Source organism: Clarias gariepinus, chromosome 2, assembly GCF_024256425.1.
Source record: "Clarias gariepinus isolate MV-2021 ecotype Netherlands chromosome 2, CGAR_prim_01v2, whole genome shotgun sequence".
Lineage (NCBI taxonomy): Eukaryota > Metazoa > Chordata > Actinopteri > Siluriformes > Clariidae > Clarias > Clarias gariepinus.
In genome coordinates this window covers 23,430,278-23,717,500 of record NC_071101.1, presented here as the reverse complement: position 1 = coordinate 23,717,500, position 287,223 = coordinate 23,430,278, and the positions used below count along the sequence as shown (strand labels likewise).

General features: G+C 37.0%; 9 protein-coding genes and 1 long non-coding RNA gene across 29 annotated transcripts in view; 6 read left to right on the top strand and 4 right to left on the bottom strand.

Moving 5' to 3' along the window:
* pkp3a (plakophilin 3a) overlaps positions 1-7,229 on the top strand; it is a 16,663-nt gene extending 9,434 nt beyond the window's left edge. For both annotated transcript variants that reach the window (XM_053482557.1, XM_053482550.1), the window contains 9 exons: positions 1-52; positions 1,242-1,416; positions 1,668-1,788; positions 1,931-2,092; positions 2,277-2,459; positions 3,037-3,190; positions 3,288-3,483; positions 3,631-3,718; positions 5,640-7,229. The exon at positions 1-52 is cut by the window's left edge and continues 153 nt beyond it. In XM_053482557.1, the coding sequence (XP_053338532.1) occupies positions 1-52; positions 1,242-1,416; positions 1,668-1,788; positions 1,931-2,092; positions 2,277-2,459; positions 3,037-3,190; positions 3,288-3,483; positions 3,631-3,718; positions 5,640-5,684 (1,176 nt within the window). In that variant the 3' untranslated portion in view covers positions 5,685-7,229. The remainder of the gene's footprint in view (positions 53-1,241; positions 1,417-1,667; positions 1,789-1,930; positions 2,093-2,276; positions 2,460-3,036; positions 3,191-3,287; positions 3,484-3,630; positions 3,719-5,639) is intronic.
* Positions 7,230-10,200: 2,971 nt separating this feature from the next.
* sigirr (single immunoglobulin and toll-interleukin 1 receptor (TIR) domain) lies at positions 10,201-20,650 on the bottom strand. 3 transcript variants are annotated; one of them, XM_053491249.1, is made up of 9 exons: positions 20,448-20,650; positions 15,096-15,266; positions 13,728-13,855; positions 13,412-13,552; positions 13,144-13,287; positions 12,856-12,958; positions 12,506-12,656; positions 11,864-12,041; positions 10,201-11,652 (listed from the first exon to the last, which is right to left on the bottom strand). In XM_053491249.1, the coding sequence occupies exons 1-9, from the start codon at positions 20,528-20,530 to the stop codon at positions 11,486-11,488; spliced, it is 1,266 nt and encodes a 421-aa protein (XP_053347224.1). In that variant the 5' UTR covers positions 20,531-20,650; the 3' UTR covers positions 10,201-11,485. The 3 variants fall into 3 exon arrangements, with proteins under 3 accessions (XP_053347224.1, XP_053347223.1, XP_053347225.1); XM_053491248.1 differs by having other exon boundaries at positions 15,096-15,306; positions 20,448-20,634; XM_053491250.1 differs by lacking the exon at positions 13,412-13,552 and having other exon boundaries at positions 15,096-15,306; positions 20,448-20,634.
* A 2,428-nt stretch (positions 20,651-23,078) lies between these two features.
* Positions 23,079-35,120, bottom strand: LOC128542303 (anoctamin-9). Of its 4 annotated transcripts, XR_008365660.1 has the most exons (25): positions 34,920-35,120; positions 33,676-33,753; positions 33,446-33,571; positions 33,211-33,350; positions 33,066-33,115; positions 31,541-31,608; positions 31,109-31,188; positions 30,892-31,026; positions 29,118-29,211; positions 27,931-27,991; positions 27,769-27,851; positions 27,559-27,663; positions 27,205-27,372; positions 26,971-27,007; positions 26,783-26,894; positions 26,602-26,659; positions 26,369-26,466; positions 25,560-25,756; positions 25,313-25,465; positions 25,082-25,229; positions 24,852-24,971; positions 24,643-24,736; positions 24,314-24,426; positions 24,012-24,184; positions 23,079-23,672 (listed from the first exon to the last, which is right to left on the bottom strand). XR_008365660.1 is itself a non-coding variant. In XM_053512392.1 (24 exons), exons 1-24 carry the CDS (start codon positions 34,947-34,949, stop codon positions 23,621-23,623), a joined length of 2,400 nt encoding a protein of 799 aa, XP_053368367.1. In that variant the 5' UTR covers positions 34,950-35,119; the 3' UTR covers positions 23,079-23,620. The 4 variants fall into 4 exon arrangements, 3 of the variants coding, with proteins under 3 accessions (XP_053368367.1, XP_053368368.1, XP_053368369.1); XM_053512392.1 differs by lacking the exon at positions 24,012-24,184 and having other exon boundaries at positions 34,920-35,119; XM_053512393.1 differs by lacking the exon at positions 24,012-24,184 and having other exon boundaries at positions 26,783-26,798; positions 34,920-35,119.
* A 9,176-nt stretch (positions 35,121-44,296) lies between these two features.
* Positions 44,297-92,288, top strand: ano5a (anoctamin 5a). Its single transcript, XM_053491233.1, has 20 exons — positions 44,297-44,516; positions 54,900-54,955; positions 74,093-74,200; positions 76,498-76,566; positions 81,957-82,241; positions 82,411-82,530; positions 82,682-82,797; positions 82,885-83,019; positions 83,117-83,222; positions 83,322-83,382; positions 83,469-83,620; positions 85,725-85,799; positions 86,670-86,898; positions 87,687-87,865; positions 87,975-88,072; positions 88,503-88,633; positions 89,355-89,560; positions 89,714-89,916; positions 90,018-90,123; positions 90,237-92,288. The coding sequence occupies exons 1-20, from the start codon at positions 44,438-44,440 to the stop codon at positions 90,462-90,464; spliced, it is 2,742 nt and encodes a 913-aa protein (XP_053347208.1). The 5' UTR covers positions 44,297-44,437; the 3' UTR covers positions 90,465-92,288.
* A 1,510-nt stretch (positions 92,289-93,798) lies between these two features.
* Positions 93,799-95,016, top strand: LOC128518091 (succinate receptor 1-like). The gene is made up of 2 exons (XM_053491235.1): positions 93,799-93,819; positions 94,000-95,016. Exons 1-2 carry the CDS (start codon positions 93,799-93,801, stop codon positions 95,014-95,016), a joined length of 1,038 nt encoding a protein of 345 aa, XP_053347210.1.
* An 821-nt stretch (positions 95,017-95,837) lies between these two features.
* slc17a6a (solute carrier family 17 member 6a) lies at positions 95,838-103,571 on the top strand. Its single transcript, XM_053491234.1, has 12 exons — positions 95,838-96,323; positions 97,331-97,586; positions 97,967-98,085; positions 99,470-99,584; positions 100,535-100,622; positions 100,723-100,809; positions 100,901-101,043; positions 101,121-101,270; positions 101,673-101,805; positions 102,122-102,232; positions 102,344-102,471; positions 102,573-103,571. Exons 1-12 carry the CDS (start codon positions 96,238-96,240, stop codon positions 102,924-102,926), a joined length of 1,770 nt encoding a protein of 589 aa, XP_053347209.1. The 5' UTR covers positions 95,838-96,237; the 3' UTR covers positions 102,927-103,571.
* A 6,644-nt stretch (positions 103,572-110,215) lies between these two features.
* Positions 110,216-113,211, bottom strand: fancf (FA complementation group F). Its single transcript, XM_053485867.1, has one exon. It carries the CDS (start codon positions 113,038-113,040, stop codon positions 112,033-112,035), a length of 1,008 nt encoding a protein of 335 aa, XP_053341842.1. The 5' UTR covers positions 113,041-113,211; the 3' UTR covers positions 110,216-112,032.
* A 964-nt stretch (positions 113,212-114,175) lies between these two features.
* Positions 114,176-139,962, top strand: LOC128512444 (growth arrest-specific protein 2). Of its 2 annotated transcripts, XM_053485731.1 has the most exons (9): positions 114,176-114,301; positions 116,697-116,768; positions 119,184-119,351; positions 121,779-121,903; positions 126,844-126,985; positions 129,612-129,675; positions 129,774-129,936; positions 131,466-131,573; positions 138,859-139,962. In XM_053485731.1, exons 3-9 carry the CDS (start codon positions 119,204-119,206, stop codon positions 139,066-139,068), a joined length of 960 nt encoding a protein of 319 aa, XP_053341706.1. In that variant the 5' UTR covers positions 114,176-114,301; positions 116,697-116,768; positions 119,184-119,203; the 3' UTR covers positions 139,069-139,962. The 2 variants fall into 2 exon arrangements, with proteins under 2 accessions (XP_053341706.1, XP_053341697.1); XM_053485722.1 differs by lacking the exon at positions 116,697-116,768.
* A 754-nt stretch (positions 139,963-140,716) lies between these two features.
* On the top strand, positions 140,717-154,364 carry LOC128508889 (uncharacterized). Of its 12 annotated transcripts, none has more exons than XR_008355975.1 (11): positions 140,717-140,901; positions 144,226-144,429; positions 144,637-144,755; positions 145,410-145,948; positions 146,601-147,105; positions 147,759-147,902; positions 148,177-148,292; positions 148,946-149,455; positions 150,103-150,636; positions 151,292-151,833; positions 152,487-154,364. It is a non-coding gene; the product is annotated as an uncharacterized LOC128508889 (long non-coding RNA). The 12 variants fall into 12 exon arrangements; XR_008355970.1 differs by having other exon boundaries at positions 144,226-144,755; positions 145,410-145,553; positions 145,828-145,948; XR_008355969.1 differs by having other exon boundaries at positions 144,226-144,755; positions 150,103-150,246; positions 150,521-150,636.
* Positions 154,365-189,847: 35,483 nt separating this feature from the next.
* svip (small VCP interacting protein) lies at positions 189,848-194,162 on the bottom strand. 2 transcript variants are annotated; one of them, XM_053485709.1, is made up of 6 exons: positions 194,030-194,162; positions 193,680-193,743; positions 191,741-191,791; positions 191,232-191,275; positions 190,714-190,827; positions 190,611-190,626 (listed from the first exon to the last, which is right to left on the bottom strand). In XM_053485709.1, the coding sequence occupies exons 1-5, from the start codon at positions 194,050-194,052 to the stop codon at positions 190,746-190,748; spliced, it is 264 nt and encodes an 87-aa protein (XP_053341684.1). In that variant the 5' UTR covers positions 194,053-194,162; the 3' UTR covers positions 190,611-190,626; positions 190,714-190,745. The 2 variants fall into 2 exon arrangements, with proteins under 2 accessions (XP_053341676.1, XP_053341684.1); XM_053485701.1 differs by lacking the exon at positions 191,232-191,275 and having other exon boundaries at positions 189,848-190,626.
* Between the last annotated feature and the right edge of the window lie 93,061 nt (positions 194,163-287,223).

The following is a 287,223-nucleotide window of genomic DNA, read 5'->3' as shown; positions in this document are numbered from 1 at the left end:
CTTATGGAAGCCCTGAAAGAACCAGATGATGAAATACAGAAGAACATTACTGGTGAGCTTTTTTTTTAGGTCACAGTCTAAACTAATTACCTAATTATTAATAGTAGCCATTAATAATGGGGTTGGATTTATGTCAGTGGGAATTTCCAGTGGTTTATCATGAATCAGAAAATTAGAAAGAATTAACTAAACTACTGCATAAACCTGTGTTTAGTCTTTCGCTGTTGTGCACTATTGTCACTAGGTTGGCCTTGGGCAGCATTGAAAAAGCCTGGACTTTACTATGGGTGTGGAGAGGTAGACACAGTGATAACAGTTATACAGCTCCAAAATCGTACCTAATGCACTAGTGTTATAAGCTGCAATCCTCAAAGGTGTGGCACTAGGTTCCATAAAAACTTTTTTGATGCATTTTAGTTAATGTGTGCATAAGTGGCGAAAACATTGAACAGTATTTTTTACTGGCTATATAAGTGATGGTTGCAGGTATTTTTTTTGGGGGGGGGATTTATAGAATAAATCAGTTTTGCAGGTGTGTGTGTTTGTGTGTGTGTGTGTGTGTGTGTGTGTGTGTGTGTGTGTGTGTGTGTGTGTGTGTGTGTGTGTGTGTGTGTGTGTTCTCTGGGGCGTTGGCTGTACTCTCCCAGTGAAAGGGTGTTGACTGTTAAGCAGCGTTGTCTTGGCTTGCATGAATCTAATCAGGACCATGAGTCAGGCACTTGCTGTGGTATGGTTCTGGGTGAATAAGATTTACAGTTGACAGCGGTACTTTTACAAGTTGTAAAGTTTTTTCAGATTAGCTGTTTTTATGCACTGTGCATATGGCTGCCTCATCTTTCTTTCCTCTACAAAGTAAGTAAGCTCAAAGGTCTTAGCAAACAACTCAATAAAATAACCAGAAAAGATCAGAGAAGTACAGTCTTCAGTTGGAGTAGTTTGCCGCATATGTTTCTGAAAGGATTCCACAGAAAACCTTCAGCTGTGTTAAAGGTGTTTTATGATCAACTTTGGACAAAAACTTAAAACAAGCTTTGATCTCTCTTCTGACAGATAATTATGATTGTAAAATGAATACCTCATTGTTGTGAATACACAGTTGCATATAACAATATTTGTGTTGTCTTATTTCTTTTTGTAATAATTTTATTTTAGTTTGGTAATAAATTGAAATAACTAAAAACATATCTATCTATCTATCTATCTATCTATCTATCTATCTATCTATCTATTTTTCTCTATAGGAATTCTATGGAATCTCTCCTCTAAAGACAACCTGAAAGAGAAGCTGGCAAGAGAAATACTTCCAAAGCTGACAGAGGACATACTGTTGCCTCTCTCAGGAGCGGGAGACAGAGAGATAATTGAGCACAATGATGCAGAGGCAGATATCTTCTGCAATACTACCGGATGCCTCAGGTGCTTCTATGCTCATGCATATGCAAAACCATCCTTAATCCTGTAGTCTTATAAAATTACAAGTCATTTCACATAATTGTAGTATATACTGAGGCACTTTTCTCATCGTCTAATTTGCCTGACGGTGTTCTTCTCTCTGTGTACCTACCAAATAACAACACCTACAAAAGATACAGTTACCTTTTCACTAACTGCCTTATACAAAAAATACACACACCTTCTCACTAACTGCTAATTCTATTTCACTGCAGAAACCTAAGTTCGATAAACAAAGACACACGAAAGCTGATGAGGGAGACTCCTGGACTAATAGATGCCCTGGTAGGCTACCTTCAGAAATCAACTGAAGATGAGATAAGAATAGAGCAAAAGGTGATCTCAGAGAAAAGACAAGCATAACCATGACCATAACCTATTATGTCCTACCTGTTTTATCCAAATACATTAAAATATTATGTTCGTAATTTTACAGTATGTAAATACATTATGTTAATGCTCACCCTTTATGTGACAGGGAGTGGAGAACTCTATTTGTGTGCTGAGGAACTTGTCCTTTCAGCTGTATGATGAGATTCCCCCATCAGTCGCGTTGCGCTTGGAGGGCAATCGAAATCTGATTCCTTCTCGAGGAGAGGCTATTGGCTGCTTCACTCCTCAGAGCAAGAAAGCAAAAGATGTAAGACATATTTCCACATTTCCTTCTAAAAATGAATAAAGTACATATATCAACTTACTTTATACTCTATATATCAATATGCTCTACTTTCCATTTCCACTTGGTGTGTATGTGCATGCATTGTTGCATTGTAATCTGTATAGTAGGTGGATGTTTGACAACTTTATTTCTTTCCGACACACAGAGTCAGAATCAGGATCTGTCTACGTTTGCCGAGGTGGCCCGGGTGCCTAAGGGATGTGAGTGGCTGTGGCACCCTAAGGTCGTCAGCTTGTATAATAATGTCCTTTCACGCTGTTTTACAAACCCCATCACACGAGAGGCTGCATCGGGAGCTCTGCAGAACATTACTGCCGGAGACAAAAGGGTAAGACAGAAACCTGCATGTTGTCTTTTAACATATTTGAGAACAATTTCACGGTGCTGAGTTTATCATTTTTAACCTACCATATTGCACAAGCTTTTTTAATCCATATCAATATTTTGCTAATATGTAGGACAATGTAATGCTTACTTAGGTAATATTTTTATTCTTAACCTAGTGTTTTATTCTGCTCAGATGTATAATGAGAAACATATAAGTCACTCTGGATAAGGGCGTCTGCCAAATGCCTAAATGTCAAATGTCATGTGTGTGTTATGTAACAGTACTATTTTGTAGTGCGTATTTTGTAGGTTTGTTACCACTTACGCTACAACTGGGCTCAGACACACCTGACCCCTTGAGCTTTTCTGCAAAACATCACTAACTAACAGAATAAATGCCATGCATAATCACAATAATTATTACAAATAATTTTTTTGCAATAAAAAAACATGCATAATTCACCATGACATGTAATCCTGTCATTTCAACCTTGCTTATGTTTTGTTGTTAACATTATTAGTTATTTCTGGCAGCTTTAATAATCCAAACACCCTCTCTTTTTTTTTTATGCAATTAGTGGCCATCCATCCTAAGTCGTGTTGCCTTAGAACAGGAACGTATGTTGCCTACAATTCTGGATAAACTCAAGACAACCAATGATTCAGAACTGCGTTCTCTTACTGGCTTCCTCAGGAACCTATCCCGTCACGCCCGGGACAAAAACAGTCTGGGTGAGTTAAGGTCTCAGTCTTATTTAATGATATATGCTATGCTAAAGTCTAGTTCCCCTTCATGAAAAGTACTTTTTATGTTTGTTGTTTTTTTTAGCTCCTAAGGTGGTGTCAAACTTAGTGGAGATATTACCAAATGATGGCATGGAAAAGAGCCCTTCTCCTGATGTGGTTGTAAACATCTGTGGCGCACTTAACAATCTTGTAAGCTCTGCTGAGATCGCTGCCCGGGACATATGCTACTTTGATGGACTGCCCAAACTAGTGGGCATCAAGGGTTCTCATGATAACAGGTACGAGGCCCTCACTGACTTGTAACAGAGAGCATCTACTATTGTGCAATAACAGCAGCATCCTAGGAAGCTCTGCATATTTGAGATGTTCTTGAACCATTCAATTCCACTGCCTTTTTTTTAATGACGCTTCCTTCTTCATTTTAGTCCATACAAACTGAAGCAAGCCAGAGGAGCAGCTACAGTCCTTTGTAACATGTACCAATATAAAAAACTTCACAAAGAATACAAAAAGGTAATGTAAAGTTGATATTGAATTAATTCTTTTTAAACACATATTTTAACTAAATATTTTAAATTTGCAGTTTTTAGGGCTACCTCATGCTTTGTGTGCATTTCTTTTGTGCAGTTTGGACAAACTATTTATTTATTTACAATTTTCTACATACTTGAATACTACTCATACTATCACTACTACTACCACCATTATACTATTATACTTTTATAAATCAAAGGAACTTTGACAAAATTTATACTTATTAAATGACAAAAAACTTGTCAAATAATCTGAACAAAATGAACAAAACATGTCAGTAAAGTAACCAAAAAAAATAAATTAAAATTAATGTTTATAAAGTAACTATAAATCAATATAAATACAACAAATTATAAAAAAAAATAAGTTAAAAGGCAGTAATTATGAATAGTGTCTAAATTCCAAAAATAGAAAATTCACAGGATTCACTAATTCACAGGATTAACAGCAGGCATGACACATCCACGCTGAGTGCTCCGGATGGCTGTAGTGCTCTGAGAATGAAATAGACAGCCGGCATAGCTAGCATATTGCTAGATGGTATTATACAGTATGACACGATTTTCTTGTCTTGATAAAAATTCAGGCTTCGTCTTTCTGAGCAAGCTCAAGCTTATTTAAAAAGTCCTCTAGGGCTGGTGTGAGGAATGGCTTGCAGTAGAACGCTAATAGTAGACAACCTAAATATGATCTAACATGGAATGAACACCAAAAAGGTGTTAAATAATTCTGTGTTATAACTAACACCCTTCTTCAAAGTATCTCTGTTGACATATTTGTACACTGTTAAAAAACCTTTCAAAGAACTACAGGAAACAGTCTTAGTAGCAAATTTACAGTAGAAGCAATTTCAACATGGCTAAAGGTTCCAAAGATATTGAACAAGAGTTATAATGGTTATAATTTTTAGATAGAATATAAATGATCCATGATTTAAAGAAACCTAACTTTCTCTACTGTTGGTATGTAAAAAATGCTGTTGTGAGCTTTTTAACCTTATTCCTGCAGGGCCCTTGCCCTACATATTTTAGAGAGTTTAGAGGCTGGGTTAGCAACCTTCGGCCCTTTCCTTGCCATGCTCGGCCTTCTATAGCGGCCAGCATTGCCTTTTTTTGTGCCTATTTATCTTTTACCAAGTTGCAAAAATGTATCTGTCATCCCTGAGACTGTGCATTAACATGTTTAAGAAAGACTGTGTGTCAGGGTTTACTGTACAACATATTTTAGACATGCTTCCCCACCCTGCCCTGAAGTCATTTTCCAGTTTTACAAACACTGGTTTGGAACAGGACATACACTCATACACAGAGACACACACACACACTCACACACAGACAAGAACACCAAAAGCACAGGGCGTGTATAAATGTAGTGGTGCTTTGTCAAGTAAAGGTGGAGTCATAACGCAGACCTGTCAAGTGATTTCCTCAGGAGCATGTCCCAACAGTGTGCCTCAATTTCACACAGTAGCAAACAGATATCTGAAAACTGGAGAACTATACAGGGTCTATGCAAAAATAAATGAGTAGTAATATATATTATCAAGTCACCACTAAACATGACTCATAAAAACTGGGTAATAATAATAAAGTAATAGTTCAATAGTTCATTATTAATTAAGCTGTAATAATGCAGTCTTACATTTTTTTTGTTTAACGTTATACTTGAAATGAAATAAGTAAGGTGGCATGTTTTTGCACATGTGTAGCTTTTGCTTTGACACTTTTGTATGCTGAATAAAATTTGTTTTTTATGAGTTATTTTTGTTTGTGTTTACCCAACCCTAACCCTACGTTTTCTTAATAACTACCATTTGTTTACTGAAAATCTTGTTGTAAGATCAAATAATCACTTTACTGGTAAGTAATTTAATTATAAGCCTTTTTTTTCTTTTTTACAGAAAGGATTCCAGAAACAAGATTTTTCAGAGGCAATCATGCATTAAAGACTGTAATAGTGTGGATATAAGTGCATGTATGTAAATATGGAATGAAAATATAACATAGCTGAATATTTCAGCTATGGTATTTGGCTGGTGCAAGAATGAAAGGACATCTGAAAACCAAGGCACATGATCCCGGACTTGATTGATGGAGGATGCACCTTAATTAAATTCCTGTAGACATCATTTTTATTTTATCAGCAGGGATTTCATTTTTTGACCCGCTGTGTTTTTTGTCTACTTTAAGCAGTGTGTAGGAAGATCATTGACTATTCTGTGTCTCTACAATTGTTTTCACAATAACAAGGACATTTCCATACCTTAACTTTTGGTACTTCATGTAATTTCTTTTTATATATTTTTGAATTTTAAACTACTTTAACCGGTTTTGTCCTCTAAACATCAATAATGATATTTGGGGACATGGTTCTGGGCTTTGTGAAAATTTTAGCAGGATGCCAAATATTATATGTTATAAACCATGTATTATCTTCTCCAGAGTTGCCTTTTTTTGTGAATGGGTCTGTTATGTTATACTGAGCTATGTAAAGAGCTATGTCTCAATTTTTTACACTGTGCATAGTGGTTATAAAACAATAAACAATTTACTGTCTATTAAGGGAATTTCTAGTTAGGACAGCCTTAAATGTAGCACTTTGGCCTAGCACTAAATGGTATTTACTTTGATATGTCAGCCATTTAGAGGACAATTTAATGACTTGTCATCTTTTGCCATTCTGGTACATTGGGATCAAGTCAAGTCATGTAGATATTTTCTTACCTACCCTTATCGACCCTGCATCTCACTGAATTTTGAAGTGTGATTGCATTGCTTGCAGGAAAATCATTGAGACATGGCTACAAGTTAGGCTGAACTTAGCAAAATGTAAGTTCTGACTGGCACATGGTAACAGATTATTTTTTATTATGTTGTATTATAACCTTAGATATAAATCAAAATGTTGCTCTGTGTGTGTGTGTGTGTGTGTGTGTCATAATTGCACATTTATATAGCAGTGTCATGTCTGGGCTAAATTTGGCAGTGGTAGATTAGTTGTTTTATTGTATCAAACGAACCTGATTTGATTTGATAATTTTTATTTTGCATCCTCAAATAACGATAAATGCTACTGCATATTTTAGCGATAATACCATGTCTAAACTTTTTTAGGAAATTATTTTTTCATTTAAAGTAAGTAAGATACTGAATATTTGGGATATATTGGTTGGAGTTGGTATGTATATTTAAAAGGGTGTCTATAAAACAACTTGTTTGCATTTGCATTAAATATTTTCTCAAATCTTTATATTGTAATTATTTTTTATATTATGGGGAATTTATATCGTAAAAATGATTACTGTGTGTTTGCCAAATTCTGTAGAAATATTTTTCAAGGCCATGCCTAATACACACTGCCTGTTTTATAAATTTCTTTTCAGCAATAGTTTTGTTCATGCTCTGTATCTTTCATTTTGCACTTTGCAAGAACATTCTTATTTGTGATAGTTTTTTTTTCCCTGAAAACAAATAAAATATAATCTGATGAATTTTTTTGCGTGACAGCCTTTTAATCCTCAATGATTCAACATTCTTTTTTCTTCTTTCACTTGCTCGATCCCTGACTCACCACACCTCTATAGCCCTGTCAGGTGGGTGTGCTGTGCATGATGGCCTGGCTCTATTTACATACTTGCGCTCTGCTCAGACATGAATATTCTGCCTTTTCAACATACTGTAGGAAAATGGTGAATGCATTCTTTAAAACTAGCCAAACAGTTATGATATTCTAGAGGTAGAAGGTGAATTTTGGTTGTAGGATACTCCTTGTGAACCACAGGTATGCTTAAGCATGGGAGTATTGTTGTTTGTTGACAACAACAAACAACAATGATGACATTTATTGTGGTCTATTAGGTTCTTTTCTGACCTTATTATTTAAAGTTGCTTTGAGGTTCAGCAGTCAGTGACGTACACAGATTTGTTCAGCGGTAGAAGTTAAGACAGTGAAAGTTTTGTGCTGATGTCATTCAAGGTTCCCAACCACCACCCTGACAGGCTGTACCATGACATGCACTATGTCCAAAATCGCACACTAATAAAATGTTTTCTAAAATGCAGGCAAATATTATATTTTTTATATTATTAAATACAAATTGTGTAATACTTATAAGACTACAATAGGTTTGGGCTGAGAGAAATAGTTTTTTAGTTGATTTTCATGGAAAATAATTTCACATTCCACAAAAATTAAGTTTGCTTTGTATTTAGTTTTTTGCATATCGTCCTGTTGAAGACGCAAAAACACAAAAGGCACAACATTTTGTGTAACCCCCACCCCTGGTGGGACAATAGTATCAACGTCTAATGGTGTTGCAACATCTTACATACCAGTCGCTCTACTTTTGTCTGACACACCTCTGTGTCTATGACTGATTTTCCCAGCAGTCAAGTTAGATTTTCTCATGTCATATTTCTCACTCGCGACAGCCTTGAGTACTGTGTGTGGAAATTTTTCAGTGAAGCATAATGATCTATTTCATGCAAATTTGCAAAAAAAAAAAAAAAAGTAATCTTGTTGTGGATAACTATATTTACAACAACATAGTATTACAAAATGTGTTTTATTGGAAATATCTTTAACATTACATTTAGGCATTTGGCAGACGCTCCTATCCAGAGCGACTTACATTTTTCTCTCATTATACATCTGAGCAGTTGAGGGTTAAGGGCCTTGCTCAAGGGCCCAACAACAGTGGCACCCTGGTGGTCGTGGGGTTTGAACCTGGGACCTTCCGAACCGTAGTCCAATGCCACAGGCTGGCTGGAAATGGAACCTAAACCCTGGAGACTAACCACTAAGCCATCGTGCCACCATTAAGCCATTGTGCCACCGCCCTGCACTAAAACAGTAAAATTCTTTCTTCACACAACCTAGCATAGAAGCTGGGGTCAGAGAGCAGGGACATCCATGATACAGCACTCCTAGAGGGGATATAGCACACCTTGCTTAGGTGCTCAACAGTGGCTTGACAGAAGCTTGAAACACTGACCTTTTGATAAGTAACTATAGGTAAAAATCTAGAAATATTTAAACAAAATAGGGCAAAAATCTATTCCTCATTAAAAAAAAATCAATAATCATTAACTGTAGTGTAGTAGATTTGACAGTTAAAATCCTAAATTGCTAAGGAATTTTATATACATGTTTTATTTATATAAATGTTCGAAGGAAAGGCTCTAGATCGTCACCCTGGCCGGGATAATGTGGTTAATGTAGATCTTCATTTTTCTTCATTGAACAATACCCGCACATCTCATAATAGAAACATAAAATTAATGTCAACAGCAATAAAGCCAGTATTGGGATGCTGGTCATGTTTTTTTTTTTTTTTTCTTTATCTCTAGGCCAAATCCTACGCTGACCAAAGTTGTTGACAGAATCACATTACATGATAAAACAATGCAGATTACAGAGCTATTTAACCATTGCATGACAGTGATTCTTTCTGTACTGCTGACAAGGGAACAAAGACTTCTTCCTTCATCTTACTTCTTCTTTTCACCCCATGTACACTAAGGGGAAGTGAGCATTCAGATCTTAAATAAATTTTGGAACAAGGATGTACACCAGCACACTAAATTTGAAATAAACCACTCAAGATGCAGCGACGTCAAGACTTTCAGCTTTAATTCAAGGGGTGTGACAAAGGTGTGGCATTAACTATACAGGAAGCACAGCCATTTTCATGCACACACCTAGAAATGGCTGACAAGCAGTTGCAAGAAGATAAAATGCCTGGAGATGGTTCTGAGTGTTATTATATAAACTAATTAACTTAGCTCCTATCTGTAACATACTAACAACTGTAGTAAATATCCTTTAGGAGGCTTTTATCTATCTAGACTGTGACCTTTTTCTGCCTGGCACTTCATATATATATATATGTATATATATATATATATATATATATATATGTGTGTGTGTGTGTGTGTATATAGCACCAGTCAGCCATATTACAAAGGATGAAAGTCTTATAATATGCTCTATGTACAGTATTATGCATTATGGACACCTGAGGTAGTGGTAACAACAGATGTATCGCAGTTAAGCTGCAAGTGTATGTGGGGGGAAAAAAACAATTTGCTGCCATATTTTTACAGTATATATTTTTAAGATCATATAATGCAGACCGACAATGCTCAAGTGGCATTTTACATCAACCACAAAGTATTCACAGGAACCAAATGATGTTGGTAAACAAGCTCTGTAAATGGACAGCTACCTAGCCACCTATCAGTTTGGGCATATTGTTTCAAAAGAAGGGCTCACTGGGACATTGCAGACCAATTTAAGTGACTAGAGCTGGAAGCGAATTAAGTGTGCATGTTTCATCAATTTATCGGATATACTGTATGCAGGCAAGTGAAAAGTCTTGTATTAAAGGGTTTGGCAGAGTCTGTTATGAGATCTATCCTTAAGACAGCACCATGAACATAGAAACAATAGAGCTAAATACGTTATTTTTTTTCAGTGTCTTTTTCATGCAGTCCAACCCTGTGTACAGAGAAGCCCTGCTTAAGCCCTGCGTGGACAGGACTTCCAGCTGGTGGACCACTGACTAGCTGTGTGTGCTTTGGAGAGTACTAAAAAGGACTCTGCTGTGTAAACACAAGCTATGTTTGATGTGTGTCCTGTGATGAGTTTGTGTGATATACACTACAAGGCATTGTATGCACTATATACATTGTACACTGTACACTGCAGAGTGTGACATACAGTATAGAAAAGCCATTTAATACACAATCATAGTTATATGCTACAATTGCAGGGTCATAACACATGTTTGACCATGTTTTTTTATGACTGTGGGAATTTTGTGTTCAACATGATGAACCCACTTAAATACTCTCAGCTTTATTCCAGCAATGTATTGAATAAAATTGTATTAATATTATTATCAATTTCAGTATTCATTTCCAGTGCTGCCATCTGCAGTTTAACATGGGAAACACTTGCACATTGTTTAAATGTGTGTCTATTTATCTTTTGCCTCATCTTTTGAGGCAGACAATGCATGGAGATTTGCAAGTTAGACAAAAGCATGCTGGTTATCCGGTCGTCAATATACTTTAATGATTTCGTTCGAAAAGGATTAGTCAGTTTAGTTGTTCATGCACTTCACAAGACTGTACAAAAGCACACAGGCTGGCCATCAAAAATGTAAATCTAATTCAAATAAAGCCTGACACACTTCTACAATTGGTTCTTAAAACCGAGTATGTAAATCATTGTGGCGGGGGGTTGACCGTTTAAGATCAGGTGTCTTGCTATAGTGTGCTATCGAAAATAACACGAGAAGGACCTGAAATGCCTTGTAACAACAAATGGCCCACAAAATAAATTCATTTGGAAACAGTTAATTGAAGTATATACAAATATAAGAGCTATGTACAAGAACTACTGAGAAATTTTAGCAATATTTTGCACTTCGACACTTTTGCAGTAAGTTTGTTGCTGAAAGACAGGTAAGTGCAAGCAAAAGGTGTGTGCAATACTGCTGTATCACTACTAGTTAACATAATTATAAATATAAGACTTTTACATACAAGTAATCAAAATGGCACCAGTTTAAATTTAAAAAAAAAAGTAATGACTTAGATGTTGTGTGTTTTAAATAAACTTAAGCCCTTGTAAAAGACTTTTCTAATCGTGTTAAATCAAGCTTCCAAAAATGAAAATTTTTTTGAAACATAAAAAGCATGACCACAAGTTGGAGTGAAAGAGGAACAATGTGCTTCAGGTTCAAATGTCATCAGTAACCAGACAGTAAAAATCTGTTCGGGCAGCATAGCTCCTAGAGCCCAGATCAGAAACATCAATCTCAGAGGTTTTGGCTTCAGTCACTGGCTCAGAAGATGTTGGCAGAACTTGGTCCCTGGACATTGCTTTATAGATGGGGAACCGTATCCCTATGGGAGAACAGAGAAGTGGACTGAAATAATATATGGCATTGCATATTATTCTGGAACATAGAGAAAGTTTCGTTAGCCTAGGCATATGTATGAACGAAAACTACACGAGGTACTGTCTTGTAATATGTAGTGTGTCTGAGGGGTAGAATACCAAGGTAAAATCAAAAATGTGAGCGATCAGCAAATGAATCAGCACTCATGTTCTTACCCAGATCTCCTGCAGGGTCTGGATCAGGTGTGCAGTCCAGATAGTCTGGCTGTACAGTGAGCATGGGGTCCCTATCCCCCTGAAGCAGAGTCTGGGGGTCTCCAATCAACTCACTATGAAACATCACCTTACGGGGCATGGCCAAAGCTAGTGCCTTCCAAAATCCAGATGATGGGGCCTGTGAATGATGTGTGTGTATATACAGTATGATATTTATATGTTTATATATTTATATATTTATATTTGTAGGCATGATATAGTAGATCTGGATAACCCTAAGCAACCTGATATTTTAGATCAGATAGCCTCAAACCTTATTAGTATAAGACCTTTTTTTAGACATTATCCTATAGAGTCAGATCAGTTTCATATTTCACACAATTTATTAATCTTTTAAGTAATACAACAAATATAAACGTTACCTGACATTTATCTGTGAAACATGAAATGGGTCTGACTCCATAGCATTACTGCAACTCCCTGCCACCCTCACTGACACAATTATTTCTAATCTGCAAATAGAAGATATGTGTTGCCTTTCTGATAATATTTTAACTAACATGCACAGGATGGCCATCTACTGTGGATGAAAAATAATGGCAATCAAAACTACATTGATGTATGTAATATGAGAGGGCTCACAATGGAATGTGCTCCCCAAATAAGAGTTGTGATTCGTCCTTGGTGATCTCGTAAATGCTGACAGATGTCCACATTAATACTCTTCTTCTGAGACTGAAAGACAATGAAGATGGGCTTCCGACACAGCTCCATCAGGTGAAATAAACCCTGTCTAAAAGCAGATCAAAACCTTAGACCAACTGAAACAAATGAGTAAATTCTCTCTTCCCTGTTAAAAAGAAAAAGAAATTATCTATTTAATTCTTTGTTTGCAATAATAATCAAAATCCGATATCAAAAACAGAATTTAAATTTAAATTGCATTATCCTTAGCCATTATACACATGTCACAGCAAAGCATTCATTTGTACCTGAAGTTAGAAGTGCACCACTCCTGCTGTAGATACCCCTGTGACAACACTACGATGAGCCGCCGGCAGCGACTAATGTTCATAAGTAACTCTGCAGATGGCTCTGAGGACAAAACCCACACACAAAACTAAGCAAAATAAAAATATATAAGATAATAACACCTATGCAGTAGCTGTAGTATAGCGTTAACTTTATGTACATATGTAACATAGTAAACATAAATCAATTTGTCTAACCTAACGAGGACAGTGAGGCATTCTGTTATTACATTCCTAAAGGGGATATACCTGCTCCAGGGAGGATGTTTGTGTCATTAAGAAGTAACTTGTACCCACACTTATTCTCCAGCTGAGGTTTTAGAATAAAATTGACAAACTTATGGTCATTCTCATCATTTATATACGAAATGTAAGCGTCATATATTTTGCCATCTGTATGGGAAAAAATAAACATAATGATCATTGACACGCTGAAATGTATGTTGTTATAAACCTTTTTCTTGAAAAGAATTTTTTTTATTAAAAAACATTATCCATCATTTTTTTTTAGACTTACCATTAATTTCATATTCCCCATATGAGTTTTTATACCAGAGTTTGAAGTTGAGATGACATTTTGAATACACTACAGCAGCCAAGACTAAGATTATAAACAAAACCAGAGATGCCAACACTGCACTTGTGTGATTGGGAAAAGCTGGGGGCAAAATGTCATAATTAGTATTATATACATGTACACAAGAACTTTAAAATGGATTAAATGCTGCATATTCTATGATAAACTAAAAAAACAGACCATATTAAGCAGCCATTACCAGCATCTGTATTGGGCTATCATCATCAATGATAAAAACAAGTATGTGAGATCTTACTTGTCTTTTGAAGCCTAAAGGTTGTTGTACTATTCCATATTTCACATGAGTAGAGACCAAAATCTGACTTATCCTTAAGGCTTACAGTCAGAACACTGCTTAACATCAGCTGGTCTTTTCCTGTGGACCTGTGAAAATCAGTTAAAATGTCATTTTCTACACCTAGTCTAGACATTATATGTATTTAATTTATTAGTCCATTTCAGAACAGCACAGTATTGTATGTGCACCCTTTTTTCATTTCTTTTTTTTCTTTATATGTATAAAAACTTTGTCACACATGTTTATTTTATAACTTCACTGTTAAGTCAGTACAAAAAAAAGGAAAATCTGATTTCCAAACATAAGTATTCCTTAGTTAAAAAAAAAAAATCTTACATGAAAGTGTCTGTAGGCCAGAAAAAAGCAGCATATTATGTAAAAGGCCTCTTTAAAAAAAAAGCTTTTGGTTTTGCATGTATGAAAAAAGAAGCAGGTGTTCTCAGAAGGACTGTGTCTGGTTCTGTTGGAGGTTCACTAAAGCCAAGCAGTTAATTTCCTAATTAAAATGCACAAATTATAACTAAGACTATACTTTAAGCAAAGAGTCATCAGACCAGTTAAAGTCCTTAATGTCCTTAAAGAGAGACAGTTTCATCATGATTCTTGGTAGGTTTTGCAAATGCATTCGATAATACTGTACTTTGTAATAAAAACTTTTCCAGAACAGTTGACCTTCATGTCTTAAAATAACTGACTGTTTTTAATCCCGACAATCTAATCCAATTTATTCCATAAATGTTATTTTATTGTTTTTTACAAAATCCAGGATTGTTCCACTCACTTACTCATCGTCTTTATCCTGTATACAGGGTCACAGGGAGCCTGGAGCCTATCTTAGGAAACTTACTATAGGGCACAACGCGATGTACACCCTGGATGGGGTACCAATCCATAGCAGGGCACACACACACTCAAACACTACAAGCAATTTGGAGGCACCAGTTAACCTAATATGCATGTCTTTGGACTGTGGGAGGAAACCAGAGTACACGGAGGAAACCAACAAAGCACATGCACACAGACCCTAGGTGTGAATCGAATTCGGAACCTTGAGGTGCAAGACAACAATAATAACTACTAAGCCACCATAGTGCCTAGTATTGATCTAGTACAGTATGTAGAAAATAAATCTAAACTTTTGATTGGTACTACAGAAACTTTTTTGAAAACATTCTCTCTCTACAGCAGTTATTTGCAGGTGCCTAAGACACACAGTACTGTATATTAAATATATTTTCGTAGTGCAAAATCTTCTTAAACAAGAAAAGATTTTAAAATGAAAAATTTAGGGTACTATGGGATTTACTTCTTACACATGGCACTCACCACTGTGATGTGTTCTGGGTGAAGTATCCAGTGCTGGGTAGGGGTTCTCCATTTTTGTTCCAATGTAGATGGGCTTTACATTCAATCTCACTGTTGTTATTGAAGTGGATCAGAACAGTGCAGTTCAGTTCAACACTGGAACCTTGGCTTTCCCACACATCTGTTTTCGTGCTGCTGGGCACAAATTGCAGAATTTTGCTACAAAGGGGTTCTGAATATAAAGAACAGTACACATGCATTAACAAGGAGAAAATAGTTCCATGTAAAACTGCACACTTAGTAAAAATAAAATAAAATATATTACTATATAAACTGATAAATAAAATGAATTAAAGAAATTCCTATTCTATTTATGTCCTATCACTGTGTCATTATATATGGTTAGGTCTAGTCCTAATTTAAAAAAATTAGATAAATAAATCTTCATTACATCATCACTAACTCTTTTACTCTATGATATGTATATATGTTACACAAGCACATACAAATTCCCAGGTCATTAACTCTTTAAAACAATGAGCTCTTTGTGAGTCAGGCCTGGCTGAGAATGCACAACCACAGGAGAACAAAGTCAAACCTTATTTTCCAGGTGAGACTGATAGTCATCACTTTTCTCCCAGATCTCTATTCAGTTTCAGTCTGCTGACCCAATTCTGCCCCAGGTTATACTGTGGACAATTCATATATATACAATACTATACTATAATTACTTACAGTATTCACAATCATTAATACTGGTAATTAGTATTTCAAGATTTAATAGAATTTTTTTTAACTAGAAAATGCACAAATCAGCTGTAACAATAAATATCATCTACCTAATGTTGAGTGTGTCTCCAAAACCATTCTGAACCATTGAGGCATGGACTCAATAAGACCTCTGTTCTGTTGTATGTGTAAAGGTGTGCTGTTGTATGTGACACCAAGGTGCAAATTATTCAAGTCCTGCAAGTTCAGGCCGTACACATCGCAGAGATGCTTAATTAAATTTAACTCAAAAATTTAAATTTGGAGGCCAAGTCAACACCTTGAATTTTTGGCATGTTCCTCAAACCTTTTCAAAATAATGTTGCAGTATGGCAGGTCATTATCCTGCTGAACGAGATTACTTTCCTTAGGGAATACTTGATCTGTAACAATTTTGGTGGATACATCATGGTAAAGTACAGAATGGATGCCAGGACCCAGAGGTTTTTTAAATAGACCATTGCACAAAGCATCACAGTGTCTTTCATAACATGCTTTCTTGGGATCTTGGGAATCTATTGCCTAGGTATGTGAGGAACATGCACTTAGCTAATCACGTGATGTTAAAAAACACACACACATGATTCATCTGTAACATCGCGGATTTTGTGACAGGCAAACCCACGGTCAGCTGCTGCATGGGTTTCCAGTCAGGCAGACCTGCGGCCACCCAACCCCCCCAACTCCCCCTCCCCCCCCACCCCCCACCCCCATGCTGTTACTAGGCAACGCCCCCATAATGGCAATTAGGAACAATGCATAACACCTGGACGCATGTCTATATAAACCCCAGAAAAAAAAAAAAAAAAGAAAGAAAGAGGGGGAAAAAGCAGTAGCCGTGTGGATATTTAGCTAGCACCAGGTTGTGGAGCCGGGAGAAACAAAACACTAGATAAATGACGAGAAAATAAATATAAGGAATAGCTCTGTTTCAAGAAAGCACTGGATTTGTGTTTAAGTGTTTTAGTTTCATTAATAAACCCACGTTATCTCAGAACAGGAAAACTTTCCCTAAAAGTTTGCACCAAGCACTTCCGCAGCTCACACACACAGCCTTCCCTCTGACGCTCTGCATAAGGGCTCTGTATATAACGACCTAGCACGCTAACACCACGCACTATGACCAGTCTGTGCCTACGCTGCCAAAGACATTCAAAGACATTCCTATCATAGCCAATAAATAGTTTTTCAGTAATTTGATCTACAGGAGCTTCTCTATAGGATTGGACCCAACAGTCTTTGCTATGCTTGAGTATTAATGAGAATTGGAGAAAAAGGAGAAATTTAAGCTTACGGATGATGAGTGTATACAATGCACACAAGATTTCAGAGAAAAAAAAACACTTTATACAAAAGTGCCTAATTAGCTCGAGTGCTTCTGAAGCTGTGCATATATTGCAGTATAATTAATGGTTTCACTACCACCAGATGAAGACTGTCTAAGTTCAGTTCAGCCTTTATTCTTCACACATACATTACTGCACAGTGAAATTCTTTATTCTCCATATGTTCCAGTTTCTTGTTGGTAGGCAGGGCTCAAGGGCCCAACAGCAACAACCTGGCAGAGCTGGGGCTCGAACCGCTGATCTTCTGAACCGTAACTCAGGGCCTTAACACACTAAGCCACCACCGCCCACATATACATATGTATCCATATGTATAAAAAAAATTTCATTTGTTATCTTTGTTTTAAATAGTGTGTTGTTCTGAGCAACATTTAAACTTATAATTTCAAATTCAAAAAGGATTGTGTAAGACGTGTGTTAACATTCTTTTTGAATGGTGACCAAAATTATGCATATTTATCATGATGTCATATATATATATATATATATATATATATATATATATATATATATATATATATATATATATTATAAAACTATATTTTATGGTGGAAATGTACATAATTACATAGATCTTATATAGCTGACTTATATCTTGTATGCTCAGTCTCTGAGCTTTAAAATCTTAGGAGACAACCTATTTTTTCAGCACTTGGCAGTTTAAAGAATATTTGGAGGGAAAATGTAGACAATAATAAAAATAGTTAAAGAAATTTTATTGGTGATGAATGTCATACAGTAATGTCCATGATATGGGGCTTCACAAAATATGTATGACAAGTAAATGAATGTGCAAGTTTGTGACCATATTCTGAAGATGACTCATCTTCAGCCAATCAGTAAACTTATTAACGATATGAAGATGATTAACGTGTTGACGTGGTGATGTTAACATCTGCTTGTTTTTTGTTAAGTACATTCCATTCTGTACTGCTGTTTTATTATTTGCCTTGTTTTATTTAAAAACTATGCCTGACATTATTTTGTTGATGATGTTTTTCTGTAATATTGCACACCAGTTTTCATTATGAGTACAAGCCTGACCTGACAGTCTATAACTGTGTTGGCCAAAATCTTTTACATTTTTTTTAACCTTCTTCCAAAAGTGAAGAAATTTGGATTTCAGTGCTGGCATCTGGAAAGAGAAACTGAGACTTGTAAGGGTGTGCAAGTATCTCTTTTGTTTGACATTAGTGTGTGACGCACCCAGGAATCACATTTTTTTAAGCTTCTGGTTGGGCAACATGGCTTTGTGCCACCGTTGTTTTATGGTTAGGTTATATCGCCACCTTTTGGTCTGACATGCTATTGACAAAATGTTTATGCCTTTTTAATGTGGACGAAAGCATTTTTAACATGAGGGAAACCTTGTTAAAAAATGACCTGTATGTGTATTCTGTAAGACTGAGCTGCCCCTCCTGGCAGTCATTGGCCAAAATGTATTAAATCTCCACACCATGATAGTCTGTCTGATTCCTATCTATCTGTCTGATAGTCTGTCTAATCCTATCTATCTGTCACTGGCCACATTCCTTATGTGATTATAACACATTATTTCTATTAAGTACATTCACTGCAAGGACTCAGTAAGACTCACTGATTACAAGTTTACTTACAATATTAAAGCCATGAGCTTAAAGCTAAATTTATTTATTTTTAAATGACTGTTAAGACCAAGAGTCAACAGTGATCAAAATTATTCTGTTTCATTGTCTTCATAAATAGCATAGAAGATGCTTAAAACATTTGGTATTTGTAATTTTGCACTTATTGTAAAAGCAAAGACAAATGATGTTATAATGTACAAAGAATATTTTTTGTCAAATCTACAAGTGGACCTACACATTGTCTAAACAGTATTGTACACAACTGACTGCATACTGCTTTAAGGTAATACAATGGTTACAAATTGAATGTTCAAGAGACCTGGCACTCTAAGGCAAACTCAGCACAGGATGCACAGGATGGCAAAATAAAATATGATCAAATATGGTGTACATAAAAAAAGTAAAACTCTTTTTTTACATTTACAATTTTTACATGTTGTCAAAGCAGATATACTAAACTGTCTGAGATCTAGTATATACAGTGTATACTCCCGACTTTTTTCTGAGAGCACATGTTTGAGATCATATCATATGAGTGCAGAAGCAGTACAGAATGTAATAGGAAAAGGGAAGTTTGTTTGCACTGCTAACATGCTCTAAGCATGGTTCAATAACTTTCTAATGCTTTACTTTCTTTGTTCCAGAGTAAGGGCTCTGTTCAAACAGTGTTGAGTTTTAAAGTTTGCTAAATGAAAATCATGAAAAGTGTCTGTGGTCTTCCTAAATTTTCTTTTTATTGACTTATATTGATATTTATTAGCTTTGTGTCTTAAAGCACAACATTTACACACTGTAAGCCGTCGACTTCTCTTGCACATTCAGAGATTTTTTTTTTTTTTTTTAAGGAAACAAACATTAAAAAGGTGAGACGCAAGGACACTAACAATGCAGGCAAAACTAGACCTGTGTGCATTTACATTTATTCAAAAAAAGAGCTGAGAATAGGGGGATGGGAAAAGATAATAAAAGAGGGAAAATACATTCGTTGTATTAATGCTTATGCCTTTTATATTTTCGCTAACACACAAGCATTAAGCAAACTTAATGACAAAAACTGGTTTGAACCAGCCTGTTGAATTTCATAGCTAAATTACCATTTGAGTTTGTCAGGTATGCTAACAACAAGATGGTGACAACAGGTTTGACCTAACAATCTAGTTGTTCAGGTAGCATTGAGTGTTAAACATACCATGAACTGAGGCTACAATTAAAAGACAGTATAGCCGTGTGTCTAGTGAGATTTTAAAAAGATCACACCTGCAATAATGTTAAAAATAATAAATATATATTCGTGTGTTGTAAAATCTAGGTTACGATTCTGATCACACGGTGTAGTGCTCCTGTGCAGACACTGATAAACTCCATCATTCATTAACCACTTACAATAGTGTCAGGCACTTACTGTGCGTTCTCCAGCTGCGAAGGTACAAAGGTCATGGTGAGTTTCTTGTTTTTTGTATGTGTTTGTAAGTCAAACACATAATTCATAAATCTTTTTACACCGTAATATTCTTAAACCAAGTAAGTAATATATCATAAATAAATAACGCGCTGGTTGAGTTTGCTTAAGTTTTAGGTTTATTTTTTCACTTCAGGGAAATTGTGAGGATTGAAAGCATTTAAACAGTGCAGAAGAAAAACTTCAGTCTCACCTCCGATCATGAGTGCACATTGGATCCACATTAAACACACGAAGAGACCCGTGTATCCCATCGTGTTTTAACGCCTTCTTCATAAAGCAGCCACACTGACCTTCTCTGTCGTATTCAAATCCAACATGTAAACCAGTTGTATGATTAAAATGATAAGGTAATGTTCATGTAACAGCATAGACCCAGAGACAAGGTGCGCACAGGTTGCGCAGTGAAACTAAAATAAAAAAAAATAAAAAAAAAAGTGGAACCGCGTGACACGTGATATACGTGTACAGCGCGTGCGGTGACCTGGAAACACCCTTTACATGGACAACCTGTTGATATCGACTTTATATAGTTCTGAAACTATATCTAAACTGGCATGTGTTTCTTTTTAGCAAAAACAGCAGCCGTAGGTCAAAGTATTACAGCAAAAAGTTGCCTCAACACTTTGTACTTAATATTGCTTAACTTAATATATTTGTTCAGTAAAATATTTTGCTGTTACTAAAAGGCAGTGTGTTTTTTACTGTTCCTCATTAACAAACAAGCGGGTCTCCCACATCTTACACAATATGTGAAGTTGTTGGCGTGACAATGAGCAATGTCAAGGGTTATAATATCCGATATATTTATATAATGTCACGGTTACGTCTTCCTTTTTCTCACAAGGGGAAACTGAAAGCTCATTCAGCACTGCGGTTAGCGATTTGTGCTGCCAGTGAACCTCCGACTGCTGCCTCTGTTTCATAGCCACATTATGCCACAGCTCACCCGCCTCGTGATGTCATGCCCACTGGACTCGGCTCCTGAGCCACAGTGACACACATCCTACAGTACACTCTCCTCACTTCTCTCCTCACAATTATTTCTATTTCACCTCTTCTTAATTCCCTGTCTTAACTTTAATATTTTCCTTTATCGTTTTATAAAATCACTGTGATTAAGACAGCGTCTCGTGTCTTAATCGGTGAAAATCCGATTTATATATATATATATATATATATATATATATATATCCCTTTTATATATTGAAAATAAGGTTGTAATATTAAAAAAACAAATGCATAACCGTAAAGGGATGAATACTACTACTAATAATAAAAACATCATCATCATAATCTGTTTAGAATACGTCCATAGATCAGAATCATATAGAAAAGAATGTACATGAGAATTCATTTAAACAATTGTTTTTTGGGTCTTGAATCCAACATTTGTACTTTTCCTGTCAGATATGAAAATGGACATATTGTCTAAAGCGGTCATCCCCAAAGGTAAAGCAGCTAAAGCACCTATTTAAGCATGCATCTTAACAAAGCGGAAGCCACTTTTGAAAGCCCACCCAAACCTGTAATCACATGCCTGTGATTTCTCTATAGCAATATATTTTTAGTTTATAAACAGAACAATTCTGTGTTCATATGCCTACGGCAATGCAATGCAAGGTAATTATCCACCTACATACACATGATGTGTAAAGCAACAAATATATAAAGTAAAATGCAAACAGTAACTGGTTAAGCCTGTATTCATACTGTTTGATACAGAACAATAAAAATTATGATGATTCAGCCTTAACAGCTTTCCTTTGGGAATTATTATTATTATTATTATTATTATTATTATTATTATTATTTATGACCGCTCATTAAGTACATATAGAATATGGCTTAGAAATGTCAGATAAATAATAAAAAAAGAATTATGTATTTACTATTGCTTGAATATAGAAAGGCAAAATGCTAAAGGTTTATGACCGTTTAAACAGAAATGATGGCTCTTTATTTCATTTCTGAATAATTCTTTAAAGTCTGATTTCCTGCAGTATTTGTTAAAATAATATGTGACCTATAATAACAGTGGACCATTTATTCAGTTGAAAATATGTTGTAAGAAGCATTTTGGCAAATTGTGTATTAAGTACTCCTGTCTATCTGAGCACACCATTCCTCTGATGTATACTGCTCCATAGCAAAAATGCAATACATTTTCATTTACATCTCAGTTTCTTGTATTGTGTCAGTATGTATGTATATTAATAATGCATGAGGGTACTTGTGCTAGATAGCTACACCAGAGCAAATCACTAAATTTAACAGGTTTGTCTGATCATGTAAAAAAAAAATACAAACAGATATACTTGTTTTTAAAGGCTTAGTTCAGCTTACTTTTTTCAGTTGTTTTCTGATTCACAGGATATACAATAGCTCACTTATTTCGAAACATAAATAAACTAACCAATAAGAAATTTAAAGTAAAAGTATAACAAAATTTAATAGAAATGGAAAGGTCAGTATCAATGCTATGAAAAAAGCTAAATAAACAACAATCAAGATAAAATCCACAAAATTATTAATGTCTTATAACAATCAATAGCTAGAGATACATATGGTTTAGATGCTTTTTCTATATAAAACATTGTGCAATACTGATAAGGCCAAAAGCGTATTTGGTAAAGCTACCTCTTAAAACTGGTTAGCTTCCACAAAATCTTAAAACAGGTGCTGGTTTTAACCCTGAAGAAACTGTTGATGTATGTAATTACAGACCCATTTCTTTTATACCAGTCATTTTGAAAGCTTTTGAAAAGTTAGTGGATGAACGAATAAATAACACTGAATGTGTTTTTGGACTTTAAAAAGACACTTGGTACTGTAAACCATGAAGTACTTTTATTTAAACAAATTGAGATAAAAAAATAAAAATTTCTGGTTGTAGCCAGGTCTTAGGTTAAAAAAAATATATATTTCAGGTTCTTTATATGTGTACATTTTCCTGAATATTGAAGTACTTGGCTCAAGTTCGTATTGTAATAGAATCTGCAAAATCTAAAAACAATTATAATAATTTATTATCTGCTATAAATATGTAAAAAAAAAAGAAAGAAAGAAAGAAAAAAGTAAGAAGAAGAAATCATTTGAAAACAGATTTTGTGTTTTCAGTCTAGAAAAATAAGATGTCTACGTTTTTTTTTAAACTGTTCTAAAATGTAGTGGACTATTGAAAAAACAAAGATAGTGTGATTAACTTGGCAAATAGAATCAGTAAGTCAGTAACTTAACAGCTGTGCACAGCAACTTCATCTGTTCTGCTCCTGGAATTAGGATCATGAATCGGTTCCCAATCGTTTATCCTGATGTGGATGTATATTTTTCTGTTTTCTGTTATAAAGAATCCACTGAAGTTTGTCACTTATACTTGAAATGTTGTTGTCCCGGGAATAATGGAAATCCATTAATTCTGTAATGAGAACATGTATTTAGTTTAGCTAACGTTAATCCATAAGAGCATACTAGAGGTACAACATTAATATATATATGCCTAAATGTTACTTATTTTATTTTCAACAATTAGATTCATTTAATAAAGAAAAAGTTTGCAAGCAGTAAGCAGCCGAATTTGTTGACTATACCGCTACATAATGATACCAGGATTAAGGATTAATTTTCTCCCTAATTTTAGTCGTGTCCGATTCCTCTCCATCTCTAGGGGGCTCCACATTAAGGCTACTACTATGACTCACTCAGGAGAGCCGAAGACTATCACGTGTTTCCTCTGAACCACGCGACGCTCACGCACCTTTGGGGGCGGCGTAACACACTCAGAGGACGGCGCTATCCGCTCCTTCCGCTTGCGTGAGCTCACAGACGTCCCTGGCTGGCTGTAGAGCTGTGATTAATGTGGGAGCACAAAGTAGCCTCTCATCCCTCCTCTCTGAGAGGTCGGCCAATCAGCTCTCTCTAGACCTCCGTCTGCGAGAGGTTACATCATCACTAGGGAATCGAACTCGCGATCCCCGAATAATAGGGCGAGCACTTTACCACTGCGTCACTAAGTTATAAAAACCTATCCTATATAAAGTTTTTATTTTGTTGACTCACCGGAGCTGTTCTTTCAGTTGTCCAAGCTTGTCTTGCAGCCTCGTATTTTTTACCTCTAAGGGAGAAGTGGGGACAAACCACCCTGCGATGCACTTGCACATCACGACCACATGCTGCTTAGACAAATGTCCATTACAATTTGGGAAAGAAGAGAAATGGACTAACACACTCGGACTAACACATTGTAGCATTTACAGTGCATTTACACATGCATTGTAAATCAAAAATGATTATTAAAAATGAATATGACCAAAATCTAAATGCATATGTTACTCCTATATGATCCGTTCATTGTTAATATAATATATTAATTATATGTTCTTTAATACCTCAAAAAGAATGACGAAGGCAAAGCGAACTGCCTGAATGACCCAAAACTGATGGGTCAATGTGTAGTCATCCTTACTCCTATAACTTCTATAACTAAAAAAAATAAAACCAATACACATCTTAAATAGATGATGTTTATAATACAATTGAATACCATGATACAGGAAAATTACTCATTACTCATTACTCATTAAAGATGCACCAGTACCTGCAGTGTGTCACCTTCCTGTCCATATGAATGAGTTGCTTGGTTACAAAGTCTTTTTTGATGTTCTCATCATTTGTGTAAGCAATAGATAAAGAATTATTAATATAGCCAGACATGCATCTGTGTGAGAGAGAATGAGTGAACAGTATGATAATGATGAGCTGATCCTTGCTTGGCAACTACAGTATTCTTTGTAATATAGTGTAGAATATAGTGTGTGTTTCACATACTCAACACCACTAGTACTGGAATTAGCACAGGGTCCATAGTGGTATCGATACACCAACCGTGGGATAAAATCAGATGATATGCCAATGACCAGCCCATTGGCAATGACAGCTAGCACACCAATTGTTTCCAGCACATCTGTCCAAACCCCTACAACGTTCACATGCTGAATGGATAAGCAGAATTTAACTGGAACTTACAAAGACAGTTTAATATATTTCTTCTGTTCTTACCAATGTCGTTAGTCTTCCTAGGCACCAGCCTTCGCTCCAGACGCAACATTTTAATGGCATCCAATCTGATTTCAATGATATTGTTAAGCAGAGCAAGCAGAGGAGCGAGGGGAAATGCAGCCACAAAGATGGTGGTGAAACTGAACTGGATTACTAAGAAGAGGAAAAATAAATACAGAGACTTTCACAAAGCAAGTACTGAAAAAGTGAGTTATTCCATGGTGTTTCTTTAAAAACGTGACTGTACCCATTTCTAGGAATTCGTTAAAGAGGCTAAAGGAGTCCACATTATTGAGGTCAAAGTTCCAGAGCAAGTCCCTAAGTTTACAGTTGTCACACAGATCAGTGCCTCCTGTGCCCTGCACACAGTTCTTCTCCGAACACCATCGGACCTTCTTCCTCATATTACGACTCTGTCGCCTTTTTAGCCAACCTTTGAACCAACTGTGGAGAGAGTAAATAGCTTATATATGGAATTACTATTAAATATCACTTGATGGCTATCTGCCATATGTTGGTCATTTATTAGTCTTATATACCACTACTGTATTTCAAGCATAAACTACATTGGTCTGTTGGATACCTAAATCTGAATGAAGCCTCACAAAAATTACCTTTCAATTTGTAAAAGTTTAAAACTACATAATTGTGACACTTACTCCAAATGCCTTTAGGTAATACATCTTTACTTATTTGCTTATTTGAACTTATTTGATTTTCCAAAGTCATTTAAACTTATTTGATTTCCCAACATTATTACCATATTGAATTGCATGTTACTGTATGTTGCCAAGAATTAAAACATATCCTAATTTAAAGATGTGTTTTCAGCCGTAATCGATATAATAATTATGACAAAATGAAAGGTCTTTTACAATTTGTACTCCACATTATGTTAAAATAATAAAAAATTGGCACGTCTATTCTAAAAATGTGTGAAGATAAAACAAACAAATATAAATTTATATATTTTATAACTGACAAGTGACTAGAGACCCTTTTTCCTAAAGAATGATACGTTTTATATAGGTTAACAGTTTAAAAATGCCAACTTACGGGCCTGAAAACTCAAACACGTTGCCAATGAACTGTTTAAGCAACATGATGATGGCCATCTGAATGAACAGGTCAGTAAGACATCCACTAGGATGACACTAAACACAAGAAACTGTCATACTTGGTAAAGACTCAACATTAGTTTGTTCAGCTTGATTTTAAAAGTATACACATTAACTTTTAATTAAATCTTAATAATCAGTCTATTATATCACTAGATATAATTAAGTCACCTCTTCTAATCTCCAGATTTTAGCTATCCTTACATATCCACCTGGATATCCATTTATCCTGCAATAAACAATACAAAATGAATTACTGTAATTTATCTACTAATCTTTCTGAATAGATGCTGGTCATCACCAAAATATTACAAAAAAGTTCTCATAAGGTCATTCAACTTTGTCTTCTTACCTGCCGAGAAAGAATGCTGTGTAGATAAGTGAGGAAAAAAGAGTAAAGAACTGGAAAGTGAACATCTTCACCGTAAAGCTCCTTTCAACAGCAGCATGTGAATGCACCTTCTCTACAAAATCAAGGTATAAATGAACCAATGAACTTAGTTATACTTAATATATTATCAGAGTATCTTTTCCAACTACCTAATTCACATAACTTCAATGCCACTCTGCGATTGACCTGCCGAGAAACAAAACAACGAAAAGAAAGAGTGTAATTGGTGTGGTTTACTAGACAGTGGATGATAAAATACTTCTTTAAAGCTAAATTACCTGTTAGACATACAGGTAAGGCTTTAGTCCTATTATACGATATAGGTTTTTATTGTGATGCTAAAATAGAAATAATTCAATGAAGCTTTTTTTTTCTTGTTTTACCCAAGTCATGATGGTTATTGTGAGGTAGTGCAGCACTGCTCCAAGCATCAAAGCCACTGTGTAGCTGTTTTCACTAAGAAAAGGCAATTGTTCTTGCTTAGCAAACTCCACACTGGCTATTACCCTGAACACCACAAGGGCATGAGCCAATCCAATGATCAGCAGCAACTGTGAACATGCACACACACACACACACACACACACACACACCACCATGCATTGTATGCAATTATATAATCAGCTCAGAAAAGACTTTCAACATAGAACTCTTGCTTCAAATGCATGTACCTGCGTTATGACTAGACTTTATGTACTTTGATAGTTTAAAATCCCAAGTTAGTGAGATATCCTCACCATGAGTGTCATTAGCACCATTACTAGCGTATTGCGCAGGTATGAGTGACTGAACTTCACTGACTTGCAGTTGGGATTATTCACTATCTCCAGTATTAGTTCCTCCTGCATAAAAGTAAAGAATCGGTTAATACTTATTCGCTGCACTAATTGTTGAGGCCACTTTATAATGTATAAAAAAAAAGAAGAGCCTTGTTGGGTCATGCATACCTCTTCTTCACACCAGTCAAAAACCTTCCACTCGCAGACATATGAGGCTGTGTGGCGCTTCCAGAATTCTAGAAACACAGTAGCTAAAAGAAATAGGAGAACTTATCATAGTGTTCAACCTGCTAACAGAAATGCTATAATGGTTTTAAAAACTAATCTTACCCCAGACTGCCATGAACATAGCAAATGCGACTGTTCCTTCATTGTCAAATAATGTGCTCAACTGCACAAAGGGAAAAAGATAAAACATAACATTGAAGCCCTTAAATCTAAGTCTCTGACCACTAACCAAGTACAAATCCCCTTCATTTCATGGAGAGTTCCATCCATGTGCTTAAGTATGTTTGTAATCCATGATTGTTCTAAAACCCCTAAAACCAAGGCTTTAGTAATTAAATTTTTTTTTAACAAAGTCTCTCAATTTTTACAAGCTCAAGTAATTGAACAACCATTAACATAACCAAATTTCGACATTCTTCCTTTGAGCTGTTTCCCCAGACCTTTACTGCAGGTGCCTTCTGTTGCTGCTTGTTTCTGGCTCTTTATGCCTTCAGGTTAGTCCAGGTAATATCAGGTCAGAATATTGCTTTTCCTTAAGAAACTACTGGATTACTTTAATTCCATGTTTTCCCCAATGTCCATTATGGTATGCTTTGATTGAATTATCTAAATTTTATATTTTATATAAAAAACAATCTGTCTTTTCTGTGCTTAAGTGTAATCAGTAGATTGTATCTTGAGATAAACCCACTGTATGTACTGTACAATCACAAAGGTGTCTATTGATTCTAGACTTTAAATAATAAACCCACCTACCTTATCCAGAGTATTATTGCAACTGAGAGGTTTTTCTACATAAAGTGAAGAAATCTGCAATCACTTACTTTAGTTATCCTATCCAAGCCTATTGATGTCGCTAAGCTCACCACTGCATTGCTTCTTTTAAGAATGTACCAAATTGTTAACCTCTGAATTTGTAATCTTTCTCTCATACTGTAGGTCTGTTTTGTTTGTTTAGCCCACGACTGACTACTTCATGTCACTTTATTAATTAATGGATTAAGTGTGTCCATGAACAGCTATTAAATACAAATTCAACACTTGCAATTAATCTGTCCCCTTAATTTTCATGAAATAATAAGAAGGGTCACATCTGGCCATGAATCTGCTTAACAGTCGATTGTCCAATTACGTTTGAGCCTATAAAGGAGAGAGTTTGTAAAAAAAAATTAATAGTTGTAATGACAATATTTTTTTTTACTAAATCTGAAGGGGGAAAAATCTGTCTGAATACCTATGGACCTAACTGTATAACAATGTGCTTATATTTTGATTTCATGTGAGAATACCTTTGCGTATGTGCATGTATCAGACAGCCGCCAGACCTTACATGGCTTATCGCACAGTGGACACATTATAGTGTCTGAGTCACACACCTCATTTCTATGACACACAAAATACAGACAATATTTGAAATATAAAAAACTAATAAATGAAAATCCTATCAAAAGAGTCTATGGATGATATGATTATAAGTTAATGTTTTGTGAGTGAGAGCTTAGTATTGGAAGTGTTACATATGCCCATGCATTAGTGTAAAGGTAGGCATCAAACAGGTTTGTAGCTGCACATTTCTGTATGTAGAATATTTCAACCCTTTTTTATTTTTTTATTTCGATAATTACAGCTTACAGCTGATGAAAAAAATCCTATATATTACGATGTTGGAATACCTCCTAATATCAATTTAAAATGATTTACAATAGAGGAATTCTTGAAAACATGTTCACTTATGCACTCAATAATAATAAAAAGCTCATCTGTATTGTTAAGTCTGTTACTCATCTTTCTCTTAGCAATAGCCCATAGATTCTTTGTTAAACATTTGGTGGTTGTTTTGTCGTTGTACTTGATGACTTGAGTTAATTTTTACAATCATAAAAAGTATCTGCCATTACTGTTGCACTTGTATCAGGAATACCAGTGGTTTCATGTCCTTCCACATAGGTTTAGATTATAAAGTCTGTAAGTCTGTTGAAATGCCTTTATTTTGAGTGCTTCAACAGAGTGCTGACAAGTTCCTCTTTTCCTGTACAAGTTTATGTTTAAAAGGCCAAAAATCGATTTCTGATATCTCTCATTTCCTTCGGTCAGGGGAAGATAACTTAAGGGCATTTGTGTGGGGTACTTTATAATCTAAACCTATGTGGTGCATTTCAGAATGTGGTTTGCTAACATTTACTTGCTCTGTGAATATACAGTATGCCTAGCAGGCCTTCGTAACAATAACATATATATACAATAACAATAATCATAACAATTTAAATGAACTGCTGCCAAAGAGCATGAACTGTGATTACTTGTTTTACACTGTGGTTTTGAACCACAAACTGTTTTCCAAGTTTTATTTGAAAATGTTTTGCAGTGTATAGTGCAAATAAGATTTTTTTTTTTACTGTGAAATTATGATTCTTTGGCAAGTAATGGTAAGTCTCTAAACACCAATAATGCCATAGTTACGCAGTCAGCAGTGAATGAAAACATGAAAATACAAACATACACACTGTTTGTAATATCAGATTAAATTTAGAATGTATATCATCTTCTTATACTGTGTACAGGGTCACAGAGCGGGGCCTGGAGCATACCCTAATCTGCATATTTGGAAACTGTTGGAAACCCACCAAGCATGGTGAGAACACAAATTCCTTGCACACAGACCCTAGGCGGGAATCAAACCCGGAACCTGGAGGTGCAAGGCAACAGTGCTAACCAATAAGTCACCGTGCCGCCTTAAAAAGTAACAGTTACATAATAGTTTGTGAGAAGGTTTTGGAATGTTTTAAGGAAGATTACTTGCATACTGTACGTAAGCTCAATCATTCCAGCTGTCACAAGCCACGCATGCCTGGATTAGTTTTACTACAATGTATGTTTACCAAGCTTCACTTCTATGTTTTTCTTTTTTGTGATATTCACAATAATCTAAAAATGCCTGTAAACTACAAGTTTAAAAGCACTATGGATAAAAACCTAAAATGCACTTCTAATAATCAAATCATACAAACCCAACTCATTTGTTGTAGTAATAGTAGTAATAATAATAATAATAAATTAACTTACATCAGAGGGTTGCCTCTGAAGAAAAATAGACCATAAAGGAAGACTATGACGCCCAGGAGAGCCGCAGGGATTAGCAAAAATGTGTACCAGCCCAGCCATAGGAAATACAGAGCCACCTTTTCTCCAAAGTAGTGTCTTTTGTAAACACAAACATACATGTCAGTTTTCAACAGATTTTTAGTTATTAATTTGTAGTGAGAAGATTAATGCACAGTACCTTACATCAGTTACGGGTTGACCATTGAAAGCGGCAGCCCATCTAGCCCAAGTCTTTCTCAGCTCTTTCTGTTCCTCTTTCTTTTGTGGAAATAAAGAAGGAGCATTCTTTGAAGATGTCTTTAACTTTAGATGTCTGCATCTATGTACATCATGAGGTGTCTTCTGATGATCACTATGTAATTTATTATGGATTTCTCTGGATATAGATACCAAGAATAACATTATGATTTCTTCATTTTAGATGGGAAGTATGAGGAGTGTGTGTCCAATGCAATATGGGAAATTTAAGGAAACTGGAACTTCTTCTTTTATATAATAAGTAGTAAAACAAAAAAAAAGGCAAAAATGCTACTAACTACTTGCACCATAGAACACAAGAACTAATAACATTTCTGAATAGGAAGAATACAGCAAACAAAGTAGTTCAAACCTCATGAAGACAAAACTGATCCTGAAAAACATTCTCTTTAATGAGGTCTGACAGATACCCCGGAACACCTGAGAGTCAATTAAAAACAGCCTATTACACAAAAATTATTTCATGTCACTGATTTAGAGTACATTGAACATACACACACACACACACACACACACACACACACACACACACACACACAAACATTGACACGCACAAATTGATTAGCCTTGAAACAAATAACATTACAGTCAACATATCTGATATTGTAGCAATTAAAAAATAATAATAATAAATATATAGGTGGTATAGTAGTGTTGTGGTTAGCACTCCAGCCTCATGCCTCAACAGAATTGGTGTTTCAATCCTGACTCAGGTCTGGGTGTGTTGAGTTTGTATGTTCTCCCCATTTCATCTGGTTTCCTTCCATTGTCCAAATACATACAGAGTAGGCTAACTGATGTTTTCAAATTGCCTATAATGTTTAAGTGAGTGTATGTATGTGTGCAGTCTTGTGTATTGCCATGGATTGCCACCATGTCCAGGGTGTACCCATCCTAGTGCCCCAAGTCCCCTGGGATAGGCTCCAGGCCTCCCACGCCCCTGTACAGGATAAGTGGTATAGAAGGTGAAAAGGCCAACAATCTGAAACACCTTGGGGGGTAAATATAATGACGCTATGATTCAATAACATGTAGCTTCACCTTTAGCAACAATAAAGTAATTGTTTTGTGTACGTCATTTGGAGAAATGTTGGCCTACTCTGTCTTACAACATTGCTTCAGTTTATTCATGTATGAGGACATTCATTTATGTACAGTTAGAAGCACTATAGATCTCTCCAGATCCATCCCTGAACATTATAGTGGGTTGTGATCTTGACCATTCTGACACTTCTATTTGCTGTTGGGCTTGAGATTTAGTTGCATGAACCAGTACAGCCCAACTTGAAGCTGCTGGGCAGATGACCTTAACATGGTCTCAGTAATATTCGGGTATGAACCACCCCACCCACAACTGCCATGATTGACAGTTGGCATTGGGTAATAAGAGATATGCTGCCATATTCTTTTTTGGGGGAAAGATGTTTCTAACCCTCATCCCATGGAGGCCATACTCCTTCATACACATTTTTTAAATTACTCATTAATAAACATAAGAATTTTTATGTGTTGCAGAGGCTTTTGGGTCACATGCTGTAGCTCTTCATGTTTTCTTTATAGCTTATCCATGCAATAAATGATCTGACCCTGTCCTGATAATAATCAAACACTCAGTTTTGAAAACATTATCAACTGTACATATCTCTCTTTCGATCTTGGTATACTGTAAATGTAAATATCAAATTTACATTTTTGGCATTTATCTTGCTATAAATCTGAGCAGTTGAGGATTACCCTGTGACCCTTCTGACCACTCCGGCTTGGATTGCATTAAGCACTGAAACATTTATTGCCCACAACAATGTACAATTGGTCAATTTACTGAATTCCTGGACAGAATAGGCGATTCAGACGCATACACAAAACTTTAAACTTACCATCAGTGTCAATGCTGGTGTGGTGTAGGATGTAGTCTACAATCCGTATCCTACAAAAGGCATCACAGTCATTTGGGAATTAACTAGTTTGACAATGTAGCAAGCCACAGTCTTAAACATGCATGTGTGTGTCTTTGTTGTGTACCTTGTTGATTGTGGTGTATTCCCCTGCTGTTCACAGCTCCAGTTACATCCATCAGTCACTTTAAGCAGATATCTGTATGTCTCGAAGATCTCTTTTGGGGCTGTGATTCCATAAAACACTTTATCATCATGAGCAAGTGTCTGCCATACAAAACATATATTTAGATTAATCTATATTCATCTATCTAAACATATTCATGAACATAACATACAGTTCCAACCCCGTAAATAAACACCGTTATCTGTAAATTCTTGTTCTTCAAAGCTTTTAGGAAATCGCGTTTCTTCCTGGAGCTCTTGTTTGCTATATCTTCATCCATTTCCTGGGCCACCAGGACATAGTCGAAGACATTTGGGGAGTGCTAAAGTGAACGCAGCATTTAAAGTATGTTAAAACCATGTTTTACTTAAATTACCCAAGAGGAATGCACAGAAAAAATTCAAAATACAATGTTGGGGTACTTACCGAAATAAGCGTAGCAAGGCTCCCAGTGCTATTTTCTCTCTTTACCACCCCAATAGCTTCTAACAGTTCAATGCTTCCCTAAAACACCATGAATTCATACAGAATTCCAGTATCATGTTACCAAACATAATCTTTAGTCAACAAAGAACATCAGCAAAAAGCACACAGCACAAGTTACAACTGACTAATGTCTGACCAATAAAAGTACTGTAATTGTCTCTTCTTCTTTGCCAGAAAAGGTAAATAAAGATGGCAATGAGGGCATTGATTAAATGAAAACGAATCTCTTAACAATGAATGGAATGCATAGTATTGAACATAGCATTGTCTGGTATTATGGGAGGGGCATTTTAAAATGAATGACAATTGTTTACTACAACTCTCTACAATTCTGAACAAAACTGTTCTTTAAATAACTTTTTTTGTTGTACAGCAGACATACAAATTCATCACTTTCTCTCGGTTCCTCAGAATTACTAAGAACGACATATGATGAGGGTGGTTTCTTTGCTGACATTATTTTAAACAAGAGAGTTTGCATGCTTTGCTTAGATCTGACATCTGATTAGAAAATGCTAATTCTGGCCAATAAGAAACCTTGCGTCACACTCTGACCCAGACTGAACTTAATAAATATAATTACAGTACTCCGGGTAGAAGTTACAGTAATAGTAACAATGTATCTGTAGACTTAATAACATAGCCCATGTAAAATCCTCTGCACACACAGACAGCTGACAGATCTTTAAGGAAGTAATTTTTAAAATAGACAAGAAAGCGGATAGCTCAGTGGTTAAGACATTGGACTACGGTTCGGAAGATCCCAGGTTCAAACCCCACAACCACCAAGTTGTCACTGTTGGGCCCTTGAGCAAGGCCCTTAACCCTCAGATGTGTAATGAGATTGTAAAAAATGTAAGTCACTCTGGATTTTACATATGCCTAAATATAAATCCCTAATTAGGGGGAAAAAAGTATAGGATGAGAAAAATAACATGACGCAAAATGTAACATCAATCCAAGACTAAAGTACCTCTGCTTGGATATAACAGAAAGACTAAGTCTTGTTATTGTTGAGTTGTATATAATCAATAACACAGACTGTTATGTAATTACGGTTTACAGTAACTCTATTGTTCTATAACACTGACTCATCTGCCATGGTGGCTTTTATTTTGCTTAGTTATGTTAAATATGTTAGAATTAGACCAAAACGATACTAAGTGCAGTTCTATCCCCCTCACCTGTCTCTTGTGCTTCATCTTGTTGGCCATCACTCAGTCCAGATCTGATCACTATTCCCACAGTGGAAACAAGTTCGATTTTCGGGAGCAATGCTGTTTGTCCCTCGGCATGAACTTTAAGTCTGAGCCACTATAGCTAACACTTGCCCTAAATAGTGCTTACTTCCGCAGTTACTGACTGACTGAGTGAGTGAGTGAGTGAGAATAAGAATGAGAATGAAACAAATCTCTATGAATGGAATGTCACCTGTCGGCTTGCGTCACGCTTCAGGTAAAAAGTCAAGATTAAACGTTGCCTTAGTAAATATAGAGCGTCTGTGACAAGTGGCTAATGAGAAAAGAGAACATTTAAGCAGTGCTTAATGAAGGAACAGGAACATGTGCGTAAAAATAAGGATTCCAATTGTGTAATAGATTATTTTAAAAGGTTATTACAAATTTCTGACACTTGATGGCAGCAGAGGCTTCGCGTTCAATGCAAAGTCAGTCAGGACACTAAAAGAAACTGTGTTTTCTCTTTATTAGGGGATAATAGGGTTGGGTGTTACAGGATATCTACAAACCCTATTCCACAAACGTTGTACAAATTGTAAATAAAAGCAGAATGCAATGAAGTGGAAGTTTTTCAAATTTCAATATTTTATTCGGAATAGAATATAGATAACATATCAAATGTTGAAAGTAAGACATTTTGAAATATCATGTCAAATATTGGCTCATTTTGGATTTCATGAGAGCTACACATTCCTAAAAAGGTTGGGACAGGTAGCAATAAGAGGCCAGAAAAGTTACATGTACATATAGGAATTGGCTGGAGGACCAATTGGCAACATGATTGGGTATAAAAAGAGCCTCTCAGAGTGGCAGTGTCTGTCAGAAGTCAAGATGGGCAAAGGATCAACAATTCCCCCAATGCTGTGGAGAAAAATATTGGCCCAATATCAAAAGGGAGTTTCTCAGAGAAAAATTGCAAAGAGTTTGAAGTTATCATCATCTACAGTGCATAATATTATCAAAAGATTCAGAGAATCTGGAACAATCTCTGTGCGTAAGGGTCGAGGCCGGAGGACCATACTGGATGCCCGTGATCTTCGGGCCCTTAGACGGCACTGCATCCCATACAGGAATGCTACTGTAATGGAGATCACAACATGGGTTTAGGAATACTTTCAAAAAACATTGTCAGTAAACACTATCTACCGTGCCATTCGCTGTTGCAGGCTAAAACTCTATAGGTAAAAAAAGAAGCCATATCTTAACATGAGCCAGAAGCGCAGACATTTTCTCTGGACCTAGGCTCATTTAAAATGGACTGTGGCAAAGTGGAAAATTGTTTTGTGGTCAGACGAATCAAAATTTGAAGTTCTTTTTGGGAAACTGGGACGCCATGTCATCCTGACTAAAGAGGACAAGGAAACCCAAGTTGTTATCAGTGCTCAGTTCAGAAGCCTGCATCTCTGATGGTATGGGGTTGCATAAGTGCATGTGGCATAGGCAGCTTACACATCTGGAAAGGCACCACCAATGCTGAAAGGTCTATCCAAGTTCTAGAACAACATATGCGCCCATCCAGACGTCGTCTCTTTCAGGGAAGACCTTGCATTTTCCAAAATGACAATGCCAGACCACATACTGCATCAATTACAACATCATGGCTGTGTAGGAGAAGGATCCAGGTACTAAAATGGCCAGCCTGCAGTCCAGATCTTTCACCCATAGAAAACATTTGGCCCATCATAAAGAGGAAGATGCGACAAAGAAGACCTATGACAGTTAAACAACTACATGTAGAAGCCTGTGTTAGACAAGAATGGGACAACATTTTTATTCGTAAACATGAGCAACTTGTCTCCTCAGTCCCTAGACGTTTGCAGACTGTTATAAAAAAGAAGAGTGGATTCCACACAGTGGTAAACATGGCCTTGTCCCAACTTTTTTGAGATGTGTTAATGCCATGATATTTAAAATCAACCACTTTTTCCCTTAAAATGATACATTTTCTCAGTTCAAACATTTGATATGTCATCTATGTTGTATTCTGAATAAAATATTGAAATTTAAAACTTCCACATCATTGCATTCTGATTTATTCACAATTTGTACAGTGTCCCAACTTTTTTGGAATTTGGTTTGTAGTAGTAGGTCATGAGATGCTGTTAAGAAAATGTTGATGAATTGTTGATAAAAAAAAGTATATCGTTTCAATCATGTAATACATTTTCTTACTTAAATGTGCAATATTTAATTTTAACATTTTTTTAAAGGCCATGTTTAAGGACATTTCTTGTCATTATGACCATACATAGAAGTGGGAGCATATACTTTTCATCTAACTATATATATATTATTATTATTATTATTATTTTTATTATTATTTTTTTTTTTTCATTTCACAAAGATCACAAAGGCCAATCCTCTTCCATTGTCTCGTTTTAATCTGCCTGCAGGATCCTATTAAACTAAAGAAAAAAAACTAAAGCTGATAGTACCAATTACTTAACGTTTAAGAGTTCACATCAGGCCTGTAGAGTAATGCCTGCACACTTTCTGCATGCACCACTGTACAGCATGCATCGTCTTGCATGCCAGTGTTGAAGCGCTGGTTAAAATGAATGATTTGCTGCTTTTTAGGCAACTCATACACATGTATTAAAAAATATTATGTTGGCTTTTACACTAGACACGGATGTGAGCTTCTTCTTTGTCTTTCCGCTGTTCCCTTTCAGGGGTCGCCACAGCGAATCATCTGCCTCCATCTAACCCTATCCTCTGCATCCTCTTCTCTCACACCAACTAACTTCATGTCCTCTCTCACTGCATCCATAAATCTTCTCTTTGGTCTTCCTCTAGACCTCCTGCCTGGCAGTTCCAACCTCAGCATCCTTCTACCAATATATTCACAATCTAAACATGTCCAAACCACCTCAATCTGGCCTCTCTGACTTTATCTCCAAAACATCTAACGTAGGTTGTTCCTCTGATAAACTCATTCTTGATCCTATCCATCCTTGTTACTCCAAAAGAGAACCTCAACATCTTCAGCTCTGCTACCTCCAACTCTGCCTCCTGTCTTTCCTTCAGTGCCACTGTCTCTAAGCCGTAGAGCATTGCTGGTCTCACCACTGTCCTGTACACCTTTCCTTTCATTCTTGCTGATACTCTTTGACACTCCTGACACTTTTCACCACCCATTCCAACCTGCCTTTACCCGCCTCTTCACCTCCTTTGAACACTCTTCGTTGCTCTGGACTGTTGACCCTAAGTACTTAAAACCCTGCACCTTCTTTACCTCTGCTCCCTGTAGCCTGACCGATCCTCTTGGGTCCCTCTCATTTACACACTTGTATTCCGTCTTGCTGCGGCTAACCTTCATTCCTCTGCTTTCCAGAGCATACCTCCACATCTCCAAATCTTCCTCCACCTGTTCCCTGCTTTTGATACAATATCATCTGCAAACATCATAGTCCATAGAGACTCCTGTCTTACCTCATCTGTCATCTTGTCCATCACCAGAGCAAACAAAAAGGGGCTTAGAGCCGATCCTTGATGCAGACCCACCTCCACCTTGAACTCTTCTGTCACCCCTACAGCACATCTCAAAACTGTCTTACAGCTCTCATACAGTACATGTCCTGCACCACTCTAACATAATTCTCTGCCACTCCAGACCTTCTCATACAATACCACAGCTCCTCTCTTGGCACCCTGTTATACGCTTTTTCTAAATCTAAAAAGACACAATGCAACTCCCTGTTACCTTCTCTGTACTTCTCCGCCAGCATCCTCAAAGCAAATACTGCATCTGATGTACTCTTTCTAGGCATAAAACCATATTGCTGCTCACAAATGCTCACCTCTGCCCTTAACCTAGCTTCCACTACTCTTTCCCACAGCTTCATTGTCTGGCTCATTAGCTTTATACCTCTATAATTGCTACATCTTTGCACATCTCCCTTGTTCTTAAAAATTGGTACCAATATACTTCTCCTCCATTCCTCTGGAATCCTCTCACTCTCCAAGATCTTGTTAAACAAACACGTCAGAAACTCTACTGCCTCTACTGGCAAATGTTAACATTACCTGGAAAAATATTTGCCTTACAACGCTTTTTCCTGTATCATGGGGAGTATAGGGAGCCTATCCCATGTGGCTTAGGGCACAAAACGGGGAACACTCTGGATGGGGTGCCAAGGGCACACACACTTACATGCACTTATACGCTACAGGCAAATTGGAAATGAGAGTAAGCCTAATCTGCATGTCTTTGAACTGTGGGAGGTAACCAGAGTCCCCAGAGGAAACGCACCAAGCATGGGGAGAACATGCACGCAGACCCGAGGCAGGAATCAAACCAGCATACAAAGGCCTCTTCCACTGCCTCATTTTGCCTGCAGGATCCTATTAATAAAGGGGGGGAAAAAACGGAAGCTGCCCATAGTACCAATTACTTAACGTTTCCATACTGTTTAGAGTTCACATCAGGCCTGTAGAGTAATGCCTGCACACTTTCTGCATGCACCACTGTACAGCATGCATCGTCTTGCATGCCAGTGTTGAAGCGCTGGTTAAAATGAATGATTTGCTGCTTTTTAGGCAACTCATACACATGTATTAAAAAATATTATGTTGGCTTTTACACTAGACACGGATGTGAGCTTCTTTTTTGTCTTTCCGCTGTTCCCTTTCAGGGGTCGCCACAGCGAATCATCTGCCTCCATCTAACCCTATCCTCTGCATCCTCTTCTCTCACACCAACTAACTTCATGTCCTCTCTCACTGCATCCATAAATCTTCTCTTTGGTCTTCCTCTAGACCTCCTGCCTGGCAGTTCCAACCTCAGCATCCTTCTACCAATATATTCACAATCTAAACATGTCCAAACCACCTCAATCTGGCCTCTCTGACTTTATCTCCAAAACATCTAACGTGGGTTGTTCCTCTGATAAACTCATTCTTGATCCTATCCATCCTTGTCACTCCAAAAGAGAACCTCAACATCTTCAGCTCTGCTACCTCCAAATCTGCCTCCTGTCTTTTCTTCAGTGCCACTGTCTCTAAGCCGTAGAGCATTGCTGGTCTCACCACTGTCCTGTACACCTTTCCTTTCATTCTTGCTGATACTCTTTGACACTCCTGACAATTTTCTCCACCCATTCCAACCTGCCTTTACCCGCCTCTTCATCTCCTTTGAACACTCTTCGTTGCTCTGGACTGTTGACCCTAAGTACTTAAAACCCTGCACCTTCTTTACCTCTGCTCCCTGTAGCCTCACCGATCCTCTTGGATCCCTCTCATTTACACACATGTATTCCGTCTTGCTGCGGCTAACCTTCATTCCCTGTGCTTTCCAGAGCATACCTCCACATCTCCAAATCTTCCTCCACCTGTTCCCTGCTTTTGCTACAATGTCATTTGCAAACATCATAGTCCATAGAGACTCCTGTCTTACCTTATCTGTCATCTTGTCCATCACCAGAGCAAACAAAAAGGGGCTTAGAGCCGATCCTTGATGCAGACCCACCTCCACCTTGAACTCTTCTGTCACCCCTACAGCACATCTCACCACTGTCTTACAGCTCTCATACAGTACATGTCCTGCACCACTCTAACATAATTCTCTGCCACTCCAGACCTTCTCATACAATACCACAGCTCCTCTCTTGGCACCCTGTTATACGCTTTTTCTAAATCTAAAAAGACACAATGCAACTCCCTGTTACCTTCTCTGTACTTCTCCACCAGCATCCTCAAAGCAAATACTGCATCTGATGTACTCTTTCTAGGAATAAAACCATATTGCTGCTCACAAATGCTCACCTCTGCCCTTAACCTAGCTTCCACTACTCTTTCCCACAGCTTCATTGTCTGGCTCATTAGCTTTATACCTCTATAATTGCCACATCTTTGCACATCTCCCTTGTTCTTAAAAATTGGTACCAATATACTTCTCCTCCATTCCTCTGGAATCCTCTCACTCTCCAAGATCTTGTTAAACAAACGAGTCAGAAACTCTACTGCCTCTACTGGCAAATGTTAGCATTACCTGGAAAAATATTTGCCTTACAACGCTTTTTCCTGTATCATGGGGAGTATAGGGAGCCTATCCCATGTGGCTTAGAATGAACTTAAAAATGAACTTCTGTTTTTTTCAGGCAATTCAGACATGTGTATAAAAAATATTATATGTTGGCTTTCACACTAGAGGCTCAGAAACGATCGTGAGCACACTTGACCTCAAATTCTGGTACATTAGAGTAGTGTGAACTCCACCATGCCCAGGAACAAATCGATGTCTTATGTATACAGAGCATAGTATGTGTAAAGGTGATTTCGAACATGGTACTCAGAGACCAAGTTGGGACCAATCTCACTCTCTGAGCTGCACAGCCAGAGCTAATAAGGTAGAGGGTGGTTTTTGACATTGTCTAAAATGTCCATAATATAAGGTATAGCGTGAAGGCTGAGTCTTATGTACGCTGCTTCTTTGTGTTTATTAGTGGATGGCAAATCAACTAGGTGCAAGTACTGCAACCCACTTTATTGGAATGTATAGAAACTAAAGCTGTGGCTCATCGATAGACTGTCCATGAATTAAGTTTACTAACATATGATCAGTTAAACGACGTAATGATTTTAATCACATAACTCTATTAGATACTCACGTGTACTATACTATAAAGAAAGATCGTCATGTAAATAGTTTAATAAATGTTATTGCCTTACAGTACCTTACAGTGCATACACTTAAATAACATCTGTTTACCTGTTCTATATCTTTTTCTAGAAAAGTTTTGTTTACAGGGAGTTCTACTTGTTTCGCCATTGCATAGTTATTGTATCATTAATTGAATAGGCAATCCTGAAAATCTTAGGCCAAAACCTTACCTGTGATTTACATACAGGGATAAGTAAAAATAAAGATTTAAATACCAAGAAAACAGGCCCAGTATGTGAATTATAACCTTTGCTCTCCTGACTTTTGAGCCAGACCACCCTGTCATGTTATTGCTGCCATATACGTACATGTCTTTCCTCGCATCTGTCTAGTCCTCGATTTCAGTCATTTGAAAACCTGGTAGCAAGATTGGAGGGGCTGAGGTTTAGGAAATAAGCACCTATAGCACTATTTCTGATCTTATTGCCACACCCTTGGAAAAACCATTGTGTAATTGCTAGCTTAAAGGGGTGTACTAACCACTTAAAGGGCAGATTTGGGCAACAGTGTCTATATACAGACTCCCCTGCTTAGAAGAGTAAAAGCGGGAAAGAAAATGATACAGTTCAACATGTGTACAAATTCAAGGAAACTGTTTTATACTTTATTTTATCTCAATGAGGATTAAATGTATTTCAAAACTAGCTAGAATGTTACTTTTCACATAAGGTATGGAAAAGCCATTAAAAAAACTTTCTTGAATTACCAAAATACACCAAGAAGATACTATGTCTGTGTTATACACAATTTAAATCTGCATTAAGCAGAGGAAAGTAAAAAAAAATCCACAGTGGCTATAAAACAACACAGAAGACTTCTGAGCCTTCTTCCATCAAACTGAAAAATGTTTTTGATTTCAACTGACCTTTATAATAATGGGCAAAATGGGACAAATCTAAATTATCATTGGAGTGGAATGTTCCTAATGCAATGTGCATCTGTGCTTTAAATTTTATAAAGAAGGGTTTCTCTCACTCTCTCTCTCTCTCTCTCTCTCTCTCTCTCACACACACACACACACACACACACACACACAATTAGAGCTTAGCTTTAAAGAAAAAACACAAAAATAATCAATATATAATTGTTTTTTATATTATAACTTTTTCATATTATAACTCAATTAAAAAATTTACTGAAATCTTATAGGGGCAAATAAAAATATAAACTGAAATAATGTAGTTGCATAAATATGCACCGCCCCTAAACTAGTACTTTGTTAAAGCACCTTTAGATTTTATTACAGCACTCTTAAAGTCTTTTTGAGTAGGAGTCTATCAGCATGACACATCTTGACTTGGCAATATCTGCCCACTCTTTTTTTTGCAAAACCCCCCCTATCTGTTCAATTGCGAGGGCATCTCCTGTGCACTGCCATCTTTAGATCATCCCACAGATTTTCAATTGGATTCAGGTCTGGGCTCTGGCTGGGACATTTTAAAACTTTAATCTTCTTCTGGTGAGACCATTCTTTTGTTGATTTGGGTGTATGTTTTGGGTTGTTGTCATACTGAAAGATGAAGTGCCTCATCATATTCAGCTATCTAGCAGAGGCCTGCTTTGTCTGTTTTGAGCCAACATTGACTGGAATGTTCCCTTCACCAATTCCAGCTGAAGCTGCCACCATCATGCTTCACTGTGGGTATGGTTTTTGTTTTGGTGATCTGCGTTAGTCTTTTTGCATACTTTGTATGCAAAAATACCTTTTGAAATTATGTGCAAGTTCTACCTTGGTTTTATCAGACCATAAAACATTTTCCCCACATGCTTTTGGGAGACTTCAAATGAGTTTTTGCAAAATGTAGCCGGGCTTGAATGTTTTTTTTTTTTTTACCCTTCCCTGTAACCCAGACCTATAAAGGATACAGGAGATTGTCACATGTACTACACAGCCAGTACTGGCCAGAAATTCTTGCAGCTTCTTTTAATGTTGCTGTAAGTCTCTTGGCAGCCTCCCTGACCAGTTTTCTTCTCTTCTTATCATTTTTGCAGGGACGTCCAGGTTTTGGTAATGTCACTGTTGCACTATATTTTCTCCACTTAATGATTAAGTTGCATCTTACAGCAAAATCCATGGTCCAAAGAGAGATTCCAAAGCACCAGGGGGATGAATGTCAGGAAAGGCCTACTGGAACAGCTGAATTAGTGAATCTGCGGGGAGCGTGTCTCTCCAAGTCCAATATTAATTGTTTGTATGGGCTTTAAGTGTATGTGTGTTTTCATTAACTGGCGCTAAGAGCCTGGTCTTCAGGTTAGACGCGTGTTATTTGATCAGTATACAAAGGAGAAGCGAAAAATAGAAAACTCTGTAGTATCTGAAGCAAAAGTACGACTGTCCTAAAAGTTCTAAAGAACAAATAGTTATTAAATACTAACAACAATACACACGGGATAATTCTACTTTGCAGTTTGAAACTGTGGTTTAGGAATAACAAATATAATATAAACTAAATAAATAGCCAACACCTTGACATTTCTTTGTATACACTTTTGTTTGTTTTAATAAAAGACTATATCTTTAGGCTTTTCCTCGTGTTTAATTCTGAAGCGAAGCTGTAGGGTGTGTGTGTCTGCGTGCGTGTGTGTGGGTGGGTGCTTTGTGGGCTGTGTTCTAGCTGAAATGCCCATGTAAGATGACGCAGAGGGGATGATGTGAGGAGCCGTTAGCAAGCAGGCCGCTAGAGAGAGAGAGAAAAGAGCGAGCGAGCGGACGTGGGGCGTGGGCTACAGGAAAGAGCCCCGCTGAAGAAAACCGGCGTTTTCTTTCTTTATCTTTTACAAACTTCTGGAACAATTTAACGACATGAGTCGAGGTAAGGTTACGGTGGGGTCCCCCCAGGACACGCTGATAGAAATGAGCGAGACCGCTTCACAAACTGGAGGTGAGTCTCACACCTCTCTCTCTCTCTCTCTCTCTGTTTTCGAGACGAGATTTCGGTAACGGTGTTTAAGTCGACGAGTTCAGGAAACTTTAGTTTCGCCTACTGTTCAAAGTTAGCTGACTTAATTAGACTTAAGTATCTCAGACGTAGACACTGATGTGTTGTCCCATACTAGATAATATAACCTTATTTCTATTATATTAAACAAGTTGTGTTTTTGCTGCGCCATTTCTGAAACTGTCCAAACGCAGTCGTAAAGTTAGCCCATGTGGTTCATAGTTAAATCCACGGACATGCGTTGGAGACAGAACCATGTTTAATGTTTAAAATGTTTTTTTCCTAAAGTAAATAGTTAAATAGTTGTTTTCTGTTTTGTATAGTGTGTGTGTGTGTGTGTGTGTGTTGGTAAAGCAGCCCTAGACGTGTGCGTTAGTAGACTGGGACACCGTGGATAACGGATTATTATTTGAGATAAACATTTAAAATACTGCCCGCTTCAAGTTCTGTCATTTGTAGGTCTCTCTCCCCCCCTCTCTTTGTGAGTGGAAATAGTCTGTCACTCGGTTATAGCAGCGGCTATTTCCTTAGTCATCTGCCTAGGAATCTGGGAAAGCCCTTCTTAATCTTAGCGAACAGAAAACAAAAACACTTAAACATCTCTACTTAACCAGGCAAGATTGTTTACTGTCAGCATGTTCTTGTTTTACTTTAATCGTTTTTTTTCCATGATGCAATAGTTTTCAGGTAAATTAGAGCTGATTATTTAAATTAAAACAAATTATTTAAAAGAGTTCACCCTCATTCTTAAGGGTTAGTATTGCCTTGTTTGTTTCCTTTGTCAGGGAAATGTTTCCATGTTCATAATTACATCCATAAAACTGCACTTTCAACCATTACAGTAGACTAAGAGTTCAAATCTTGTGTGCACGGTCAATCAATTAAATATTAAAATGTTGCACTTAAAAAATGTTCAGTGTCATTTTTACATTTGTATAGTATATTCAGAGAAAAAAGAATAATGCTTAATTGAAAGTGAGAGATCACTGCATGCGAGTTGAGTACATTTATAGACACTCTGTTGTCATTGGACATGTAATTGATTTTTATGTTTACAGCCGGATTGCTCTGTATATAAAAAGATAATTAAATCTTCATGGCAGTTTATCACCCCATTATCACCCCACCATGACCTGTAAATACGAACATACTTTGTACTCTGTTATCACACAATAATCATGTGTGGAGATAGAGGTTCTTAGGAAATTACTTTGTTTTCAGCTTTTGCAGAGTGGTTGCTATGGCGATAGAGGAGGAGTGGAGGAAATCAAGTACTTTTTTAGACATAGCCAGACTCCTGTAGTTACTTGAATTGAATTCATTTCCGTTTTCATTTTTACCACATGTATTGTGTGCGTTTCACACTGTGTGATGGAGAGTAAGCACTCTGACAGCAGCGGTGACTTCCTGAATCAGCAGTTTGAAATATGAGGCTGTTAGTGTAGAGAAAGGCCGCCATGGTTTTTAGCCCCAGCAGAGTTGTTCTCTGGTGGCTCATCCTCTGCAGTCTTACCACTGACCTACCACATATAGGGTGTATCATAACCTGATAATGAGATACTTGCAGTTGTAAATTTTACTAATTATCTACAGGAACAAAAGCTTCTTATCTTGTGATGAGTTTATCTTTAACTAAGGCTTTTGGGTTCGTCAGTCAACAATATCATCATCCAAAGGGACCTATGTTATGTACAGTATATCCTGTATAATGAAGTTAAACTTGTTATATTTCTGGAACCACAAGTGTAAATAATTGGTGACTTTTTGATTTTTACAATCAGGCTCATTTTACATTTTTAAGTGTAAAAGTCTTGTTTTCACCAATCACAAGACAGATGCTTATCGTTCCCACATTTCTCTTATCAAACATATGCATTCTTGTTTCTTCAAGTCTGCGCTACAGTAGCTAGCAACCAAGCGGCGACAACCTATCAAGTCAAAGCAAATTTTGTAGCGCAAACTGAATTCAGTTTATTTAGGGACAGATAGAAAGAATCAATATTTGGCAAAAAAAATAATCTATATTAATGCGCTACACACTTTTATTATTGTGTATAGTATGGAAAATCTTGTTTCTCAGACTCGTTCTTCAAAAAAGTAATTCTTTTGGTTTGGCTAGATTTTGAGGTGTGCTTGTGTTTTTATTTAAAACTTTTTGATAATGCTGTATATCCATTACATACAGGGTCATTAGATTCTAACTTTTTAGTGTAGCTTATAATACGAGGCAAAGAGGTCAAGGCCACTGACCCGACCTCCAAACTCAACAGATCCTAAACCGGTCGAGCACCCATGGGATACACTGGGCAAGCAGACCTGATCCCTGGAGGCTCCACTCAGCACCTAAAGGCTCAGCTGTCAACATCCTGTTTACCACCGTATACTTGTACACACTACCATAGCACGCTTGAAGAGGTTTCCTGGTTGCACAAGGGGAATCTAAAACCTAGGTGGTTTTAATATTATAGTTGATATTCTTGACTTTATTTTATTAACCTATTTACTTTATAAAGTTGTCCTACAGTTTATATATATCTTCACAGTGCTTAATGAATATGCAAGGTTAGAAGTGATGCAGGTGCTGATACAGTCACGAATACAACAATACAAACATCTGTGATGATTTGTGTTTTTTTTTTTTTTTTACCCACCTAAATGGGCCTACCTGTTCCAATAGTGTGTAGAGCTCTTGCATTCCAAAATCAAAATCTTCATATATTTTTTTTCTGGCAAGCTCATCTGTCACAGATAATACCGCAAACCAAACAATTATGAATCACTTGCTGAATTCACCAGAAAGTGACTTTACTGAATGCGTGACAAGAGATCAGATAATGGTGTGTTGAGAAACTTCAGTCATTCGACACTAGTGATTTTTATCAAGCTCCAGCAGTGCTTTATAACACTGTTGAGGACAGTGCACTGTTACAGCAACTGTGCACTGTAAGATTATGGGTAAGATTAACGTGTAACTATCATTTAATAGTTATAGTCTCTTGTGAGTGAGGCTGGAAACAGGCAGTAGATGTGAGTTAACTTTTATTCATCATTCCGTTGTTATTGTAACAGTTGCTTTTCAGCCACAGTCATTTTTCTCTCACACTTGGAGCAGCTGAAAGACCAACAACAGCACACGCACATTTGTGCTGCTGTGAGTGAACGTCTCTCTTTGGTTCTCTCTCTTTCTCTCTGTCAACACCAAAAACACCAATATCAACTTGCTATCAACCGCTCACCCAGGCACCCACTCCCACAATTAGACAAAAAAAAAATTATCTAATTTAATCTTTGAGGAAGCAGTGATTTAGCGTAAAAATATATCAAATGATTACTGAATACAATTGGAAGCATAATTCTAATCTCAAAAAATAATAACGGGCCGAATTTAATCCCTTCATCTACTCTAAATTAGCTAACATAACACAAGTATGTTTTTTGTATGTTTATTGTGTTGACTTTACCTAACAGTCACCACAGAAGTATGATCATGAACAAAGGCAAGTCCGTGACCAGGATTAGCCTTGTCCCCTTACTAGATGGCTGATAACCACAAATCTCTTTTTGTCAGATAGGAACTGGTAGTTTTTGATTGTGCATGTTGTGGCCTTCCCATGCACAACAACCATCCTGCATTGATAAACCTCAGAGAGATTGCCAGACAAAATGGCACCTGGTCTGATTTTACATCAGGTCTCATGTCTGCAGCTGTGCATATGTGCATACATTGTGTATGTAGACTTTCTGCTTTGAGATAACGAGGAGTGTGGAGTTGATTAGGTTTAGATTTTTATTACACTTCACACAATACAAATACACTTATAACACATAGCCTACTTTATCATGCTGTATGGTAATAAAGTGTTGTTCTATGTTGTTACTAGTGATGCACTAATATCAGTATAAGTTTTCAGTCTGATACTACATAAATTTATTTATACTCACAAAATTGTTTTAATTCTTCTGCACATATACCACCTTACTATTTACTACACACTTAGCGGAACAACAGTCAGGTCAACTTGTTTTTATTTCTCCCATCTAAGTTTATCAAGTAAAAGTAAGGTTCATTTGATGAATGATGAGTGTAGCTCTTGGTCTATTTGGGGCTTGCTTGCTTGACAGCAACAGCTGTGGTAGTTGTGACATAAAAAAATATATATATATTTTTTTGAGTGTGTAGTTTGTCATGACTTTGGCAATAATGTTTCAACACTGTTGTTATTATTGAGTGGTTGCCACGGAACTGAAGGAACCCTCAAAGGCGAAGGAAGTTGTTTTCTGCCCAACAAAATGTATTTACTGTTAATTAGAGTAATGTTAAATTAACTGGTGCTGTGCATGGAAGGCAGTTTAAGGGTTCATGCACTGGCAAAGCAAAAACAGGTGCATTTGGTGATAGGCTACAGACATAGGACATCCTGAAAAGTGGCAGGTCCTGTTTTCAGTAACCAAATGTATCTGGGCTGGCAAAAAGCATCCCTAATTGTTATATACAGTTTCCACTGTTGCCATTACAGACATAATTGGTCAGTGAGATGTTTGCAGAAAAGGTGTGCTTTTAATACAGTATATATTTGCTTAAGTGCAAGTGTTTTTTACATAGATGGCATGATACAGTAGCTATGTTGCATGTTATACCCTTACAAAGTATGAAATCCCCCGAAAATATGCATTTAACCTTAGCACTCTCTGTGAGTAATGTAGTCTGTATCTAAGATATTATAACTAGACATGAGATGATGCACTAAAGCCACAATATGAGGAATTTCCTGCTGCAGGCTCCGTGGGATTATATTAACTTGAAGCAGTATTGGAACAATAAAAAATTTTAATGAAGTTTTTGTAAAAACAAAAAAATCAGCCCGTGGTAATGTAATTATATTGAATTATAAATACGATAAAATGCCAGAAGAATTCCTTGTCGCTCTAAGTTTTGGTTATGGCAGTTCTATGACAACAGAACATGGTGGTGTTCAGTAACTATTCTTTAAATGGCTACTCTGCTTATGAGCAAGGTATTTTGGATAGCTTAAAAATCTTTTGTTGTTATAAACTACAGTATAGGTCATTTCACTGTTTTTTGTTTTTTTTTTATTATTATTTTTTAAGCCAGTAGGCCATGTCATGTGGATTTAGCAAATTCAAACCCCGCCGATGCCACAGTCCACAGGGGAGGCCAAAGGAGAAAAATTGGCCATGCTTTCAGGAAGGAGTGGAAAATATTTTGTCTTCATTTAGACTATCAACTAATAGCACAAATAATCTCATTAGGAGGACGTTGGCCAATATTTATCACATCAAAAAAAAATTTTTTTTAAGTAATAATTTGATGGCAAATTCTACATAAATTCCAGACTATGTGTATACTATCTGTAATAAATTGCATCCTTTTGCAATCCAAAACTAGTTTTGTAGATTAATTGTACAGCATTAGGAGAAAACAAAATTGAAAATTTAAACCCCAAAATTGTGGGGAAAAAGTGCTCTTTATGTTGTTAATGCCTGGTATTTAAGAAATGGTAGAGCACACAATAAATATTAAATATTCATTTTACATATTTGTCTCACCAGTGTTTTGTATTGCAGTACTAACAATAATAAAACTCTGTCTAATGCATAGTACTAACCATATGCTCAACCCAGTTGTCAGTGTTTTTTCAATGCTTTTCCCAAGCATTCAGGTTTCATTTGTCAACTCTTTTTCATAGGTATCATTTATAGAGGTCATATAAAATATGACAAATAGAAATTATTCAATATAGAAAATAAAAAAAGCCACAACTTTTTATGTTCTAATAAAGAGTTAAAAAACTCTGCATGTGTAAAACTGGAGACACGCAGATTAGTCTAACTGGTGTCCCAGGTTTGCCCTTAGTGTGTGTGCTCTGCAATGGATCGGCACCCTGTCCAGAGTGTACCCTGCCTCATGTCTAAAGTCTCCTGGGCCCGTATTCACAAAGCTTCTTAAGCCTAAAAGTTGCTCCTAGTGATGAAATTCTAAGAAAATTCTTAAAATTATGACAGTTTCTTAGAATTTTCCCTTAAATTTAGGATTAAATCTTAGTTAAGATAAAAATGATTCACGAAACACTTAGCCCTAAAAACAGCTCCTAAGGTAAAAAATTTTAAGAGTAGAGAGGAGGACTTTTAAGAGGCTAAAGAGTTTCTATAGCAGAAGACAAAATGGTGGAAAGAAGAAATATTCTCCAAATACTGAACATAAAGATAAAAGAAAACACTGCTTTTCTGTCCAATTTAGTTTTCTTGTTGTTTTACTTCCTTACATCTCTCTTAGATTGGTCGCTACATAATCTCCAAAAGTGCAACTTAAAACATGCAATCATGTAAATTGGTAAAAGGTCAGCCATTTTGCTCACATCAATCTGAAATGGTATAATAAAAGTAATAATAAAATCAGTATGGTAAATAAATGTAAGAACTTTAATATAGTAACTACTGTGTGGAAATTGGTTGCTTCTAAAGTAGACATATTTTCAACATTTGGCTGTTTTAATTAACTTTAAGATATTTAGTCTATTTAAACATTGATATCATGAATTCTATTTTCACAAAGAGTGTATTTCAAGACCTTTGCAGAGGTCAGAGGTTATTTTTTTTATCCACCAATCACAGTCCTTGAATTGCTGCATCATCCCTAGTAATGGGGTCAACTACACCTCCTCACTAAGATAAAGGTTTTTGTACTTTCCTTATTCAAAGTTGCTCTAAGAAGTTTTCTAAATCACTTTAAGTCTAAGACTCCCAGCTAGGACATTTTAGGCTAAGATAGAAGCTCTCTGAGAGAATTCTAAGAAGCTTTGTGAATATGGGCCTGGGTCTCCACCGCTGAACCTGTACAGGATAACTCGTATAGAAGATGACTGCATGAAAGTTTTTAGAGGGCTTTCTTCCCTGTACTGTATGTTACAGTATAAACTGGTGGAGTTTGTGTGTGTACTCACGAGAACTCTAATAGGACCTAACAATTGATTTATATAGTCATTATATCAACCATGTACTTTTGTAGCCCTCCTCCTTTTGACAGTTACTATGTGTGGTTCCTCTTCGGTGTTGGCAGGTCTGATTTCTCAGTTTCTGTTTGAGAAAGAGTTTACATTGCGTTGCTTCAAGCTATTAAAAATACAAATCATTTCATACATTTGACAATACATTATCAGTCAGTACACAAGTTGTTTACAGATTAGAAGTTGAGTAATTGTGTTGGGCAACTGTCTGTGATGCTTTAGCCAAAAAGCCTCAAAAGACTTTGGCCTGGTTAGATATTAACAACACACAATACAGAAAATCTCAATGATTTGGTATTTTTATTAATCTGTGATGTATACAGTGAATAAAGCCAAAATTAACTAATTGAAATAAGAAAAATAACAAGAAAACTTGTTAGTGAAAGTAAGTCAGATCAGATCAAAGATAAATATGTAAGTCGCTCAGGATAAGAGTGTCTGCTAAATGCCTAAATGTAAATGTTTTTGCTTAAAAAAAAAAAAAAAAATATATATATATATATATATATATATATATATATATATATAAAATCGAAAGATATTGTAGGACATATTGCCTATCTTTACGAGGAGCACAGTCCGAGGCGATTGTGAAGTCTGTTGGGGCCCCTAGACAAAAACACGCAGGGACATTTGCAGCCAGCATTCATTTCTATTATCTTGTATATAATAAATAAATAAGTTTGTCAGTACTACCTGTACTACCTGTTTCTCCCCCAACAGCTTTGCGAACATCAGGAGCTGCCAGTGGATCAGAACACTGAAACGGAAACCGCTCAAACATCTAAATACTTGATGGACTAAAGGACATTGATCTTTAGTTGTTCATTCTGTAAGATGTATTTTGTGAAAAACGTCTTTCACTGACACAGTGGTCCATTTTTGTTTTTTGCTTCATTACCCACAGTTGTGCCAGAGGCATTCAGTTCTTGCTTCGTTTTTAAATGTATTACTTGGTCTAGCTCTGGATTTTTTTTTTTGTCTGTACTTTCTGCTCAACTGTTAAAGTTCAAAAAAAAATTCACGGCAATGTATCTGTCTTAACGGTAGCATGGCACACAATTATCAGATTCTCAAAGAAATAATGAAAATAAAGACCAACCAATAAATTGTTTACACTTTAAAGAAAATTCACACGAGAAAATAAATACAGGTCCAGAGCCACCGTGTACAGGCGTGTGCAGGAAATGGGCTACAGGTGCCGCATTCCCCAGGTCAAGCCACTTTTGAACCAGAAACAGTGGCAGAAGCGCCTGACCTGGGCTACAGAGAAGCAGCACTGGACTGTTGCTCAGTGGTCCAAAGTACTTTTTTCGGATGAAAGCAAATTTTGCATGTCATTCGGAAATCAAGGTGCCAGAGTCTGGAGGAAGACTGAGGAGAGGGAAATGCTAAAATGCCTGAAGTCCAGTGTCAAGTACCCACAGTCAGTGATGGTCTGAGGTGCCATGTCAGCTGCTGGTGTTGGTCCACTGTGTTTTATCAAGGGCAGGGTCAATGCAGCTAGCTATCAGGAGATTTTGGAGCACTTCATGCTTCCATCTGCTAAAAAGCTTTATGGAGATAAAGATTTCATTTTTCAGCCCGACCTGGCACCTGCTCACAGTGCCAAAACCACTGGTAAATGGTTTACTGACCATGGTATTACTGTGCTCAATTGGCCTGCCAACTCTTCTGACCTGAACGCCATAAAGAATCTGTGGGATATTGTGAAAAGAAGGGCTGAGAAAGAGAAAGTTGAGAGACGCAAGACCCAACACTCTGGATGAGCTTAAGGCCGCTATCGAAGCATCCTGGGCCTCCATAACACCTCAGCAGTGCCACAGGCTGATTACCTCCATGCCACGCCGTACTGAAGCAGTCATTTCTGCAAAAGGGATTCCCAACCAAGTATTGAGTGCATAACTGAACATAATTATTTGAAGGTTGACTTTTTGGTATTAAAAACACTTTTCTCTTATTGGTCGGATGAAATATGCTAATTTTTTGAGATATGAATTTTGGGTTTTTATGAGCTGTATGCCAAAATCATCAATATTAAAACAATTAAAAGGCTTGAACTACTTCAGTTGTGTGTAATAAATCTGAAATATATGAAAGTCTAATGTTTATCAGTACATTACAGAAAATAATGAACTTTATCACAATATGCTAATTCTTTTAGAAGGATCTGTATTTGGACACCCAGCCTAATTTAGTTTTTTCCACTTTGGAGTTCCTACTCATAAGTACTGCTTTAATAGTTAACCTTCCACATTTTTTGTTTCAAGTTCCGGTTTCATGTTTGTTTCATGGTATTTGCAGCTTCTTAACTTGTTTTCTTTAAATGTACCTTTAACTTCAGTGGGATTGCCACATAGCCATTGCAGTTATCCTGACGATTATCCATTATTGCTGTCAGATTGCTTCACTAATGAATCCAGTAGAGAAATTCCACTTGTGAATAACTGACCAAACAATATTCAGGCAACCAGAGTTCTTTAGTATCACACACAACCTGTTTAAACATTTTGAGATAATTAGCCAGTTCCTTAGCAGGTATAAGAACTATTTGACATTTCTAGGGACTTGATTCATTCTGTAACTTGCAGAAGGTGTTGCTTGAACTGGACTGGACATAAAATGTGGAAAATGAACATTTTCTCTTCATTTTTCTGTTTTTCACTGCTGTACTCATTCAGGTTATATGCTACTAGGAGAGACATTTGTCCCTGTGTCCTGTCATTGTTTGTCTTATCGCGGCAGCAGCTCCTCATAAATGCTGCCTTCGTCCAGAGTAAATCTCCAGTTGCGAAAGAAAGCCTTCCCATAATATGAACTGTAGTTAGATATGAGGATTTATTTTCAGATAGTTAAACACTACTTTTCTGTTTTAAACACCACTTTTATGAATTCTACATTTCATGGACATGTTAAATTATTTATGGACAGGGATGAGTAGGCCTGTTTGGCCAGGTCTTTGTTTTCTTCGAGCAGCTGCTGTTTATGATCATATTTGTATGTAATCTCATTGTTGTCCTGAAGCCCTGTAGTTTTATTTACAGCAGCAAGGCAATGCATGCAGAGTCACAAAGGACATTTTTTTGGGTACTGTTTTTTAAATGTACTGTCAAGGAAAACATTTTTGACTATTGCATGTAATAGTGTTATGTTTTCATAATGAGTAAAACATGCTACATTGCAACATACCGTACATCATGAATGAGTAAGACACAGGAAATGATAATCATAAAAAGGATGTTGTAATTTAATAAACATGATGTGATTTTAAGTTGGCTTTTTTTATTTGTCTTTTTTATAGAGGACAACAACGGTTTCTATCCCAACTCAGAGCGTATTTTACTTCAGGATGCTAAGGTAATTTATAAATACACTCATGTACATTCCATTTAATTACTGGTTATTTTATTTACTTCAGAAGCCATAGTCCCATCCTTACCAACAGGGGGATCCCAGGCATTTTTTTTTTTTATTTTAGCTTCAGGAAGTGATGCTAAGTTTCAGTTCCATATTTAATAAAAATCAAAGAGCAAAAACAGAGCTTCAACTGTTGCACACAAGGCCGCTTCAGTACTGTTGAGTGACATAGAAGGCAATAAGGTGCCAAACCTGCCTGCATTGCTCTCTATGTATTTTAATCCCAGAGTGTTGTAAAAACCTTAAGCAGGCTAGAGGTACTGTAGTATTCATAGCGCCCTAAAATTTGTGTTATTAAAATGTCTTATCATGGTTATAATATATAATCATTTTATTTGACTTATCTCATGATAGGTGGATGGCAACATTATCTATAACCTTGACCAAACTACATCCATAACGCGTTGAAGGATGTTCCATGTCTTTTCACTAACATGCACTGCCATGCAAATCAGCCCTCGTTTTTTTTATTTGGACTTTATTTGAATATGAAAATCAGCATGGCTACAATTTGCCTTTTTTCCCAACAACACTTTCACTGTTAATCTTACATTTCAGTCCAGTCTAAAACACATTGCCCAAGGAGCTTAGACTCTATTTTGTAAGATGAAACAATTGTCTGTAAAAAGTTCTTGCATAGTATTTTCCTTTTGTGTGATGTGTGTGTTACTACCTCTAAATAGGAAGTACAGTAAGCTCTTCTTTTACTGTGGTACACAATTAGCTACAGTATTCTAGACTGCTAAATCGTAGCATCTTAAACAGTAGTTATTTTTAATTTTTTAATTTTCTGGCAAATTTTTGTGCATTTGCACAAATCATCATTTCAAAATTCCTTATAAAAGCAGTCATTCAGTCACACTGTACTTTATTTCAGCTTGCCTCAACATTATATTACTTCTCATCTTTGCAGTCCTTAGAAAGTCTTTGTTCGGAATGCAGTGGCTCTGTGTCTAAAAGCTCCAGTCACTCCTCACACTTTTTTGTGTGATCAGTGTGAGAGAGAACACACTGAACCTGTTCAACATCTTTCCAGCCTTGCAGGGGTAGGAGGGGTGTGTTTTGTTTGTTGTATGATGCTTTGTTCAGGATCGGTTTGGCATACTTTTAATTACTACTAACAAACAATGGAGTGCAGGACGCACACACATGGATGCATTTGTTGGTACTCTTTTGGTAAAGTAGGAAAAACCCACAATGGTCACATAAATAGCTTGAAAATCACATATAAAATAATGATAAATAATAATTTAATGAACATTACCTAATGAAAATTAGAAACTGCTTTTGAAAATTGTGATTTAACAGAATTATTTAGATGGATGGATGGATATCTATCTATCTATCTATCTATCTATCTATCTATCTATCTATCTATCTATCTATCTAAAGTATCTATCTATCTATCTATCTATCTATCTATCTATCTATCTATCTATCTATCAATCAATAAATAACCTGGACAAATTATTTGTTATACCTAAAAAATTGAAAATAATTTGACTTTGTTTGTTTAAATAATTTTGTCCACATGGCTTATGTTTTAAAAATATCTTTGTGCACATGAAAATGCAAAACGCCCTGTAAAGTGCTGTTAGGAAGATCCCTAATCAACAGGGGGCCAATCAGAAGCCTAGACAAAATGTCTAGGAGGTTTTATTTGTAGCAGCAGTGAGTTTTGTAATACATTCAGGCACCTTTGTTCATTAATGTAATGTGTGAGTAACTGCGCGTGTATGTACAAGGATGTAAAAAGTCCAGTAAGCAAAGTTAACACTATTTTGCTGTACGTAAGTCCACCATTGCACTAAAGATCCTCTTAAACAAAGCTGATTTCATTGTCTGTGTGCTAGTCCCCTTGATTTGACATCATCAGCACACATGATGACTTTACAACAAGCTAAAATCTCTGTTTTTATCTGTCCACACAACACCACTCAAAACATGGTTTTGAAAAATTTTTACTCATTCAAAGGAGTTTTCCAAAAGAGTTTTTCCTAAGACTGATGTCAAATAAACAGAATGATAACACAAATGGTAAACAAAGAGCCAAGGATAACTTCCCCAGAGATCCAAGGCGAACTCTAAGGTCAAGGCACATCAGTTTCGGATCGTACCATCCATTGCTGTTTAAGCAAAAGTGCACATAATAGAAGACAACTTTACTTTTGAAAGTAAATCATAAAAAGGCAGAATAAAATTTGCCAAAATGCATATTGACAAGCCACAATTCTTCTGGGACAAGGCAAGGCGATTTTTGGCAAAATATATCAGCTGTATGTTCAGTCGCAAAAGGTGAAGCTTTCAAATAAAAGAACATGGTACCTAGCTTGAAATATGGAGGAGGCTCAGTTATGTTCTGCAACTGGCACAGGGCATCTTGAATCTGTGCAGAGTTCACTGAAATCTCAGTAAAAGTTCATGTGTCTTTCAAAACATATAGCTAATATACCAAAGAGAGGCTAAGAACAAAACATTGGACTACTCTGAAATGGCGTTCTTTGAGCCTTAAGTTTTATCACCTATAAAAAGTGCTAAAACATGCAGTCTGAAGGCAGGACCTTTCAAACCTGAGACAGTTGGAATAGTTTGCTCATGGCAAGTGTGCATATTAATTATTATTCTTATTTTTGTTATTTTAGTGACCATTGTGGGTCTTTTCTTTAATGGAAGGTTACCAATAAATTTACCCATGCGTGTACAGGGGCGGTGTCATGAAAATTCAGGTCAGAATTATTGTTGGAAGTTCAATGAGAGGTTAGTGTGAATTTAGAAGTGAATTTAGAACACTAGGGCGGGTTCACTGACTATTCCGTCTGCAGCACTGAACGACATTTATACTTGTATCCTTTGGGGACCACAAGATTTCCTTAGGATGGTAAAAGAGAAACAACAGGAAGACAAGTCTGACTAAAGTATGCAAGATTAAAATCATTTGTGTGCAAGTTTGCTTGTATGTTTGGAAGATTTGTTTAATTATAACTTTGTGATTTACATTACATACTTATTTTAATGGTTTGATGCTGTGATTCACTGTGCTGTTCTTTCAAAACTAAGATTACCTACCAATGGCCAAATATTTTAAAATACACCTAAATTAGGGAAACCATTGTCCGAGCAATGCAGCTGGAAAAATTTTCCCTACCATTTAAAAACCTAAAATTTAGGTAGGACTTTTGGCATTTTCTTTTAAATGCCGCTTTGTTTTTGTTGGCAGTCTTAGAGGCTCATCATTGGGTATTTTCTCTTTTTTGAAGAAGCTCTCCAGAGAGGTTTTTTTTTTTTTTTACTCATTTAGTAAGAGTTAGCTTGTAGTATTAGCTTAATTTTATTAGGTATCAAAACAATAAAGCAGGGATAAATATTTGGATGAAGAGCTTTAAATGAAACAAATGTGAGATGATCCGATCATTTTTCAAAATAAAACTCTCTGCAGCCTTTGATGGTCAATAAAATAGAAATAAAGTTGAAAAAATATATATAGTTTTAGTTCTTTGTGTGGCATTTTTGTGCATGCCCAAGCTTTGTCATTGCTTGCATTTCTTTCTAGTGGCATGAGAGATAAGTGTAAGATAATCTGTAAAAATCTTAAATCTTCTGCAGGCCTTGTGCTACAGTATCACTGGTCTTCTTCTGGAATATATCACATTTCCTAAGAACATAGGCATTTCTGCCTTTTTAACACAGGACACTGGTGCATAAGAACCTTAAGGGTACGTCTGTGTCTGGGCACACAGACAAAACACTTTAATGTAACATTTTCCCTGTGTGATATGCATGGTGTGTACAATTACCTGGGAATAGTCTAAATCACACCATTTTCATGTGAACCCCCCCCCTCCCCCAAACAGAATGACTTTTCCTAACCATGATGTCTGACTCATTTGCATTTTCAGGCTTCTGTGAGCATTACCATTTTTGGATTTTTGTCAAAAGCACTACAGTAAATGCAAATGAGCTACAGTGTGACATGAACATGCTAGGACAACACTCACTAGGGCATAAGTGTTTATCAACCATGCACATGAATATGAATTTAGGTGTTACCAAAGCTTGTCAAAGTCTATTTTTTTTTATTGATTGTTTTCAAACAAATACTTGCTAGTTAGTCAAATATCTCTATATTACTAGGAATTTAACTGCATTAAAAGGAGTTCAATAAGCATGTCACTGAATCAGAAATCATATGATGTAGTACAGATGTGAATTTGCTCCAAGATCCTTCATTTTGAGGGCCATGTCCTGGTGCACATGTGTGTTTGCGTGCTTGTATGCATGTGCATTCACTTTTACTTTTTTAAACTTTATCTGGAGGAAGAAAACTCCAGGGTACGTAACGGTAAAGAGGGCTGAATTGAGTTTGGTTGAAGTTGGTGTCTAGAATGCTGAAAGCTTTATTCATCTTGTGTGGGTGATTTTAGTTGGTTTGTTTGTCTAGATAGATTAGATAGAACTGTATTGATTGTGACAGTTAAGCACTGACGATTAGAGTGATTTACTGCAACACAATATTTTTACCTAACTAAAATATTGTACTTCAGTTAATGTTTCTTACAGTTACTGTTGCCTTTCTATCAGCTCGAATCATTCTGGCCATTCTCATTTGCCCTCTGTCATCAAAAGGCATTATCTCCCAGAGAACTGCCGCTGTTTGTATTTCTTCACTTTCAGACCTTCTAAACCTTCTTTCTAAACCATAGAGATGGAGAGAGATAAATGATTGATAGCTCACTTTTAACCTTTATTATTACCTTATTATTGGATTATTGCAATAAAATTGAAGTTTTTTGCATTACATTTGATTTAACTTAAATTTTTTATGTAGTTGATTATGTAAAGTAATTACACTATAGTGTTTATAACAAAAGAAATAGGCTAGAAACAAGCACATTATTCTAGGTGGTTTCATATGAATGCCTCAATGATAAGCTGCTAATTATCAATTATTGTCTATCAGTGCCAGTGATAATACAAAAACACTATAATACATTTGTAAAGTTCAATGAGCATAAAGTGTAAAGATGGTTCACTCATTCATTTTGCATCCATGACACTTAATTCTGTAATAAATATCTGAAAGAGAGCATCAGTATAAATCTACAAAGGCTAACAGCATCACTTTACTTTTAAACTTTAAACTTTGCCTTTTATGGACAGATTAAAAAAAAATCTAACAAATGTATTTCTGATCAGTGGCACAGTGGGGCATGGGTTTTGCTCCGAGGACCTCATTTTCCTCCTACAGTCCATAGACATGCAGAATAGGCTAATTGGCATTTTCCAATTGCCCATAGTGTGTGAGTGTATCTGCTTGTGCCCTGCATTGGATTGGCACCCCATCCAGGGTGGCTCCCGACTCTTGGCCCGAGTTCCCTGGGATCCAGGCCTCTTGAAACCCTGTACAGGTTAAGCAGTGTAGAGAGTGAAAGAGTATTTCTGTGCCAAACATGGTGGAGAACATTGATAAATAATTTTAGTTACAATTTACAAAAGGCCAAAAAAAATAAACTTAACCATTTGAAAGATTACCCATGACCATTTTACCCTCAGCACAATATATTTCTAAAAATTACTAAAAACAATGAGAAAACCCTGTATATTAACAGTAATATACATTATTGTGGCTTTGTCTGCTCTGCGGAAAGCCCGATTTCAATTCTCACTCAATGCCCAAACCCCAGCCACTACATGCAGTGCGGTCCCAAGCCCGTCAGGAAAGGCATCGAGCAAGTTGTGTGTGGATCACATTATGTGGCAAACAGGGAATTCCGGAAGGAATTATGCTTGTAATCCAAGGTTTCACTGTAGTTTCATCAGATTAAATTCGAATCAAATAAAAATTTTATCACATATACAGTACGATATGCAGTGAAATGCTTATGACTGCCCATGACCTTAAAAAGGATTATCATTAAGAAATAAATATGGAATACAATAAGAAATAAAATATAGAATAACTTATAGCTATAGAGGATAAGAACAAAATATAAAATATAAGAGAAACGTAACTGTAAAAATATAGAAAACAGTTGCTGTACAAATATAGATTAAAGAATATTACAACAAGGCTTACAACATACTGTTAATTCTAAGATAAATAGTATGATGTAAAATGATTTTCAGTGGTTGTGTTTTGAAAAGAGGATACCTGTATTAATGTGAATTCAGTTTAAATGCACATTACACTATATGCCTGTGTAGTTGAAATGACAATTGTCTGTACAATATAAATACATTACAAACCATAGGAGGAATATATATGCTTATGTTCAAGTGTGGTTTAGTAAGTCAATAAGTGTTAAATGCAAATATCCAAAGCCTGAAAAGACAAAGAAACAAAATAAACTCTTCCTTAGACACCAGGGGTCCTTCAGGCAAAGCTGTGATGAAACCTTTAAACAGGGATTTATCATCACTTTAATTACACTTTAAGACTTTGTGTCAAAATCCCTCATATTACAACACACTGGATTCGCCAATATTTCATAACCTTTGATGCATTATAATGCTACTGAATGCTTTATTCAAAGTAGAAACGCTTATACTAGAAAAAGCATTGTAGTAATCAGCGATTTTCTATGAACTGTATGATGGTGAAGTCTTCAGTAGCGCTGTTGTGATAAATTGTTGTGTTGGAAAAATATAGGAACTGAGATGGCTCATGGACTAGTCATAGCTCGTTATATTTTTCACACATTTAGGAGAGGGAACTATGTGGATATAATGAGCGGTTAACATGTGCATGTGTGCGTGCACACATATACACGTAGAGAATATAAAGCGCAATTGCTTATACTGTACATCAGGTTAGTGCAGAAGGCATTTAATTTGCCATCTGAAATATAGGCATCCTCCCTTCTCCTAATGATAAGCTCTCTTTAAACATGAAACGACATCAGTCTCTCATCATGCCTTATTGCATAATTGTGTGTTTAAAGGCGTTCTGCTGTGTGGCACAGGGCGGGGCATGTGGACTTGAATGCAGTTCTTTAATCTCCATATGCTGCTGCTAACCTCCATATAGTATTATAGGTTAGCTTAAGCCAGAATTATGGAAATACTTTAAAGGTTGTATTTACTCAGCTTTGGCCAGTGATTTTTCTACATACAGTATAGACCTTCCCTTTTAAAATCGAATTAGGGATGGTTGTCTTTAGAGTCCTCTGACAGGAAGCAAGCTGATGGGTCATCGATCTACTGTACAGTTTATAATTAGGTGAAATAAGAGTACTGGGGGACACCAGGAAATATACGCACACCCGTTGCTCACTCTAACAGGGCTGAAGAGCTAATGTACATAAGCGTTTCTTACACAAGCTGTGTGCATGTGTGTGATGTGCTCACAAGACTTAGGTTGCTTTTGTACTTCTCACTAACAACAAAAAAACAAAACATTTGAACTATCTTTAGAGACATGTTCTTTCTGTAACCCATTTAATGATGTAGTTGATAGTATCACTTTTGTGGTGTTGACTTAAACGCAAAACTTCTTCTTCTTCTTTGTCTTTCGGCTGTTCCCTTGAACGCAAAACAAAACATTTATTTAAACAGATTTCCACCAAAATGAAAAACATTAATAATGAAGCAATTATTTCGCTTTTGCTTTGAAAGTAGGACTAGAGAAAATATTCATTTCATACCCATGTTTGAACAAAACAGGGACAGGGGGTGTTTTATGAGGCGAAATCTATACAACCCTCTCTCTGATGCCTCTTGCTTATTCGCTTAGCATATAATCAAAATTCTGGGTTAATTAAAACCCAGAAAAGGTGCTATTCAGAAAAGGATACTATTAGCTTTTGACATCTTCCAAGGGTTTTGCCTGCTTGGTTTTCCCCTTTACTCATGGGTCAGTTATTAAAAGAAAAGGAAGAAGATGCCAATTTAATTAATTCTCAATTATTTCTGTAGGAGTGGTTAGTTGTCATGGGCAGTAGGGAAAGCTGCATCCCACTCTACTGCCCCCTGTTGGTATTTTCTAACATCAAAGAATCAGGGCTGTGGCCACTGTGCTTTGCCTGCATGCTGACATCCTGATGACCAGCCCCCTCTCTGACTCTGCTGTGGATGACTAGGCAAGTGTGGGCCTGCTCTGCTCACGCATGCAAAACAAGCAGAATGGAATGCAGGAGACGTTTTGGTGTGTGAGCGTCGCCAGTGTGGGTGTCTGGTGTTGGTACTTTTTACAATAAGACGAGAGAAGGATATTAGCTCATTAAAGTCCATCTTGCAGCAATCTGTTAATGAAGCGCCTTGTGGAGGAGAACGTCATGATGGAGGTAAACTGCTCTTTATTGTCTCTCTCCCCTCCTCCATCCCTTACAATCTTGTCTCATTCAGAACATGTGGACTGAACACAGTAAATAAGATCATGGCAGAAGTGATGCTATATAATGGAATGACTATATGTATGTGTCTGTGTGTGTGTGTGTAACTGTATCCTGGGAATAAAATTGATTTCCTGTTAAAGATTTGATGAAATAAATAGACTAGATAGAAGATTGCGATGTGAGGTAAACAGCAGTACTCTGCTTTGCAGCTAGTTTGTTTAGTCAGATATTTTCAGCAAGCATGAAGAGAAGCTAAGAAGTAAGAGAAACACAGGCTCTGTGCATTCATAGCACTGGAGTGGAAGATTTGCTGTTAGTGTGTAGTACAATTATAGGTTATTTATATCCTATAAGAAACAACTGCAGAACCATCTATCTGATCCCTTTTTTTGTGTTATTGGCTTGGAGCAGATTGGTGGCCAAAAATGTAGCAAATAATTTTTGTTATAATGATGATCAATATCATAAGAATAATTGGTTATTTGTTTTGCAATGAAATTGCTATATAACAATCAATATTAAGTAGGACACCCTTTATTCTTCAAAACCTGCTATATCAGGCTGGGTAGAAAGTTAAAAAAGGCGTCTGCAGTACTTTGTCACTTGCTCAATACACGCCTGTTTGATTGTTTCCTGATGGTCATGTAAAGATGGTTTCTTAACTGTGACTTCCTTTTTACCATTGTATAACAGTTCTCTATTCAATTTAGGTGTAGAGATGGCTCTAGAAACTAAATAAAAATCATCACACAGTCTGTTTTTCACTTGTTTTTCAATTAATTAGCACAACCCTTTAGCCAAATAGGATAAAATTAATTAATGAAAGCTTTTGTTTGTTGTCTTGAAATTTTTGGTCACTACTCTTCTTTTTCTGGAAGTGGTTCTCGTACCATACATTGGAAGACCCAAAACCAGTTTCAGAAACTTTTCTGTCTGTGTGTACAGTGACAAGAAATCGTTTGCAAACCTTTTGGAATGAAGATCCAATTACATTTTATGTGAATGTTTTTTTTTTTTTTGCATTTTATTTTTTTGCATTCACATAAAATAAAATTGGATCTTCATCTAATTCACAAGTATTTACAAATATCATTGGCCCAGAATAATAATACAAAAGAAATTCTGTTCTTTCATGTCTTTATTGAAAAGAACCATAAATACCTCATAGTGCTAGTGTAAAAAAAGTGTTTGAAGAGCTTTAAGAGGATCTATGATAAAAAATTGTTGATTTACATAAAGCTAGAAAGGGTTACAATGTGATTTCAAAGAGTTACTTTACAGTCTCTATACAGGCAAATGGAGACATTTTGGGACTGTGGCTGCTCTGCCATAGACTGGATGCCCAGTCAAAATAATCCGCACAACAAATTCATGTTGTGAATTTGTTGTGCGGCTGGAGTGGCAGCCAAAGATTTAGGGTGTCCATGGCAGGTCACCACAAAGAATGTCGCTGCTTACTAAAAAAAAACCATCAGAATCCCTGCAGAATACTGCACACCTGAAGTTTGCGAAAAAGCACATTGACACTCCACAGCAGTATTTGCAAAAAGGTTTTAAGGACTGATTAAACTATGTTTGAACGATTCGGGAAGAACACACAGCACTAAGGCCTTGTTCACACAGGCGTTAAAATCGAGCGTTTTTCTTGCGTTTGTAGCGACCGGTGAACGCGGATCAAGCAGCAAGTGTTTTCTTCACATAGGAGTCAATGAGAGTGTTCACACGGGCATTGGTGACGTGCGTTTGTCCGGCTGTGCGTTTATACAGCATTAAAAAAACGTTGCATGCAGCTTGGCGTTCGAAACCCAACGAACGCAAGAAAACCGCTTCTGGTTCGTTTTCTGCACATTCATTTTATGCTTCGGAGGACCGGATATATCCCATGATCCTACATGCTATACATAGGAAAATGCGGAAAAAGGCGAAATATAAAAAATTAATTGTTGAAAAATTTTCGCATTTCTTCATATACCACAAAAAAAAACTTCCTTTAATCCGACGTTGTGCAGTCAGAGAGCGAACCCGGTAGCGGCGGGCTTTCATATCCAGTTCCCGACACACTGCCCCCACAGGTTACCACACAAACTACAATTTGGGCTGCAGGCTGACGTTAGACAGAGACAAACCAACGCCGGTGTAGAAGTCAATCAAGCGCCACCACAAAATGCAACTTAAACGTCTAGGACGTTCAGAGCACGTTCGTTTATCCAAAAACTTAACGCCCGTGTGAACAAGGCCTAAATCTGGCGTAAAAAGGACACTGCATATCATATTGAAAACATCACCCCAACCGTAAGGTATGGTGGAGGAAACGGGATAATTTGGGTCTGCATCGCTATATCAGGGCCTGGCCAGCTTGCAGTCATTAAGGGGAGGATGAATTCCCAAGTGTTTAAAAAAATTCTTCAGCATAATGTGAGAATGTATGTAAGTCAGCTGAAACTCTGTAGAAGTTGGGTAATGGAACATACAATAAGCCAAAACACCAGACTAGTCCACAACAGAATGGCTTCAGAAGAACAAAATCCACCTTTTGAAGTGGTCCAGTCAGAGTCCAGACCTCAACCCAATAAAGATGTTATGGAATGACTTGAAGAGAGTCATACACATGAGACTTCCAAAGAATATGACGAAGCTAAAGCAGTTCTGCCAAGAAGAATGGGCTTCCTCCTGAACAATGTACAGGTCTGATCAACAGCCACAGGAAGCGGCTGGTTGAGGTTATTGCTGTCAAGGGTGGTCAACCAGTTATTAATTCCAGAAGTTTATAGGCCTATGTATGCCTGTCCAGCCAAATTTTGTCACATCACACAAAACTGGCTGGAAAGAATTTAACATACCTTTTGGCAGAGGTATTTGCCTGAAGTTAGATCTGCACCATAAAAAATGTTGAGTAGATGGCGTTATGAGCAGTTATGTGCCAGATTAAGTTTTGACAGACTGCTGGACAGAATTTATTAAAACTTTAGCAGTACATACATATTTGCCTGAAGTTTAACCTGCACAATAAGTGAAATTAAAATGTTGATTAAAAGCGATGTTATGAACAGTTATCTTGAAAGTATCTACTTTCAAAAACGCTTCTAATAAGCTACTTACTCAATGCAAACAAACATCTGGACCAATAGATAATAATTATAAAAGCCAAACTGAATTTTACTGGGATTACTTACAGATCTGGCCTTTAAAAACGCACGTTTTTGGAAAAGGGATCCCACGACTTGCCGCGGTTGCGCGCGGCAAGCTGTGAAAATGCCCTGTAGAGGGGCAGTCGTGTTTCAGTCTAAAGTATTGTGTGTCTACTGAAGCCGAAAAATGTTATGTCCCTCTTAGGCGCCCATTGACAGCAAGCGACAGAGCTCATAAACGTGTCAAGCTTAAACTGTTATGTATTTATTCATCATTTTCATTCAGAATTATTATTATTATTAGTAGTAGTTCTCCGAATTTATTATTATTATTATTATTGTAACGCACCCGCGCGTGTGCAAAAGGACTACAAAGATGTATGACGTTAGCCTATAACAGTATTTATGCGCTTTAAACGCAGGCGGGTACTGGTGGTTCAATGGTAGGTGATTCGCCCGCCATGCGGGAGACCCGTGTTCGATTCCCAGCCAGTGCTCAATATGCTGGTTCTATTCGCTAAAATGCCATAGATATAGCCATTACATTATCAACTTATGCTTCAGTACTAAATGCATGTTTGCAATTGAGAATTTTTTTTTGCTTAAGCTATGAAACACATTAGCACTCACCTCACAGTTGCTATAATTTAATGATTATCATAAGCAAAAAGTGTAAAACAAAGGATTCGCATTTATTACATTTTCACCCAGAGCAGGATTCGAACCAGGGTCTGTACTATTTTATAGGATATACGGATATTGTACGGATATTATTTAAGCAACGCCACACCACGTGGAAAGCGGCAAAAATGCTTCAATTTCATTGGCTGTTACTGAGTGTCAGCTATTCACGACTGGCCCCCGCGGAACACAGAATCCCCGGGCTTTGACTGCGCTTTCTCCATTCGTTATTACAGGGGCGGACTGGGACCAAAAAGTGGCCCTGGACTTCCTGGCCCACAGCAGCCCACACCATAATACATTGGCTCATTAATGTAGAGATACATTTTTAACACCAGTTACTAGTATAAAAATATAACACAATACAGAAATCAATGCTATTTAAACATGTTATTTGAAGTATCACTGAACATATATTGAGTCAAAGAAACAAACAAAAAAAAGAACATCAAGACAAACAACATATAAATCTATAAAGACAATATTTTTTATTTTATTCTTTAATTATTATGGTAGTCAATATTAACACGAAATAATGCTGAGAAACATTATTTCAATTAATATTGACCACCATCATAATAACTAGCACAAGTTGATGCTGCTACTAATTTTATTCTGTTTGATTGCCATTCTTTTTACTTGGCTCTGGTAGATCAGGGGAGACGTGTTGGTCATCATCAGCATGTATTATGATGTGGGCTGTGGTGCGCTGCTGGATCCAGCCTCACTGTCCCTGACCTGTTATAGGCAGAATCTGTTCATTTGAAGCAATTCACAGCATTTACCTCTAAAGCTTTTTCTTATTTTCGCGTAACCTTTTCTTCTTTCTCCTTTTTATTCATGGAAATTATTATTAATTTGCTCAGAAAATTTGCTGCATCGAGAAAGGATCAATATCTAAAAATTGCCCACGTTTGTGGACAAAGAATACAAAAGTGTATAATCTTTAATAACGTTAGCCTAATACAATATTGTTTCCAATGCTGAAGCAAACATGATTTAGTTTTAGTCTATTCATTGAATACAACGCAACAGCGCGCTCCGAGGTGAAGCGCACACACAGTTACTGTAACCCCCCATCTCACCTTTACAACAGGTGTGAAGTCATCAAACCGGTTTCGCTGCTGGGGGACTTCACAGAATTGGGGGTTTTAAAACAAATTAACAAGACCGAGCAGACTTCAGACAGGGGGTTTGGTTGGTTAGAAGTGGCGCTGAGGGGGGGGGGGGGGGGGGGGGAGGGGGGGTGGGGGTGTGGGAGTCTCGCCCGCGGAGCAATTCAGTGTAGAACCGCCACTGCCTATTTTCCACCACATCACGTACTTCCCTGATCTCGGACTAAACTCCGCGCTTTGCTTTTATAATGTGGAGCAAGCCCGAGATCATATTAACGTAGCATTCATCATTCAAAGTTATTCATATCAGTGTATAGTAAGTGTGATTTGAAAAGCGCTATAACTCCTGCTACAGTTTCAGCCCAGTGGAACAATCTGACTACACGTGAAGTGCCATGAAAAAGTATTTGCCCCTTCCTATTTTTTTTCTTTGCATATTTGTCACACTTGTATAGGTGGAATTTCACCTAAACACTTTAGGTGAGAACGTATAGGTTAATATGTATAGGTGAGAACAGCTGATTCACACTTGGGGAGAGTGAATAATTTGCATTTGAATGTTGTCTGGCATTGTAAGCACACGCAGTGACACTAAAAGAACAATAGGATTAATAGGAATAGGAGGCACTAAAGAGGAGGATTTTAATTTAGACTATAAAAAAATTAACCTGCGTCTATTTTTAGGCGTGCCAGCTGCCACTTTTTAGTCTTATAATGCCCACATGACATGCTGGTACAGAGCTGGACATAGCTCATCCATGCCAATGATCCCGGGTTTTCACCCTGCGCTATAAAATACGAGTACGACGGCCATCCGCGGACAGCAGCTCCTGCCTCCGTCCGCTCGCGCTGACTCTTATTTGAAGTCCCTGGGGCGCGTTCCAATTGCCCCGTTTGCATGCCGCACTTCCGCGTTGTGTGCGCCATCTCATTCACACCGCGTGGTAAAATCCACTGTAAACCAACAAACCCTGAGTATTTTATAGCGTGGATTGGAGGCCCAGAATCATTAGCAAGAAGAGCTCTTCTTCACCATTCGTGCCTAAATCCACAGCCCCGCTTCTTTGCATATCTGAAGGAGAGGCCGCCTAACTAGTGAGCGAGGAGCGATATTGATTTGGGCGCACGCCGTGACAGGCTGAAAAAAAACTATTGTCCTCAAAAATGTAACAGATGAGGACTCTGATTAATGTGCAAAAACTATATAATAAAACTATATAAGACTACATCCCTTTATAAGACTCAACTTTTATTTAAGCGCACTCACAATAACTCACAATTTATAAATGTTTGAAAGCAAATAAGCTGCGCTGTTCTGTATTGTTTTTGGTGAACTTGAGCGCGTCAGAAAATGAACGCAAACGTTTTTTTAAATGTTTAGAGTCAGTCTGCTTGCTGTTTTCCCGACGCGTTCATAATCATTAGTCTACTTTTGCCGGTGCTCTCTGGAAAACTCCATGCATACGGCTGAGCGCTGATTAAAACTATGGAGTAAATTAAAGAGGAGAATCACGATGCTGAATTAAAGTCCTGAGCCCAAACCTCATTTAAATTAAATTAACAAATACTATAAGTAAAAAAAAAAACAATAGCCCACGTTTAGAAACCGTTTATAAATTCTTTTCGACATGAGTTGGCCCGGTGTTATGCGCAGAGCGCCGGGAGATTTTCTGAAGCTCCGAAATCACTGGGGCATTTTTTCTAAATAGATGCTATTGTTAATAACTGATGGAGGTTTTGAGCTGTATATACACGCAGTTTTGAGGGGTTTAAAACGGATTAGTCCGAGCAGACCTACATGAAAGGTGAGAAGTGAGTAACTGCGCGCGCTGTCGCGGTGTATATACTGTACAACACACGTTTATCAACCTTTTGATAAAAACGCTGCCTTTTGTAAAGTGAAAGTACTTTACAAAAGACAAACTGCTTTATTTTAGTCATGAATTCACAATCACATCACATTCCAGCTATTATTTCCAGCCGTGGTTAAATAATGGATGAAATAATTATTAAATGCTGGACACAAACAGCAAATATGATGATTATTATAAAAAGCCTGAAAAAGTTTGTGGTCATAAGATAATATTTACTTAATAATATAATATATATAGTTCATTCATGTCTTCTGATGATGTCGACACATTTTTTACGTTTTAAATAAGATATGTTGGCATATTCACGAATCAGGACATTCGCATAGTTAAGACTATCAGATAGCCTACTATCAGGAAATTAAATAAATTTCAACTCCATGTAAACCGAGACATTGCGATGTCTTTCACTGTTTTGTCCCTGTTAAAACATTACAAAAAATATATAAGAAACTTATTAAGAATTTTAAAGCACGAATTTGGGCATCTCATTTCATCATTATGAAAATAATATGAAGCACATATACACACATTTATTATGAAAGATCTGTTGTAAAGCTAAATAAAATTCATGTTTGCTTCAGCATTGGGAACAATATTGTTTTAGACTAAGTAATTATACACAATTCTTCGTTGTACAGTACTTGGTCCGGCGTTTAAATAAAGTCCTTCCATGCGCCATCTGGCGGATATTCAGTGAAGCACAACACATTTATTTAAATTCCCGAATGTTGCTTACAGCAAGTCGCTGCGCGCCGCGCGCTAAATTGAGGCATCCCGCCTCAAATGAGAACTGAAGTAATTGAGATCTATCAGTCTGGTAAAGGTTATAAAGCCATTTCTAAAGCTTTGGGACTCGAGCGAACCACAGTGAGAGCCATTATCCACAAATGGCAAAAACATGGAACAGTGGTGAACCTTCCCAGGAGTGGCCGGCCAACCAAAATTACCCCAAGAGCGCAGAGACAACTCATCTGAGAGGCCACAAAAGACCCCAGGACAACATCTAAAGAACTGCAGGCCTCACTTGCCTCAATTAAGGTCAGTGTTCACGACTCCACCATAAGAAAGAGACTGGGCAAAAACGGCCTGCATGGCAGATTTCCAAGGCGCAAACCACTTTTAAGCAAAAAGAACATTAAGGCTCGTCTCAATTTTGCTAAAAAAAAAACATTTCAATGATTGCCAAGACTTTTGGAAAAATACCTTGTGGACCGACGAGACGAAAGTTTACCTTTTTGGAAGGTGCGTGTCCCGTTAAATCTGGCGTAAAAGTAACACAGCATTTCAGAAAAAGAACATCATACCAACAGTAAAATATGGTGGTGGTAGTGTGATGGTCTGGGGTTGTTTTGCTGCTTCAGGACCTGGAAGGCTTGCTGTGATAGATGGAACCATGAATTCTACTGTCTACCAAAAAATCCTGAAGGAGAATGTCCGGCCATCTGTTCGTCAACTCAAGATGAAGCGATCTTAGGTGCTGCAGCAGGACAATGACCCAAAACACACCAGCAAATCCACCTCTGAATGGCTGAAGAAAAACAAAATGAAGACTTTGGAGTGGCCTAGTCAAAGTCCTGACCTGAATCCTATTGAGATGTTGTGGCATGACCTTAAAAAGGCGGTTCATGCTAGAAAACCCTCAAATAAAGCTGAATTACATCAATTCTGCAAAGACGACTTGGCCAAAATTCCTCCAGAGCGCTGTAAAAGACTCGTTGCAAGTTATTGCAAACGCTTGATTGCAGTTATTGCTGCTAAGGGTGGCCCAACCAGTTATTTGGTTCAGGGGGCAATTACTTTTTCACACAGGGCCATGTAGGTTTGGATTTTTTTTCTCCCTAAATAATAAAAACCATCATTTAAAAACTGCATTTTGTGTTATCTTTGACTAATAGTTAAATGTGTTTGATGATCAGAAACATTTTGTGTGACAAACATGCAAAAGAATAAGAAATCAGGAAGGGGGCAAATAGTTTTTCACACACTGTATATTTCTTTGTGTTATTCAGTTATGCAGAGAGTTCTGCCATACAGAGACATTTTGTCCTAAAATAATATCACTAATTATATTAAAGCTGATCAGCTTATTTTTATCTTTATTCATTAAAATGTATTTTAAAAAATGTAAGCCTGTTTTATAAAACGACACCAGCTTTTAGGATAGATAACCACAGATAAGTATTGAGAGAGGGAGAGAGAGAACATCATAACAGAAAGTAACATATATTAAGTAATTATTTAAAAAAATAATAATAATGTGGTTGTCGTATTGTGGTATTATTACTGAAAGCATTCCTGTATTGATTCAACCATATACCCTTATTTTTTTTCTTTTATGTTTGTTTTAAATCATTAAATCAAATATTTGCTCCCCTACTTAGGCTTTATTGACTTATTTCAGAAGTGAGAAGTTGTACGGAATAACGTAACACTCTGGAGCTGCAAAGTTGGAAACATGCGGATGACTTCATATTCATAATTTAGTAATTATCTAGCCAGTTAATTTTTTAGCAATTATCTAGCCATTACAGTGGTACCTCAGCATATGAACTTAATCCCGACTTGCTATTTTTGGATTAAGAACTAAAACTTTGCAAAAACTTTACAAAGAGCGACCGACCCGTCTGCACATACTCCTGGAGTATTTTAAGGAGACGTTTAAAACGTCAGTGAAAAGGCAAACAAAAATGTTTTTTGAATTTTGCGCAACTTTTAGTAAAGATTAGCACCATTAGTCCCAAGAATGTTAGCGAGGATGGCAGCAAGAAGGAAGGTTCGGTTCTTAAAGCAGCCAGTGCCAAGAGGAATCATAAATTAAGATTAAGTGAGGTTTAATATTTATTTATTTAATATTATACTTCATTTACATGTCTCTTCTAAATGTTTTGATTGTTTTTATATAGGCTACAGAAATGTAATTATAGTGTTGGAAATTGTTAATATTGGCACTCAGCAAAAAAAGAAACGTCCCTTTTTCAGGACTGTGTATTTCAATAATTTCAATACTGTTGTAAAAATCCAAATAACTTTACAGATCTTTATTGTAAAGGGTTTAAACAATGTTTTCCATGCATGTTCAATTAACCATAATAAATTGATTAACATACACCTGTGGAATGGTCGTTAAGACCTTAACAGCTTACAGAAAGTAGGCATTTAAGGTCACAGTTCTAAAAACGCAGGACACTAAAGAGACTTGTCTACCGACTGTGAAAAACACCCAAAGAAAGATGCCCAGGGTCCCTGCTCATCTGTGTGAACGTGCATTAGGCATGCTGCAGGGAGGCATGAGGACTGCTGATGTGGCTAGGGCAATAAATCGCCATGTCCGCACTGTGAGACGCCTAAGACAGCGCTACAGGGAGACAGGAAGGACAGCTGATCATCCTCGCAGTGGAAGACCACGTGTAACAACACCTGCACAGGATCGGTACATCCGAATATCAAACCTGCGTGACAGGAACAGGATGGTCACAACAACTGCCCGAGTCACACCAGGAACACACAATCCCTCCATCAGTGCTCAGACTGTCCATAATAGGCAGTCCATGAGGAGGAGATGCACTGCAGTACTTCAAGCAGCTGGTGGCCACACCAGATACTGACTGGTACTTTTGAATTTGAGCCTCCCTTCATTCAGGGACACATTGTGAAACATTTTTAGTTTATGTCTTATGGTGTTGATTTTTTTAGTGTTCATACAAATATTTATACATTAAGTTTACTGAAAGTAAAAACAGTTGAAAGTCAGGAGACGCTTCTTTTTTTGCTGAGTATTTATGTTTTTTTTAGGTTAATTATATGGATTTAGAATAACAAGTGTTGAAATCCCATTGTGTATTAACCTGCTTGATGTGTCAAAATAATAGTGCTAGTAAAATTTACTGACCTACTCATTTAATAAGATTTAACTATTTTCATCTCACATGCAGTTTGTGTTTGTGTGCAGGTCGATAAACACCATCAGAGTAAAGACTCCGTGTACTTCAGAGATGGTGTCCGGCGGGTAGATTTTGTCCTTTCATATGTGGATGAAAAGGAAGGAGAAAGAAAACAAGTGAGCCAAACTTACATACATATATTCTTTTTTTTTTTAATAAAGACACACACACACACACACACACACACACTACACTAGACCTGGGTGAATAAATTTATTATGCAATTAATCTTTTGTTAATTGATTAAATGAATTTAAATAGTGGATCAGTTTTATAAATCAAATCACACTTTTTAATTATTTAGCTAAACTTACAAGGATTCAGTGGTCTAAAATTGACGAATTTCTTAAAAACATGCCACCTTTTTTAGCAAAAAATACAAACTGCTTCCATCTTCTGCAAAATACATACATTTTGCAAGAGTATTGCTGCTTCATCTTTTTAAAGAAGAAAAAATTACAATATTTGCTGGTACATTTATTTATTGCAAAAGGCTTCAAGTGTTAAAGGTTCGCGGATATTGATCTGTCATTTCTCTAGATCTTAGATGCGCAGGTGATAGAGAAGAAACAGGCAATCAGCAGTAGTGTGTGGATGTCTGTGATTAGCTAGTTTTGTGGCTGTTTTGTAACACTGGACAAAGTTGAGCGACAGAATGGAGACGTTGCGTGTGCGCGGAGAACATGTTGAGCAAACAGGGGAGACACCGCACGCGCAGAATCGCTCAAAATTGTGGCAGGAATATAACGCCATAATATTCCACCCTCAATAACCGATCGTGTGACTGATTAAAAAATTCGCGCCTTCATTGCTGAGCTTGACCTGTTATTTAATATCACCCATCCACTCCTCACTTTATGTAAGAAAGTAGCGGAGGATAATCAATTAGTTAATCAATTCCTGTGTACTTTGAAGTACTATTATTGCTACTTACTGACCTGGGGTCCGTTCTTCGTATGTCGCTTGACAAATCCGAGATGAAGTGACACATCTAAGAGGAGATCATCGTGCTAATTACGATCTGGCTAAGTTGGTTCTTCGAGCACACCTGTTATTGATGATTAGTATAGCAGGATTGAGTTGTCTAGGATTATTGCGCGTTCGTGCGTTGGTTTAAAAGGTGATATGCATCGACAGTAGAAACACTGATTACAACCCCTTTGATTGGTTGACGAAATGGCAAAAGGGAAAGCTTAATTTTTTTTTAACACCTGTTATGCGCTGAAATGCTCCCCTGCCATGGATTGCCCCCCCACATAATCGCTATCAAATATTATATTAGAACATACATTCGTAGGTTAATGGTCTATAAATTACAAATTATATGAGACAATAACATAAAATAAGCAATATGAAAATAAATATGTTGTATATGAAAAAAATAGAAATATTAATATTTTTTTAAAATAGGCTACAACATGTATACTTTTATATTTTTTATGTTATAATAAAATTAGTTTCGTCCAATTTATCATTATAAAAATATTTATTATAAAATATAATTATTTATTTGCATATTAATGACAAACTTCTGAAAAATAAATGTGTTACAAAATAAACTTTATACAATAATTTTTTTTATGGTCTTGTGCCTAGGGTTTATCATAATAATAATATAATATTTGATATTAATAAACCTATGAATTTATGTTCTAATATAATATTTGATAGCGATTATATATATTGGTATATATGCAAGATACTTTTCTTTTCCCACGTGAGTCAGTCCGCGTCAGTCATGCTATTTAACCAATCAGATGTAACCTCGCCATTTTAACCAATCATAACCCTCTAGGAGCGCAGGCTAAATCCTGTTTACATGAAATAAACCTGCTCCCGAGCAGGTTCAAGCTTACGGATAGGTTGCTATGACAGCAAATGCGAGAAGCGCATTGAAGAACGAAACAATCTGAGATCAGGACAAATCCACAACAATCAAATTCAGCTAACTGAGTTAGCGACGTACGAGGAACGGACCCCTGTCTTGGTATGGCTGTAGCATCTGTAGCATTTACTTCCAGTGATTGTACTAAGATGGGCTAAAAATGTCAATCTAGGCACTGAACATATTGAAAAGAAAATGCTGTATTTTCTTAAATAATACGGGGGGCATAATGCAAATATGAAAATACCTAAAAAAGAGCCACTTGACAATAATGATGATCAGGATTGAAAATAATGATGATTAGGGTTATACATAGGCTGTTTATATATTTGGGCCCAGGGGCCAACAAGTTATGTTTTAAAAGTGCATCGCATACATAGTACCCCCACCCCTACTCACCTCGGGGGCAAGGAAAAAAAGGTCAGGCTCAGGAATTTTTTCCACTATCAGCCCTGCAATATTACAGAAGTGATTTTAGTTGAAGGTCTTATTTTAGCCTCAACATCTTTTCCATGTTTCATGACACAGGAAAGAAGGAAACTGTATGAAGCTAACCTGCAGAAGGCAGGGCTGGAGCTGGAGCTTGAAGACAAATCGGTGAGTAAAAAAAAACTGATATGCATATATCACATTAGCCAGGCCTTACAACTTTATGCATTAGCAAAAAGCATAGAAAATTAGTCAGCAGTAATAGACACCATTCAAATGTTTAATCTATGGACAAAAGAATGAAAACACCCGAGGTTAACACTAGAAGCGCCGCGCCAGTGTCACCTACTAATAACGCGGTTCAGCGGTCATTTGACCGCCTATTGTTTTGAATGGGAAGCTGCTGCTGACACACAATGATCGCTAGATGGCGCTTTGACCCAAAGCAAATAGTTTAGCCCCAAGATCAACTTGCACTTGGACAATGCGCCATTCATTCCCGCGTTGATAATCAGCTGTATCAGCTGTATTCAACTGAGAAAACCTACTACAGAGTCTCTAAGGGGACAAAGGAAAAGGGGGAAAACGGCAGAAAAAAAGCCATGTTTTGCATTATAACCGAAAGTGTTTGGCATGACATTTTTCTGTCGTTTTTTCTCCTCCTTTGTCCATCTAGGGGCTTCGTACTATAACAAAAAGGAAAGCTCTACTTAATTTTATATCGTATGGAGAAAATGTATTAGTTTGTTCATTCTATTTGAAGCTTCTGAACGTCTCGGATGGAGCAGGAGCAGCGATTTAGTTTTGAACTCGCTTCCGTGAAATTATCGCTAAAACAATATTAAATTTGAATAAATCAGATCTACCACAGCAGATAATAAACTATGCTATGTCATAACCGAAGCAAACACCACGATTATGCCTCGTTTCGTTCAGTGTTGCTAGGCAACGGACCACGCGCCTAATCGGCGGGAACGTGGTTCACTTGGCCGCGGTGTATTATAAACCTGCGGAATGTTTCACTGTTTATGTTCATGTAATAAAAGCGTGGGAAATGTGGAAGTGATGTGTGGCCACTGAATGAGATCTAAACCAAAGATTTCGGTAACTACACTGAGTGTAACATCTGCATAGTGACACTAAACAGCTGAACAACTCCACTTTTCCGTTTACCTCTGAGAAAAAAAAAGCTGTATTTTGTTTGTTTATATTTAAACAAAAAAGTACACGAAGTGGGCGCGCGCGCACACACACACACGCCTCCCCTAAACCCTCGGTCAACATCTAATGACCGTCGGTATGCAAATGAGTCAAGACGTAGCCTAACGTGGTGTCGTGTCGGATTTCAGCGGTCACGGAGTGGAAAGACTTTGAAGCAGTTGCAGCGGTTTTTCAGTTACAACAAGCACAGCGATGAGTCCACGTTGTTTCACTGGTTATGACATAGTGACACTAAACAGCTGAACAACTTCACTTTTCCGTTTACCTCTGAGAAAAAAAAGCTGTATTTTGTTTGTTTATATTCAGAGTAACACCTTCCAACCACCTCTCATAGTCTATTGTTAGTTTTAATGATTTGGCAGAAACTAATGATCACTACATAAGTACCCCAACACCACTGATCATGAGTTTCAGCTGAAACTAATTCTATACATGCAACATGTGTGCACGCTCTATTCAGGGGCAAGAGGGGCAGCGCCCCCTCAACTAAATGTCTGCACATGTTAATATATTCCTAAAATTAATATATTACAAGTTGATAAACTAATCTGCGTTAGCAGAAAAATCCGCTGAAAAAGGGACACTACACAATACGGTATTAGATGTCCCTCATGTCTCTGTTCTCTGCTGTGCGTATTCATTCACAGGCTGCAGCACGCGCACACACACACACACACACACACACACACACACACACACACACACACACACACACACACACACACACCTCCCCTGAAGCAGTTGCAGCGTTTTTTTAGTTACAACAAGCACAGTGATGAGTATAATACAATAAGGTAACAGTTTGGTCTGTGTAGTTAGTGCCCTTGTATAGAATAAATAAATTAATATCACATTCCAACCACCTCTCAAGAGAGTGCAAAAATACTTGCAAAACATCAGCATACATTGGAGGGAACTTCTGAGGTGGTCAGTGATTGATGGCACGGTCGTTCGGAGAGGGTTGTGATCACACCTACAGTTCTTCTGTTCTAGGCTGTCGGTCAAATATCTCTCCACTTGAAATGGAAGCACAAAATTGAGGGGAAAAATTGAAGGGATTTCAGCATCTCGACGCACAGTATACTAAGCTGTTTATAAAGAAGACACTGTTTCTTTTTTTATTTTGTAATCTTTCTCGTGTTTACTTTGTACTGTACAATATATATATATATATATATATATATATATAGACAATTATAATATATATATTATATATATAATATATATATATATATATTATATATATATTATATATATATATTTTTTTTTTTAAGAATTGCTGTAAATAAACTACATATGCAATTGATTTACCAGAAAGGACTTTTCAGTTTTTTGTGTGTGCTAAACTAAACTTCAGGGTCAAGTAATAGCGATTTTATCTAAAAAAAAAAAAAAAAAATATATATATATATATATATATATATATATATATTGGAAAGATAAATATATATAGGAAAAGATTAAGAAACACACTGAAGCGGAATCAAACAATGTTGATAAGTTCAAGCTTAGATTAATATATAAACTGCTTCAAAGTCTTACTCCGTGACCGCTGAGTGTGGATACAGACCAAATATATAGCATGCATCTTTATACATTTGGAATCTGCATCTACATTTTCTGTTGCATGTATAGAATTAGTTTCAGCTGAAACTCATGATCAGTGGTGTTGGGGTACTTATGTAGTGATAATTAGTTTCTGCCAAATCACTAAAACTAACAAAAGACTGTGAGAGGTGGTTGGAAATATATACGAACTAAAATACAGCTTTTTTTCTCAGAGGTAAACAGAAAAGTGAAGTTGTTCAGCTGTTTAGTGTCACTATGTCATAACCAGTGAAACAACGTGGACTCATCGCTGTGCTTGTTGTAACTGAAAAACCGCTGCAACTGCTTCAAAGTCTTTCCACTCCGTGACCGCTGAAATCCGACACGACACCACGTTAGGCTACGTCTTGACTCATACCGACGGTCATTAGATGTTGACCGAGGGTTCAGGGGAGGTGTGTGTGCGCGCGCGCCTACTTCTTGTACTTTTATAAACATTCTAAATATAAACAAACAAAATACAGCTTTTTTTTCTAAGAGGTAAACGGAAAAGTTAAGGTGTTCAGCTGTTTAGTGTCACTATGCAGATGTTACACTCAGTGTAGTTACCGAAATCTTTGGTTTAGTTCTCATTCAGTGGCCACACATCACTTCCCTCGCTTTTATTACATAAACATAAGCAGTGAAACAGTTCGCAGGTTTATAATACACCGCGGCCAAGTGAACCACGTTCCCGCCGATTAGGCGCGTGGTCCGTTGCCTAGCAACACTGAACGAAACGAGGCATAATCGTATCGCAGGTTTGAAAAGGCAGGAAACGGCATGACCGGCGCGCAGCTGTCAGCGATTTCACGTAAATAAGAGCAAAATAGCTTCATACTGGCTTTTACTGGTGCGATTTTAAAAATTTAAGCATACAGGGTGATTAACCTCACAGAACTAGGAAAAGTCATGAAAGGAGGGTCCTGGAATTTGATCGAGTGTGAAGTATTTTTTTTTACCCCCTTGCGGTCAAATGACCGCTGCTCGGCGCTTCTAGTGTTAAAACTCATATGTGCTTGATTAAAATTTTCATTTTAAAACTCTGAGCATTAATATGGAGTTGTTTTCCTTTTTGCTGCTGCAAATGGCCTCCACTCTATTAGGCGATGTGGTGAGTCATGCTCATTCAGGCACAAGAGCATTAGTGAGGGTGGGCACTGTGTTTTAGTTTTTTTTAGGTGTTTAAGGTCAGGGTTTTCTGCAAACTACACAGGTTAATGCACATTAACCTAAGTCTTTAAATGCAGCTGAGCTACTGCACCTCATGCCCATTTGTGGATGCATATATGACGTCTTTGCTCTTCCTACATGCTACCGTAAGAAATTAGGGACTCTGAGACAGACAGAATATAGAAAGCATGTTAGCATATTCTGGTTGAATAAAAGGATTCCAGCAAGCCACAAGGAGTATTACCATGTAAGGAATAAACAAAAGGTTGTCAAAAAATGTAAAAAAAATATATATATATATATATATATATATATATATATATATATATATATATATATATATTTTTTTTTTTTTTTTTACTTATGTTGACCTTTAAAACATACTGTATTTTACGTATATTTATGCTCCCACCTATCAGTCCCAGTCTGATGAAATAAGATTAAAACATGATTTCTGACTATGTAAATACCTCGAGCATTTGCTAATCAGTAAAGTTATATCAGAACTTTTATTGCCCTGTGTGTATGAAGTGATTAGTAGCTGCGTAACCTGGCTTGTATGATGTAACAAATAAACAGCCTTATGTAGATGCCACCAAAAGGGTGTGTCTGGCTGCTGGTTAATTTGCTGGGCTTCAACCAGCTAGCATTGTAATGTAGCTGGAGAATAATAATAATAATATGTACTACAGTGTACAGCTGCAACAACCCATTTCAGAGTTGTTGTTGCTTCTATACAGCTACATTTCATAGTAACAGTCATGCAGGATTACAGGTGTTCAGAGCAGCTCAAACCCGAGCAGATATGTGATAAAATGTTGCTGCCTCTGACAGTGATGTGTTAAAAGTAATTGAGTACACCCTTTTAGTAGAAACCATTCTCTCAGTAATTAGAAGGGGTTACGCATACTTTCGGCCATGTAGTGTTGAAACATGGTTTTGAATTATTAATTATTCTTGCTGTTGTATTACAATATGTTCATAAAACTAACTATCACTGCTGGGATGGGATATGTTGCTTAACATTCTGGATTTTTCTTGTGTGCTGTCTCCCCCTGGTGACAACAAAGAGAATTGCTTAGCTAAACCAAGGGTAAAACAGTGTCAGAATTTAACAACTTAATAGGATTTTTAACTAAAATTATTACAGCATGTGTAGTTATTAGGGCCCACCCAATACAATATCACAATATCTAGGTGCTGATTCAATTTGTATCACAATCTTTTTATTAAAGATTTTAGTATATCAAATGTAAGCACAAATATTTTTTTAATGGGGGTCAGTGTTGCAATACATTAATTTCTACACATAAGAATCACAATACATAAATAAGTAGATTTCCCTTCATTTCTGGTAATTAGCCATAAGTCCCATAATAGGCTGGTAATAAGAGGCTGACACTATTGTGTGATGACCAGGAGTTTTAGGATCATAGGCTGAGTACAACATTTCAACATGTAGAGCATACTGTGTTGTGTCAAATTTTAAATTATTAATTTTTGTTATTGTTGCATATTTTAAACACTAACCCTTTATCATAACGCTATCTCTATCGCTTAAATCTGGTTGCTTTTAGGAATCTGAGGATGGGAAGACATATTTCCTAAAGATCCATGTCCCATGGGAGGTGCTGGCCACCTATGCTGATGTTCTAAAAATTAAAGTGCCTTTTAAAATCAATGACATACCTGAAAGCCGTGAGATACCTGCCTCCTGGCTCTTCACACCATTCCGCCTGCCTGGGGATGTCATGAACCCTGAACCAGACTACTTCACCGCGCACTTTGACAAGAGCAAGATTGATTTTTTTCTTATTGAAAATAAAGATACCTTCTTTCCAAGCTCCACACGCAACAGGATAGTAAGGGCCTCCTTTTACAGCTTACTTCTTCAACATTTTTATTTGTTAATGACTTGTTTTATTCGTGAATTATTTTAGGCAGGTATATTCACACAAACCATTTTTCTATTACACAAAGAGCAGATAATTGAAGAAAAAATATTGTTGACCAATATAAATACATCTGCAGGTATATTACATCCTCTCTCGTTGCCCTTATAACAAAGAAGACAAACTCAACAAGGACAAGAGGGGAATTAAGCGTCTTCTTAACAATGGAACCTACACTTCAGCCTTCCCTCTGCATGATGTAAGTCAACATGGTACCTCAGAAGAGAAATTTCTCATTTACATACACTGTTACACAGGGCTAGTCTCATGAGAGTAGAAATTTTCACCATCATTACATTTCAGTATTTAATCTGCCAAATAATAATGTCAGTGTGTATCATGATGTGTAGTGCAGCTACTGGACAAAGTCTCAAGACCCTAACTGTGAGAATGAGAGGTATAGCCTCTACAGATACTGGGCTCAGTTCTTCCGTTTCTACAAGGAGCAGCCACTCAATCTTGTTCGGTGAGAATAACATCAAGAAAAGTATGCACATATGCTATATTCACTCACTTATCCAGCTCGTGATATTTTGTATTCCCTGTTCTGTAGGAGATACTATGGGGAGAAGATTGGGATCTATTTTGCTTGGCTGGGCTTCTACACAGAAATGCTGTTCTATGCTGCTCTGGTTGGACTCATCTGCTTTATCTATGGATTGGCGACCTATGATGATGTTGTCTGGACGTGAGTGAAATAGGGACAAAGAGACACAGAATAATTATACAATGGTACAGTAATCAAAACTGAACAGTCAAATACTGATATCTGGCTTTTTTTGCAGCAAAGAAATCTGTGATGAGAAAATTGGTGGAGAGATTGTCATGTGCCCCCTATGTGATAAAAAATGTGGCTATTGGAAACTAAACAGTACCTGCAACTCTACCTGGGCAAGTGCAGCAATTAAACATCTCTTTTAATGATTATTTTTAATATTTTTCTAGTGTGACCAATAGATTACACCTACATTTTCCCACTTTTTCTGACAGCAATCACATCTTTTTGACAATACAGCAACAGTGTTCTTCGCTATATTTATGGGTATATGGGGTAAGTCATGGACTTTTAAACAACTTATGGTTTTTTACTGATAAACACTTATCAAACTGTTAATGAGGGAGTGACTGTTTGAGCAGTGACTCTTTTCCTGGAGTTTTGGAAGCGGAGACAAGCCAGGCTAGAGTATGAGTGGGACCTGGTGGACTTTGAGGAGGAGCAACAGCGATTGCAGCTTAGGCCTGAATATGAGACTAAATGCACTAGCCGCCGTCTAAACCGGGTCACACAGGTATTTTTCCCCATATAATTTATAATATAATGTTTGTTGTTGTTTTTATTATTTATGTTGTTATTAATTTGACTTAAAAGCCTTCTTACCTGCTGTATTGAGGCTCCAGGTTTGTTTCTCAGTTACTGGTGTTGCCGGGCACCTTCAGTGCTAATCTCAATCCCACATAAAAATAGGAGGGTTGTGCCAGGAAGGGCATCAAGTGTAAGATCTGTGCCAAAATGTAAAATATTGGGGAAGCCGCAAAAAGACCATTACTTTTGATGGTACCATTACTACTACTACAGCAGGTAGCATCTGGCCCCTCACAATTCCAGGGACTCAGGCTCAAAATTTCTGTGCATGTTGTTCCTGTGCCTAGATGGATTTCCTCTGTGTTTTCTGCTTTCCCTTACTGTCCAGGAAACATGCCACTAGGTGGACAAGATAAAATAAATTGGCCCTAGATCTGTATACATGTCTAGGGACTATACCAGCCAGGGTGAATTTTCATCTCACAGCCAATGGTCCTGGAATATACTGTGACTCTGACCAGGAGAAAGCAGTTACTGAAAGGGTATGAGTCATTAATTAAAAAAAATAATGTTTGAGGTTTCTTTGTATACTAGATACCCCATGGCATTTATTTGCATTTGGCAATGCTTTCTGTCTTAACTCCGTCAAAAAAAAATTCCCAACAAAAGCTCCATTTATCAGAATGTATTTGTGAATGCAGTCATAATATGAAATAAAATACCATGTTCTTAGCCTGATGTTTCTGAGTGAAAGCCTGGGGACTGTAGTCAAACGGTATCTGCTTTAATCAGTTGTGCTCCTGTTCTCTTCGGACAGATTTTTTTAGACAAGTTCTTCTCCTGCTGGGCGCCTGTTTTGCGTGGGTAAGATTTGCACGGTATGAAAACAGGCTTGCACTTTGGGTGTGTTTGGCTGCTTTTTAGTACATATGCTGTACGTTTCCAGTTTACTGGGTACATCTAACTGTAACCCGTGAGTTATTATGCAAAACTGGTAGCCACATTTTAACACATCAGTCAATAAAAAGAGATTATCACTCAAGTAATCTGATTGGAATGTATCACTCTGTCTGCCAGGTGATCTACAATTGGCCATGCTGAGGAGAGAGTAATCACCTGCAAACTTACACATTTAAAACCAGCCACATGTTATATGATAAGATTGTCCTTTAAAACCACATTTTGCCTACATGATAATTGTTCATAATAAGTCATTCTAAGTTTCCTCTGTGCTGTTTTATTTATGCCTAAATTGAGCTACAAAGCTAACTAGCTCAATTTTTCCTTTTTAATCCATAATATAAAAGAACTACATTGGTTGATAAACAAGTGATTGTACACCCTAGTGCATTAACATTTTATTTAATACTATCTAGGATTTAATTTTTTTAATTCTTTTTTTTTTTATACTTTTACCCATGTTAATTATACTTACGGTCAGTCACCTGTTCTGTCAGTCATGTTGAGTTAGTTCCGGCACATGTGGAAGGATATGTGTTGGTTAAATGAACAAACTAATCATAATCTGTTGTTAATAAATGTTGTTTGTGGAACTGTTGGATAAAAGCAATATCTTTGTCAAGACCATGTTGTTTTGCTGGATATTTATGCCCTTGTAGCCATGACCAAGTTATTTGATGTGATATTCCTTACTTATTTGGGTGGTGTAGTTTGGGGTAGTGAACTATAGAACATAAAGCATTATGAAGAAAAGCATATAGAACAATTACCATATATAAAACTATAGAACTTAATTTTAATGTAATAACAGCAGCAGGGTATTATTTGGCATCATAAGAGATACAGATACATATACGAGATACGTAAAAGATACTGTACATACTGTATATGAATACAAACAACATCGATTTATTTAAGTATATTTAAATGCCTTATTTCAAGTGTTTTTATATATATATACATCCACCCCAAATCATTAAACCTGTGTAATAATTAAGCTACAGGAAAGAAGACCTTCATGGCCCTGTGGCAGCTGTCTGCTAAGGATAAGACGCCTTCCTAGATGTGTGCTCATGATAGTTACTATTTGCTAACATCTTTGTTCCATGCTGTGCTTGTATGCTGTGTAGGAGATGGAACCTTACTTACCCGTAACAAGCAAGTGTGCACGATCCATGCTGTCCGGGGCCACTGTCTTGTTCTGGGTGAGTGTCAGAAGTACAGTTACCATCATAAGTATACACCGATCAGCCATGACATTAAAACACAAAACATTTAGCCTTGTATTATGTGGCTTTTCCTTGTGTCACCTCTGATTCCTCTGATGACTCCACATGACCTCTGGGGGTGTGCTGTCATGTCTGGCACCAGGACATTGGCAGTAGATCCTTTGCCTGTTTTGGGGTGGGGCCTCCATTGGTTGGACTTGTTTGTCTAACACATCCCGTGGCTGCTCAGTTGTATTGAGATTCAGGGAATTTTAATTTTGAATCTTAGCCTGCTAAGCCCCATGCACGCCTTTAGCACTGGGTGTACTGATGCCTTTATATCATACTCTGCAGTTTGTGCACCTTTGGAAAATGTTAAATAAATGAAGCTTGGTTACCCATGATTCTGTCAACAGTTTACTAGTATAAAGTTGATAATACTGTAAATGTTGTGTTAGTGTTGTGCCTGATTGGTGTAATTGAAAATACTGCTTAACTTAAGTAATGGTTAATTACTATTTCTGAAATTTGTTCGTTTGAAAAATAAGTTTATGTTAAAATTGAATAAATAATTTGATATAGTCAAACATTGTGGAACATCTTGCTTGCCAACATCGCCACTGAGCAGCAACAGTAAGTAAGAGTGGATGTAAAAAGTTATAAATAATGATCTTTATGCCTGTGAAAGCATGGTTTGAGTAGCATGCAGTGGTGTGGTATAACTGCCATGTGTATGTTTTTCAGTAATCATAGAAACTTAAGGATCATAGCAATATACACAATACTGGAGTAATTTATTTTTAAAGGTTGAATAGGTTTGCAAATAATTATTTCTGCCATGCCTGTTTTCTTGGTTTTTCCATGAAGATCTCACTGATCATTGCAAGTATAATTGGGGTGATAGCGTATCGGCTGGCAGTGTTTGCTGCTCTGGCTAGTGTCATGAAGGACAGTCCTACCAATAAGATGGAATTAGTGGGCTCAATTATCACCCCCCAGCTGGCCACTTCTGTCACAGCCTCCTGCATCAACTTTGTGATTATCATGATACTGAACTTCCTATATGAGCGTGTGGCCATATGGATTACAGACATGGGTGAGTTACAAAGCAGGTCATTATTCTGTTTTAAACCCTAATAAGCATTATTATACAATGATGTATAGTACCAGTAAAAGGTTTGGACACATGTTTGGATACATTTTCTAAATTCTATAACAATACCTGGAGTTTTTAAAACTATGAAATAACACAGATGGTATTGGATAACAACAACAATTAGTTGTTTTTTAAGACATAAAGGATTGCTGTTATGGAACAATTCTTGCAAGAATAGTATTGTCAAGTGCACTTGTAAAACCCATCAAGCACCACGATGAAACTAGCTTTTAGGAAGACTTTCCCAGGAAAGCAAGACCAAAACTTACCTCTACTGCAGAGAGGTTGTTCATTAAGAGTTACTAGCCTTAAAAATCACCAATTAAGAGCACATCAGATTAAAGCCGTTATGAAGGCTTTACAGATCATGCAGCAGATACATCTTAACACTAACTATTCAAAAGAGATTATTGCATATTTTGGAAGTATTGTTTTAAATTGTAGAAAAAATACAAATCATTAGACCATGAAATTATAAAGTCTGTCCAAACTTTTGACTGATAGTGTGCATGATAATTATTTTATTGTTTCTTTATTAGGTTCGTTTATCTGTTAACTAATATTAGAGCCAATTCATATTAGGTTAGCAAAATAATTTAAACAAAAAAATTACATTTACTTAAGAACAGAGGCTTTTCTAAGTTGTTTTTGTAACTTTTGTTTTAACTGGTATAGCTACTGTTACTGTTTAGCTGTTAACTGTTGTGTCGTGTGCTTGTTCTCTGCAGAAATCCCCAAAACACATCTCGAGTATGAAAACAAACTGACGGTTAAGATGTTTCTGTTCCAGTTTGTTAACTACTATTCCTCCTGCTTCTACGTAGCCTTCTTTAAAGGAAAGTTTGTGGGCTATCCTGGCAAATATGAATACATGTTCAGTAAGTCGAGTGGGCTAAGGAATGAAGAGGTACTTCTGCATGTATATGTACTGTGACAAATGCCATCTTTGTCTGTTTTGCCTGAATTTTAGATAAGAAATATCTGTTTAATGTTGTTAATCTTGGCTATTTCTTTAGTGTGACCCTGGTGGTTGTTTGATTGAGCTGACAACTCAGCTTGTGATAGTGATGGCTGGAAAACAAGTGTGGGGGAATATTCAGGAGGCCTTACTTCCGTAAGTATTTTTTATCTTGGATTTTTAATTTTTGGATTTGGATTATCACTGGTAAAGTCAGTGGTAAAGATTCCTAAAGATTTTGGCTTACTCATATAATCTTTTTGGTGAGATACAAAGAGGATAGGATAAATATGTCAAAATGTCAATTTATAGCACACACATGTTTCTCTTCAAAAGACAACTTAAGGTATTAAAACCAAGCAAGTTAATGTGCTAAACTGAAATCACATGCAAGTTGTGAAGTAATATAATTTAGTAGATTTACTCTTACCATGGCTGAATCTCTCATACTCATGCCATGCTTTTTCTAAAAGCAAAACATTCAAACACTAGAATATTTAAGGCAGGAAAATAAACTCAGGTTGACTGATTATTTAGTGGCCCTATATTAATGTATGATATAGAGTAATGTTTTTTGCGTGTGTAGCTGGATACAAAACTGGTGGAGCAGCAGGAAAGCTCGCAACCACCCGGAGAGTCTGTACAGCCGCTGGGAGCAGGATTACGATCTGCAGAACTTTAGTCAGTTTGGTCTTTTCTACGAGTACCTGGAAATGGGTGAGTTTCGTGTGCTCATTCACAGGTGTACATAAATACAGTTAAACCTTGGATTGCGAGAATAGTTTGTTCCAAAAGCATGCTTGTATATCAAAGCATTTGTCTATCAAAGCGAATTTCCTAATAAGAAATAATGTAAACTCTGTTGCACACACACATACGGAATCACTGCTCTCTGACATAGAGTCCCTGTTGGAAAATATTCATCAGTGACACTGGCTTTTACCTCATTTTGAGGATTTTGAGGAAATGTGATGTTGCGTTGTCGTTAAACAGATTCATCTACACTTAGACACAAAATAAAAAAATGCTTTTACACATGTGCACAGATGCTCACAATGTTATAATAAACAGTACACGTGCACCGAGGTTGAATATACAAGTGTCGCACACGCACTGAGACTGAGCATGGGATATGATTACCCATAATCCCACAGCACAGGAAAGAGAAGAACCATCGACTATGATAACGTGGCGCTCGGCAGACAAAGCGCATGTGTACTACTTGTATGTCAAGACCTCACTTGTTTATCAAGTTAAAATGTATTTAAATTAAAAAATTTTGCTTGTCTTGGAAAAAAACACTCGCAATCCAAGGTTTCACTGTACAATTTTTTCCTGTAATCAGGTATTTTACTGGCAGAGGACGCTGCTGTTTTAATGGCATTTATTATAATTACCATAACTCACTGTATATCTCTCTTTCTCTTGTTCTTTCCAGTGATTCAGTTTGGTTTTATCACATTATTTGTGGCCTCCTTTCCATTGGCTCCTCTCTTGGCTTTAATGAATAATATTCTTGAAGTGCGTGTGGATGCATGGAAGTTAACCACTCAGTTCCGCAGGCCTGTATCATCTAAAGCGCACAGCATCGGTGCCTGGGAAGAGATCCTAAATATGATTGCTGTCTTCTCTGTAGTAACCAACGTGAGAATATATTTCTTAACTTATCTCACTAGCACACCTGAATATTTTTTACTTAATCACACTTGTCTTATGTGTTTATAGGTTCTCAGCCCCCAGTGAAGTTTAAAGCAAGCTGTTTGTTTGCCATTTTTTACTTTTTTTTGTTTTGTTCAGGCATTCATTGTGGCGTTTACCTCTGAAATAATACCTCGGCTGGTGTATCTGTACGCGTATTACCCAGGCTCAGAGCCGACTATGGAGGGTTACATCAAGAATAGCCTGTCCATCTTCAACATCTCGCAGATCCCATCTGCACACAGACCTGATGATGGTGAAAATCCTGCCTGGTTCAACAGCTCGATCATTACCACCTGCAGGTTTGTGTGCAGCATTATTGAAGTATAAATTTAAATGAAATAATATGATTTGCATAATTTATAGAATTTAATGTTGTGAATATGAATCATGTTGTGTATAGGTACAGAGATTACCGCTACCCCGCAGGCGATGAGAACGAGTACAAACACAACATGCAGTTCTGGCATATCCTGGCAGCCAAAATGGCCTTTATTATTATTATGGAGGTAGGGCTGTTTTACTCTTTTTGCAGTTTTATTATCACGTATTTACAGTGTATGTGTCCAGTGGTCCACTGTACCTTAAGCTCATCATTTAAGTTATTTTTTGTCTTTTTCAGCATGTTGTGTTTGTGGTGAAGTTCTTTGTGGCATGGTTGATTCCGGATGTGCCGTCTGATGTGAAGGCTCGAATAAAGCGGGAGCGCTACCTGGTTCATGAATACCTGCACAACTACGAGGTGGAGAAGCTCAAAGTGCAGCTGAGTCAGAACGGAAGTGGAGGGGAGTGCATCTGTCCCGAAGTAGCTACTGTAAAACACGAGGTGTTGTCTGAGTGCCTGACCTAGCCTGGGCCACTTTCTCTCACAATAAACTTATTAAAACATTATTAGCCATTTACCTCATACCTGGCCACAAACACTTTGGACACAAGTCATTATATTTAAATATCCTACATTAGCTCTGTTATTTTGAGAAGTTTAATAAAGTCATGTTGTGGCAGTTTTTTTTTTAAATCTGTGACCTATAGAGCTGACCATGTTTTTTGTTATATGCTGTTGCCTTTTCCCTCTCTCTGTCCAAGTTTTACTTAATTTGGAATTTTTTTGTTTTGCAGCAAGCTTTTGTACATCCCAGTTCAATGTTTGAGAGATGTCTGTTTATTTAAATACAAATACAGGATTGTAAAATCCCTTATTGCCATATTTTAGTATATTTTAATCATAGTATCAATAGAGGTATCATATAGAAGCTTGTCAATCAATGGTTTATGAAGATGGCAAAATATTGTTTATATTTATTTAATAGTGTATCCTGTTTTATTGTCTCCAGTTGCACATGTTGCTATTTTAACTTTGATGTTGATGCAAAAGCTGTGTAGATTAAAATAATTACGTCATACACTAAACATCACCTGGGGTTTTCACCATTCACCATCATGCTGTTATGACACCCCTATGCAAATTAGATTGTTATGCAATTTCACAATGCCATTAAAACAAGAGTAATTCTGTACCAAAAAGAGTTGAGGTACCATGTTTCACTAGTGCAGCCACACTTTGTTTTACATGAAGATAACTAGCTGATGATAGCTGAAGGCAACCAGCACATTCTATAAACCAAATTACAGTGAAGCCTGCTATTCAAAACTGAAGTGTTAGTATAATGAAGAATAAGCAACCTTTAATACATGGTTGAAAGGGCAGGCTGGCGATGTTAATGGATTTTAATGTGCCTTTGTTTATCTACATGTTTATTTCTGTGAAGGAAAATCCAGCTGTAGTCATGGGGATACGGTGGCAGTAGTTTTGTTTAATTTTGATTCATTTAATTGGCGAGGAAAGTGTCAGGAGTTTTTTGCACAGAGCACTTATTAAATAACTTTTTGTTTGAGTATGTAAGTGCGATTATTGCATTTACATTATAGTATCATATAGTCTTTTTCTAATCAAGATGGTGTGTGGAGGAGATTAAGTCATGTGAATCACTTTAAATACTTTGACAACCACACCCTGTCGTTTATTTTCCAATCGCTTTGAAGCATTGGAGCACGAAAAATATTGTGTTAACAGTTAAAATATTTTTACTGTTTCTTTGTTGTTGTTTTTTAAAGGTGTGTGTGTTGGGGCGGAATTACCATTTTTGCACCCTTGCAGATACAATTACAAAGACAAATAATTAAATGCAATGTTCTACTTTTGCTGTTTTTTTTTTATTGATTTGTTTTTTAATTGTATTCTTAGCTTTTTCAGTTTGCCTTTGGTAATTACTGAATTATGACTGTTAATTTCCTTAAAGAGTTTTGTGATGTAGATATGTACTGTAAAGTATATCTAAAAACGAAGAATACCTAAAGCCATAAACACTAGATTTTCTGTGCACCAAACCTAAAAAATCTGTGCTTTTGTGTCACTAACAACCTTTGAGTTTAAGTTGTCTAATTGAAATGAATGATATAGATCAGAAAAAGAGTTCACGTTCAGTTCTTTCTGAGATTTGTTTGATCAAATTATATATTTTCCTAAATGACAGCTTGCCATTACTATACTGCATCACTTGTCATGTCATGTATACTGCACAAGTTGTAAAATGCTGGTTTCGAAGCAGTCAATTTATTCGTTCTGCATGTGAATAAATATCATTTTCAATAAAACACAAATTGCATTTTTGTACTTTCTCTTGTGTCATGCGTTTTATTTTAAATATTCTTTCCAGTTATTCAAATAAATTAAATGGTCTGCCTGAATTACACTCACTCACTCATCTTCTACATCGCCTAATCCTGTATTCAGGGTCGCGGGGACCTGGAACCTATCCCAGGAGCCACACACTCATTCACACACTACAGGCAATTTGGGAATGCCAATTAGCCTAACCTGCATATCTTTGGACTGTGGGAGGAAACCGGAGCACTCGGAGGAAACCCACCAAGCACGAGGAGAACATGCAAACTCCATGCATACAGAGATGGGAATCGAGCCTGGCTGGGAATCGAACCCAGACCCTGGAGGTGCAATTCAACAGTGCTGAAAACAATACAGATTATCATAAATGAATTGTTTGTCTGAGAGGTACCTAAATCATGCGAGTGTCTGCACAGTTATTGAAATAAGCAGCACATTTTCACTTAACCTAATAACACATCTGGTGTTTTTATTGATGTTTACTCAATTCCCATTATACTTGTTACTCATGCACCATTCAATCAAGTTATCCAGCAAGGATTGCATTCTACTCTTGGTCTCTAACAGTAAATGTAGCGTAGGAAGACTAATTGGAATCGCAGACAGATTGACATCCTACATAACCTCTCTTAGTGGAGTCCTGTCCTTCAACAGTTCAAAGCGTTCAAAGAATTTGGCTTTTATTTGCTGTTGGAATTATACGAATAGGTGTTGACCCATGTTACTGCTATGGCTTTATGCAGTAGAATAGAAGAGCAACAAAACCTTATGACCGTCATCTGGTAGCAAACATGAGCCACTCGAGGTCTTTTTTTTTTTTTAACACAAATTACAAATGACCTTGGTTTCTAAGCAGCACACAAAGTGGATGGGAAAGAATCTCACATTTTAAAAAGATCTATTCTAATTCTTTTTGGAAGCATATATATTTTTAGGCGGGGCACAACCTGGACAGGGAGCCAATCTATTGCAGGGCACACACATACACACACCCTCATTCATACACTATGGGCAATCAACCTAACCTACATGTCTTTGGACTGTGGAAGGAAACTGGAGTACCCAGAGGAAACCCACTAAGCACAGGGAGAACATGAGAAGCACACAGAGACGGGAATCGAGTCTGGCCAGGAATCGAACCCGGACCCTGGAGGTGCAATGCGACAGTGCTAATCACTACACCACTGTGCCGCCTTGCCTGAATTACATCGGCTAGTAAATATTTACTAAATATTTACTGATATTAGATTTTCCCAGAAATTCAAAGTAAGAAATTTTGAGCGAGGCTTTCCTTTTCTGACTGTTTATGGTGACACGCTCGTCCACACAACACCATCAATAGAAGCAGATGGCATAGCTGGGTTGATATTTGCCTTGGTTTATTTCCTTGCTACCAAAGAATCCAGGAGTGGGCGGGAAGTGGAAACATTTCTTTTCATTTTTTCCCCTTCATCACAGTCAGGCTGTGACACACAACAGAAGGAGCATGTATTCTGAAATGGACAGCACCCACAATGTTGTAAGTAAATACAGCAGCTTTTTTTATTTACAACATTAATTGTGCAGAGAAACTTTAGTGTAGAGTGCAGACCTTTTATTGAAGCCAATGTTAAAACAGTCTTGTTTGAGAGCACTTCATTTAAGCTCTGGATTTTTATCATGTTTTTTTTTTTGTTTCTCTGTTCCTTTCTCCATGCAGGCATATTATGAAAGTTTGTTTTGTAATATAACAGCTCCTGGTCAAGGCGCAATGCGGGTAGTCCAGCTCTTCTTGATGCCAGGCATCTTTTTAGCAGTGTTGGTGCTTGGTGTGCCCCTTAACATCGTCTCCCTGTGTGTGTTGTCCCGCCGGGTGGCACGAAGTAACAGAAGTACCATGTTCCTCCACAACCTAGCAATGGCTGACATTTCCTGGCTGATGGCCTTGCCGTTCCTCATCCAGTTCCACTTGTCTGGAATGGATTGGTCACTAGGTCTACTTTTTTGCAAACTTATCCGCATGCTCTACCATAGCTACTTCTACCTGAGCATATTCTTTGTGACCTGTGTGAGTGTGGACCGCTACCTGGCCATCGTACATCCTATTCATTCCCCCGTTCTCCTTACTCGCAAGCGTGCCATTATGTTATGCGTCATTATTTGGGTGGTTTCCATATTAATGAGCATCCCAGTGGCGCAGATGACTTACAGCTCAAACTGTCAGAGTAACAACAAGACTGTGTGCTCTATGTACATCTTCATGGGTACTGTAAGCCAGAGCTTGCCATATTCCCTCTGCTGCAGCTGTGCAGGATTCCTGCTTCCACTGATAGTGCTGAGCTACTGTTATATATGCAGTGCGTGCCACCTGCGCAGACGGGTTGACCCACGTCTCAGAGGACTGGCCTGTGAGCTTAGTGCAGCCATGGTCTTGTTTGGACTCTTTTACTTGCCATATCATGTAAGTCGGAATATGGCTATTGCCATGCCATCACTAACGCCGGATAATCCTTCAGCATGGGAGGTGGCTGACATTGTGTTTTCTTTAGAGATGTGTGTGTGCAGTTTTACTTCCTGTACTAACCCTCTATTCAGCTGCTTGGTGGGGAGGACACTCCGGAGGGAGCTATGGTCAACTCTGTGGAAGCTGATCAAGAAACACAGAGTAGAGCCGGAGAATCAAGACGAGAGGAAAACTGAGGTGTCTACAGTTGGAGCTAATAAGGCAACAAGTTAGAGTTTGTGCCATCAGACCACCACTAAAGCAGCACATGTGTGTACACTTAGCAACTCTTTTCTCTTATCATTGTATACAGGACATGGAAAGCGTACATCTGATGCTAGGAAAATAAAGAACTAAACTGCAGCAGAGCTACAGACCGGTGCTACACTGCCCTCTTGTGGCCATTTGAAAGATGAGTCATTGTGACTTGATTATTCACGTGTCCTTTTGTCCTTTTTGTCTGTCTCTCTTTTTTATCTTTCTTTCCACTTTCCTTTTAGACATTTACGCTACCGTGCCTAAAACACAATCTTATTGCCATGCACCTGAATGTGGATGCAAAGAAATCCGATACGATGCCCCAATCTTTATTCCTTGCAGGGTTCTGCATTCTCTAGCCAGCAACTTTTGGATAAGATCCCAGTTAATCTGAATCTTTGTGAGAGTACTATATATTTTTTTTGTAACGACTTATTTCTAAGTTCATCTTTATTTTTCCATTTGCATATGTTTTCCCTCGGAGAAGCTTAGAGACTCCGAATGATGGTAAAATCTTGTTTCCATGGCATTGCCTCCCTTACAAAGCTTTAAAACGACTTTTGGCACATCACGCATCGAAATAGAATAGAATCAGTGCTCATTATCATCATCATCACTGAGAAATGCGATAATGATTGTGACTTAGTGATATGTATTCATATCTGAAATTCTAAGGTATACAGGTTATATGTTAATTGAGAGTCTTGGGGAGTAAATGGGAGTGAAAAAGGCACGAGCTCTGTGCGCGCGCAAACACGCGGATGACAGAACGCGCGCGCGCTCCCGCGCTCCTCCGCTCCTGAGGCGTGCGTGTCGGTTCGAGCGAAAGGGCAGCGCAGTGCTTCATCTCCAGCGCACTGCATGCCTGTCTTTCAACAACAAAAAAAGTATGTCACGTCTCTGCTTTTAGCATTCGAAGAGGGGGTGATGGAACGCATTGCGCGCAGCAGGCATGGGGAAGCGGCGAAGATGCGCTGAACTCCATGGAAAGGAAAACTTGAACCTTGGTGTGGCTGTATAAGAAGACCGTAAGGGAGTGCTTGTGGGTGTAGGCGTCTATACAGGTCATCCTCACCTATGCAGTGGGATTACTGACTTATATCGGATTACACCTAAGCAAATAAATTCATACCCCCATTTAGCCCATTCCAAAATTATGGATTTTTATTGAGTCTGGTATTAAGCGCCTGTTTGGATATGGATTCGGTCAAGGAGCGAGTTTTAGCCCCCGGTAAGGCGGGACTGAAGAACCTGGCGGGGAAGACCCTGGCACATATGCAAAGGTACAACAACCACCCTCACGATTTTTTTTCTGTATATAATGCACCAGATTTTAGTTCACTATAAATGGGAATCATAAGAACACACATGATACTGGATCATTCATTATGATCGAAAAACATTGTTTTCTTCCTTTTTCTTTATTTTCAATAAATAATGCATTATTTATTCGTTTATTACTTAGATAGATAGATAGATAGATAGATAGATAGATAGATAGATAGATAGATAGATATGATTTTCGTTAGGGAATTATGAACGCAAAATCATGCACATCATATTAAGTAATGATTCGGTCCTGACTACAATATATGTCACTGGAGATACATTTATTCCCTCGAGGATGATCCGGTCGTGTCTTGCTAAAATAATTAATGAAAGCTAGAGACAGGCTTAGAATTATCATGACATTATTAACACGCAAATCAGATTATGTTTGTTCCTCGCCATAATTAGGATTTTTATTTTACTTAGTGGTATGTGTAATTTCCGTTTCATATTTAATTCCGAAGCTAAAGCGTTCCCTTCTGTGCACACATGTATTTTTTTATTCAATTTTATTCAATTTTTATTTTATTTATTAATTTATTTTATTATTTTCTTTTAGTGGGATACGAAATTACAAAACACATCCTTAAAATTTAGCTTATTTATTTATCTCTAAACATCTTGACAGTCTGCTGCTTTTTTCCCCTCTGTGTAACATTCTTACCAGCAAGAGTCACTGAATATTTATTTCGTGACATTTCTTCACAGACAAAGAAATTATATATATATAAAAGCATATATGTTATATCATAAGCATTTAAATCTTGGAAAATTTCAGAACTGCTGAAAATTTAAATATTTGCAAAGATAGATAGATAGATTTGATAAAAATAAACCCTTACATAAAAGAACACTTTGACATTTTTCAGATTTAAAATAAAGTCGGGGAAAACGGATAACCCAAAGGGCTTGGTGACTTTGTGGTAGATTAAATGAAAGTTTCGAAATGTCTCATTGCTAGAGTTATTGAGAAAAGGCAGAAAACGGGCGAAGTGATCGAGCTGACGGAAGATGGCCGCCCCAAGGAGGTCAGAGAGAGAAAAGCGCCGCTGTTGGACTGCGCGTGTTTCGGGCTGCCTCGCCGCTACATCATCGCCATCATGAGCGGCTTGGGCTTCTGCATCTCCTTCGGAATCCGCTGCAACCTCGGGGTTGCGATCGTGGACATGGTCAACAACAGCACCGTGCACCAGGGCGGCAAGATCATCATCAAAGAGGTGCGTGTGCGGGGGCGTGTATCGCAGCCCCGCCCCCATCAAATCTCCCGCCCCTATATTTGGTCTCTTCAGCGCTGTCAGTCAGCGCGTTCTTATCAAACAGATTGGTGGATAAGTGCTGGCACGTGACCAGAACAGTGTAACGCATAATTAAACGTAAAGAAGCGTCAAATAAATGATGTTAGGAACACATTACGTTTTATAACATTATTATTATTATTATTATTATTAATTATTATTATTACAAAATATATTATTATTATTATTATTAATAATAATAATAATAGTAATAGTAGTAGTAGTAGTAATTTATGAGACGGTAAATAACCAATTTATTTATGCGTGCGTTATTAATAGCTTCCCTATTTATATTCTTTAAGAAAGCGAAGTTTAACTGGGATCCAGAGACGGTGGGGATGATCCACGGCTCTTTCTTCTGGGGTTACATCGTGACACAAATCCCAGGAGGGTACATCTCCTCCAGACTGGCCGCCAACAGGTGACTGAACACATTTAACAGAACCACTTTACACACGCAGGGGAGGGAGATAACACTTCTAATGTTAGAATTACTAATCTTAAATTATCTTTAATAATCTTCGCACTGAAATCAGTGTGTCGTACAATTTTCTATGATCTTTCGTCAAAAGTCTGTGCCTGTGTTAAAGATCCGGAGATCATCTCATAATTTAAAAAGCTGTAAATCAGGTTTACGTTCTAAATAAATCATATTACATGGAAGCTAATTCTAAAATATTACGCTAACATTTTAGACGTGGAAAATGTAATTATAGTCAAACTATTTATAGTAACGAATATAAAAGAGAAGCAGACGTGCTGACCGCTGGACAGGCGGCGGGGGTTTGGTGCTGCGCGTGCCTCGTGCCTCGTGCCTGCTGCCGCGCGCTAATGAGGTCTCTCGGGAGAGGCGCGCGCTTCCTTTATTGTATTCCGGTACAGTAATGTAGGTGACTGGTGACTGAACAATACACACTAACACCCTAACAGTCTCCATGGAGAAATAATAATCAAACAATCAAATTAACTAAAAAAAAAATGAAGCTAAATAAAATAAAATACAGAACAAATAGGCCAGATATACATATACATAAACAACAAAATATGAAATATATACATGAATACCAGGAAGGAACAGCCGAAAGACTGTGCCGAATGTGACTAACAACAACATGATTGACGATTTAATAAATTAAGTATTTGGGCAAATAGTGCGACAAACGCATATAAGTCCACTACGTATTAGCTGATTTATTATTTACTGTGTATCTTATTCGTGTGATTTTTTTTTAGAAAATCTGCGTTTGAAATTAATCTCATTTCAACTGAAATCAACGGATCTCTCGCTCGCGGTTGCTCTCTCTCTCTCTCTCTCTCTCTTTCTATATATATACACACACACACGTACTTTCATACCAGTCTGGTCAACAATACAATGTAAAACAATACCGTTAGCGTCCAAAATATGCAACAATCTCCTTTAATAAGTTGATCTTGACATGTGTCTGCTGCTGAGGTCCTGTTAATTGGTGATTTTTGATGCTGGTAACCCTAAATTACCTTCTCCTCTGCAGCAGGGGTACGTTTTGGTTTTGTTTTCCTGGGAAGGTCTTCATGAGAGCCAGTTTCATCATGGTGCTTGATGGGTTTTGCACTTGACAATACTGACAATACTTGACAATACTGTTCTTGTACTGAAGAACTCTTCCAGAAAAGCTAACCTTTGTGTCCTAAAATAATAACTTGCTATCATATTACATAATTCCATAATACTATAATTCCATATGTTTGAAGTTGTTAGTCTATCTATCTATCTATCTATCTATCTATCTATCTATCTATCTATCATTTTCTCCAATGTGCAGAGTGTTTGGGGCTGCCATCGTGCTGACATCCACTCTCAACATGTTCATTCCATCGGCTGCACGTGTGCACTATGGCTGTGTCATATTTGTGAGGATACTACAGGGCCTGGTGGAGGTAAGCAGTGTGCAAACAATGGTTTGTTAATTACTGTATGTGAAAGTGGACACACCATTACCACTACACCAAATACACCAGTATATGATGTACAACTGCATATTTTAGTCTTGTCTGTTTAAGCATGTTTTGTGGAAACCTATTAGGAGCCATTTGTTCGATTTGTATCTGTTGTCTCAATCTCTACCTCTTACAAAACTGTGCAAACAGAGACTGTTCATAAGCAGACAGGGAGGGATTGAATGACAAAACATAAGAAACCAAACAAAGCAAGAGGGGAAGCAAAAGAGAGAGAGGGAGTGAGAGAGAGAAGGAGAGAGAGAGAGGGAGAGAACAATGGAGAGTAAAGGAGAGAGAGAGTAACATCTGTTGGTCTTTCACCAACTACAAGCAGCCCATCTACCTTTACATTCTTTGTCATGTTCAGCATAAATGGCAACAGCAGGATAAGTATGCTTCGTAACTGAACACACTGGAGGTTTCAGTGTTACCTCAGCAGCTTGTGTTGATGTGTATTGACTAATTAATGCCAATTAAACATTAGCCTACCAGATCTCCTTGAAAGCACAAGTAATTTATATCTATTACAGACTGACCGTGTGCAAATTAGGAGGTAATGAAAATTTAATGAAAGTGTTAGCGTTTTGTGGTCAAGCAAGATTGAATTTGCACTGACCAATAACAAAACCCTGTGGTCAGTAGTTTTTATTTGTTTCCATGCTTGCTTGCCTTTACAAATTCTTGGGATGTAAATTTATTTTTTGTCTATTCTTTGTAACTATGTACTGTAATGTTTAGTTTTGTAAAGGAGCAATTTTATGAATAAAACTAAAGATATAAATGTATTACATAAATGTAATATCCATCATCCACAATTCTCTAAATATTAATTATTGTATGTTAGATTTGAATATTCATTTAAATATTAAACCAGTGTTATACAAATTCAGGGGGTGACCTACCCAGCATGCCATGGTATCTGGAGCAAGTGGGCTCCACCGTTAGAGAGAAGTCGCTTGGCAACCACATCTTTCTGTGGTAAATATAAAACAACCTTTTCAATTGTACTATGAAATTACTTTACTGTTATCTTATACATGGAACTGAGATAGTCATTCTTTATAAATCAATCCTCCAGGTTCCTATGCTGGTGCTGTGGTAGCCATGCCTCTTGCTGGGATCCTTGTACAGTATTCAGGGTGGTCATCTGTCTTCTATATTTATGGTACATTAATTATTAAGGATTATAATCTCTACTAATGTAAGAATGTGCAAGTTTGACTCTGACTCTGTAAACCTTCTGCCTTAAACTGTAGGGAGTTTTGGTATTGTCTGGTATGTGTTTTGGATCCTGGTGGCTTATGAGAGTCCAGCAGAACACCCCACTATCACAGACGAAGAGCGGCTTTACATAGAGGAGAGCATTGGAGAAAGCGCTAAACTTTTTGGGGCAACTGAAGTGAGTATACTGTTCCATAAGAAATGACCGCATTATCTGATTAAAGCCCTTAATATAACAAATTGTGTTTCTTGCAGAAATTTAAGACACCCTGGAGGAAGTTTTTCACTTCGATGCCTGTCTATGCAATTATTGTCGCCAACTTTTGCAGGAGCTGGACCTTCTACCTCTTGCTCATTAGCCAGCCGGCATATTTCGAGGAAGTGTTTGGTTTTGAAATCAGTAAAGTGAGTTGAGCTCAAACTCATTTCTGGATGTTTTATTGTGTTCATCTATAATGAATATTAGCTGCAGTATTTAAAATGTTTACCACTAGGGGATTGATATACACAAATGTTAAACATTTTAAATACGGTTTGCAGAGGACATACTGCTGTTAAATTTGAGTCAGTCTTAGATGTCACATTGTTTGTTGCTTCCATAAAGGGTTTCAAGTAGACAGGATTGAAATTGGAATATCTACAGTAACACCCTGCTGCTGTATTACTGCTGATGATTGTAAATTTTGCTATGCAATTTTAAATCAGATAAAACATAACCCTGGAGAAACAAGAACTTGTCATCTACCAACACCAGCACAAGCATTGATGATTACACAGTATTTTCTGTATCTCTTTATGTGTGCTTAGGTTGGCATGGTTTCTGCACTGCCTCACTTGGTAATGACCATCATAGTGCCCATAGGAGGCCAACTTGCTGACTTTCTACGCAGCAAAAACCTTATGTCCACCACTAATGTACGGAAGATAATGAATTGTGGAGGTAAGAATGACAGCTACTTGTCATATTTTGGTGTGTGTATTATGAAGTGTGTATTTAAGGTATTAAGAGGTAGGCCAGGGGTAGCTCAGTGGTTAAGGCATTGGACTACGGTTCGGAAGATCCCAGGTTTAAACCCCACAACCACCAAGTTGCCACTGTTGGGCCCTTGAGCAAGGCCCTTAACTGCACAGATGTGTAATGAGATAAAAAAAAAAAAAAGTAAGTCGCTCTGGATAGCGTCTGCCAAATGCATAAATGTAAATGTAAGAGGATTCTGGGAATTCGTGAGGTTGACATTTACTTTGTACTGCCATAGGATTTGGGATGGAAGCAACACTGTTGTTGGTAGTTGGGTTCTCCCATAGTAAAGGTGTAGCCATCTCATTTCTGGTACTAGCAGTGGGTTTCAGTGGCTTCGCCATATCAGGTAAGAGACACTGCTTTATATTTGACACCTGGTTCAGACTTTAGCCATAGATTTATTCTATATTGATTTACATCTTTCATCTTTCTGTGCTTATTTGTTGTCCCCTTTAAGGTTTTAATGTGAATCACCTAGACATTGCTCCCAGGTATGCAAGTATATTGATGGGCATCTCCAATGGAGTTGGCACACTTTCTGGAATGGTATGCCCTCTGATAGTGGGTGCCATGACCAAAAACAAGGTAAAGATGTCAGAAATGCTTCTTAACCAGTCCATTGCCTACCCTATATACAATATCCCATAAAAGCTGCAAATGCTCTTCTTTCCTAATTTCCATCTTAGACCCGGGAAGAATGGCAAAACGTGTTCTTAATTGCCTCCTTGGTCCATTATGGTGGTGTGGTGTTCTATGGGATCTTTGCATCAGGTGAAAAGCAGCCATGGGCGGATCCGGAGGAAACAAGCGAGGAGAAGTGTGGTTTCATTGATGAAGATGAGCTTGCTGAAGAGACTGGTGATATTACACTTAGTCATGCTCCATTTGGAGCCCAGGGTGTATTTGGGGCTCCCCAGAAATCATATGGGGCCACAGCTCAGCTGAATGGGGGATGGGCAGGAAGCTGGGAGAAAAGAGAGGAGTTCATTCAGGAGGAAGCTGTGCAGGTCTATCCTCAGGGTGGAGAGGGATATTCATAGAACTGCTGCTTACAAGGGCTGATTACTTAAAGGAAGGTCACTATAGTTGTAAAATTCTAAAAAAAAAAATGCAAAAGATTGTGGTGACTAAACTATAATGTGCTAGCATACTATAAATGTATTGCAGGGATGCCTCGTATAACAAAGCATGGCTTGTACAGCCACATGAAAAAAAGATTATGCAGGAGGTAGGTAGGAGTAAGCTAGTTATTTAGAAATACTGTATACAGTAAATACAGTTAGAAAAGTATTTATGTAATAAGGCAAAATTCTAATTTTTTTAAATCAATCTTAGAATAAAACAATATTTATTCAGTAATTTAATAGTTTTGACATTAGTGCAAGTCAGTATAAGTTTAAATATAATATTTGTATGTATATATCATGAGCAAATATAAATATACTGTTTAACATGTATAAGATTTACAGATAGATATTTTGGCTGCTACATATGCCTTATAGGTCTAAGTATGCATACAGTTACCAACTGTTGCTCATCTACTGCACAAAGTCTCTGCATCTCCATCTCTGTACATATAGGACCAATAGATGATGGACAATTCTTAGTACAGTGGAGACACTGACATGACAGAGATGTGTTAGTGTTGCCTGTATGATGAGTTTTACAAAATATATCTTACAGAATGTTAATGTTACCCCCCCCCCCCCACAGTGTGAAAGTTTTATATATGAATATAATTTTAATAAGACTATAAATGTTTTGCAGTAAAAGATCGATTATGTTTATTTCATGTTAATTCAGGTTGATTATTTAAACATGGACCTGGAAGACCTGAAAAGCACATGGTGCATGTTGCCCTGATCAGCATTTTTGCCATCTTTGGACTTGCTGTCTCAGGTTTACAGAGCAAATTTAATGTGAAACAATAGGTTGCCTAGACTTATATATTACACTTTTAACTATTCGGCTTTACAGTAGCATGTGTGGCATGTAATGGCAAAGGTGAAAGCTTATGCCCGATATTGATCTAAATTATCACTTTGGAAAAAAGGCATTTTAAAAGAGAATACAGCAGTACAGTATATAGTAGATAATTTGCAAAAAAATAAATCTAATTGTAAATTCACCTCTTTGTGAAGAGTTTGTGTCTGACAGCTCTGTTGTTTACATATACAGTATATATAAAGTGCAATCTTGTAACCATTGTGGCACAAAACTCATCCTCCAGCACTACCTTTACTTTACATATGTACTATTGTGACAGTGTGTTGTAATAGTCTTGTACTGCCTTGACATATTTAATGTAATATTGAGCCGGTCTTTAGGACACTGAAAAGACAATATATGGCAATTTCACAAAAACCTTAATTGCACTGACAAGAATTTCTTAACAATTTAATTCATTCATTATTTAAATATATCTGCTGTTTTTGTGAGACTGCTGTGAAGTTGGGTTGGTGATCTGTATGCCAATTGTTATACAAAGGCCATATGTTTTTATAGACAGCACTGTAATCAAGTCGCTGTTCATTTATGAAGTGTATTGAAATGTCAAATGATGCATGCTATATATGTTGTCCAACTTGACTGTGTGGAAAGCTACACGGATAACTTTCAAAAGAATACATTTGTAATTGTAGTGTTACCAACTTCCATTTAAAGTTGGTGTGATTTGTTTCACTAGACTTCTTGTTTAATATGTTCAGTTGATATGTTCCTAAGCACAGGCTCAAGATTTGCTTATCAGTACCTGAAATGATTGATGAGAAAACAAAAAAAAAAATGCATTGCAATAAGTTTTTTTTTAATAACTGTCATTATACAGTATTGTGATTTCTGCTCCTGTCATATTATTTGTTCTAAAAGTGATGTAAGTAAGTCAAAATTCAAGTGGATGTGTAACGGAATGGCTTAAATTTAACTTGCTAGTCAGGGGACACATGCTATAATATTATTCAACATTTTTTGCAGTTGGAATATGAGCCATGATTACATTCTTCTCTAAAATGGACTGTCTAACTGGTCCATTGTGTGACAATATAAAATAATTAACCAAAGTTCTCTATAAATATAGTTATGGTTTATATATATATATAACCATTTGTAAAATATCTATTCAGAGATATACTTAGTGTATCGCAGAGAGATATTAAAAATCTATACACTGTTCCTTGATTACAAATAACATGTAAATGTTCTGACAAATCACCTGTTGTTTCAATGAGTGATTTATTAATGTAAAAGTGTTATACTGTTTAATTTTATATAAAATGTGACAAAATAATCCAACCAGCTCTCTACTGTTATTTCAAGGACCAAATATCATCATTATCATCTTCATATTTTGGATCACTTAATCATTAAAACCTGATTATTGTGATTTGAAACCTGTGATTTTTCTTATTTCTAGTCTACATATAGTTTTTAAACTTCTTGAATAATATCCTTCTTTCCTTTTATTTATCACAGAGCCTTTTTTCCTTAGTATTCTTCTAAACACCTCATTCATTATAACACTTTAAAGACAGAGCAGAGTCAATGATTCTAACTTAACCACTACACTGGGGTTATTGACCCCTGTTCCCTACAAAAAAACCCAACAAATTACCTTTCTAGGAAATTAGATTTAAACCATTTGCAAATCAATAGCCTTTAATCATTTTAAATGAAAGCACTGTGTGCCCTTCTCATTTGTATAGATCACTGAGAGCTATTGTTTTTGACTATGTATAAAATATTTTCTGGAAAAAAAAACCTGCGCTGAAACATATGTTAAAAAGCAATGCTTATTACAGTCTGTTCGTGTCATATTAAAATTTCTTTGCCTGCAAATTAAGTCAGGGAGCCAAGCTGGCCTGCACAAATGACCACAAGTGTTGATGTGACAGACCATACAATCCTGTAACCAGCCAACCTCAACATGTTTTCCCACAGCTAACCAACCATACCAGTTACGGTAATTGCCCTTCTGACATTTCCACCCAGCTGAATTTTAAAATAAGCTATTTCATGAGCTGTTTGTTTCCCCTTTTATAACAACAGTTTGGCAGAACTTAACCGCATTTTGTCAGGATCACCTTAATGACAGAGTGAAGAGCAAGCTCTGCTGTTTTGATTGCATTTGTGTTGGGTAATAGATGAGCTAGAGCTGGGTTTTGAGGACAGGTGTTATGGGGGTATCCAAGGCTCTCTACGGGACTGCACATTCTAATCAAGCTTCAGAATGACTATTTAATGACAAGAGCTCAGCAGGGGCCCAGTATTGCCTAAACATGATTATCCTCCTGAACAAACCACCTTTCCAATAAAGGTACCTGGCCGTATATCCACAGCCATTTAATCACTAATATTACCATGGACAAAAGTCTCAGAGCAGTAACAGCAAAGAGGGCAAAGAAAATTCAAGTCTTAACCCGTCTAACCTTAAAGTGCCAATCAGGCGATCAACATTCACATAAAAGTTCATCAGCTTTCCTATTTTTTTTTGGAAACAAAATCCTTCAGCTCAATTACTGATCAACTCAGAGCTTTATCTACGACGTTCTTATTTAAAAGCAATGTCTGTGTGTGTCAATGTTCAATATTACCAATTCAATACAACCCTGCAGATTTTGTGTGAATGAACTGTACATTGTCCCTGTGCTACATGTTTCTACAAAACTGTATTTACATTTAAAATAGATTATTCTTATCAAGTCTCATATAATTCAATTGATAGATGCTTTGATGTTAAAGCTATTAATCCATATAAACCACAGTACACAGATAGACATCTTTGTTCTCACCAGTTGCAGCGAAATGAATATTTTATCACTTATTAACACATCTCCTAAATGTGGAAACTACTTGCCCCTTCTCCATGTTGTTCACACAATCCCAAAATAGTTGAATTCCTGTTGGAATGGCAAGCTGCCAAGCTCTGACTGCAGTTTTCTCACTCTTTATCTTAAAAAAAAATTCTAAAGTTTTTTGAATATTTGAGCAATAAGTACCTCAAAAGCATTTTCAATCTTTACATTGGTTAAAGAGACATTTTACTGCGTTGTTAGCAGTATGACAGCTAGAGGAAGCTAAAATCTTAAAGCATTACAATATGTGTAATAAGAGTTTTAGTTAATTATTTTCTTTGGAGGGAATGTCCCAGAAATTTGATTAGAATCTTTTGACCAATTATCGGGTGCTGCTGGGACTCAGGTGTAGCTGACAACCTTCTGCATCTCTGTCTGGCAATGATCAAGGAGAGACAGAGACCGAGAGAGATAGAGCTAAGACACATGTTGAGAAGAGGGTACATGTCCCCTGGGAGATGCTCTTCTATTCAGCTCAGACCCATGCCAGATGGGATCTGCACTATGTATGTGTGTGGGAGAGAGGGCAGGGGGGCTTACATTTAATGAATGCTACACCTCACACTTCACTCCCTTTGATTAAAAAGTGATATGAGCTAGACTGCTGGGGGTTGTCTAAAATGTGGGGGAAGTCAAAATTAAACAAGACCACTGCAAAAGAGAGAGAGAGAGAGAATAAGCTTTTACTCACATTTTCTTATTGAATTGGCAGATAATTTTGCTTTTTAAAAATAAATTATTTAAATGATCCCTCAAAAGAACAATACAAAGACGAGCTTTAAAATAGGATGATAATAATATATTTTGTTAAGTATCATCTTATAATAAAAACACCAAAATTAATTTGACTATAAATTATATTCTTAATGTGCTGCTAGTTTATTGACCAATAATGGATGGTAACACTGACACTTACTCTCTCTTGCCGATGCACACACAGACACACACATGTAAGCATACACTACCCGCGTGAGTGATTGCAGAGCATGAAGGTGAGAGACAAAGAAAGATGAGGAGCCTGTGTGCAATACAACTGAATCAGATGACTTGCGGATAAGATAAATAAAGAAACAAAGAGAGAACTATAATTCGAGCAGGCACAAAAACTCTAAATGATTGTTAATAATAATAACCTTTATATTCTGAAATATGTGACATAAATAATGTTACCACCAACAAATCTTCTCTCTTTTATAAAATCAACTTGTATCAGGTTATTTTTTTTGAGATCTATGATCTCTTTTCAAGGATGTGCTTGAAGGCACTGTTCCCCCAAATAACCCCCTTTTTTGTAATACTATGAAATAGCCGTTGTATTGTGGGTTGTTGAGAAAATCTAGATTAAATGATAGATTGTCTAGATTTTAACTAAATATTCTGATGTGAGTATTATAATTTTCCACTTGGTTAGAGACATTTATTTCTGTCAAGTAATTAAGAATAAAGGAATGTGCAGTCTGAGCTTTATGATTGCACGTAATGCAAGTATGTTATAATTAACCTGTAATTGATAAGTCATTTATAATATATTATAACTAACAGTATCAGCATTCGTTGCTCCTAATTGTACCTATTGCACAAGTGTAAACAATTTTTACCATATTTACAAGTATAAATGAAAATTTTGAAAAAAATTATACGAAATTTTGTATGAGGGGCATTTAAGTCAAATAAATTTTGACTTAAATGCCCAAAAAAATGCCCCAAAACTTGTAATGAAAGTCCCAGTGACTTCCCATTTACAGGAGTCTTTGAGCTCAGTACAGTGATGAGAATCTTAGCCACAATAAAAAAGTGCAAACATTTTAAAGAGGACTATATGTCCATGAATAATAACTAATGTGAGCGGGACAAATAACTGGTCACAAACTTTCGGAAGGAAAGCATCTGTGTAAACTATGCACACAATCATTTAAAAACACCACTTGCACATTACAGGAACTCAGGAACTTGGAGTTATTGCAACATCCCCTGTAAATTCCCATCTTTCTCCAAGCCATTTCCAAATGTTTGGACCATTAAAGCAGTTCCTACAAGGCCAGTCTTCCAAATGTCTGATCATGGCAGGCAGTCCGATCATACAGAGAAAATGTTCTACCTTGATTGTATCCAAGCACTAATGAAACATGTAAGTGCATTTGAGTATCAGGGGATTATATGGAGAAGATTTTTTTTTACTCTCATAACTGTTTGGTTATTCTACACAATCATAAGTCCTAGTTTGACATGACGACCCATTGTAGATCTATTGTGATTTTCCTTAGTATTGTTCAAGACATGCCATAGGTAAAAAAAAAAAAAAAAAGCTGGTTGACCTGTGCTCAAGTTGGGATTTTCACACGATTTATAGAAAAGATACAGGGCCAACTATTGAGAAAAATGCAGTTGAGAAATATTTGGAGCTTCAATTTGTTATTTTAATAATTCCTCCAACCCATCTGTATGAGAGAACCTCAAGCAACATGTTTTGCTCTAAAGGAAAAGGTTTTCTGGATTAAAATGCCCTGGGTTCATGATCTCATATGACAATAACAATACATCAAATACTTCTTTACAGTCTTAAACACTCAGGTCATTCTCATTCAACCTGATACTCCACAAAAGGAAAATGTGAATATGCTCAGAAGTGAATGTAAACACTAGCTGTAATCCTATTTAAATCACATAAGTACTGTAGTTGCTAACAGGTTTACATTGCATTATTATAAGGTATAACCCTCCCAAAATTTCAACCTCAGATGAATCTCAGAATAACTTTGAGATATCTCACTGAGATGTGACAAATTAAAATGTCCTTCCCTTTCCCTGGCTTTTTTTTTTTAGTTCCTCTCCTCTTTCTGTCTGACACTCCATCCAGTGATGTGTGAAACCAGGCAAATATATAGAAGAGTGTTGAAGAGTGATAAGTTAGAACTAGACATGCAGTGCGGCTGCTAATTACAGTGAAGCTAAATAGATATGAGTCACACTGTTCTCACCATCTGTAAGTCAAATCAGAGTACTACTTTGGACCTCTATTTGTTTAGCTTCACAACTGTTACAATGCACAAATATGTCAAAGATGCGCTTTCTGCTATATCTCTCACACTTGGGTATTTATTCTCATACATAGACAAGACAATAATATCTCTATGTTTGCTCATAGCCTATGATAGTAATATATTTTATATACATTCACCGTTCTGGGGTCAGGAAATGTGTTTAGAATGTGTTTTGCATGCTTTTTTTTTTTTTAATGTAATGCTTTAAAAAACAATGATGAAAAAAGGTAGTGCAAACATTGTTAGACCTTTAAAAAGCAGGAAATGCTATATACTGTATACTGTACAGAATTAGCCAAAAAACTTGATGTATATTATATTATATTTATTTTATATAATTTTTTTTCCGGCTGACTCTGCATATATATATATATATATATGGTGTCACATACTATATACTCTCATACCAGGATACAAACTTAAATGTCAGGCTTGTCTAATGTAAATAATAATGAAAACACACTGCTCAATTAAATGAGAAGGAGATGACAGCTGCACATGGCAGTGTGTTTGTCTTTGGTTTAGCTGTTTTATTCTCTTATGGATAGACTGATATATTCCACTCTCCCTGCTGTAGTAATAGCACTGGCTCTCGATTAGGCACTGCTACTGGTTTTTCATCGCAGGCTTAACGAGCCGTGGCCTTGTTGGTGTTTCCCCTCCTCTACCTTATTGAGCTTTGTGATTCAGTGAAGGACCTTGAATTAGAAATAGGCGTGCAGTGGGAGGGAATTTCATTACTGAAAATGACTGTTTTCATCAGTTCTCATGGTGTCATACAATGCATGGCTATTTAAACAGTTATTTAAAGTATTTAACATAATAATAATAATAAAAACAACAACAACAACATTGTGATAGAAAAAGGTTAATAGCTTTCAGAAATTCTACATGAATCTATATGAGCTAAGCCTAACCAACCTGCTATCCATCCTTAAGAAACCTCAACCATACAAAAATAAGAATGCTTGGCTAATAATTATGAAGGCTTCCAAAAAGGGGTCTGGATCAATGAATAGAAAAATAAATATCGAAAATACGATTGCCAAAAAAGGTCCCTTACGTATTCCTTCTTCAAGGACAGCATCTCATCAGCATTTTTCTAGTTTCTGCATGCTAAATCAATGTTTGCACTGGCCTTGTGCTGCTGTTACTCTACATAACAGTACTGAAAATACAGGTTTCCATGGTTTCCAGGGCAAAAAAGGCAAAAAGGGAAGGAAAAAAAAATCCCTCCTATCTGCAAGAATCAGAAACACAGCAGCAACTAAAAATCAGGGATTTTATCAACTGACCATCATAAAACAAACACCAGGATTATTTTAACTACTGAATATTCAAGTACTGTATATTGTTGGCATTTTCCCTTCGTCTTTCTAAAATATTATAGCTAATGCATGGCTCCACATCATGACAATTGTTCTTTCAGCATTAGTGCCACTTATCTGTCCAAGTTCCTCTTTAATAAAGTGTAATTATATTAATCACTCAGTCACTGACCTGGTCTCTTGACCAAGAGGTTTCGGGAAAGCTAATTGAAGTGAAGAAATCGTTTGATTTAATTATTTAATTTTAGAATCTCATAAAGCCTGGGTTTTCTATGAACTCCTTTGTTCATGTTAACAGCAAGCTGATCTGATTGTGCATGTATTGACAGGATTAAGTGACCACATAAATTATTAATGACCACATGCAATTGCTCTCTCTCTCTCCCTCCTGTCCTAATCTGCCAAGCAGAGGAAATCGAAATATATCACGGGTCAGTGTATCCTCGAGGGACTAATTTGGGAACTGTGCACATTTACCATTCTGACTTTACTTTCCATTAAAGATGGACTCAGATGCCTAATGCCAACCGTAGCCAAGGCAACATGTGATGGCGCCATCTGTCACAGCACTTAATCTTAATTAAGAAACATGGAAGGAGTCACATATCCTGATTCAAGAGAAATAAGACGTGTTTTTAAATTTGATTAGGCTGAGCCGTTTTGAGGTTATAAGACACTGAACATGAACAATAATTTACATTACTTTCAGCATGCTACTGGTATTACACTATTATGGAAATAAAATGGATCTTTTATTAAATTTTAATACACAAATTAAATTACAGTATGTGCTGTTCTGAGTGCTGATTTTCTAAGTCAGAGAAATTGTGCAAATCTGTTAAAGAGCACTGTCTCCCCCTGTCTGCTATCTAACCACACCACTGGCTTCATCTATGCCTGTAGCAACTCAGAAAAGGGACACAGCTTTCACTTGAGCCGTACAAGCAGGTCTGTCCACACACTCAGTCCCTCAACCTCAAAGTCTCCATCAGCCTGTTTAAGTGTGATCAACTGCTTTTCAGTCTCTTCTTTTAGTGCTGACCCTGAACTCCATAATGACTTAAACCGCTCTGTGAGCATCTGAAACGACACTGCAGTGTCACAAGGCTGTATCCATAATCCATTGCTCACATCATACACCAAGGAGGAAGCTGACTTTTTTAAACTGTCCCAATAAGCAAGCCTAAATTTGGGCAATCGTTGAGAAAGCTTGGTGCACAATTCAGAAGGTAAAGACTGATACATGCTCTGCAATAAGTCATTATGTCCTTCTAACCATTCAAGCAGAAGATCTTGAACTGCAGTGTCTTCACTCATTAAGTCTGTTGACAGTAGGGCAGCTGCTAGAAGTGCCAAAAAGCTGTCCTGTATATCTCCACTGTCCTTCAGCAAACAGTCCAGTAATTGTGTAGCGTATGCCTGGTTGCCTGGGCGGCTCTGTATGGCCTGGATGCGGTGTATGAGCATGGAGCCGTGAACCTGTGTGACAGCAGAGAGGCCACAGTCACTCTTCCGGTTGAGTGTAAAGTCTCCCAGGAGTTTACACGCTGACCTACACACACTGAGGCCTGACAACTGAGCATCTTCAGCCTGCACAAACTTGTCCAAAAGCGACTTTATTACAGGGTGTGGAGTCGCGGGGTTTTTCAAAAGACCAACAAGTAGCATGTGGCGGCACTGCGCCAGATCAGACAGAGCCAGACTCCGGTAACCGGAGAACGCGCGCGCCAGCTGCTGATTAGTCTCGCGCAGACGGCTCTCCAACGCGGCTCGGACTGACGGGTTCGTGTGGAAGCGAGTATGAACATGTTCGCAGTATTGTGCCCACTGAAAAGCCCTGTTCACTGTCTCACCGTCCCACTCAGCCACACAGTCAGTCCGAGAAACCGCCAAAAGCTCCACAGTGCTCTCCACGTTCTGCAGAACAGCCTCCATGAGGCGCCCTGAAACTGCCGAGCCCGGCTTTACTCAGGTGGTCTTATCCGTCATATTGTGGAGCTCATAAAATAGCGATAACACGTGTCAGACTACAGCCAGAACAAAATACAAACACAAGTGTGAATGAGCTACAGAGTGTAAACAGAACAGACGCGACTCGCGACTCCCGCCAACTCAACGTTGACATGTTGTGTGACGTCAGCCTGGCGCTTAAGAACACGCTGCAATGATTTTCAAAATAAAAGATTTGGACGAAGTACTTACATTTATTTCTATACAGTATATATATTATTACAATATATTGTATATTGTATTATATATTGAATTATTATATTATACTACATCATACTATTTTTCTTTTCCTGATGTGTGTATAAATTTTTGCTGATATGACTCTGATGATATATATATATATATATATATATATATATATATATATATATATATATATATATATATATTTTTTTTTTTTTTTTTGTGTGTGTGTGTGTGTGTGTGTGTGTGTGAATATATGTAATAGAGTCATATACAGATATCTAATATTGGGCAGTTTTCAACTTCCACAAGAAAACCCTGCGTGGGCCTGTTGAAATGTTAAACTGTTTTCTAAATACAAATTACAATTTGTTATCAATCTAAAAGAAACTTACGCATGGTGTGTGTGTGCAGCCAATCTGTGAGCTCCTGTCGGAGCTGCTCTGTTCATGACTCCTCACTGAGTCGATTCTTTCGAACAGCCTACAAGTGTGATATGAATCAATTAGATTATATACTTTGAATACTTTAATTTACTAATCAGATGAAGATAACCAGATCTCGAAGCAGTAGGCCTGCCTCAGTAGGTTAATTTAATATAAGATTATCATCTACTCTATAAAATATTTCAGAAAAATCCATGATCAGCAGAGTTAAAAAAAAGTCAAACAGTTTCTAAGTACATTTCATAAATAATATAACGACCTATTTTACTTGAACACGACTCAAATAGAAACAGAGACAATGTTACTCAACCAGTCGATTCCCCACTCTGGAGAGTCGATTCTCTGAATCAAAGAGTCGATTTTAAAGATCGGTTCGGTGGACTTGGTGTCCCGGTTGCAGCGCGCGCCGTGGGGAGTTCTGCGATGGCAGAGCGGAGCGCGAGGAGGACTCGGAGCGGGGAAACGCGGCCAGCGGGAAGAGCGGGGAAAGCATGAACATTGCAACAAGAAGAGAAGCAACCAGGCTACAGCTCTCTCACAGCGTCGCGATTCCGTAGGTAAGGCAACATGCAAACAGAGTTGTACTACCTGAAGGGGTAAACTCGGGAAAACGATATTTCCCACGCATTTTCAAGTGAACGCGGTTCTTGCACAGTACTGACGCAATGTTTATTATTTTTAGTGCATTTATCGATTGCATTCGATTTGCAATTCCTTTCACGAAATTGGGGAAACATAAATAATAAAAAAAAGTGATAAACAGCAATCTGAAATTCTTCTCCAGGAGCAATAGATCGTGAGTTTAAAAACCAATTAAATTATTTCCATCTACAAACGTGAACTTTTAAAGTTACATCTGGAGTCCTCATCTGCACTAACATTTTATTTCTTCTCCCCATTTGGGAACTTTATCACATACCGTGTCACATGCACATGTGGTTTCTTTATAAGAGGGCAAGAATAGACGCAATTATGGAGAAAATATAAACTCAGCGGCTTTAAAATATTAAACGAACTGCTGTAAAAACTGAGGAGACACAGTGTCATGCAAACATGCTGTCTTTAGACCGAAAGCATGCATTTTTATTTGACTTTTTCTTTTAAAGACTGCAGACAGGCAGATTTTAAGTGTTATTTTTATATGAGTTATTGTACTTTTCACAACCACAACAAAGACAAAAAAACTTGGTTCAGAATAACCAAAGTCAGTCTGTACAAGTTTGCCCCACAGCAGAGAGTCAGATAATATCTAAGCACAATTTTAAACACTGATCAGCCTTATGAAATCTGCAAAGGATATAAAATAGGATCAGCATCAGTCTCTCTCTCTCTCTCTCTCTCTCTGCAAAAAAGGTAGTAGTCTCTGAGTTTTCAAATGCAAGAGAAAATGGTAAAAAGTCATAAAGCAGTGTCTTATGCAAAACACTCATCTAATCCACTATTAATATTAACTGGGGATAGTAAATAAAATAGTTCAGTGCCTCTTTGTGCAAATGAGCTATAAACGTTTTATACATTGAAACAAGCCAGGTGGACTGTAAAGGTCAGGCAGTTTTTTGAATAAGTAGTCGAGCTCAGCACCAAAGGTTAAATGTGTAATGTACAGTTAATGTACAGTACACTATGATCGCCTGATACATCAATGCCAATTTAAATAATCATTATGGTTAAATAATCCTTATGTGTATAAAAAGAGAAGTTGGTGATGTTTATTGAAAATGTTCAAGCTGAATGTTGATTACTGTTAGATTATTTGATTGCTGTTTACATTTCTTATCATAGACCCCACTGAACACACTGACCTCTGACCTTCAGCTACAGTACTTCTGGCTCTGATTTAAGGGCTTTCCTATGGCACACTTGGTTTATACTTGCATACACCATTCTATAAAGACCACAGGTATTTAGTTTAGCATGTGCTTCAGCTATGTTTCTTTTTATTTCATTCATTTAGACAAAGGTTTAAAACAACAGAGGTAGATAGTAGGTAATAGTAATAGGTAATAAATAATTAGTAATAGTAATAGGTTAAAAAAAATGTTTTGTGATTTATGTTTTACTTTCTAGAACAATATTGATGATTTCCAAACCATCCAGTAACACATGTGGAATTAGGTAAATAATTTAAAACATCAACAACAATAAATTGTTATTTTAGAAAGATTATAGATAAACACAAAGGTCATGGTTATTGTCTAGTGCATTCACAAAACCAATCAAGCACCATGGTGAAACTGGCTCTCATGAACACCATCCCAGGAGAGCAAGACCAAAACTTACCTCTGCTGAAGAGGAGAAGTTAATTTAGTCACCAGCCTCAGACATCACCAATTTACAGCACCTCAGAATAAAGACCAACTGTTTTAGAGGTTTTAAAAAGCATAAGTAGCAGACACATCTCAGTATCAACTGTACAAAGGAGATACTTGCATATTTTGGACGTCTTCTGCATTGTTTCGCATTGTGATTCTGCATTGTGTAGAAGGAAACCCCATGGATTTAGAAGGTGTGTCCACCTTTTGCCTGCTTCTGTATGTTTTGTAAAATCTTCTTTCAGTATGTTTTATCGGAACAATACTGTAGCGGACATAGCCAAAATAATACAGCTGCAATAACATCTGTGATTGCTTTCTGATAGTGTAAATTATTTCATTCATATACTTTAAGTATGACAATTAATTGACGAGGAAATGCAGTGCTGTCACTTAATTTAATTTATTTCTAAATGAAAGTGATTGCAGTGTAATTTGGTCCACATGGATTACTTGGTAAAGTATCGTTAGGATCAAAAAGAAATGATGGTTTATGTAAATGTTGGGCATTCCAATGTGTTAGAAGTGTAAAAAGCTCAACAGGGGATACAAACTTGTTCTGACTGTCACCACTTTGTGATGTTGTTAAATGGCTTGCTGCAGAGAGCAATATGAAATGCCTGGGGATTTATGTGTTTAGGAGTCACACCTGATTGCCAAAACAGAACTGGACCTGGCATTGCACAGAGTATACAGCCTTTCTTGTTAAAAGGTCAGTTGTCCTTTGAGAGACATTTTGGATCTATTTCCCTGTTTTTCTTTCACTCTCTCTTTCTGTCCTCTTCCCTTTTTCTCTATGATTACCTGTATGAAAGAGCTACTGTGTAGCAGGAATTTGTGGGAGACACAAGAGAGGCTGGTGAGTAAGACTACACTATGCCCAATGTCATAGATTTAACTGTAACCCACACCAGTGATGAAGAACACCAAGCACATAATGTCCTCTATACAAAGAAAAGCAAATAGCAATTTAGGTCATTTCTTTCTTTCTGCTTTGTTCCATATTGTTAGTAGACAAAGAGAAACACAAGACATCACACTTATATTCACATTCGCCTTTGTACGTATTCATTTGCTGAAAGCTTTTAACCAAACTATCTTGTTATTTGAGGACTTAAAAGCAGAAAAAACGTATTGCAAAACAGTGTATGTACCAGATGATTGGTAGCAAATTTACATAAGATAGTTATAGGAAGAAACAAATAGAATACATGGACTAAAGGAACTATGACACACTTACCATTGTGCAAGAAAGAGTTTTTCTGGTTGATTATGTGAAAAGACAGATACTCAAAGTTTGCCCTAATCAAAGTAATTTAGACATAGGTGTCTAACAAACAAAAAAAACCCCTCTTCTCAGTTGTGTTTGACTAATGGCACTTGGTTATAAGCCTAGTTAACCCAGTGTAAGTATGTATCCAATAATGGAAACTTTAAAGCACTTTTTGTAAGTCGCTCTGGATAAGAGCGTCTGCCAAATGCCTAATGGCAGCATGGTATTGGTGACATTATATTAGGAAGGTATAGTATACTGTACTATCAATAAAGAAGGATACATAAAAAACTGGTACAACCATAGAGCAGTCTACACTAAACTAAATTTAACAAGTGACTGACATTGTTGACCAAGGTTTAATTGGGAAGTCTTAGGGTTGTAGGTTTGTCATCTATGTTGAGATCTTTGTGAATCCATTTATTTATTTGGGCTAGTGGTAGCTCTGTGGTTAAAGCTCTGAATAAGTTATTAGAAGATTGTAAGTTTGAATCCCAGAAGTGTATTATGTACTATTACTTCTATAATTTGTGCTGTACAAAGGCACCTGACAAATGAATAAATGTAAAATATTAAGAGAAGCAGTGAAATGGGAACATCTCTTCCCAACAAGGAACAGAATCAGCACAAACATATATTTTTTAAGTAGATAGTCATCACTTGATGTTACTTGAACTTTTTTCTCACGCACAACATCCTGTAGGATCTTCCCAAGACTCAAGAATAAACCTGAATGTACTGAGTAAGTCACAACCTACTTAGAAATTTTGTGTCAGAGCATACATTCATGTTAGTGTTCCTCACACAAATGCGTTACTGTCTGAGGGTCATTTACATTTGCAGAGAACTTTACTTTCCTTCAAAGTACGCATTGTTGGACCCTGACCACAAAATGACCCTTTAGTAAAACGAGATCGAGACTAAACCTGGAAAATGATCAGAGTACTGTGAAAAGGGGCTGGGTTTCTGATGAAAGAGGAGTGAGAGGTTGATCAGAAGAAAGAAAACTTTAGTGATTGCCATGAGAAAGTGAAATGATTAAGTAAAGCCCTTGATCCTGGTAAAATCTGTAAAAATCTGTGAAATCTAGATTCTACCTTTGACATCTCAATCTCCCTGGACGGGCTCTGTTTGGACAGGTGGCTTTTCCACATCTGATACCAATTTAAGTAGTCTTAAGACTGAAGTCAAGACTAAAGACTTAATCAAATGTGTATTTTTTTTTAATTATTGTGACTTTTAAATTCAGAAACATGTGTAAATCCATTTGAGAAAAGTGAACATATAATGAGACAGGGACAAGAATATTAAACTTTGTCTCCCAAATTTTGAAACAGAAAAGCATTTGCATTATTTTCAGAAAATAGTGGGTTTGAATCCCAACGTGTCACAGCAACGTGTCCCAGGCCTGAAGCCAAGGGGGTAAAATTGACCATGCTTTCTGGGTGGGAGTGATGGCATTACTGTCTCTCACCTGTCAGTAAGAATGACACCAGCCAACTTCAGGCATCTCTGTGCAAGTCAGTGTGTGTTACGCTACCCTGTGATGTAGTTTGAATGTGGTTGGCTGGCTTCACATGTCTCAGAGAAAGCATGTGTTAGCCTTCACCCCTGATGGGGAGAGCTGGTTGGTGGGTTAGGAGTTGGCAGGTGACCAAATTGAGGCCAGAATGGGAAAGTCTTTATACAAAGAAGAATTTTAACTAAGACATTTTTTTTTTTTTTTTGCAAATGCTAGAAAAATACCAGTATTCTATCATGAATGTCTCTATCATGGGGAGTTTCTTTTCTTGACTCTACTTACATATTGTTCTCCATCTCTTATAGCCTTCACTCTGTTCTGTGTTTTTTCAGGCCAGTGAATAAGGGTAAGCATGTGCAGCTCTCTGAGTCCTAAACAGCACCCTTTTGGTCCAGGCCTAACTGACCTGCAACAGTACAGTCTGTGGCTGGCCAGCAGACATGAAGCCAGTTTGCTGCCTATGAAGGAAGACCTGGCTCTCTGGCTCACCAGCATGCTGGGTAAGTAGCGAACAATATCATTGGATGTGTAGTCATAGTAACTGTATTAATTCTAGAATTTGTTATAGAATTTGCATTACTAAAGTAGCCACAGAGCTCCTTTCTCACAGTCATATATACATACTGTATATATATATATATACACACACACACACACACACAAATTCATTGTTTGTGTCAACATACTTTGCGAATAAAACATCATTCTGATTTGGTTTGAGACAGACTTGAAAAAACCCGAACTGGCCCGTAAGTCAACTTCCTAACTTGACACCTGAAGTTCAGTCATATACAGGATAAAGCTTTCTTAGTTAAAATAATAATAATAGCTTTGTATATACACTACTAGTCAAAAGTTTGGACACACCTTCAAACTCCAAGGTCTTTTCTGATTTTTGCTTAAAAAAAGGCATCCAAAATATGCAATAATCTCCTTTAAAAATGTTATGTTGACTTAAAGGCTCTAATCTTCATCATGGTGCTGGACGGGTTTTGCAAATGTACTTGACAAGACTTTTCCAGAACAGCTAACCTTTGTTACTTAAATACTCAATGTCATATGTGTGATTTCATAGTTTTGAAAGTATCCAGTACTCTAGATTGTAGAAATCTATTGTAAGAATCTTTTGACTAGTATTGTATATTTACTGTATAACAGTTTTAGTCAAGTGTTTATAAATGTTTTTTTCTCAATCATGCATTTTTTTAAGTCTTATTTTTTTTCAGCATTTGCATTACATGTATTTGCTTTGTTGCCTGTTATTCTTTTTACACTTGTGACATTATGGGAGGCTGTTGTGCAGAAAATGTTAAATCAGGGAGGTACTATTTAGGCTAGCAAAATGCTTATAATAATAATAATAATAATAATAATGATAATAATCAGCATCTATTTTTTAAATATTATTAATGAATGATTCTATAACATGTTCTGTGCAGCAGGATGGTGTATTGGGTAACATTGTTGACTTACAGCTGGGGTAACTGTCTGTGTTTTCATTGAGTTTCACTAGAGTCAATGCTTTCCTTCCACCTCCAAAACACAAAAGCTGGGTGGATTGGCTACTCTATATTGACCCTTGCTGTTAATGTGAGTACATGGTGTTCTTTGATGGACTGAATCCTGGTGTACATTCTTGTTGAAATTTGCCCATTGTACAGCATTGTATGGCTTATTTTGACTGCACTTAAGACCAGTAGTGATTCAGAAGTTTTGCACAGATATTACGAGAAGAATGGTGATGTGTCATTGTTCTGGCACAAATGTGTGTGTGGAGTGGGACGTCAGTGGAATGTCTGGCAGTAGGCAGGTTGTGTACAGCCAGCAGAGTCAGGAAGCAGTGCTGCTGGTCTGCCTGGAGCTGATGGAGAAGAGCGGTTATGGTAGACCATACAGTATGAGCACCACAGCAAACACTTTCCTCTCTGCACTCGTCTTGAATCTTAGCTTTCATTAGTGGTGTGTGGCTATACCTCTAATGTGGTGTGAACGCAGATTTCTGTCTACAGATGTGTGTAAGTAGTGTGATGAAGAGGCTGTGACCACTCAGTCAGACCTGCTGCGCAGAAAAGGCAGATCGCCTGTCTATGTCTCAGCTCTAGCGGCATTTATTTATACTGTCAGACTGCTGGTATTTCGGGAAATTATGTGTGACTTGCTGTAGAATTTAATTAGAGTTTAATTGGATTCTTGAAGCATTTAGTTTAATTTCATCATGTCATGTTTGTAATAGAAACTCTGGCTAGAGGGTGGTATTCAGAGCTCGATTAAAGGCAGTGCAGAGTTTATTTTGCTTTACTGTATGGAGAAAGCATGAATTGGGGGTCATGAATATTGACGGGATTTTATAAACTCTCAATTTCTCTTTCTGCTCCCCGATCTTTACTTACCACATTTGGAACTCATTAAGGCCCCGAAACCCCGCTCTACCACTACTGCACCCCTCTGCTTTAGAAACAACAAAAAGAAAAAATATACTCTTTCCACCGAACCCGCTGCCACCACCTCCTATTTCAGGGTGATCTAACTGAGAAGGAATGGTCATCTGGAAGCCAGTCAAAACCAACAGCCACATGTTGATCAGTATAGTATCTGTGTGAGCATGTGTGAGTCTTATCTGGGCTACTATGCAAAAAGCAACCAGCTGTTTTCTGTGACGGTATCCCCACTGCTGTTTGCGGCTCTTTGCTCCACACTGGAACAAGTGTTTATCAGCTGTTGCCTAAATATTGCACCAACTTTCAAACTTAAATAACTACTGACACACACATAGATCACTTCATAAATTCCAGATTCTTTTAGCTCACTCTTTTTTAATAGCATTTTTCAAATTCCTATACCAGAAAAATAAAACATGCTTTTTGTTTTGAAATTTTGTATTGTGACTGATTATATTCCCAGCCTTCTTCTGTCTCCTTCTCTCCCAGGTGTTGAAATCACAGCAGAGAGTTTCATGGACAGGTTAGATAATGGCTTCCTGTTGTGTCAGCTGGCTGAGACGCTGCAGGAGAAATTTAGGCAGAACAGTGGAGAACTGTCACCACCTGGCAAGGTATTTTCTCTCTATTACTCCCCTCTGTTTATTTGCTGTAAGCACAAACCAGTAAAAGGCATCACCATTCAGTTCATGGATGCACGTATGAAATTTTCTCTGATCTTCTTTAAAAGACAAACGAATAAAAAATGCACACTGAAAAATGGAAAAAATCAGTGACAACTGACATCTCCACAATTCCTGGCCTCCAAATTCCAGATCAGAAAATCACATGCCTTTCTGATTAGCTTTCGTATCCTCTATCTTCAGCTCCAGGGGAACCTGAAACACAGACAAAACACTGACTTATTAGCCAAATGACATCAGCATTTTTATCGTCACCGTTAAATCATGTCGAATTTCTTTTGCAGATATTTAGAGAACCAGGCAGCTCTCGTGTGCTAATGGAACAATTCACAGTAGTATGCATTTCCATATAAACCCTGGCGTGAACGCGGTAATTCCGTACTCATTTTAAGCGGGTTGAGTTTTTCTGCATCGTATAAATATTTTAATTTCGTAAGCTAGCAGTATATTGACACCACAAATTCCCGCTCCAGGTCCTTCCCAAGTTGATAATTAAAGTGATTGACAATTTACAGAATTTCATCTGATCACATGTCAGGATGCTGTCGAACATTGTGTGTTATGAATCATAGAGCCGAGAATATTGTTGGACTTACGGCATGTCTTGGATGATCTTAAGTGTTGACAGGACAGGGCTGATTCCAATGTATCACTTTCAGGTGGCTGATATGTGTCAGCAAAATCTGAACATAGCTGGACATTGCTGTCTCACACAGAGACTTTTGTTTGCAATTGTGGACATTTGCCATGTCCTTCTCAAAACTTGCCATTGTGGGATGGTGAACTTTGGAAAAATGCTGAGCGTGCTGATTTATACAGAGCCAGCTAACGATATCAAGGAGTCATTAACTTTTTCCCCAGAATTCCCCCCAGATGGGAAAAGCATTAAGGGGCGGTAGATTTTTTTGGTGGTAAATTAAGGAAATATTTCTGCTTTCGTTGGCTGAAGCCCATTTTCTTCACAGGCTTCACAATGGTCCTTTTTGCTGGTTATGACTCCCTACTGTTAAGCTAATAGAACCTCTTAAAGATAGCAGAACAGAGAAACTACACTCTGCAGGTCATTGCTAAACACTATTATATCATTCGCACTCTGCGAAACTTTAAAAAGCTTTATCTTGGTACAGTACATTAACAATAATTTATGTTACAAGAAACCTTAATAGCGTAACACACTGGTATGTGGCTGACATAAGGTAAACTGTGCAAAGCTGAGATTTCTATGAGTCTCATTTAGGGTTGAGGACATATCTTGATGGTGTATGCAGTAGGAGAATTAATGATATGACCTTAAAACAAAGAATCAAAAGATCAGTGAATGAAAAGATCGTTTTAAGACTAGTATAATGCAAAAATAAAACCATTACATACTACTTTGTTAAACAGATCTTATTGTTAATATTTAGACAACGTTTTACCTCAATGGTAATTAATTTTGCATGCGTTTTTATTTCAAAGGGTAAACATAGGCTGATTGCTTTAAGTCTGTGGGAACGCTTGCTGCTTTGCACAGAGATGCATTTGAGAGAGAGAGGCACATGTGTATGGAAATATTTGAGGTCATGACTCCTGAGGGACAGAATAAAAAAAGAAACGAGAGATAGAACATTGGAGTCTATTGATTGTACATATCACGAGAGAGTGAGAGTCTTTTCTCTCTCTCTCTCTCTCTCTCTCTCTTTGGTATGTGATTGAGGTAGAAGTGGACAAACACACTGGATGCATGCTACAGTACATGCATTTCTAAGCATAATACAGCTTAGCATTTTACTGTCAATTGAATTTTGAAGAGAAAAGGACAAGGTCATGAACACATGTGATATAGATTGACCCATCACAGAAAATAAGTCACCATTTTTTTATAGCATTGGGTCTTTGATATATTCATAACAGAACAATACAGTAGAAGCTTACAGAGTTGGTTATCAGTATCAGATCAGTATCAGCTATCATCCTGAGCTTCAAATGTTATTATTGTATTACAAATGGACAAAATGCAGTGGGAACCTTTCTAGACCCCGATGCTGTGTTTTCACTGTCTATGTACGATCTGCAGTGATTCTCAAACATCAGTCTATTTATCTATTACTTAGCACCATATAGTACTCCTCTTGTTTCTCCTTGGCTTTAAACCTGTTTATTATGTAATGACTATTCAAAAATATTGCACAGAATATTTAATGTGCTCAGAGTCCCCTGTGTGTAATTTCACTCAAGTTTATATCTAAAGTAGTAGAATATTATTAGGCAGAACAGATTGGCTGCATATTTTTGTACTGTACCACTCTATTATGGTGCCAGCAAGTAAAATGTGTCCCGTACTGTCAAGTGTTCCACGACTGTGAAATTCAGGTATTTAGACATAAGTACCTCAATACTGTCAATGTATAAAAATATGTATTTTATTTGGTAAGGAGAGAAACATTCCATAAAGCCTCTTACCGTAATGTGTTAGAAGAACAGATAAACCTGTTGAAGGATCTTGGACGACTCCTTTTTTCAGAACATTTCAAATTATTTAATGCTTTTTCTGTATGTGCACGCTCTCCTGAATTCAGAGCATATGTTTTTGCAGGGTTAAATCCAGACTTAAACCAAGAGATCAATGTGGCCTTTACAGAACCAAGAATCTGTCTGAAATTGTGACCATGTCTTGCCATGTCCATGCTGATTTTGATGCATATTTGGGGTTATTGTCTTGGTAAAAGTTATCTACAACCAAAGATATAAAATCAGGAAAAATCAGTCCCATATTATCAATGTTACCCGACCACATTTCACACTTGGCACAGTATAGTAAGCATTTTTTAGCAAACCTATTAATGCTTTTTATGTACAGACTCATAGCAGAGACAAGCACACACTTGCATTTTTTGTATTAATCTGTCTTTTTTTTACTTATATATATTTTTTATTATTGCTTTAAAGTCCATACATTGCTACTATTTAATTAGTTGGAAGGTCAATAACCATCTGTCTCCTTGCTCTTGAAGAAGAATATCATTGCAGTATTTTTTTTAAATACATTTTTTTAACTGGTCTTTTTTTTGGGGACAGAATGATCCCAATCATCTTTAATAGAAGAATACTTGGAGCACAAGTTCTAATTTATTGTTCCTAAATTCTTTTTTTAAAATGAGCACAGGTTGTAAATTATACAGTGTATGTACAGTATACACACACATACACACACTCAGGGTTAAATATATACTGTGCATACAGCACTCTTAATATTTTGTTGAGTGTCCCTCAGCAAATTTCACCTTCAGCAGATGCTTTTGCTATCCATCACTAAGTTTCTGGCAGAATTCTGGTTGGATATTAAATAACTCTACTTAGCTAAATCGGTGGTGTCAAATAAATTTTGTTGGTTTCCTTGCATGCACAATTTGAAGCACAGTTCACAAAGTTTTGTTAAGGTTGAGGCTCCAAAAGCTCAAAGTGAGCCTGCGTCATCCAATCCACAACTGACTATGATGTGTGTTTGGGGTCACTGTCCAGATTTTGGTCTAAGTTTCAACTGTCTCGCTCATGATTTGAGGTTATGCTAAAGAATTCTGAAGTAGTCCTCCCTTTTGAATTTTTCTATACAGTTTGTGAAATGCACGACAATTCCACTGGCAGAAAAACAGTCACAACCATAATTTTCGGCAAAACTGAATAAACTATCTAAATTTATGTATTTATTATAGTTTAACCTGTTGTGTTTAATTAATTATACCTGGTTCTCCAAATTCCTAAGGTTTTCTTTGATAAAGACATATGTTATACAATTGTTCTTCCTCTGAAATAGACCAGTTAAAAAGAAATAATTGAAAGCCCATGTTAGCATGACATTCATTCTTCTAGAACATAACTCTAAACCTCTGACTGCAACCTTATGTTATTTCACAGTTATAGATGACACTGAGATAAATCTATCTAAAATATTATTTGAGGGATCAGTAATGAATAAATACAATTATATATTTGATTAAAGTAATAAAAGTTCATGATAATAATGGAAAAAGAAAAAAGTAGTTTGTCAAAGTGCTTCTTGACGTTTGGCAATCATTTCCATTGTAAAATTAATAATGCCAGAACAAAGATAGTAAACATTAATTTGTTGAATATTTGCACATTTTACTGGATGTGCATGCTGATGTGGTTGTGGGAGCCTGTGGGGGAGCAGAAGCGATTTCTGGAAAAGCCAGGGAAAAATCAGCTCCATTGTAGAATGCATTCTTTCAGCATGACCTCATCGTACCTATCTGAGACCCAGACACACATATCCTGTACACAGGCATATGCTACATAAATCTCATTGTGGGCAAGGACGTGTGTATTAAATAACATTATGCTCCCAGTTCCTGGCAATCCCCCTTCGTGTCAAGCCCCCTGTTTCTTTTCAATTTCTGTCAGATTTAGTATTGATCACTGAGTAGAGAGAAGTCATGATCTCTGGCAGTGTAACCTGAGCTGTGGATGTTGGAAAAGAGATCAGACGCTGGTCAGCGATTAGACCCTGAGAAACTATGCTCAAGCAGCAGGCTTAGATGTCTACAGAGGTAAAGTGTTTGAGAGGAGAAGGAAAGGAAAAGAGAGCGAAAATGGTGGAAAAAAGAGAGAAGTAAAAACAAGGCTAATGGTGTTTAATGAGAGAATTGGAAGAAGGGAATTCTGATGGTAAGGAAATGGTCAGATTTAGGTCTCTTAAAATTCTTAAAGATCTACTGTAAATACAGTAAAGTGTAAAGATTTTGTGAAAACTTTATTTTTTCTAATGCATGACTAAAGTGCTCATAAATAATGTGGAAAGGTTTTCATGGTTACTGTATGTTTTTTTTTTTTTTGAGTGATCGGACTTATGATTGAAAGTTGATCTCTTTCAGCCAATCCCTAATCGGAGGATTCCCTGTAGAGCGAGTGCGCCGTCTGGATCTTTTTTTGCTCGAGACAATACAGCCAATTTCCTATCATGGTGTCGAGAGGTGGGCGTTGGGGAAACCTGCCTGTTTGAGTCTGAGGGACTGGGTGAGTAACCGTTCATTCAGTTAATTTTGACACATTTATGGTTTATATACTGTAGCTCAGGAACTGCCTTTTAGCTTGCTGGCTGTCTAGAGTTCATTTTTTTTCCCTTTTGATGCAACCGAGGATAGCATAGGATGGATCTTGATGGTATCTTCCATGAGCAAACTCCTCTTCTGAAGTCTCTGGCTCAGTGTTAGCTCTAATAGTAGCCAGACCTTCTTTTATGTCTCATGTTGTGGGATGATGATGTATGATGTATTCGTAGTGACATATGATGTGTGAGATGAAAAATTCACACTAAATCGAATCCAGCAGCTTTAACTTTGGAAGTCTTTCCAGTGCCACTTATACTGTAGCTGTGCTGGAGCAACTCTACTCATTCAATAATGCATAAAAAAAAACTAATACAAAACAAAAACATATGCAGCCATCTATGACCTGTTTCGTAGTTGGGAAACACTGTGATGCTGAACCATATTTACTTTATACCGTATTTTGAAAGGAAAGTCCCTGCTTTTAGTCATCATCATATATTACTTTTGTATTCCTAATACTGTTAAACCTTGTCTAGGGCCTTAAGCATTTATTTTGTTATTCTAGTGGCCTATATACAGTATATAATATATAAATCTCATATCTAAATATAAATCTATATAAGATTTTACAGTAATTTGGCTTTAGGATGCAAACCGAAGCACAATTAAGATCAAAAACTCAAATTAAATATTTTACCTAAAACCCGGATCCTGCACCTTGTGCCAATATGAGTTTTTGACTCATTACAATTTAATTTGTAACATACACAGTCTCCAACAAGATTTGTCCCAGTTTTCCATTACTAGTGAAGGACCCACTTGATCAACAGCAATTGATTGCATCCATCATCTAAACATCGTTGTGGAATCTAACTATGAGGTCACACAGAGCAAACGGGAAGCGAGTCACTCCCAGCAAAGTGTACAGAGGTGTTGTGTGATTGGTTGTGGCACAGAAGAAGTCCTTCTGCTTCTCAGTGAGCTCATCCCAGGGCTTTTCTGGGCAGCAGACTGTGGCTGGCAGGGGATATGACAGAAGAAGAAAAAGAAGAGTCTCCTCTTTTCCAACTACTTTTTTTTTCTGTCTGGAACGTGAATGGGCCTAATTGTATCATACTAGACTCCCTGAGCTTGTCTTACACCCCTTTAGTTCCTGTGACTCTCAATCTCTCTCTCTCTCTCTCTCTCTCTCTCTCTCTCTCTCTCTCTCTCTCTCACACACGCACACAATCTCTCTCTCTCTCAGTTTTTTTACTAATCTGCTACAAACACTACTTAGCAAATTTGGTTCTCTACATATATTCAAGAATATTATGGTGCATAATGGCAAGAAAGAAAGAACGAACGAAAGAAAGAACGAAAGAAAAAAATTAGATAAGTTAAGGAAAGTGGGGCAGGCGAATAAAACTGATTCCTCTGAATGCACTTTTTTTTCCTTCCACATTGTAGTTACACAGTGAATTCTTTGTTACTGTATGTGTGTGTCTAAACATGTGTTTAAGACCATGTATTTTTTGCAATCAGTACTGCAATATTTTTATGATGTGAATGTCTGGCTGCTTTCATAATATAAAATTGTCTAATTAATTGAATCTCTCTCGAACCTCAGATCAGTGAAGTTGAGTCCCAATGAGCTTTATATTCTTTGTATGGGATTTGCTTTTTTTTGGTTCTGGTCTTGGGCCACTGTTCAAGTACAGATTCCCTGAGGATTTCCTTCCAGCCAACTGGATTAATATTATAAATTATGCATATATAGCTGATCAAGTAATTTTAGACATGAAACTTTTATTCATTTTTGCTTCTTCCCTCCTACTTTATTTTCTGCTGTGATAGATCAATGCATGCATGGAGCTGACATTAAAATCAGGTGGGATGCACGATGGTTTGGAGGTGAAGTGAAGCTCATCATGTGTTTACTGCATGTTGTGCTGTATCACCTGATCATCACTGCGCCATGCGAATGAGTCATGACTAATGAGGCATGAAGTATTTAACGACAACCAGATGTGAACTCTACTAGCAGATATAAACATCAGCTTTTCAGGCCACTTCTGGGCAGTTTTGCCACATAACAGGCTCGATTGTCTAGTAGCCTACATAGAATTATCAACTCTGACACCTAACTGAAAAATTCCAATCTTGCACTGCAGATTTTGAACATTTTTTGGTTAGCCTCTCACATTTTCTGCATGCTGTGAGAAGTTTTATTTTAATCTAAACTCTTGACATTTCATCTTTCACTACTGTATAATGTTAGTCAAAAGGTTTTAAAGGAAACATTTATTACATCAAATCACCCTCAGAACCTATTCAATACTGTACATTAAGGACCTACGTCTACCTTCCTATTCTCCATTTTCGTTCTGTTTTATCAGTCAGTAGAATGTCTTATCATTGACATATGCTTCTTTAAATCTGTCCCAAAGTGTGCATTTTCACCACCATAGTCATTCATCAGCTTCTCACCATCACATTTCTTTATTGTCATGCTGTTATTATGTGGTGTATATGTTGTGTCTGGGCATATTTAAAATACCTGGAGAAATGTTGAAGGGTGTATAATTTTTGGTCTCTGTTGTCTATTCTAGTCTTGCACAAACAGCCACGTGAGGTCTGCCTGTGTCTGCTGGAACTGGGGAGGATAGCGGCTAGGTGTGTGGAATATACTGTAAAAACACATTTTACAAACTGTTTGCTCTGCCTAATAATTCATCTGTAAGCTGTTTGATGAATGGATATTTCTGTGTCAGGTATAAGGTCGAACCACCTGGATTAATTAAGCTGGAGAACGAGATCGAGCAGGAAGAGAAAGCTCCTGAGCCGCCTTCTTCCCCTGTCTCTCCTGCGCAGGGTTCTTCCTTTAACAAAAGCTCCTCTTGCAGGAAAAGCACTGGCAAGCTCCTGGACGACGCTGTAAGTATGATATAGAGCTGCTGACATTAGTCTGCTAGAGCTTTTACACTGGAATATGCAGTATAGATCTTTGAACTATTATATATTACACATACAGTGGACCCTCGGCATACACATGGCCTGGCTTGCGAATTTTCGATTTTATGAGCCAAATTTGGGCTGGATTTTGCTTTGCCGTGTGAAGCAGTTTTAGCATACAATTGATTAAGCTGGTTGGCGTACTTTCGGTTGTGCATGCTACCGGGAGCCTGTAAAAACTAGTTTTTGCGCCAGTGTCAAGCAAAGCAAGTTTGCATATTTTGTGGGAGTTTACTTAATTATTTCTTTTGCATTTTTTGCAAGATTTATTGAAGACATAGCACCATGGGTCCCAAAAATGTTTGTAACACTTGTATCAATTATTTAATCAAGATTAAACAAACAAGGAACCCAAAGAAACCCAAGATCCAAGAATATGAAAACCGAAGAACACAAAAGATACATAAACATTACACAATATACTGAACCAAAATGTGTATTATACAAAACAGCCACTGCAGTGAACAAAATATGACTATTTACAACTATATGCAAAAAATTTGGTGTGTATGTGAATGTATGTATAGTTCTAAGTCTTGTATACTGTGCATGTGTGTGTGAAGAGCACGATTATGGAAAAAAGTGCTGTCCTGTGATACTGTCCCAATGGTGAGTAATCCAATTTTGATGCATCCGCAAAGAGACAGAAGGATGCACTGTCTGGGAAAATAAAATAGAGACATGTCGTATGCGTATAAACAACAATGGGTCATTGGCCTCCTGCTTTTTTTTATCATGGTCAGCTTCAGATTTGGAGAAAAAGTCTCACGAGAATAAAAACGTGAAACCAAAACTGCTGTGACAAAACATCCTATGGGAACAGATTATAAAGTGCACCCATATTAAAAAATGATCGTCAGCTTTATAAAACCCATAATGTGGCTGCAATACATCCTTTCAAGGAAGAGGAAAACAGAGTCACTTTTAGCTTTGTTTTTAAAGCAGCCGATGCCAAGAGGAATCCTGAATTAAGGTTAAGTGAAGTTTAATATCGATTTCATATTTTTATTTACTTTACATGCCTTTCGTAAACATTTTGATTGTTTTTATTTGCATAAATATTATTATGTTTTTGGAAATTGGTAAAATTGGTGGCATGAACAAATTATCTGCATTTATATTATTTTTTATGGAAATGCGTTTTGCAATACGAAATTTTGCCTTAAGAACTTAAATTCGTATGCCGAGGTACTACTGTATATTGTTTATTTGCTGTACAAGTTGCAAAAATACAGTACTGTGCAAAAATCTTAAGCTACCCCTCATTTCTTCATGGAAAAGAGGTTGTTGCTGAGGTTGTTACAAAAACAACCACTTTCCTTAATTTCATTTAATACGAGGAGCAAAGTAAGTAAACTATGAGGAGTTAAATTTTAAGAATGAAAAGTGGCTCAAGACTTTTGCACAGTGCTGTAGTTTAGCACTATAACTATGAATTGATGTTTTCTCAGGTAAGGCACATTTCTGAGGAGCCTCCCTGTAAGTGCCCTAATAAGTTCTGTGTCGAGCGTCAGTCACAAGGCCGCTATCGTGTTGGAGAGAAGATACTCTTCATTCGGGTGGGTACTAGACACTATACACTGTCTGTGCAAAGAGTTACTTATGGTACATGAAGACCTTGGAATCATATGGTTCTGTGTGACTATTGATTTTTAAGATAATGAGTCGTGACAGATAGACCCCCAATAAGGTAAAAAGCAAATATTTATTTGTTATTTTTATTGGTGATCAAGATATTTGCTGTATAACATCTCATACTGTATATACAGAGATGCTATCTACATGTACACTAGGGGTGTAATGCAGCACTAGTATCTGTATGTATAATTGTGCTTCAAACATCTATATCTGTGTTTTCTTCAAACTCAAAATGGGCACGGTGTAAACAGTTATGTTCCTGGAAACACTGAAAAAACACCAGATGTCGAAATGTTAACATTTTTAGCTGTTCTTAGTGGTTTCTCAATCTTAGCTACATCACACAAGTGTATGAGTGTTCTATGTGTGTGTGTGTGCAGGATTGTTTTCAGTCTTTTTAAAGATTGTTCCTGCCTAAAACAAATTTGGATTATTATATGCCCCTTAAGGTAAACAAATTATTAATTTGTAAAACCATCACCACAACGATCAGGTGTGAATTTTCTTGGAAATGAAAATCTCTTTGTCCTTGAGGCTGACACCTGACTGCCTGCCCTCACAAAAATAAAAAACAACTCCTGCTGATGCCACATAAAAAATATATATATATATTGGATCATAGTCCAAATACCTTTAGTTTAAATCAAATACCCTGTGGGAATTGTGCAGTCATCTGAATTAATATATAATATATAAACAGATAATTTCAGTTATGTCCGCTCTTCATCCCTAACCTTTTTTTACTGGTTCAGAGACCTCCAGTTTTAAAAAGCACTGATCTTAAACATGTACACTAGGAGCATCCAACAACAGCACGCATGCTGCCTCCAGACTAATTGAGATTAGTGAAGTATGGCCTGGTACCCATGGGAACTCCGTTACCTGGCAACACAAAACCAGCTCTCACACCCTGGAAAGACTGGATGATTTACTACAGAATATCCTCTGGGTGTTAGTGTTTGCTTTCTCCCATTATTCTCCTCACTCCCAGTTTAACAGTAATAGACAGAATGATAATGGCCCAACGGACAAGCGGAGATGAGAGGGAAGAATATTGGCCAGGCTTCAGAGCCGGCAAATTAGCTCTGTAAATCTTTAATGAAGTGGAGACGAAACGGTGGCGAGTCTGTGAGTACTGCTTGGACTGGACTCAAGTATTTGGTATGTCTGTACTTTGATCTTTGAAGTAATGATGAATTTATAAACATACTTCAACAATAACACTTTGTGTTAAGACAGAGAAATTCAACAAGCATCATCAAAAATTTCTGCTAGACCCTTGTGTTTTAGACACTTCCCAGCTTTCCTGGTGCGTTTTTGCACTAAATGGGTCACACACTTGGTGACGGCTCGTGCACCACTTACCTCGAACAACTGCTCAGAGAACAACTCGATTATCTACTCAGATCTCCTTTGATCACTGTAGCATTAGTGTGCGCATACGCTCCGAAGAAACAAATCAGATTTAGAAATAATTAGATCTGATTATTTGTCTGAGACATTTAGATTAGTGTGACAATTAAATTTTCCATGACATTTATTCATTAGTTAGACATTTTAATTTAGATGACTTATTACTTAGGCAGAATCAACTAGTCCTTTAGTCAGTTTTATTACTCCTATAATACAATTCAGTTCAATTTATTTGTATAAAATATTTTAACAATTGTCATTGTCGCAAAGCAGCTTTACACAATCAAAATAATTATTTAAGTTTGTATGGAATGTGAGTGTGAATCAAAATGGTCAGATAGTCCCTGGTGAGCAAGCCGAGGGCGACAGTGGCAAGAAAAACCTTGAGAGGAACCGGACTCAACAGGGAACCCATTCTCATCTGGGTGATAACGGATAGCAGGGATTGATCTGGAGTCATACTGTGTGTTAGGTGGCAGGCAGTTCAGTATAACAGTTGATGTTAATTGATGTTTATATGGAGTCCAGGTAGTTATTAAAGACTCAGGTAGACTTGTAGGAAATTCCAGTCCTGAACTTTAGAGCAACTGCCGCCAAGTCAAGTCCTCAAAAACACTGTCAATGCCAGAACTGTCTTCATGGTCCCCAGACACCAGACACATCCCAAAGAGACACACAGGGCATTCATGTGACAAGGTCTCCAACCAGAAGCGGGGTGCCAGGATGGGTCAGGCAGGTTCAGAGGGCAGAGAGAGTCTGGATCACTGGCAGCTCAGGAACAACATGTGTAGCTCGACAGAGAGAGGGAAAGTGAGAGAGGGGAGAGAGAACAGGAAAGGGGAGAGCAGAAGAGAAGAGATAACAGTTACGTATGGTCACAGCCACATAATGTATAATGTCACTGTTGGGCCCTTGAGCAAGGCCCTTAACTCTATCTGCTCCAGGGGCGTGTCGTGGCTGACCCTGCGCTCTGACCCCAGTTACGCTGGGATATGCGAAGAAGGAATTTCACGGTGCTATAATATATACAGTATGTGACAAATAAAGGCTTAACTTAGCTACTACATTATCTAATCTGTGAAGAAGAGTACTATGATCAATAAGCTGCACTGAGGTTGAGTAATACAAGCATTTTTTAAGGTCATTTACTACTTTAATAAGTGCTGTTTCTGTGCTATGATGAGGCCTACATCCTGACTGATACAGTTCATGTATGCCATTTCTATGTAGATATGAGCATAGCTGCTCCGCTACTATCTCTCCAGAATCTTAGAGATAAAGGGGAGGTTTGATATTGGTCTGTAACTGGACAGCTGACAGGGGTCGAGGTCAGGTTTCTTAATTATTGGTTTGATAACTGCTAATTTAAAAGATTTTGGAACATACCCAATGCTGAGTAAGGAACTAATTATTCCCAACAGGGGTTCTGTTATTGCTGGTACTTTCTGTTTAAGAAAATGTGTTGGTACAGGATCTAATATACAGGTTGATGAATTTGCAGAAAAGTTGAGTGGAATTAGTTTATTCTCTTCAAGGGGAGTAAAGTATTCTAGGTTCCAATCTGACATACCGTAGGTAGTTTAATATCTGCATCAATTGCATTGTTCGGTTTCAAAGCCTCAATTTTATGCCTGATATTTACAATTTTATTATAAAAAAAGTCCATAAAGTCCTCAAAATTGCATGATGTTGTTGTGGAGATTTCTGCAGTGGTTTCATTTCTAGTTAATTTGGCTACAGTATTAAATAAAAATCTAGGATTATTTTTGGTATTTTCTATAAGAGTGGAGAGATATGTTGATCTAGCTACACTAAGAGCTTTTCTATAGTTCAGGATGCTCTCCTTCCATGCTATTTAAAATAAAAAGATTTAGTTTGATGCATTTACATTCAAATTTTCGAGCGGTCTGTTTTGAAGTGCGTGTGTGGTCATACCAGGGAGCGAGTTTCTTATCTCTAATAATTTTTCTATTAACTGGAGCTACATTATCTAAGGTATAGAGGAACGTCGACTCTAAATATTCAGTCGCCTGATCGAGTGTAGTCAGATGGCGATCCAATCAAAGTTGGTAACTCTGGGAGATTACTGATAAAGCTCTGTGTGGTAGTTGATGTAAATGTACATTAAATATGGTAGCGTGGTGCTGCGCATACATTATCACTATAACACACTTTAATTGAGACAATATAGTAATCTGATATAACCTTAGACAGTGGAATTGTGAATAAATTTCTTATATTTAATCTGAAAAATATTATTGAATCTAAAGTATGACCTGCTTTATAAGTGGGTCCTACTACACACTGATTTACTCCTACCGAGTCCAGTATGGACATAAATGCTGTTCTCAGAGGGTCTTCTGGATTTTCAAAATGAATATTAAAATCTGGTTTGAGAGGAAATCTGCAAATTCACAAAGAAATTCTAAAAAGCTAATAAACAGATAGCTGCTTTTTATATTTTATTGATTTATTTTTCAAGGAAATAATTCTGCTTTATGTTTTTTTAAACTAATATAACAATGCTTAAAAACTATATCTCCTTCCAAATAGAATTAGAATAGATCTTTCCTAAATGCGAGATTCTTTCCCATCCACTTTTTGTGCTGCTTAGAATCCAAAGTCATTTGTAATTTGTGTTAAAAAAATTGACCTTGAGTGGCTCATGTTTGCTACCAGATGACAGTCATGAGGTTTTGTGGCTCTTCCATTCTACTGCATAAAGCCATAGCAGTAACATGGGTCAACACCTATTCGTATAATTCCAACAGCAAATAAAAGCCAAATTCTTTGAACGCTTTGAACTGTTGAAGGACAGGACTCCACTAAGAGAGGTTATGTAGGATGTCAATCTGTCTGCGATTCCAATTAGTCTTCCTACGCTACATTTACTGTTAGAGACCAAGAGTAGAATGCAGTCCTTGCTGGATAACTTGATTGAATGGTGCATGAGTAACAAGTGTAATGGGAATTGAGTAAACATCAATAAAAACAACAGATATGTTATTAGGTTGAGTGAAACTTTATAAAATGTGCTGCTTATTTTAATAACTGTGCAGACACTCGCGTATCGTTTTTAAATGAGTGTGTGAGTGTATGTGTGTCCCCTGTGATGGATTGGCACCCCCCCTGACCCCCCTTGTGCCCCAAGTCTCCTGAGATAGGCTCCAGGTCCCTGTGACCCTAAATACAGGATAAAGCGGTATAGAAGATAAGTGAGTGTATTGTTTTCATGAATTCCTAGAAAAGGATTTGACATGGAAATTACTGATAATATGGGAACTGACCTTCACTGATAACCTCCCTCAACATTTTACTCTGCTGATTGCATGTGTGTATCTGTGCACTCCTTCCTGATCAGTATACCAATTCTGCGGTCCAAGTCAATAATGTGACAGCAGCATCCTGTATGTGTGTGAATTAGATCCACCATACTGTTACCTTCTGTGTGTGTGTGCGCACTTGAAAATGTGAACGAGACTATGTCTTTCTACCCAGGGTCTATTAAGTTGTTGATGGCAGAGCCTTAGGGCTGTTCCTCAGCAGAGCCCTTATGGCCACCTCTCTCCCTCATCGCGTTAAGCACCTTATGAATGTTTTATGTTATTATACCACCCCAGGGCAGTATAAACACATTTTAGTGTTTCGGAAAAAAGGCTCGTGTTGTGTTGCTCCTTCATATTGCCATTCTTGTTGTTGTTTTTTCCTATTTCCCTCTGGCATTCACTTTTGATAAGTTGGACCTGTTTTTGAAGCTTCTTTTTGCTGGATCAGCTCTTTATTTCAAAGGGGCAGCTACACCAGAGGAAAAGAGCGGGAGGCTTGTCATTTTTTCGCCCTCTATAAAAGTTTAATCAGGTCGATCCGTCTGTTTGCACTTGAATGTTCATGGAACAGAAGAACTTACTGCTAAGCGCTCCTGACCTACCACAGTGTTATTTGTATGATGTTATCAAATAATGTGCTTAATGAGCATTCACAACATTTATACTGTAAAGTAATGCAGGGATTTGGAACAGCAAGATTGTGAGTGTCAGTGTGTGTGAAACCCTGCACTAATAAGCTACTGTTTTTTACAGGGTGTCTTCTTGTTTTTTTCCCCTCAATGTTGCCAGGATCCACTAGGGCGAATTGTTGTTTGTTGTTTCATATGAATGTGTCCTACTCCTGCCCTGTGTGTGTGTGTGTTTTTTCATGTCATTTGTTGTGTGTATTAATAGTTTACGATAGGTGATTAATTAGTGGCTGTGGGCCCCTAGGGATTAGAACCAATAAGTAAGAAGCATTTTTTTATCCACTTTCTGCCTTATCGGATTCTGGGTGAGACTGCCATGGCATCCAGCCTTGAAAATGTGCCTTGAGGTGTACCAGGTGACAAATTCGGGGTGCGAAGAAGTGAATGGAGGTGTTAAAAGAAGAAAAGTGATTTCAGTGACTAACTGCATGGGGAGTCAATGGATGAAGTTCTAGTGTTTGTTTTTGTTGAAGAGGCTCACAATCATGATGCTTCAATTGGCATAAATTTCATGCCGAATGCCATGCCTGCCGCATCCCACACATTTCTCCATGCTTGGTGTTGGCAATTGGGATGTCCTACATCTCCAGTGGCTGAGTATCCTAAATGGGCATAGGGTTACAGGCCCTGGAGGCAGCATGTGTGCTGTTTTGGTATGCTCCTAGTTAAAATGTCTACGATTAGTGCTTTTTAAACTTTTACTATTCTATTACTATGAACATGTAAAAAAAAAAGGTTAGGGATGAAGATAACATTTCAATGATAAATGATAAATGGTACTACTGATAAAAAGGGCCCATTTAAAATGCCCTACCTAGACCGTTGACTACCTGTGCCATATGTCCCACTGCCCTGACTTTATGGTGCGTATATTATTGAAAAATGACAAGAGCATAAATAAAAGACCAGTGTGAAGCAATAAGAGGCTTTATCTAAGGCAACAAGAACACATAATAGAATAAGAACACAACCTGAGATAAGGTACCGACTTAAAATGACAATTCCTTTATTCTGCATAATGTTTGTGTTTCAGAGGCACTGAATTAAGAAACAATAATTACACCTTTATGCCACTCTACAGGATTATGCAGATTAATTGTAAACTGCAAAACAGAGGCCATGCTGTTTAAACTGGTAGACCATGTTTAGCTGTCAAAGTATTTTCCAGCTTCTTTGTTACTTGACGAAACTGATCAGTAAATATTTGACATTTTTTAATTACCCTTCTGTCTAAAGGAGTCTTAAAACAGCAATCTGATCAATTAGAACCTCTTCGCTTTCTGGCAGCATTGATCAACTGATAAGTCTGGTCTACCAGTTTGACTAACTAGGCCTGTATTTTGCAAATTCATGGGCATTGCATTAGTACAGGTGCACCAACAAAATGCAGTTTATACAGTATGGTATATACTAGAAGCGCAAATAGTACTGTATATACTGTACATCAGTACAAATATTGGCATATATGCGCGCACAGTAAATGCAGTAAATATTATGTAACATGGCTATGCTGTGAGTATATGCAGTAACTACAGAATAGATAATGCTAGGAACTGAAAAGGGGGGAGGGTGTAAGCAGGAATATAATCAGGTAATATCTATACATATTTAGCAGGATATATAAATTGTTATATTACACTAAATATACAATATACATATCTCTATATATCTCTAACTAGTCATCGCATAAATGCGTATGATTTAGATTTGTCTATGTAAACAATATTTTAAAGTTTTAAGCATTAAGCCTGTTCTCATAGACCTTTCTTTCTTTATAGATGCTGCACAATAAACATGTGATGGTGCGAGTAGGTGGTGGCTGGGAGACTTTTGAGAGTTATCTGTTGAAGCATGACCCATGCCGGATGCTGCAGATTTCCAGAGTGGAAGGCAAAGTGTCACCCATCTCCATCAAGTCCCCTAGCATCAAGGACCTAACCCCTGACAGCTACCTGGTGGTGGCAGCCCACTACAGAAGTAAGAAGTAATAAAGACCAGTGACAGATAAGGAATATGAAAAAAAAAAATGCTTTTGGATGAAGCTTATTTCATTTATGTATGGCACTAAAGTGTTAAGTGGAGCTGTTAGCTGGCAGTAAGTCTCCCTGTCATCCATTATATGTGGCTTAAACCATTGAAAGGCAAAAAATAGAGGGGAAATATATTCTGGACTAAGCAATGTCAGTCTCAAATGTTAATCCTGAGCTTGATTTTTCTTGCAAATTATTGTCAGGACATTGAGTGCTTGTATTAATATGGCTCATGTAGCTAATTTGGCACACTGTGTCTAAACAGTACAGCAGGACTGAAACACTGTTAGTTTTAAAGGAGGGGGGACTGGAAAAAATACACACAATTTTTATTTTCATATTATTTCTATAATTTCAGAATGTAATCTAATGAGTCAAAGATGATCACTTATAGCCTTGGATTGCAGTTGATATACAGTTATGTAGAGTAGTTTGTGGTGATTTTTGTTTGTTTTACGGCTTTTACTTTTATTAGTTAAGATTTCTGCCTGACTGTTGCTTGAAATTAAATAATGTATATTCATTTAACTTTCTTTGTTTTTTTTTAATAGCAGAATTTGTCATAACCTCTTACTGTATACATTTTCGGCCTTGTATCATATCTCAACATTAAGCAATGTTTTCTTTAGAGTTTGTCCACTTTATATAGAAAAAAAAAGATTTTTTAGACTTTTAGATGAAGACTTTTCTTATTAAAGAGCAGGCATAATGTCAATTCAATCACCTTTCCTCTATGCAAGACCAATCTAAAGTTAGAGTTGTTAATAGAATTTGATTTGTCTGGAGTAAAATTAATCAACAAGCATTTCTGTGTTTTCATCCATTGAATTAAAGTCGTTAATGTTTTTAGTAGTACTGTGTGTCCTGTTATCTGTTCTGAGCACATTCACATTTTTTCCCATTCTAGCTTGGACGGTTAAAATTCATCACAACAATAGACTCCAGGTGCAAATCTGTCCTACAGCGACCTCTCCTGGTTGGGGCTTGTTTATGATTTAAATGGCTTAAGAAGAGTGGCATCTCAATGTCTCAATATTAATAAAATAGTAATTTTGTGCTAAGTATTAGCACTGTTAACTGTGCAGGCCACTTGAGTTCTTCCACTCCAAAATGACAAATCATTTAGTGACAGAGGAACCAAGTCTAAACAATCAAGAACTTCTACTTTTACATTGTGTTAGATTTTTTTTTTTTTTTAAGTTTTAAAAATAAAATTATTACTCACAACATTTACTAACAGAACCTAAAAGAAATTTCATATGTGTAAGTTTAATGACAGAGGAAACAAGTCTAACAATTCAGTAATATTAACTTCTAACTCAGATACAGTATGTTGTTAGGTTCTTTACAAAAATAATTTGTGTAACTAAAATTCCGGTGCATTAACTTTCAACTTTTAAAGTGTAGCACTACCACATAAGGGGCATTTTTATATAGGTGTAAGTAAGTCGGCTCAGAGATAAAGAAGCTGTAGCATCTTATTAATTGCGTCCACAAAGGTTTTTCTTGTGCCTATGTATTCGTGTGTATTAATCGAACTCTCGCGAGACTGTCTTGCCGGTTAGCTCCGGAAGACGCTGACGCACGTGGTCACATGACCCGGATATAACGCCAGCCCGGGAAAGGACTCGGGGAGGGTAGAGTTATGGAGATACAGCGTGCTTGTATATTATTCTCACGGAGTTGCAAACGAGACGGACGAAGGCTGTTACTTGCGGGTTTTCCTTACCGTCTGGATTATCGCCGACTGGACCGCTTCGTCACGGTTCTCGCACTCCGGCATCATTTCCGGTGAGACCGATTAATCTCCCTCGCACACTCGTACAATAACCTGGACTTTGGACATTCCACCCATTCACACACACACACTCCGTTTTCGTTTGTATATATTTGGTAAATATTCGTTTCTCTATTGGTTTCCTTGGTTACAGCAACTTTTTGTTTATTTTTTTGTATAATACACTTTTTGTTTGTTTGAATTGGTCTTGGATTTGTTATTCTTGTTCACTTGGTTTTAAAGCACGCCGACACGAAAACAAAGATCTCTCGTTTAGTGTAACATTAGTAAAATATATTTTGGCTGAGCGTTACAATAGGTGAAGTAATAGTCTAATGGAAGAAAAAAAAACATCAAAAACAACTGTTGCCTAGGATGTTAGTTTTCTGAAAACTTTCTAAAATGACATATTTACACCTAGCAATGACAGCTATTCAAACCTTCAAGCAAGAAGGTTTAGTGACCGAGGAACCAAGTTAAGAACTTCTACTTTTACATTTTGTTAGATGTTTTTTTTAAGGTTCTAAAATAAAATTATTGCTCAAAACATTTACTAACAAAAAGTAAATGAAATATCATGCATGTAAGTTTAATGACAGAGGAAACAAGTCTAATCATTCAATAGTATCAACTTCTAACTCTGATACAGTATGTTGTTAGATTCTTTACAAAAATAATGTGTAACTAAAATTCCAGTCTAATTACTTTTAACTTAGGTGAAGAAATATTGTAATGGAAGATAAAACCTAGAAGAAAAAGAACAGCTTTTACCTCAGATGTTTTTGTAAAGGTTTTCGGAACAGTTTCTAAAATTACATTATATTTACACCCAGCAATGACAGCTAATCGACTTTCAAGCGTGAAGGTTTACTCATCACTCACTCATCTTCTATACCGCTTTATCCTGTATTCAGGGTCGTGGGGACCTGGAGCCTATCCCAAGAGGCTTAGAGCCCGAGGCAGGGTACACCCTGGACTAGGGTTGGGTACCTATATAACCGGTATGTACCGGACCGAAACAAAACGTTTCGGTCACTCATTTCGTTGCCACTTAAATGCCTGAACTGTCGATTGAAATATTTGTTCTCTGGGGCTATAATGACAGAGTTGTAATAAGCATCAAATTGATCAACAAACATGATTGCAATTAAAATTTAAATACTGCACTTATCGGGTGTCAGAAATGATCGGAAAAATAAAGTATTTCCTTAATTAGAAAAATCTTGTGAACTTCAGAAAGCTTTGATAATATAAATCGAAAACATTGTTGCAGTAATGTTACTGTCCATTTTATTTTTGTAGATTAAAAGTTTTAGATTAGTTTAAAAATTAAAAGCACGAATCCATCAGGAAATGAGACCATCCGAGATGCGCGTAAACGCAGCAACTAACATTACACTTGCTCGGACGGCAGCAGGCGGTCTACCGCTATCTTAGCTTGCTAAATTATACAACTTTCGTTAAAATGGCTAAAACTAAACGGTTCGAAAGTGTGGCTATATTTCACAAGAAAGGATTCCAACACCGCGACGTGCAGAAAATGTTTTACAGCAGTAGCATGTAAAGGGGGAAACACGTCAAATCTAATGAAACATTTGGGGGAGGGGGGGGGGGACTGACTAAACCCTCCAGATCAGTTTTTATTAAGATTTTGAAAAAAATGCTTTGTGTAACTCCCATTACTGGTCATTTTGAGAGCTAACAAACTATATGTTATGGTCTAGTAAAACATCAAAAAAAAAAAACTGTATGGTATTCCTATCCCTGTGTGAATGTTTCCTTACCTAGATATTAATACAGCCCCATGTGTGACCAGCTTGTCCCAAACTCGGCATTGTGTTGTGAATTGAAAGAGACCAGACAACAAATATTCCATGAGCCACTTTTTTTTTTTTATTTATTCTGAATAAACAAAAAAACAGAGTAATAATAATAATAATAACTTCATGTTTGCTTATAAATGACCTATGAGTAGATAATTAGATATCTAGATATCTAGAGATCTATGAGTAGATAATTAGATAATTTTAGCCATAGAGTTCAAACATACATACATAATGTCACTTCCAAAGAAAACATGCCATAAACAGCCTCTATTTGTACTTCAATACAATTAAATTGCATTAATCACAAAAATAAAGAGAGCAGCCGGAAGAAGCAGTAACTCAAAGAGGCTGTGTCCCATTTTTAGCAGTCACAAGCATAACCGAATATTTTACCATAAGTGCAAAACAATAACATTAAAATAAATTGGCAGTAAAAAATCATTTCCAGAGTGTAAACGTCAAAATATGAAAGATTGAGTGAAATTAAATGTAAATATATCTGCTACACATGCATGGAAATAAACACGTATGCACACTTGGCGTAAACATTTCTAAACAATGCTATTAAACATTAGCCCCATCTCCCCATGAAAAAATCTGGTTTAACGTTTATTACGTTCTAATCGGATAATGGATGTTAACTAACACCCCTATGCCATTACAACGCCTGCTATATGTCCTCGTGTATATATAAGCATATGTAAAACCAGCTAAACTTTTAACTGATCTGTTGGATCAGCTAAAGCATGCCATTTCTGACAAAAAGATTTTGGCACAAAGTGCACTGATAATTAACAGATCAACTTTTGTTTCTTCCACATGGTCACCTCAGCCCTAGTGTTGGAGAACTTTAAAAAAACAAACAAACAAAAAAAAAAAAAACAAATAGGCAAAGTCCTACCTAAAAATGTGGATAAAACAACAGATTTAGATGAACACCTTTTGCAACTAAGCAGAAGAAGCAGGGTTTTGTCATGCGCAGATCTGGCCAATCAGAACGCCCGAGAAGTAACCCGTTAGTTTCATTCAGTCTTTTCAAGAAACTCTGCGCGCATTCCGTACCAGATGCGAACTCGCTGTTTACTCGCTATGCTTTTATTGTGGGCAGTATAAGGTACACCTGTGCACTACTCATGATGTCAGATCAGCATCTTGATGTGGCACACCTGTGAGGTGGGATGGATTATCTCAGCAAAGCAAAAGTGCTTACTATCACACATTTAGACTGATTTGTGAACAATGTTTGAGAGAAATGGTAATATTGTGTATCTGGAATAAATTTTAGATCTTTAAGTCCATCTCATAAAAAATCGGAGCAGAAACAAAGGTGTTGCGTTTATATTTTTGTTGTGTGTGTGTGTGTGTGTGTGTGTGTGTGTATATGCAGAAAATTATAAAATTCCGAAAGGTTCACATACTTTCACATACAACTTTTTTTTTTTGCCACTGTATTCTAAAAGTGTTAAAGTTTGAGCAAAATGTCTTTTTTTTTTTCTTTCTTTTTTTATATAGACTGGTTCACGCACTACTGGCTGCCTACCACCACCAGTGCCGGACCCTGAAGGCCGCAGGCATGCCTGTAGATGCAGACCAGGAAAAGCTGCTGGGGAACCTGGTGCAGAGAGTCGAGGATGATCAAGGAAGTCGAGTGAGACACCTCTCTAAGGAACATTTTGAAATTCTCACACCCCACGTATGATCAGAGCACACCATGCAGTAAGTGGTGCAAATGTAGTCAAGTGCTAATGAAATGTTAGGGCTAGGCCACCTGGCATCTATTAAACTTTCACCTTAAAAATGCCCAAGACTCCTAGCATTCCCACTGACTTTTATTGCTCAAGTCTTTCTTCAGTCTTCTTAGTACTACTCATTCATGCTGACCATTTTACTACTTTATTTTATGTTGTCATTTCACTTTTACAGCAACATCTAAGAAAAAAACAAGCACTTTACCACCCGACAATGCAAACAAACAAAGAAAAATGAAAAAAAAAAAAAACAGGAAAACCTTGGAAGGGTTCATGAGATACCTATAAGAACAGGTGATTTCCAGTCTTTCTACATATATTGTAATCTTTTATATACATTGCATATATAGATAGATAGAACACGGAAGGAACACACGAGAACCAGAATTCACGAGCACGAACAATCTCAGATTGGATCAAGAATAGAGAAGAATGGTTCAGGGTATGGTTTTCCATGGCGAAGCAGCTGCATCCAAGCTTTACCTCGCATTGTACATTACATTGCAAAGCATCAGCTGCAGTGGTGTAAAGCACTCTAGAGCAGTAGTGACGTGTTTTCTGGAGTGACTTCTCTGTCTGGCAAACTTCTCAGTCTGGGTTTGGTGGTTGCCACGAAAACTGTACTTATCTGACTGCATTGTGTAAAGTTTGGTGGAGGTGGAATCATGTGGGGTTGTTTTCCAGGAGTTGGGCTCGGCCCCTTAGTTCCAGTGAAAGGAACTCTTTAAATAATTGTTCTCAAAAAAGACTTAAATTCAGAATTTTAGAATTATTACTTTAGTCACATTATATTTGTCAATACTCTTGATTTAGACAAAGATCAGATCACATTCTATGACAAATGAATGCAGAAAATTATAGAATTCCGAAAGGTTCACATACTTTTTTTTTTTTTTTCCCCACTGTATTCTAAAAGTTTGAGCAAAATGTCCTCTTTTTTTTATATAGACTGGTTCACGCACTACTGGCTGCCTACCACCACCAGTGCCAGACCCTGAAGGCCGCAGGCATGCCTGTAGATGCAGACCAGGAAAAGCTGCTGGGGAACCCGGTGCAGAGGGTCGAGGATGACGAGATGACAGAGGAAGTCGAGTGAGACACCTCTCTAAGGCCCATTTTGGAATTCTCACACCCCACTCTTGATCAGAGCACACCATGCAGAAAGTGGTGCAAATGTAGTCAAGTGCTAATGAAATGTTAGGGCTAGGCCACCTGGCAACTATTAAACTTTCACCTTAAAAATGCCCAAGACTCCTAGCATTCCCACTGACTTTTATTGCTCAAGTCTTTCTTCAGTCTTCTTAGTACTACTCATTCATGCTGACCATTTACTCCTTTATTTTATGTTGTCATTTCACTTTTACAGCAACATCTAAGAAAAAAACAAGCACTTTACCACCCGACAATGCAAACAAACAAAGAAAAATGAAAAAAAAAAAAAAAACAGGAAAACCTTGGAAGGGACCATGAGATACCTATAAGAACAGGTGATTTCCAGTCTTTCTACATATATTGTAATCTTTTATATACATTGCATATATAGATAGATAGAACACGGAAGGAACACACGAGAACCAGAATTCACGAGCACGAACAATCTCAGATTAGATCAAGAATAGGGAAGAATGGTTCAGGGTATGGTTTTCCATGGCGAAGCAGCTGCATCCAAGCTTTACCCCGCATTGTACATTACATTGCAAAGCATCAGCTGCAGTGGTGTAAAGCACTCTAGAGCAGTAGTGACGTGTTTTCTGGAGTGACTTCTCTGTCTGGCAAACTTCTCAGTCTGGGTTTGGTGGTTGCCACGAAAACTGTACTTATCTGACTGCATTGTGTAAAGTTTGGTGGAGGTGGAATCATGTGGGGTTGTTTTCCAGGAGTTGGGCCCGGCCCCCCTAGTTCCAGTGAAAGGAACTCTTTAAATAATTGTTCTCAATAAAGACTTGAAAAATCAGAATTTTAGTTTTATTACTTTAGTCACATTATATTTGTCAATACTCTTGATTTAGACAAAGATCAGATTACATTCTATGACAAATGAATGCAGAAAATTATAGAATTCCGAAAGGTTCACATACTTTTTTTTCCCCCACTGTATTCTAAAAGTTTGACCAAATTGTCCTTTTTTTTTATATATAGACTGGTTCACGCATTACTGGCTGCCTACCACCACCAGTGCCAGACCCTGAAGGCCGCAGGCATGCCTGTAGATGCAGACCAGGAGAAGCTGCTGGGGAACCCGGCGCAGAGAGTCGAGGATGACGAGATAACAGAGGAAGTCGAGTGCGACACCTCTCTAAGGCCCATTTTGGAATTCTCACACCCCACTCTTGATCAGAGCACACCATGCAGGAAGTGGTGCAAATGTAGTCAAGTGCTAATGAAATGTAAGGGCTAGGCCACCTGGCATCTATTAAACTTTCACCTTAAAAATGTCCAAGACTCCTAGCATTCTCACTGACTTTTACTGCTCAAGTCTTTCTTCAGTCTTCTTGGTACTACTTAATTACACTGACCACAAGACAAGCACTTCACAGGGCATTTTGCCTCAACCCGACAATCAAAGGAAACAAAAAAAAAAAAAAAGAGAAACAGAACCTTGGAAGGGACCATGAGATAAGCATAAACTGGCCTATAAGAACAGGTGATTTCCAGTCTTTCTACATATATTGTAATCTTTTATATACATTGCATATATAGATAGATAGAACACGGAAGGAACACACGAGAACCAGAATTCACGAGCACGAACAATCTCAGATTGGATCAAGAATAGAGAAGAATGGTTCAGGGTATGGTTTTCCATGGCGAAGCAGCTGCATCCAAGCTTTACCTCGCATTGTACATTACATTGCAAAGCATCAGCTGCAGTGGTGTAAAGCACTCTAGAGCAGTAGTGACGTGTTTTCTGGAGTGACTTCTCTGTCTGGCAAACTTCTCAGTCTGGGTTTGGTGGTTGCCACAAAAACTGTACTTATCTGACTGCATTGTGTAAAGTTTGGTGGAGGTGGAATCATGTGGGGTTGTTTTCCAGGAGTTGGGCTCGGCCCCTTAGTTCCAGTGAAAGGAACTCTTTAAATAATTGTTCTCAAAAAAGACTTAAATTCAGAATTTTAGAATTATTACTTTAGTCACATTATATTTGTCAATACTCTTGATTTAGACAAAGATCAGATCACATTCTATGACAAATGAATGCAGAAAATTATAGAATTCCGAAAGGTTCACATACTTTTTTTTTTTTTTCCCCCACTGTATTCTAAAAGTTTGAGCAAAATGTCCTCTTTTTTTATATAGACTGGTTCACGCACTACTGGCTGCCTACCACCACCAGTGCCAGACCCTGAAGGCCGCAGGCATGCCTGTAGATGCAGACCAGGAAAAGCTGCTGGGGAACCCGGTGCAGAGGGTCGAGGATGACGAGATGACAGAGGAAGTCGAGTGAGACACTTCTCTAAGGCCCATTTTGGAATTCTCACACCCCACTCTTGATCAGAGCACACCATGCAGAAAGTGGTGCAAATGTAGTCAAGTGCTAATGAAATGTTAGGGCTAGGCCACCTGGCAACTATTAAACTTTCACCTTAAAAATGCCCAAGACTCCTAGCATTCCCACTGACTTTTATTGCTCAAGTCTTTCTTCAGTCTTCTTAGTACTACTCATTCATGCTGACCATTTACTCCTTTATTTTATGTTGTCATTTCACTTTTACAGCAACATCTAAGAAAAAAACAAGCACTTTACCACCCGACAATGCAAACAAAGAAAAATGAAAAAAAAAAAAAAACAGGAAAACCTTGGAAGGGACCATGAGATACCTATAAGAACAGGTGATTTCCAGTCTTTCTACATATATTGTAATCTTTTATATACATTGCATATATAGATAGATAGAACACGGAAGGAACACACGAGAACCAGAATTCACGAGCACGAACAATCTCAGATTAGATCAAGAATAGGGAAGAATGGTTCAGGGTATGGTTTTCCATGGCGAAGCAGCTGCATCCAAGCTTTACCCCGCATTGTACATTACATTGCAAAGCATCAGCTGCAGTGGTGTAAAGCACTCTAGAGCAGTAGTGACGTGTTTTCTGGAGTGACTTCTCTGTCTGGCAAACTTCTCAGTCTGGGTTTGGTGGTTGCCACGAAAACTGTACTTATCTGACTGCATTGTGTAAAGTTTGGTGGAGGTGGAATCATGTGGGGTTGTTTTCCAGGAGTTGGGCCCGGCCCCCCTAGTTCCAGTGAAAGGAACTCTTTAAATAATTGTTCTCAATAAAGACTTGAAAAATCAGAATTTTAGTTTTATTACTTTAGTCACATTATATTTGTCAATACTCTTGATTTAGACAAAGATCAGATTACATTCTATGACAAATGAATGCAGAAAATTATAGAATTCCGAAAGGTTCACATACTTTTTTTTCCCCCACTGTATTCTAAAAGTTTGACCAAATTGTCCTTTTTTTTTTATATATAGACTGGTTCACGCATTACTGGCTGCCTACCACCACCAGTGCCAGACCCTGAAGGCCGCAGGCATGCCTGTAGATGCAGACCAGGAGAAGCTGCTGGGGAACCCGGCGCAGAGAGTCGAGGATGACGAGATAACAGAGGAAGTCGAGTGCGACACCTCTCTAAGGCCCATTTTGGAATTCTCACACCCCACTCTTGATCAGAGCACACCATGCAGGAAGTGGTGCAAATGTAGTCAAGTGCTAATGAAATGTAAGGGCTAGGCCACCTGGCATCTATTAAACTTTCACCTTAAAAATGTCCAAGACTCCTAGCATTCTCACTGACTTTTACTGCTCAAGTCTTTCTTCAGTCTTCTTGGTACTACTTAATTACACTGACCACAAGACAAGCACTTCACAGGGCATTTTGCCTCAACCCGACAATCAAAGGAAACAAAAAAAAAAAAAAAGAAAAGAGAAACAGAACCTTGGAAGGGACCATGAGATAAGCATAAACTGGCCTATAAGAACAGGTGATTTCCAGTCTTTCTACATAAATTGTAATCTTTTATATACATCTCATATATAGATAGATAGAACACGGAAGGAACACACGAGAACCAGAATTCACGAGCACGAACAATCTCAGATTGGATCAAGAATAGAGAAGAATGGTTCAGGGTATGGTTTTCCATGGCGAAGCAGCTGCATCCAAGCTTTACCTCGCATTGTACATTACATTGCAAAGCATCAGCTGCAGTGGTGTAAAGCACTCTAGAGCAGTAGTGACGTGTTTTCTGGAGTGACTTCTCTGTCTGGCAAACTTCTCAGTCTGGGTTTGGTGGTTGCCACAAAAACTGTACTTATCTGACTGCATTGTGTAAAGTTTGGTGGAGGTGGAATCATGTGGGGTTGTTTTCCAGGAGTTGGGCTCGGCCCCTTAGTTCCAGTGAAAGGAACTCTTTAAATAATTGTTCTCAATAAAGACTTGAAAATTCAGAATTTTAGAATTATTACTTTAGTCACATTATATTTGTCAATACTCTTGATTTAGACAAAGATCAGATCACATTCTATGACAAATGAATGCAGAAAATTATAGAATTCCGAAAGGTTCACATACTTCCCCCCCCCACTGTATTCTAAAAGTTTGAGCAAAATGTCCTCTTTTTTTATATAGACTGGTTCACGCACTACTGGCTGCCTACCACCACCAGTGCCAGACCCTGAAGGCCGCAGGCATGCCTGTAGATGCAGACCAGGAAAAGCTGCTGGGGAACCTGGTGCAGAGAGTCGAGGATGACGAGATGACAGAGGAAGTCGAGTGAGACACCTCTCTAAGGCCCATTTTGGAATTCTCACACCCCACTCTTGATCAGAGCACACCATGCAGAAAGTGGTGCAAATGTAGTCAAGTGCTAATGAAATGTTAGGGCTAGGCCACCTGGCAACTATTAAACTTTCACCTTAAAAATGCCCAAGACTCCTAGCATTCCCACTGACTTTTATTGCTCAAGTCTTTCTTCAGTCTTCTTAGTACTACTCATTCATGCTGACCATTTACTCCTTTATTTTATGTTGTCATTTCACTTTTACAGCAACATCTAAGAAAAAAACAAGCACTTTACCACCCGACAATGCAAACAAAGAAAAATGAAAAAAAAAAAAAACCAGGAAAACCTTGGAAGGGACCATGAGATACCTATAAGAACAGGTGATTTCCAGTCTTTCTACATATATTGTAATCTTTTATATACATTGCATATATAGATAGATAGAACACGGAAGGAACACACGAGAACCAGAATTCACGAGCACGAACAATCTCAGATTGGATCAAGAATAGAGAAGAATGGTTCAGGGTATGGTTTCCATGGCGAAGCAGCTGCATCCAAGCTTTACCTCGCATTGTACATTACATTGCAAAGCATCAGCTGCAGTGGTGTAAAGCACTCTAGAGCAGTAGTGACGTGTTTTCTGGAGTGACTTCTCTGTCTGGCAAACTTCTCAGTCTGGGTTTGGTGGTTGCCACGAAAACTGTACTTATCTGACTGCATTGTGTAAAGTTTGGTGGAGGTGGAATCATGTGGGGTTGTTTTCCAGGAGTTGGGCTCGGCCCCTTAGTTCCAGTGAAAGGAACTCTTTAAATAATTGTTCTCAAAAAAGACTTAAATTCAGAATTTTAGAATTATTACTTTAGTCACATTATATTTGTCAATACTCTTGATTTAGACAAAGATCAGATCACATTCTATGACAAATGAATGCAGAAAATTATAGAATTCCGAAAGGTTCACATACTTTTTTTTTTTTTTTTCCCCCACTGTATTCTAAAAGTTTGAGCAAAATGTCCTCTTTTTTTTATATAGACTGGTTCACGCACTACTGGCTGCCTACCACCACCAGTGCCAGACCCTGAAGGCCGCAGGCATGCCTGTAGATGCAGACCAGGAAAAGCTGCTGGGGAACCCGGTGCAGAGAGTCGAGGATGACGAGATGACAGAGGAAGTCGAGTGAGACACCTCTCTAAGGCCCATTTTGGAATTCTCACTCCCCACTTTTGATCAGAGCACACCATGCAGAAAGTGGTGCAAATGTAGTCAAGTGCTAATGAAATGTTAGGGCTAGGCCACCTGGCAACTATTAAACTTTCACCTTAAAAATGCCCAAGACTCCTAGCATTCCCACTGACTTTTATTGCTCAAGTCTTTCTTCAGTCTTCTTAGTACTACTCATTCATGCTGACCATTTTACTCCTTTATTTTATGTTGTCATTTCACTTTTACAGCAACATCTAAGAAAAAAACAAGCACTTTACCACCCGACAATGCAAAAAAACAAAGAAAAATGAAAAAAAAAAAAAAAAACCAGGAAAACCTTGGAAGGGACCATGAGATACCTATAAGAACAGGTGATTTCCAGTCTTTCTACATATATTGTAATCTTTTATATACATTGCATATATAGATAGATAGAACACGGAAGGAACACACGAGAACCAGAATTCACGAGCACGAACAATCTCAGATTAGATCAAGAATAGGGAAGAATGGTTCAGGGTATGGTTTTCCATGGCGAAGCAGCTGCATCCAAGCTTTACCCCGCATTGTACATTACATTGCAAAGCATCAGCTGCAGTGGTGTAAAGCACTCTAGAGCAGTAGTGACGTGTTTTCTGGAGTGACTTCTCTGTCTGGCAAACTTCTCAGTCTGGGTTTGGTGGTTGCCACGAAAACTGTACTTATCTGACTGCATTGTGTAAAGTTTGGTGGAGGTGGAATCATGTGGGGTTGTTTTCCAGGAGTTGGGCCCGGCCCCCCTAGTTCCAGTGAAAGGAACTCTTTAAATAATTGTTCTCAATAAAGACTTGAAAAATCAGAATTTTAGTTTTATTACTTCAGTCACATTATATTTGTCAATACTCTTGATTTAGACAAAGATCAGATTACATTCTATGACAAATGAATGCAGAAAATTATAGAATTCCGAAAGGTTCACATACTTTTTTTTTCCCCACTGTATTCTAAAAGTTTGACCAAATTGTCCTTTTTTTTTTATATATAGACTGGTTCACGCATTACTGGCTGCCTACCACCACCAGTGCCAGACCCTGAAGGCCGCAGGCATGCCTGTAGATGCAGACCAGGAGAAGCTGCTGGGGAACCCGGCGCAGAGAGTCGAGGATGACGAGATAACAGAGGAAGTCGAGTGCGACACCTCTCTAAGGCCCATTTTGGAATTCTCACACCCCACTCTTGATCAGAGCACACCATGCAGGAAGTGGTGCAAATGTAGTCAAGTGCTAATGAAATGTAAGGGCTAGGCCACCTGGCATCTATTAAACTTTCACCTTAAAAATGTCCAAGACTCCTAGCATTCTCACTGACTTTTACTGCTCAAGTCTTTCTTCAGTCTTCTTGGTACTACTTAATTACACTGACCACAAGACAAGCACTTCACAGGGCATTTTGCCTCAACCCGACAATCAAAGGAAACAAAAAAAAAAAAAAAGAAAAGAGAAACAGAACCTTGGAAGGGACCATGAGATAAGCATAAACTGGCCTATAAGAACAGGTGATTTCCAGTCTTTCTACATAAATTGTAATCTTTTATATACATCTCATATATAGATAGATAGAACACGGAAGGTTCGAAACACGGAAGGAACACACGAGAACCAGAATTCACGAGTACGAACAATCTCGGCGTTTAACAAGCATGTATGCAGTCTAGGGCTGGCCCAGAATATATATTTGGAGGGATGGCATTAGATTTTTAATTTTGAGATTCGAATATTCGGGGAAAAAAAAAACAAAAAAAACCCTAATTTAACCTGTGACATCAATCCCTGTGAAACGGTTCTCATTCGCGCTTAAATGACTAGCCCTTGCTGCAAACTTGAGTCATGCACACTTGGTCCGCGACCGGCACTAGGACCCGGAAATAATACGGACGCGAACCAGGAAGCATAAAAGGAGATAAGATCACTCAGTCATTAAGTTTGCCGGTGTCGCTTCGGACGCTTTCGCCGAGTGTGTGTTAATCGGACGCAGATTAAATTGTGTTTATCCCTTGCTCCCCATTCGAGAGAGTCCTTAAAACAATTGCGTGGTTATCCTGCCTACTCATGTTACTCCGTGTTTGGGTTTACCATCCACGCTACAAAGGGCTAACCGTTAAAGCTACTTCTTCTGGTCTACTTGGGTTAGTTCATGACAACTTGCCTGTATCCATATTACACAAAAATGCAAAAAAATTAAATAAATGCACTCCTTTGTGTCCGCAGCATTTGGATGAACTGTTCTCGACATAAAAATGCAACAGAGACACACACAGAAAGATTCCTGCCTTTATTAGAGATTTGAATATACTCAGCCCCCTCCCACTGAAACTTCGAGTATTCGATGTTGATCACTACCGAATACTCAAAGCTCAAAAAATAGTATTCGGACCAGCCCTAATGCGGTCTTATGAAAACTACGCTCTTTGGCAGAACAGGCATTTTGGTTGCGCCCAGGTGAGTAGGTCGTCGCATAATTATGTTCTGCAGACAAGTTTCCTACTCATATACAGTGGAACCTTGAATTGCGAGTTACTCAATCATTTTGCAAGACAAGCAAAACATTTTTTTAATTAATTTTAAGTGAGTGAGGTCTTGAAATGTGAATAGTATTCATGCGCTTTGTCTGCCGAGCGTCACGTGATCACAACTAAGCCAGTGGTTCTTGGTTGTGTTACAAGTGCACTTCACAGGGTGCTGCCTACTCAGTGATAGGAACTTTCATAAGCAAAACCATTCGGAACACCCTGCGAAGTCACCAGCGCAGACATCACTTCCACCGTGCATTACCATGGTAACATAAGCTACTGTCGTTGCTGCAATAGAAATTTCAAACTTCAGACATTAAATATTGAATATTTATTAAAACAAAAACTGATACCGTTATAAAACATACCATTAAAACATGTATAACTTGAAAATAAAATGATTAATTAGAATAATAATTGATTAAAGATGTATGGAGATTTAATTTTTTTACAGATTACTAGCCTATATAATACTAAGGATTTTCTGATTAAATTAAAATGTAAATTTTTGTGTCCTTTGAATATGATCCTCGATTATGATAAGCTCCAGTTAGACGCAATGACTGAGAATGTTTTCATTCCCTTTTCTGGTGAAGTGAACACCTGTTGTCGTTCACTGAACACACTGAACATTTTCGCTCACTGCGGTTTGGAATCACACTTAACATGGCTGAACACCCTGTGAAGTATACTTTGCAGGGTACTTCAGGCCATTTGGAACGCACCTCATCTCTCTCGCAGGACAAAAAAAGTAAAGCAAAAGCAAGTGTCATACGAGAAGTTCCTGAGTCTCTCTCTGTCAAAGAGCAAAGATTTCATAATTCTGTAACTCAATTCTTTGACAGTTTCACTTCCATCTCACTCCATCAAAGAGTCTTCTTTAAAGTCTAATCTTTAGTCTCCATCACTCTTATGTTGTTCCAGTAGAATAAAACGAGGACTACCAAGAAACACTTTATTTTTAATATATTTATAATAGTCTGAACAATTTCAAGATTTTGATCTTAATATTTTTTCTAATTCACCATGCCTGTAAAAAAAAAAAAAAAAATATATATATATATATATAATTACATTACTACATACTAAAATGTTTAAAAGGCATAAATTACTTTCTGGTCTTTGTAGACACCGTTGTGTTGTTTTGCAAAAGGAGAATGCACTATCGAAAACATAATGGGGTTTACAGCTGGAGTATCAACAGTGCCTACCCTGGGATTTCCACACTGTCCCCAAATTCAGTTCCTTCATGAAGCCAATAAAATATTTCCAGAGGCATATACCTGCTGGACATTTCGCCACCTGCCCATACCTTATAGTTATAACACCTTCAAGAAATATATGATCAAGGGAATTATGCAGGCTCCTGTTTTTGGAGTTATGTGAACAGTCCGTCAATGTAATAGTTCAGCCACACCACTGCCATTTGTAATTTCTTGGTGGTGGTCCACACTGTTTACTGTCCCCTCGGAAGTTTATAAGATGAAGCACTTAGTTTAGAAAAGTGTTGGTGTTTTGTAGTTTACTGGTTGGGTTTTTGTAATGTTTACAATATTTGCAGAATTCTGCAATGTTTACATTAGGTACTCATCTGAAGTGTGTCCATTAACTGAATTAAATGTAGGCCTATGTCTATTATTTCACAAAAGATTTTAAATTTAACTTTTACAATGATTATATATATTTATTTGAGAGAGAGAACTCAACAGTCCACTGCTCGACTTTGGCAAGTTTTTTTTTGCCTACATGCTTCTGACAGTATTACCCTTTACTAATAGTGGCGGACTGGCCATCTGGAACACCGCAAGTTTTCTCGGTGGGCCGCTGGCCAATGTGGAGATAAAGGTTCCGCGAAAAGAAAAACATTAGATGTACAGTACTGTAGATACTGTGAAATGCTTTAAATTAACAAATTATGCCTTTGCAGTAAAGGGAAGTTGCAGTTCCGTAGAGGCTCTGACAGCTCTAACATTACGGTCATGGATAGCAGAGCTGGATCCAGCAGGGGGGTCAGTGGCAATTAACCAGTGTTTGTTAATGTTGACCAACACACTCCCCTTCTCTATCCGAACAGGTAAGCTGAAATAAAATTATTAGCAGCATTAGCTTGTGCTAGTAATTGTTATGGTATTCAATATTAATTAAAATTCTTTTTTTTCAGCATTATTTTAAACTGACTACCATAATAATTAAAATGATTAACTAGTTTACTAGCGTGAGCTAATGCTGCTACAGATTTTATTCCAGTTTACTTGTTCAGTTTGATTGCCATCCTTTTTACTTGCCATGGGAGAAAACAGGAGAGGTGTTGGTCTTCATTAGCAGGCACTGGTTCATTATCACTGACCCTGCTGCACATGCAGCTTACATTGATGCGTGGTATATCTTACACTGCATCAAGATGATACCTCCTGACTAACTAAACTAGTCTTTATAGTCTGTTTTAAATGTTTTTTTTATATATATATTTTTTTTATTTGACCCAATATATGTCTGGCGATACTTTAAATATGTTTAAATAGCATTTATGCTACTCACAATAAGTCAGGGATATTGTGAGAGACTCAGTGGATGTCATACATATGGTGTTTGTTTCACTACAGACACTTATGGGACAGAAAGGCAATTGTATTGGTCATATACACCCCATTTTGTGTTTTCCATGTAATGGTCTCATTGTGTACAGGTGTGCCTTATAGTGGGGCCAATACCAAAAGACAACCCTTTCCAATGTGGCATTAATTTTTACATTCTGTGGGTTTAAAAAGCTGGTATTGTCAGTAAGTCATGAACACACGACGTCACTTAACGGACGAGCAGCGCCACCTGGCCATGGTGCTCTATTGGCAGAGTTCATGACAGACCCATGAGTGGAGCCCAACGAATGACAGACCACAACGATGACCAGTACCTAAGGACCTATGCACTCAGACATCGTTATGCAACAGCCACACAGCTGCAGGCCTGTTTACGAGATGCGAGGAGCATTAGGGTTTCCAGGCAAACCATTCACAACCGACTCCACCGCTTTGGCTTGAATGCTTGACGACCGTTGCAGGTGACTCCACTGACACCAAGACACCGCCGTGAATGTTTGCCGGGGGCACAAGACCATGTGACCTGGACAATGCAGCAGTGGTTCACTGATGAGTGTCAGGTCACCCTGCACAGAAATGATTGTCGTCAGTGTTCCTGGAGAAGGTGAGGTAAGCGATAAGCTGAGGTCAACATGGTCCCCAGGGTTTGCTTTGGTGGAGGAGGTGCAACAGTCTGGGCAGGCATCACCAGTTAGCGCAAAACAGATTTGGTTATTGTAGATGGCTTAGTTATTGCATGCTCTTACCTCAGAGACATCATAGAACCCAACTTCATCCCCCAATTCTGCCCGCACACCCCCAACTTTCTGTTCATGGATGATAGTAATTGCCGGTTGAGCTGCCGCTGCTCACCGGTATTAATTTAATTTACTAACCTAACTTAATTTACTAATCTAAGCTTTAATTGTTGGATTATTGGACTGATCAAAGCTTGATCATAGCCCATGCGATAAGTTTGAAGTATTTTGGCTGCATAATCGACACTGCATTACACCTGTTGATTAGCTGCTCTGGCTAGCCTGCCTGCTGCTGTTGCATTTGCCTCACTCAAACATGTGGATATTCAAGCTGTTGTTGTGGACTTTTCTGCTCTTCGCTTTATCATCTGCACATCCACAACTGTCATACACCGTAGAGGAAGTCCATCTGTATCGCTCTCATTATGAGCTGCCTGCTGCGTTACACTTTCATCAGGAAATTCTCCGTTGCCGGCCCAGGTATATTCACCGTGGATCCAGGAGGAACTTCTGCATGGACCATAACTGCTCTATTCCATCTCTTTGGTCGGTGGGTCCACGAAAATCTGTACGTGCAGAGAGATCTGCTGACCGCAGCCTATTAGCAGCGGTGTCTCCGCTGTCTGGGATCATTCATGATTGTTTAAAACTTTCCGTTTTTAATGTCTGTTCTCTCAACAACAAAACTGTCTTCCTTTCCGAATACTGTACTGATCAAAATTTGGACATCATTTGACTTACTGAAACTTGGCAGCAGCCTAATAACTTTCATTTAAATCAAGCGCTGCCTCGTGGGTTTGTTTACATCGCGAAACCTCGCGCTTCTGGGAAAGGTGGTGGCCTCGCGCTGATGTATCGCGAGACTCTCAAGGTTGTTCCAGTGACTGTGAGGGAGACAACTTCTTGTAAAATATTGGCGGTCCAGTTAAATGGACCCACGCCTACCCTCATTGTGACTGTTTATCGCCCTCCCAAGCCTTCTTCTGTTTTTCAAACTGAATTTTCATCTATTTTAGCAGATCTTTGCACTATGACTCCTAATGTAATTTTAACTGGAGATTTTAATTTTCATATTAACAATCCTACAGATTTATCATGCCAAGAATTTATTTCCACTTTGGACAGCTTTAATATTGCACAGTTTGTCAATTTTCCGACCCACAACAAAGGTCACACGCTGGATTTAATTTGTTGTTCTGGTCTTATACCTTTTGATCTTAATGCATTTGATCTTCCTATATTAGACCATAAGTTTTTAGTTCTTAAGATTTCCATTCCTATATCTAGTTTAGTTAATCGACGTACCATATCCTTCCGTAATGTTAAAAAAACTCAACGTATTTGATTTGAATAATGAACTTTCTGTGGCATTGTCTACCTTCAATTTACAATCTCTTTCTCCTGTTGACCTGGTTGATCAATATAACTCCACTTTATTTTCTGTATTGGATAATTTGGCACCTCTTTGAACGCGCACTGTTACTTTTACAAAATCCTCCCCTTGGTTCACTCCTGGTCTCCGTTTATTGAAACGGGAATGCCGTCGTTTGGAACGTCTCTCTAACAAAACTGGACTTGTTATTCATCAACAAATGTACTCTGATCATGTTGCCATCTACAAAAATGCCTTAAATTCTGCTAAATCTGAATATTACTCATATTTAATTAATCATGATTTTAATATCAGAGCACTTTTTTCTACTGTCCAAGGACTTACTAAATCATCAGAAACCATCTTTCACTTTACCACTATATCCCAATGTCAAGATTTTTTGGATTTTTTGCATGACAAAGTCGATACAATCCATAAACATTTGACTACATCTTCTATAACACACATTGACTGTAGTTGGATTAATAACTTACATACATTGCCGCTTGCTACACTTTCTGATTTTATTTTACCATCAGTTCAACAAATCAGTTATATTTCAGCACACCCATCTACTTGGTCCCTTGATCCTCTCCCCACATTTCTTGTTAAATCATGTCTCTCCACACTTTCTCCGGTTCTCACTACCATCGTTCATTCTTCATTGTCCACCGGAATTGTCCCATTATCACTTAGGCCTTGTTCACACGGGCGTTAAGTTTTTGGATAATTAAACGTGCTCTGAACGTCCTAGACGTTTACGTTGCATTTTGTAGTGGCGCTTGATTGACTTCTACACCGGCGTTCGTTTGTCTCTGTCTAACGTCAGCCTGCAGCCCTAACTGTAGTTTGTGTGTTAACCTGTGGGGGCAGTGTCGGGAACTGGATATGAAAGCCCGCCGCTACCGGGTTCACTCTCTGACTGCACAACGTCGGATTAAAGGAAGGTTTTAAAAAACATGCGAAAATTTCCGCGTAAGTTTTTTAACAATTATTTTATTTTATTTTGCCCTTTTCCGCATTTCCCTATGTATAGCATGTAGGATCATGGGATATATCCGGTCCTCCGAAGCGTAAAATGAACGCGCAGAAAACGAACTAGAAGCCGTATAAATGCGCAGCCGGACAAACGCCTGTCACCAAAGCCCGTGTGAACACTCATTGACTCCTATGTGTAGAAAACACTCTGCGCTTGATCCGCGCTCACCGAACGCTACGAACGCAAAAAAAAAAACGCTCGATTTTAACGCCCGTGTGAACAAGGCCTTAAAACTGCTACAGTTACACCTATAATTAAGAAACCTGGTTTGGATCCCAAAGATTTTAATAATTATCGTCCCATTTCTAATTTACCATTTACTGCCAAAATTCTTGAACGTATTGTTACTGCACAGCTTCAGGATCATCTTTAAAATAATCTGTTTGAGCCTTTCCAATCTGGTTTTTGCTCTAAACATAGCACTGAAACAGCCTTAGTTAAAATCATCAATGATCTCCTTCTTGCAGCTGATTCTGGTATTTTTTCCATTCTCATTCTCCTTGACCTCAGTGCCGCCTTTGATACCATCTCGCACCCAGTCTTACTCGAGCGCTTGGCCGGCATTGGGGTCACTGGTACTGCCCTAAAATGGTTTACTTCATATCTCAGCGACAGGAAACAATTTGTACAAATGAAAAATATCAAGTCATCCTCATCTCCATTACATCATGGAATTCCTCAAGGCTCAGTGTTAGGTCCTCTATTGTTTATTATTCACATCCTTCCCCTTGGTAATATTTTCCGGCATTTTGGAATTCGCCTTCACTGTTATGCTGATGACATTCAAATGTACATCATGCCCCACTGCACTTATTGATTGTTTACAGGCCATTACATCTTGGATGACAAATAAACTCAAATTAAATGGCAATAAGAGTGAAGTTCTTCTTATTGGTTCCAATTCTACACTTTCCAAATCTCCACCTATCAGTATAAGCATTGAAAATTGTCTAGTCCCCGTTTCCTCTCAGGTCAAAAGTTAATGTGTAATACTGGACTCTACTCTTTTTTTTTTTTTTCCTCACATATTAACAATACAGTTCGCATAGCCTTTTTTCATTTACGCAATATTTCTAGACTCCGCCCATCACTCACTCAGCATTCAACCCAAGTTATTGTTCATGCCCTTGTTACCTCACGCCTCGACTATTGTAATGCCCTTCTTCTCGGTTTACCCCAAAAGCTTCTCTAACGACTTCAAAATGTCCATAACTGTGCTGCAAGAATCATTACTTTCACAAAATCAACTGAACATATTACACCAATTCTCATTCAACTTCACTGGCTCCCAATAACCCAAAGAATTCAATACAAACTCCTTCTTACCTTTAAGTCACTTATATCACATATCTGTCTGATTTGCTTCACCCATACACTCCTTCTCGTCCTCTCCGTTCCTCTTCTTCTGGTCTTTTGTCTCTTCCTTCAGTTAAAATGGTTAAAATGGGAGCCAGGGCCTTTAGTTACACTGCCCCTAAACTCTGGAACGCACTACCCATTCATATTCGTCAGTTGGATTCTATTAACATTTTTAAATCACAACTTAAAACTTACCTCTTCAAATCTGCTTATTCAGTGTAATTTTATTTATTATTATTATTATTTTTATTATTATTATTATTATTATTATTTTATTTAGTTTTTTCTCCCTAATTTTTATGTATTGGTGTTTTATTGCATGTGTTTCTGCTGTAAGGTGTCCTTGGGTGTCTTGAAAGGCGCCATCAAATAAAATGTATTATTATTATAATGCTCCACCACATCGTGGCAGAATTGTCACAGCTCGACCTCAGGAAGTTGGAATGCCTCATATGGTATGGCCATCAATGTCCCCTGACCTGAACCCCATAGAGCACGTCTGGGACCAGTTGAAGCGGAGACTGAATGATCATACTCCAGCCCCCACAAGACCTGGCAGAACTGCATGTAGCACTTGTGGAAGAGTGGAACGCATTGCCTCAGAACATCATGAGACGTCGCAAATGGTAGAAACACCCGCTACGGACACCGTCAATTTTGTTATTTGGGGCCATCCCTGTTGTAAAAATTTTGGGGGTAATAAAATATTAAACTAATAAATGGTGTTTCTTCTCATACATTATTAGTAATATCAAAAGGAACTTTTACTGTACTTATTTCATCCAAATTTAGAGCAAATAGGAAAAGCACTCATGTAATTAATACCCCTAACTTACTGTGAGTAGTGCATTTCTGTATTGCATTAAATTGTTATACTAGTAAGTGGTGTTAAAAATTAATCTCCACATGAGTCAATAGACCTAGAGATATGAAGTCTTGTCATGTGCCTGTCCTCCTTTTGTGAAACTCATAAAACCTCACTATGTAGTTCCTGGATTGAAAAAGCACAATTTCGTCAAAGCTTCTGAAAAGGTCTGAGCATGATACAGTGCTTAAGTTCTACTGTCATAGTGACCAACGCTTCCTTTGTTATCTGTATATGATGGATAAGTACAAAAGCCACAACACTGAGTTGAAGCAGACAGAACTCAAAAACAGGTGAAAAATGCAAGTCTAGTCTATTTAGAAGCTTTGCACGCAATGTACATTTCTAGTGGCTGAAGGTTTTCAGGACAAGGAGCCACACCTCATTTCAGACTTTTACTTATTTTCCTCCTTCTTTAAATGACTGATAAAATGTGTAAGTTCTGGCTCCTGATTGGTTGGAATGAAAATCTGCAGACGCAAATCAGAGTCATCACCAACTTTAATATCATACAGTGAGCATGTCACAGAAGTAACTCACTGACTGTAACAGGCACGCGTGTAGAGCCTGAGGGGTCGCGACAGTGTACCATCTAATCCGCACAAGCCTTATGACAGATACCCTTCCTGGTGCAACCCTCCTATTTAATCTGGTGGCTGGGGGTTGGGCATTGTGTTAGAATTAAACCCAGGCCTTCTGCATGGCAGGTGAGAAACTTACCACAATGTCACCAAATCCTCAACCAATCCATAAATATAAAACAGCAATCTGTTTGGCCACTTGTAACAGGTTTGATCCCTTTTTGTAAGGGTGGCACCATAGACACGAGGTCTTAAGGAAAAAGGATAATTTTATTTAGGAAAAATTAGGTAGGAGGGAGGAGTGGGAAAAAAAGGGAGTAAGAGTGAAGATGTGCATGTGCAGGTCTGGTGGCAGTGACCAACTTGCATGTGGTTAACAAAAGGTGGTGGCGGGCAGAGTGGCAGACTGGAGCATGCGGACCCTCCCAGCTCTCCACAGGCAAGAGTCTATTCTTTGAATGGTACATCGGCTGGGATCAGGGGCTTTAACGCGATCCACTCGGCGGCTACGTAGAGAGCCTACTGAGTAAGCGAAGAGCAACAGATTGAGGCGTACGCCCATTACAAGCGAATGCCGTGACACCAGTGTAGTGGGAGCCAGTGCAGCGGACGTCAACATTTTCTACATACCCAAAATAACCATATCTCTCAAATATTGTTCACAAATCTGTTAAAATCGGTTATGACGATGAACTGGAGTCAGGTCGAGACCCCGATGAGAACGACGAGTATGCAGATGAGACATTGCTTTTCAATGCATTTCAACCATGCTTCAATGAAAGGAACCACCCTTTTCTGAGTGGTCTATGGACCACTGATCAGAATCTGATCCACACTCCATTTACAGCTGTCATAACAAAGATCACTTGTAAACTTGTTTGAGCCTCAGACCGAAGCATTCGGGCACACACATCCAGACTGTGCAACAGCTTTTTTCCACAAGCTATCCTTCTTCTCAACAGAAAGGGACTGAACTGAAACACACACGCACAAACAGTATCACTCAGCTTAACTCAACTACCTCAAAACATTGAGATTGAGACTGGACTGACTAATCAACACAAGCGCAAACACACTGACCTACACTACCAAACTATCGTACACACCAACCTGTAAATGCTCTTTTGCACAATATTCATTACTTGACTACTTTTTGCACTAACTTCTTAATTCTTGCTGCTACATTAAGTTAAGGAATGTTTTACAGTTTCTTCACTACCTCAACTCATCACCACAACACCTTATTATTATGTTATCGCACTGTCACTTTGCTGCTTTTGTTTGCAACATTTGCACGTGCACTTTATGTTGTCTGTAAAAACCCTGTAGCTAGTCTTCCTTAGCTAGTTCGTTTTTGTTAATTTATGTTAGGTCAATCTGTTTAGTCTCTGCTAGCCAGCTAACTAGGCCTCTTGGTTAGCTAGTTTAGTTTTTCTGTTAATTTATGTTGTAAATTTATGTTGCATGTAGCACCATGGTCCTGGAGGAACGTTGTTTCGTTTCACTGTGTACTAACTGTACATGGTTGAAGTAAAATAAAGCCTACTTGAACTTGAGAAGACTGACCTGACAGGTCAGGTTACAACCTGCTGGGTACCCCGGCCGGGTAGGTCCCGGAGGGGACCTGTGACGTAACGTTTTCATATGCTAATTAATGACATCACTGTGTGTGTTTAAAAGGTTACCAATGGGGACTTTACCTCAAACTTTTTAAATTAACATCATACAGATAAACAGGTGCTCCCTGTTGCCACCAAGGTTGCCAACCATCCCAGACCAATTCTCCCAGTAATGTGATTATTTTTCTTGAGTACATATAGCCGTGCAAGAAAACATGCAAGCTATGTGAGATGTGATTAATAAAGTAAGCTATCTTTCACTAATGTTATAAAATGGAGAAACAGTGAGAAATAACATTTAAGTAGCATAATCTTCACCTCAATCTTGAATACAAGCACAACTAATCCATATTTTTCTTTTCTGCAGTAGGCAAACCTAGCCGCCACTGATCACATATGTATTGCAAATACATTTAAATCCAAATCAATTGTATTTAAATAAATTGTTCTTTAAAAAAAAAAAATAAATAAAAAATGTAGTCTTGACTTAACTTTGCCATTTCTATTAGACAAACATTTTGGCTTTAAAGTGCATCAATTGAACTGTAGAAATACTAAACACATCTGACCATGTCAAACTATAGTTGGGTTATTTTTGTTGGCTTACATGAATTTTTTTTTTTTTTTTGAAAAATGTCAAAAACTGTTACGTTTTCTAAAGATACTCTTTAGGTTAAACTCAATTTTCCTTATGATAATTAATGAGGTGTACAAATGCAAAAAAAAAAAAAAAAAAAAGAGATTTGTAGAAATACAAGTGCAAAAATTTCTGTAAAAAAAACAGCAAAAACGTAAAAAAAAATCTGACCTGAGACATGTTTTTTTTTCTTCTCACATTCCCTCTTGAATGCTGTGATTCGGTTCTTGATATAGAACTTGACCGATTCCTAGGTTCTGTGTTTAAGCAATACCGGCGCTGACCTGATGCAGTCTTCACACTGCCTTTTCCCCTGGTACCCTGCCAGATGTGATGCAGTTCAATAATTTTTTCTTCACTGCCTTCACCACGTCTTCGGTCCACTTTTTTTTTGGACATCTAGACACACCTAAAAATGACAATTTTACCTCAACTTTCAAGAGAGAGTGTTTCACCCTCCTTTAAAAAGCTGAGTGTAGAGTAAACAACAGAGGTCATGTACATTAGAACATCTGTATTCAATACTAAGTAGAGTACTAGACCATTACTCTTGAGACCTATGAGATTTTACTTTCTGTACAATGTAGCTCCTAGCTAGGTTTCGCATAATGTCTGCCTACGTTCTGCATGGACATCGCACAAAATCTTAAAGCCCCAAACACTAGAACTCACGTGTGGATAACCAATCACAACAGACTGGGCTGTCTAGCCAATAAGAGAGCAGAGCAAATTAGCAGTGCAGTCCTAACTCTTTACCTGAGCTTGAAGGACTCCCACTCTCCTTTGCCGAAAAAAACATTTTTCTAAGAGATGAAACAAATTATCATTTTAAACTTTTGCCGCACTGTAAACAAAAGCTTCAATAATAAATGTCAAGTTAATTTCCAAAAGAAAAGATTTGACTTTACCTGTAGATGCTGAAGGTGACTCTTGATGACTTGCTGCCAACTGAAGATTCCTCTGAAGAAAAGAAAATAAGACTTTACACCATGATTATTAAACCCAAAAGTATTTTTTTTACTTCAGCAGAACTAAGGAAAGTTTTTTTTAGAGCAGGGGAGTTATCAAAGCCTAAGGAAATGTTCCAGAAGAAAATGAAACATCACTTGTGATTACTGACACAATGGTAAAAGTTAGGGCTAGTAAAAATAGGGTACAGAAGACTTGCAGTAGAATGGCCACAAGTCATTGAGCAAATGATGGAAGTGATGAGCAGAGAACTAGTTACTAATGGTTGCCCCTTTATTAACTAAAAAAAAGCAAACAATACTTTCAGATGATGCCAATCACCCATGGGTGAGGCTGGTTCAGTGAGCAGGTTTGGTGAATAGAGGACACAGTATGTCCAGGAGGTGACCAGTGAGAAGTGGGTGGGAGACAGAATGCTGTAGAAATAAACCATTAGTGGTGGAACAGGACTGTTCTAGGAGGCATACAGTGAACTGAATAACACCATGGGGTGTGACCATTAGGCATTCAGTGGCACTGCTTTGGTGATAATGACATCAAGTTCCTTACCTGCTTTGTGAGTCAGGTGAGTGCAGTCCTTTTTTAGGTCACATGAGCATATCAGGGACACCCACAGATATTTCATAATACAAATAGCTAAATCTAAATGCTTATTATTAAACCCAATCAAAACACAAACGTAATACGTCACTGGTAAATGGAGGAATTCAGATCAAATCACAGATGACTTTACCCATGGGTGTTAAAGAGGACTGACGCCGCTTTTTTGGCTGTGGCATTTCACTCTCACTTTCTTCATCCTCACTTTCAGAAACTTCAGTTTCTACAATCACTTTCTCTGCAAAAATAATTTAAAAAAAATGTAAAAAAGCAGTTGTTTCCATGCTTCTTTGTAATGGAGCTACACAGCGGCAATATAAAATGTGTGTAAGAGCAACAATGTCATGCGTTCTTACCATTAGGATCAAGGTTTATTTCATCCAGGGTTTCCCCTTTGAATTCTGATACTCTTCCCTGTTCAAGGGCCATCAGCACCTTGCTGATCTTTGCAAGTTGTAACGTTCCTTCAGGTAACCGGTAAAACTTTCTATGGACCCTTATATCATGTCCCATGAAATCCGCTAATTGGTCTAACTCACTACCCAACAGATTCAGGACTTTAGATAGTGTTGCAATGTGTTTTTGCAGCTTTGTGGACGATAAAGTCTTTGGATGTTTGGCACCACATTACAGTCATGGGTTTTGCAAAAAAAAAAAAAATTTCATCCGGTACGCCACAGGTTTGACGATTCTTCACAATTAGCTCCATGGAATCCAGCATATTTGGAGTCAGGAGTATTGGCACCTTTGTCACGCTTGCCTCTAATTACGCTGCGTTGAAAATGCTGACAGAGCTTCTACTTAACTTCAGATAAAGCATCAGCAACATCTTTCAACAATATTTTTATTTTCTTTTAAACAGGGATAACAGGGTAAACATGTAATGTTTCAATATACTGTAAATTTTATAACCCCCTTATAAACCCTATAGCACCCACCCCACCCCACCCTGACTCCAAGCCAGCTTTACATGCATAAGAAAGACTAGACGCCAGGTATATAAAAAAAAAAAAAAATGAATATGGAGCTGAAAGTTTTTTGGTTCTGCATGCAAAAAAAGCGAAAAGAAAACAAACAGAGGAACAATTAAATAAGAAGGGAATTAAACTTAAATAAATGTATATGAAAAAAGTGAAGGAAGGGCCCCCACACCTGTTGCAATTTCAAGTCTAAATAACGAATTGAGTAGTGAATCTTCTCCAGGGACAAACAGGACATAATATCTCTGAGCCACTGGGCGTGAGTGGGTGACGTGAAATCCTTCCACTTGAATAAAAGAGAACGCCTAGCCAGGACTGTCGCAGAAGCTAACAAACGCTGTTTAGCTGGAGTTCGACACTTTTTTTTCTTTTTCAGTGATACAAAAAAGAGCGATCAGAGGGTCTGGTTTAAGGTTGCATTTTAATATGTACGACAAGGTTTTAAAAACATCCCTCCAGAATTTTTCCAAATTCAGGCATGTCCAGTACACATGAATAAGAGACGCCTCTCCACTTTTACATTTATCACAGCAAGGATCAATGTCTGGGTAGAAACAGGAGAGTTTAAGTTTGGAGTAATGAGTCGTGTACAACCTTAAACTGTAATAAGGAGTGGCGGGGAGGTTGAGTTGACAAGCCCAAGAATTGGATTCCAAGTATCATCTGACAGTGACAAATTAAAATCTTTCTCCCAAGCAGTTTTAATTTTACGCAAAGGGGTGTAACTCGAGCCCATCAATCCACCATGAATAGTGGATATTAGACCTTTACGCACCGGGGACAAACAGAGGAAAGTATCCAGAATGTTTGCAGCAGGAGCCTCAGGGAAATTTGGTATTAAAGAGCCAATGAAGTGTCTTAATTGCAGGTAGGGTTGCGCGATAATGCCCATTGTCATATCGTCCTATCGTCAGCCTGTAAGATCGCCGATACACGATAGTAGTCAAAGCCCAGGGATTCTGCGTGCTGTCGCGTTGTATTCAGAGAGTAGTTCATATTTTTGTGGTTATTTTTTTCATTTCATGTCTGTTGTTTTATCAATAAATCTGCTCATATCTGCGCACGCGTTTATCAGCCTTTTGATCAAAAAGTTGCACGCGCAACTCACTTTCACTTTGCACAAGGCAGTGTTTATTGTTTAGTGTATATTTAAAGCGCATAAACACAATAAAACAATTGTTTTAGGCTAACATATCATACCTCATTGTAGTTTTTTTGCACACACGAGCGGGTGCGTTACAATAATAATAAGGAAAAATCACAATAATAAATTCGGAGCAGTACTACTAATAATAATTATACTGAATGAAGAAAGCGCCGTCGAAGAAGTATCATCATTGAAGGAGAGAAGAAAATGAAGAATTAATACATATCAGTATTTACAGTTTGAGATCGACACGTTTATGAGCTCTGTCGCTTGCTGTCAATGGGTGACTAGGAGAGAGAACACATTTTCGGCTTCAGTAGACACACAATACTTCAGACTGAAACACGACTGCCCCATACAGGTAATGAAGGGCATTTTCACAGCTTGCCGTGGCAAGTCACGGGATTCCTTTTCTTGAAACGTGGGTTTTTAATGGCGACATCTGTATCGTCCATATAGCTGACTATCGTCGATAGACGAGACTATCGTCGATAGACAATAGTATCGTCTATCGGCACAACCCTACTTGCAGGTATCTGAAAAAATGAGAATTGGGTAGGTTAAACCTTTCAGAAAGCTGTTCAAACGATGCAAACCTATGGTCAACAAACAGATCTTTGCAAAGCTTGATGCCCTTATTGTACCATTCCTGAAACACTGAATCATGTAAAGAAGGTAGGAAAAGATGGTTAGAGATGATAGAACTGGAAAGAGAAAAGCCCAGAAGACCACTGTGCTTTCTGAACTGAGCCCATACTCTTAAGGTATGCCTAATAACTAAATTGTTGATTGATTTAATTGAGGAGATGGGTAGTGCAGATCCAAGAAGTGCAGAGACAGATTTTTTTACAGACTTTAGCCCAATCCCAATTCTATTTTCTACCCCTTGATGGTGTGTACAGGATATCCATAAGGCGTCGAATGTTAGCGATTTTTGACAAAACCGGTCTGGTCTTTAGATATAATAGAGGGTAAAACATTCTCTAATCTACGAGCCAAGACTTTAGCAAGGATTTTAACATCCACATTGAGAAGAGAGATTGGTCTATATGAAGAGCACTCTGTTGGGTCTTTATCTCTCTTTGCTATGAGGGTGATGCAAGCCTCATAAAATGACGAGGGCAGTTTAACTTGCTTAAAAGATTTAGATAGAACCAAAGCTAGTTGTGGTGCAAGGTATGAGGAAAATGATTTAAAAAACTCTGCAGGGAACCCATCAGGACCCGGGGACTTACCAGATTGCAATGATGAGATAGCTGAAGTTATTTTTCTCTTGTGATATGGGCCCTTCTAATCTTAATCTAGAATCAGTGGACAGTGTTGGGATATCTAGTTGAGTCAAGAAATTTTCAACTGAACTATGGTACTTTGGGAACTCAAGTATATAATCGGGAATAAAAATTTCTGAACGCATCATTAATTTTAGAATGATCTGTAGTAATGGTACCATCCTCCATCCAAATTTTTGTAATGTGTTGCAGTGCTCTAAATCCTCTTAACTGACTATCTAAAAGCTTCCCAGATTTGTCACCATGAATGTAAAATTGGCTTCTACTCTTTAATAACTGACGTTCGATTAAATGTGTTGAGATAAGTTCAAACTTACTTTGCAACTCTATGCGTTTTTTTATACAGATCGGGGTTTTTAAATAGAGCATACTGCTGATCAATTTCTTTCATTTGGTTGGTCAGATCTTTTCACTTCTTTATATGCCTTCCTTTTCATATTCGCAGTGTATGAAATTATCTGTCCCCTGGCTTTCAGAGCATCCCAAACAATTAAACATGACACTTCAGGTGTTTTATTTGTGTTTAAGAAAAAAACTATCTGGTCGTCCATAAATGTAACAAAATCGTCCTCCATCAGTAACGATGAATTAAAACGCCAACGTTTATTAATCTGAGGGAGATCAGGGAGCTTTATAGACATGACTGGAGCATGATTCAATATCACAATGCTCTGATAAGCACAAGAATTAACCATTGGGATCAATTGATTATCTATAAAGAAATAATCAATTTTGGAAAAAGTATGATGAACATGTGAGAAAAAGGAGTATTCTCTCTTTTTTGGATTAAAGAAGCGCCATATGTCAGAAATACCAAAGCTGCAAAGATAGGACTGAAGCAGCGTGGCGGATTTACTCAGAGGTATAGTACGGGAGATGACCCGTCAAGTGATGGATCTAAACAGCAGTTTAAGTCTCCCCCTAATATGAGAGAGGATGAGCTCAGATCTGGTAGAGCAGAGAAAAAATTTTCAAAGAAGGAAACATCATAATTAGGGTTATATAAATTAGCCAACACTACATTAGTATTAAATAACTTCCCTAAAACAAAGATGTAACGACCATGTATATCCGCAATAACATTATGATGCTCAAAAGAGATGTTTGGATTAATGAGAATTGAGACACCCCTAGCTTTGGCCTAAAAGGTTGAGTGGTAGTGCTGCCCTCCCCAATGCGACATAAGACGAGAATTATCAGAACTGCGAATGTGAGTTTCTTGTAAAAATGCGATTGCAGTGTTAAGTTGTGAGAGCACCTTCCTTCTCTTGACCAAATGGTTTAAACCCTTAACATTCCAGCTCACAAAGTTTAAAGAACTATTCATTCTTCCTGAGAGAAGATACAGGTAGATAAAACACATAATAATGAAATGCCTAGCATCAGCCTTTAAACAAAAGTGTAAAACACAAAGCAACCTATTGAAAATACACCATGTACACTGAACTAACAATACTGGCTTTCCTCGCACTGGAAAACAGCCTACCAGGCTCACGCATTTTAGTCCTAATGTACTCGTGCTTGGTTTTGTCATTGCCCATCTTGTTACACAGGTGTTCTCCAAATATAATGATGCATGCATCACTTTTAACAACACATTTAACATCTTGTTTTATGTCACTGATCAGTTTCCATAGTTTTTTTTGCTACTCCTTCAGGAACAGTCTCAGCTGTCTCAGCAGTCTCAAGCACAGAGTCCCTAAACTCCGGATATACCTGGTTTTGTGACCTGGCACTTCCTGGCCAAGTTGCACCTTGACATATGCCTCCAAAGTGCTTTTCCTCCTGAACAGCCCTTGACAGTTTAAACAGTGCATGTAGGCCTTCACATTAACTTGTTTCGCACTGGATTGTTGATGGGGCACCAAAACTCCTTTACCAAATTTAGGAACATCGGTGTTGTGCACGCGGTTCCCTTTTTTCCTCACAAGGTCCAGATTGATCCTCCTTTCTTTAGACCCTATTGGGTAAGAAAGAGCTTGTGCTACATTCACTTCGTTCTTATGAACTTGGGCCAAGGGCTTGGAGCAGTAAAGCAATAAGCAATATTGCTTATTGTTGGACATTCTTTGGCCATATGCGGTCTTTATTTTCACCACTGAAACCTCACTATCGCTGTTACTGTCTAAATTAGTCGTTGTCTCCTTATCTCCAAGTGGAGAACATTCTTTGTCTGCATTCACAGAAGATGAGGAAGCGTCGATATTGTCAGAGAGACTCTCAGACTTTTCTTGAATCTGTCTCCGAATTAGGGACATATTCAACTTCGCTGTCAATGCTGCTTTCATCAAAAGTAGAGCTGAGGTTTAGTGATTAGTGTTTAGTTTAGGTTTAGTGGTCTTGGTAAGCTGTAAATACCAAATTTATAATAAGCATAAAATCACAATATCTGTTTAGTTGCATGTTTCTCTCATCTAGTTTACAGATTTATTAAACGTTAAAAATTATAAGCTTAATAAACACCAAAGACCTTCGCCCTGTGTACTTTGAAAAAACTGGTGACACAAACGTACTCCCCAGTATTATAAACAGAGAAATTCCTATTATTAATCCAAAAATTCCATGTTAAAATAAAGAAACATTAAAACAATTGCACAAAAAAAACTTTACTAATTCATCTGTAAGTAGTAAGCAAGTTACTCCAAGTAACTTAACTCTTTAAATTAAACTCTTTCTTTGAATTTGAGTCAAACATAGAATAGTTTATACTTCTAACATTAAACTAATACTTTGGCCTTCTATATCCTCCTGACTACCAGGATTTTTTTTTATTTTTTTTATTTCTTTTATTTTTCCTTTTTCTAATTGTTTGAAAGGCAATGAGCATACTGACATTTTTTTTTTTTTTTTTTAAGTTTTATTTTCACAATATGTTGTGTCCACCACACTGAACAACGGAAGTTAGTATATCCGAAAACGAACCATGAACACAAGGAAATTACAAAGAAAATATCAAAAATCAGTATAAACTTTGACTGGAACTAACACATCATTGTTAGTGTGGTGTTTGTATTTTGAAATTTTTAGTGGTGCTTGGGAAGCACTACTATTGTTATCTCTTAGGCTTATTCTTCTTTTTTCTTTTTTTTCTTCTTCTTCCGTACAAAAGTTTGGCACGTTAGTAGTCCCACACCGTTTGTCGTAGACCCATGAATGAGGTGTCAAATCATGCGCCTTATTCGGGAATGGGGTGCTATGACTTTTCTAAGGGGTGGGTGGTTAATTGCCCCCGCCCCAAAAAGTACCATAGACTTCACATTGAGACCAACATCAGCTATGACATCATAGATATGACATCATAGCTATGTCTATGATGCCACGGCAAGCACCACTCATATTTTCTTCAGGAAATGTGCCTCTCTAGTATGTATTTCTTGGTTATGGGGTATGATATTTCAAGAAGCGATAGCCCCAGGGTGTTCAAAAGGTTGACGGTCGTAAAGTATTGGTCAAAGAACAAGTGGGTTTCTCTGGGAATAGATATAGTCAAATGAAGAACAGCTTGTGCTCCGATGCCCTGTCCTGCTGTGATTGGGAAGGTGGTCTTGCCTTGGTACACAACAAAATCTAAGACCACGCCATTTGATGTGGCCAAGACAAACACCTTCAGTCCAGTTGGGTATGGTTTCCCCGGGAACATACTGGCGAACTGGCGAATCTTAAAAAACTTTATTAAATTTATCAGAATATATAATTTATCAGAAAATTATAAGTAAAAAGTAAAAACCTATAGATACTGTTAATAGTGATATATATATTTAAAAAACAATGACAGGGTGTACATTGTAGTCTTGGCCCAGAGGAGACGATGAGGAGATGTAGATGGTTGTTCTCGTGCTGTCTCTGTTTGCCCTGTCTGAACATCATCTGTGCTTTCTGACTCCCCTGACTCTGCCTCAAACTCTGCATTTTCATCTTTCTTATTTGACAACTTATTATCCGAGTTTTCACCAACAATTTGCAGCAAAATTCTCTCTGCCTCTGAAAGTGACTCCCTTCCTGCTTACGATAATCAAAATCTTGGTAATAATTACAACTGTCCACTAAGGAGGACATTTTTTAAATGCTCACTTATGATGGAAAAACATTCATATATTACATTAGAAAATTCATTAGTGTCTTTTAGAGATTCATGTAAAATAAAACAACAACATTTTAAGATAAAATTTTATCAATAAAAAAGTTTAAGCACTACTTTTTTTTCTTTCCATAAAATGTCCTGGTGGTGATAGATGCCATTTTCCTAAAGGAGGAAGAGGAAGTTCCCAAAGCCCCACCCCTATAAATCTGGTATCATTTAAAAGTCCTGAATGTCCTCTTTAAAGCACAAGAGGAGTCAATTAGGTAGCATGCAGGATATGGGAGATATTCAAGTTTACAAATGTCCTCTAGAGAGGACAAATTTTAACTGCCGGTAGTCAAGAGGATATGCATACAGTCCTACAAAAAGGACATTATGCATATAAATTCTCATAGACATGATAAATGAGACCGTTAACAACCTCAGCAATACAACTTATACTGCAGACTACATGTAAACATAAGACAAAATGATCAGCACATGTTAGAAACATAAGAAACTTACAAATACGCTGTCAGTCCTCTTTAATTCTGGGACATCACAGGCTCTTGGTAAAACAGAAGAACTGGGCAATTCTACAATCACTGTATCTGCATCACTGTGTGTCCTGGACAAACAAATATAATCAAATATATTTTGTTATACAGCAATGTTCCATCTCTGATCAAGTTTAACATGTGGGGACACCAACTTTTTTTACCCACTTCACTGATACTACTCATTCTTAACTTGTTGCAAGAAAACTGTATGTTAAGTTTTGCTGTTTTTGTTTTAGAGGAAAATTAAACAGTATGAAAGAGATAGGATATAAAAATATATTAAAACATAACTGCTAATCAAGTTGAATTGCAAAAATTATCAATAAATATAACAAAAAAAAAACAAGTATTGCGATGTATGTCGTTGTAATATGTAAAAAATATTTGAATGACTGTGATATGACAACATTGTTTATTCGAGCCCCACCTCCGCCAGAGACAACAAGCACCATAAACACAGGAGTTTGGTTCTGCTTTATCTGACAGTAGCCTGTAATTCAGTAAGCTCAATTTATTTAAAGGTGTGTTTCTTTTTTCATAGACTTTTGTGACTTTTCATAAATTCAGTTTATAAAATAACAAAACCAATGTAATAGTATATGTTTATTTTAAGTAATGTTTTATATTAAAAGAAAAACAAACCTTTAATTAAATTAAGTTAGCTGTATTACAGGCCACTGTCAGACAAAGAGCAACCAAACTGACGTGCGCTTTACAGTGTGTATCGGCGGCGTCATCTCCAGCAGGAGCAGGAAAGAAGGTTGTTGGCACAGGTTTTACGCCCGATGCCCTTCCTGACGCAACCCTCCCATTTTATCCGGGCTTGGATAAAATGGGAGGGTCCAGTGCTGGACCTGCATCCAGTGGCTGGGGGGTTTGGGCACTGGCTGGGAATCGAACCCGAGCCTTCCTCATGGCAGGGGAAACACCTACCACTGAGCCACCAGTGTTTACCACGGATGTCTTTGTAAACAGTGAATGTCAGGCTGGGAGCTCGGGAACATCTAAAGAAACAAAACTGTCTGAATTTCCCTTTAAATCCTCCTGTTCAGGTTAACAGAAATAGTCTGGGTTGTCCCTCTAAAATAATAATAATAAATTTACCAAAGATTGTTCTTTACACATCTTTTGTAAGTCAAGTATGTCCTGCTTGAGGGGAGTTTGGACCTCATCATCTAGGACCTGGGAGGGTATGATGGGACAAACACTTGATGTTTCTTTTGCCTGAAATAAAAATTTAATGCACAACTGTAGTCCTATAAATAATTTAGTTTTACTTTGCAGCTTCACATGCTTTAGGAAGTGTATAGTGGACATGATATATGATTTTATTTGAGACAATTTAATTGTCTGTCTAAAAGGTATGTAGACAATAGTTTTGTAAATATGTTCATATAATCAAAAAAAACTAAATATATTTTACATATGAACAAATGTTTCTTATCAATACGACGTGAACGACTTAACCGCAATATTATACAGACTTATGTGTGCAATGATTTAGGCTACTTCAATTTCCATGCATGAAATAAGAAAAAAAAAAGTTAATTAAAGATAAGATCAAATAATGAAATTAAAAATCACCTTCAGTCCAGCTGAGTGTCTCTTGGCACATTCATCATGATGCTTTCTCAGTCTTGTGATGCAACGTTCAAACCTGCTAATCCTTTTGTTGGCTTGATCTGGTCTGTGCCAAAGGCAAAATAAAATCATTAATTAATATAAAACATGATAACGTGATTTTTTCCCCTCTCTTTTGAGTCACGAATACGACAAAATAAACAGTTAATGCTCACCAACGCGCTGATTCAGTAACGCAGACATTAACGTTACCTCTAAACTTTAATTATGAATATGACACGTGCATAAAACAAACCGCCCTGCGCTCTGAGGTAACGTTTAGACAGACGTGTCTTTAGGTTAAACCCTTTAAATAGACCCATTACAGTCCGGTCAGACTGCAACATTTATGTAAAGAACATGTACATTGCTGTGTAAAACTATGACTTTACAGAATAATGAAGCAAATCCGAACGTAAATTACCACACAAAACACGCGTGTTAGTTAACCCTGGCCATAACCGTTATCACCTAAAACTAGCGCGGCTAATTGCCTAATTAATACCCTAATTAGAAGCAGTATTTCACCCTGTACGACTATAAACAGAATTCAAATTTACCATACTATTCATTTTTTACTACAAGCCTTACCTTAATTTATCCATGATGAGTCCGTTTAGTCCGAATAACTCGGAAAAGTTTCTCGCGCGTCATCGGCGTCGTCATCTTCAAATGGCTGTAATTGATTTCTGTGAACTTTAATTAGTCGGACCCAAACTTGTTAAGAACTAAGATGGCGGAACTTGCGTGTGTGATTGCAGACGGGAGAGGAAGTCTATGGCCCTATGGAGTTAATTATGTGCCAAAATTTAACAAACAAACACAATCTGCTTTGCAAAGAAAAAAACGACTTTCTCACAAATGCAGCGTGTGGCAAACAAACACAATCTGCTTTGCAAAGAAAAAAAATCGACTTTCTCACAAATGCACCCTCCGTATTTTCTCACAAATGCAATGGAGCAACTTCCTCTTCCAAAACAGCAGATGGCGCTATCGGTCAATTTACTCTATTCTCCCGAGACCTCAAACAAAGTGTTTATATGGTTTACCCTTATGTCCCAGAGGAATATGAGTGGGGAACAGTTTTGAGGTGTCCATTATATATTCAGACAGCCAGAGATATTAACAATCCACTATCTTTAGGATAGAGCCCTGTAGGGGAATACAGTTATATCAAACCACAGTTGCATTTTAATGAACTATTGAATTATTAACTATAATTAGTGATCATATCTACATTTAAATAATCTGTGTCTGTAGTACAATCATACATTGTAGACAGCTGTTGTACCGCGAGGTGTAGATACAGTAAGATGCAAGAATCATTGTATTAGCATGAAACTTATGAAACTTTTTACAATCTGGTCTGTAAGAGAATTCTGTCTGTAATTCAGTATGAATTATAATTTTAATATTATATTATAATAATTATAATATTTCCCCCCTCATAACTTTGTTAAAGATTATTTAAGTGTAGATATGATCACTAATTATAAAAGATTTTCATGCATCATGTCGCATACGTCTGGTATGGATATAAAAAGCCAATGGCAGTTCTTTCAGCCTTCAATAGTTCATTAAAATGCAACTGTGGTTTGATATAACTGTATTCCCCTACTGGGCTCTATCCTAAAGATAGTGGATTGTTAATATCTCTGGCTGTCTGAATATATAATGGACACCTCAAAACTGTTCCCCACTCATATTCCTCTGGGACATAAGGGTAAACCATATAAACACCTTGTTTGAGGTCTCGGGAGAATAGAGTAAATTGACCGATAGCGCCATCTGCTGTTTTGGAAGAGGAAGTTGCTCCATTGCATTTGTGTGAAAGTCGATTTTTTTTTTCTTTGCAAAGCAGATTGTGTTTGTTTGCCAGACGCTGCATTTGTGAGAAAGTCGTTTTTTTCTTTGCAAAGCAGATTGTGTCTGTTTGTTAAATTTTGGCACATAATTAACTCCATAGGTAGAGAGAGGGTAGGGGAGGTCGCGGTGGGGACTCGGTATACGGAAGCTTATTGCATTCACAAAAAAAAAAAAAAAATTACGGGACTTATGTCATAATTATGACTTAATATCTCATAATTATGACTTACTATCTCATAATTATGAGATCCTGATCTCATAATTATGACTTACTAACTCATAATTATGAGATAATGTCTCATAATTATGACTTACTATCTCATAATTATGAGATCCTGATACTGGTATGATACTGGTATTAATGTCATTGGGTAATTTGGATAATATTATCATTAGTATGTCAACACTGCACAGGTATCTAAAGTGCTTATGACTGTTCAGGAAGAAAAGCACATTCTGTCCTCTTCGAAGTGGCTCTCTTCATTCAGGAGAAGCTAAACCTGTAACGATGCGGGTCTTACAAGGGGCAGAACAACGCATAATTACCAATATTCTGAACGGGCATGTCCGCAGAAAAGAAAGACAAACAGACAGAAAAGTGTGCTGCTTAGAGACAGAGGCAAAGCCCCAGCCTCTCCCTGTCTGAGACGCCGGCGAGAGTGAGAGAGAGAGAGGGAGTGGCACGCATCAGTCCAGCGCGCGCACTCAGATTAAGTACAGTATGAAAGTACAAAAAACGACACAAACCCCCCCCCTCTCTCTTATAAATCCTCGGTAAGGGCGAACGTTTTTTTAGTTTCCCGAGCACCATCCGTTCTCGCGTAGACGGCGGGGCTCTGTTCATTTTGTGTTTTCAGTTTTAATTTTGTTTCCTTTTAAGTTCCTAATTAATAATCCCTGGCTATCTCCAAACGATAAGGTCTTCCCGTGTGTATCATAAGCACTCTCACAACAACTCCTATTTCATTCATCCCCTCTAAAGCCCAGCGTAAGGGCTCTTATACACATCATAACATTTCGTGGTGCGGCTCTCCATACCGCCCCATGTAACAAAACCGATATGGAATGCTTCATGGATACAAAATCATCCATTTAATATGCATCCAAGCTGGCTTTGTGGTATCTCAGAGAATCATCTGGCACCTAGTAAAAATTCTGGATCATCGTTTACGAGCAAAAGGATGCAGTAACTTTCGTTTCCGATGTCATGCGCTAAAATGCCCCCTTTCACAAACTGCCTCTACTTATCTCATAATTATGAGATAGTAAGTCATAATTATGAGATAATTATCTCATAATTATTATCTCATAATTATAAGATATTAAGTCATAATTATGAGATATTAAGTCATAATTATGAGATAATTATCTCATAATTATGAGATAATATCTCATAATTCTGAGTTAGTAAGTCATAATTATGAGATCAGAATCTCATAATTATGAGATATTAAGTCATAATTATGACATAATTCCTGAGATTTTTTTTCTTTTGTGAATGCAATGCACTTCCGTATAAATGCTATGCTAAAAACAAAATTTAAATTGATTTAAATCAATTTAAACTATAGATTTTATGGACACCAAATGTAATATTGTTTTTATATTTAATAACATTTAGTGTCTTTATGAACCAAAATGAAAAAATCAACAGAATAAGGGAAAAAAAAACTCAATTTAAAAGTTTTCTGTTAAATTGTTTTACCCAGACTTTTCAAATCTATTACACTAAAACCATATTAATACATGACTTGATTTTAAAACTGACACAGGCACTGCAGAACACCTGTACACACTGACTAGTGAGACTGTGATGACTAGTAGCCTCTTGCCTCCTGTAAACAAGTCGACACATTCCCACTCACAAGTAGTCTGATACACAAGCCAAATACTGTCACTATGCTGAAACCAAAATGCCTGCAGCAATGTGGATCTCTCTTAAAAGCACTTAATGTGAAAATGCTTAGGCCCGGTGCTTAGCTTAAGCCAGTCCTAGGCCTTAGTTAAATTAAGTTATTTAACTAAGGCCTAACTAACTTCTACAAGAATGAAGAAAACATTACTGGTATGTATCTTGACACAGAACTATGACACTAACATATTTTAAGATGTCAGAGCAAGATATTTTCAGTTGAGACAGCTCAAACATGCATTTTAGTCTGGGACTAGCTTAAAAGAAATAGCATTGCAACAGTTGAGTTAAAGTCCAGAGCTCATCTGTGGGAGACTGATAAAAATCATACAGAAAACAATCAGGATTCTTCTTCTTTGTCTTTCGGCTGTTCCCTTTCAGGGGTCGCCACAGCGGGTCATTTGCCTCCATCTAACTCTATTCTCTGCATCCTCTTCTCTCACACGAACTAACTTCATGTCCTCTCTCACTGCATCCATAAATCTCCTCTTTGGTCTTCCTCTAGACCTCCTGCCTGGCAGTTCAAACCTCAGCATCCTTCTACCAATATATTCACCATCTCTCCTCTGAACATGTCCAAACCAACCTTAATCTGGCCTCTCTGACTTTATCTCCAAAACATCTAACGTGGGTTGTCCCTCTGATAAACTCATTCTTGATCCTATCCATCCTTGTCACTCCCAAAGAGAACCTCAACATCTTCAGCTCTGCTACCTCTAATTCTGCCTCCTGTCTTTTTTTTTTCAGCGCCACTGTCTCTAAGCCTTAGAGCATTGCTGGTCTCACCACTGTCCTGTACACCTTTCCTTTCATTCTCGCTGATGCTCTTTTATCACACAACACACCTGACACTTTTCTCCACCTATTCCAACCTGCCTGTACTCGCCTCCTCACCTCCTTTCCACACTTACCATTTCTCTGGTGAGTGTGAAAAGGAGGTAAGGAGGCGGGTACAGGACACAAATCTCTGGACCGTTAACCCTAAGCACGTAAAGTCCTGCACCTACTTTACCTCTGCTCCCTGTAGCCTTACCGTTCCACTTAGGTTCCTCTCATTCACATACATGTATTTCGTCTAAGCTTCATTCCTCTGCTCTCCAATTTTTCCTTTACCCGTTTCCTGCTCTAGCTACAAAGCACAATGTCATCTAAAAACATTTTAATCCATGGAGACTCCTGTCTAACCTTATCTGTCATCCTGTCCATCACCAGAGCAAACAAAAAGGGGCTTAGAGCCGATCCTTCATGCAGACCCACCTCCACCATGAACTCTTCTGTCACACCTACAGTACATATTACCAGTCTTACAGCTCTTATACATGTCCTGCACCACTCTAACATATTTCTTTGCCACTCCAGACTTCCTCATACAACACCACAGCTCCTCTCTTGGCACCCTGTCATATGCTTTCTCTAAATCTACAAAGACACAAAGCAACTCCGTCCCATGTTACCTTCTCTGTACTTATCCATCAGCATCGTCAAAGCAAATACTGCATCTGTTGTACTCTTTCTAGGCATGAAACCATATTGCTGCTCACAAATGGTCACCTCTGCCCGTAACCTAGCTGCCACTACTCTTTCCCACAGCCTAATTGTATGGCTCATCAGCTTTATTCCCCTGTAGTTGCCACAGCTCTGCACATCTCCCTTGTTCTTAAAAATCGGCACCAAAACACTTCTCCTCCATTCCTTTGGGATTCTCTCACTCTCCAAAATCTTGTTGAACAAACTAGTTAGAAACTCTACTGCCACCTCTCCCAAGCACTTCCATACCTCCACAGGTATGTCATCAGTACCAACAGCCTTTCCACTCTTCATCTTCTTCAATGCCTTCCTCACTTCACTCTTACTAATATTTGCTCCTGTACTTCCTTGTTTCACCACCAAGTCTCCTTGTCCACTTTGCCTTTTCCTGATGATACACCAAGTACCTGTCTCCCTGATCACATTGGCTGTAGTTGTCCCAGTCAACTGAAAGCACCTCCTGACCACCCATAGCCTGTCTCAACTCCTCCCTAAAGATTACTTTGTCCTCTGCTCTGCCTTTGTCCTCTTCCTCACCACCAGGGTCATTTTACACACCACCATTCTGTGTTGTCTCGCTACACGCTCCCCTACTTATACTTTGCAGTCACTGATCTCTTTCAGATTACAACGTTGACACAAGATGTAGTCTACCTGAGTGCTTCTGCCTCCACTCTTATGTCACTCTGTGTTCCTGCCTCTTTTGGAAGAAAGTATTCAATACTGCCATTTCCATCTTCTTTGCAAAGTCCACCACCATCTGTCCTTCTACATTCCTGTCCTGGAGACCAAACCAGCTCATCACATTTTCATCACCTTTGTTATTTCATACGAAACCAGAACCTGTGCAAAAATCCCTTTATAAATCAGTCAGGGGAAGATTGTGTCAACATGCATATATTAAAATAAAGTCGATCTCATTCAGTTCTGCTGGCCAAATAATATTTTGACTGTTTTAAACAATTCAAATTAAAGTAAATTCATGAAGGTTGTGATAAGGTGTTAGCTATTTTAGTGTAAAAACATATAAGGCCTATATTTATTGCAGTGTGAATATAATTGACTCTGCATATCACATTTTTTCAAGTTGTATAGTCTTCAAAGACAGTAGTATTTTTCATAATGTTGTGGAGGTGCCTTCACACATCAATAACACTTCCATGCAGCTGCGATTGTACAGTAAGCTATTATAATTAGTCCTTGTATTCATTGATAACGGACAAGGGACCACAGAATCTAGAAGTATTCACCTTAATATCGAAGTGTGGAATATAGATCATTGTTCTCACAAAAAAGTATGTTCTCATAACATGAGATGTGCAGTTTAGAATAAAGATGAATTATTGTGCACCTATAACACTCCTTGCTGTCATTAAAAGAGGAAAAGTGATCAAGCTTATCCACTAAAGTATGTATAGACTCTATCTAAATATATAATCATATCTAAATTCAATAATTAATTTGATTTAACCTCTGTGTAACAACTTTATGTAATTTTAGTGCTTATCTATATTAATGAGAGTGAAATATTTAATTAAAAAATGTATATCGACATGAAAACAGTTGCTTACAAATTGTTTACTTCATTACTTTACTTCATCTTTATTATTAGATAACAGTATTGTTTAAGGGAAATTGGCTGGTATCTAAATATTCTATTAGTCATTGTCAAAGAAAATGCATTTTTTATATTTTATTTGTGGTATAAAAAAAGGGATGAATGCAAACATACACAGACCCATTGATTATGTCAGAGATCACAGAAAATCTATATCACAGAAGAAACACCTAAGATATTACTTTTGGATATGTTCAAACATGTCAGACCAAAAAAAAAAAAAAGAAAAACTCACACACACAGTATTTCCAAAGTTGACCATAGGAAAAACACTGCTCTCTGAAACACACTTTATACACACACATACACACACAATTTTTGTCCGGTTAACCTAACCCATGAGGAACTAGAGGCATTTCTTGGAAAACACTGCCACCTATGTTAAAATGGCCATTTCTATTATTTTCAATTGATGCTGGTGGGGACACAAAATCAGGTCCCCACAGGTTTGGTGTGCAAACAGGTCCAAGTCCCCACCGGGATATAAAAACAAGTACACACACACAGTTGACATGACAAATATTTAGGACCCAAGCTGACATCAGCCCCATTACGTCATATTGTGTAAAGCGTGCAAGTTGTGCGGTGCGCCCGGGCAGAGATGGCTTTTTGTATAATGTCACTCAGGTTTTTCTTACAATGCCCCAAAGTTATGGAATAGCCTTCCAAAAAGTGTTCGGGACTCAAAAAAAAAAAAAGTGTTCGGGAAAAAAAAGCTATTTATTTAGCCCAGCATTTTTGTAAATAGATTAGCCTTAGGTAAAGGAGCAGATCTGAGGGACTCATGGACGTAGAGTATTATGGTGAACTGGTATGTGTGGATGTTCTCTTCCCCACTCTCATTGATCACTCAGGTTTGTTGACGGTAAAGTGATTGGTTGCTTTACATCTCAGGGAGCCTTCATGCCTGTGTTTTCTTCTGGCTCTCCCTTTTAGTTATGCTGTTATAGTTAGTCCTGCCGGAGTCCCTGCTTGCACTCTGCACTAAATATACATTACATGACTGCGACCATACCTAACTGTTATCTTTCCTTTTTTGCCCTCTCTCTTTTTTTCTCTCTACACGTGTCGTTCCTGAGCTGCCAGTGATCCAGACTCTCTCTGCCCTCTGAACCTGCCTGACTCATCCTGGTGCCCCACTTTTGGTTAAAGATCTCGTCACATGGATGCCCCGTGTGTCTCTTGGGATGCGTCTGGTGTCTGGGGACGGTTTTACTCTACTATGAAGACGGTTCTGGCCTCAACTGATGATGACGGCTGTTTCTCTGAGGACTTGGCTGCAGTCGTTCAATAGTTCAGGACTGGAATTTCCTACAAGTCTACCTGAACCTCCATATTAACATCAATTAACATCTGTTAATAACTGCTATACTGAACTGCCAGCCACCTAACACACAGTATGAATGCAGATCAATTCCTGCTTTCTGTTTCACCCAAATGAGGATAGGTTTCCTGCTGAGTTTTTCCTTGCCACTGTTGCCCTCTGCTTGCTCACCAGGGACAAACTGACCATTTTGATTCACATTCCATACAAACTTATTAAAAATAATTCCTTTGTTTGTGTAAAGCTGCTTTGCGACAATGACAATTGTTTAAAGCGCTATACAAATAAAATTGAATTGAATTGAATTTTTGTAGGTCTTAACACACTTAAAAGACAAACAGGTTGTTTGGTGTGCCCGGGTGGCGATGCCACTTGGTGGTGCTTGGGCCCGCTTGCAACTATATTTTATAATTTGCTTTATCTGTTCACTTTTGCTTAAACAGTGATGGATGGTGCGATCTGACACTGATGTACCTCAATCTTGACATTGACATTTAGGCATTTGGCAGACACTCTTATTCAGAGCGACTTAAATTTTTATCTCATTATACATCTGAGCAGGTGACGGTTAAGGGCCTTGCTCAAGGGCCCAACAGTGGCAACTTGGTGGTTGTGGGGTTTGAACCTGGGATCTTCCGAACCGTAGTCCAATGCCTTAACCACTGAGCTACCCCTGGCCCCTGGGATCTTGGAGTTCACCTTTAATCGCTTTAAAGGTTGTCATTGCCTATGTGATTACCATTTGTGTTATCCTTCTGTTTAATTTGATGTTAATTCTTTCTTCTTGTAGCCACATTCTCTGAGGTTGCGTATAGTCTCAAAAGAGGCCTAATTAATCGGTGACAATCCAGAGCCCAGGCCAGGGAGCAGATAAACAGGCTAAACCAGTGGTTCTCAAACATTTTCTTTTATTCCCAACTTAAGAGGGTGGGATAATTTTCAAGCCCCACTTATCAACAAAATGATAACGAAAACGGCCAGGTGTACTATTTATTGAAATATCAATTTCTAAACCAATAAGATCAAATAACACCAAGTTCAAACAGATAAAATACACGTGCAATTGTTATAACAGACTTACTTTGTCACTTATCTAGAGCTTTCTTTCAAAGAAGTCGAGTGGCTTATTAACGTGACTGGGGTGTGTTGTGTATTCCTACATTGTTGGGTCTCATGCTGTCTGCTGCCAGCGTATTAAGACACAAAACACACACAGGTCTCTCCTCTGCCCCACCATCCCCACCATGAATCCAAGCGCAACATAGGCTTCATCATGTTTTCCTTACAACTTTTTGGTTGATTAGGGTGATAGTGCTGAAAAATAACACCGGGTCAGTAGCGTACTGTATGTAGTGAGCGTAATAATGTCAATGGATACAATTATACATGTTATACATGCCTTAAATTATACATGTTTAAAAGCATAAACACCATTGTTCATACGGCGCAACGAATAATTTAGGGATCACCACAAAACACCGCACACCAACAAAAAGCGTGGAACGACATGATCTTCCTTTCTGTTCAGCGCCTGAAGGATCAAAAAGCAACTTTGTTGCCACCCTGGAAAAATAGAAATGCCAGACCAGTACTGCCTGATTAAATATTAATTTTTAACAAAAATACAGAAACATCAGCATACACATTTGAATAAATATAACACATTACATATATAATACCGAATGTTTCTTTATATATTGTTCCTCTGCAATTAACATGCCGACGTTAAACCGGTATTGTTGCACTATGGTTCCACTTTTTCTCTGATGTTATTTTAATTTACTTGTATTAATGATCCATTTCTTTGCATGTGAATGTTTAGTTTCGAGTGTCCGATCTTTATTGTCAATAAAGACAAGCATGAATTAGAATAGGTACTTTCCTATTATTTTCCACTAATTCACACCCGTTCATTGCGCCCCATTTGTCATGTCTGTATTCCCCACTAGTGGGGCGCGCCCCACACTTTGAGAACCACTGGGCTAAACCAACCGTCTGCTAGCTGCCTAGAGTCGTCACTCAGGGTCCACTATATTGAGACTGTGTCTGTTCCCCAAGCTAAACAAAAATTTAGAAAGACTCAAAGCCTCTTTTAATAATTTTATTAATATAGAGACAAAACATTTAAAACACACTGAATATACAGCCAGCACCTCTGATCTGAAGCTAGGACTGTTAAATATTACTGTAGATCTCTCGCATCTAAAACAGTTAATGAAACTATCACAGACCAGGAGATTGATATGTTATTTTTAATCTAAACCTGAATTAAAGAGAACAAGTATGTACTGTAGCTCTAAATAAAGCTGGTCCTCCTGAATACAGCTACATACTGTATAAGTATAAGAAATATAACCATAATTCCACAGTCTGAAGCTAACTCAGACCACTGTCTTGTATCAATTAAAGTGTGTTATAGTAATAATGTACGCACAGTGCCACGCTACCACATTAAACGTACCTTCACCTCAAGTACCACACAGAGCTTTATCAATAATCAATAATCTCCCAGAGTTACCAACTTTCATTGGATCGCCATCTGACTCCACAGAACTACTGAATAAATAGCCGCTTAGATATCAGGCGACTGAATATTTAGAGTCAACATTTCGTTATACCTTTAAAACAAACCGCTCGGAAATTAGAACGCAAATGGCGTTTAACTAAATTGCTAGTATTCCAAATAGCATGGAGGGAGAGCATCCTGAATTTTAAAAAAGCTCTCAGTGATGCTAGATCATTGCATCTCTCCACTCTTATTGAAAATAACAAAAATAATCCTAGATTTTTATTGAATATTAATATTAAATTAACTAGAAACAAGACCGCTGCAAAAATCTCAACATACAGTAGTGAGGACTTCATGATCTTTTTCAAAAACAAGATCATAAATATTCGGAAAAAAATTCAGGTTTTGAAACCAGACAATTTAAGTAATACAGATGATAAAGTAACCTCACCACATCAGAACCTAGAATACTTTAAACCCTTGAAGAAAGTAAACTAATTTTACTCATCTCTTTTTTTAAAATCGTCAATCTATGTGTTAAAAAAACTGGAGAATTCTGGAAAAGATAGTAGCAGAGCAACTATGTTCATATCTACATAGGAATGGCTTAACCAAACTCCAAACAGGGTTGCATCACTATACTTGTGTTACTCAACCTCAGTGCAGCTTTTGACACTATTGATTATAGCATTCTTCACAGATTAGAAAATGTAGTAGGATTGGCCATCCTGTGGCTCAGGTCCTTTTTGACTGATCGTTATCAGTTTGTAGATCTAAATAGTGATTATTCTGCATGTTCTTAAGTGGCGTTTGGTGTTCCACGGGGTTCCATTTTAGGCCCACAGCTTTTTTCTCTTTACATGCTTACTCTGGGCAGCATAATTCGTATAGTTTTCATTGTTAGGCTAATGACAAACAGTTATACGTCTCAGCAAAACCAGATGAGAAAAAACAGCTTACTAAAGTTGAGCAATGTGTGCAGGACATAAGAGATTGGATGTTAACTAACTTCCTTCTGCTTAATCCTGATAAGACAGAAGTTCTAGTCATAGGACCAGCTAGTCATAGAAGCAGCTTGAAGCAAGCTTTCTGATCACACTGTAACTTTAAATGACCTTTCTGTTTAAGTGCAACAGTAAAAGACGTGTGTGATCATAGATTCCAGCCTTTCATTTAAAGCTTATATAGATAATATTACCAGGATAGCATTCTTTCACCTCAGAAATATTGCCAAGATAAGAAATATATTGTCACTAAATGATGCAAAAAAACTAGTTCATGCGTTTCTCACATCTAGGTTGGACTATTGTAATACCTTACTGTCTGGTTGTTCAACCAGGTGTATAAACAAGCTTCAGTTAGTCCAAAATGCTGCAGCAAGAGTTCTCACTAGAACCAGAAGAAACAAACACATCACCCCTAACTTATCCACAATGCATTGGCTCCCTGTGAAAATTCGCATAGATTTTAAATGCTACTATTGACGTATAAAGGATTAAATGGTCTCGCGCCACAGTAATCTGAGTGAACTGCTCTGCTTGTGTCTTACGATCCGCCACGTCTACTTTGATCAAAGGATGCAGGCTGGTGTCAGTACCACGTATTATGAAAACTACAGCAGGGGGCAGGACTTTTTCTCCCAAAGCCCCAAAGTTATGGAAGTTATAGTCTTCCAGTTAATATTCGGGCCTCAGACACAGTCTCAGTGTTTAGGTCTAGGCTAAAAAACTATTTATTTTGCCAAGCATCTTTGTAAATAGATTTGGGTTCCCTGTTGAGTCTGGTTCCCCTCGAGGTTCCTATTTACCATCTCAGAGTTTTTCCTTGCCACTGTCGCCGTTGTCCTCAGCTTGCTTATCAAGGACAGTCATATGATTTTGATTCATAGTAACTTAAATTATTCTTTTGCAGTGATGTATTATCGTGATGGCCTTTGCTCTATGAGTTGATTTTTGCTTGGATAGCTTCACCTTCCCTGTTTATTTGTATATTTTAATTTCCAAAAATGCCCACATTTTGCTTTGTGTCACAAGGGACATAATATTATTGTGTGCGTGTACTAAACCAAATTACCTTTAAACAATATTAAAATGGGATTGTTGAAAGACATAAATGTGTAAGAAGACGATGAAATAGATGTTATCATATATGTCCGATTGACCCTCCTGCCACTGAACAAGGGGTCAGAGGGAGCAGCCTGTGGACATTTATAGTGACCAATCAAAGGAGACATCATCCACTGTTCTAATCTCCTAACTCTCAAAACATGAGTGTGTATGCACTCAAAAAGTTTTGAGACAATTGTATATGCTGTATACCTGCATATACCCTGCACTACACCACTGATAAAACAAAAAAAAAAAAAGGAATTTGTAATTATTCAATTAGTTTTTCATCAGGTTACTCTTAGTTGAGTAATTTTCTGCTGTGTTTCTAGTACACTACTACTTAAAAGTTTGAGATCACTCTCTAACTCCAAGGTCGTTCGTGATTTTTATTTCTTTCTACATTGTAAAACAATGCTGAAGGCGTCCAAAATATACAATAATCTCCTTTGAACAGTTGATATTGAGATGTGTCTGCTATTTATGATCTTATGAAGCCTTTATAATAGCTCTAATCTAAGTTGCTGTTAGTTGGTGATCTTTGAGGATGGTAACTTTAAATGAACTACGTGCTGGTCTTACCTTCCTGGGATGGTCTTCATGAGAGCCAAACAAAAACAGATATTTGCAAGCGATCCCAAAATTTTGAGCGGTAGTGTATGTGTGTGTCTGTACAGAAATATTAAATCAGAACTGGATATAATTAAGTTTAAGAATTTATTCAAGCCATTAAACTAACAAAGTAGCCTTATACCCTTCAGGAAGCAAAGGGCCAGGATTTCAGGGTACCCTGCACATTGTGCTTTGGTAACAAAGATATTTCGTAAGCCTTTCTTTAAAACCCTCAAGTTCGTATAAAAACTACAGCTCAGTTCTCTGTCTGGTAAGCTATGACACAGTAAAGGTGTAGCAGATGAGGAGCTCTATAGTTGAGCAAGCTAAACCGTAACACTAGAGAGCTGACACTGTGGTTGTTACGTTATAGTACGCTGCCCTGCCTCTGAGTAAATCAACACAACACAAGAGTAACCAAGCAGTGATCTTTATTAACCATTAGCACTGTATAATTAAATAAAAACATTCAATATTATTACTCTCCTGTTGATGAGTTTGTAATGGAAAATGATTCAAATGACCAGCACTCCTTCTTAATAAATTTATATTGCACTACAGTCCTCTAACCAAAACACAGCAGAGTATAGCTTAACCTTAAAATATATGAGTGTGGCTAACTGGATGTGCCAGTGCCAGAATGACATTACAAAAATGTGATATGAATGTGAATTAGTGCTACACTCATCTAAACCATTTATACTGTATTTAAAAAAAAAAGGACATTAGCTCCTCCTTGGAAGAGCAGTGACCTTGCTATATCTCTCAATAGTGATACACACACATGTGGATGGAAAGACACATCACTGCTTTGGTTATGTCGGTGTTCCGCTGGTTGGCACATGCTGTCAGTATGATAAAGTAGGCGTGATCACCAAAGAGCTCCATACTGTCAGATGTCCTTTGTAGGAAGCTTGGCAAAATGTCTATATGCAACAAACGACCTAACCAAAAAGCTTAGGATTTAAAAAGAAAAACAATGGGGTAGGGTGGGGGTAGAGAAACACCCTTCACATTTGGATGGTTAACACCACTCATGTTGGCTGAGCTGCGAAGTTGACACACCAGTTGTTTTCATCTTCTTTTCCCATCTTGTGCTAGCCAACCTGCCACTATGTAGAGACAATAAACAAAGAGAATAATGAGCAAGTGAGCTTAACTACACAGCTTGTTCAGCTTTAATGTCATTTCACATTTACCCTAAGTCCACCGCCCCCCGATGGTGATGTGCTCATCGCCTGCTTTTCAATCTCCTCTTGTTTCTTTTTTTTTCTTTCCACGGCTTCTGGGTTTTTGACACCCCTGTGTGTGCTCTTAACAACAAAAGCAACAAAAACGAGAACATTTACACATCTTATATAGTAAGAAAACCTCAGGAAACCTTTTCCCTCACAACCATTTCTGTGTCATATGCGTACAACCGCTTTTTAAAAATAAATTTAAAAAAAGGTAAATCAGTATGTTATACAAGCTGGTGCCTGAGTGTACTGTGCTCATCAGAAGCATGCTGAGAACGTGGGATTAAGGAGAGCATTCCTTTTGTGTGAAGAATCACTTGAGTTTTTAAATCTGTGTTGTTAAAATATGTTACTATTATTATTCATCTTCACTTCAAATTAGACGCTATAGAAAAATTGCAGCAATGTCACGCACCCTGAATGCACAGAGGTCAAAGTGTGGAAATGGGGGAAACAAAACAAAATGGCACTTTACTTACCGGGCTGCTTTAGCAGCTCGACGAGCGGCACGTGTTGAACATCTCTAAAGGGCCCACAGTGTATATGAGGGGCAAACCAAAATCAATTTCAAGCCTTCTAATAAAATGTGATAAATGGAATAACCTGATATGATGTTTTATATGTCAAAAGGGCGTCAAATGGTCAAGACAGAAATAAGGGTGCAGGTTTGATCCTCCTTCATTCTTAAAACACATTCACTACAATGTGGTTATATGACCAGTAATGGTTTCAAATGAAACTAGATGTCAGAAGAAATGGATTTAATGAATAAGTGGGAGATATTTAGAGAATCAACAGAATCAGCCCAGAAGCTCAAAAAAAAAAAAAAACGAATGGAAAAAGACAGGAGACTGCAAGAATCAGCAGGAGAGGAATCACCAGGGTTGTAGAGATTTAAAAACACCCTGTCTGTTGTTTGCAACTAGTCTCAGAGCTGAAAGTAATCTGCTTTTGCTGTTATAAACTGAATCAGTAATAAGGCTGTTACCTCTTTATGACGTTTCTCTGCAGCTTCTGCCAGCTGTCGCCTTCTAGTTTCCTGCAAAGATAGAAAAAATCTTATGAAACGTGAGTATGGACATATGGAGTTTATCTAGTAGAATGGGGTTCATCTAGTTTAATCTCTATCATGCCAAGAAGGGCAGGATATATACACCAATCAGCCAACAGTTTTGTCAACAGTATCTGACAAAAGGAAGCTGATACAGAAGGCCAGCTCAATTCTGGGGATTCCCCTGGACACTGTACAGAAGATGGGAGAAAGGAGGATGGTAGCTAAGCTATCATCATTGCTAGAAAATGACTCTCAATGCCTGTATGACACAGTTTCATCTCTGAGCAGCTCCTTTAGTGACAGACTGTTACATCCTGTAAGTGTCTGAAGGAGCGATATTGAAAGTCTTTTCTCCCTGCTGCTATTAGACTACAATCAGAGCTGCTCCCAGTGAACCAGTCACCATAATGCAAAGTTATTACTACTATACTGTGGTTATAATATCTAAAAAAAATTTGCAATAGCAACTTTGCACAAACACCAGTTCAAACTCTGCAATATCACCTAGTGCAATTCATTTAAAAATGTAACTGTTGTATTTCTTTCTTTTTCTTTTGTATTTATACATTGTACTGTCCCTACTATATTTTTTTATTGCTGCTGTTACATAAAAAAGTGTCCACTGTAAGGAAAATAAATGTATTTCTTATCTTATTCAAACCACTGCCTGCTGACATGAATAGCATTGATTATCCCGACATATAAAGGTGTGGGATAAAGTAGATGTGTTGGAAACAAAAAGAAATGGACAAGCGTAAAGATCTGAGTGATTTTATATTAAGATGGCTAGACGAATGGGTTAGAGCAATCTACAGTATTAACAATTTATAAATAATAAAAAATAATGTCCTGATCTTATTATATATTTTTTTCTTTTTCCAGATTCCAGTACAATTCTAAACGTACATTAAATACTTCGTCCCACAACACAGGATGCTGTGCTTCCTACCAATGTGTGTACCAAATATGTGAAAAGTTTTGAGAGCACCAACTATTGGATTAGAGAGCAACTGCAACATTTTACCACTTCCAATGCGACAATTTATAAATTAAAATAAATGTAAAAGAAAATCAATTTGGTAGTCAGTGTGGCAATTTATGAAGTGCCACACAAAAGAATTATGATACATAACTTAATATGTCCACAGAACATGCCTGCAATGGACACATGAGTGGAAAACTGAGTTGTGAAAGAAGGTGGCCTGGTTTTGATTATTTAAATCTTCTTTATTGTGATATAAACGGCTGGGTGCAAGTGCATCGAGGGAACATGACAAAGAGTTCACGGTGTACGCTTGGCCTACAAATTCCCCAAAACATAATCTGACTGAGCATCTCTGGGAAGTGCTAGATAAACAAGTCAGACTCATGACTTGCAACTTCCGTATCTCCTGCTCATACTGTAGATCAGGGGTGTCGAACTGGATCCTGAAAGGGCTGGTCTGGATGCGGGATTAAGCGGGTGTGGATTCTTCTTGGCTGGAAAGAAAGCCCGCACTCAGACAGGTCCTTTCTGAAACCAGGTTGACCCCTTATTATACAGAATCTGAGCTGGATTGGGGACAAGGAGGGGACTTGCACAATATTAGTCAGGTGGTTTTAATGTTTTGGCTGATTTGTGTATGGCGCACGTAGGGGGCATTTGTATTGGGAAAACATAAAACTGGTAGAAAACAGGTAATTTCCAATAGTATAATATTTTTTTTCAGGAGTGGAAAAATCTGAAATTATATTGTCAAATTAAAAAATAAATACAATTTTATCAGTGATGTCAACTGATGACTATGCTAAGCTTTTACTTGCCTGTAAATAAAAACATAATGAGAGTTTTATTTTAATAAACTGTATCATAATTCTGATGTACAGTACTTACAGGATCAGGAGTGACTACGACGTCGTCGGCGGCTCCACCCAGGCAGGGCAGACACATCCCCATCCTGTACGCGCAGCACAGGGGCAAACAGTCCAGAAAAAAAGTTTTAAACAGCTCCCAAGCTTAATGACAACACCTGGCTAAACACCGTATATCGACACCAACTACTGCAGCGCGCGACCGTCACTGAAAATACATTCGGCTGTGCGACAAATATGCGTATAAACCTGTAAACTCGCTAGGAATGCTAGCTCGCTAACTCTAACGCTCGCCTCGGGTATTTAATGTAAACATAAGCTGCAGCTAGGGGAATATATTACACACTAAAAGCCAAATAATTCCCACCAAACCTCTTCTTCATGCGATATGACATCTGGCAAAATAATTAATAAAAAAAATAGTATCCGACCTCGTTTAGTATATAGTATGATCTTGTACGAACTTAAACCCGACCATAAGCAGGCTGTAACGATCAGCTGTCAGCGTGTCACTGGTTACTGTATGCGGCCCGTTATATCCTTCGGTCTGTTACTCAGCAGCGCCACACAGCGACACGGAGAAGCACAGCGGCTTTATAAAATAAACACACACTGTACGCCCCAAACCGCGCCCTTTACAGTGTGCTAGCTTGAGAGATTTATCTTTTCAGGTAAATTATTATCCAAAGCACTGATAATTTTGCCATTATGCCCTAAACAGGGGTACTGTTGAAAAGATGTACGATGTACTTCTCAATTTTTAGTGAAGAGTAAATATGGCAGTTAAGACACAAGGATTTGTCAGAATTGTTAATAATTTTTTTACCCCCGTTGTTTTGTAAAATTGCTCTTGATGTAAGTTATTCAAAATGAAGGATTTAATAAACTTAACAAAATAAATGAAGCTTTTCAGTGCTCCAGGTCAGACCCAATGTCTGTGAAAGTGTTATAATACTGAATATGTGTAGTTGGTATTGTTATAATAATATATACATACATTTATATATGCATGTATAACAGAAAGTCTGTTTTGCCTCCCGCCAGTGTTTGGATGGCCGGTGTAGCGGGCGTCCCCCTCACCGTGTAACCTTAGGCAACTTTTATGCCCTACTGTGGGTGTGTCATGTAACAATGTAATGTAATGTGCCTGTGTAACAATAGGCAGCTCAAGCTACAGGCAGAATTAAGGGCTGATGAAAAATTGGAGCAGTATAAGGAGCAGCAACGAGTTAATCGCACACTCCATTCACAGGAAATGGAGACGCACAGGCATCAAGATCTGCACATGGGTAACCTCTAGTTCTTAAATAAATCCTGTGGCTTGTTTTACAGATATTTGGAGTGTATTATAATCCTGAAGACATTAGCCACTTTTTGAACCGTGCATGAATTATATTCATTCATTAATTCATTCATCTTTAGCAATTGCTTAATCGTTGTCAGGGTCTTAGTAGATCTGGAGCCAATCTTAAGTTTGAGGCAGAAAATCGTTGTAAGATTCTGTAATATATGATATGAACCTTGCCTCTATGCCTATAAAACAACCCCTGCATTGAACCTGCTCATTCCTTTTATGTTAACAGTTTCTGTAGCCCATGTTCAGTCAAATACATGTACAAACAGCTCATGTCCACTTTAAACGTTTGTTTGACCAGAAAATGCTAATGTATTTCCTATCGTCTGTCACTGGATCACTCTATGACTTAGTACATGTTAATGGCTGGTTCTTTTGATGTACAAGATGATTGTGACATGGGGCACCTGGTCAAAAAACCTAAATATGGCCTTGTTGCTCATGATACACGGAGTGTTTGTTCCACTATCCTGGTTCAGGCCCGGCCAGTATGCATAACGAGATGTGGTGGATGCATTAAGTAATAATTATTAATTTCTTTCATTCATCTTAAAACTTCACAATTTGGACACTCTTTTTAAACCTAACAACAATCCAGTGACTTTAAGATAAATGAATTAATTAATCTACAGCAAGATTCTTTGTGGTGAAATGGAGAACCCAGAAGAAACCATGTGCTAACAGGCACATGAACGGAAACTCCGTGTGACAGTAACTTGTGCTCAGAAAACTCGCTGCACTTGAATGGATGTCTGCAACAAAAATACTGCTGTACGGGTGCGATGATTTTGATTTTGAAGGCCTATTTGACCAATTAAAATGATTTATTTTTAATTTATTTTCTTTATTTAAAAAAAAACTATATGAGGAATAAAACTGAAAAGCTTACAGGATCAGGTGGTCTCCCATCCAAGCACTACCCAGGGTCAAGCCCGCTTAGCTTTCTAAATCAGGCTTGATCTGGCACTCTCATACCAGTACAACTAGAAGTGGAAACTGGGTTGAAGGAAGGCCTATTTGACCAATTAAAATGATTTATTTTTAATTTATTTTCTTAAAAAAAAAAAAACTATATGAGGAATAAAACTGAAAAGCTTACAGGATCAGGTGGTTTCCCATCCAAGCACTAACCACAACCAAGCCTGCTTAGCTTTCTAAATCAGGCTTGATCTGGCACTCTCATACCAATACAACTAGAAGTGGAAACTCGCTTGAAGGAAGGCCTATTTGACCAATTAAAATGATTTATTTTTAATTTATTTTCTTTAAAAAAAAAAAAAAAAACGATATGAGGAATAAAACTGAAAAGCTTACAGGATCAGATGGTCTCCCATACAAGCACCACCCAGGGTCAATCCTGCTTAGCTTTCTAAATCAGGCTTGATCTGGCACTCTCATACCAGTACAACTAGAAGCGGAAACTCATTTGAAGGACGGCCTATTTGACTAATTAAAATGATTTATTTTTAATTTATTAATATTAAAAAAAACTATATGAGGAATAAAACTGAAAAGCTTACAGGATCAGGTGGTCTCCCATGCAAGCACTACCCAGGGTCAATCCTGCTTAGCTTTCTAAATCAGGCTTGATCTGGCACTCTCATACCAGTACAACTAGAAGCGGAAACTCATTTGAAGGAAGGCCTATTTGACTAATTAAAATGATTTATTTTTAATTTATTTTCTTTATTTAAAAAAAAAAAAAAAGAAAAAAAAACTATATGAGGAATAAAACTGAAAAGCTTACAGGATCAGGTGGTCTCCCATCCAAGCACTACCCAGGGTCAAGCCTGCTTAGCTTTCTAAATCAGGCTTGATCTGGCACTCTCATACCAGTACAACTAGAAGTGGAAACTGGGTTGAAGGAAGGCCTATTTGACCAATTAAAATGATTTATTTTTAATTTATTTTCTTTAAAAAAAAAACTATATGAGGAATAAAACTGAAAAGCTTACAGGATCAGGTGGTCTCCCATCCAAGCACTACCAAGGGTCAAGCCAGCTTAGCTTTCTAAATCAGGCTTGATCTGGCACTCTCATACCAGTACAACTAGAAGTTGGAACTCGTTTAAAGGAAGGCCTATTTGACCAATTAAAATGATTTATTTTTAATTTATTTTCTTAAAAAAAAAAACTATATGAGGAATAAAACTGAAAAGCTTACAGGATCAGGTGGTCTCCCATCCAAGCACTAACCAGGGTCAATCCTGCTTAGCTTTCTAAATCAGGCTTGATCTGGCACTCTCATACCAGTACAACTGAAGTGGAAACTGGGTTAAAGGAAGGCCTATTTGACCAATTAAAATGATTTATTTTTAATTTATTATAAAAAAGAAAAACTATATGAGGAATAAAACTGAAAAGCTTACAGGATCAGGTGGTCTCCCATCCAAGCACTACCCAGGGTCAAGCCTGCTTACCTTTCTAAATCAGGCTTGATCTGGCACTCTCATACCAGTACAACTAGAAGTGGAAACTGGGTTGAAGGTAGGCCTATTTGACCAATTAAAATGATTTATTTTTAATTTATTAAAAATAAAAAAACTATATGAGGAATAAAACTGAAAAGCTTACAGGATCAGGTGGTCTCCCATTCAAGCACTACCCAGGGTCAAGCCTGCTTAACTTTCTAAATCAGGCTTGATCTGGCACTCTCATACCAGTACAACTAGAAGTGGAAACTGGGCTGAAGGAAGGCCTATTTGACCAATTAAAATGATTTATTTTTAATTTATTTATTTATTTAAAAAAAAAAAAAAAAAAAAAAAACTATATGAGGAATAAAACTGAAAAGCTCACAGGATCAGGTGGTCTCCCATCCAAGCACTACCCAGGGTCAAGCCTGCTTAGCTTTCTAAATCAGGCTTGATCTGGCACTCTCATACCAGTACAACTGAAGTGGAAACTGGGTTAAAGGAAGGCCTATTTGACCAATTAAAATGATTTATTTTTAGTTTATTATGAAAAAAAAAAAAACTATATGAGGAATAAAACTGAAAAGCTTACAGGATCAGGTGGTCTCCCATCCAAGCACTACCCAGGGTCAAGCCTGCTTAGCTTTCTAAATCAGGCTTGATCTGGCACTCTCATACCAGTACAACTAGAAGTGGAAACTGGGTTGAAGGTAGGCCTATTTGACCAATTAAAATGATTTATTTTTAATTTATTAAAAATAAAAAAACTATATGAGGAATAAAACTGAAAAGCTTACAGGATCAGGTGGTCTCCCATCCAAGCACTACCCAGGGTCAAGCCTGCTTAGCTTTCTAAATCAGGCTTGATCTGGGACTCTCATACCAGTACAACTAGAAGTAGAAACTGGGTTAAAGGAAGGCCTATTTGACCAATTAAAATGATTTTATTTTAATTTATTAAAAAAAAAAAAAAACTATATGAGGAATAAAACTGAAAAGCTTACAGGATCAGGTGGTCTCCCATCCAAGCACTACCCCGGGTCAAGCCTGCTTAGCTTTCTAAATCAGGCTTGATCTGGCACTCTCATACCAGTACAACTAGAAGTGGAAACTGGGTTGAAGGAAGGCCTATTTGACCAATTAAAATGATTTATTTTTAATATATTTCCTTAAAAAAAAAACTATATGAGGAATAAAACTGAAAAGCTTACAGGATCAGGTGGTCTCCCATCCAAGCACTACCAAGGGTCAAGCCTGCTTAGCTTTCTAAATCAGGCTTGATCTGGCACTCTCATACCAGTACAACTAGAAGTGGAAACTGGGTTGAAGGAAGGCCTATTTGACCAATTAAAATGATTTTATTTTAATTTATTAATAATAAAAAAACTATATGAGGAATAAAACTGAAAAGCTTACAGGATCAGGTGGTCTCCCATCCAAGCACTACCCAGGGTCAAGCCTGCTTAGCTTTCTAAATCAGGCTTGATCTGGGACTCTCATACCAGTACAACTAGAAGTAGAAACTGGGTTGAAGGAAGGCCTATTTGACCAATTAAAATGATTTTATTTTAATTTATTAAAAAAAAAAAACTATATGAGGAATAAAACTGAAAAGCTTACAGGATCAGGTGGTCTCCCATCCAAGCACTACCCAGGGTCAATCCTGCTTAGCTTTCTAAAACAGGCTTGATCTGGCACTCTCATACCAGTACAACTAGAAGTGGAAACTGGGTTGAAGGAAGGCCTATTTGACCAATTAAAATGATTTATTTTTAATTTATTTTCTTTACCAAAAAAAACTATATGAGGAATAAAACTGAAAAGCTTACAGGATCAGGTGGTCTCCCATCCAAGCACTACCAAGGGTCAAGCCTGCTTAGCTTTCTAAATCAGGCTTGATCTGGCACTCTCATACCAGTACAACTAGAAGTGGGAACTCGTTTGAAGGAAGGCCTATTTGACCAATTAAAATGATTTATTTTTAATTTATTTTCTTTAAAAAAAAACTATATGAGGAATAAAACTGAAAAGCTTACAGGATCAGGTGGTCTCCCATCCAAGCACTACCCAGGGTCAAGCCTGCTTAGCTTTCTAAATCAGGCTTGATCTGGGACTCTCATAGCAGTACAACTACAAGTGGGAACTTGTTTGAAGGAAGGCCTATTTGACCAATTAAAATGATTTATTTTTAATTTATTTTCTTTAAAAAAAAACTATATGAGGAATAAAACTGAAAAGCTTACAGGATCAGGTGGTCTCCCATCCAAGCACTACCCAGGGTCAAGCCTGCTTAGCTTTCTAAATCAGGCTTGATCTGGCACCCTCATACCAGTACAACTACAAGTGGGAACTTGTTTGAAGGAAGGCCTATTTGACCAATTAAAATGATTTATTTTTAATTTATTTTCTTTAAAAAAAAAACTATATGAGGAATAAAAGTGAAAAGCTTACAGGATCAGGTGGTCTCCCATCCAAGCACTACCCAGGGTCAATCCTGCTTAGCTTTCTAAATCAGGCTTGATCTGGCACTCTCATACCAGTACAACTAGAAGTGGAAACTGGGTTAAAGGAAGGCCTATTTGACCAATTAAAATGATTTATTTTTAATTTATTATGAAAAAAAAAACTATATGAGGAATAAAACTGAAAAGCTTACCGGATCAGGTGGTCTCCCATCCAAGCACTACCCAGGGTCAAGCCTGCTTAGCTTTCTAAATCAGGCTTGATCTGGCACTCTCATACCAGTACAACTAGAAGTGGAAACTGGGTTGAAGGAAGGCCTATTTGACCAATTAAAATGATTTTTTTTTTAATTTATTTTCTTTAAAAAAAAAAAAAAAAAAAGAAAAAACTATATGAGGAATAACACTGAAAAGCTTACAGGATCAGGTGGTCTCCCATCCAAGCACTGCTCAGGGTCAAGCCTGCTTAGCTTTCTAAATCAGGCTTGATCTGGCACTCTCATACCAGTACAACTAGAAGTGGAAACTGGGTTGAAGGAAGGCCTATTTGACCAATTAAAATGATTTAATTTTAATTTATTACAAATAAAAAAACTATATGAGGAATAAAACTGAAAAGCTTACAGGATCAGGTGGTCTCCCACTCAAGCACTACCCAGGGTCAAGCCCTCTTAGGTTTCTAAATCAGGCTTAATCTGGCACTCTCATACCAGTACAACTAGAAGTGGAAACTGGGTTGAATGAAGTCCTATTTGACCAATTAAAATGATTTATTTTTAATTTATTTTCTTTAAAAAAAAAAAAAAAAAAAAAACTATATGAGGAATAAAACTGAAAAGCTTACAGGATCAGGTGGTCTCCCATCCAAGCACTGCCCAGGGTCAAGCCTGCTTAGCTTTCTAAATCAGGGTTGATCTGGCACTCTCATACCAGTACAACTAGAAGTGGGAACTCATTTGAAAGGAGGCCTATTTGACCAATTAAAATGATTTATTTTTAATTTATTTTCTTTAAACAAAAAAAAAAAAACTATATGATGAATAAAACTGAAAAGCTTACAGGATCAGGTGGTCTCCCATCCAAGCACTACCCAGGGTCAAGCCTGCTTACCTTTTTAAATCAGGCTTGATCTGGCACTCTCATACCAGTACAACTAGAAGTGGGAACTGGGTTGAAGGAAGGCCTATTTGACCAATTAAAATGATTTATTTTTAATTTATTTAAAAAAAAAAACTATATGAGGAATAAAACTGAAAAGATTACAGGATCAGGTGGTCTCCCATCCAAGCACTAACCAGGGTCAATCCTGCTTAGCTTTCTAAATCAGGCTTGATCTGGCACTCTCATACCAGTACAACTAGAAGTGGAAACAGGGTTAAAGGAAGGCCTATTTGACCAATTAAAATGATTTATTTTTAATTTATTATAAAAAAAAAAAACTATATGAGGAATAAAAGTGAAAAGCTTACAGGATCAGGTGGTCTCCCATCCAAGCACTGCCCTGGGTCTAGCCTGCTTAGCTTTCTAAATCAGGCTTGATCTGGCACTCTCATACCAGTACAACTAGAAGTGGAAACTGGGTTGAAGGAAGGCCTATTTGACCAATTAAAATTATTTTTTTTTTATTTATTTTCTTTAAAAAAAAAAAAAAAAAGAAAAAACTATATCAGGAATAACACTGAAAAGCTTACAGGATCAGGTGGTCTCCCATCCAAGCACTGCCCAGGGTCTAGCCTGCTTAGCTTTCTAAATCAGGCTTGATCTGGCACTCTCATACCAGTACAACTAGAAGTGGAAACTGCGTTGAAGGAAGCCCTATTTGACCAATTAAAATGATTTATTTTAAATTTATTTTCTTTTTTTTAAAAAAAAAAAAAACTATATGAGGAATAACACTGAAAAGCTTACAGGATCAGGTGGTCTCCCATCCAAGCACTACCCAGGGTCAAGCCCTCTTAGGTTTCTAAATCAGGCTTGATCTGGCACTCTCATACCAGTACAACTAGAAGTGGAAACTGGGTTGAAGGAAGGCCTATTTGACCAATTAAAATGATTTATTTTTAATTTATTAAAAATAAAAAAACTATATGATGAATAAAACTGAAAAGCTTACAGGATCAGGTGGTCTCCCATCCAAGCACTACCCAGGGTCAAGCCTGCTTAGCTTTCTAAATCAGGCTTGATCTGGCACTCTCATACCAGTACAACTAGAAGTGGAAAATGGGTTGAAGGAAGGCCTATTTGACCAATTAAAATGATTTATTTTTAATTTATTAAAAATAAAAAAACTATATGAGGAATAAAACTGAAAAGCTTACAGGATCAGGTGGTCTCCCATCCAAGCACTACCCAGGGTCTAGCCTGCTTAGCTTTCTAAATCAGGCTTGATCTGGCACTCTCATACCAGTACAACTAGAAGTGGAAAGTGGGTTGAAGGAAGGCCTATTTGACCAATTGAAATTATTTTTTTTAAATTTATTTTCTTTAAAAAAAAAAAAAAAAAAAAAAAAGAAAAAACTATATGAGGAATAACACTGAAAAGCTTACAGGATCAGGTGTCCTCCCATCCAAGCACTGCCCAGGGTCTAGCCTGCTTAGCTTTCTAAATCAGGCTTGATCTGGCACTCTCATACCAGTACAACTAGAAGTGGAAACTGCGTTGAAGGAAGGCCTATTTGACCAATTAAAATGATTTAATTTTAATTTATTAATAATAAAAAAACTATATGAGGAATAAAACTGAAAAGCTTACAGGATCAGGTGGTCTCCCATCCAAGCACTACCCAGGGTCAAGCCTGCTTAGCTTTCTAAATCAGGCTTGATCTGGCACCCTCATACCAGTACAACTACAAGTGGGAACTTGTTTGAAGGAAGGCCTATTTGACCAATTAAAATGATTTATTTTTAATTTATTTTCTTTAAAAAAAAACTATATGAGGAATAAAACTGAAAAGCTTACAGGATCAGGTGGTCTCCCATCCAAGCACTACCCAGGGTCAAGCCTGCTTAGCTTTCTAAATCAGGCTTGATCTGGCACCCTCATACCAGTACAACTACAAGTGGGAACTTGTTTGAAGGAAGGCCTATTTGACCAATTAAAATGATTTATTTTTAATTTATTAAAAATAAAAAAACTATATGAGGAATAAAACTGGAAAGCTTACAGGATCAGGTGGTCTCCCATCCAAGCACTACCCAGGGTCAATCCTGCTTAGCTTTCTAAATCAGGCTTGATCTGGCACTCTCATACCAGTACAACTAGAAGTGGAAACTGGGTTAAAGGAAGGCCTATTTGACCAATTAAAATGATTTATTTTTAATTTATTATGAAAAAAAAAACTATACGAGGAATAAAACTGAAAAGCTTACTGGATCAGGTGGTCTCCCATCCAAGCACTACCCAGGGTCAAGCCTGCTTAGCTTTCTAAATCAGGCTTGATCTGGCACTCTCATACCAGTACAACTAGAAGTGGAAACTGGGTTGAAGGAAGGCCTATTTGACCAATAAAAATGATTTTTTTTTAATTTATTAAAAATAAAAAAACTATATGAGGAATAAAACTGGAAAGCTTACAGGATCAGGTGGTCTCCCATCCAAGCACTACCCAGGGTCAAGCCTGCTTAGCTTTCTAAATCAGGCTTGATCTGGCACTCTCATACCAGTACAACTAGAAGTGGAAACTTGCTTGAAGGAAGGCCTATTTGACCAATTAAAATGATTTATTTTTAATTTATTAAAAATAAAAAATCTATATGAGGAATAAAACTGAAAAGCTTACAGGATCAGGTGGTCTCCCATCCAAGCACTACCCAGGGTCAAGCCTGCTTAGCTTTTTAAATCAGGCTTGATCTGGCACTCTCATACCAGTACAACTAAAAGTGGAAACTGGGTTGAAGGAAGGCCTATTTGACCAATTAAAATGATTTATTTTTAATTTATTAAAAATAAAAAACTATATGATGAATAAAACTGAAAAGCTTACAGGATCAGGCGGTCTCCCATCCAAGCACTACCCAGGGTCAATCCTGCTTAGCTTTCTAAATCAGGCTTGATCTGGCACCCTCATACCAGTACAACTACAAGTGGGAACTTGTTTGAAGGAAGGCCCATTTGACCAATTAAAATGATTTATTTTCAATTTATTTTCTTTAAAAAAAAAACTATATGAGGAATAAAACTGAAAAGCTTACAGGATCAGGTGGTCTCCCATCCAAGCACTACCCAGGGTCAATCCTGCTTAGCTTTCTAAATCAGGCTTGATCTGGCACTCTCATATCAGTACAACTAGAAGTGGAAACTTGCTTGAAGGAAGGCCTATTTGACCAATTAAAATGATTTATTTTTAATTTATTAAAAATAAAAAAACTATATGAGGAATAAAACTGAAAAGCTTACAGGATCAGGTGGTCTTCAATCCAAGCACTACCCAGGGTCAAGCCTGCTTAGCTTTCTAAATCAGGCATGATCTGGCACTCTCATACCAGTACAACTAGAAGTGGAAAGTGGGTTGAAGGAAGGCCTATTTGACCAATTAAAATTATTTTTTTAAATTTATTTTCTTTAAAAAAAAATAATAATAAAAAAAAAAAACTATATGAGGAATAAAACTGAAAAGCTTACAGGATCAGGTGGTCTCCCACTCAAGCACTACCCAGGGTCAAGCCCTCTTAGGTTTCTAAATCAGGCTTAATCTGGCACTCTCATACCAGTACAACTAGAAGTGGAAACTGGGTTGAATGAAGTCCTATTTGACCAATTAAAATGATTTATTTTTAATTTATTTTCTTTAAAAAAAAAAAAAAAAAAAACTATATGAGAAATAAAACTGAAAAGCTTACAGGATCAGGTGGTCTCCCATCCAAGCACTACCCAGGGTCAAGCCTGCTTAGCTTTCTAAATCAGGCTTGATCTGGCACTCTCATACCAGTACAACTAGAAGTGGGAACTCATTTGAAAGGAGGCCTATTTGACCAATTAAAATGATTTATTTTTAATTTATTTTCTTTAAACAAAAAAAAAAAAACTATATGATGAATAAAACTGAAAAGCTTACAGGATCAGGTGGTCTCCCATCCAAGCACTACCCAGGGTCAAGCCTGCTTAGCTTTTTAAATCAGGCTTGATCTGGCACTCTCATACCAGTACAACTAGAAGTGGGAACTGGGTTGAAGGAAGGCCTATTTGACCAATTAAAATGATTTATTTTTAATTTATTTAAAAAAAAAACTATATGAGGAATAAAACTGAAAAGATTACAGGATCAGGTGGTCTCCCATCCAAGCACTACCCAGGGTCAATCCTGCTTAGCTTTCTAAATCAGGCTTGATCTGGCACTCTCATACCAGTACAACTAGAAGTGGAAACAGGGTTAAAGGAAGGCCTATTTGACCAATTAAAATGATTTATTTTCAATTTATTATAAAAAAAAAAAACTATATGAGGAATAAAAGTGAAAAGCTTACAGGATCAGGTGGTCTCCCATCCAAGCACTGCCCAGGGTCTAGCCTGCTTAGCTTTCTAAATCAGGCTTGATCTGGCACTCTCATACCAGTACAACTAGAAGTGGAAACTGGGTTGAAGGAAGGCCTATTTGACCAATTAAAATTATTTTTTTTTTATTTATTTTCTTTAAAAAAAAAAAAAAAAAGAAAAAACTATATCAGGAATAACACTGAAAAGCTTACAGGATCAGGTGGTCTCCCATCCAAGCACTGCCCAGGGTCTAGCCTGCTTAGCTTTCTAAATCAGGCTTGATCTGGCACTCTCATACCAGTACAACTAGAAGTGGAAACTGCGTTGAAGGAAGCCCTATTTGACCAATTAAAATGATTTATTTTAAATTTATTTTCTTTTTTTTAAAAAAAAAAAAAAAACTATATGAGGAATAACACTGAAAAGCTTACAGGATCAGGTGGTCTCCCATCCAAGCACTACCCAGGGTCAAGCCCTCTTAGGTTTCTAAATCAGGCTTGATCTGGCACTCTCATACCAGTACAACTAGAAGTGGAAACTGGGTTGAAGGAAGGCCTATTTGACCAATTAAAATGATTTATTTTTAATTTATTAAAAATAAAAAAACTATATGAGGAATAAAACTGAAAAGCTTACAGGATCAGGTGGTCTCCCATCCAAGCACTACCCAGGGTCAAGCCTGCTTAGCTTTCTAAATCAGGCTTGATCTGGCACTCTCATACCAGTACAACTAGAAGTGGAAAATGGGTTGAAGGAAGGCCTATTTGACCAATTAAAATGATTTATTTTTAATTTATTAAAAATAAAAAAACTATATGAGGAATAAAACTGAAAAGCTTACAGGATCAGGTGGTCTCCCATCCAAGCACTACCCAGGGTCTAGCCTGCTTAGCTTTCTAAATCAAGCTTGATCTGGCACTCTCATACCAGTACAACTAGAAGTGGAAAGTGGGTTGAAGGAAGGCCTATTTGACCAATTGAAATGATTTTTTTTTAATTTATTTTCTTTAAAAAAAAAAAAAAAAAGAAAAAACTATATCAGGAATAACACTGAAAAGCTTACAGGATCAGGTGGTCTCCCATCCAAGCACTGCCCAGGGTCTAGCCTGCTTAGCTTTCTAAATCAGGCTTGATCTGGCACTCTCATACCAGTACAACTAGAAGTGGAAACTGCGTTGAAGGAAGCCCTATTTGACCAATTAAAATGATTTATTTTAAATTTATTTTCTTTTTTTTAAAAAAAAAAAAAAAACTATATGAGGAATAACACTGAAAAGCTTACAGGATCAGGTGGTCTCCCATCCAAGCACTACCCAGGGTCAAGCCCTCTTAGGTTTCTAAATCAGGCTTGATCTGGCACTCTCATACCAGTACAACTAGAAGTGGAAACTGGGTTGAAGGAAGGCCTATTTGACCAATTAAAATGATTTATTTTTAATTTATTAAAAATAAAAAAACTATATGATGAATAAAACTGAAAAGCTTACAGGATCAGGTGGTCTCCCATCCAAGCACTACCCAGGGTCAAGCCTGCTTAGCTTTCTAAATCAGGCTTGATCTGGCACTCTCATACCAGTACAACTAGAAGTGGAAAATGGGTTGAAGGAAGGCCTATTTGACCAATTAAAATGATTTATTTTTAATTTATTAAAAATAAAAAAACTATATGATGAATAAAACTGAAAAGCTTACAGGATCAGGTGGTCTCCCATCCAAGCACTACCCAGGGTCTAGCCTGCTTAGCTTTCTAAATCAAGCTTGATCTGGCACTCTCATACCAGTACAACTAGAAGTGGAAAGTGGGTTGAAGGAAGGCCTATTTGACCAATTGAAATGATTTTTTTTTAATTTATTTTCTTTAAAAAAAAAAAAAAAAAAAGAAAAAACTATATGAGGAATAACACTGAAAAGCTTACAGGATCAGGTGTCCTCCCATCCAAGCACTGCCCAGGGTCTAGCCTGCTTAGTTTTCTAAATCAGGCTTGATCTGGCACTCTCATACCAGTACAACTAGAAGTGGAAACTGCGTTGAAGGAAGGCCTATTTGACCAATTAAAATGATTTAATTTTAATTTATTAAAAATAAAAAAACTATATGAGGAATAAAACTGAAAAGCTTACAGGATCAGGTGGTCTCCCATCCAAGCACTACCCAGGGTCAAGCCTGCTTAGCTTTCTAAATCAGGCTTGATCTGGCACCCTCATACCAGTACAACTACAAGTGGGATCTTGTTTGAAGGAAGGCCCATTTGACCAATTAAAATGATTTATTTTTAATTTATTAAAAATAAAAAAACTATATGAGGAATAAAACTGAAAAGCTTACAGGATCAGGTGGTCTCCCATCCAAGCACTACCCAGGGTCAAGCCTGCTTAGCTTTCTAAATCAGGCTTGATCTGGCACCCTCATACCAGTACAACTACAAGTAGGAACTTGTTTGAAGGAAGGCCCATTTGACCAATTAAAATGATTTATTTTCAATTTATTTTCTTTAAAAAAAAAACTATATGAGGAATAAAACTGAAAAGCTTACAGGATCAGGTGGTCTCCCATCCAAGCACTACCCAGGGTCAATCCTGCTTAGCTTTCTAAATCAGGCTTGATCTGGCACTCTCATATCAGTACAACTAGAAGTGGAAACTTGCTTGAAGGAAGGCCTATTTGACCAATTAAAATGATTTATTTTTAATTTATTACAAATAAAAAAACTATATGAGGAATAAAACTGAAAAGCTTACAGGATCAGGTGGTCTGCCATCCAAGCACTACCCAGGGTCAAGCCTGCTTAGCTTTTTAAATCAGGCTTGATCTGGCACTCTCATACCAGTACAACTAGAAGTGGAAACTGGGTTGAAGGAAGGCCTATTTGACCAATTAAAATGATTTTTTTTTAAATTTATTTTCTTTAAAAAAAAAAAAAAGAAAAAAGAAAAAACTATATGAGGAATAACACTGAAAAGCTTACAGGATCAGGTGGTCTCCCATCCAAGCACTGCTCAGGGTCAAGCCTGCTTAGCTTTCTAAATCAGGCTTGATCTGGCACTCTCATACCAGTACAACTAGAAGTGGAAACTGGGTTGAAGGAAGGCCTATTTGACCAATTAAAATGATTTAATTTTAATTTATTACAAATAAAAAAACTATATGAGGAATAAAACTGAAAAGCTTACAGGATCAGGTGGTCTCCCACCCAAGCACTACCCAGGGTCAAGCCTGCTTAGCTTTCTAAATCAGGCTTGATCTGGCACTCTCATACCAGTACAACTAGAAGTGGAAACTGGGTTGAATGAAGTCCTATTTGACCAATTAAAATGATTTATTTTTAATTTATTTTCTTTAAAAAAAAAAAAAAAAAAACTATATGAGAAATAAAACTGAAAAGCTTAGAGGATCAGGTGGTCTCCCATCCAAGCACTACCCAGGGTCAAGCCTGCTTAGCTTTCTAAATCAGGCTTGATCTGGCACTCTCATACCAGTACAACTAGAAGTGGGAACTCATTTGAAAGGAGGCCTATTTGACCAATTAAAATGATTTATTTTTAATTTATTTTCTTTAAAAAAAAAAAAAAAAACTATATGATGAATAAAACTGAAAAGCTTACAGGATCAGGTGGTCTCCCATCCAAGCACTACCCAGGGTCAAGCCTGCTTAGCTTTTTAAATCAGGCTTGATCTGGCACTCTCATACCAGTACAACTAGAAGTGGAAACTGCGTTGAAGGAAGGCCTATTTGACCAATTAAAATGATTTATTTTTAATTTAAAAAAAAAAAAAAAAAAAAAAAAAAAAAAACTATATGAGGAATAAAACTGAAAAGCTTACAGGACCAGGTGGACTCCCATCCAAGGACTACCCAGGGTCAAGCCTGCTTAGCTTTTTAAATCAGGCTTGATCTGGCACTGTCATACCAGTACAACTAGAAGTGGAAACTGGGTTGAAGGAAGGCCTATTTGACCAATTAAAATTTTTTTTTTTTTATTTATTTTCTTTAAAAAAAAAAAAAAAAAGAAAAAACTATATCAGGAATAACACTGAAAAGCTTACAGGATCAGGTGGTCTCCCATCCAAGCACTGCCCAGGGTCTAGCCTGCTTAGCTTTCTAAATCAGGCTTGATCTGGCACTCTCATACCAGTACAACTAGAAGTGGAAACTGCGTTGAAGGAAGCCCTATTTGACCAATTAAAATGATTTATTTTTAATTTATTTTCTTTTTTTTTTTTTTAAAAAAAAACTATATGAGGAATAACACTGAAAAGCTTACAGGATCAGGTGGTCTCCCATCCAAGCACTACCCAGGGTCAAGCCCTCTTAGGTTTCTAAATCAGGCTTGATCTGGCACTCTCATACCAGTACAACTAGAAGTGGAAACTGGGTTGAAGGAAGGCCTATTTGACCAATTAAAATGATTTATTTTTAATTTATTAAAAATAAAAAAACTATATGAGGAATAAAACTGAAAAGCTTACAGGATCAGGTGGTCTCCCATCCAAGCACTACCCAGGGTCTAGTCTACTTAGCTTTCTAAATCAGGCTTGATCTGGCACTCTCATACCAGTACAACTAGAAGTGGAAAATGGGTTGAAGGAAGGCCTATTTGACCAATTAAAATGATTTATTTTTAATTTATTAAAAATAAAAAAACTATATGAGGAATAAAACTGAAAAGCTTACAGGATCAGGTGGTCTCCCATCCAAGCACTACCCAGGGTCTAGTCTACTTAGCTTTCTAAATCAGGCTTGATCTGGCACTCTCATACCAGTACAACTAGAAGTGGAAAGTGGGTTGAAGGAAGGCCTATTTGACCAATTGAAATGATTTTTTTTTTATTTATTTTATTTAAAAAAAAAAAAAAAAAAAAAAAAAAACTATATGAGGAATAACACTGAAAAGCTTACAGGATCAGGTGTCCTCCCATCCAAGCACTGCCCAGGGTCTAGCCTGCTTAGCTTTCTAAATCAGGCTTGATCTGGCACTCTCATACCAGTACAACTAGAAGTGGAAACTGCGTTGAAGGAAGGCCTATTTGACCAATTAAAATGATTTAATTTTAATTTATTAAAAATAAAAAAACTATATGAGGAATAAAACTGAAAAGCTTACAGGATCAGGTGGTCTCCCATCCAAGCACTACCCAGGGTCAAGCCCTCTTAGGTTTCTAAATCAGGCTTGATCTGGCACTCTCATACCAGTACAACTAGAAGTGGAAACTGGGTTGAAGGAAGGCCTATTTGACCAATTAAAATGATTTATTTTTAATTTATTAAAAATAAAAAAACTATATGATGAATAAAACTGAAAAGCTTACAGGATCAGGTGGTCTCCCATCCAAGCACTGCTCAGGGTCAAGCCTGCTTAGCTTTCTAAATCAGGCTTGATCTGGCACTCTCATACCAGTACAACTAGAAGTGGAAAATGGGTTGAAGGAAGGCCTATTTGACCAATTAAAATGATTTATTTTTAATTTATTAAAAATAAAAAAACTAGATGAGGATTAAAACTGAAAAGCTTACAGGATCAGGTGGTCTCCCATCCAAGCACTACCCAGGGTCTAGCCTGCTTAGCTTTCTAAATCAGGCTTGATCTGGCACTCTCATACCAGTACAACTAGAAGTGGAAACTGCGTTGAAGGAAGGCCTATTTGACCAATTAAAATGATTTAATTTTAATTTATTAAAAATAAAAAAACTATATGAGGAATAAAACTGAAAAGCTTACAGGATCAGGTGGTCTCCCATCCAAGCACTACCCAGGGTCAAGCCCTCTTAGGTTTCTAAATCAGGCTTGATCTGGCACTCTCATACCAGTACAACTAGAAGTGGAAACTGGGTTGAAGGAAGGCCTATTTGACCAATTAAAATGATTTAATTTTAATTTATTAAAAATAAAAAAACTATATGAGGAATAAAACTGAAAAGCTTACAGGATCAGGTGGTCTCCCATCCAAGCACTACCCAGGGTCTAGCCTGCTTAGCTTTCTAAATCAGGCTTAATCTGGCACTCTCATACCAGTACAACTAGAAGTGGAAACTGGGTTGAAGGAAGGCCTATTTGACCAATTAAAATGATTTTTTTAAAATTTATTTTCTTTAAAAAAAAAAAAAAAAGAAAAAACTATATCAGGAATAACACTGAAAAGCTTACAGGATCAGGTGGTCTCCCATCCAAGCACTGCCCAGGGTCTAGCCTGCTTAGCTTTCTAAATCAGGCTTGATCTGGCACTCTCATACCAGTACAACTAGAAGTGGAAACTGGGTTGAAGGAAGGCCTATTTGACCAATTAAAATGATTTAATTTTAATTTATTAAAAATAAAAAAACTATATGAGGAATAAAACTGAAAAGCTTACAGGATCAGGTGGTCTCCCATCCAAGCACTACCCAGGGTCTAGCCTGCTTAGCTTTCTAAATCAGGCTTAATCTGGCACTCTCATACCAGTACAACTAGAAGTGGAAACTGGGTTGAAGGAAGGCCTATTTGACCAATTAAAATGATTTTTTTAAAATTTATTTTCTTTAAAAAAAAAAAAAAAAGAAAAAACTATATCAGGAATAACACTGAAAAGCTTACAGGATCAGGTGGTCTCCCATCCAAGCACTGCCCAGGGTCTAGCCTGCTTAGCTTTCTAAATCAGGCTTGATCTGGCACTCTCATACCAGTACAACTAGAAGTGGAAACTGGGTTGAAGGAAGGCCTATTTGACCAATTAAAATGATTTAATTTTAATTTATTAAAAATAAAAAAACTATATGAGGAATAAAACTGAAAAGCTTACAGGATCAGGTGGTCTCCCATCCAAGCACTACCCAGGGTCTAGCCTGCTTAGCTTTCTAAATCAGGCTTAATCTGGCACTCTCATACCAGTACAACTAGAAGTGGAAACTGGGTTGAAGGAAGGCCTATTTGACCAATTAAAATGATTTATTTTTAATATATTTCCTTAAAAAAAAAACTATATGAGGAATAAAACTGAAAAGCTTACAGGATCAGGTGGTCTCCCATCCAAGCACTACCAAGGGTCAAGCCTGCTTAGCTTTCTAAATCAGGCTTGATCTGGCACTCTCATACCAGTACAACTAGAAGTGGAAACTGGGTTGAAGGAAGGCCTATTTGACCAATTAAAATGATTTTATTTTAATTTATTAATAATAAAAAAACTATATGAGGAATAAAACTGAAAAGCTTACAGGATCAGGTGGTCTCCCATCCAAGCACTACCCAGGGTCAATCCTGCTTAGCTTTCTAAAACAGGCTTGATCTGGCACTCTCATACCAGTACAACTAGAAGTGGAAACTGGGTTGAAGGAAGGCCTATTTGACCAATTAAAATGATTTATTTTTAATTTATTTTCTTTACCAAAAAAAACTATATGAGGAATAAAACTGAAAAGCTTACAGGATCAGGTGGTCTCCCATCCAAGCACTACCAAGGGTCAAGCCTGCTTAGCTTTCTAAATCAGGCTTGATCTGGCACTCTCATACCAGTACAACTAGAAGTGGGAACTCGTTTGAAGGAAGGCCTATTTGACCAATTAAAATGATTTATTTTTAATTTATTTTCTTTAAAAAAAAACTATATGAGGAATAAAACTGAAAAGCTTACAGGATCAGGTGGTCTCCCATCCAAGCACTACCCAGGGTCAAGCCTGCTTAGCTTTCTAAATCAGGCTTGATCTGGGACTCTCATAGCAGTACAACTAGAAGTAGAAACTGGGTTGAAGGAAGGCCTATTTGACCAATTAAAATGATTTTATTTTAATTTATTAAAAAAAAAAAACTATATGAGGAATAAAACTGAAAAGCTTACAGGATCAGGAGGTCTCCCATCCAAGCACTACCCAGGGTCAAGCCTGCTTAGCTTTCTAAATCAGGCTTGATCTGGCACCCTCATACCAGTACAACTACAAGTGGGAACTTGTTTGAAGGAAGGCCTATTTGACCAATTAAAATGATTTATTTTTAATTTATTTTCTTTAAAAAAAAAACTATATGAGGAATAAAAGTGAAAAGCTTACAGGATCAGGTGGTCTCCCATCCAAGCACTACCCAGGGTCAATCCTGCTTAGCTTTCTAAATCAGGCTTGATCTGGCACTCTCATACCAGTACAACTAGAAGTGCAAACTGGGTTAAAGGAAGGCCTATTTGACCAATTAAAATGATTTATTTTTAATTTATTATGAAAAAAAAAACTATATGAGGAATAAAACTGAAAAGCTTACAGGATCAGGTGGTCTCCCATCCAAGCACTACCCAGGGTCAAGCCTGCTTAGCTTTTTAAATCAGGCTTGATCTGGCACTCTCATACCAGTACAACTAAAAGTGGAAACTGGGTTGAAGGAAGGCCTATTTGACCAATTAAAATGATTTATTTTTAATTTATTAAAATAAAAAACTATATGATGAATAAAACTGAAAAGATTACAGGATCAGGCGGTCTCCCATCCAAGCACTACCCAGGGTCAAGCCTGCTTAGCTTTCTAAATCAGGCTTGATCTGGCACTCTCATACCAGTACAACTAGAAGTGGAAACTGGGTTGAAGGAAGGCCTATTTGACCAATTAAAATGATTTATTTTTAATTTATTAAAAATAAAAAAACTATATGAGGAATAAAACTGAAAAGCTTACAGGATCAGGTGGTCTCCCATCCAAGCACTACCCAGGGTCAAGCCTGCTTAGCTTTCTAAATCAGGCTTGATCTGGCACCCTCATACCAGTACAACTACAAGTGGGAACTTGTTTGAAGGAAGGCCTATTTGACCAATTAAAATGATTTATTTTCAATTTATTTTCTTTAAAAAAAAAACTATATGAGGAATAAAACTGAAAAGCTTACAGGATCAGGTGGTCTCCCATCCAAGCACTACCCAGGGTCAATCCTGCTTAGCTTTCTAAATCAGGCTTGATCTGGCACTCTCATATCAGTACAACTAGAAGTGGAAACTTGCTTGAAGGAAGGCCTATTTGACCAATTAAAATGATTTATTTTTAATTTATTAAAAATAAAAAAACTATATGAGGAATAAAACTGAAAAGCTTACAGGATCAGGTGGTCTCCCATCCAAGCACTACCCAGGGTCAAGCCTGCTTAGCTTTTTAAATCAGGCTTGATCTGGCACTCTCATACCAGTACAACTAGAAGTGGAAACTGGGTTGAAGGAAGGCCTATTTGACCAATTAAAATGATTTTTTTTTTTATTTATTTTCTTTAAAAAAAAAAAAAAAAAAAGAAAAAACTATATGAGGAATAACACTGAAAAGCTTACAGGATCAGGTGGTCTCCCATCCAAGCACTGCTCAGGGTCAAGCCTGCTTAGCTTTCTAAATCAGGCTTGATCTGGCACTCTCATACCAGCACAACTAGAAATGGAAACTGGGTTGAAGGAAGGCCTATTTGACCAATTAAAATGATTTAATTTTAATTTATTAAAAATAAAAAAACTATATGAGGAATAAAACTGAAAAGCTTACAGGATCAGGTGGTCTCCCACCCAAGCACTACCCAGGGTCAAGCCCTCTTAGGTTTCTAAATCAGGCTTGATCTGGCACTCTCATACCAGTACAACTAGAAGTGGAAACTGGGTTGAAGGAAGGCCTATTTGACCAATTAAAATGATTTATTTTTAATTTATTTTCTTTAAAAAAAAAAAACTATATGAGGAATAACACTGAAAAGCTTACAGGATCAGGTGGTCTCCCATCCAAGCACTGCCCAGGGTCAAGCCTGCTTAGCTTTCTAAATCAGGGTTGATCTGGCACTCTCATACCAGTACAACTAGAAGTGGGAACTCATTTGAAAGGAGGCCTATTTGACCAATTAAAATGATTTATTTTTAATTTATTTTCTTTAAAAAAAAAAAAAAAAACTATATGATGAATAAAACTGAAAAGCTTACAGGATCAGGTGGTCTCCCATCCAAGCACTACCCAGGGTCAAGCCTGCTTACCTTTTTAAATCAGGCTTGATCTGGCACTCTCATACCAGTACAACTAGAAGTGGAAACTGCGTTGAAGGAAGGCCTATTTGACCAATTAAAATGATTTATTTTTAATTTAAAAAAAAAAAAAAAACAACTATATGAGGAATAAAACTGAAAAGCTTACAGGACCAGGTGGACTCCCATCCAAGGACTACCCAGGGTCAAGCCTGCTTAGCTTTTTAAATCAGGCTTGATCTGGCACTGTCATACCAGTACAACTAGAAGTGGGAACTGGGTTGAAGGAAGGCCTATTTGACCAATTAAAATGATTTATTTTTAATTTATTTAAAAAAAAAAACTATATGAGGAATAAAACTGAAAAGATTACAGGATCAGGTGGTCTCCCATCCAAGCACTACCCAGGGTCAATCCTGCTTAGCTTTCTAAATCAGGCTTGATCTGGCACTCTCATACCAGTACAACTAGAAGTGGAAACAGGGTTAAAGGAAGGCCTATTTGACCAATTAAAATGATTTATTTTTAATTTATTATAAAAAAAAAAAACTATATGAGGAATAAAAGTGAAAAGCTTACAGGATCAGGTGGTCTCCCATCCAAGCACTGCCCAGGGTCTAGCCTGCTTAGCTTTCTAAATCAGGCTTGATCTGGCACTCTCATACCAGTACAACTAGAAGTGGAAACTGGGTTGAAGGAAGGCCTATTTGACCAATTAAAATTATTTTTTTTTTATTTATTTTCTTTAAAAAAAAAAAAAAAAAGAAAAAACTATATCAGGAATAACACTGAAAAGCTTACAGGATCAGGTGGTCTCCCATCCAAGCACTGCCCAGGGTCTAGCCTGCTTAGCTTTCTAAATCAGGCTTGATCTGGCACTCTCATACCAGTACAACTAGAAGTGGAAACTGCGTTGAAGGAAGCCCTATTTGACCAATTAAAATGATTTATTTTTAATTTATTTTCTTTTTTTTTAAAAAAAAAAAAACTATATGAGGAATAACACTGAAAAGCTTACAGGATCAGGTGGTCTCCCATCCAAGCACTACCCAGGGTCAAGCCTGCTTAGCTTTCTAAATCAGGCTTGATCTGGCACTCCCATACCAGTACAACTAGAAGTGGAAAATGGGTTGAAGGAAGGCCTATTTGACCAATTAAAATGATTTATTTTTAATTTATTTAAAAAAAAAAAAAAAAACTATATGAGGAATAACACTGAAAAGCTTACAGGATCATGTGGTCTCCCATCCAAGCACTGCTCAGGGTCAAGCCTGCTTAGCTTTCTAAATCAGGCTTGATCTGGCACTCTCATACCAGTACAACTAGAAGTGGAAACTGGGTTGAAGGAAGGCCTATTTGACCAATTAAAATGATTTAATTTTAATTTATTAAAAATAAAAAAACTATATGAGGAATAAAACTGAAAAGCTTACAGGATCAGGTGGTCTCCCATCCAAGCACTACCCAGGGTCTAGCCTGCTTAGCTTTCTAAATCAGGCTTGATCTGGCATTCTCATACCAGTACAACTAGAAGTGGAAAGTGGGTTGAAGGAAGGCCTATTTGACCAATTGAAATGATTTTTTTTAAATTTATTTTCTTTAAAAAAAAAAAAAAAAAAAAAGAAAAAACTATATGAGGAATAACACTGAAAAGCTTACAGGATCAGGTGTCCTCCCATCCAAGCACTGCCCAGGGTCTAGCCTGCTTAGCTTTCTAAATCAGGCTTGATCTGGCACTCTCATACCAGTACAACTAGAAGTGGAAAATGGGTTGAAGGAAGGCCTATTTGACCAATTAAAATGATTTAATTTTAATTTATTAAAAATAAAAAAACTATATGAGGAATAAAACTGAAAAGCTTACAGGATCAGGTGGTCTCCCATCCAAGCACTACCCAGGGTCAAGCCCTCTTAGGTTTCTAAATCAGGCTTGATCTGGCACTCTCATACCAGTACAACTAGAAGTGGAAACTGGGTTGAAGGAAGGCCTATTTGACCAATTAAAATTATTTAATTTTAATTTATTAAAAATAAAAAACTATATGAGGAATAAAACTGAAAAGCTTACAGGATCAGGTGGTCTCCCATCCAAGCACTACCCAGGGTCTAGCCTGCTTAGCTTTCTAAATCAGGCTTGATCTGGCACTCTCATACCAGTACAACTAGAAGTGGAAACTGGGTTGAAGGAAGGCCTATTTGACCAATTAAAATGATTTTTTTAAAATTTATTTTCTTTAAAAAAAAAAAAAAAAAGAAAAAACTATATCAGGAATAACACTGAAAAGCTTACAGGATCAGGTGGTCTCCCATCCAAGCACTACCCAGGGTCTAGCCTGCTTAGCTTTCTAAATCAGGCTTGATCTGGCACTCTCATACCAGTACAACTAGAAGTGGAAACTGCGTTGAAGGAAGGCCTATTTGACCAATTAAAATGATTTATTTCTAATTTATTTTCTTTTTTAAAAAAAAAAAAAAAAACTATATGAAGAATAACACTGAAAAGCTTACAGGATCAGGTGGTCTCCCATCCAAGCACTGCTCAGGGTCAAGCCTGCTTAGCTTTCTAAATCAGGCTTGATCTGGCACTCTCATACCAGTACAACTAGAAGTGGAAACTGGGTTGAAGGAAGGCCTATTTGACCAATTAAAATGATTTAATTTTAATTTATTAAAAATAAAAAAACTATATGAGGAATAAAACTGAAAAGCTTACAGGATCAGGTGGTCTCCCATCCAAGCACTACCCAGGGTCAAGCCTGCTTAGCTTTCTAAATCAGGCTTGATCTGGCACTCTCATACCAGTACAACTAGAAGTGGAAACAGGGTTAAAGGAAGGCCTATTTGACCAATTAAAATGATTTATTTTTAATTTATTTAAAAAAAAACTATATGAGGAATAAAACTGAAAAGCTTACAGGATCAGGTGGTCTCCCATCCAAGCACTACCCAGGGTCAAGCCTGCTTAGCTTTTTAAATCATTCTTGATCTGGCACTCTCATACCAGTACAACTAGAAGTGGAAACTGCGTTGAAGGAAGGCCTATTTGACCAATTAAAATGATTTATTTTTAATTTAAAAAAAAAAAAAAAAAAAAAAAAAAAAAAACTATATGAGGAATAAAACTTAAAAGCTTACAGGACCAGGTGGTCTCCCATCCAAGCACTACCCAGGGTCAAGCCTGCTTAGCTTTTTAAATCAGGCTTGATCTGGCACTGTCATACCAGTACAACTAGAAGTGGGAACTGGGTTGAAGGAAGGCCTATTTGACCAATTAAAATGATTTATTTTTAATTTATTTAAAAAAAAAAACTATATGAGGAATAAAACTGAAAAGCTTACAGGATCAGGTGGTCTCCCATCCAAGCACTACCCAGGGTCAAGCCTGCTTAGCTTTTTAAATCAGGCTTGATCTGGCACTCTCATACCAGTACAACTAGAAGTGGAAACTGGGTTGAAGGAAGGCCTATTTGACCAATTAAAATGCTTTTATTTTAATTTATTAAAAAAAAAAAACTATATGAGGAATAAAACTGAAAAGCTTACAGGATCAGGTGGTCTCCCATCCAAGCACTACCCAGGGTCAATCCTGCTTAGCTTTCTAAATCAGGCTTGATCTGGCACTCTCATACCAGTACAACTAGAAGTGGAAACAGGGTTAAAGGAAGGCCTATTTGACCAATTAAAATGATTTATTTTTAATTTATTATTAAAAAAAAAACTATATGAGGAATAAAAGTGAAAAGCTTACAGGATCAGGTGGTCTCCCATCCATCACTGCCCAGGGTCTAGCCTGCTTAGCTTTCTAAATCAGGCTTGATCTGGCACTCTCATACCAGTACAACTAGAAGTGGAAACTGGGTTGAAGGAAGGCCTATTTGACCAATTAAAATGATTTTTTTTTAATTTATTTTCTTTAAAAAAAAAAAAAAAAAAGAAAAAACTATATCAGGAATAACACTGAAAAGCTTACAGGATCAGGTGGTCTCCCATCCAAGCACTGCCCAGGGTCTAGCCTGCTTAGCTTTCTAAATCAGGCTTGATCTGGCACTCTCATACCAGTACAACTAGAAGTGAAAACTGGGTTGAAGGAAGGCCTATTTGACCAATTAAAATGCTTTTATTTTAATTTATTAATAAAAAAAACTATATGAGGAATAAAACTGAAAAGCTTACAGGATCAGGTGGTCTCCCATCCAAGCACTACCCAGGGTCAATCCTGCTTAGCTTTCTAAATCAGGCTTGATCTGGCACTCTCATACCAGTACAACTTGAAGTGGAAACAGGGTTAAAGGAAGGCCTATTTGACCAAGTAAAATGATTTATTTTTAATTATTTAAAAAAAAAAAAAAAAAAAAAAAAAAAAACTTTATGAGGAATAAAACTGAAAAGCTTACAGGATCTGGTGGTCTCCCATCCAAGCACTACCCAGGGTCAAGCCTGCTTAGCTTTTTAAATCAGGCTTGATCTGGCACTGTCATACCAGTACAACTAGAAGTGGACACTGGGTTGAAGGAAGGCCTATTTGACCAATTAAAATAATTTATTTTTAATTAATTTTCTTTATTTAAAAAAAAAAAAAATGTTTATGAGGAATAAAACTGAAAAGCTTACAGGATCAGGTGGTCTCCCATCCAAGCACTACCCAGGGTCAAGCCTGCTTAGCTTTTTAAATCAGGCTTGATCTGGCACTCTCATACCAGTACAACTAGAAGTGGAAACTGGGTTGAAGGAAGGCCTATTTGACCAATTAAAATAATTTATTTTTAATTTATTTAGAAACAAAAAAACTATATGAAGAATAAAACTGAAAAGCTTACAGGATCAGGTGGTCTCCCATCCAAGCACTACCCAAGGTCAAGCCTGATTAGCTTTTTAAATCAGGCTTGATCTGGCACTCTCACACCAGTACAACTGGAAGTGGAAACTGGGTTGAAGGAAGGCCTATTTGACCAATTAAAATAATTTATTTTTAATTTATTTTCTTTATTTAAAAAAAAAAAAAAAAAAAAAAATATATATATATATATATATATATATATGAGGAATAAAACTGAAAAGCTTACAGGATCAGGTGGTCTCCCATCCAAGCACTACCCAGGGTCAAGCCTGCTTAGCTTTTTAAGTCAGGCTTGATCTGGCACTCTCATACCAGTACAACTAGAAGTGGAAACTGGGTTGAAGGAAGGCCTATTTGACCAATTAAAATAATTTATTTTTAATTTATTTTCTTTATTTAAAAAAAAAAAAAAAATGTTTATGAGGAATAAAACTGAAAAGCTTACAGGATCAGGTGGTCTCCCATCCAAGCACTACCCAGGGTCAAGCCTGCTTAGCTTTTTAAATCAGGCTTGATCTGGCACTCTCATACCAGTACAACTAGAAGTGGAAACTGGGTTGAAGGAAGGCCTATTTGACCAATTAAAATAATTTTTTTTAAATTTATTTTCTTTATTTAAAAAAAAAAAAAATGTTTTTGAGGAATAAAACTGAAAAGCTTACAGGATCAGGTGGTCTCCCATCCAAGCACTACCCAGGGTCAAGCCTGCTTAGCTTTTTAAATCAGGCTTGATCTGGCACTGTCATACCAGTACAACTAGAAGTGGAAACTGGGTTGAAGGAAGGCCTATTTGACCAATTAAAATAATTTATTTTTAATTTATTTTCTTTATTTAAAAAAAAAAAAATGTTTATGAGGAATAAAACTGAAAAGCTTACAGGATCAGGTGGTCTCCCATCCAAGCACTACCCAGGGTCAAGCCTGCTTAGCTTTTTAAATCAGGCTTGATCTGGCACTCTCATACCAGTACAACTAGAAGTGGAAACTGGGTTGAAGGAAGGCCTATTTGACCAATTAAAATAATTTATTTTTAATTTATTTAAAAAAAAAAAAACTATATGAAGAATAAAACTGAAAAGCTTACAGGATCAGGTGGTCTCCCATCCAAGCACTACCCAGGGTCAAGCCTGTTTAGCTTTTTAAATCAGGCTTGATCTGGCACTGTCATACCAGTACAACTAGAAGTGGAAACTGGGTTGAAGAAAGGCCTATTTGACCAAGTAAAATTATTTATTTTTAATTTATTTTCTTTATTCAAAAAAACAAAAAAATGTTTTTGAGGAATAAAACTGAAAAGCTTACAGGATCAGGTGGTCTCCCATCCAAGCACTACCCAGGGTCAAGCCTGCTTAGCTTTTTAAGTCAGGCTTGATCTGGCACTCTCATACCAGTACAACTAGAAGTGGAAACTGGGTTGAAGGAAGGCCTATTTGACCAATTAAAATGATTTATTTTTAATTTATTAAAAAAAAAAAAACTATATGAGGAATAAAACTGAAAAGCTTACAGGATCAGGTGGTCTCCCATCCAAGCACTTCCCAGGGTCGAGCCTGCTTAGCTTTTTAAATCAGGCTTGATCTGGCACTCTGACACCAGTACAACTAGAAGTGGAAACTGGGTTGAAGGATGGCCTATTTGACCAATTAAAATAATTTATTTTTAATTTATTTTCTTTATTTAAAAAAAAAAAAAAAAAAATATATATATATATATATATATATATATATATATATATATATATATATATGAGGAATAAAACTGAAAAGCTTACAGGATCAGGTGGTCTCCCATCCAAGCACTACCCAGGGTCAAGCCTGCTTAGCTTTTTAAATCAGGCTTGATCTGTCACTCTCATACCAGTACAACTAGAAGTGGAAACTGGGTTGAAGGAAGGCCTATTTGACCAATTAAAATAATTTATTTTTAATTTATTTTCTTTATTTAAAAAAAAAAAATGTTTATGAGGAATAAAACTGAAAAGCTTACAGGATCAGGTGGTCTCCCATCCAAGCACTACCCAAGGTCAAGCCTGATTAGCTTTTTAAATCAGGCTTGATCTGGCACTCTCACACCAGTACAACTGGAAGTGGAAACTGGGTTGAAGGAAGGCCTATTTGACCAATTAAAATAATTTATTTTTAATTTATTTTCTTTATTTAAAAAAAAAAAAAATATATATATATATATATATATATATATATATATATATATATATATATATATATGAGGAATAAAACTGAAAAGCTTACAGGATCAGGTGGTCTCCCATCCAAGCACTACCCAGGGTCAAGCCTGCTTAGCTTTTTAAGTCAGGCTTGATCTGGCACTCTCATACCAGTACAACTAGAAGTGGAAACTGGGTTGAAGGAAGGCCTATTTGACCAATTAAAATGATTTATTTTTAATTTATTAAAAAAAAAAAAAACTATATGAGGAATAAAACTGAAAAGCTTACAGGATCAGGTGGTCTCCCATCCAAGCACTACCCAAGGTCAAGCCTGCTTAGCTTTTTAAATCAGGCTTGATCTGGCACTCTCACACCAGTACAACTGGAAGTGGAAACTGGGTTGAAGGAAGGCCTATTTGACCAATTAAAATAATTTATTTTTAATTTATTTTCTTTATTTAAAAAAAAAAAAATGTTTATGAGGAATAAAACTGAAAAGCTTACAGGATCAGGTGGTCTCCCATCCAAGCACTACCCAGGGTCAAGCCTGCTTAGCTTTTTAAATCAGGCTTGATCTGGCACTCTCACACCAGTACAACTGGAAGTGGAAACTGGGTTGAAGGAAGGCCTATTTGACCAATTAAAATGATTTATTTTTAATTTATTAAAAAAAAATATATATATATATGAGGAATAAAACTGAAAAGCTTACAGGATCAGGTGGTCTCCCATCCAAGCACTACCTAGGGTCAAGACTGCTTAGCTTTTTAAATCAGGTTTGATCTGGCACTCTCATACCAGTACAACTAGAAGTGAAAACTGGGTTGAAGGAAGGCCTATTTGACCAATTAAAATGATTTATTTTTAATTCATTTAAAAAAAAAAAAAAAAAAAAAACTATATGAGGAATAAAACTGAAAAGCTTACAGGATCTGGTGGTCTCCCATCCAAGCACTACCCAGGGTCAAGCCTGCTTAGCTTTTTAAATCAGGCTTGATCTGGCACTCTCATACCAGTACAACTAGAAGTGGAAACTGGGTTGAAGGAAGGCCTATTTGACCAATTAAAATGATTTATTTTTAATTTATTTAAAAAAAAAAAAAAACTATATGAGGAATAAAACTGAAAAGCTTACAGGATCTGGTGGTCTCCCATCCAAGCACTACCCAGGGTCAAGCCTGCTTAGCTTTTTAAATCAGGCTTGATCTGGCACTCTCACACCAGTACAACTGGAAGTGGAAACTGGGTTGAAGGAAGGCCTATTTGACCAATTAAAATAATTTATTTTTAATTTATTTTCTTTATTAAAAAAAAGATATATATGAATATATATGAGGAATAAAACTGAAAAGCTTACAGGATCAGGTGGTCTCCCATCCAAGCACTACCCAGGGTCAAGCCTGCTTAGCTTTTTAAATCAGGCTTGATCTGGCACTCTCAAACCAGTAGAACTGGAAGTGGAAACTGGGTTGAAGGAAGGCCTATTTGACCAATTAAAATAATTTATTTTTAATTTATTTTCTTTATTTAAAAAAAAAAAATGTTTATGAGGAATAAAACTGAAAAGCTTACAGGATCAGGTGGTCTCCCATCCAAGCACTACCCAGGGTCAAGCCTGCTTAGCTTTTTAAATCAGGCTTGATCTGGCACTCTCACACCAGTACAACTGGAAGTGGAAACTGGGTTGAAGGAAGGCCTATTTGACCAATTAAAATAATTTATTTTTAATTTATTTTCTTTATTAAAAAAAAAAAAAAAAATGAGGAATAAAACTGAAAAGCTTACAGGATCTGGTGATCTCCCATCCAAGCACTTCCCAGGGTCAAGCCTGCTTAGCTTTTTAAATCAGGCTTGATCTGGCACTCTCACACCAGTACAACTAGAAGTGGAAACTGGGTTGAAGGATGGCCTATTTGACCAATTAAAATAATTTATTTTTAATTTATTTTCTTTATTTAAAAAAAAAAAATGTTTATGAGGAATAAAACTGAAAAGCTTGCAGGATCAGGTGGTCTCCCATCCAAGCACTACCCAGGGTCAAGCCTGCTTAGCTTTTTAAATCAGGCTTGATCTGGCACTCTCATACCAGTACAACTAGAAGTGGAAACTGGGTTGAAGGAAGGCCTATTTGACCAATTAAAATAATTTATTTGTAATTTATTTTCTTTATTTAAAAAAAAAAATGTTTATGAGGAATAAAACTGAAAAGCTTACAGGATCAGGTGGTCTCCCATCCAAGCACTACCCAGGGTCAAGCCTGCTTAGCTTTTTAAGTCAGGCTTGATCTGGCACTCTCATACCAGTACAACTAGAAGTGGAAACTTGGTTGAAGGAAGGCCTATTTGACCAATTAAAATGATTTATTTTTAACTTATTTAAAAAAAAAAAAAAAACTATATGAGGAATAAAACTGAAAAGCTTACAGGATCAGGTGGTCTCCCATCCAAGCACTACCCAGGGTCAAGCCTGCTTAGCTTTTTAAGTCAGGCTTGATCTGGCACTCTCATACCAGTACAACTAGAAGTGGAAACTGGGTTGAAGGAAGGCCTATTTGACCAATTAAAATGATTTATTTTTAATTTATTAAAAAAAAAAAAAAACTATATGAGGAATAAAACTGAAAAGCTTACAGGATCAGGTGGTCTCCCATCCAAGCACTACCCAGGGTCAAGCCTGCTTAGCTTTTTAAATCAGGCTTGATCTGGCACTCTCATACCAGTACAACTAGAAGTGGAAACTGGGTTGAAGGAAGGCCTATTTGACCAATTAAAATAATTTATTTTTAATTTATTTTCTTTATTTAAAAAAAAAAAAAAATGTTTATGAGGAATAAAACTGAAAAGCTTACAGGATCAGGTGGTCTCCCATCCAAGCACTTCCCAGGGTCGAGCCTGCTTAGCTTTTTAAATCAGGCTTGATCTGGCACTCTCACACCAGTACAACTAGAAGTGGAAACTGGGTTGAAGGATGGCCTATTTGACCAATTAAAATAATTTATTTTTAATTTATTTTCTTTATTTAAAAAAAAAAAAAAAAAAAAAAAAAATATATATATATATATATATATATATATATATATATGAGGAATAAAACTGAAAAGCTTACAGGATCAGGTGGTCTCCCATCCAAGCACTACCCAGGGTCAAGCCTGCTTAGCTTTTTAAATCAGGCTTGATCTGGCACTCTCACACCAGTACAACTAGAAGTGGAAACTGGGTTGAAGGAAGGCCTATTTGACCAATTAAAATAATTTATTTTTAATTTATTTTCTTTATTTAAAAAAAAAAAATGTTCATGAGGAATAAAACTGAAAAGCTTACAGGATCAGGTGGTCTCCCATCCAAGCACTACCCAGGGTCAAGCCTGCTTAGCTTTTTAAATCAGGCTTGATCTGGCACTCTCACACCAGTACAACTGGAAGTGGAAACTGGGTTGAAGGAAGGCCTATTTGACCAATTAAAATGATTTATTTTTAATTTATTTAAAAAAAAAAATATATATATATATATATATATGAGGAATAAAACTAAAAAGCTTACAGGATCAGGTGGTCTCCCATCCAAGCACTACCCAGGGTCAAGCCTGCTTAGCTTTCTAAATCAGGCTTGATCTGGCACTCTCACACCAGTACAACTGGAAGTGGAAACTGGGTTGAAGGAAGGCCTATTTGACCAATTAAAATAATTTATTTTTAATTTATTTTCTTTATTAAAAAAAAAAAAAAAAATGAGGAATAAAACTGAAAAGCTTACAGGATCAGGTGGTCTCCCATCCAAGCACTACCCAGGGTCAAGCCTGCTTAGCTTTTTAAGTCAGGCTTGATCTGGCACTCTCATACCAGTACAACTAGAAGTGGAAACTGGGTTGAAGGAAGGCCTATTTGACCAATTAAAATAATTTATTTGTAATTTATTTTCTTTATTTAAAAAAAAAAATGTTTATGAGGAATAAAACTGAAAAGCTTACAGGATCAGGTGGTCTCCCATCCAAGCACTACCCAGGGTCAAGCCTGCTTAGCTTTTTAAGTCAGGCTTGATCTGGCACTCTCATACCAGTACAACTAGAAGTGGAAACTTGGTTGAAGGAAGGCCTATTTGACCAATTAAAATGATTTATTTTTAACTTATTTAAAAAAAAAAAAAAAACTATATGAGGAATAAAACTGAAAAGCTTACAGGATCAGGTGGTCTCCCATCCAAGCACTACCCAGGGTCAAGCCTGCTTAGCTTTTTAAGTCAGGCTTGATCTGGCACTCTCATACCAGTACAACTAGAAGTGGAAACTGGGTTGAAGGAAGGCCTATTTGACCAATTAAAATAATTTATTTTTAATTTATTTTCTTTATTTAAAAAAAAAAAATATATATATATATATATATATATATATATATATATATATATATATATATATGAGGAATAAAACTGAAAAGCTTACAGGATCAGGTGGTCTCCCATCCAAGCACTACCCAGGGTCAAGCCTGCTTAGCTTTTTAAATCAGGATTGATCTGGCACTCTCATACCAGTACAACTAGAAGTGGAAACTGGGTTGAAGGAAGGCCTATTTGACCAATTAAAATGATTTATTTTTAATTTATTTTCTTTATTTAAAAAATATATATATATATATATATGAGGAATAAAACTGAAAAGCTTACAGGATCAGGTGGTCTCCCATCCAAGCACTACCCAGGGTCAAGCCTGCTTAGCTTTTTAAATCAGGCTTGATCTGGCACTCTCACACCAGTACAACTGGAAGTGGAAACTGGGTTGAAGGAAGGCCTATTTGACCAATTAAAATAATTTATTTTTAATTTATTTTCTTTATTAAAAAAAAATATATATATGAGGAATAAAACTGAAAAGCTTACAGGATCAGGTGGTCTCCCATCCAAGCACTACCCAGGGTCAAGCCTGCTTAGCTTTTTAAATCAGGCTTGATCTGGCACTCTCACACCAGTACAACTAGAAGTGGAAACTGGGTTGAAGGAAGGCCTATTTGACCAATTAAAATAATTTATTTTTAATTTATTTTCTTTATTTAAAAAAAAAAAATGTTCATGAGGAATAAAACTGAAAAGCTTACAGGATCAGGTGGTCTCCCATCCAAGCACTACCCAGGGTCAAGCCTGCTTAGCTTTTTAAATCAGGCTTGATCTGGCACTCTCACACCAGTACAACTGGAAGTGGAAACTGGGTTGAAGGAAGGCCTATTTGACCAATTAAAATGATTTATTTTTAATTTATTTAAAAAAAAATATATATATATATATATGAGGAATAAAACTGAAAAGCTTACAGGATCAGGTGGTCTCCCATCCAAGCACTACCCAGGGTCAAGCCTGCTTAGCTTTTTAAATCAGGCTTGATCTGGCACTCTCACACCAGTACAACTGGAAGTGGAAACTGGGTTGAAGGAAGGCCTATTTGACCAATTAAAATAATTTATTTTTAATTTATTTTCTTTATTAAAAAAAAAAAAAAAAATGAGGAATAAAACTGAAAAGCTTACAGGATCTGGTGATCTCCCATCCAAGCACTTCCCAGGGTCAAGCCTGCTTAGCTTTTTAAATCAGGCTTGATTTGGCACTCTCACACCAGTACAACTAGAAGTGGAAACTGGGTTGAAGGATGGCCTATTTGACCAATTAAAATAATTTATTTTTAATTTATTTTCTTTATTTAAAAAAAAAAATGTTTATGAGGAATAAAACTGAAAAGCTTACAGGATCAGGTGGTCTCCCATCCAAGCACTACCCAGGGTCAAGCCTGCTTAGCTTTTTAAATCAGGCTTGATCTGGCACTCTCATACCAGTACAATTAGAAGTGGAAACTGGGTTGAAGGAAGGCCTATTTGACCAATTAAAATGATTTATTTTTAATTTATTAAAAAAAAAAAAAACTATATGAGGAATAAAACTGAAAAGCTTACAGGATCAGGTGGTCTCCCATCCAAGCACTACCCAGGGTCAAGCCTGCTTAGCTTTTTAAATCAGGCTTGATCTGGCACTCTCATACCAGTACAACTAGAAGTGGGAACTGGGTTGAAGGAAGGCCTATTTGACCAATTAAAATGATTTATTTTTAATTTATTTAAAAAAAAAAAAACTATATGAGGAATAAAACTGAAAAGCTTACAGGATCAGGTGGTCTCCCATCCAAGCACTACCCAGGGTCAAGCCTGCTTAGCTTTTTAAATCAGGCTTGATCTGGCACTCTCATACCAGTACAACTAGAAGTGGAAACTGGGTTGAAGGAAGGCCTATTTGACCAATTAAAATGATTTATTTTTAATTTATTTAAAAAAAAAAAAAAAAAACTATATGAGGAATAAAACTGAAAAGCTTACAGGATCAGGTGGTCTCCCATCCAAGCACGACCCAGGGTCAAGCCTGCTTAGCTTTTTAAGTCAGGCTTGATCTGGCACTCTCATACCAGTACAACTAGAAGTGGAAACTGGGTTGAAGGAAGGCCTATTTGACCAATTAAAATGATTTATTTTTAATTTATTTTCTTCATTTAAAAAAAAAAAAATGTTTATGAGGAATAAAACTGAAATGCTTACAGGATCAGGTGGTCTCCCATCCAAGCACTACCCAGGGTCAAGCCTGCTTAGCTTTTTAAGTCAGGCTTGATCTGGCACTCTCATACCAGTACAACTAGAAGTGGAAACTGGGTTGAAGGAAGGCCTATTTGACCAATTAAAATAATTTATTTTTAATTTATTTTCTTTATTTAAAAAAAAAAAATGTTTATGAGGAATAAAACTGAAAAGCTTACAGGATCAGGTGGTCTCCCATCCAAGCACTACCCAAGGTCAAGCCTGCTTAGCTTTTTAAATCAGGCTTGATCTGGCACTCTCATACCAGTACAACTAGAAGTGGAAACTGGGTTGAAGGAAGGCCTATTTGACCAATTAAAATGATTTATTTTTAATTTATTTAAAAAAAAAAAAAACTATATGAGGAATAAACTGAAAAGCTTACAGGATCAGGTGGTCTCCCATCCAAGCACTACCCAGGGTCAAGCCTGCTTAGCTTTTTAAATCAGGCTTGATCTGGCACTCTCATACCAGTACAACTAGAAGTGGAAACTGGGTTGAAGGAAGGCCTATTTGACCAATTAAAATGATTTATTTTTAATTTATTTAAAAAAAAAAAAAAAAACTATATGAGGAATAAAACTGAAAAGATTACAGGATCAGGTGGTCTCCCATCCAAGCACTACCCAGGGTCAATCCTGCTTAGCTTTTTAAGTCAGGCTTGATCTGGCACTCTCATACCAGTACAACTAGAAGTGGAAACTGGGTTGAAGGAAGGCCTATTTGACCAATTAAAATGATTTATTTTTAATTTATTTAAAAAAAAAAAAAAAACTATATGAGGAATAAAACTGAAAAGCTTACAGGATCAGGTGGTCTCCCATCCAAGCACTACCCAGGGTCAAGCCTGCTTAGCTTTTTAAATCAGGCTTGATCTGGCACTCTCATACCAGTACAACTAGAAGTGGAAACTGGGTTGAAGGAAGGCCTATTTGACCAATTAAAATGATTTATTTTTAATTTATTTAAAAAAAAAAAAAAACTATATGAGGAATAAAACTGAAAAGCTTACAGGATCAGGTGGTCTCCCATCCAAGCACTACCCAGGGTCAAGCCTGCTTCGCTTTTTAAATCAGGCTTGATCTGGCACTCTCATACCAGTACAACTAGAAGTGGAAACTGGGTTGAAGGAAGGCCTATTTGACCAATTAAAATAATTTATTTTTAATTTATTTTCTTCATTTAAAAAAAAAAAAATGTTTATGAGGAATAAAACTGAAATGCTTACAGGATCAGGTGGTCTCCCATCCAAGCACTACCCAGGGTCAAGCCTGCTTAGCTTTTTAAGTCAGGCTTGATCTGGCACTCTCATACCAGTACAACTAGAAGTGGAAACTGGGTTGAAGGAAGGCCTATTTGACCAATTAAAATAATTTATTTTTAATTTATTTTCTTTATTTAAAAAAAAAAAAAATGTTTATGAGGAATAAAACTGAAAAGCTTACAGGATCAGGTGGTCTCCCATCCAAGCACTACCCAAGGTCAAGCCTGCTTAGCTTTTTAAATCAGGCTTGATCTGGCACTCTCATACCAGTACAACTAGAAGTGGAAACTGGGTTGAAGGAAGGCCTATTTGACCAATTAAAATGATTTATTTTTAATTTATTTAAAAAAAAAAAACTATATGAGGAATAAAACTGAAAAGCTTACAGGATCAGGTGGTCTCCCATCCAAGCACTACCCAGGGTCAAGCCTGCTTCGCTTTTTAAATCAGGCTTGATCTGGCACTCTCATACCAGTACAACTAGAAGTGGAAACTGGGTTGAAGGAAGGCCTATTTGACCAATTAAAATAATTTATTTTTAATTTATTTTCTTCATTTAAAAAAAAAAAATGTTTATGAGGAATAAAACTGAAATGCTTACAGGATCAGGTGGTCTCCCATCCAAGCACTACCCAGGGTCAAGCCTGCTTAGCTTTTTAAGTCAGGCTTGATCTGGCACTCTCATACCAGTACAACTAGAAGTGGAAACTGGGTTGAAGGAAGGCCTATTTGACCAATTAAAATAATTTATTTTTAATTTATTTTCTTTATTTAAAAAAAAAAAAAATGTTTATGAGGAATAAAACTGAAAAGCTTACAGGATCAGGTGGTCTCCCATCCAAGCACTACCCAAGGTCAAGCCTGCTTAGCTTTTTAAATCAGGCTTGATCTGGCACTCTCATACCAGTACAACTAGAAGTGGAAACTGGGTTGAAGGAAGGCCTATTTGACCAATTAAAATGATTTATTTTTAATTTATTTAAAAAAAAAAAAAAAAAAACTATATGAGGAATAAAACTGAAAAGATTACAGGATCAGGTGGTCTCCCATCCAAGCACTACCCAGGGTCAAGCCTGCTTAGCTTTTTAAGTCAGGCTTGATCCAGCACTCTCATACCAGTACAACTAGAAGTGGAAACTGGGTTGAAGGAAGGCCTATTTGACCAATTAAAATGATTTATTTTTAATTTATTTAAAAAAAAAAAAAAAACTATATGAGGAATAAAACTGAAAAGCTTACAGGATCAGGTGGTCTCCCATCCAAGCACTACCCAGGGTCAAGCCTGCTTAGCTTTTTAAATCAGGCTTGATCTGGCACTCTCATACCAGTACAACTAGAAGTGGAAACTGGGTTGAAGGAAGGCCTATTTGACCAATTAAAATGATTTATTTTTAATTTATTTAAAAAAAAAAAAAAACTATATGAGGAATAAAACTGAAAAGCTTACAGGATCAGGTGGTCTCCCATCCAAGCACTACCCAGGGTCAAGCCTGCTTCGCTTTTTAAATCAGGCTTGATCTGGCACTCTCATACCAGTACAACTAGAAGTGGAAACTGGGTTGAAGGAAGGCCTATTTGACCAATTAAAATAATTTATTTTTAATTTATTTTCTTCATTTAAAAAAAAAAAAATGTTTATGAGGAATAAAACTGAAATGCTTACAGGATCAGGTGGTCTCCCATCCAAGCACTACCCAGGGTCAAGCCTGCTTAGCTTTTTAAATCAGGCTTGATCTGGCACTCTCACACCAGTACAACTAGAAGTGGAACCTGGGTTGAAGGAAGGCCTATTTGACCAATTAAAATGATTTATTTTTAATTTATTTAAAAAAAAAAAAAAAAAAAAAAAAAAAAAAACTATATGAGGAATAAAACTGAAAAGCTTACAGGATCAGGTGGTCTCCCATCCAAGCACTACCCAGGGTCAAGCCTGCTTAGCTTTTTAAGTCAGGCTTGATCTGGCACTCTCATACCAGTACAACTAGAAGTGGAAACTGGGTTGAAGGAAGGCCTATTTGACCAATTAAAATAATTTATTTTTAATTTATTTTCTTTATTCAAAAAAAAAAAAAAATGTTTATGAGGAATAAAACTGAAAAGCTTACAGGATCATGTGGTCTCCCATCCAAGCACTACCCAGGGTCAAGCCTGCTTAGCTTTTTAAATCAGGCTTGATCTGGCACTCTCATACCAGTACAACTAGAAGTGGAAACTGGGTTGAAGGAAGGCCTATTTGACCAATTAAAATAATTTATTTTTAATTTATTTTCTTTATTCAAAAAAAAAAAAAAATGTTTATGAGGAATAAAACTGAAAAGCTTACAGGATCAGGTGGTCTACCATCCAAGCACTACCCAGGGTCAAGCCTGCTTAGCTTTTTAAATCAGGCTTGATCTGGCACTCTCATACCAGTACAACTAGAAGTGGAAACTGGGTTGAAGGAAGGCCTATTTGACCAATTAAAATGATTTATTTTTAATTTATTTAAAAAAAAAAAAACTATATGAGGAATAAAACTGAAAAGCTTACAGGATCAGGTGGTCTCCCATCCAACCACTACCCAGGGTCAAGCCTGCTTAGCTTTTTAAATCAGGCTTGATCTGGCACTCTCATACCAGTACAACTAGAAGTGGAAACTGGGTTGAAGGAAGGCCTATTTGACCAATTAAAATGATTTATTTTTAATTTATTTAAAAAAAAAAAAAAAAAAACTATATGAGGAATAAAACTGAAAAGCTTACAGGATCAGGTGGTCTCCCATCCAAGCACTACCGAGGGTCAAGCCTGCTTAGCTTTTTAAGTCAGGCTTGATCTGGCACTCTCATACCAGTACAACTAGAAGTGGAAACTGGGTTGAAGGAAGGCCTATTTGACCAATTAAAATGATTTATTTTTAATTTATTTAAAAAAAAATATATATATATATATATGAGGAATAAAACTGAAAAGCTTACAGGATCAGGTGGTCTCCCATCCAAGCACAACCTAGGGTCAAGACTGCTTAGCTTTTTAAATCAGGTTTGATCTGGCACTCTCATACCAGTACAACTAGAAGTAAAAACTGGGTTGAAGGAAGGCCTATTTGACCAATTAAAATGATTTATTTTTAATTCATTTTCTTCATTTAAAAAAAAAAAAATGTTTATGAGGAATAAAACTGAAATGCTTACAGGATCAGGTGGTCTCCCATCCAAGCACTACCCAGGGTCAAGCCTGCTTAGCTTTTTAAGTCAGGCTTGATCTGGCACTCTCATACCAGTACAACTAGAAGTGGAAACTGGGTTGAAGGAAGGCCTATTTGACCAATTAAAATAATTTATTTTTAATTTATTTTCTTTATTTAAAAAAAAAAAATGTTTATGAGGAATAAAACTGAAAAGCTTACAGGATCAGGTGGTCTCCCATCCAAGCACTACCCAAGGTCAAGCCTGCTTAGCTTTTTAAATCAGGCTTGATCTGGCACTCTCATACCAGTACAACTAGAAGTGGAAACTGGGTTGAAGGAAGGCCTATTTGACCAATTAAAATGATTTATTTTTAATTTATTTAAAAAAAAAAAAAACTATATGAGGAATAAACTGAAAAGCTTACAGGATCAGGTGGTCTCCCATCCAAGCACTACCCAGGGTCAAGCCTGCTTAGCTTTTTAAATCAGGCTTGATCTGGCACTCTCATACCAGTACAACTAGAAGTGGAAACTGGGTTGAAGGAAGGCCTATTTGACCAATTAAAATGATTTATTTTTAATTTATTTAAAAAAAAAAAAAAAAACTATATGAGGAATAAAACTGAAAAGATTACAGGATCAGGTGGTCTCCCATCCAAGCACTACCCAGGGTCAATCCTGCTTAGCTTTTTAAGTCAGGCTTGATCTGGCACTCTCATACCAGTACAACTAGAAGTGGAAACTGGGTTGAAGGAAGGCCTATTTGACCAATTAAAATGATTTATTTTTAATTTATTTAAAAAAAAAAAAAAAACTATATGAGGAATAAAACTGAAAAGCTTACAGGATCAGGTGGTCTCCCATCCAAGCACTACCCAGGGTCAAGCCTGCTTAGCTTTTTAAATCAGGCTTGATCTGGCACTCTCATACCAGTACAACTAGAAGTGGAAACTGGGTTGAAGGAAGGCCTATTTGACCAATTAAAATGATTTATTTTTAATTTATTTAAAAAAAAAAAAAAACTATATGAGGAATAAAACTGAAAAGCTTACAGGATCAGGTGGTCTCCCATCCAAGCACTACCCAGGGTCAAGCCTGCTTCGCTTTTTAAATCAGGCTTGATCTGGCACTCTCATACCAGTACAACTAGAAGTGGAAACTGGGTTGAAGGAAGGCCTATTTGACCAATTAAAATAATTTATTTTTAATTTATTTTCTTCATTTAAAAAAAAAAAAATGTTTATGAGGAATAAAACTGAAATGCTTACAGGATCAGGTGGTCTCCCATCCAAGCACTACCCAGGGTCAAGCCTGCTTAGCTTTTTAAGTCAGGCTTGATCTGGCACTCTCATACCAGTACAACTAGAAGTGGAAACTGGGTTGAAGGAAGGCCTATTTGACCAATTAAAATAATTTATTTTTAATTTATTTTCTTTATTTAAAAAAAAAAAAAATGTTTATGAGGAATAAAACTGAAAAGCTTACAGGATCAGGTGGTCTCCCATCCAAGCACTACCCAAGGTCAAGCCTGCTTAGCTTTTTAAATCAGGCTTGATCTGGCACTCTCATACCAGTACAACTAGAAGTGGAAACTGGGTTGAAGGAAGGCCTATTTGACCAATTAAAATGATTTATTTTTAATTTATTTAAAAAAAAAAAACTATATGAGGAATAAAACTGAAAAGCTTACAGGATCAGGTGGTCTCCCATCCAAGCACTACCCAGGGTCAAGCCTGCTTCGCTTTTTAAATCAGGCTTGATCTGGCACTCTCATACCAGTACAACTAGAAGTGGAAACTGGGTTGAAGGAAGGCCTATTTGACCAATTAAAATAATTTATTTTTAATTTATTTTCTTCATTTAAAAAAAAAAAATGTTTATGAGGAATAAAACTGAAATGCTTACAGGATCAGGTGGTCTCCCATCCAAGCACTACCCAGGGTCAAGCCTGCTTAGCTTTTTAAGTCAGGCTTGATCTGGCACTCTCATACCAGTACAACTAGAAGTGGAAACTGGGTTGAAGGAAGGCCTATTTGACCAATTAAAATAATTTATTTTTAATTTATTTTCTTTATTTAAAAAAAAAAAAAATGTTTATGAGGAATAAAACTGAAAAGCTTACAGGATCAGGTGGTCTCCCATCCAAGCACTACCCAAGGTCAAGCCTGCTTAGCTTTTTAAATCAGGCTTGATCTGGCACTCTCATACCAGTACAACTAGAAGTGGAAACTGGGTTGAAGGAAGGCCTATTTGACCAATTAAAATGATTTATTTTTAATTTATTTAAAAAAAAAAAAAAAAAAACTATATGAGGAATAAAACTGAAAAGATTACAGGATCAGGTGGTCTCCCATCCAAGCACTACCCAGGGTCAAGCCTGCTTAGCTTTTTAAGTCAGGCTTGATCCAGCACTCTCATACCAGTACAACTAGAAGTGGAAACTGGGTTGAAGGAAGGCCTATTTGACCAATTAAAATGATTTATTTTTAATTTATTTAAAAAAAAAAAAAAAACTATATGAGGAATAAAACTGAAAAGCTTACAGGATCAGGTGGTCTCCCATCCAAGCACTACCCAGGGTCAAGCCTGCTTAGCTTTTTAAATCAGGCTTGATCTGGCACTCTCATACCAGTACAACTAGAAGTGGAAACTGGGTTGAAGGAAGGCCTATTTGACCAATTAAAATGATTTATTTTTAATTTATTTAAAAAAAAAAAAAAACTATATGAGGAATAAAACTGAAAAGCTTACAGGATCAGGTGGTCTCCCATCCAAGCACTACCCAGGGTCAAGCCTGCTTCGCTTTTTAAATCAGGCTTGATCTGGCACTCTCATACCAGTACAACTAGAAGTGGAAACTGGGTTGAAGGAAGGCCTATTTGACCAATTAAAATAATTTATTTTTAATTTATTTTCTTCATTTAAAAAAAAAAAAATGTTTATGAGGAATAAAACTGAAATGCTTACAGGATCAGGTGGTCTCCCATCCAAGCACTACCCAGGGTCAAGCCTGCTTAGCTTTTTAAATCAGGCTTGATCTGGCACTCTCACACCAGTACAACTAGAAGTGGAACCTGGGTTGAAGGAAGGCCTATTTGACCAATTAAAATGATTTATTTTTAATTTATTTAAAAAAAAAAAAAAAAAAAAAAAAAAAAAAAAAAAAAAACTATATGAGGAATAAAACTGAAAAGCTTACAGGATCAGGTGGTCTCCCATCCAAGCACTACCCAGGGTCAAGCCTGCTTAGCTTTTTAAGTCAGGCTTGATCTGGCACTCTCATACCAGTACAACTAGAAGTGGAAACTGGGTTGAAGGAAGGCCTATTTGACCAATTAAAATAATTTATTTTTAATTTATTTTCTTTATTCAAAAAAAAAAAAAAATGTTTATGAGGAATAAAACTGAAAAGCTTACAGGATCATGTGGTCTCCCATCCAAGCACTACCCAGGGTCAAGCCTGCTTAGCTTTTTAAATCAGGCTTGATCTGGCACTCTCATACCAGTACAACTAGAAGTGGAAACTGGGTTGAAGGAAGGCCTATTTGACCAATTAAAATAATTTATTTTTAATTTATTTTCTTTATTCAAAAAAAAAAAAAAATGTTTATGAGGAATAAAACTGAAAAGCTTACAGGATCAGGTGGTCTACCATCCAAGCACTACCCAGGGTCAAGCCTGCTTAGCTTTTTAAATCAGGCTTGATCTGGCACTCTCATACCAGTACAACTAGAAGTGGAAACTGGGTTGAAGGAAGGCCTATTTGACCAATTAAAATGATTTATTTTTAATTTATTTAAAAAAAAAAAAACTATATGAGGAATAAAACTGAAAAGCTTACAGGATCAGGTGGTCTCCCATCCAACCACTACCCAGGGTCAAGCCTGCTTAGCTTTTTAAATCAGGCTTGATCTGGCACTCTCATACCAGTACAACTAGAAGTGGAAACTGGGTTGAAGGAAGGCCTATTTGACCAATTAAAATGATTTATTTTTAATTTATTTAAAAAAAAAAAAAAAAAAACTATATGAGGAATAAAACTGAAAAGCTTACAGGATCAGGTGGTCTCCCATCCAAGCACTACCGAGGGTCAAGCCTGCTTAGCTTTTTAAGTCAGGCTTGATCTGGCACTCTCATACCAGTACAACTAGAAGTGGAAACTGGGTTGAATGAAGTCCTATTTGACCAATTAAAATGATTTATTTTTAATTTATTTAATAAAAAATATATATATATATATATGAGGAATAAAACTGAAAAGCTTACAGGATCAGGTGGTCTCCCATCCAAGCACAACCTAGGGTCAAGACTGCTTAGCTTTTTAAATCAGGTTTGATCTGGCACTCTCATACCAGTACAACTAGAAGTAAAAACTGGGTTGAAGGAAGGCCTATTTGACCAATTAAAATGATTTATTTTTAATTCATTTAAAAAAAAAAAAAAAAAAAAAAAAAAAAAACTATATGAGGAATAAAACTGAAAAGCTTACAGGATCTGGTGGGCTCCCATCCAAGCACTACCCAGGGTCAAGCCTGCTTAGCTTTTTAAATCAGGCTTGATCTGGCACTCTCATACCAGTATAACTAGAAGTGGAAACTGGGTTGAAGGAAGGCCTATTTGACCAATTAAAATGATTTATTTTTAATTTATTTAAAAAAAAAAAAAAGAGAAAAACCTATATGAGGAATAAAACTGAAAAGCTCACAGGATCAGGTGGTCTCCCATCCAAGCACTACCCAGGGTCAAGCCTGCTTAGCTTTTTAAATCAGGCTTGATCTGGCACTCTCATACCAATACAACTAGAAGTGGAAACTCGGTTGAAGGAAGGCCTACTTGACCAATTAAAATAATTTATTTTTAATTTATTTTCTTTATTTAAAAAAAAAAATGTTTATGAGGAATAAAACTGAAAAGCTTACAGGATCAGGTGGTCTCCCATCCAAGCACTACCCAGGGTCAAGCCTGCTTAGCTTTTTAAATCAGGCTTGATCTGGCACTCTCACAACAGTACAACTGGAAGTGGAAACTGGGTTGAAGGAAGGCCTACTTGACCAATTAAAATAATTTATTTTTAATTTATTTTCTTTCTTAAAAAAAAAAAAAAAAATGAGGAATAAAACTGAAAAGCTTACAGGATCTGGTGATCTCCCATCCAAGCACTTCCCAGGGTCAAGCCTGCTTAGCTTTTTAAATCAGGCTTGATCTGGCACTCTCACACCAGTACAACTAGAAGTGGAAACTGGGTTGAAGGAAGGCCTATTTGACCAATTAAAATAATTTATTTTTAATTTATTTTCTTTATTTAAAAAAAAAAAAAATGTTTATGAGGAATAAAACTGAAAAGCTTGCAGGATCAGGTGGTCTCCCATCCAAGCACTACCCAGGGTCAAGCCTGCTTAGCTTTTTAAATCAGGCTTGATCTGGCACTCTCATACCAGTACAACTAGAAGTGGAAACTGGGTTGAAGGAAGGCCTATTTGACCAATTAAAATAATTTATTTGTAATTTATTTTCTTTATTTAAAAAAAAAAAATGTTTATGAGGAATAAAACTGAAAAGCTTACAGGATCAGGTGGTCTCCCATCCAAGCACTACCCAGGGTCAAGCCTGCTTAGCTTTTTAAGTCAGGCTTGATCTGGCACTCTCATACCAGTACAACTAGAAGTGGAAACTTGGTTGAAGGAAGGCCTATTTGACCAATTAAAATGATTTATTTTTAATTTATTTAAAAAAAAAAAAAAAAACTATATGAGGAATAAAACTGAAAAGCTTACAGGATCAGGTGGTCTCCCATCCAAGCACTACCCAGGGTCAAGCCTGCTTAGCTTTTTAAAACAGGCTTGATCTGGCACTCTCATACCAGTACAACTAGAAGTGGAAACTGGGTTGAAGGAAGGCCTATTTGACCAATTAAAATAATTTATTTTTAATTTATTTTCTTTATTTAAAAAAAAAAAAATGTTTATGAGGAATAAAACTGAAAAGCTTACAGGATCAGGTGGTCTCCCATCCAAGCACTACCCAAGGTCAAGCCTGCTTAGCTTTTTAAATCAGGCTTGATCTGGCACTCTCATACCAGTACAACTAGAAGTGGAAACTGGGTTGAAGGAAGGCCTATTTGACCAATTAAAATTATTTATTTTTAATTTATTTAAAAAAAAAAAAACTATATGAGGAATAAAACTGAAAAGCTTACAGGATCAGGTGGTCTCCCATCCAAGCACTACCCAGGGTCAAGCCTGCTTAGCTTTTTAAATCAGGCTTGATCTGGCACTCTCATACCAGTACAACTAGAAGTGGAAACTGGGTTGAAGGAAGGCCTATTTGACCAATTAAAATTATTTATTTTTAATTTATTTAAAAAAAAAAAAAAAAAAAAAAAAAAAAAAACTATATGAGGAATAAAACTGAAAAGCTTACAGGATCAGGTGGTCTCCCATCCAAGCACTACCCAGGGTCAAGCCTGCTTAGCTTTTTAAGTCAGGCTTGATCTGGCACTCTCATACCAGTACACCTAGAAGTGGAAACTGGGTTGAAGGAAGGCCTATTTGACCAATTAAAATGATTTATTTTTAATTTATTTAAAAAAAAAAAAAAAACTATATGAGGAATAAAACTGAAAAGCTTACAGGATCAGGTGGTCTCCCATCCAAGCACTACCCAGGGTCAAGCCTGCTTAGCTTTTTAAATCAGGCTTGATCTGGCACTCTCATACCAGTACAACTAGAAGTGGAAACTGGGTTGAAGGAAGGCCTATTTGACCAATTAAAATGATTTATTTTTAATTTATTTAAAAAAAAAAAAAAACTATATGAGGAATAAAACTGAAAAGCTTACAGGATCAGGTGGTCTCCCATCCAAGCACTACCCAGGGTCAAGCCTGCTTCGCTTTTTAAATCAGGCTTGATCTGGCACTCTCATACCAGTACAACTAGAAGTGGGAACTGGGTTGAAGGAAGGCCTATTTGACCAATTAAAATAATTTATTTTTAATTTATTTTCTTCATTTAAAAAAAAAAAAATGTTTATGAGGAATAAAACTGAAATGCTTACAGGATCAGGTGGTCTCCCATCCAAGCACTACCCAGGGTCAAGCCTGCTTAGCTTTTTAAGTCAGGCTTGATCTGGCACTCTCATACCAGTACAACTAGAAGTGGAAACTGGGTTGAAGGAAGGCCTATTTGACCAATTAAAATAATTTATTTTTAATTTATTTTCTTTATTTAAAAAAAAAAAAAATGTTTATGAGGAATAAAACTGAAAAGCTTACAGGATCAGGTGGTCTCCCATCCAAGCACTACCCAAGGTCAAGCCTGCTTAGCTTTTTAAATCAGGCTTGATCTGGCACTCTCATACCAGTACAACTAGAAGTGGAAACTGGGTTGAAGGAAGGCCTATTTGACCAATTAAAATGATTTATTTTTAATTTATTTGAAAAAAAAAAAACTATATGAGGAATAAAACTGAAAAGCTTACAGGATCAGGTGGTCTCCCATCCAAGCACTACCCAGGGTCAAGCCTGCTTAGCTTTTTAAATCAGGCTTGATCTGGCACTCTCATACCAGTACAACTAGAAGTGGAAACTGGGTTGAAGGAAGGCCTATTTGACCAATTAAAATGATTTATTTTTAATTTATTTAAAAAAAAAAAAAAACTATATGAGGAATAAAACTGAAAAGATTACAGGATCAGGTGGTCTCCCATCCAAGCACTACCCAGGGTCAAGCCTGCTTAGCTTTTTAAGTCAGGCTTGATCTGGCACTCTCATACCAGTACAACTAGAAGTGGAAACTGGGTTGAAGGAAGGCCTATTTGACCAATTAAAATGATTTATTTTTAATTTATTAAAAAAAAAAAAAAAAACTATATGAGGAATAAAACTGAAAAGCTTACAGGATCAGGTGGTCTCCCATCCAAGCACTACCCAGGGTCAAGCCTGCTTAGCTTTTTAAATCAGGCTTGATCTGGCACTCTCATACCAGTACAACTAGAAGTGGAAACTGGGTTGAAGGAAGGCCTATTTGACCAATTAAAATGATTTATTTTTAATTTATTTAAAAAAAAAAAAAAACTATATGAGGAATAAAACTGAAAAGCTTACAGGATCAGGTGGTCTCCCATCCAAGCACTACCCAGGGTCAAGCCTGCTTCGCTTTTTAAATCAGGCTTGATCTGGCACTCTCATACCAGTACAACTAGGAGTGGAAACTGGGTTGAAGGAAGGCCTATTTGACCAATTAAAATGATTTATTTTTAATTTATTTAAAAAAAAAAAAAAACTATATGAGGAATAAAACTGAAAAGCTTACAGGATCAGGTGGTCTCCCATCCAAGCACTACCCAGGGTCAAGCCTGCTTCGCTTTTTAAATCAGGCTTGATCTGGCACTCTCATACCAGTACAACTAGAAGTGGAAACTGGGTTGAAGGAAGGCCTATTTGACCAATTAAAATAATTTATTTTTAATTTATTTTCTTCATTTAAAAAAAAAAAAATGTTTATGAGGAATAAAACTGAAATGCTTACAGGATCAGGTGGTCTCCCATCCAAGCACTACCCAGGGTCAAGCCTGCTTAGCTTTTTAAGTCAGGCTTGATCTGGCACTCTCATACCAGTACAACTAGAAGTGGAAACTGGGTTGAAGGAAGGCCTATTTGACCAATTAAAATAATTTATTTTTAATTTATTTTCTTTATTTAAAAAAAAAAAAAATGTTTATGAGGAATAAAACTGAAAAGCTTACAGGATCAGGTGGTCTCCCATCCAAGCACTACCCAAGGTCAAGCCTGCTTAGCTTTTTAAATCAGGCTTGATCTGACACTCTCACACCAGTACAACTAGAAGTGGAAACTGGGTTGAAGGAAGGCCTATTTGACCAATTAAAATAATTTATTTTTAATTTATTTAAAAAAAAAAAAAAAAAACTATATGAGGAATAAAACTGAAAAGCTTACAGGATCAGGTGGTCTCCCATCCAAGCACTACCCAGGGTCAAGCCTGCTTAGCTTTTTAAGTCAGGCTTGATCTGGCACTCTCATACCAGTACACCTAGAAGTGGAAACTGGGTTGAAGGAAGGCCTATTTGACCAATTAAAATGATTTATTTTTAATTTATTTAAAAAAAAAAAAAACTATATGAGGAATAAAACTGAAAAGCTTACAGGATCAGGTGGTCTCCCATCCAAGCACTACCCAGGGTCAAGCCTGCTTAGCTTTTTAAATCAGGCTTGATCTGGCACTCTCATACCAGTACAACTAGAAGTGGAAACTGGGTTGAAGGAAGGCCTATTTGACCAATTAAAATGATTTATTTTTAATTTATTTAAAAAAAAAAAAAAACTATATGAGGAATAAAACTGAAAAGCTTACAGGATCAGGTGGTCTCCCATCCAAGCACTACCCAGGGTCAAGCCTGCTTCGCTTTTTAAATCAGGCTTGATCTGGCACTCTCATACCAGTACAACTAGAAGTGGAAACTGGGTTGAAGGAAGGCCTATTTGACCAATTAAAATAATTTATTTATAATTTATTTTCTTCATTTAAAAAAAAAAAAATGTTTATGAGGAATAAAACTGAAATGCTTACAGGATCAGGTGGTCTCCCATCCAAGCACTACCCAAGGTCAAGCCTGCTTAGCTTTTTAAATCAGGCTTGATCTGGCACTCTCATACCAGTACAACTAGAAGTGGAAACTGGGTTGAAGGAAGGCCTATTTGACCAATTAAAATGATTTATTTTTAATTTATTTAAAAAAAAAAAAAACTATATGAGGATAAAAACTGAAAAGATTACAGGATCAGGTGGTCTCCCATCCAAGCACTACCCAGGGTCAAGCCTGCTTAGCTTTTTAAGTCAGGCTTGATCTGGCACTCTCATACCAGTACAACTAGAAGTGGAAACTGGGTTGAAGGAAGGCCTATTTGACCAATTAAAATGATTTATTTTTAATTTATTTAAAAAAAAAAAAAAAACTATATGAGGAATAAAACTGAAAAGCTTACAGGATCAGGTGGTCTCCCATCCAAGCACTACCCGGGGTCAAGCCTGCTTAGCTTTTTAAATCAGGCTTGATCTGGCACTCTCATACCAGTACAACTAGAAGTGGAAACTGGGTTGAAGGAAGGCCTATTTGACCAATTAAAATGATTTATTTTTAATTTATTTAAAAAAAAATATATATATATGAGGAATAAAACTGAAAAGCTTACAGGATCAGGTGGTCTCCCATCCAAGCACTACCCAGGGTCAAGCCTGCTTCGCTTTTTAAATCAGGCTTGATCTGGCACTCTCATACCAGTACAACTAGAAGTGGAAACTGGGTTGAAGGAAGGCCTATTTGACCAATTAAAATAATTTATTTTTAATTTATTTTCTTCATTTAAAAAAAAAAAAATGTTTATGAGGAATAAAACTGAAATGCTTACAGGATCAGGTGGTCTCCCATCCAAGCACTACCCAGGGTCAAGCCTGCTTAGCTTTTTAAGTCAGGCTTGATCTGGCACTCTCATACCAGTACAACTAGAAGTGGAAACTGGGTTGAAGGAAGGCCTATTTGACCAATTAAAATAATTTATTTTTAATTTATTTTCTTTATTTAAAAAAAAAAAAAAAATGTTTATGAGGAATAAAACTGAAAAGCTTACAGGATCAGGTGGTCTCCCATCCAAGCACTACCCAAGGTCAAGCCTGCTTAGCTTTTTAAATCAGGCTTGATCTGGCACTCTCACACCAGTACAACTAGAAGTGGAAACTGGGTTGAAGGAAGGCCTATTTGACCAATTAAAATGATTTATTTTTAATTTATTTTAAAAAAAAAAAAAAAAAAAAAAAAAAAAACTATATGAGGAATAAAACTGAAAAGCTTACAGGATCAGGTGGTCTCCCATCCAAGCACTACCCAGGGTCAAGCCTGCTTAGCTTTTTAAATCAGGCTTGATCTGGCACTCTCATACCAGTACAACTAGAAGGGGAAACTGGGTTGAAGGAAGGCCTATTTGACCAATTAAAATGATCTATTTTTTAATTTATTTAAAAAAAAAAAAACTATATGAGGAATAAAACTGAAAAGCTTACAGGATCAGGTGGTCTCCCATACAAGCACTACCCAGGGTCAAGCCTGGTTAGCTTTTTAAGTCAGGCTTGATCTGGCACTCTCAAACCAGTACAACTAGAAGTGGAAAGTGGGTTGAAGGAAGGCCTATTTGACCAATTAAAATAATTTATTTTTAATTTATTTTCTTTATTAAAAAAAAAAAAAAAATGTTTATGAGGAATAAAACTGAAAAGCTTACAGGATCATGTGGTCTCCCATCCAAGCACTACCCAGGGTCAAGCCTGCTTAGCTTTTTAAATCAGGCTTGATCTGGCACTCTCATACCAGTACAACTAGAAGTGGAAACTGGGTTGAAGGAAGGCCTATTTGACCAATTAAAATAATTTATTTTTAATTTATTTTCTTTATTCAAAAAAAAAAAAAAAGGGTTTATGAGGAATAAAACTGAAAAGCTTACAGGATCAGGTGGTCTACCATCCAAGCACTACCCAGGGTCAAGCCTGCTTAGCTTTTTAAGTCAGGCTTGATCTGGCACTCTCATACCAGTACAACTAGAAGTGGAAACTGGGTTGAAGGAAGGCCTATTTGACCAATTAAAATGATTTATTTTTAATTTATTTAAATTTAAAAAAAAAAAAAAAAAAAAAAAAAAAAAAAAAAACTATATGAGGAATAAAACTGAAAAGCTTACAGGATCAGGTGGTCTCCCATCCAAGCACTACCCAGGGTCAAGCCTGCTTAGCTTTTTAAATCAGGCTTGATCTGGCACTCTCATACACGTACAACTAGAAGTGGAAACTGGGTTGAAGGAAGGCCTATTTGACCAATTAAAATGATTTATTTTTAATTTATTTAAAAAAAAAAAAAACTATATGAGGAATAAAACTGAAAAGCTTACAGGATCAGGTGGTCTCCCATCCAAGCACTACCCAGGGTCAAGCCTGCTTAGCTTTTTAAGTCAGGCTTGATCTGGCACTCTCATACCAGTACAACTAGAAGTGGAAACTGGGTTGAAGGAAGGCCTATTTGACCAATTAAAATGATTTATTTTTAATTTATTTAAAAAAAAAAAAAAAAAAACTATATGAGGAATAAAACTGAAAAGCTTACAGGATCAGGTGGTCTCCCATCCAAGCACTACCCAGGGTCAAGCCTGCTTAGCTTTTTAAATAAGGCTTGATCTGGCACTCTCATACCAGTACAACTAGAAGTGGAAACTGGGTTGAAGGAAGGCCTATTTGACCAATTAAAAGGATTTATTTTTAATTTATTTGAAAAAAAAAAAACTATATGAGGAATAAAACTGAAAAGCTTACAGGATCAGGTGGTCTTCCATCCAAGCACTACCCAGGGTCAAGCCTGCTTAGCTTTTTAAGTCAGGCTTGATCTGGCACTCTCATACCAGTACAACTAGAAGTGGAAACTGGGTTGAAGGAAGGCCTATTTGACCAATTAAAATGATTTATTTTTAATTTATTTAAAAAAAAAAAAAATGTTTATGAGGAATAAAACTGAAAAGCTTACAGGATCAGGTGGTCTCCCATCCAAGCACTACCCAGGGTCAAGCCTGCTTTGCTTTTTAAGTCAGGCTTGATCTGGCACTCTCATACCAGTACAACTAAAAGGGGAAACTGGGTTGAAGAAAGGCCTATTTGACCAATTAAAATAATTTATTTTTAATTAATTTTCTTTATTTAAAAAAAAAAAAAATGTTTATGAGGAATAAAACTGAAAAGCTTACAGGATCAGGTGGTCTCCCATCCAAGCACTACCCAGGGTCAAGCCTGCTTTGCTTTTTAAGTCAGGCTTGATCTGGCACTCTCATACCAGTACAACTAGAAGTGGAAACTGGGTTGAAGGAAGGCCTATTTGACCAATTAAAATGATTTATTTTTAATTTATTAAAAAAAAAAAAAAAAAAACTATATGAGGAATAAAACTGAAAAGCTTACAGGATCAGGTGGTCTCCCATCCAAGCACTACCCAGGGTCAAGCCTGCTTAGCTTTTTAAATAAGGCTTGATCTGGCACTCTCATACCAGTACAACTAGAAGGGGAAACTGGGTTGAAGGAAGGCCTATTTGACCAATTAAAATGATTTATTTTTAATTTATTTGAAAAAAAAAAAACTATATGAGGAATAAAACTGAAAAGCTTACAGGATCAGGTGGTCTTCCATCCAAGCACTACCCAGGGTCAAGCCTGCTTAGCTTTTTAAGTCAGGCTTGATCTGGCACTCTCATACCAGTACAACTAGAAGGGGAAACTGGGTTGAAGGAAGGCCTATTTGACCAATTAAAATGATCTATTTTTTAATTTATTTAAAAAAAAAAAAACTATATGAGGAATAAAACTGAAAAGCTTACAGGATCAGGTGGTCTCCCATACAAGCACTACCCAGGGTCAAGCCTGGTTAGCTTTTTAAGTCAGGCTTGATCTGGCACTCTCATACCAGTACAACTAGAAGTGGAAAGTGGGTTGAAGGAAGGCCTATTTGACCAATTAAAATAATTTATTTTTAATTTATTTTCTTTATTAAAAAAAAAAAAAAAATGTTTATGAGGAATAAAACTGAAAAGCTTACAGGATCATGTGGTCTCCCATCCAAGCACTACCCAGGGTCAAGCCTGCTTAGCTTTTTAAATCAGGCTTGATCTGGCACTCTCATACCAGTACAACTAGAAGTGGAAACTGGGTTGAAGGAAGGCCTATTTGACCAATTAAAATAATTTATTTTTAATTTATTTTCTTTATTCAAAAAAAAAAAAAAAGGGTTTATGAGGAATAAAACTGAAAAGCTTACAGGATCAGGTGGTCTACCATCCAAGCACTACCCAGGGTCAAGCCTGCTTAGCTTTTTAAGTCAGGCTTGATCTGGCACTCTCATACCAGTACAACTAGAAGTGGAAACTGGGTTGAAGGAAGGCCTATTTGACCAATTAAAATGATTTATTTTTAATTTATTTAAATTTAAAAAAAAAAAAAAAAAAAAAAAAAAAAAAAAAACTATATGAGGAATAAAACTGAAAAGCTTACAGGATCAGGTGGTCTCCCATCCAAGCACTACCCAGGGTCAAGCCTGCTTAGCTTTTTAAATCAGGCTTGATCTGGCACTCTCATACACGTACAACTAGAAGTGGAAACTGGGTTGAAGGAAGGCCTATTTGACCAATTAAAATGATTTATTTTTAATTTATTTAAAAAAAAAAAAAACTATATGAGGAATAAAACTGAAAAGCTTACAGGATCAGGTGGTCTCCCATCCAAGCACTACCCAGGGTCAAGCCTGCTTAGCTTTTTAAGTCAGGCTTGATCTGGCACTCTCATACCAGTACAACTAGAAGTGGAAACTGGGTTGAAGGAAGGCCTATTTGACCAATTAAAATGATTTATTTTTAATTTATTTAAAAAAAAAAAAAAAAAAACTATATGAGGAATAAAACTGAAAAGCTTACAGGATCAGGTGGTCTCCCATCCAAGCACTACCCAGGGTCAAGCCTGCTTAGCTTTTTAAATAAGGCTTGATCTGGCACTCTCATACCAGTACAACTAGAAGTGGAAACTGGGTTGAAGGAAGGCCTATTTGACCAATTAAAAGGATTTATTTTTAATTTATTTGAAAAAAAAAAAACTATATGAGGAATAAAACTGAAAAGCTTACAGGATCAGGTGGTCTTCCATCCAAGCACTACCCAGGGTCAAGCCTGCTTAGCTTTTTAAGTCAGGCTTGATCTGGCACTCTCATACCAGTACAACTAGAAGTGGAAACTGGGTTGAAGGAAGGCCTATTTGACCAATTAAAATGATTTATTTTTAATTTATTTAAAAAAAAAAAAAATGTTTATGAGGAATAAAACTGAAAAGCTTACAGGATCAGGTGGTCTCCCATCCAAGCACTACCCAGGGTCAAGCCTGCTTTGCTTTTTAAGTCAGGCTTGATCTGGCACTCTCATACCAGTACAACTAAAAGGGGAAACTGGGTTGAAGAAAGGCCTATTTGACCAATTAAAATAATTTATTTTTAATTAATTTTCTTTATTTAAAAAAAAAAAAAATGTTTATGAGGAATAAAACTGAAAAGCTTACAGGATCAGGTGGTCTCCCATCCAAGCACTACCCAGGGTCAAGCCTGCTTTGCTTTTTAAGTCAGGCTTGATCTGGCACTCTCATACCAGTACAACTAGAAGTGGAAACTGGGTTGAAGGAAGGCCTATTTGACCAATTAAAATGATTTATTTTTAATTTATTAAAAAAAAAAAAAAAAAAACTATATGAGGAATAAAACTGAAAAGCTTACAGGATCAGGTGGTCTCCCATCCAAGCACTACCCAGGGTCAAGCCTGCTTAGCTTTTTAAATAAGGCTTGATCTGGCACTCTCATACCAGTACAACTAGAAGGGGAAACTGGGTTGAAGGAAGGCCTATTTGACCAATTAAAATGATTTATTTTTAATTTATTTGAAAAAAAAAAAACTATATGAGGAATAAAACTGAAAAGCTTACAGGATCAGGTGGTCTTCCATCCAAGCACTACCCAGGGTCAAGCCTGCTTAGCTTTTTAAGTCAGGCTTGATCTGGCACTCTCATACCAGTACAACTAGAAGTGGAAACTGGGTTGAAGGAAGGCCTATTTGACCAATTAAAATGATTTATTTTTAATTTATTTAAAAAAAAAAAAAACTATATGAGGAATAAAACTGAAAAGCTTACAGGATCAGGTGGTCTCCCATCCAAGCACTACCCAGGGTCAAGCCTGCTTAGCTTTTTAAATCAGGCTTGATCTGGCACTCTCATACCAGTACAACTAGAAGGGGAAACTGGGTTGAAGGAAGGCCTATTTGACCAATTAAAATAATTTATTTTTAATTAATTTTCTTTATTTAAAAAAAAAAATATGTTTATGAGGAATAAAACTGAAAAGCTTACAGGATCAGGTGGTCTCCCATCCAAGCACTACCCAGGGTCAAGCCTGCTTTGCTTTTTAAGTCAGGCTTGATCTGGCACTCTCATACCAGTACAACTAAAAGGGGAAACTGGGTTGAAGAAAGGCCTATTTGACCAATTAAAATAATTTATTTTTAATTAATTTTCTTTATTTAAAAAAAAAAAAAATGTTTATGAGGAATAAAACTGAAAAGCTTACAGGATCAGGTGGTCTCCCATCCAAGCACTACCCAGGGTCAAGCCTGCTTTGCTTTTTAAGTCAGGCTTGATCTGGCACTCTCATACCAGTACAACTAGAAGTGGAAACTGGGTTGAAGGAAGGCCTATTTGACCAATTAAAATGATTTATTTTTAATTTATTTAAAAAAAAAAAAAAAACTATATGAGGAATAAAACTGAAAAGCTTACAGGATCAGGTGGTCTCCCATCCAAGCACTACCCAGGGTCAAGCCTGCTTAGCTTTTTAAATCAGGCTTGATCTGGCACTCTCATACCAGTACAACTAGAAGTGGAAACTGGGTTGAAGGAAGGCCTATTTGACCAATTAAAATGATTTATTTTTAATTTATTTAAAAAAAAAAAAAAACATATGAGGAATAAAACTGAAAAGCTTACAGGATCAGGTGGTCTCCCATCCAAGCACTACCCAGGGTCAAGCCTGCTTAGCTTTTTAAGTCAGGCTTGATCTGGCACTCTCATACCAGTACAACTAGAAGTGGAAACTGGGTTGAAGGAAGGCCTATTTGACCAATTAAAATGATTTATTTTTAATTTATTTAAAAAAAAAAAAAAAACTATATGAGGAATAAAACTGAAAAGCTTACAGGATCAGGTGGTCTCCCATCCAAGCACTACCCGGGGTCAAGCCTGCTTAGCTTTTTAAATCAGGCTTGATCTGGCACTCTCATACCAGTACAACTAGAAGTGGAAACTGGGTTGAAGGAAGGCCTATTTGACCAATTAAAATGATTTATTTTTAATTTATTTAAAAAAAAATATATATATATGAGGAATAAAACTGAAAAGCTTACAGGATCAGGTGGTCTCCCATCCAAGCACTACCCAGGGTCAAGCCTGCTTCGCTTTTTAAATCAGGCTTGATCTGGCACTCTCATACCAGTACAACTAGAAGTGGAAACTGGGTTGAAGGAAGGCCTATTTGACCAATTAAAATAATTTATTTTTAATTTATTTTCTTCATTTAAAAAAAAAAAAATGTTTATGAGGAATAAAACTGAAATGCTTACAGGATCAGGTGGTCTCCCATCCAAGCACTACCCAGGGTCAAGCCTGCTTAGCTTTTTAAGTCAGGCTTGATCTGGCACTCTCATACCAGTACAACTAGAAGTGGAAACTGGGTTGAAGGAAGGCCTATTTGACCAATTAAAATAATTTATTTTTAATTTATTTTCTTTATTTAAAAAAAAAAAAAAAATGTTTATGAGGAATAAAACTGAAAAGCTTACAGGATCAGGTGGTCTCCCATCCAAGCACTACCCAAGGTCAAGCCTGCTTAGCTTTTTAAATCAGGCTTGATCTGGCACTCTCACACCAGTACAACTAGAAGTGGAAACTGGGTTGAAGGAAGGCCTATTTGACCAATTAAAATGATTTATTTTTAATTTATTTAAAAAAAAAAAAAAAAAAAAAAAAAAAAAAAAAAAAAAAAACTATATGAGGAATAAAACTGAAAAGCTTACAGGATCAGGTGGTCTCCCATCCAAGCACTACCCAGGGTCAAGCCTGCTTAGCTTTTTAAATCAGGCTTGATCTGGCACTCTCATACCAGTACAACTAGAAGGGGAAACTGGGTTGAAGGAAGGCCTATTTGACCAATTAAAATGATCTATTTTTTAATTTATTTAAAAAAAAAAAAACTATATGAGGAATAAAACTGAAAAGCTTACAGGATCAGGTGGTCTCCCATACAAGCACTACCCAGGGTCAAGCCTGGTTAGCTTTTTAAGTCAGGCTTGATCTGGCACTCTCATACCAGTACAACTAGAAGTGGAAAGTGGGTTGAAGGAAGGCCTATTTGACCAATTAAAATAATTTATTTTTAATTTATTTTCTTTATTAAAAAAAAAAAAAAAATGTTTATGAGGAATAAAACTGAAAAGCTTACAGGATCATGTGGTCTCCCATCCAAGCACTACCCAGGGTCAAGCCTGCTTAGCTTTTTAAATCAGGCTTGATCTGGCACTCTCATACCAGTACAACTAGAAGTGGAAACTGGGTTGAAGGAAGGCCTATTTGACCAATTAAAATAATTTATTTTTAATTTATTTTCTTTATTCAAAAAAAAAAAAAAAGGGTTTATGAGGAATAAAACTGAAAAGCTTACAGGATCAGGTGGTCTACCATCCAAGCACTACCCAGGGTCAAGCCTGCTTAGCTTTTTAAGTCAGGCTTGATCTGGCACTCTCATACCAGTACAACTAGAAGTGGAAACTGGGTTGAAGGAAGGCCTATTTGACCAATTAAAATGATTTATTTTTAATTTATTTAAATTTAAAAAAAAAAAAAAAAAAAAAAAAAAAAAACTATATGAGGAATAAAACTGAAAAGCTTACAGGATCAGGTGGTCTCCCATCCAAGCACTACCCAGGGTCAAGCCTGCTTAGCTTTTTAAATCAGGCTTGATCTGGCACTCTCATACACGTACAACTAGAAGTGGAAACTGGGTTGAAGGAAGGCCTATTTGACCAATTAAAATGATTTATTTTTAATTTATTTTAAAAAAAAAAAAACTATATGAGGAATAAAACTGAAAAGCTTACAGGATCAGGTGGTCTCCCATCCAAGCACTACCCAGGGTCAAGCCTGCTTAGCTTTTTAAGTCAGGCTTGATCTGGCACTCTCATACCAGTACAACTAGAAGTGGAAACTGGGTTGAAGGAAGGCCTATTTGACCAATTAAAATGATTTATTTTTAATTTATTTAAAAAAAAAAAAAAAAAAAACTATATGAGGAATAAAACTGAAAAGCTTACAGGATCAGGTGGTCTCCCATCCAAGCACTACCCAGGGTCAAGCCTGCTTAGCTTTTTAAATAAGGCTTGATCTGGCACTCTCATACCAGTACAACTAGAAGTGGAAACTGGGTTGAAGGAAGGCCTATTTGACCAATTAAAAGGATTTATTTTTAATTTATTTGAAAAAAAAAAAACTATATGAGGAATAAAACTGAAAAGCTTACAGGATCAGGTGGTCTTCCATCCAAGCACTACCCAGGGTCAAGCCTGCTTAGCTTTTTAAGTCAGGCTTGATCTGGCACTCTCATACCAGTACAACTAGAAGTGGAAACTGGGTTGAAGGAAGGCCTATTTGACCAATTAAAATGATTTATTTTTAATTTATTTAAAAAAAAAAAAATGTTTATGAGGAATAAAACTGAAAAGCTTACAGGATCAGGTGGTCTCCCATCCAAGCACTACCCAGGGTCAAGCCTGCTTTGCTTTTTAAGTCAGGCTTGATCTGGCACTCTCATACCAGTACAACTAAAAGGGGAAACTGGGTTGAAGAAAGGCCTATTTGACCAATTAAAATAATTTATTTTTAATTAATTTTCTTTATTTAAAAAAAAAAAAAATGTTTATGAGGAATAAAACTGAAAAGCTTACAGGATCAGGTGGTCTCCCATCCAAGCACTACCCAGGGTCAAGCCTGCTTTGCTTTTTAAGTCAGGCTTGATCTGGCACTCTCATACCAGTACAACTAGAAGTGGAAACTGGGTTGAAGGAAGGCCTATTTGACCAATTAAAATGATTTATTTTTAATTTATTAAAAAAAAAAAAAAAAAAAACTATATGAGGAATAAAACTGAAAAGCTTACAGGATCAGGTGGTCTCCCATCCAAGCACTACCCAGGGTCAAGCCTGCTTAGCTTTTTAAATAAGGCTTGATCTGGCACTCTCATACCAGTACAACTAGAAGGGGAAACTGGGTTGAAGGAAGGCCTATTTGACCAATTAAAATGATTTATTTTTAATTTATTTGAAAAAAAAAAAACTATATGAGGAATAAAACTGAAAAGCTTACAGGATCAGGTGGTCTTCCATCCAAGCACTACCCAGGGTCAAGCCTGCTTAGCTTTTTAAGTCAGGCTTGATCTGGCACTCTCATACCAGTACAACTAGAAGTGGAAACTGGGTTGAAGGAAGGCCTATTTGACCAATTAAAATGATTTATTTTTAATTTATTTAAAAAAAAAAAAAACTATATGAGGAATAAAACTGAAAAGCTTACAGGATCAGGTGGTCTCCCATCCAAGCACTACCCAGGGTCAAGCCTGCTTAGCTTTTTAAATCAGGCTTGATCTGGCACTCTCATACCAGTACAACTAGAAGGGGAAACTGGGTTGAAGGAAGGCCTATTTGACCAATTAAAATAATTTATTTTTAATTAATTTTCTTTATTTAAAAAAAAAAATATGTTTATGAGGAATAAAACTGAAAAGCTTACAGGATCAGGTGGTCTCCCATCCAAGCACTACCCAGGGTCAAGCCTGCTTTGCTTTTTAAGTCAGGCTTGATCTGGCACTCTCATACCAGTACAACTAAAAGGGGAAACTGGGTTGAAGAAAGGCCTATTTGACCAATTAAAATAATTTATTTTTAATTAATTTTCTTTATTTAAAAAAAAAAAAAATGTTTATGAGGAATAAAACTGAAAAGCTTACAGGATCAGGTGGTCTCCCATCCAAGCACTACCCAGGGTCAAGCCTGCTTTGCTTTTTAAGTCAGGCTTGATCTGGCACTCTCATACCAGTACAACTAGAAGTGGAAACTGGGTTGAAGGAAGGCCTATTTGACCAATTAAAATGATTTATTTTTAATTTATTTAAAAAAAAAAAAAAAACTATATGAGGAATAAAACTGAAAAGCTTACAGGATCAGGTGGTCTCCCATCCAAGCACTACCCAGGGTCAAGCCTGCTTAGCTTTTTAAATCAGGCTTGATCTGGCACTCTCATACCAGTACAACTAGAAGTGGAAACTGGGTTGAAGGAAGGCCTATTTGACCAATTAAAATGATTTATTTTTAATTTATTTAAAAAAAAAAAAAAACATATGAGGAATAAAACTGAAAAGCTTACAGGATCAGGTGGTCTCCCATCCAAGCACTACCCAGGGTCAAGCCTGCTTAGCTTTTTAAGTCAGGCTTGATCTGGCACTCTCATACCAGTACAACTAGAAGTGGAAACTGGGTTGAAGGAAGGCCTATTTGACCAATTAAAATGATTTATTTTTAATTTATTTAAAAAAAAAAAAAAAAAAAAAAAAAAAAACTATATGAGGAATAAAACTGAAAAGCTTACAGGATCAGGTGGTCTCCCATCCAAGCACTACCCAGGGTCAAGCCTGCTTAGCTTTTTAAATCAGGCTTGATCTGGCACTCTCATACCAGTACAACTAGAAGTGGAAACTGGGTTGAAGGAAGGCCTATTTGACCAATTAAAATGATCTATTTTTAATTTATTTAAAAAAAAAAAACTATATGAGGAATAAAACTGAAAAGCTTACAGGATCAGGTGGTCTCCCATACAAGCACTACCCAGGGTCAAGCCTGCTTAGCTTTTTAAGTCAGGCTTGATCTGGCACTCTCATACCAGTACAATTAGAAGTGGAAACTGGGTTGAAGGAAGGCCTACTTGACCAATTAAAATAATTTATTTTTAATTTATTTTCTTTATTCAAAAAAAAAAAAATGTTTATGAGGAATAAAACTGAAAAGCTTACAGGATCAGGTGGTCTCCCATCCAAGCACTACCCAGGGTCAAGCCTGCTTTGCTTTTTAAGTCAGGCTTGATCTGGCACTCTCATACCAGTACAACTAGAAGTGGAAACTGGGTTGAAGGAAGGCCTATTTGACCAATTAAAATGATTTATTTTTAATTTATTTAAAAAAAAAAAAAAAAACTATATGAGGAATAAAACTGAAAAGCTTACAGGATCAGGTGGTCTCCCATCCAAGCACTACCCAGGGTCAAGCCTGCTTAGCTTTTTAAATCAGGCTTGATCTGGCACTCTCATACCAGTACAACTAGAAGGGGAAACTGGGTTGAAGGAAGGCCTATTTGACCAATTAAAATAATTTATTTTTAATTAATTTTCTTTATTTAAAAAAAAAAATATGTTTATGAGGAATAAAACTGAAAAGCTTACAGGATCAGGTGGTCTCCCATCCAAGCACTACCCAGGGTCAAGCCTGCTTTGCTTTTTAAGTCAGGCTTGATCTGGCACTCTCATACCAGTACAACTAAAAGGGGAAACTGGGTTGAAGAAAGGCCTATTTGACCAATTAAAATAATTTATTTTTAATTAATTTTTTTTTTTTTTTAAAAATAAAAAAATGTTTATGAGGAATAAAACTGAAAAGCTTACAGGATCAGGTGGTCTCCCATCCAAGCACTACCCAGGGTCAAGCCTGCTTTGCTTTTTAAGTCAGGCTTGATCTGGCACTCTCATACCAGTACAACTAGAAGTGGAAACTGGGTTGAAGGAAGGCCTATTTGACCAATTAAAATTATTTATTTTTAATTTATTTAAAAAAAAAAAAAAAAACTATATGAGGAATAAAACTGAAAAGCTTACAGGATCAGGTGGTCTCCCATCCAAGCACTACCCAGGGTCAAGCCTGCTTAGCATTTTAAATCAGGCTTGATCTGGCACTCTCATACCAGTACAACTAGAAGTGGAAACTGGGTTGAAGGAAGGCCTATTTGACCAATTAAAATGATTTATTTTTAATTTATTTAAAAAAAAAAAAAACCATATGAGGAATAAAACTGAAAAGCTTACAGGATCAGGTGGTCTCCCATCCAAGCACTACCCAGGGTCAAGCCTGCTTAGCTTTTTAAGTCAGGCTTGATCTGGCACTCTCATACCAGTACAACTAGAAGTGGAAACTGGGTTGAAGGAAGGCCTATTTGACCAATTAAAATGATTTATTTTTAATTTATTAAAAAAAAAAAAAAAAAAAAAAAAAAAAAACTATATGAGGAATAAAACTGAAAAGCTTACAGGATCAGGTGGTCTCCCATCCAAGCACTACCCAGGGTCAAGCCTGCTTAGCTTTTTAAATCAGGCTTGATCTGGCACTCTCATACCAGTACAACTAGAAGTGGAAACTGGGTTGAAGGAAGGCGTATTTGACCAATTAAAATGATCTATTTTTAATTTATTTAAAAAAAAAAAACTATATGAGGAATAAAACTGAAAAGCTTACAGGATCAGGTGGTCTCCCATACAAGCACTACCCAGGGTCAAGCCTGCTTAGCTTTTTAAGTCAGGCTTGATCTGGCACTCTCATACCAGTACAATTAGAAGTGGAAACTGGGTTGAAGGAAGGCCTACTTGACCAATTAAAATAATTTATTTTTAATTTATTTTCTTTATTCAAAAAAAAAAAAATGTTTATGAGCAATAAAACTGAAAAGCTTACAGGATCAGGTGGTCTCCCATCCAAGCACTACCCAGGGTCAAGCCTGCTTTGCTTTTTAAGTCAGGCTTGATCTGGCACTCTCATACCAGTACAACTAGAAGTGGAAACTGGGTTGAAGGAAGGCCTATTTGACCAATTAAAATGATTTATTTTTAATTTATTTAAAAAAAAAAAAAAAACTATATGAGGAATAAAACTGAAAAGCTTACAGGATCAGGTGGTCTCCCATCCAAGCACTACCCAGGGTCAAGCCTGCTTAGCTTTTTAAATAAGGCTCGATCTGGCACTCTCATACCAGTACAACTAGAAGTGGAAACTGGGTTGAAGGAAGGCCTATTTGACCAATTAAAATGATTTATTTTTAATTTATTTTAAAAAAAAAAAACTATATGAAGAATAAAACTGAAAAGCTTACAGGATCAGGTGGTCTCCCATCCAAGCACTACCCAGGGTCAAGCCTGCTTAGCTTTTTAAGTCAGGCTTGATCTGGCACTCTCATACCAGTACAACTAGAAGTGGAAACTGGGTTGAAGGAAGGCCTATTTGACCAATTAAAATGATTTATTTTTAATTTATTTAAAAAAAAAAAAAAATGTTTATGAGGAATAAAACTGAAAAGCTTACAGGATCAGGTGGTCTCCCATCCAAGCACTACCCAGGGTCAAGCCTGCTTTGCTTTTTAAGTCAGGCTTGATCTGGCACTCTCATACCAGTACAACTAAAAGGGGAAACTGGGTTGAAGAAAGGCCTATTTGACCAATTAAAATAATTTATTTTTAATTAATTTTCTTTATTTAAAAAAAAAAAAAATGTTTATGAGGAATAAAACTGAAAAGCTTACAGGATCAGGTGGTCTCCCATCCAAGCACTACCCAGGGTCAAGCCTGCTTTGCTTTTTAAGTCAGGCTTGATCTGGCACTCTCATACCAGTACAACTAGAAGTGGAAACTGGGTTGAAGGAAGGCCTATTTGACCAATTAAAATGATTTATTTTTAATTTATTTAAAAAAAAAAAAAAAAAAAACTATATGAGGAATAAAACTGAAAAGCTTACAGGATCAGGTGGTCTCCCATCCAAGCACTACCCAGGGTCAAGCCTGCTTAGCTTTTTAAATAAGGCTTGATCTGGCACTCTCATACCAGTACAACTAGAAGTGGAAACTGGGTTGAAGGAAGGCCTATTTGACCAATTAAAATGATTTATTTTTAATTTATTTGAAAAAAAAAAAACTATATGAGGAATAAAACTGAAAAGCTTACAGGATCAGGTGGTCTTCCATCCAAGCACTACCCAGGGTCAAGCCTGCTTAGCTTTTTAAGTCAGGCTTGATCTGGCACTCTCATACCAGTACAACTAGAAGTGGAAACTGGGTTGAAGGAAGGCCTATTTGACCAATTAAAATGATTTATTTTTAATTTATTTAAAAAAAAAAAAAACTATATGAGGAATAAAACTGAAAAGCTTACAGGATCAGGTGGTCTCCCATCCAAGCACTACCCAGGGTCAAGCCTGCTTAGCTTTTTAAATCAGGCTTGATCTGGCACTCTCATACCAGTACAACTAGAAGGGGAAACTGGGTTGAAGGAAGGCCTATTTGACCAATTAAAATAATTTATTTTTAATTAATTTTCTTTATTTAAAAAAAAAAATATGTTTATGAGGAATAAAACTGAAAAGCTTACAGGATCAGGTGGTCTCCCATCCAAGCACTACCCAGGGTCAAGCCTGCTTTGCTTTTTAAGTCAGGCTTGATCTGGCACTCTCATACCAGTACAACTAAAAGGGGAAACTGGGTTGAAGAAAGGCCTATTTGACCAATTAAAATAATTTATTTTTAATTAATTTTCTTTATTTAAAAAAAAAAAAAATGTTTATGAGGAATAAAACTGAAAAGCTTACAGGATCAGGTGGTCTCCCATCCAAGCACTACCCAGGGTCAAGCCTGCTTTGCTTTTTAAGTCAGGCTTGATCTGGCACTCTCATACCAGTACAACTAGAAGTGGAAACTGGGTTGAAGGAAGGCCTATTTGACCAATTAAAATTATTTATTTTTAATTTATTTAAAAAAAAAAAAAAAAACTATATGAGGAATAAAACTGAAAAGCTTACAGGATCAGGTGGTCTCCCATCCAAGCACTACCCAGGGTCAAGCCTGCTTAGCTTTTTAAATCAGGCTTGATCTGGCACTCTCATACCAGTACAACTAGAAGTGGAAACTGGGTTGAAGGAAAGCCTATTTGACCAATTAAAATGATTTATTTTTAATTTATTAAAAAAAAAAAAAAACTATATGAGGAATAAAACTGAAAAGCTTACAGGATCAGGTGGTCTCCCATCCAAGCACTACCCAGGGTCAAGCCTGCTTAGCTTTTTAAGTCAGGCTTGATCTGGCACTCTCATACCAGTACAACTAGAAGTGGAAACTGGGTTGAAGGAAGGCCTATTTGACCAATTAAAATGATTTATTTTTAATTTATTTAAAAAAAAAAAAAAAAAAAAAAAAAAAACTATATGAGGAATAAAACTGAAAAGCTTACAGGATCAGGTGGTCTCCCATCCAAGCACTACCCAGGGTCAAGCCTGCTTAGCTTTTTAAATCAGGCTTGATCTGGCACTCTCATACCAGTACAACTAGAAGTGAAAACTGGGTTGAAGGAAGGCCTATTTGACCAATTAAAATGATCTATTTTTAATTTATTTAAAAAAAAAAAACTATATGAGGAATAAAACTGAAAAGCTTACAGGATCAGGTGGTCTCCCATACAAGCACTACCCAGGGTCAAGCCTGCTTAGCTTTTTAAGTCAGGCTTGATCTGGCACTCTCATACCAGTACAATTAGAAGTGGAAACTGGGTTGAAGGAAGGCCTACTTGACCAATTAAAATAATTTATTTTTAATTTATTTTCTTTATTCAAAAAAAAAAAAAATGTTTATGAGGAATAAAACTGAAAAGCTTACAGGATCAGGTGGTCTCCCATCCAAGCACTACCCAGGGTCAAGCCTGCTTTGCTTTTTAAGTCAGGCTTGATCTGGCACTCTCATACCAGTACAACTAGAAGTGGAAACTGGGTTGAAGGAAGGCCTATTTGACCAATTAAAATGATTTATTTTTAATTTATTTAAAAAAAAAAAAAAAAACTATATGAGGAATAAAACTGAAAAGCTTACAGGATCAGGTGGTCTCCCATCCAAGCACTACCCAGGGTCAAGCCTGCTTAGCTTTTTAAATAAGGCTTGATCTGGCACTCTCATACCAGTACAACTAGAAGTGGAAACTGGGTTGAAGGAAGGCCTATTTGACCAATTAAAATGATTTATTTTTAATTTATTTGAAAAAAAAAAAACTATATGAGGAATAAAACTGAAAAGCTTACAGGATCAGGTGGTCTCCCATCCAAGCACTACCCAGGGTCAAGCCTGCTTAGCTTTTTAAGTCAGGCTTGATCTGGCACTCTCATACCAGTACAACTAGAAGTGGAAACTGGGTTGAAGGAAGGCCTATTTGACCAATTAAAATGATTTATTTTTAATTTATTTAAAAAAAAAAAAAAACTATATGAGGAAAAAAACTGAAAAGCTTACAGGATCAGGTGGTCTCCCATCCAAGCACTACCCAGGGTCAAGCCTGCTTAGCTTTTTAAATCAGGCTTGATCTGGCACTCTCATACCAGTACAACTAGAAGTGGAAACTGGGTTGAAGGAAGGCCTATTTGACCAATTAAAATGATTTATTTTTAATTTATTTTCTTTATTTAAAAAAAAAAAAAAAATGTTTATGAGGAATAAAACTGAAAAGCTTACAGGATCAGGTGGTCTCCCATCCAAGCACTACCCAGGGTCAAGCCTGCTTAGCTTTTTAAGTCAGGCTTGATCTGGCACTCTCATACCAGTACAACTAGAAGTGGAAACTGGGTTGAAGGAAGGCCTATTTGACCAATTAAAATGATTTATTTTTAATTTATTTAAAAAAAAAAAAAACTATATGAGGAATAAAACTGAAAAGCTTACAGGATCAGGTGGTCTCCCATCCAAGCACTACCCAGGGTCAAGCCTGCTTAGCTTTTTAAATCAGGCTTGATCTGGCACTCTCATACCAGTACAACTAGAAGTGGAAACTGGGTTGAAGGAAGGCCTATTTGACCAATTAAAATGATTTATTTTTAATTTATTTTCTTTATTTAAAAAAAAAAAAAAATGTTTATGAGGAATAAAACTGAAAAGCTTACAGGATCAGGTGGTCTCCCATCCAAGCACTACCCAGGGTCAAGCCTGCTTTGCTTTTTAAGTCAGGCTTGATCTGGCACTCTCATACCAGTACAACTAGAAGTGGAAACTGGGTTGAAGGAAGGCCTATTTGACCAATTAAAATGATTTATTTTTAATTTATTTGAAAAAAAAAAAACTATATGAGGAATAAAACTGAAAAGCTTACAGGATCAGGTGGTCTCCCATCCAAGCACTACCCAGGGTCAAGCCTGCTTAGCTTTTTAAGTCAGGCTTGATCTGGCACTCTCATACCAGTACAACTAGAAGTGGAAACTGCGTTGAAGGAAGGCCTATTTGACCAATTAAAATGATTTATTTTTAATTTATTTAAAAAAAAAAAAAACTATATGAGGAATAAAACTGAAAAGCTTACAGGATCAGGTGGTCTCCCATCCAAGCACTACCCAGGGTCAAGCCTGCTTAGCTTTTTAAATCAGGCTTGATCTGGCACTCTCATACCAGTACAACTAGAAGGGGAAACTGGGTTGAAGGAAGGCCTATTTGACCAATTAAAATAATTTATTTTTAATTAATTTTCTTTATTTAAAAAAAAAAAAAATGTTTATGAGGAATAAAACTGAAAAGCTTACAGGATCAGGTGGTCTCCCATCCAAGCACTACCCAGGGTCAAGCCTGCTTTGCTTTTTAAGTCAGGCTTGATCTGGCACTCTCATACCAGTACAACTAGAAGTGGAAACTGGGTTGAAGGAAGGCCTATTTGACCAATTAAAATGATTTATTTTTAATTTATTTAAAAAAAAAAAAACTATATGAGGAATAAAACTGAAAAGCTTACAGGATCAGGTGGTCTCCCATCCAAGCACTACCCAGGGTCAAGCCTGCTTAGCTTTTTAAATCAGGCTTGATCTGGCACTCTCATACCAGTACAACTAGAAGTGGAAACTGGGTTGAAGGAAGGCCTATTTGACCAATTAAAATGATCTATTTTTAATTTATTTAAAAAAAAAAAACTATATGAGGAATAAAACTGAAAAGCTTACAGGATCAGGTGGTCTCCCATCCAAGCACTACCCAGGGTCAAGCCTGCTTAGCTTTTTAAGTCAGGCTTGATCTGGCACTCTCATACCAGTACAACTAGAAGTGGAAACTGGGTTGAAGGAAGGCCTATTTGACCAATTAAAATAATTTATTTTTAATTTATTTTCTTTATTCAAAAAAAAAAAAAAATGTTTATGAGGAATAAAACTGAAAAGCTTACAGGATCATGTGGTCTCCCATCCAAGCACTACCCAGGGTCAAGCCTGCTTAGCTTTTTAAATCAGGCTTGATCTGGCACTCTCATACCAGTACAACTGGAAGTGGAAACTGGGTTGAAGGAAGGCCTATTTGACCAATCAAAATAATTTATTTTTAATTTATTTTCTTTATTCAAAAAAAAAAAAATGTTTATGAGGAATAAAACTGAAAAGCTTACAGGATCAGGTGGTCTCCCATCCAAGCACTACCCAGGGTCAAGCCTGCTTAGCTTTTTAAGTCAGGCTTGATCTGGCACTCTCATACCAGTACAACTAGAAGTGGAAACTGGGTTGAAGGAAGGCCTATTTGACCAATTAAAATGATTTATTTTTAATTTATTTTCTTTATTTAAAAAAAAAAAATGTTTATGAGGAATAAAACTGAAAAGCTTACAGGATCAGGTGGTCTCCCATCCAAGCACTACCCAGGGTCAAGCCTGCTTTGCTTTTTAAGTCAGGCTTGATCTGGCACTCTCATACCAGTACAACTAGAAGTGGAAACTGGGTTGAAGGAAGGCCTATTTGACCAATTAAAATTATTTATTTTTAATTTATTTAAAAAAAAAAAAAAAAACTATATGAGGAATAAAACTGAAAAGCTTACAGGATCAGGTGGTCTCCCATCCAAGCACTACCCAGGGTCAAGCCTGCTTAGCTTTTTAAGTCAGGCTTGATCTGGCACTCTCATACCAGTACAACTAGAAGTGGAAACTGGGTTGAAGGAAGGCCTATTTGACCAATTAAAATGATTTATTTTTAATTTATTTAAAAAAAAAAAAAACTATATGAGGAATAAAACTGAAAAGCTTACAGGATCAGGTGGTCTCCCATCCAAGCACTACCCAGGGTCAAGCCTGCTTAGCTTTTTAAATCAGGCTTGATCTGGCACTCTCATACCAGTACAACTAGAAGGGGAAACTGGGTTGAAGGAAGGCCTATTTGACCAATTAAAATAATTTATTTTTAATTAATTTTCTTTATTTAAAAAAAAAAAAAAATGTTTATGAGGAATAAAACTGAAAAGCTTACAGGATCAGGTGGTCTCCCATCCAAGCACTACCCAGGGTCAAGCCTGCTTTGCTTTTTAAGTCAGGCTTGATCTGGCACTCTCATACCAGTACAACTAGAAGTGGAAACTGGGTTGAAGGAAGGCCTATTTGACCAATTAAAATTATTTATTTTTAATTTATTAAAAAAAAAAAAAAAAAATATATGAGGAATAAAACTGAAAAGCTTACAGGATCAGGTGGTCTCCCATCCAAGCACTACCCAGGGTCAAGCCTGCTTAGCTTTTTAAATCAGGCTTGATCTGGCACTCTCATACCAGTACAACTAGAAGTGGAAACTGGGTTGAAGGAAGGCCTATTTGACCAATTAAAATGATTTATTTTTAATTTATTTAAAAAAAAAAAAAACTATATGAGGAATAAAACTGAAAAGCTTACAGGATCAGGTGGTCTCCCATCCAAGCACTACCCAGGGTCAAGCCTGCTTAGCTTTTTAAGTCAGGCTTGATCTGGCACTCTCATACCAGTACAACTAGAAGTGGAAACTGGGTTGAAGGAAGGCCTATTTGACCAATTAAAATGATTTATTTTTAATTTATTTAAAAAAAAAAAAACTATATGAGGAATAAAACTGAAAAGCTTACAGGAACAGGTGGTCTCCCATCCAAGCACTACCCAGGGTCAAGCCTGCTTAGCTTTTTAAATCAGGCTTGATCTGGCACTCTCATACCAGTACAACTAGAAGTGGAAACTGGGTTGAAGGAAGGCCTATTTGACCAATTAAAATGATCTATTTTTAATTTATTTAAAAAAAAAAAACTCTATGAGGAATAAAACTGAAAAGCTTACAGGATCAGGTGGTCTCCCATCCAAGCACTACCCAGGGTCAAGCCTGCTTAGCTTTTTAAGTCAGGCTTGATCTGGCACTCTCATACCAGTACAACTAGAAGTGGAAACTGGGTTGAAGGAAGGCCTATTTGACCAATTAAAATAATTTATTTTTAATTTATTTTCTTTATTCAAAAAAAAAAAAAAATGTTTATGAGGAATAAAACTGAAAAGCTTACAGGATCAGGTGGTCTCCCATCCAAGCACTACCCAGGGTCAAGCCTGCTTAGCTTTTTAAGTCAGGCTTGATCTGGCACTCTCATACCAGTACAACTAGAAGTGGAAACTGGGTTGAAGGAAGGCCTATTTGACCAATTAAAATAATTTATTTTTAATTTATTTTCTTTATTCAAAAAAAAAAAAAATGTTTATGAGGAATAAAACTGAAAAGCTTACAGGATCATGTGGTCTCCCATCCAAGCACTACCCAGGGTCAAGCCTGCTTAGCTTTTTAAATCAGGCTTGATCTGGCACTCTCATACCAGTACAACTGGAAGTGGAAACTGGGTTGAAGGAAGGCCTATTTGACCAATCAAAATAATTTATTTTTAATTTATTTTCTTTATTCAAAAAAAAAAAAAAATGTTTATGAGGAATAAAACTGAAAAGCTTACAGGATCATGTGGTCTCCCATCCAAGCACTACCCAGGGTCAAGCCTGCTTAGCTTTTTAAATCAGGCTTGATCTGGCACTCTCATACCAGTACAACTAGAAGTGGAAACTGGGTTGAAGGAAGGCCTATTTGACCAATTAAAATGATTTATTTTTAATTTATTTAAAAAAAAAAAAAAAAAAAAAAAACTATATGAGGAATAAAACTGAAAAGCTTACGGGATCAGGTGGTCTCCCATCCAAGCACTACCCAGGGTCAAGCCTGCTTAGCTTTTTAAATCAAGCTTGATCTGGCACTCTCATACCAGTACAACTAGAAGTGGAAACTGGGTTGAAGGAAGGCCTATTTGACCAATTAAAATGATTCATTTTTAATTTAAAAAAAAAAAAAAAAACTATATGAGGAATAAAACTGAAAAGCTTACGGGATCAGGTGGTCTCCCATCCAAGCACTACCCAGGGTCAAGCCTGCTTAGCTTTTTAAATCAAGCTTGATCTGGCACTCTCATACCAGTACAACTAGAAGTGGAAACTGGGTTGAAGGAAGGCCTATTTGACCAATTAAAATGATTTATTTTTAATTTATTTAAAAAAAAAAAAAAAAAAAAAAAAAAAACTATATGAGGAATAAAACTGAAAAGCTTACGGGATCAGGTGGTCTCCCATCCAAGCACTACCCAGGGTCAAGCCTGCTTAGCTTTTTAAATCAGGCTTGATCTGGCACTCTCATACCAGTACAACTAGAAGTGGAAACTGGGTTGAAGGAAGGCCTATTTGACCAATTAAAATAATTTATTTTTAATTTATTTTCTTCATTTAAAAAAAAAAAAATGTTTATGAGGAATAAAACTGAAATGCTTACAGGATCAGGTGGTCTCCCATCCAAGCACTACCCAGGGTCAAGCCTGCTTAGCTTTTTAAATCAGGCTTGATCTGGCACTCTCATACCAGTACAACTAGAAGTGGAAACTGGGTTGAAGGAAGGCCTATTTGACCAATTAAAATGATTTATTTTTAATTTATATTAAAAAAAAAAAAAAAAACTATATGAGGAATAAAACTGAAAAGCTTACAGGATCAGGTGGTCTCCCATCCAAGCACTACCCAGGGTCAAGCCTGCTTAGCTTTTTAAGTCAGGCTTGATCTGGCACTCTCATACCAGTACAACTAGAAGTGGAAACTGGGTTGAAGGAAGGCCTATTTGACCAATTAAAATGATTTATTTTTAATTTATTTAAATTAAAAAAAAAAAAAAAAAAAAAAAAAAAAAAAACCTATATGAGGAATAAAACTGAAAAGCTTACAGGATCAGGTGGTCTCCCATCCAAGCACTACCCAGGGTCAAGCCTGCTTAGCTTTTTAAATCAGGCTTGATCTGGCACTCTCATACCAGTACAACTAGAAGTGGAAACTGGGTTGAAGGAAGGCCTATTTGACCAATTAAAATGATTTATTTTTAATTTATTTAAAAAAAAAAAAACTATATGAGGAATAAAACTGAAAAGCTTACAGGATCAGGTGGTCTCCCATACAAGCACTACCCAGGGTCAAGCCTGCTTAGCTTTTTAAGTCAGGCTTGATCTGGCACTCTCATACCAGTACAACTAGAAGTGGAAACTGGGTTGAAGGAAGGCCTATTTGACCAATTAAAATAATTTATTTTTAATTTATTTTCTTTATTTAAAAAAAAAAAAATGTTTATGAGGAATAAAACTGAAAAGCTTACAGGATCAGGTGGTCTCCCATCCAAGCACTACCCAGGGTCAAGCCTGCTTAGCTTTTTAAATCAGGCTTGATCTGGCACTCTCACACCAGTACAACTAGAAGTGGAAACTGGGTTGAAGGAAGGCCTATTTGACCAATTAAAATGATTTATTTTTAATTTATTTAAAAAAAAAAAAAAAAAACTATATGAGGAATAAAACTGAAAAGCTTACAGGATCAGGTGGTCTCCCATCCAAGCACTACCCAGGGTCAAGCCTGCTTAGCTTTTTAAATCAGGCTTGATCTGGCACTCTCATACAAGTACAACTAGAAGTGGAAACTGGGTTGAAGGAAGGCCTATTTGACCAATTAAAATGATTTATTTTTAATTTATTTAAAAAAAAAAAAAACTATATGAGGAATAAAACTGAAAAGCTTACAGGATCAGGTGGTCTCCCATACAAGCACTACCCAGGGTCAAGCCTGCTTAGCTTTTTAAGTCAGGCTTGATCTGGCACTCTCATACCAGTACAACTAGAAGTGGAAACTGGGTTGAAGGAAGGCCTATTTGACCAATTAAAATAATTTATTTTTAATTTATTTTCTTTATTTAAAAAAAAAAAAAAATGTTTATGAGGAATAAAACTGAAAAGCTTACAGGATCAGGTGGTCTCCCATCCAAGCACTACCCAGGGTCAAGCCTGCTTAGCTTTTTAAATCAGGCTTGATCTGGCACTCTCATACCAGTACAACTAGAAGTGGAAACTGGGTTGAAGGAAGGCCTATTTGACCAATTAAAATGATTTATTTTTAATTTATTTAAAAAAAAAAAAAACTATATGAGGAATAAACCTGAAAAGCTTACGGGATCAGGTGGTCTCCCATACAAGCACTACCCAGGGTCAAGCCTGCTTAGCTTTTTAAGTCAGGCTTGATCTGGCACTCTCATACCAGTACAACTAGAAGTGGAAACTGGGTTGAATGAAGGCCTATTTGACCAATTAAAATGATTTATTTTTAATTTATTTAAAAAAAAAAAAAAAAAAAAAAAAAAAACTATATGAGAAATAAAACTGAAAAGCTTAGAGGATCAGGTGGTCTCCCATCCAAGCACTAACCAGGGTCAAGCCTGCTTAGCTTTTTTAAATCAGGCTTGATCTGGCACTCTCATACCAGTACAACTAGAAGTGGAAACTGTGTTGAAGGAAGGCCTATTTGACCAATTAAAATGATTTATTTTTAATTTATTTAAAAAAAAAAAAACTATATGAGGAATAAAACTGAAAAGCTTACAGGATCAGGTGGTCTCCCATACAAGCACTACCCAGGGTCAAGCCTGCTTAGCTTTTTAAGTCAGGCTTGATCTGGCACTCTCATACCAGTACAACTAGAAGTGGAAACTGGGTTGAAGGAAGGCCTATTTGACCAATTAAAATAATTTATTTTTAATTTATTTTCTTTATTTAAAAAAAAAAAAATGTTTATGAGGAATAAAACTGAAAAGCTTACAGGATCAGGTGGTCTCCCATCCAAGCACTACCCAGGGTCAAGCCTGCTTAGCTTTTTAAATCAGGCTTGATCTGGCACTCTCACACCAGTACAACTAGAAGTGGAAACTGGGTTGAAGGAAGGCCTATTTGACCAATTAAAATGATTTATTTTTAATTTATTTAAAAAAAAAAAAAAAAAACTATATGAGGAATAAAACTGAAAAGCTTACAGGATCAGGTGGTCTCCCATCCAAGCACTACCCAGGGTCAAGCCTGCTTAGCTTTTTAAATCAGGCTTGATCTGGCACTCTCATACCAGTACAACTAGAAGTGGAAACTGGGTTGAAGGAAGGCCTATTTAACCAATTAAAATGATTTATTTTTAATTTATTTAAAAAAAAAAAAAACTATATGAGGAATAAACCTGAAAAGCTTACAGGATCAGGTGGTCTCCCATACAAGCACTACCCAGGGTCAAGCCTGCTTAGCTTTTTAAGTCAGGCTTGATCTGGCACTCTCATACCAGTACAACTAGAAGTGGAAACTGGGTTGAAGGAAGGCCTATTTGACCAATTAAAATAATTTATTTTTAATTTATTTTCTTTATTTAAAAAAAAAAAAAAATGTTTATGAGGAATAAAACTGAAAAGCTTACAGGATCAGGTGGTCTCCCATCCAAGCACTACCCAGGGTCAAGCCTGCTTAGCTTTTTAAATCAGGCTTGATCTGGCACTCTCACACCAGTACGACTAGAAGTGGAAACTGGGTTGAAGGAAGGCCTATTTGACCAATTAAAATGATTTATTTTTAATTTATTTAAAAAAAAAAAAAACTATATGAGGAATAAACCTGAAAAGCTTACAGGATCAGGTGGTCTCCCATACAAGCACTACCCAGGGTCAAGCCTGCTTAGCTTTTTAAGTCAGGCTTGATCTGGCACTCTCATACCAGTACAACTAGAAGTGGAAACTGGGTTGAAGGAAGGCCTATTTGACCAATTAAAATGATTTATTTTTAATTTATTAAAAAAAAAAAAAAAAAAAAACTATATGAGGAATAAAACTGAAAAGCTTACAGGATCAGGTGGTCTCCCATACAAGCACTACCCAGGGTCAAGCCTGCTTAGCTTTTTAAGTCAGGCTTGATCTGGCACTCTCATACCAGTACAACTAGAAGTGGAAACTGGGTTGAAGGAAGGCCTATTTGACCAATTAAAATAATTTATTTTTAATTTATTTTCTTTATTTAAAAAAAAAAAAATGTTTATGAGGAATAAAACTGAAAAGCTTACAGGATCAGGTGGTCTCCCATCCAAGCACTACCCAGGGTCAAGCCTGCTTAGCTTTTTAAATCAGGCTTGATCTGGCACTCTCACACCAGTACAACTAGAAGTGGAAACTGGGTTGAAGGAAGGCCTATTTGACCAATTAAAATGATTTATTTTTAATTTATTTAAAAAAAAAAAAAAAAAACTATATGAGGAATAAAACTGAAAAGCTTACAGGATCAGGTGGTCTCCCATCCAAGCACTACCCAGGGTCAAGCCTGCTTAGCTTTTTAAATCAGGCTTGATCTGGCACTCTCATACCAGTACAACTAGAAGTGGAAACTGGGTTGAAGGAAGGCCTATTTGACCAATTAAAATGATTTATTTTTAATTTATTAAAAAAAAAAAAAAACTATATGAGGAATAAAACTGAAAAGCTTACAGGATCAGGTGGTCTCCCATACAAGCACTACCCAGGGTCAAGCCTGCTTAGCTTTTTAAGTCAGGCTTGATCTGGCACTCTCATACCAGTACAACTAGAAGTGGAAACTGGGTTGAAGGAAGGCCTATTTGACCAATTAAAATAATTTATTTTTAATTTATTTTCTTTATTTAAAAAAAAAAAAAAGTTTATGAGGAATAAAACTGAAAAGCTTACAGGATCAGGTGGTCTCCCATCCAAGCACTACCCAGGGTCAAGCCTGCTTAGCTTTTTAAATCAGGCTTGATCTGGCACTCTCACACCAGTACGACTAGAAGTGGAAACTGGGTTGAAGGAAGGCCTATTTGACCAATTAAAATGATTTATTTTTAATTTATTTAAAAAAAAAAAAAAAAAAACTATATGAGGAATAAAACTGAAAAGCTTACAGGATCAGGTGGTCTCCCATCCAAGCACTACCCAGGGTCAAGCCTGCTTAGCTTTTTAAATCAGGCTTGATCTGGCACTCTCATACCAGTACAACTAGAAGTGGAAACTGGGTTGAAGGAAGGCCTATTTAACCAATTAAAATGATTTATTTTTAATTTATTTAAAAAAAAAAAAAACTATGTGAGGAATAAACCTGAAAAGCTTACAGGATCAGGTGGTCTCCCATACAAGCACTACCCAGGGTCAAGCCTGCTTAGCTTTTTAAGTCAGGCTTGATCTGGCACTCTCATACCAGTACAACTAGAAGTGGAAACTGGGTTGAAGGAAGGCCTATTTGACCAATTAAAATGATTTATTTTTAATTTATTTAAAAAAAAAAAAAAAAAAAAAAAAAAAAAAAACTATATGAGGAATAAAACTGAAAAGCTTACAGGATCAGGTGGTCTCCCATCCAAGCACTACCCAGGGTCAAGCCTGCTTAGCTTTTTAAATCAGGCTTGATCTGGCACTCTCACACCAGTACGACTAGAAGTGGAAACTGGGTTGAAGGAAGGCCTATTTGACCAATTAAAATGATTTATTTTTAATTTATTTAAAAAAAAAAAAAAAAAACTATATGAGGAATAAAACTGAAAAGCTTACAGGATCAGGTGGTCTCCCATCCAAGCACTACCCAGGGTCAAGCCTGCTTAGCTTTTTAAATCAGGCTTGATCTGGCACTCTCATACCAGTACAACTAGAAGTGGAAACTGGGTTGAAGGAAGGCCTATTTAACCAATTAAAATGATTTATTTTTAATTTATTTAAAAAAAAAAAAAACTATGTGAGGAATAAACCTGAAAAGCTTACAGGATCAGGTGGTCTCCCATACAAGCACTACCCAGGGTCAAGCCTGCTTAGCTTTTTAAGTCAGGCTTGATCTGGCACTCTCATACCAGTACAACTAGAAGTGGAAACTGGGTTGAAGGAAGGCCTATTTGACCAATTAAAATGATTTATTTTTAATTTATTTAAAAAAAAAAAAAAAAAAAAAAAAAAAACTATATGAGGAATAAAACTGAAAAGCTTACAGGATCAGGTGGTCTCCCATCCAAGCACTACCCAGGGTCAAGCCTGCTTAGCTTTTTAAATCAGGCTTGATCTGGCACTCTCATACCAGTACAACTAGAAGCGGAAACTGGGTTGAAGGAAGGCCTATTTGACCAATTAAAATGATCTATTTTTTAATTTATTTAAAAAAAAAAAAACTATATGAGGAATAAAACTGAAAAGCTTACAGGATCAGGTGGTCTCCCATCCAAGCACTACCCAGGGTCAAGCCTGCTTAGCTTTTTAAGTCAGGCTTGATCTGGCACTCTCATACCAGTACAACTAGAAGTGGAAACTGGGTTGAAGGAAGGCCTATTTGACCAATTAAAATAATTTATTTTTAATTTATTTTCTTTATTAAGGAGAAAAAAAAAAAAAACTATATGAGGAATAAAACTGAAAAGCTTACAGGATCAGGTGGTCTCCCATCCAAGCACTACCCAGGGTCAAGCCTGCTTAGCTTTTTAAATCAGGCTTGATCTGGCACTCTCATACCAGTACAACTAGAAGTGGAAACTGGGTTGAAGGAAGGCCTATTTGACCAATTAAAATGATTTATTTTTAATTTACTAAAAAAAAAAAAAAACTATATAAGGAATAAAACTGAAAAGCTTACAGGATCAGGTGGTCTCCCATCCAAGCACTACCCAGGGTCAAGACTGCTTAGCTTTTTAATTCAGGCTTGATCTGGCACTCTCATACCAATACAACTAGAAGTGGAAACTGGGTTGAAGGAAGGCCTATTTGACCAATTAAAATCATTTATTTTTAATTTATTTAAAAAAAAAAAAAACTATATGAGGAATAAAACTGAAAAGCTTACAGGATCAGGTGGTCTCCCATACAAGCACTACCCAGGGTCAAGCCTGCTTAGCTTTTTAAGTCAGGCTTGATCTGGCACTCTCATACCAGTACAACTAGAAGTGGAAACTGGGTTGAAGGAAGGCCTATTTGACCAATTAAAATAATTTCTTTTTAATTTATTTTCTTTATTTAAAAAAAAAAAAAAAGTTTATGAGGAATAAAACTGAAAAGCTTACAGGATCAGGTGGTCTCCCATCCAAGCACTACCCAGGGTCAAGCCTGCTTAGCTTTTTAAATCAGGCTTGATCTGGCACTCTCACACCAGTACAACTAGAAGTGGAAACTGGGTTGAAGGAAGGCCTATTTGACCAATTAAAATGATTTATTTTTAATTTATTTAAAAAAAAAAAAAAAAAACTATATGAGGAATAAAACTGAAAAGCTTACAGGATCAGGTGGTCTCCCATCCAAGCACTACCCAGGGTCAAGCCTGCTTAGCTTTTTAAATCAGGCTTGATCTGGCACTCTCATACCAGTACAACTAGAAGTGGAAACTGGGTTGAAGGAAGGCCTATTTAACCAATTAAAATGATTTATTTTTAATTTATTTAAAAAAAAAAAAAACTATGTGAGGAATAAACCTGAAAAGCTTACAGGATCAGGTGGTCTCCTATACAAGCACTACCCAGGGTCAAGCCTGCTTAGCTTTTTAAGTCAGGCTTGATCTGGCACTCTCATACCAGTACAACTAGAAGTGGAAACTGGGTTGAAGGAAGGCCTATTTGACCAACTAAAATGATTTATTTTTAATTTATTTAAAAAAAAAAAATAAAATAAAAAAAAAACTATATGAGGAATAAAACTGAAAAGCTTACAGGATCAGGTGGTCTCCCATCCAAGCACTACCCAGGGTCAAGCCTGCTTAGCTTTTTAAATCAGGCTTGATCTGGCACTCTCATACCAGTACAACTAGAAGCGGAAACTGGGTTGAAGGAAGGCCTATTTGACCAATTAAAATGATTTATTTTTTAATTTATTTAAAAAAAAAAAAAACTATATGAGGAATAAAACTGAAAAGCTTACAGGATCAGGTGGTCTCCCATCCAAGCACTACCCAGGGTCAAGCCTGCTTAGCTTTTTAAGTCAGGCTTGATCTGGCACTCTCATACCAGTACAACTAGAAGTGGAAACTGGGTTGAAGGAAGGCCTATTTGACCAATTAAAATAATTTATTTTTAATTTATTTTCTTTATTAAGGAGAAAAAAAAAAAAAACTATATGAGGAATAAAACTGAAAAGCTTACAGGATCAGGTGGTCTCCCATCCAAGCACTACCCAGGGTCAAGCCTGCTTAGCTTTTTAAATCAGGCTTGATCTGGCACTCTCATACCAGTACAACTAGAAGTGGAAACTGGGTTGAAGGAAGGCCTATTTGACCAATTAAAATGATTTATTTTTAATTTACTAAAAAAAAAAAAAAACTATATAAGGAATAAAACTGAAAAGCTTACAGGATCAGGTGGTCTCCCATCCAAGCACTACCCAGGGTCAAGCCTGCTTAGCTTTTTAATTCAGGCTTGATCTGGCACTCTCATACCAATACAACTAGAAGTGGAAACTGGGTTGAAGGAAGGCCTATTTGACCAATTAAAATCATTTATTTTTAATTTATTTAAAAAAAAAAAAAACTATATGAGGAATAAAACTGAAAAGCTTACAGGATCAGGTGGTCTCCCATACAAGCACTACCCAGGGTCAAGCCTGCTTAGCTTTTTAAGTCAGGCTTGATCTGGCACTCTCATACCAGTACAACTAGAAGTGGAAACTGGGTTGAAGGAAGGCCTATTTGACCAATTAAAATAATTTATTTTTAATTTATTTTCTTTATTTAAAAAAAAAAAAAATGTTTATGAGGAATAAAACTGAAAAGCTTACAGGATCAGGTGGTCTCCCATCCAAGCACTACCCATGGTCAAGCCTGCTTAGCTTTTTAAATCAGGCTTGATCTAGCACTCTCACACCAGTACGACTAGAAGTGGAAACTGGGTTGAAGGAAGGCCTATTTGACCAATTAAAATGATTTATTTTTAATTTATTAAAAAAAAAAAAAAAAAACTATATGAGGAATAAAACTGAAAAGCTTACAGGATCAGGTGGTCTCCCATCCAAGCACTACCCAGGGTCAAGCCTGCTTAGCTTTTTAAAGCAGGCTTGATCTGGCACTCTCATACCAGTACAACTAGAAGTGGAAACTGGGTTGAAGGAAGGCCTATTTGACCAATTACAATGATTTATTTTTAATTTATTTAAAAAAAAAAAAAAAAACTACATGAGGAATAAAACTGAAAAGCTTACAGGATCAGGTGGTCTCCCATCCAAGCACTACCCAGGGTCAAGCCTGCTTAGCTTTTTAAGTCAGGCTTGATCTGGCACTCTCATACCAGTACAACTAGAAGTGGAAACTGGGTTGAAGGAAGGCCTATTTGACCAATTAAAATAATTTATTTTTAATTTATTTTCTTTATTAAGGAGAAAAAAAAAAAAAACTATATGAGGAATAAAACTGAAAAGCTTACAGGATCAGGTGGTCTCCCATCCAAGCACTACCCAGGGTCAAGCCTGCTTAGCTTTTTAAATCAGGCTTGATCTGGCACTCTCATACCAGTACAACTAGAAGTGGAAACTGGGTTGAAGGAAGGCCTATTTGACCAATTAAAATGATTTATTTTTAATTTACTAAAAAAAAAAAAAAACTATATAAGGAATAAAACTGAAAAGCTTACAGGATCAGGTGGTCTCCCATCCAAGCACTACCCAGGGTCAAGACTGCTTAGCTTTTTAATTCAGGCTTGATCTGGCACTCTCATACCAATACAACTAGAAGTGGAAACTGGGTTGAAGGAAGGCCTATTTGACCAATTAAAATCATTTATTTTTAATTTATTTAAAAAAAAAAAAAACTATATGAGGAATAAAACTGAAAAGCTTACAGGATCAGGTGGTCTCCCATACAAGCACTACCCAGGGTCAAGCCTGCTTAGCTTTTTAAGTCAGGCTTGATCTGGCACTCTCATACCAGTACAACTAGAAGTGGAAACTGGGTTGAAGGAAGGCCTATTTGACCAATTAAAATAATTTCTTTTTAATTTATTTTCTTTATTTAAAAAAAAAAAAAAAGTTTATGAGGAATAAAACTGAAAAGCTTACAGGATCAGGTGGTCTCCCATCCAAGCACTACCCAGGGTCAAGCCTGCTTAGCTTTTTAAATCAGGCTTGATCTGGCACTCTCACACCAGTACAACTAGAAGTGGAAACTGGGTTGAAGGAAGGCCTATTTGACCAATTAAAATGATTTATTTTTAATTTATTTAAAAAAAAAAAAAAAAAACTATATGAGGAATAAAACTGAAAAGCTTACAGGATCAGGTGGTCTCCCATCCAAGCACTACCCAGGGTCAAGCCTGCTTAGCTTTTTAAATCAGGCTTGATCTGGCACTCTCATACCAGTACAACTAGAAGTGGAAACTGGGTTGAAGGAAGGCCTATTTAACCAATTAAAATGATTTATTTTTAATTTATTTAAAAAAAAAAAAAACTATGTGAGGAATAAACCTGAAAAGCTTACAGGATCAGGTGGTCTCCTATACAAGCACTACCCAGGGTCAAGCCTGCTTAGCTTTTTAAGTCAGGCTTGATCTGGCACTCTCATACCAGTACAACTAGAAGTGGAAACTGGGTTGAAGGAAGGCCTATTTGACCAACTAAAATGATTTATTTTTAATTTATTTAAAAAAAAAAAATAAAATAAAAAAAAAACTATATGAGGAATAAAACTGAAAAGCTTACAGGATCAGGTGGTCTCCCATCCAAGCACTACCCAGGGTCAAGCCTGCTTAGCTTTTTAAATCAGGCTTGATCTGGCACTCTCATACCAGTACAACTAGAAGCGGAAACTGGGTTGAAGGAAGGCCTATTTGACCAATTAAAATGATTTATTTTTTAATTTATTTAAAAAAAAAAAAAACTATATGAGGAATAAAACTGAAAAGCTTACAGGATCAGGTGGTCTCCCATCCAAGCACTACCCAGGGTCAAGCCTGCTTAGCTTTTTAAGTCAGGCTTGATCTGGCACTCTCATACCAGTACAACTAGAAGTGGAAACTGGGTTGAAGGAAGGCCTATTTGACCAATTAAAATAATTTATTTTTAATTTATTTTCTTTATTAAGGAGAAAAAAAAAAAAAACTATATGAGGAATAAAACTGAAAAGCTTACAGGATCAGGTGGTCTCCCATCCAAGCACTACCCAGGGTCAAGCCTGCTTAGCTTTTTAAATCAGGCTTGATCTGGCACTCTCATACCAGTACAACTAGAAGTGGAAACTGGGTTGAAGGAAGGCCTATTTGACCAATTAAAATGATTTATTTTTAATTTACTAAAAAAAAAAAAAAACTATATAAGGAATAAAACTGAAAAGCTTACAGGATCAGGTGGTCTCCCATCCAAGCACTACCCAGGGTCAAGCCTGCCTAGCTTTTTAATTCAGGCTTGATCTGGCACTCTCATACCAATACAACTAGAAGTGGAAACTGGGTTGAAGGAAGGCCTATTTGACCAATTAAAATCATTTATTTTTAATTTATTTAAAAAAAAAAAAAACTATATGAGGAATAAAACTGAAAAGCTTACAGGATCAGGTGGTCTCCCATACAAGCACTACCCAGGGTCAAGCCTGCTTAGCTTTTTAAGTCAGGCTTGATCTGGCACTCTCATACCAGTACAACTAGAAGTGGAAACTGGGTTGAAGGAAGGCCTATTTGACCAATTAAAATAATTTATTTTTAATTTATTTTCTTTATTTAAAAAAAAAAAAAATGTTTATGAGGAATAAAACTGAAAAGCTTACAGGATCAGGTGGTCTCCCATCCAAGCACTACCCATGGTCAAGCCTGCTTAGCTTTTTAAATCAGGCTTGATCTAGCACTCTCACACCAGTACGACTAGAAGTGGAAACTGGGTTGAAGGAAGGCCTATTTGACCAATTAAAATGATTTATTTTTAATTTATTAAAAAAAAAAAAAAAAAACTATATGAGGAATAAAACTGAAAAGCTTACAGGATCAGGTGGTCTCCCATCCAAGCACTACCCAGGGTCAAGCCTGCTTAGCTTTTTAAAGCAGGCTTGATCTGGCACTCTCATACCAGTACAACTAGAAGTGGAAACTGGGTTGAAGGAAGGCCTATTTGACCAATTAAAATGATTTATTTTTAATTTATTTAAAAAAAAAAAAAAAAACTACATGAGGAATAAAACTGAAAAGCTTACAGGATCAGGTGGTCTCCCATCCAAGCACTACCCAGGGTCAAGCCTGCTTAGCTTTTTAAGTCAGGCTTGATCTGGCACTCTCATACCAGTACAACTAGAAGTGGAAACTGGGTTGAAGGAAGGCCTATTTGACCAATTAAAATAATTTATTTTTAATTTATTTTCTTTAGTTAAAAAAAAAAATAATGTTTATGAGGAATAAAACTGAAAAGCTTACAGGATCAGGTGGTCTCCCATCCAAGCACTACCCAGGGTCAAGCCTGCTTAGCTTTTTAAGTCAGGCTTGATCTGGCACTCTCATACCAGTACAACTAGAAGTGGAAACTGGGTTGAAGGAAGGCCTATTTGACCAATTAAAATGATTTATTTTTAATTTATTTAAAAAAAAAAAAAAAAAAAAAACTATATGAGGAATAAAACTGAAAAGCTTACAGGATCAGGTGGTCTCCCATCCAAGCACTACCCAGGGTCAAGCCTGCTTAGCTTTTTAAGTCAGGCTTGATCTGGCACTCTCATACCAGTACAACTAGAAGTGGAAACTGGGTTGAAGGAAGGCCTATTTGACCAATTAAAATGATTTATTTTTAATTTATTTAAAAAACAAAAAAAAACTATATGAGGAATAAAACTGAAAAGCTTACAGGATCAGGTGGTCTCCCATCCAAGCAATACCCAGGGTCAAGCCTGCTTAGCTTTTTAAATCAGGCTTGATCTGGCACTCTCATACCAGTACAACTAGAAGTGGAAACTGGGTTGAAGGAAGGCCTATTTGACCAATTAAAATAATTTATTTTTAATTTATTTTCTTTATTTAAAAAAAAAAATGTTTGAGGAATAAAACTGAAAAGCTTACAGGATCAGGTGGTCTCCCATCCAAGCACTACCCAGGGTCAAGCCTGCTTTCCTTTTTAAGTCAGGCTTGATCTGGCACTCTCATACCAGTACAACTAGAAGTGGAAACTGGGTTGAAGGAAGGCCTATTTGACCAATTAAAATGATTTATTTTTAATTTATATAAAAAAAAAAAAAACTATATGAGGAATAAAACTGAAAAGCTTACAGGACCATGTGGTCTCCCATCCAAGCACTACCCAGGGTCAAGCCTGCTTAGCTTTCTAAATCAGTCTTGATCTGGAACTCTCATACCAGTACAACTAGAAGTGGAAACTGGCTTGAAGGAAGGCGTATTTGACCAATTAAAATGATTTATTTTTATTTTATTTCATTTAAAAAAAAAAAAAAACTATATGAGGAATAAAACTGAAAATCTTACAGGACCAGGTGGTCTCCCGTCCAAGCACTACCCAGGGTCAAGCCTGCTTAGCTTTTTAAATCAGGCTTGATCTGGCACTCTCATACCAGTACAACTAGAAGTGGAAACTGGGTTGAAGGAAGGCCTATTTGACCAATTAAAATGATTTATTTTTAATTTATTTTCTTTATTTAAAAAAAAAAAAAAATGTTTATGAGGAATAAAACTGAAAAGCTTACAGGATCAGGTGGTCTCCCATCCAAGCACTACCCAGGGTCAAGCCTGATTAGCTTTTTAAGTCAGGCTTGATCTGGCACTCTCATACCAGTACAACTAGAAGTGGAAACTGGGTTGAAGGAAGGCCTATTTGACCAATTAAAATGATTAATTTTTTATTTATTTAAAAAAAAAAAAAAAAAAAAAACTATATGAGGAATAAAACTGAAAAGCTTACAGGATCAGGTGGTCTCCCATCCAAGCACTACCCAGGGTCAAGCCTGCTTAGCTTTTTAAGTCAGGCTTGATCTGGCACTCTCATACCAGTACAACTAGAAGTGGAAACTGGGTTGAAGGAAGGCCTATTTGACCAATTAAAATGATTTATTTTTAATTTATTTAAAAAAAAAAAAAAACTATATGAGGAATAAAACTGAAAAGCTTACAGGATCAGGTGGTCTCCCATCCAAGCACTACCCAGGGTCAAGCCTGCTTAGCTTTTTAAATCAGGCTTGATCTGGCACTCTCATACCAGTACAACTAGAAGTGGAAACTGGGTTGAAGGAAGGCCTATTTGACCAATTAAAATAATTTATTTTTAATTTATTTTCTTCATTTAAAAAAAAAAAAATGTTTATGAGGAATAAAACTGAAATGCTTACAGGATCAGGTGGTCTCCCATCCAAGCACTACCCAGGGTCAAGCCTGCTTAGCTTTTTAAATCAGGCTTGATCTGGCACTCTCATACCAGTACAACTAGAAGTGGAAACTGGGTTGAAGGAAGGCCTATTTGACCAATTAAAATGATTTATTTTTAATTTATTTTTTTTTTTAAAAAAAAAAAAAAAAAAAAAAAAAAAAAAAACTATATGAGGAATAAAACTGAAAAGCTTACAGGATCAGGTGGTCTCCCATCCAAGCACTACCCAGGGTCAAGCCTGCTTAGCTTTTTAAGTCAGGCTTGATCTGGCACTCTCATACCAGTACAACTAGAAGTGGAAACTGGGTTGAAGGAAGGCCTATTTGACCAATTAAAATGATTTATTTTTAATTTATTTAAATTAAAAAAAAAAAAAAAAAAAAAAAAAAAAAACCTATATGAGGAATAAAACTGAAAAGCTTACAGGATCAGGTGGTCTCCCATCCAAGCACTACCCAGGGTCAAGCCTGCTTAGCTTTTTAAATCAGGCTTGATCTGGCACTCTCATACCAGTACAACTAGAAGTGGAAACTGGGTTGAAGGAAGGCCTATTTGACCAATTAAAATGATTAATTTTTTATTTATTTAAAAAAAAAAAAAAAAAAAAAAAAAAAAAAAAAACTATATGAGGAATAAAACTGAAAAGCTTACAGGATCAGGTGGTCTCCCATCCAAGCACTACCCAGGGTCAAGCCTGCTTAGCTTTTTAAGTCAGGCTTGATCTGGCACTCTCATACCAGTACAACTAGAAGTGGAAACTGGGTTGAAGGAAGGCCTATTTGACCAATTAAAATGATTTATTTTTAATTTATTTAAAAAAAAAAAAAAACTATATGAGGAATAAAACTGAAAAGCTTACAGGATCAGGTGGTCTCCCATCCAAGCACTACCCAGGGTCAAGCCTGCTTAGCTTTTTAAATCAGGCTTGATCTGGCACTCTCATACCAGTACAACTAGAAGTGGAAACTGGGTTGAAGGAAGGCCTATTTGACCAATTAAAATAATTTATTTTTAATTTATTTTCTTCATTTAAAAAAAAAAAAATGTTTATGAGGAATAAAACTGAAATGCTTACAGGATCAGGTGGTCTCCCATCCAAGCACTACCCAGGGTCAAGCCTGCTTAGCTTTTTAAATCAGGCTTGATCTGGCACTCTCATACCAGTACAACTAGAAGTGGAAACTGGGTTGAAGGAAGGCCTATTTGACCAATTAAAATGATTTATTTTTAATTTATATTAAAAAAAAAAAAAAAAAACTATATGAGGAATAAAACTGAAAAGCTTACAGGATCAGGTGGTCTCCCATCCAAGCACTACCCAGGGTCAAGCCTGCTTAGCTTTTTAAGTCAGGCTTGATCTGGCACTCTCATACCAGTACAACTAGAAGTGGAAACTGGGTTGAAGGAAGGCCTATTTGACCAATTAAAATGATTTATTTTTAATTTATATTTTTAAAAAAAAAAAAAAAAAAAAAAAAAAAAAAAAAAAAAAAAAACTATATGAGGAATAAAACTGAAAAGCTTACAGGATCAGGTGGTCTCCCATCCAAGCACTACCCAGGGTCAAGCCTGCTTAGCTTTTTAAGTCAGGCTTGATCTGGCACTCTCATACCAGTACAACTAGAAGTGGAAACTGGGTTGAAGGAAGGCCTATTTGACCAATTAAAATTATTTATTTTTAATTTATTTAAATTAAAAAAAAAAAAAAAAAAAAAAAAAAACCTATATGAGGAATAAAACTGAAAAGCTTACAGGATCAGGTGGTCTCCCATCCAAGCACTACCCAGGGTCAAGCCTGCTTAGCTTTTTAAATCAGGCTTGATCTGGCACTCTCATACCAGTACAACTAGAAGTGGAAACTGGGTTGAAGGAAGGCCTATTTGACCAATTAAAATGATTAATTTTTTATTTATTTAAAAAAAAAAAAAAAAAAAAAAAAAAAAAAAAAACTATATGAGGAATAAAACTGAAAAGCTTACAGGATCAGGTGGTCTCCCATCCAAGCACTACCCAGGGTCAAGCCTGCTTAGCTTTTTAAGTCAGGCTTGATCTGGCACTCTCATACCAGTACAACTAGAAGTGGAAACTGGGTTGAAGGAAGGCCTATTTGACCAATTAAAATGATTTATTTTTAATTTATTTAAAAAAAAAAAAAAACTATATGAGGAATAAAACTGAAAAGCTTACAGGATCAGGTGGTCTCCCATCCAAGCACTACCCAGGGTCAAGCCTGCTTAGCTTTTTAAATCAGGCTTGATCTGGCACTCTCATACCAGTACAACTAGAAGTGGAAACTGGGTTGAAGGAAGGCCTATTTGACCAATTAAAATAATTTATTTTTAATTTATTTTCTTCATTTAAAAAAAAAAAAATGTTTATGAGGAATAAAACTGAAATGCTTACAGGATCAGCTGGTCTCCCATCCAAGCACTACCCAGGGTCAAGCCTGCTTAGCTTTTTAAATCAGGCTTGATCTGGCACTCTCATACCAGTACAACTAGAAGTGGAAACTGGGTTGAAGGAAGGCCTATTTGACCAATTAAAATGATTTATTTTTAATTTATATTAAAAAAAAAAAAAAAAAACTATATGAGGAATAAAACTGAAAAGCTTACAGGATCAGGTGGTCTCCCATCCAAGCACTACCCAGGGTCAAGCCTGCTTAGCTTTTTAAGTCAGGCTTGATCTGGCACTCTCATACCAGTACAACTAGAAGTGGAAACTGGGTTGAAGGAAGGCCTATTTGACCAATTAAAATGATTTATTTTTAATTTATTTAAATTAAAAAAAAAAAAAAAAAAAACCTATATGAGGAATAAAACTGAAAAGCTTACAGGATCAGGTGGTCTCCCATCCAAGCACTACCCAGGGTCAAGCCTGCTTAGCTTTTTAAATCAGGCTTGATCTGGCACTCTCATACAAGTACAACTAGAAGTGGAAACTGGGTTGAAGGAAGGCCTATTTGACCAATTAAAATGATTTATTTTTAATTTATTTAAAAAAAAAAAAAACTATATGAGGAATAAAACTGAAAAGCTTACAGGATCAGGTGGTCTCCCATACAAGCACTACCCAGGGTCAAGCCTGCTTAGCTTTTTAAGTCAGGCTTGATCTGGCACTCTCATACCAGTACAACTAGAAGTGGAAACTGGGTTGAAGGAAGGCCTATTTGACCAATTAAAATAATTTATTTTTAATTTATTTTCTTTATTTAAAAAAAAAAAAAAATGTTTATGAGGAATAAAACTGAAAAGCTTACAGGATCAGGTGGTCTCCCATCCAAGCACTACCCAGGGTCAAGCCTGCTTAGCTTTTTAAATCAGGCTTGATCTGGCACTCTTATACCAGTACAACTAGAAGTGGAAACTGGGTTGAAGGAAGGCCTATTTGACCAATTAAAATGATTCATTTAAAAAATAAAAAAACTATATGAGGAATAAAACTGAAAAGCTTACAGGATCAGGTGGTCTCCCATCCAAGCACTACCCAGGGTCAAGCCTGCTTAGCTTTTTAAATCAGGCTTGATCTGGCACTCTCATACCAGTACAACTAGAAGGGGAAACTGGGTTGAAGGAAGGCCTATTTGACCAATTAAAATAATTTATTTTTAATTTATTTTCTTTATTTAAAAAAAAAAATGTTTATGAGGAATAAAACTGAAAAGCTTACAGGATCAGGTGGTCTCCCATCCAAGCACTACCCAGGGTCAAGCCTGCTTAGCTTTTTAAATCAGGCTTGATCTGGCACTCTCATACCAGTACAACTAGAAGTGGAAACTGGGTTGAAGGAAGGCCTATTTGACCAATTAAAATGATTTATTTTTAATTTATATAAAAAAAAAAAAAACTATATGAGGAATAAAACTGAAAAGCTTACAGGATCAGGTGGTCTCCCATCCAAGCACTACCCAGGGTCAAGCCTGCTTAGCTTTTTAAGTCAGGCTTGATCTGGCACTCTCATACCAGTACAACTAGAAGTGGAAACTGGGTTGAAGGAAGGCCTATTTGACCAATTAAAATGATTTATTTTTAATTTATTTTCTTTATTTAAAAAAAAAAAAAATGTTTATGAGGAATAAAACTGAAAAGCTTACAGGATCAGGTGGTCTCCCATCCAAGCACTACCCAGGGTCAAGCCTGCTTAGCTTTTTAAGTCAGGCTTGATCTGGCACTCTCATACCAGTACAACTAGAAGTGGAAACTGGGTTGAAGGAAGGCCTATTTGACCAATTAAAATGATTTATTTTTAATTTTTAAAAAAAAAAAAACTATATGAGGAATAAAACTGAAAAGCTTACAGGATCAGGTGGTCTCCCATCCAAGCACTACCCAGGGTCAAGCCTGCTTAGCTTTTTAAGTCAGGCTTGATCTGGCACTCTCATACCAGTACAACTAGAAGTGGAAACTGGGTTGAAGGAAGGCCTATTTGACCAATTAAAATGATTTATTTTTAATTTATTTAAAAAAAAAAAAAAACTATATGAGGAATAAAACTGAAAAGCTTACAGGATCAGGTGGTCTCCCATCCAAGCACTACCCAGGGTCAAGCCTGCTTAGCTTTTTAAGTCAGGCTTGATCTGGCACTCTCATACCAGTACAACTAGAAGTGGAAACTGGGTTGAAGGAAGGCCTATTTGACCAATTAAAATGATTTATTTTTAATTTATTTAAAAAAAAAAAAAACTATATGAGGAATAAAACTGAAAAGCTTACAGGATCAGGTGGTCTCCCATACAAGCACTACCCAGGGTCAAGCCTGCTTAGCTTTTTAAGTCAGGCTTGATCTGGCACTCTCATACCAGTACAACTAGAAGTGGAAACTGGGTTGAAGGAAGGCCTATTTGACCAATTAAAATGATTTATTTTTAATTTATTTTCTTTATTTAAAAAAAAAAAAATGTTTATGAGGAATAAAACTGAAAAGCTTACAGGATCAGGTGGTCTCCCATCCAAGCACTACCCAGGGTCAGGCCTGCTTAGCTTTTTAAATCAGGCTTGATCTGGCACTCTCATACCAGTACAACTAGAAGTGGAAACTGGGTTGAAGGAAGGCCTATTTGACCAATTAAAATAATATATTTTTAATTTATTTTCTTTATTTAAAAAGAAAAAATGTTGATGAGGAATAAAACTGAAAAGCTTACAGGATCAGGTGGTCTCCCATCCAAGCACTACCCAGGGTCAGGCCTGCTTAGCTTTTTAAATCAGGCTTGATCTGGCACTCTCATACCAGTACAACTAGAAGTGGAAACTGGGTTGAAGGAAGGCCTATTTGACCAATTAAAATGATTTATTTTTAAATTAATAAAAAAAAAAAAAAAAACTATATGAGGAATAAAACTGAAAAGCTTACAGGATCAGGTGGTCTCCCATCCAAGCACTACCCAGGGTCAAGCCTGCTTAGCTTTTTAAGTCAGGCTTGATCTGGCACTCTCATACCAGTACAACTATAAGTGGAAACTGGGTTGAAGGAAGGCCTATTTGACCAATTAAAATGATTTATTTAAAAAATAAAAAAACTATATGAGGAATAAAACTGAAAAGCTTACAGGATCAGGTGGTCTCCCATCCAAGCACTACCCAGGGTCAAGCCTGCTTAGCTTTTTAAATCAGGCTTGATCTGGCACTCTCATACCAGTACAACTAGAAGGGGAAACTGGGTTGAAGGAAGGCCTATTTGACCAATTAAAATAATTTATTTTTAATTTATTTTCTTTATTTAAAAAAAAAAATGTTTATGAGGAATAAAACTGAAAAGCTTACAGGATCAGGTGGTCTCCCATCCAAGCACTACCCAGGGTCAAGCCTGCTTTCCTTTTTAAGTCAGGCTTGATCTGGCACTCTCATACCAGTACAACTAGAAGTGGAAACTGGGTTGAAGGAAGGCCTATTTGACCAATTAAAATGATTTATTTTTAATTTATATAAAAAAAAAAAAACTATATGAGGAATAAAACTGAAAAGCTTACAGGATCAGGTGGTCTCCCATCCAAGCACTACCCAGGGTCAAGCCTGCTTAGCTTTTTAAATCAGGCTTGATCTGGCACTCTCATACCAGTACAACTAGAAGTGGAAACTGGGTTGAAGGAAGGCCTATTTGACCAATTAAAATAATTTATTTTTTATTTATTTTCTTTATTTAAAAAAAAAAATAATGTTTATGAGGAATAAAACTGAAAAGCTTACAGGATCAGGTGGTCTCCCATCCAAGCACTACCCAGGGTCAAGCCTGCTTAGCTTTTTAAGTCAGGCTTGATCTGGCACTCTCATACCAGTACAACTAGAAGTGGAAACTGGGTTGAAGGAAGGCCTATTTGACCAATTAAAATGATTTATTTTTTATTTTTTAAAAAAAAAAAAACTATATGAGGAATAAAACTGAAAAGCTTACAGGATCAGGTGGTCTCCCATCCAAGCACTACCCAGGGTCAAGCCTGCTTAGCTTTTTAAGTCAGGCTTGATCTGGCACTCTCATACCAGTACAACTAGAAGTGGAAACTGGGTTGAAGGAAGGCCTATTTGACCAATTAAAATGATTTATTTTTAATTTATTTAAAAAAAAAAAAAAACTATATGAGGAATAAAACTGAAAAGCTTACAGGATCAGGTGGTCTCCCATCCAAGCACTACCCAGGGTCAAGCCTGCTTAGCTTTTTAAGTCAGGCTTGATCTGGCACTCTCATACCAGTACAACTAGAAGTGGAAACTGGGTTGAAGGAAGGCCTATTTGACCAATTAAAATGATTTATTTTTAATTTATTTAAAAAAAAAAAAAACTATATGAGGAATAAAACTGAAAAGCTTACAGGATCAGGTGGTCTCCCATACAAGCACTACCCAGGGTCAAGCCTGCTTAGCTTTTTAAGTCAGGCTTGATCTGGCACTCTCATACCAGTACAACTAGAAGTGGAAACTGGGTTGAAGGAAGGCCTATTTGACCAATTAAAATGATTTATTTTTAATTTATTTTCTTTATTTAAAAAAAAAAAAATGTTTATGAGGAATAAAACTGAAAAGCTTACAGGATCAGGTGGTCTCCCATCCAAGCACTACCCAGGGTCAGGCCTGCTTAGCTTTTTAAATCAGGCTTGATCTGGCACTCTCATACCAGTACAACTAGAAGTGGAAACTGGGTTGAAGGAAGGCCTATTTGACCAATTAAAATAATATATTTTTAATTTATTTTCTTTATTTAAAAAGAAAAAATGTTGATGAGGAATAAAACTGAAAAGCTTACAGGATCAGGTGGTCTCCCATCCAAGCACTACCCAGGGTCAGGCCTGCTTAGCTTTTTAAATCAGGCTTGATCTGGCACTCTCATACCAGTACAACTAGAAGTGGAAACTGGGTTGAAGGAAGGCCTATTTGACCAATTAAAATGATTTATTTTTAAATAAATAAAAAAAAAAAAAAAACTATATGAGGAATAAAACTGAAAAGCTTACAGGATCAGGTGGTCTCCCATCCAAGCACTACCCAGGGTCAAGCCTGCTTAGCTTTTTAAGTCAGGCTTGATCTGGCACTCTCATACCAGTACAACTATAAGTGGAAACTGGGTTGAAGGAAGGCCTATTTGACCAATTAAAATGATTTATTTAAAAAATAAAAAAACTATATGAGGAATAAAACTGAAAAGCTTACAGGATCAGGTGGTCTCCCATCCAAGCACTACCCAGGGTCAAGCCTGCTTAGCTTTTTAAATCAGGCT

Excerpts from the sequence above, each read along its gene's own strand:
- sigirr (XM_053491248.1), bottom strand. The coding sequence starts at position 20,508 with ATGGGATACACGGGTCTCTTCGTGTGTTTAATGTGGATCCAATGTGCA. Across the intron at positions 12,042-12,505 it reads TTTGGGGAGCACATTCCATT|GCCCCATCATCTGGATTTTG; the intron begins GTGAGCCCTCTC and ends CATCATTCACAG. Across the intron at positions 11,653-11,863 it reads AGACCCTGCAGGAGATCTGG|GGATACGGTTCCCCATCTAT; the intron begins GTAAGAACATGA and ends GTTCTCCCATAG.
- ano5a (XM_053491233.1), top strand. The coding sequence starts at position 44,438 with ATGAGTCGAGGTAAGGTTACGGTGGGGTCCCCCCAGGACACGCTGATA. Across the intron at positions 83,223-83,321 it reads GTACCTGCAACTCTACCTGG|CAATCACATCTTTTTGACAA; the intron begins GCAAGTGCAGCA and ends TTTTTCTGACAG. Across the intron at positions 89,561-89,713 it reads TCTTCTCTGTAGTAACCAAC|GCATTCATTGTGGCGTTTAC; the intron begins GTGAGAATATAT and ends TGTTTTGTTCAG.
- svip (XM_053485701.1), bottom strand. The coding sequence starts at position 194,052 with ATGTCATATCGCATGAAGAAGAG. Across the intron at positions 193,744-194,029 it reads TCATATCGCATGAAGAAGAG|GATGGGGATGTGTCTGCCCT; the intron begins GTTTGGTGGGAA and ends CTGCGCGTACAG. Across the intron at positions 190,828-191,740 it reads CAGAGAAACGTCATAAAGAG|AGCACACACAGGGGTGTCAA; the intron begins GTAACAGCCTTA and ends TTTGTTGTTAAG.
- LOC128518091 (XM_053491235.1), top strand. The coding sequence starts at position 93,799 with ATGGACAGCACCCACAATGTT. Across the intron at positions 93,820-93,999 it reads TGGACAGCACCCACAATGTT|GCATATTATGAAAGTTTGTT; the intron begins GTAAGTAAATAC and ends TTCTCCATGCAG.
- slc17a6a (XM_053491234.1), top strand. The coding sequence starts at position 96,238 with ATGGATTCGGTCAAGGAGCGAGTTTTAGCCCCCGGTAAGGCGGGACTG. Across the intron at positions 96,324-97,330 it reads ACCCTGGCACATATGCAAAG|AGTTATTGAGAAAAGGCAGA; the intron begins GTACAACAACCA and ends TCTCATTGCTAG. Across the intron at positions 101,271-101,672 it reads TTGGTTTTGAAATCAGTAAA|GTTGGCATGGTTTCTGCACT; the intron begins GTGAGTTGAGCT and ends ATGTGTGCTTAG.
- LOC128542303 (XM_053512392.1), bottom strand. The coding sequence starts at position 34,949 with ATGGCCAACAAGATGAAGCACAAGAGACAG. Across the intron at positions 27,852-27,930 it reads TATGTTCATGGCAGTCTGGG|CTACTGTGTTTCTAGAATTC; the intron begins GTAAGATTAGTT and ends TATTTCTTTTAG. Across the intron at positions 26,467-26,601 it reads AAATCTGGAGATTAGAAGAG|TGTCATCCTAGTGGATGTCT; the intron begins GTGACTTAATTA and ends TCTTGTGTTTAG.
- LOC128512444 (XM_053485722.1), top strand. The coding sequence starts at position 119,204 with ATGTGCAGCTCTCTGAGTCCTAAACAGCACCCTTTTGGTCCAGGCCTA. Across the intron at positions 119,352-121,778 it reads CTGGCTCACCAGCATGCTGG|GTGTTGAAATCACAGCAGAG; the intron begins GTAAGTAGCGAA and ends CTTCTCTCCCAG. Across the intron at positions 126,986-129,611 it reads GTTTGAGTCTGAGGGACTGG|TCTTGCACAAACAGCCACGT; the intron begins GTGAGTAACCGT and ends TGTCTATTCTAG.
- fancf (XM_053485867.1), bottom strand. The coding sequence starts at position 113,040 with ATGGAGGCTGTTCTGCAGAACGTGGAGAGCACTGTGGAGCTTTTGGCG.